Source organism: Siniperca chuatsi, linkage group LG21 (genome assembly GCF_020085105.1).
Source record: "Siniperca chuatsi isolate FFG_IHB_CAS linkage group LG21, ASM2008510v1, whole genome shotgun sequence".
NCBI classification, from domain to species: Eukaryota; Metazoa; Chordata; class Actinopteri; order Centrarchiformes; family Sinipercidae; genus Siniperca; species Siniperca chuatsi.
Genome location: NC_058062.1, coordinates 3854223 through 4084829, shown reverse-complemented (window position 1 = coordinate 4084829; position 230607 = coordinate 3854223). Strand labels below are relative to the sequence as shown.

At 38.9% G+C, this 230607-nt stretch overlaps 8 protein-coding genes and 1 long non-coding RNA gene across 19 annotated transcripts; 3 read left to right on the top strand and 6 right to left on the bottom strand.

Annotated features, from left to right (window-relative positions):
- The first annotated feature begins 23970 nt into the window (after nt 1–23970).
- On the top strand, nt 23971–33979 carry cyth4a (cytohesin 4a). Of its 2 annotated transcripts, XM_044181406.1 has the most exons (13): nt 23971–24094; nt 24762–24844; nt 25136–25200; nt 27073–27118; nt 28291–28409; nt 29431–29511; nt 29681–29793; nt 30147–30295; nt 31688–31799; nt 31926–32002; nt 32122–32193; nt 32425–32573; nt 33897–33979. In XM_044181406.1, the coding sequence occupies exons 1-13, from the start codon at nt 24055–24057 to the stop codon at nt 33973–33975; spliced, it is 1185 nt and encodes a 394-aa protein (XP_044037341.1). In that variant the 5' UTR covers nt 23971–24054; the 3' UTR covers nt 33976–33979. The 2 variants fall into 2 exon arrangements, with proteins under 2 accessions (XP_044037341.1, XP_044037342.1); XM_044181407.1 differs by lacking the exon at nt 32425–32573 and having other exon boundaries at nt 24027–24094.
- A 4599-nt stretch (nt 33980–38578) lies between these two features.
- fam83fa (family with sequence similarity 83 member Fa) lies at nt 38579–55253 on the bottom strand. The gene is made up of 5 exons (XM_044181403.1): nt 54631–55253; nt 46978–47145; nt 43851–43972; nt 40897–41693; nt 38579–39433 (listed from the first exon to the last, which is right to left on the bottom strand). The coding sequence occupies exons 1-5, from the start codon at nt 55102–55104 to the stop codon at nt 39384–39386; spliced, it is 1611 nt and encodes a 536-aa protein (XP_044037338.1). The 5' UTR covers nt 55105–55253; the 3' UTR covers nt 38579–39383.
- A 2461-nt stretch (nt 55254–57714) lies between these two features.
- Nucleotides 57715–74853, bottom strand: grap2a (GRB2 related adaptor protein 2a). Its single transcript, XM_044181927.1, has 8 exons — nt 74618–74853; nt 67567–67716; nt 67375–67466; nt 66677–66796; nt 64043–64232; nt 61209–61301; nt 59332–59448; nt 57715–58500 (listed from the first exon to the last, which is right to left on the bottom strand). Exons 2-8 carry the CDS (start codon nt 67642–67644, stop codon nt 58321–58323), a joined length of 870 nt encoding a protein of 289 aa, XP_044037862.1. The 5' UTR covers nt 67645–67716; nt 74618–74853; the 3' UTR covers nt 57715–58320.
- An 8763-nt stretch (nt 74854–83616) lies between these two features.
- Nucleotides 83617–118182, top strand: si:ch73-281f12.4 (Ras-associating and dilute domain-containing protein-like). Its single transcript, XM_044181719.1, has 16 exons — nt 83617–84258; nt 86045–86371; nt 87112–87347; nt 90059–90387; nt 95137–95832; nt 96014–96051; nt 97692–97861; nt 97968–98080; nt 101675–101894; nt 102795–102967; nt 106565–106709; nt 108762–108943; nt 109028–109394; nt 114100–114227; nt 115531–115670; nt 115768–118182. Exons 1-16 carry the CDS (start codon nt 84131–84133, stop codon nt 115868–115870), a joined length of 3495 nt encoding a protein of 1164 aa, XP_044037654.1. The 5' UTR covers nt 83617–84130; the 3' UTR covers nt 115871–118182.
- A 2000-nt stretch (nt 118183–120182) lies between these two features.
- On the bottom strand, nt 120183–132755 carry LOC122869098. 8 transcript variants are annotated; one of them, XM_044181722.1, is made up of 8 exons: nt 132536–132755; nt 128223–128351; nt 127165–127319; nt 126538–126549; nt 125805–125976; nt 123712–123832; nt 123535–123621; nt 120183–121318 (listed from the first exon to the last, which is right to left on the bottom strand). In XM_044181722.1, coding segments are annotated over exons 2-8 (900 nt in total). In that variant the 5' UTR covers nt 128224–128351; nt 132536–132755; the 3' UTR covers nt 120183–120966. The 8 variants fall into 8 exon arrangements, with proteins under 8 accessions (XP_044037657.1, XP_044037655.1, XP_044037659.1 ...); XM_044181720.1 differs by having other exon boundaries at nt 132547–132755; XM_044181724.1 differs by lacking the exon at nt 126538–126549 and having other exon boundaries at nt 132547–132753.
- A 12015-nt stretch (nt 132756–144770) lies between these two features.
- LOC122869206 lies at nt 144771–147926 on the bottom strand. Its single transcript, XR_006376265.1, has 2 exons — nt 145698–147926; nt 144771–145222 (listed from the first exon to the last, which is right to left on the bottom strand). It is a non-coding gene; the product is annotated as an uncharacterized LOC122869206 (long non-coding RNA).
- Nucleotides 147927–153042: 5116 nt separating this feature from the next.
- unm_sa1261 (un-named sa1261) lies at nt 153043–173300 on the top strand. 2 transcript variants are annotated; one of them, XM_044181953.1, is made up of 4 exons: nt 153045–153633; nt 164520–164736; nt 169914–170116; nt 171024–173300. In XM_044181953.1, exons 2-4 carry the CDS (start codon nt 164565–164567, stop codon nt 171846–171848), a joined length of 1200 nt encoding a protein of 399 aa, XP_044037888.1. In that variant the 5' UTR covers nt 153045–153633; nt 164520–164564; the 3' UTR covers nt 171849–173300. The 2 variants fall into 2 exon arrangements, with proteins under 2 accessions (XP_044037889.1, XP_044037888.1); XM_044181954.1 differs by lacking the exon at nt 164520–164736 and having other exon boundaries at nt 153043–153633.
- A 12895-nt stretch (nt 173301–186195) lies between these two features.
- On the bottom strand, nt 186196–195855 carry LOC122869162. The gene is made up of 6 exons (XM_044181869.1): nt 195363–195855; nt 192035–194067; nt 190816–190909; nt 190353–190402; nt 188958–189026; nt 186196–188108 (listed from the first exon to the last, which is right to left on the bottom strand). Exons 2-5 carry the CDS (start codon nt 194063–194065, stop codon nt 188985–188987), a joined length of 2217 nt encoding a protein of 738 aa, XP_044037804.1. The 5' UTR covers nt 194066–194067; nt 195363–195855; the 3' UTR covers nt 186196–188108; nt 188958–188984.
- A 1406-nt stretch (nt 195856–197261) lies between these two features.
- On the bottom strand, nt 197262–228136 carry LOC122869166 (myosin phosphatase Rho-interacting protein-like). 2 transcript variants are annotated; one of them, XM_044181875.1, is made up of 22 exons: nt 227836–228136; nt 224315–224392; nt 224132–224197; nt 223603–223754; nt 223414–223498; nt 221700–221874; nt 220024–220219; nt 217691–217805; nt 211398–211496; nt 209886–209942; nt 209710–209778; nt 209529–209618; nt 209333–209442; nt 207172–207682; nt 206379–206471; nt 203983–206232; nt 202283–202430; nt 202052–202160; nt 201683–201842; nt 200367–200468; nt 198137–198223; nt 197262–198047 (listed from the first exon to the last, which is right to left on the bottom strand). In XM_044181875.1, the coding sequence occupies exons 1-22, from the start codon at nt 228100–228102 to the stop codon at nt 197907–197909; spliced, it is 5160 nt and encodes a 1719-aa protein (XP_044037810.1). In that variant the 5' UTR covers nt 228103–228136; the 3' UTR covers nt 197262–197906. The 2 variants fall into 2 exon arrangements, with proteins under 2 accessions (XP_044037810.1, XP_044037811.1); XM_044181876.1 differs by having other exon boundaries at nt 224305–224392; nt 227836–227875.
- Between the last annotated feature and the right edge of the window lie 2471 nt (nt 228137–230607).

Genomic DNA, 230607 nt, shown 5'->3' with positions numbered 1-230607 from the left:
ACAGTGTGGAAATACAAGTAAAAGTCCCTGCATTTAATATCTTACTTAGTAATTATTATAGTATTATCAGCAAAATATACTTAAAGTATCAAAGTAAAAGTACTCATTCTGCAAAATGGTCCATTTCAGAAAAATATATATATTACTGGATTATAATTATTGATGCATTAATGTGAAAGCATCACTATTTTGCAGCTGATACACGTGGGGCAAATTTCAGTTTACTTTATATACTGCTGGGTACTAATTTATTAGTTGATTGTTTATATTTATTGTATTGATAATCAGACTCTGCAAAGTAACTAGTAACTAATGTTGTCAAATAAATGTAGTGGAGTAAAAAGTACAATATTTGCCTCCAAAATGTAGTGGAGTAGAAGTATATAGTGGCATAAAATGGAAATGCTCACGTAAAGTACAAGTACCTCAAAATTGTACCTAAGTACCGTACTTGAGTAAATGTACTTTTCACCACTGGTAGTTTGTGGTGCTGTTGGACTGCGTTACGTTACACAGAGAGGTGTTTCTGTTATTCATCCTACCCTCATTGATATAAATGGGGTGGACAAAATAATAGGAACACCTGTCAGTGTAACAATTAATCGGCACCACAAACTGCAGCCTCAAAAATGGTCCTGTAGTTGGAGGACTGTTGTATTAGACTACTGTTTTAGCAAAGTGTACCTAATAAACTGGCAACTGAGTGTATATTCTTTATTCTTTATTTGGATACACCATTGGCTTCCACAAAGTGGTCGCTAGTCTTCCTGGGGTCCACACAAAAACAATTACAATACAACAAGAAGTAACAAACAAGAAAAGGCTAGCCAAATATAAAGATCCGAAAACAAGTGGAAGGACTGCTATGTACAAAAGATAGACAATAGTAGTGAAAACAAAACAAATATCTAATTTATATCAACCTCACTGTTAACTTTCCTAACGCTGTATTAGAGCTGTAGTAAGTTACTTCTAATGCTAAACCAAACGTTTCCTACTGCTGCGGCTTCACATAAGTATTCAACTCGGTGGCTTTTATTGTGAAGCAGGAACGGGAATCGCAATGTATTTGTCACTGCAGTTAGCGCTAACCACGACCGTTCATCAGAATCAATTTCATGTCTGCTTTTGATTGAATTTATCATGGCAATATAAAGCCATCCATAGAGACCGAGGCTAGTTTTCCATAGAGACCTAAAGTGACCCAGTTTTCCGCCCCATTCTGGCCCATATGCAGCTGGATGAACATGTTTTCTACAACTGATGTTTCAGGCCGAAAAGGCAGATTTCTCAACTCAACTCTTTATTTCAGATCACACAAGAGAAAGGAAAATCTGTGGAGAGTCGACAAACGGAGCCATGGGAGTCACAATGGTGCCACATAGGAGTAAAGAGAGCACGCCACTTCCTCTTTTCATTTCAATCTCTGCAATATAATTTAGACAGCAGTTGCACCTAAAATGAAGCTAAAATGTCCTCAGAATGATAGAAAGATCAAAACCCTCCAAAATGAGAACACGTGTGGATGTTTCGAGGCGGCAGCTTAAAAACAGTGGTTGAAGAAGTATTCAGATCCTTTACTTCAGTAAAAGTACCAATGTAAAGATACTCCATTGCAATTAAAATTCCTGCAGTCAAAACCTTACTTAAGTAAAAGTACAGAAGTATTATCAGCTTTATGTAGTTAAAGTATCAGCAGTAAAAGTACTCGTTCTGCAGTAAAATGTGACTGATATATTATTATATGACATTATTAGATTATTAAGACTAAGTGTTGTGCGTGAACGCGCTCATGGTTTTGGTGAACGGTGAACTGAACGTATCCGTCGTTCACTCCCGCGAGAGTTAATGACGCTCACACACACTGTGTTTTACGGCACCCGGCATGCCGGTGTTCTGGGTCACAGAATCTGATGGGTCACAGATTTTTGAAACGACACATCGAGCTGAAGCATCCGACCAGTCTTGGGAAATATCTGCGAGTGAATGATGATCACAAGAAATCATTAACAAAGGGTAAGACGAGCCAACAGCCGCAAAGTTCCTCCACCGAAGTCAGACTCAGAGCATTTTGTAAAGGAAAAACAGCGGAAGAAATGAACATGAACTAGTTCATTTTAATCTGTGTGAACTGAACTTTGAGCTATCTCTACAGTTGGCTCGATGTGGAGCTAGTTTACTACCAGTTAACTACTTTATATACGGTTAGCTAGTTTAATCCAGTGGTTCCTAACCTAGGGGTCGGGCCCCTCCAAAATCTGAGGGATCGTGAGATGATTAATCAGGGAGGAAAGGAGGAAAAAGGAAAAAGACCCTTTGTTTTTTTGTGAAATATTGGATAATGTGTTTCAATGAGAGCAAACGTCTCTTTGGTGGAACTGCAAGCTCATGGACATCTGAAACAAGACAAGAGGCCCCAACTGGACACTGATTTTTTTAGTTGCAAATCATCTAATCTTTAACAATGTGTTGTATTTTTTAAGCTTATACATAAAAACATTTGGACTTTTACTTAAGAAAAATCTTGAATGTCGGACTTTTACTTAAGTAAAAGTTTTTAGTACTTATTCCATCACTTTTGGTTTCTTTTCATCATGATCATAATCTTTCCCGAACTACAACCTGCATTTTATATTTAAATTATTTTCACGTTATTTTTGATTATATTGATTGTGCATACTGTACATACTAATCTATATATAAATTTAATTTAATTTCTATGCGACTTTGATCGGGATTATCAGAAAACTGCACAGCTGATTTTGCACATACAACACATACATTAATGCACACAGGTCAGGGTAACATACTGTAATGCATATAGCTTTTTAACTTCGATTTTTTGTTATCAGTATATACTGTATATATATAAATATAAAGTATGTTCCTGTCTTGTGCTGCTGTGGTGCTAAATTTAGCTCCTGGGATCAATAAAGTTTGATGTTATAAAATAACGATTATAATACAATATAATAACGAAATAATAATAACTTATAAGTTTATTGTTTTTCAAAAGCAACTCACCAAGCGGTTTAAAACACAACATCAGAAAACCAATAATGCGAAATACAATATAAAATGAAAATCAAAGGAACACAGGGCAGAAATGCCAATGAACACAGAATGACAAAAAATCTTTAATCTCATAGAGGTGAGTCGGATGTGATTTGGATCCTGACATCCCTTATACGTACACATTTATCGTATTTTAGACCTTATGGCGTTAATAGCTAAAATGTAAAGTTGCTTGTTTTAGCTCCACCATCAACAGCCAGTGAAAGTAATTTACTGTAGCTGCAGCAAGCCTTAACTGAAAGATTTTTTATTTTGTTAAAATGTTTCAAACACTTTTTAAAGATAATTCTAACACACTTCTCTTCTCTTCAGATTCATATAGTATAAGTCAGTGTTTATGTCTTACTTAATGCTAATTTTGACTTAAAGAGGAACCAAATGCAAAAGTTTTCTTTGCAAGCTGCTATCAGACAAATTTCCGACTGCTGTTATAGCTAATGTCCTCATGCAATATTTTCTGTCTAGTCTGTCTGTTCTCTGTTCTGTCTGTTGTCATGGCTGATTTTTTTTAATAATATGGTTCTTGAAAAAGCAATAAAAAAAGTAATAAAGATTTCATGTGCACATCAAATGTTCATGAGCTTGCTGACAATCGGGTTAAAATTGTTTTTAGCGCTGCTGATAAATAAGAGAAGACATTTTTTACTATAGATTGTGTTTTTTCTACATCTCTATATATGAGAGCACTTTACAACCTGTCGACTGCTATTGCTCCTGCTTTGTTGCTACAGATCTGGCTGATTGGTGCCATGGGTCTCATAAAGCAGATGCGTCTTCAGCCTTTTGCATCAGATGTATGGATTGAGCAACAGTGCTGCAACAGATCAATAGATCGTTATGTGACGAAGTCGCCCTCACATCATACAGTATTATCACTTCTCCCATGCTTTTACAAACGGACCATTCTCTGCTACAAAGGGTTTCTCTTCCTTCGAGGCTACAAAGGAAGTCTTCGCTGTCGTTAAAATGGCCTTGACAACAGAATGATCAGCTCATCTGTTGCTGCAACTGTCTGTGTGTGTGTGTGTCTGTGTGTGTGTGTGTGTGTGTGTGGTCTGCCAGATGAAGATTCATTCCACATTTCACATAAAATCCACATTACGTAAGGGTGTCCTCCGTAGTGAACACAGACAGTTATAGAAAGTGTATGTACTGCATGGGAACGTGGGTGGACGTCTCTTAGTTTAGAAACGCCTTTGTGTGTTTCATCAGTTTGGTAATAATTTTTGAGGATATTCCATGTGTCAATGCTGAATTAGGAACGTCAGCAGGAAGTTGACTGGATGTAGGAGATAGGCCTCCTGATGTGGAGTTGCATTATTATTGAAGATCACATCTATGTAACTTGTGATCAGAATAGATTTAATGGTGGAAATACAATAACGGATAATGACTTTTCTTTATCTGGATTCACCCAAGTGTCTCCTATTTTGTACCCTTGTATGCACCTCAGAGATTAAATGAAGTGCAAGTCTCTCTTAGTTACAATCCTTTAGATTTCACTCCTGTTGTCACAGTTTGTCTCTCTGTCCCTCCTCTCCAGCCATATTCCCTATTCCCCAGGCCTCTTTATTGTCATTCTCCATCCATCCACTAGGTGCCCTCAGACTTTCCTCCTCCCCCCATCACCTGACTGCCCCACCCATCTACACACCTGTTCCCACTTCCCTCATCTGCTCTGCAGTCGCCTTCCCTGCCCACCTCCTCACCTGCATCTCATTCCCTCATCAGCCTCTCAGTTTATAAACTGGCCAAGTTCCGTTCATTCCCTGCCAGACGGTCAATGTTGCCATGTAGTGCATGCCTTTGCTATCAAGCCAAAACTGGAACCTGACTTTGTACCTGAACCCGAACCTAAACCTGAACCTGTTACTAACAATTAAAAGTACTATATGAAGAGGTGATTACAGAATGGAAATACATTAATTGGCTATTGCTGAAAAAATACTGACCATAAATAAAATTAAAAGCAGGCTTTGATTTCATAAAAATCTTAAGGATTATAACTTTAAACTCACCACATAAAGGACTATTTCACTGGTTTGCATACTTTAGCAAATTAGTCTAAACTTAAAACATCACCACACAACAATAATGTGACAAAAGTTAATGCTTGTTGATGTTCGTTGTGAAGGACTCAACAGTCTGCTGAATGATTTTCATTCTGAATGGAAATCAATGGCAGGACCAGGAGGAAAAATACACCCAGAAATCCAAATCGTCATAGCATGTATATGAACATAATCAACAAAAATGTAAACTGTATGTTAGTATGATGTTAGTAAATAAAAAGAGTAGATGTATTCTTAATAACAGAGTTGCATAACATTAACACTTGTTCACTGGTATGGCTGTTTAACCACAGGTCTGTTATCTGCATGTCTTTGCAAAGTCTATATCTGCATTATGTGGCTCCTTAAGGCTTTTAAATTTCATATTTTTCAAGGTGTAGTATTCCAGAAACTTACAGTGAAACAGACTCAGCTATCAACTGGCCCTGCCTGGTAAAATCAATGTTATCCATCTAATTATTCAGTCTGGAGACAGCAGAAGATATCACTACTACAGTATAGCTTTTGTATTACACTCTATCATATAATATACCGCCCATGTGGTGGGAGCTGTACAACACCTCAGGGAACGGACTCCTACAGCATTAGAAAGATCATGAACAGTGCCCACATCCTTCCTGCCTGCCTTCCTCGTTACAAATAATAATATCGCTGTAAATGGCAACCGGTTCCCTAAAGGGAAAAAAAATTATAGTCAATGAAACTGTCAAATTAAAACATCCTCTGAATTCCTTTTCAGCTTGCTAATGTGGATGTCACATTCTTTGTTTCCACCTTGGGCTCATCGCCAGATGTAATGTTTATATAATTAAATTGGCATCCTCAAAAAGAGAGAGAGAGAGATTGGCATGCCGAGTGTACGCGAGAGATTATTAAATTTAATGGCTTGAGGACTCATCCGATACCAGCGAGCATCCCCACAACATATAAAACATCATGTCTCAGAGTGGGAGAAGCTCTTTGACTTTTAGCTATTTAGCCATTTGTTATATTTCTGCATGAACTTTGATGAGTCAGATGTGAATGATGAGGTGTGGGCGAACGCTGAGCCAAAACAAAAAGAGGATCTTCTTAATGAGATCTCTGCTCTATCCCTGTTGGCTGTCTAATGGCTTTCAAGGCCTTGGCAATCCATCGGCTAGTTTTTAGTCTTTAGGTTTAACAGTTTACTGCTTCACATGGGTGCAAAGTAAGAAAGTGCATTTACTCAAGTTCTTTACTTAAGTATAATTTTAAGGTACTTTACTTTATACTTCTACTACATTTCATGTACTTTTTACTCCACTAAATTTATCTGACAGCTACAGTTACTAGTTACTTTTCAGAGCAAGATTTTACATAAAAATATAGACGATACGCTTATAAAATACATTGTTAAAGATTATACCAGTGTTTTCGGGTTTGTGACGCCTTACAAAAAAGCAGTGTCCAGTTGGGGCCTCTAGTCATCTGATGCATTTCGTATCAGGTGTCTATAGCCCATTTAGCCCAATACACCTTAGTCACTCTTATGCAAAAGTCCCGACCTAACATACATTTACATATCACTTTTAACACAGCACAAGTCTGAATTGAATGCCATCAGTTTAATGTAAAGGCTGCAGCAGCACACGAGGTAAAACATGAGAGAGAGCGAGATAAATGCACCACCTTCAAAGATCACTGTGATGAATGTATTATGTTATCTCTTTTGCAGTAGCCAGTTTAATAAACACAGTCAAAGAGCCCATTTTAGGTTGTTGAGGAGATTCTTCTCAGATCAGATCAGTCTATAAAAAAATGTATTGTGCCGCAGACTACCAAATTTTGATTTGTGTAGAGAAAGAGCTAATAAAATGTAAATGCTAAACTTTACATTTAATTATTTCGTATCTCTTTGAGTGTAACTTCACTATGTATGTATTAATGTAAACAGAATGATATGATAGCTAGGTTAGGTCTGTATTTAATTCTGTACTGTGCATAAATGTCTTGCTGCAGTCTGGGACTAATATTTATTAGAACAATGCCAATATTTACATCTAAAAAATACATCTTTCTATAGATATATATATTTTAATAATACAATACCAAATAGATATTTTTAATATGTTTAATATATTTAATGTAGACAGTGATCCATCTGTACACAAGATTTTTTTAGGCCTCATTGCTCATTCAGAAACACCAGCGCTAATAGCCACAGTCCAGCATAGAGCAGAGTAGGAGAGAAAACAGCTCTGCATGCGCCCAGAGGCACAAGAGACAGCGCACAGTTAAAGCACCACAAATAACAATCACTTCATACAGAGTGAGTCATAGAAAAATGAGAGACATCCCCCAGATAGAAATAAATGAAAGAGCAGGGGGAGTTATTTGATAATTAGAATAGTTCTAATTATAATTAGAATAAGTAATCTTTCAAATCAAACATCTCTTTCAACATGAGTGGAAAGTTTTGTTCTTGCAACTGCATTTATAAATTTTTTTGACTCAATCGTTGCTTAACCATGTCATGTGATATTTTACTTCAGTACACCTGAAGAACAAATATTACTGGGACCACTACAGAAAATTGCAGATGAACATTTAACAGATGCAAAACAAGGGCAAATTGCACTCAGCTGCAAAACTTTATGGGTGTGTTTGCACAGTAATATCATTAGCACAATATCTTTTGTGAATAGGACCTTGAGACGACACAGATAGCGACTGCAATTCATTCTTTATAAATTCGCCCACTTTTCCTTCTTTCCTCTCCCATTAATCATCTCACGACCCCCCAGATTTAGCTTGTGACCCTTTGGAGGGGTCAGATCCCTAGGTTGGGAACCACTAGACTAAACTAGCTAACAGTATATAAAGTAGTTAAAACTAACTAACAGTAAATAAAGTAGTTAAAACTAGCTAACTGTATGTAAAGCAGTTAAAACTAGCTCCACCTCGAGCAGCTACAATAGTAAAATGCTGCTCTAACATTGATGCATCAGTATTAACAATCTAATGATATAAAAATATATCAGTCACGGGGGAAATTTTACTGCAGAACGAGCACTTTTACTGCTGATACTTTAATTACATTTTGCTGATAATACTTCTGTACTTTTACTTAAGGAGTTTTAATGCAGGACTTTTACTTGTCATGGAGTATTTTTACATTATTGTATTGGTACTTTTACTTAAGGAAAGGATGTGAATACTTCTTCAACTATGCTGCTTCATTACAGAGCAGAAGGAGGCAGGGAAGTATGGTGGAGAGTTCTTCAGTTTAAAGGTCAACCTGAGATAAACCTGCTTCAACAAGACACTGAACCCCTGTGAGCTCCAGAACGGTGTACCCTGACCTCTTGACAGAGAAGAGGAGGCCTGATTTGACATCCAAACTAGCAGGTTGTCTACTCTCAGTGTGCTGCAATCGATGAGCCCTCCGGTGATGAAACGTCTGACATTCAATAAGCTAATTATTCTGGCTCTCTGGAAGGGAGGAAAGACAAAGGAACGGCTCGGGGCAAAACTGAAAAGCTCTTTTGTGAAAAGTCTTACATATACTCTCAGAAACCAAATTTAAAAAACATTCCTAATGATCTTAATGCTCGTGATGAGAAGATTGATACCACTCTTATGTCTGTCCGTTAAATATAAGGCTACATCCAGCAGCCGGTTAGCTTAGCACAAAAATTTGATTTTTGATTTGAAAACAGATTCTGTTAACCCTGTTTCCAGTCTTCTTTTAGTATTTAACAAACAGATATGAGAGTGGTATACATCTTGTCATCCTACTCTCCACCAGAAATAAGCATATTTCCCAAAATGTCCAACTATATTCCTTTACAACAAAAACATCTGTAGAACTGCTCTGTAGAGCAATATATCAAAACTGTAAGATGGAGAATTAGCTTGTATTTATAGGATATATATACACATTATACATTTACATTCAGCCCAGACTCAGTGAATCATGTAGATGAACACTTTAGGAGGAGGTTTGAATTTTCTACCCTTTGTGCAAGAGAAGAAAAACAGAAATAAAGGAAACAAAACATGGTCCTTTTTTAATAGACACTGGAATTGATGCCTATTTTGTTTGTCTACTATTTTCTATTTGGGCAGTTAATGGATTTCTCTCTCTATTCAAAGGATGACAATAACCAGAAAAGAGCATTTAATGTGGTGCCAAATGCAGCCCAGTTCTCCCTCAGGCATCATTGTATCGCAAAGATATTTTCATTTTGTCCAGTGCTACCTTTTCAGCCAGGACATATTTCCATCTACATGGGCTCCAACAGGAAGTAATAGTTTGGAAATCTGAATTTTAATTCCCAGAAATCATGTAATGATGTTTGTGATTGTTTACCAACCTGTTCTGTGATATATATATATATATATATATATATATATATATATATATATATATATATATATATATATATATGAATATATATGAATATACTACTTGAGACCACCACCTGAATATATCACACTAGTGAAAAAGGGGTAGAGGCAACATTTAACATTGACCTGAAATTTTAATTCTCCTCACTTTTTGTGAAGGAAATATAATCTATAATGATACAGCAGCTGTTGTGCATATTTTTTTGATAGGGGACAAAACTGTTTTTGGACATATTTATATAAACAGTGTCTAAGCTTAAAGGCTCTGGGGTGTGTTTCCCATGGCAACAGTTGACTGACAATTGAGGCCAGCATTGCTAGGAGATGCGCTGTCAATTTCCGTAGTAACTACTAACTGGAGCACGTATAACCATGTATAGTCTACAAACATTGATGCAAGACATTTCTTCCCCCTTTTTCAACAAGCCAACGTAGCTTAGCTTTTGCATCATTAGTGATTTAAAACGTAAACATTAAACATTTGGGAGGACCCATTATACTGTTACCGTCCAGAGTCACGGAGAAATATAAAGAGTAACATCTGGAGTCACGGAGTAACATACAATGGAAAGTCATTTGCACAAGTAACGTCTTAGAGATTTGTTGTTAAAATGTGTGTTACCATGTAGAGTTTTGTATTATTAACACAAATATTTCTACACATTAACACAAAAAAACTGACACCTTAGTGTGGCTTTTCTGCACAATGTAGGTCCCTGTAACATGTGCTTAGACGCCCACATCAGTAATTTATGCACAACGTGCTCCCTGGCGTTGTTGTTTGACATCATTGATGCTACCTTCTTCATATATATGTACAAGCGCCTTCATTCAGGGTCCCTCATTGGCCACAACAAGAAAAGACACTTTATGGTGTCAATTTTTGTTGTGTTAACATGTACAAATATTTCGTGTTAATACTACAAAACTCTACGTGTTAACACGCATTTTAATGTAGTCTAAACAACAAATCTCGTTACTTGCTCATGGCGTCCAGCGTCACGGAGTAACGTAGGGGGTAACTAACGTCCAGAGTCACGGAGTAACGTGGGGGGTAACTAACGTCCAGAGTCACGGAGTAACGTAGGGGGTAACTAACATCCCGAGTCACGGAGTAACGTGGGGGGTAACTAACGTCCAGAGTCAGGGAGTAACGTGGGGGTAACTAATGTCCAGAGTCAGGGAGTAACGTGGGGGTAACTAACGTCCAGAGTCACGGAGTAACGTGGGGGTAACTAACGTCCAGAGTCACGGAGTAGGCTAACTGTGCCTATGTTCTCTACCACGCTGTTCTCCTTCTGTGTTGTCGCGAAGTTTCAGAACGACAGAGACACAGAGTGTCCCTATAACCATAGTAACTCACTCTCACTCATGCCTGTGTGCGCTGAGCCCCTGACTGAGATTACTATGAGCAGCATGTAGGGAAATAAATTATAATATAGTAGATTTGTGTATATTTCTCACTTTACCCCAACGGTCTGAATAACTCACTAGATTTGTCGCTAGTCGCTAAGAGGGTCTGAAAAGTCACAGACACTGCAATGAAAACTGCGTGTGTGTGTGAGGGGGCTGGGATAGCTATGTTTGCCACAAAAGATTCAGTGGTTGTATGACCTCATAATTCATATTCATATTGAATATTTTGGCAATATTGTGGCTATAGGAAGGCAGCGTAATCTTTCAAAACTTATCTGTTAACTGTTTGTGTACCAAATACATTTACTAGACACTGACGGACAACAGTGGTTATATTTACATTTTTTTATCAAAATTATTGCTAGGGACAATTCAGTAGTTGTTTGATATTGGTAGGGACATGGACATCATTAATGTCGAGCAATACCGTAGAAAAATTAATCAAACTTTAAAAGCTTCTTTTCATTACTATTTCGACCAAATGAGTACACAAGCAAAAATACTTTTTAATTTAGTTTGACTTAAACAAAAGATCTAACTCTGAGTTCATCTCAGGATGGAGGTTTGCTTGCTGTTGTTCAGGAGACAGTTTCACAATTTTAAGTCATTTCTGTCTGTGGGTAAGAAACCGACCAGATCTCACACCAACATTTAATTTGGCCAAAATGCTCGATCTAAAGTGTCTCACTGGGAATTAGACACTCATCTTTCTTGCAGACAGACTTGGTGATTTGGATTGATTATATGATCATCTTGCTTAGTGCAGGGTTTTTTTAAAAAGTCATTATAAAAACAGATGGTTCCAACCTCAAGCTATAACTACAAAATCCACAGGGAAAACAATCAATCATACAATCTACCTCCATGATAAAACACTTTGATGTCCTCTGTAACGGATGCTGATCAACATCTGTATCATACAGTACATGCACTGAAGAGTTTATACACATCTGTATATCATGCACTGTAGACTGCCATTAAGTAGTATCCCTATGTATGTTGGTGGAGTACTTTTATATCTTTGGATTTTTTTTAGAGATGTCAAATGTTAGCATGCTAACACGCTAAACTATCATAGTGAACATGGTACATTATACCAGCTAACATCAGCATGTTAGCATGTTGACCTTAGCATTTAGCTCAAAGCAATGTTGTGGCTAAGTACAGCCTCACAGAGCCGCTAGCACGGCGGTAGACTCTTAAGCTGCCAGTATGCTTCATCAGAACTGCTTGTCGAATGGCTTCGGAAACCCTCTCCCCCCACGCCTTCTCGATGTCGGAGATTGGGGGGGGGCTCTGTAACTTTCTGAAACCGATAATTCAACAGTCACTCCCACTTCACATTCACACAGCGACTGGCTGGAGGTGGAGGTGAGAAAGGAGCCAGAGTTTGAATTTTGTTAGTAGTGTCCTATATGATCCACTCATACAGTCAAATTGGATGCAGTTATATATAACATCATACTTATTTTTAGTTACATGATTTGTTTCCACTAGTCTGTCAGTCATATCACAAGTCACAGCTCCTCCTACACTCCCACAAATGAAAATCCAATCAAATCTGCATCTTGTGTGTTTGTGTATTCAGGTGTTGCGGCAGCTTATGCTGAGTGCTTATCATTCGTTCCTCTAAATGAAAAAGTAAAGCAGTTTCCCATGCTCTTTTTATCTGCTTTGACGGGAACCAGCTGCTACTCTGATTAGATAAGTGCTCTCTTTTCAGGCTGTCACCTTTACATCGCCGCTTCTTAGTTTCAGTTCATTCCAGACAGACCCTTTTGCTCTTTTGGCAGCTGACACGGGTTCAAAATGTCAAAAACACAAATTGAGTTCAACAGAGAAAAGCAAGATCAAGTAGATAGCATTAATTCTATATCTGTTAATTGAATCTTGCCATGTATCTCCATATCTGTGTATGTGTCTTTTGTGTCTGTTGATTCAGAGCACGGAAGTGGATATGCATGCTCCATATCACGCTTCTCTACATTTTTTATATGTTTACAGTTTACAGTACTCAGTCCCTTGTGGTCATATCTTCATAGAATCCCATTAATCAATATTTCCATATGTGTAAAGACATTAAAAAATTATCACTGTTGGACTTCTTAAATAATTGAAGCCTCTTGCAACATGTTTTGAAGCAGCAATGTTTCTCCTTGCACAGTATAAACTGTTTGTGTAAATTTGCTTGTATATTGCTTTATAAAATTTCATTGCATGTTTATCTCAGATACGGCAGCACTTTCTCATTTGCTGCCAGCAGTGAAGCAATGAGAAACTCTCAGCAGGCCCCGACCTTTTTTGTTCAATCTTAAGAGTCTGTTTACAGCCAGGTCTGTGCATTAATTACGTCTAGTTGTGGGCAAGATGAACTCTTTCTATGATGCTGAGATGACTGCATCATCTTCTTCTTGACCTAAACTGCCAGTCTTATTGAAAAGTTTCAAGGGACACATTCTTCCTTTTATACTCCTGCTGTTGTGCTGCTGGTTGTCCTGACTCGATTAGCAATACAAAGGTAGAATATCTGGCTTTCTCTGACCTACAAGTAAACAGGTCAAGCCCTTTGCTTTGTATGTTATACCACTTGAAAAATGACATAAAGTGAAATGGTCGCGCTCAGATGAGTAACACGTTCTGGAGACGTTGCTGTTGAGGTTTTCAAATGTATTTTTTTGGTGCTTTGAGACCTCTCTGACATCTCATCTTTGACATCTCTACGGGCGATATCTCCGAAACTCAGCAACTCACACCAAAACAATCTAGATGCACTACAGGTAAGAGGAAAAACATGTATTTTTAATTTTGGGGTGAACTGTCCCTTTAAGGAAGAACAGGTAACAGAACAGGTGTAACAAAAACAATCTGGGCATATTTAAGTAGCCAATACAGGGGGGGCACAAAGTACAAATGAAATACAACATAAATACATAAATAGTGTAGCATATTTTCATAATACATATCGTAGGAAAATGAACTTCCTGTTATGTTTCTCTCTTCATATACATTTCAAAAATGAGGCCTAACTTCATAAAACGTCCCTTGATAGCAGAGAGGCTATTCTTTCCTTACACTTTACTGCTTTCAGACTGAGCTGCAGCACTTTGACAGTGAATCAACACACTTCCTTGTTTTTCTCTCCTATTACCTTCACATTTCAGTGGCGAACAGAAAACGAATACATTAATCTAATTATGTCTAACAGTGTTATGGCCTTTGATGTGTGTGTGTTTGTGTGTGTGTATGAGAGATGTAGTGAGATGAGACGGCTGTGTCATTAGGACTCACCGTTGTATTACTGAGACACCACAGATGAATTTAAACTCAGTCACTCCACACTCAAAAGTAACATACAGAGGTAAATGTCTCTCCCAGATGTGAATGCTGAAAATAAGACATTAAGACACGCAATTACTGCTTTTTCCTGTCAACAATTTGCAGAAAGGATATTGTGAGATCTGAGAAGGGAGGTTCAAACTGTTCCTCGGGAGAAGCTCATGATTTGGAGACATAATCCTCTTCAATTCATTCTGCATTGATGATAATTTAACTTAAAGCCATAACACGAGGCAACATTTTATATTTGGACAAATAATATTGCTGGATACAAATCCACAAGCCACTCCTGAAAATCAGGATATCGTATTTAATATCGGTTATAGACATATTACCATCCTCTAACACCACAGTGTTTTACTGTAGTAGCTGTAGGGATCAGTAATTGTGAATTCAAATTTATTTTATTTAACAAAACATTTATGTATTTTAAGTCCAATAGCGCCCCCAAATTGCAAACTAACAGCAAAAGTAAATTTTGAAAAGTGAGCAGGGGTAAGTTACGTGAATTTTGGACACTTTTGGACGCTAGTATCGCGTTGTTTGCAGTTTGGCAGCAAACAACAAAATAAGGCTTCAGGAGCTTTTGAAAATGTTCTAAGGTGCTACTTTATATGTATCTTGTAACTCATAAATCAAAAAGCAAATAGATTTTCTTTTATCATAATCAATCAGAAAAATGTCAGAAGAAATCAGTGTCATCAGTCTGAATCCAGGTTTCATTAGGAATGGCATCAAAGAAGTACTGAAAGAGATTTAGTATTAGACATTAAGTTGTGAAGTGAGAGGAGCTGCTGTGTTTTTCCTCATTCTGTGTTTGTCACAGAACTCAGTCTGTCTATCTGTCCCGTTTGCTCCCCTCCTGTGTGTGTGTGTGTGCGTGTGTGTGTGTGTGTGTGTGTGTGTGTGTGTGTGTGTGTGTGTGGTACAACGTCTCGTCCTCAGAGCCTGAGCTTAAGAGTGTTTTCTGACCTACCGACTAATTCTGTGATTTCCTGTGTTCAGGTTCACTGCTCAAGCTTCGCCTGTACTCTGATCCACTCACGGATCCCTGTCACGGATCCACTCCAGCCAGCTGTCCTCGCTCTGCCTGCTTGCGCTCCCGAACTGCTCATCCAGCTTCGGAACCATCCTCGCTTCTCGGAGCGTTACCCACGCTACCTTGTTTATATAAATAAACTTAAGTCTTGGGTCGTGCTTTTGGGTCCAGAATCTCTGCGTCACATAAGTGTTCCCATTTCAAGTTTCTTTAAACAATCTCCATGTTACTGAAGATAAAAACACAGGACTCTCTTGCATAATGTAACGATGTAAATGTAAATCAAGTTTTCAGACCACCAGCTTTGATTATTTCAAACTCGTTTCTGAGAACTCAGGTTTTGACTGTCATTTTGGTGCACAGCTCAAAATACTACAATACCCATGAACCTCGGCCGTTGTTGCTGTGGAGAAGAAGCCAGGAGATATCCTGACCTTTTAATTTCTAGTATGGGTCAGAAATACTGGATCCTACACTTCCCATAATGCAACTCGATAGTGTTTTACAGTCTTAAGTGTGTCGTCTCCAAGCCTAAACTGAGACAACAAATGACATCAGGGTTAGTTTCTCAAACTTTACAAGCTCCTCTAGAGCCTCAGAAGACTTTATACAACTGTTTTCACTGGCTGAGTACTACTGCCCAAGACTAATAAACTGAATTTAATGTGTAAAATCATTGGAGTACAATAGGTAAACTATCCTCCATGGATTTCTGGGTTGCTGTTTTTTTTAATTGTGCAAGGGGAAGGACATAGATCTTAAAATGCTGTCACTGTTAAAAGACCAAAAAAAGACATTTCTATTGTCATTTGTCAAGCGGTGATTCACACTTTAACTCCTCAGTGGGTTGAGAAAATTAAACTTGTATGAGTACATTTAAAAAATGAGGGAAAGATCAATCACATTTTACTCCCAACAGCATCAGCACGGGTACTCTGCCACCTACATTGAATACAAGCTCAAACGTGTCATCATTTGGTTTTAAAACATTCCTGATCTTGACATGTAGTTTTCTACTTCTGAAGCTACTGAAACGCTGCACAACTAACACTCAGGGATTCAGCAGTCAGAACTGACAAGCTGTTTTAGCGTATTCAACGCTCCCCTCTGGAAGTTAGTGTTTAATAGCCTCTAACAGAGTAGAAGCTGAATAGTGATTGTGATGAGTCCATGAAAACCAAGTTTATTTCTATCTAAGTGCTTTGAAACCTTCAGTCAATCAATCGCTGTCTGCTAAACAGCTTTCACTTCAGGGTTTAGAGCTCATCAATCTTTGAGGAGCTGGTGAATAAAAGGCAGGTCGTCACGTTGCTATTGGAGGTGGATGTGTTCGTCACTGTCATAAAAAGTGGATTAATTGTTTTGTTTGACACTTCATCAAACATCATCATCATCAAACCTTGAGCACCGAATGGCCGCTTTTATTACCTAAAAACATTTCTAAGAGGAGGAGGAACAGTTCTGCAGATAAGAAATAATCTCATTGGTTGAAATAAATATCAGTAGGCCGAGCCACAGAAAGTGATACTTTGTTGTTGTTGATGATGTTTTACATTTTGGTAACTGAAGATAGAAAGACAAAGAAGAAATTGTGGTTAAGATATAAAATAATGTATAAATGGAAATAACATTTTTTAGCCACGCTAGCAGTGTGGCTCTATGGACTGCAATGTCGGTCGCTCGATTGGTTCACCACTTTGGTCTAGACTGAAATATCCAAACATTATTCGATAAACTGCCATAAAATTTTGTACAGACATTCATGGTCCCCAGAGAATGGATCCTGATGAATTTGGTGATCCCCTCGCTTTTCCTCTCGCACCACCATGAGGTTGACATTTGCGGTTTTCAGTGAAATGTCTCAACAACTATTTGATGGATTACCATGAAATTTGGTACACACATTCATGTCCCCCTTCATCTAGCGCCATCATCAGGTCAAAAATGTTAATTTCCCAATATTTTGTTTTATAAACAAATACCTGCAGAAGTAATGACATTCCCATCAACCTCAGCTGTACTATGTGTTTAGTGTTAAAATGCAAAGTGCAAATGTTAGCATGCTAACATGCTAAACTGTCAATGGGCGAACATTAATTATACCTGCTATGCATGCTGATGTTAGCATTTAGCTCAATTCACTACTGTGTCTAAATACAGCCTCACAGAGCTGCTGGCATGGCTCTAGACTTATTTATATATTCATAAGAAAGGTAAAGACCCTTTTCATGGTAGACATTTTGACTTGTCATAGTTAGTTCCTTTAAGGGTCTCAGTGAGCTATTTCCTGAAACTGGCTCAACTAAATACAATCAGTGTGATTAATTACATCTGTGCTCTCTCTGCCATGACATGTCCATTTCCACTGTAAATGAGCTCAATTAAGTAAGCAAGCTTGCTAGTTACTAGATATATTACTATTACTCAGATAGCTTCAGCAGATTAGTTTAGTTTATTTAACAGGGGCCATGCACAACACAACCGCTGAGCCAGAGTTAGCTATATAGCTAATTTACACCTTTAGTACCTGGGCAGCGAGATATTAAAAAAACACTTCAGTGCAATACAGCAATTAAAAGCAGTACAATTAGCTAAATTTACAAACAGTACATCACATATAAAACAACTCCATGTTGGAAAACTGTTGGTTTCATACAAAGGTTTAGATCACTGATCACATGATTGGTTTGTCTTGAGTCATTATTTAAGTGTTGTTTTAAAAATACTGAACCTTGTGCATTCTCTGATATCGGTGGGAATTGAGTTCCATTTATCTGCTGCTGTGACTGAAAATGCTGATTGTTTTCCTGATGAGCAGATGTTGAAATGTTGCCATGTGTCATCTGCTTGCTTTGGTCAGTTCTGTTTCTCTTTGTGCACTGATTCCTTGGCCTAGTTTCTTGCTAAGTAACGAGTAACAGGGTTTTACATTTACAAACGATTTTCCATCTTAAGTTATACAGTTTTGGTTGTTTCACATTAGACATTTCTGTATTTTGCCTGTGCTTTGATCACTGGTTTAAAGTGCTAATTTGGTGAAAGGAGATAACACAATCGTCTTTGCTCCAATCAGAATTTAGCAACATTTGAACCAGAAACTGATGACAGTTAAAGGTTTTTTTTTTGTGTTGTCAGACCTCTGTCGATCAAATCTGATCAAACCACACCCGCACAGTCCTAATAAAAAAAATTAACTGAGTTTTTGAATGATAAACTCTTAATAATAATAACTTAAGGATGTTTTCTTCCAAACTTTAACTTTTAGTGTTGTTTATTTAGTCATGAATATTTAATATTAGAGAGAAATACTAAAATCAAGTTTTCAGGAGCTTTAAGCTAAACAGGAGTCTGTCTCCATCATAAATTCAACATGCTTAATCTGCTGAATGGTCACTGATAAGGGCCATCTAGTACCAACTACAGCTGATGGCTGGCCATAGAGACTCAATGATGGCCTGGCGGCGACCCGGTGGCGGCTCACGGTCGGCCTTTGTAATCAGCATTGGTGGCTGCAGCTTGCCATCTGACCTTAGCTACGACCAAGTTTCACTCCCTTTGTACAAATTTGTACTTGCTGCTCCCATTTGATAATCCAAAGTGTCCAAAATGTTTCTTTATTATGACATAATTATTATCCAATTATATTTATTTCTATTGAATATTTTCCAAAATATATCCAGTGTCAAAATTATGCAGCAAAATATGATCATTTTCTCAACATGGGGAACTTTTAAATTGCCTCCGTGAAAACAAATACACTGTAAATATCTTGTATGCGAGAAATCACAACACCCTAGGATCGAGCCAATGTTGTTACTGGTATTCTCACCAGCAGGTAACCAGGCATCACCTCAACCAATCAGCAGACTAACTCAAGTTATCAGCATCCCATTCACCTGTGTTTCACCTGTTATGACACTTTCTCTGCAAACTGCTTAGTTTTGAGAATCTCTGCTTAAGAGTAAACTGAGGAGAGAGCCTATATTTGAGTAAAGTGTATGAAGTTAGCTTAAAGTTCTTAGGTGTGTTAATTCCTGCTTGCCTGACTATTGATTTAGTGTCTGCACTTTTGTTCTTCTTCTCTTTGGTTACAAGTTACACTACAAGACTAAGAGTTCACAGCCATGTTAGCAGCTTTGTACACAGGGGTGCTTTAAGATTAACGCGAACGTCAGCATGCTAACTTGCTCACAATGACTATGCTAACATGCTGATGTTAAGCAGGTATAATGTTCACCATGTTCACCATCTTAGTTTAGGATGTTAGCATGCTAACATTTGCTAATTAACACACAAAGTACAGTTGAGTCTGATGGGAATGTCATTAGTTCTGCAGGTATTTGTTTATAAAACCAAATATTGGAAAATGAATGATGGGAATGTCCTTAGTTTTGCAGTCAGTATTGGTCATAAACCAAAGTATTGGACAAAATAACATTTTTACCTCATGGTGGTGCTAGATGAAAAGTCAGAGCATCTCCAAAGTTATTACAATTCGTCCTGAGGAGGACATGAATGTGTGTACAAAATTTCATGGCAAACCAATCAATAGTTGTTGAGATATTTCACTCTAAACCAAAAATGTTAACGTCATGGTTGCATGAGAGGTAAAGTCAGAGGAATGTCGTTAGCATTCATCTTCTGGGGACCATGAATGTCTGTAAAAGAAATCTAATGTAAAATATGTCTGGACCAAAGTGGTGAACCGACCAACATTAGCATCCCTAGAACCGTGCGGCTAGCATGTCTAAACATTACATATTGCTTTTTGTCTAATATTTAATCTTCAAAAAGAACAGTATGAAAACACAGTAGAGAGCTCTGCAGAGGCACCATAACAATATTGTGTATGATTGGAAGGCAAAGGTCTTTGGAGCCACTGATAAGATACTTTTGTGATATGTTTTGTGTGATTAGCTGTACTTCACAACACTGGAGAGTCAATTAGTGCAAATGTATGCATGACAATACATATCAAAACATGACTCCTGTCGCCTCTGCACTCTGCACTGCCTACATTCTCCTGCTGTAAATAGATTTGCATTTGTTACCTGAAGGTCTTCATTGACAAGGTAGCATTTGCATTACAGATAGCAGGTTACTATGGCAACTGAATAAAACACCAGGACCTTGAATGAGAGGCTAAAGAGGAGTGTTACAAACCAAAGTTTCACCTGGGAAAATGTGTCAGGAGTTGGCATGTGGGACCGAGAAAGGGGAAGGCGGGTTGCTATTGTTGGAGCCTAATGACAAATCAAAACACTTAGTACACTTGTTTGTGCAAGCGGAGAGATTCTAAATGCCACAAATTGGGATGGATGGCACCTCAATAACTACCAATATCAAGGACAATTTTCCCTCTCCTCCGTCTCACATTGTGCACCTGCGAGTTATACGGCGGGTCCAGAGTTAATGCTTATTCCTTGTGACTTGCTGCTGCTTGACAACACAACAGCTGCTGAAGCCCACTTTCGAAGCAATTACATTTGCTTTGACTGGTTTAAGGCTCATAGAGAGTAGAGCAGCATACTAAACAATTTAAGTGTCTTAAACGTCTCCTTCAAATGCTCCCAACACTTCCATCAGACGTAGAAAAGCTACATTTGCTTTATGTGGATGTCGATGTCATGGACAGATTATGAGACAACGGGCCCCTGTGCAAAGACATGTTAAAGGCCCCCCACCCCGCCTACATAGGAGCAAGACTGAAGAGACACAAAACATCTAAAAATGACGTGGCTACATCGTTTGTAGTTGTTTTGTGTCTCTTTGCAGTTTATTTGAGTCTGTTTGTAATTGTTTTGAATCTCTCTACGGTTGTTTTGGGTCTCTTAGTGGTCCGTTTTGTCTCTTTGCAGTCGATTTGTGTTTCTTTATGGTTGTTTTGTGTCGCTTTGTGGTCGCTTTTTGTCTCTTTACATTTATTTTGCATCTCTTTCCGGTTGTTTTGAGTCTCTTTGTGGTTGTTTGATTGGCTTTCCAACAAGAAATGTTAATTCAATCAGAGGCTTTGGTCGATGTTGTAGCAAGCCTGTCTTATCCTCCTAAATATGAAATCTTGGGAACAATGTATTCCTCATTATGGACAAAAGAATACAATGATAGACGCCATTACAGGAGGATCAAAGCAGCGCAGACAGAACAGGCTACAGCTGGTCGATTACCTTGTCTCATAACAAATGCTCCTCTTGATTGACAGAAGGAGAAATGGGCCTAATTTAACAAGGATCAACTCAGAAAAATCCAGCTGAAAACGCACTGTCAGGCTTATTTGTTCTGGTTGGCATATTCATGTCTGGCATTTCTTCACTGTGAAACAAGGACACACTATTCATACTTACAGTAAGTGTCCTTTGTTTCAACTGGAAAGTCAGTCTCAGCATGTTACAGTTGATCTGTCACAGCAAACTCACATCCTGCTTAAAATACACACTGATCTTGACTCATGAATTGTAAAATATCTGACTTATTGCACAGAACTAACCCCGCACACATGTTTGATGACTTGATAATTTTTTTTTTATGTATTTGTTCAACTTCTCTTTCCAAACTCCCTCAAAGTTGATGAAGTGCGGTAGATATGTATATTTTTCTCCTTTTTGATGATGATCTAGTTGCAATTTTTAACAGAACAACTAGATTCACAAAAGTATGGACTCACTGTTTATCCACTACTTTTAGCTATTTCACCATTTATTCATTACTTTAGGCTAACTATTTTAACTGTTTATCCATCACTTTAGCTATTTAACAATTTATATCATTACTTTTAACTATTTCACCTGTTAATCCACTACTTTTAAGTTAGCTATCTAAACATTTATCCTTACATTTATGCATTTTAACCATTATCCTTACTTTTAGCTAGCTGTTTCAACTTCTCTGCTTGCTTGCTTACTAGTCTTCACACACTCTCAACACATGGACATGTGTTTTTTTATTCAAATCATAATTTATATTTTTTCAAATAAGTTGAGCTACTCCACAATCTTTCCTTGTTACCCCCATGTAACTACAGAAGTATACGTTCTGGGGTAAGTACCCCTGGTTGAGAATCACTGATTTAGTATGATGGCTAGCTTGGTTAGCAGTAAACTGATGGCAAAAAAACTAAATTAACAAATCACACATCAGCAATCACAGAACAGCTGTAGTAAAAGAGTATCTATACAGGTAATGCTCCAATAAGGGAGTTTGGGTGTAGATAAAAGATGTATGTCAATATTTGCTTGGACATGGATCTGACAAAATGGCGGATGTAACAATGTCAGTTAAACTGTAACCGCTATGGGATTGTGGATTAGAAGCAAATGACACGTCTGGTGATATTCTATATTTTTCTTATTGTCAACAAATCCCATATAAGAGCAAAAACAACTAATGAATTGATCCTACTGACAAGTACAGGTATTGTGTGTCTGTGTATCTTAAGGCTAATATATCCTATTCCTCTGTGCCACAGAGCTCCATTGTTGTCCAAAATTAAAAACACATCAATGAGCCGCACTGTTGCACTGGGTGACATGTTCCTTCATCACCATGAACACACACACTGTAGTTTATTTTGACTCACATACACCGTCCTGCTGCTGGAAATACTCACTAGAGCACCAAATCTGCTGCTGAAAATAATCCCCAACAAATGTGCTACTTCCTCCTGATTACGTAACTTTTACTAAAAACCACAGTGTCAAGCTGTTTTAGGAAATAACTGAGCCTTTTTTTTTTAAACAAATTACCAGTTTGTAAAGCTATAGTTCCTATACCGTGCCAGTGGGCTTCAGGCTGTGAGCCACAGTCTATCTGGGAAGTCAGAAAGTACTGGAACAGACACATTTTTGGTTTTCTTCTTTAGGTCTTCTTCAGAAATATTAAATAACAAATCTTTTTCTTAGAGGGAACCATGCCACATGCTGAATGGCAGCTTAGAGAAAGAGCCTGGAGGCTTACAATGCTTGTTTTTCATTCAATTATGGTAAATATGATAAGTTAAATAGAATAATACATCATGATTTGCACCTTATACCAACGGTCCCTGAGATGTTAAGAAATATGACGCCCCACTAGGTGGGGCCTTACATTTAGAAATGAAAGAAGCCCCGTTCTGTTGAAGTTTTTTCCCTTCCTGCTGAAGAAGACATGTTTGACGACTGTTCTTAAAAAACAAATTACATGGTTATTTGGTCCCTACCATACAGTAAAAGAGACATTTTACCAGTCCAGTGGTGCCATCACTGTAGTAACCAAATTACCAGACCAATGTGGTAAAACAATATGTGATTGTAGCATATTGGGAAAATGGTAAATACCATTACATGTCCTGCTGCCTAATTTAATTTAATTTGGCTCCTATTGTGTGTCCACCATTTTTATGCATATTTTTTCCATTTATCCTTCTCTTTTGTAAGGCACATAATGATGTTTGTAGTAATACCAGTACAGTATTAGTCGTTGTAGTTGTTTTTGTTTTTGTAGAAGTAGTATTTCTAATAATAGTAGCAGTTTTGCGTAGCTGTAGGTTATGAATGACATTTCTGTTTCTTAAAGAAATGTCCACACACACATGAACAGACTGTATGTCAACATTTTGCCATGCACGTCATGAGAAATATTCTGAATTGAGTAAACTCAGAGTCTCTTCAGTGTCACAGGCTGTCAGAATGGCAGCGCCGACCCTTTTTTTCACTCAGTTGACACTCAGTTTGCTTCCTGTACAGCCGTCAAACGCTCTGCACCATCAACAACATGGCCTTATGCAGAAAAGACAGCTTCCTCTGGGGGAAAGGTATGCTTTTAGTATTCTTTTTAATCATTACTTTGTATTGTTATGGACAGCTGCTGCTAAAAAACTAAATACAGAGGTTGTTGTGAGATGATTTAGAGTATTACTAGTCAAATCATTTATGTGGTTTAGTCTATAGAACTCACTTAAAATGCTGCTAATTTAGATTTTGTGGGTTACAAACTTTTCATTGATGTTGACTAAAGTATCTTCCTGTATGTTTTGCTTTTATATGGAAACAACACATATTTGACAGTTCTGTTATTCAATTCAATTCAGTTCTTTTGTATCATTTGAGATCTGTGATACACGATAATTTGTTTACCCAACACTGGAACTTAACATGCTATTATTATGCTGCAAATCATCTTCCCGGACAAAGCCATCCACAAATTAAGATGAATTGTCCTTTAATGGCCATACTGCACTCAAAAAATCCACCATTAAAAAGAGGAAGGGAAGCTGCTGTTTGCAGCCCTTTTTTCTCTCATTCATTGACCACTTCTCTAACTGGTGAAGGATGAAGTTGTGCTGGTCTGTGAGAGCGAGCTTAGGTGTGAGGAAGGTTGTCATGACAGTCCATAGTGCTGCATGTCAGCTGACTGCTTCATCAAGTATATGCCACCATCCTGAACTGTACTTGTCTCAGAGGCTTGTTGTCGCCCCACAGCTCCACCGAAACTCCCCCCAGGAGAGAGGAGGCAGGGTGAAACCATCAAGATCCACAAGTTTGAGCTCCTGGATGACATTCAGGTACTGTGCTGAATAAATCCTTCCAAGGTCTGACATTAAGATAGCTCATTATTCTCTTCTGTGCACCCACTCCTCGCAGCCTCAGCAGAGCTTTGTCACAGCTCACAAAGGTATTTCGTTCACCAACTGCTTAATTGAGATATGAAGGATTTTAAAGTTATTTTATAACTGTTGGGGACAAAGTGGCCCTGAGTCACGTACCACTGAGTCTGCTGGTGTCTGTGATGTAACACAAAAACCTTGGACCCAACTGCTGACATCACATCTCTCTTTCTCAACTCCCTCTTTCAGAAGCTGAGATTGGAAATCAATCGCGTCATGCCAGAAATCCACAGCCCTGAACTGAAGGAGCAGAAGTGAGTATGCAAATTTAAAACTAGCTCCACCTCACATTTTTAGAGCAGTTCTCCTATGAGTCAGAACAGCCTCTTCTTCTTATTTAAGTGACACTTTGATGCAGTTCAGACTCCCACACCACACGCAACAGCCAGTTTGACAAAGTCATGCAAGCAGCTTTATTGTTTTTTATTTTTATTTGCTTGAGTCAGAAGTCAAAATAGTTTCCATTAGATGCTGCCTCTGCAGTTGAAAGTATCTTTGAACCTGCTACTCAAACCTTTCAACCTGATGTTTTTAAACCTTTTTTTTTCCCATGAAAATGCTTCTCATGCAATGGTTCCTGGCCTTTTTTGTGCCCCCACAGCCCAGTCAGATGAAATCAAGTATCGTAGAAAAGGTTTCAGTCGTAGTCACCTGGACACTGTTTTCAGAATCAAGACGTTTCGGCTCCCATCCGGAAGTCATTCTCAATTGTGAATGACAATTAAGGTGAATGACAAAAGTCATCTGGACACTGAAAACAGTGTCCAGATGACTACGACTGAAACCTTTTCTACGATAGAACACTCCTGGACGAATGAGGGACTACACCGTCTTATGAAATCAAGTACCCATCCATGCAGCCATTTATTTCAGCCATTTATCCATGACTATAAGCTAATCATTTCAACCTGATTTCAGCCATTCAGCCATTACTAGTTCTCACGCACTTTGAAAAATGGTGTTCAGGTGTTACAGCTGACTCAATATGTGGATATATTTGTTATTCAAATTGTCATTAATTTTTCTTCAGATTAGTTGAGCTATGCACAATCTTTCCACATACCCCCAAAGTAACACACTGTAGTCACTACAGTATGTCCGAATTTTGGAGGAGAAAGTGCGGCCATGCTGTCATGTACTGCAGCTCTGAGCGTAACAAAGCACAGTTACTGAGCACTGTGACAGAAATTGGAAAGAAAATGGTCTTGTGACATCTTGAGAATGTGTGCATGTGGCTGTCGAACTACGTATCTGGACTTCCTGTTGCTTTTGTCGCTGCTTTCAGGGGGTGATATGCAAGTGATATTTTGCTATAACTGTATTACTGGCATGATAAGTTGGTCAGTAAGGCTGACTGCACCCAAACCCCAACAACCACAACTTGATAAAACACACCCTCATGCATCATGGAGACAATGTTCCCAGAAGTTTATTTTAGTGACTGGCATACCAAATCATTTCTGGTTCAGATCTCTCAAGTGTGAGAAGTTGGTCTTTTTTATTTCATAGCATTGCCGATTGAATAATAAGGGTTTCAAACTCTCGGCCAGGTAAAATAGTTAGTCTGATGACGTCATTTTGAGCTTCAGTAACTTGTGAAGGTTTTGAGTTTGACGTTTCTTTATTATTGCATGTCATGCACATAAATATACCCAACCAGCAAGACTCAGCAAGTTAATGCTGTATAAACCAGATCAAGGTTCAAGGGCTGCACAATGAAATTAAAGTTGTAGCCCCCTTCACGCTACACACACAGAACACACATACAAATATCCAAAACCAAAAAATATCCACACATTTACAAATACATTATAAACAGTCCAAACATATATAAAGAATACTTTCACATAGGAAAAAGGAAAATACACAGTTTATTGTAAATGTAGTATACGCCATATAATTATAAATACAACATACAAGAAAAGATAAAGAGAAGATCTAGACCAAGTAAATAGTCCAACTTGCTGTAGTTTTTGATACAATAAACACGTTATCTAATTTTGAACACCTGTATTTGTCATTTAATTTGTCATTGAAAATATCATTAACTGAATATCTGAAAAAGTCTCTATATCAGTTTATAATGAAAATTGTTGTCTTGTCTTTTGTTGCACTAAAATGAACAGGAGATTCTTACGTGGGAAAAAGAAATTCAACATGGACCCCAAAAAGGTGAGTTTATACTGTATTTTTGTGTATATAAACAGGAAAAAGAGGATTACATGGTTATAGATCCAGTTGATTACTTCCTCTGAAGGTATTAGATGTTGGGAGTGTCTGGGCAGGGTCATTTAACCTGCTACATACAGTTTGTGCAGCCTCACCTGACCAACACACAACCCTTTAATTTGGTCACCTGTATACCTGAACACAGAGCACACAGTACTTTCGTAGAGATATCTCTAAGTGTGTAACATCACCTTTGGTTCTGACATACTACATATCATTTGACAACTTTGTTGACAATCAACAGTTTATGTGGAAACACACTGTTAATGTGAGTCACAGTAAAGTTACAGTAGGTGAAATTTTACTTTCATTCCCTTGCCAGATAACAGCGAAGAGCGATGTGTGTGTGATATGCAGTGCAAACTGTGCACAGACACAGACGATGACAGAATAGCGAGAAAAACCACATCCTGTTCCCTGAAGTGGGGCAGAAGCGCCACTTCACCGCAGCAACCTTCGTCTTTTCGTTCCTTCCTCTCTGCGTCCTCGGTTAAAAACTGAGTCCCTCGGCCTGTGACCGCTCTGCGCTCAGGCCTGAGGACATGCACGAGTGGGAGGATGAGAAGTTTTAAGACTTCTCGGGGTTAAGAGTGTGTTAAAGTGCAATTGATTTGAAGAACTACTCAGCAGGAGTACACGCTCAGAAGAAAGGGTCATATTTTGAAGATTTGGCTCTGAACACCCTTTGAGATTTACAGACAGCAGCATGCAATATTCATTAAACCTTCCTCATCTTCTGCTTTCGTGATTAATGACGACAGCAACTCAAAAGGAGAAGGCGATAACTTTCTTGATTATCAGCCCACAGAGTTAGCAGCGCTGATAAGAATTAAACCGAGCCGACATTTAACATGAAAGCTTTGCTGTGGTATTTATTTTGTCCTGCAAGTCGAAACACACATATAAAACCTTTGATTAAATGAGTGAACGTTTCAAATTTAAACACTCTTCTCTGTTTCAAACCAAATGTGCCGATTGCACCCTGAACAACCACTCTAAACAACAACCACATAAAACACAAGTTTCTGTGCGTAAACATGGACATTACTGATTTGCTCCTAATGCTCCTGGTTTCCAAATACTTTTCATATAAAGTATATGAACCCTTGCTTCAGGGTGTCCATTACCTGGTCGAAAATGACCTGCTGGAATGGCGAGCAGAGTCGGTGGCAGAGTTTCTTTACAAAGAGGAGGGACTGAACAAGACGGCCATCGGCAACTTCTTGGGAGAAAGGTACTGTATGCACACAAGTGATTTGGAAATTAACATGTGGATGTAACTTGGACACGATCAAACTCTCATACTCTCTCAGAACAACACTTCTGCCATGGTGAAAAGGCCAGCTACCCAGGGAGGTGGGGTGAGAAGCTGGTCATCACAGAGAGGCGGGAGAAAGCAGAAATATACACTGGTACAAAAGATCACTGAACAGACAACAGCAGTGGTGGAAGAAGTACTCAGATCCTTTACTTAAGTGAAAGTACCAATACAACAATGTAAAAATACTCCTTTACAAGTCCTGCATTTAAATCCTACTTAGTAATTATTATAGTATTATCAGCAAAATATTCTTAACGAATCAAAGTACTCGTTCTGCAGTAAAATGTCCCCTGTGACTGATGTATTATTCTATCTGACATTATTAGATTGTTAATACTCATGCATCAATGTTAGAGCAGCATTTTACTGTTGTAGCTGCTCGAGGTGGAGCTAGTTTTAACTACTTTATATACAGTTAGCTAGTTTAATCCAGTGGTTCCCAACCTAGGGGTCGGCCCCTCAAAGGGTCACCAGATAAATCTGAGGGGCCGTGAGATAAATAATGGAAGAGGAAAGAAGAAAAGTTCTGATACACAAATCTGTGCTCATTTTTTTATTTTTCTCTTTTTTGTGAAATATTAAATAATCTGAATAGCTGCTTATCCCAACAAACCAACTCCCAAAAATCCCAAAACGTTAGTGGATGGAAACGCACATTAATTCTCATTTTCTCTTGGGGATTATCTCAGAGAGAGAGAATTTAGTCAACCTGGAGGGGATCCTTATCTAAAAGCACAACAATTCCCATATGTGGGGGAATTTAATTTAATCAATCTTCAGTTTCTCCATTTCACTGTTTTCAAACTCTCTGAATGACACATCTGTTCTGAGAGAGTATACAATGGCCTTTAGTTTTATTATGTACCTCACATTTTCAATTAGGTGATTTTTATGATTATTTTCATCATCTTCAATTGTCTTGATTTTCCCACAGGGAGGAAATGCACCTGGAGACACTGAAAGCCTTTGTGGGCCTGCATGAATTCTCAGACCTGAATCTGGTGCAGGCGCTGAGGTTTGTTTTACAAAATAACTTCTGCACGCAAGCAAGTGTGAAAGTCAGCATGAAATGTTGCAGCAGAGGTTACCTTTAGTCTTGTTTTTCTGAAATCCTCCTCCTTCTTACCAGCATGTGCTTGACATTGTGTGTGGCGTTTTTTTTTAACACCTCTGCCGTCTTGCAGGCAGTTTCTGTGGAGCTTTCGCCTCCCGGGAGAAGCTCAGAAGATTGACAGGATGATGGAGGCATTTGCAACTCGCTACTGTGACTGTAACCCAGGCGTCTTCCAATCCACAGGTACGAACACAAAGAGACTTTGTCTCGCCTGATTCACTCTCAGGCAGTCCAATCAAAAAGGCATCACTGTTTCATTAATTTCATAGATTTACAAAAGAAACCTCTACATGACAAGTTATCTGCTGTTAAGAAGAATCAAACATGAGTGAAGCCACAATAACATCTTGTCTCTCCCTCACTGATTAGAGTAAACAGATTCTTCAATATAAGTGTTTTTGCTCAGGCAACACTTAGAAAAACCTATTATTTTTAATGGATGCAATTTATACAGCTGAAGCAGTGATAACAATGCACAGCTGTGGTTTTCTGCATTATGCATGTGTATATATGTTTGTGTGTGTTGTGTGTAACAGACACATGCTACATCCTGTCTTTTGCCATCATCATGCTCAACACGAGTCTCCACAACCCCAGCGTGAAAGACAAACCCAATCTGCAGCAATTTGTTTCCATGAACAGAGGAATCAACAATGGGGAGGACCTGCCCACCGAGCTGCTCACGGTCTGCTACTAACACCAGTTACTAATGTCCTATTCATAATGATAAACTCATGTTTGTCACTAAACTAAATACAATCGCTCAAGAACTGTACTTGTGACAATGCTAACATGCTGATGTTTAGCAGGTATAATGTTTACAATCGTAGAAAAGGTTTCAGTCGTAGTCATCTGGACACTGTTTTCAGAATCAAGACGTTTCGGCTCCCATCAGGAAGTCATTCTCAATTGTGAAAAAATGGGACGGGAACTAGAAATTTAAGTTACTCTGTGTTAAAATTTAAGCTACTCTGTGTAAAAATGGCTTCCTTGACACCCCGTTTAAACCAACAGCCTGGTTGGTTTGAACGGGGTGTCAAGGAAGCCATTTTTGTGAAAAAAGAAAACCCCTCTTTGAACAGAAATGGTGGTCTGAGATTCAATCTGCCCAAAGTCTATCACAGTGTATTAGCACCTTGGTCACGCCAATCATATGCTAATCAGGTACTTAACAGTGATGAGGGAGGTGCAGCCTGAAAACAATAGGCCTGATTACTGATTACTGGGCCATCATGGAAACAATTAGGTCAGTTTCAGGTGAAACTAGCTAATCAACAGATACTCAGGTAGATTCCTTCCTGAGGGCAGGGCTTATGTAACACAGAGTAGCTTACATTTCTAATTCAGTCTGGACCAAAGTGCTGGACCGAACGGCTGACATTGCCATCCATATTCAAAATATCAAAAAATCTGAAGAGAGAATTTTGTTAACCTGAAGAATCCTTCAACTATGTGACTCATGAAAATCCCCAAATTTGGGTTTTAATTTAATTTACCTCCAGTTAGGGGATTTTTATTCTTTCATTATCTCCAATCGTCTGGGTTTTCACTCTAAGAATGAATGTTCGTCTTTTATTTTTGAACTTTAACTACTATCTGGCAACTTTTAAAGTGACAGTTCACCCCAAAATCAAAAATACATATTTTTCCTCTTGGCTGTAGTGAGAACTATTTTCTTTCTAGCGATAGCTCCTACATGAAACTGCTCACAACAAAGTCTGTGGATTATCTTGATTAACCAGGTCATGATTTCTGGAAATGTTTTTTTTTTTTTGGCGCTTTGAGCACCACAAGCCGAGTTCCATATAGTCCCATTGTATTCAAAAAATGCAGACATATCTATGGCCGATATCTCCAAAACTCAGCACCTCACACCAAAACAATCTAGATGGATAAATAGTAAGTAAAATGTTTAATGCAGGGATTTCCCCTTGTGGTATTTTTGTTATTTCCGAATAAAATGACTTGAATCCTTCTTCCACGACTGTCTAAAAGAAAGGTTGAAAATCTAAAAAATAATATAGTCTACATTTGAAGTTGAAACTGACTGTCTCTCCTGTCTTGAAATGTCTTCCAGAAACTGTATGCGAGCATCCGCAGCGAGCCCTTCAAAATCCCAGAGGATGATGGGAACGACCTCACACTGACGTTTTTTAATCCAGACAGAGAAGGCTGGCTCCTTAAAATGGGTGAGGTGACGATTTTTGTACCACACAGAAAAATCTGAGTTGTGTACAGGCTTTCAGAGGACATTACAATGAAACAGAGTGTATCTCTGCCTCTTTTTCCCTAAATGTTTGTTTTCTTCGTTGAAGGTGGCCGAGTTAAAACCTGGAAGAGGAGGTGGTTTATTTTGACAGACAGCTGCCTGTACTACTTTGAATACACCACAGTAAGTATCTGTGTTTCTGCTGCTAAAAAGCCTTTACGTCAACAGAATATGGAAATGTCAAACATCCCTCTGGTAGTTGAAAGGTTAAATCTGTCTTTAATGTCCGTCTCCTCCTCCAGGATAAAGACCCAATCGGGATTATTCCTCTGGAGAACCTGTGTGTCAGGAAGCTACGAGACACAAGCAAAATGGTAGAGTATCTTTTACTTTTGGTATCACAGTGTTAAGGAGTGCTGAGCTTCCTCACACAAATTATCTGCTGCCACAGAACTTAAATGAATCACACAGCAGCTGCTGAATGAATTTCTAACAAGTGTTCAAAACATTGAGTCACGAGGCTATCAGAAGACCATTCAAATAAACAGTCAGCATATGTACACAGTAACGGTGCTACATGTGTGTCTATGTGTGTGTTTGAACAGTATTGTCTGGAGTTATATAACCCCAAAGGACAAAAGATCAAGGCCTGTAAGACGCAGAACAAGGGCAGAGTGGTGCAGGGTAAACATCAGTCCTATAAGCTCAGTGCAGCCAGTGCAGAAGAACGGGACACCTGGATAGATGCAATCAGGTGAGAGCTGTTGATGCTGTGGAGAACACGTGGGAGGCCAGGTGCCTTCAGTGAGTCATGTTTGTCAAGGCTGAGGCTGGAACACAGCAGCAAAGATGATCAGGATAAGATCATCTGACCTTCAGAACTACAGATTTTCTTACATTTAAAACAGCTTAATTTTATTTCTTGGCTGGCACCAGTACTTTACTGAAGTCTCAGCTGGTTGCCAGAGCCAAGAAATAGTACGATGCATAAACGGCATAATGACATATTTAACAAATGTGTTAATTGGTGAACTAGAGCCAGGCTAACCGTTTCCCCCTGTTCCCAGTCTTTGTGCTAAGCTAAGCTAACTGCCTGCTGGCTGTAGCCTCATATTAAACAAACAGATATGAGAGTGGTGTCAATCTTCACATCTAACTCTCCACCAGAAAGCAAATAAGTGTATTTCCCAAAATGTCAAACTATTGCTTTAATTAATGCACGTTTGGGTAGGTTTTCCATGGATCCATTTCTGAGACTCTACGTAGTCGATTAATCAAGAAATTAATCAACAACATTTTTGATAATCAATTATCTTAGTGATCTCAATGATCTTAGTGCGCATGCGCCAACGTGCATGCTGCATGTTGCCGTAGCCAAAGAGTTTCCCCTCGAGGATCAATATAAGTATATAAGTATTTCTGATTTCTGATTTCTGATTCTGATTAATCTGAGTCTACAGCCATGCTAACAGCTCTTCAAGGCTGTACAAAGGCACAGGGGTACTTTAAGCTAAATGCTAACGTCAGCATGCTAACATGCTCACATTGGCAATGCTAACGTGCTGATGCTAAGCAGATATAATGTTTACTATGTTCACCATCTTAGTTTAGCATGTTAGCATGATAACATTTGCTAATTAGCACTAAACACAAAGAACAGCTGAGGCTGATGGGAATGTCAGTTTTGCAGGTGTTTGGTCATAAACCAAAGTATTGAACAAATTTAAATTTTGACCTGATGATGGCGCTAGAGGAAAATTCAGAGGATCATCAAAGTTATTACAATTCATCCTGAGGGGGACATGACTGTCTGAATTAAGTCTTATGGCAATCCTTTCAATAGTTGTTGGGATGGAGCTAAAAATACCAACCATTTGCAGGTTCCAGTTGAAATCAAGTAATTTGAAGACGTCCCCTTGGGTTCTGGGAAATTTGTAACATATTTTCACAGTATTTTATTGAGTCAACAAGGGAATTAATCAATGGAGTGACAGACAGGCAAAAATGAAAAAACTACTGCTGTGCTATTACTCTTGATGATCTCAGCTTCAAACTGAATCTTAATCTTCTCTTTCAGAGCGAGTATCACCAAGGACCCTTTTTATGACCTGGTGACTCTACGAAAGAGGAAGGTCATTAGCAACACTTCCTCATAGCACCGAAACACAAGATATCAGTAGAAACAACTGAGTTTGGATCCTGGACGGGTTTTTTTTTTTTTTTTGGATGAATAATCCTGTGATTTTATGACAGAGACTGTTCAGGAAAAACAAAAACAAAACTTATTCGCACAGCATTTCACAGAAATTGGGAACTAACGCTTGTGAAAAAGTGCAAAATGAAAAGTGAACTATTTGTGGCTTGCAGTGTAAAGTCGTCACGTTACTTCTGCAAACTGCATGCACTACTGCTCTGACTTCAGGGGCTGACCATCCTACTGACAAACATCTGCTGCCGGGGCGGGGCCAGAGGGATGCCTGGTGCCCCCCTTACCAGAGTCAGAAGATGATAGGTGGTTGGCTTGTTAGTATCATGGATGGATTACTGAACAGGCCTACTGGGTGCAGGTCCAGGGCCCCTTCAACTGAACCGCTAACATGTCTTGCTGGAAAGTCAATCAACCACAAAACGAAACAAAATGACTAGCGACGCGAAATGAAACAAAATGACTAGCGACGCAAAATGACTACAAATACGCAAAACGACTAAATAGACATAAAACAACCACAAAACGACATAAAACGACCACAAAGACACGCAAAAACGACCACAAAGACACGCAAAAACGACCACAAAGACACAAAATTACTAAGTAGAAATGCAAAACAACCGCAAAGAGATGCAAAACCCCAAAGAGACACAAAACAACCACAAAGAGACGCAAAAATGTCCACAAAGATGCAAAATGACCCAATAGAGACGTAAAACGACCACAAAGAGACTCAAAACGACCATAAAGACGCAAAACGACTAAGAAGATACACAAAATGACTACAAAGACAAAGTGGCTGCATTGTTTGCAGTCGTTTTGTGTCTCTTTCAGTCTGTCTTCCTATGTAGGAGGGCTGGGGGCCTTTTACATGTCTGTGTCCAGGGGCCAGTTGTGTTATAATTATAATAAATAATGGCTGTAGTACTATTTGTAAAAGCTGTAAATAGCAGATATTAATTTATATTATTTCATATTAGAATATAGTTGTTTATTTGACATTCATTTATTACATTGAATAACCAATGTCGCCATTAATAATGTACAGTTTATAACTGCCAAGAATCGGGACCTGCAGAGTTCAAGTGTAAAGGTTCAAATTAAAGTCTTGCTGATTGGATCAGTAGGAGAAGAGCATGTAGCACTTTGTTAACCCTGTTCTGGGTGTTTTCACTGGAGATTGTTTAGAGAAAATATAATAATAATAATAATAATAATAATAATAATAATAATATAATATCTTAAAAAAGCAGTTCCACACTTTTTTAACTTCACTTACAGAGATCATGTAAATTCAGTCCCTTTCCTCTTTATAACTGTCAGCTTTTACATTACAGGGCGTTATTATTGATGAACTGCTGTAAATAAAGTAAAAAAGCAGGGGGGGAGCTAAAATATAAGTTTTAAAATTAACTTATGAATACATTAAAATTGTATATTTTATTGAGCGTGAACATATTTTTAATTCATATTCTTTTTAATTGCTGTATGTGTAATTTAATGATTTTATATGATGGGAAGAATAAAACTTCTTGTACAATAAACATGTTTATTCTGAATCTGTTTGTGTGGCTGTTTCTCCAGCAGATGGTGCTACATTATCACTCCATGTTGCTACTTCTTCCATCAGGAAGCTCATGTTTATTGTGACACACTGAATATCTTTATCACATTATTACTGTAATGATGATGTCAAGTAAGAAGTTGAACTACTGAGAAATCAGGTGTTATTTTCAGTATATATATATATATATGTGTGTACATATATATATATGTGTGTACATATATATAATCATATTAAGAGGATATCTGATGCATTTCCTGTGCAGTTCCTGTCGTGAGTGTGCAGTGCTGTTATAGAGAATTGTGGTTTCCTGGGAGCAGATACGCACCAGAAAAATAAAAATAAAATAAACATCTTGGTTTTTTTGTGAAATACATTTTCTCACATGGTATTCTTCAGATGTGGCAGGATGTGATATTGAATCACCTGTGAAAAATAAACTTCAGGCTTCTTTTTGCAGGATTTTCTGATTCTGATTCTGATTAGAGGACAGACCACTTCTGTTTTGTTGACATTGGCTTTACTCCCTTTTTGTTTGGTGTCCCATAGACCTCACTGCTGTACGTGTAAATATAAAACAGTTGCGAAACATATTTCTTTCCTTTTTAAATATGTATCTTTCTTTTCTTCAGACCTTATTAAAACCCAATATGTAGAAAAGAATAAAAGTGGTAACTTCCTGCCATAATTTGGACTACAAATTATTGTTATTACACCAAATAAGGACATATTTTGTGTTTTATATGTTATATAGCCTGTGCATAAGCAAATATTTATTCATTATGTTTATCTAAATGTCATTCACAGAAAAATAAACGTAAGTATGTTATCCTACTTACTTATGTTTGGGGTGGATTAGACCTCTGAGAGGCTGAACTCCCTGTTGGAGCTCTTTTGAACAAACTTATAAAACTCCAATAACAGAAATCCAAATCTTATTTGGGATTTGGGAGGGTAGTGCCTCATAAAACGTCCTGTCAACACCAATCACAGATATAGAGCAGAAGAAAATCCATTGTATTTTTTACCATTTTACAGACCCCAAAAAGACATAATGCATCATTTTCTTTAACAGATTTCAGTTCAAAATCATGTTTTTGAGCAACTCTCATACATTTGATAAAGTATCAGGCTGATAAAACAATGTTAAATGTGTATTTTACACTCTTGAGGAGGACTCGGACTTCTCCAGGACCCCAAACAGAAGATTAGGGTTAAATACTTGTTTTAAAAACCCTTAAAGAAATGTAAACTAAACTCTTGAATCATTTAGTTAGATGAGAAGATTTTTACCACTCTCCTGTCTCATTAAGTTTAAGGCTACAGCTAGCAGACAGTTAGCTTAGCACAAAGACTGGAAACAGGGGGAAACTATGGTTGTCCTGAGAGCTTAAGAAAACACATGCAAATAGACAAAACATCAAGTCATGTGCAGCATTTAGAAAACTGCAAAAACAGGAAACACAACCAAATACCAATTCAAATAATCTGACTAAATAAAACTGTGAAACAGGCCATGTTAGCTGGCTATAACTTTAATAGTTAACCTACTTTCAGAACCAATAGGGGACAAGCAAATTAAACTACTGGTATGTTTTGCTGACATGACTAATAAAATTAAACCTTTGCTTAATTTGTCTACCAGTTAACAATTAAATAACCATAGCTGGTGATCCTTTTAAAGTAGCTATAAAGGCAGAATTTGAGGTTTAATCTAGGCATACAATTACTGGGCTTGAGAGAAAATTGATCTCTGTCCTTGTGATCTTTTCTTTTGTGAGTGTTGGACTAGATTTCCATTGCAATGAGAATAAAAGTGTGTAACTTTTGTGTGGTGAAGATGTTTTCTTAATTTGCATGTGTAAAACAAATAAGAGACTTAATTAGTGAGCTTCAGAGGTGCTAATAGGTGGTTTTTGTTACCGTCGGACAGAGCCAGGCTAGCTGTTTCCTCCTGTTTGCAGACCTTGTGCTAAGCTAAGCTAACAAAGTTTTTAACTTGGCAATCAAACATGGGTGTTATCTTCTCATGAGTAACATTTACATCTTGACTTTTGGTCTATAAAGAATCAAGGATCAGGGTTTTTTTCTTACACAACTCTGTTTTAAATCAGGACGGTTTAAAAGAAGTGAATTCCCTGAGGCTATTCGACTCGATTATATACCTTATAAACCTTTGTAATTATTTACATTTTCATGTAATGTTTTTTTAAATATATTTAGGTTATTTGACTTCTAAATTGTAAACCTCTCACACTTTAAGTTATATTGTTTTTTGCTTGTCTTTATGGTATTTATGTTCATATGTATATGAGTGTAAAAAAGAGCCATAGCGACCTAACGTTAGCTAAACTGTGAAAATCAGGCTAACGTTGGTGCTGCACGATGGTTTTATTATTAGCATGTTGTTAAGTTAACTCAACTTTATACCCTTAAAATGTCTTCTATTGTACACATTCTTTCATCTTAATCCCAATATAAACATTTCTGGGAGTTTTAAGGTATAATTAGTTAGTTAGTGTATCATACACCTGCAACTGCCCAGCCCACATGGACTTTTAAGACAAAAAATACCGTTGCAATGCAAACAAAGAACTTTGTCTCCTGTCCCAAATAAAATCAGCTACACAAAAGGTTCCCTTTGCTAAAACACAGCTAAAGTTTCTTATAATCATTCATCCAGAAGAACTCGTCAGAAATTAGACATTTTACAAAAACGAACAGGGACTTTGTCTTCAGTCTGACATAAATCACATAAAGTCTTCTTCTCCAGTAAACCTGCCTGTTTCTATAGCTGATAGTAATGTACCTGAACGCAATTGCGCATGCACATACTTTTGACTTTTGAAGTTCTGCTTCACAGGATCTGCACTGAACCTTTTGATAAGATATTTGGCTTGCTGGAAAAGGTGTTTGTGCACAATGACACATATTTCTTTGCACTCAGTTTTACTTACATTTAATCAGACAAACCAGTTTTTTTATCTACTGTTTTCATGTCTTTTATTCCATTTCTGCTACAAAACTGTGATTATTTGCATCTCAAGTGGTTCTCAAGGATTCACATTTTAATCTCTGCCAGTTTCACCTGAATAAAAACAAAATCCCAAAGTGCAAACATACAAGTCCTCATACAGCGTACAGGACTGTGTCAACACTGCACCACTCAGCACAGCGTACATTATTCACAGCCTGTACTACACACTCTTACGCACACTTATTCTGTTACCAAGAGTCCTCTGTAAGGCAACACTCAGGGACAACAGCACAACTGATCACTTTTCCTGTCTCCATAGCGACCAGGTTAACTCACAGGCGTGATGTAATCCACCCACGCTACCTGGGTAACAGCCTGGGCTAATTTGTGGTGTTCAGGTTCAAGCACACAAATGTAAAATATAAAAACAACACTTAACCGTAGAATAACTTAATACAAAAAAAAAAAACACACAGAAAAACAAAATAATGGCAATGAAACCTCCATCAGCACTTTGGCTACAATGTGGAGATTTTCTGCAGGACTTTTTCCTCACATGATTAGTTAAACTACAACATCTCATCAGCGGCTGCCCCCGTAAGGCCCCTGTTACACTGCTTCATTTTGGGGTGAAAGTCCTTTCACCCCAAAATGAAGCAGTGTAACAGGCCAGAAACACTGACTGCACTCATTTCTTGTAAAATAATGTCATCTGGTTACAGTAATGTGATACTGTGACTCAGCGGCATGTTTAACCACAAGATCCTCCAGTGCTCTTTGTAACTCTAACGACAGACTGTCCGCTTGTTTTTTCTCATGACTGGATGCAGTTCTTCTTTTGATGCCGCCGCCGGCTTTTGGATCCTGTTGGAGAAAAAAAAAAAAAAGGACAAATTAATAAAAAAAAATAAAAACCCTAATTAGTAAAGTGAAGAAATTAATATCACAATTAGGACCAGTAGAGCATCTCAATACTTCTTAAACCTGCAATAATTGATTTTTTCTTTGAGGCAGCGCAAACAAACTGTGAGCACAACACTGACACATCAGCACCTTTGAAGTTGATCTGTTGAACTTGTTAGCAAACAGCTGCTAATTTACACATCCAGCAGTTACAGAGCGACATGATCCTTCATTTGGAGTCGTGTTTGTGTCACCTGATGAATGTCAGTCCAATATTCTCTCTCTGTTAGCTCTGTTTTTGGTCTCCACCAACTCCTGAGGGAAACATCTGGCTCTTTAGCTGCTAAATGCTCCACTGTGTTCACCAGCTATTCGCTAGCTGTGTCTGTCTGCTGTCTGCTGCTGAGCAGGTAGTGTTCAGTGGGTTTTTACAGCTTTTTCACTGAAAACAGCTGCCTGCTGTGGCTGAAAACGACGCCATGAGAGCGGCGAGAGTAAACCAAAACAGTAAAGTTGCAGCCGGACAGATAAACAATGAGCTGAAAGTCTACGAAGCTCCGTAAAGCCGAGGGGAGCTGCAGATTCAGCTGATAATTTTCAGTAGGTTTATCACTACGAGCGATACCTTTGTCATTGTCATTTCATACTTTGTTATTATAAAGATATCGATTATAACCGCTTATCAAAAACCTTCATGTACTGACGGTTGGTTACAGTGATGTAGGAGACATCAAATTATTATTGTCTCATTAACTAACAGTTTTTAATGGAATGTAGTTTTATAAATGGTTTTATTCTATTTATATTTAATTTTTTTCCTCTATGTTTTGGTCAGTGTCTGTTGATTAGGATGGGAGCACTGTAATGTCAATATTTCTGTGGATGAATAAATTTAACCTTGGACGCTGATATTAAAATAACAAATCTTAGAGGATCCTTGGCAGAATTATTCAATCTCGGAGTGCTTTCTATTTTTACACTGTATTTCATTTAGACATTAAGTTCACATTGACTTTATATTAAACACACGCATTTTGAGGAGTTTCTCTTGTTTATCATTATCTAATTTTTGTAGAAAAAATGTTCTTCTAAAGGTCCCAAAGAGGAACTGAGACTCAGATATTGTATATGGACTAAACCTGAAATGACACTGGCAGAAAATTAATTGACAAATATTTTCTTAATGGAAGAATTATTTTAGTAATTTTGTCATTTTTTGGTCGGGCAAAACAAGGCATTGGAAGACGTCACTTTTGGCTTTAGAAAATCGTAATACGCATTTTTCACTGTTTTCTGACATTGTATAGACCAGTTACTTTTTAATTAACCAATTAATTAATTAATTAATTAACTAATAATAATCTGCAGATTAATCACTAATAAAGTAAACAAACAATGAAATAACAGACGATGTGGGCACGTACCGTCTTCGTCGCCTGTGTTGATGGTCTGCAGAGACATACTTCTCTGAAGGAGCTTTGAGGGCTTCTTGGTTTTGGATTTCAGTGGACCGGGTTTCTCAATGATCTCAAACGAGTCCTCCAGCTCATTTCCTGCGATGCCATTGGCCTCTGGCACTTTACAGGTGGGGGCGGAGCTCTGAGGAGTGACAATGCCTTCCTCTATAGTCTCTGTGCTGTGATTGCCTCTGCCTTTCAAGAAGTGCCTGAAGGAGCTGCGTTGTTTCTTCGCTCCGGCGGCCTGGTTCTTCTTCAAGTCTCCCTTTCCATCCTCATCCTCCTCCTCTGCAGGTGAACCAGGACTCTGTGGGGAGTCTTGGTCCACCTTTTCCCTGCTGTTCCTGTTAGCATGAAGGATGCTGTTCTGCAGACCGTTCCTCCGGTTCAGCCCACCGACCAGCGAGTCGCTCGGGGTCGACAGGTCTTGTAGGGAACCTGTTAGGCCCCTACTGTTCCCAAAAACTAAAGAGTACTTAGGATTGTGGTATTTATGTGCAGGTACCTTTAGGTCAATCTGTCTGGACTCCCCGACAGATACTTGAAAGCGAGACATGGAGACGGGCAGAGGCCGGATTTGCTCCACCTTTGGCTTGGTGATGGGCACAGGAATAGGCGGCTTGGTGATGTTGAACTCCCTGTAGAGGTCCACCTGCTCAGACACGGCGTACAGCTCCCTGAAGTCATTGTCGAAGGAGTCCACGGTTTGTCCCGTCATCACGGTGATCATGTTCCTGTCCATCCGAGAGGAACTCCAGGTGAAGCTGGAGGAGAAAAGAGGGATTTAAACAAAAACTGTGGTTCAACATTTTGGGAAATACGCTCATTCACTTTCTTGCCGAGAGTTGGATGAGAAGTAAACATTAAGCTACCGCCAGCCAGTTAGCTTAGTATAAAGACAGGAAATGGGCAAACAGCTAGCCTGTCCAAAGGTTACAAAATCCACCTACCAGCACCTCTAAAGCTCACTAATTAACATGTTATATCTCATTAGTTTCATGGATGATCATTTACTACTTAAGTGTTGTTATGGCAACCATAAGAAGCAGTAGATTGTTCCTGTTATTTAAAAGCTTTGAAAACTTGACCTAAAACTCACACAGACCCAAATTTCTTTACGTAGACTTATTCATAATGAGGTATCACACATGAGTCAAAACATGACTAAGCTCATTTCATTAGCACAGAGTTTTGACTTTAATGCATCACTAATGTGTTCATAAAGTGCACTGAAAACTGCTTCACTGATGTGGTCGCTAACGTGGTTTACCTGTGAACTCAGTGCTGGCTGATATAAGTCCCTTGCAGGTAAGAAACAAGAAACGTGTTACAAGATGTGTCATCTGTATTCAGACACAGGTCACTGTTTACAGGAGCCTAACTCTTTATTTTGTATGTTGTATCCAAAACATTTAAATCAGCTTAATTTTGCAAGGCGTCTGGGTCAGCTATTTGTAAGTCTCAAAAACATTTCAGTATGATTCAGATTACAGTGGATTTAGGATTTTCTTTATTGATTATCAGTTTAGCAACAAGATTCCTTACATTTGTGTAATGACCATCGTGTAATGGTCTACAGTCTGTTATATTTTATACAAATAAACTAATATATAATCTGTCATTACTTCTTTTTGAAATATCTTTCACTCACTGTATTTAAAATATTACGTATATAAATAATATATACTTTTAGTACATTTCCTGATTATACGTACATACTTTTACTTAAGTAACATTTTCAATGCAGAACTTACTTGTAACAAACTCCACCACTGCCTGTATCACAGCTCAGTATCACAGATACTCGATTACATGTTCAAACCAGAATCAGCAGAGAAAGTAAATGAACGGAGAGCCATTATGTGCCAAATCATATCTTCCTGTATTCCACACTTTTAAACATGTTTTTACTGTAATATGTCCTGTAATATCTCTCCATACATTCTATGGGAGTGTAAGGGCTAACGCATGTAGGTGGTGTAATTCTTTCACTGAGCCTGGTTAATCATTTTAAATAAGCACTCAGGTGATGCACAGAAAGCTTTTTGCCTCCTCATAATAATCTCACGCAGGTTTTACACGTCTGCTTCAATCAGTAGTCATAATGAACACGCTGATCTACGTCAGTAAAGGTGCTACTGATAACACTGATAACATCCAGCCACTAGATGACGCACTCCCCCCTCCAAACAAATCTCATAGCGGATTATAAAAAACAGCTGAGCGCCACACAGCAACAATGGCAACAGGGAGAAAGGACGACGTGATCATGTCAGTATTTTCAGATATTTATATAAACGTGAGTACCGTAGCTGCTGAGCTCAACGCAGCGGGCTACTTGGCTAGCTAGTCACAAGTACCCTCAGCGAAGTGTCTCATAACAGGGCTAACGTTAGACTGCTATTTGAGATGACACCCTCACTAACAGTCACGTTTTGGTATGCCATCTTATTGGTTTTGTAAAAGCTCTTTGTACCATTTTTTTTAAAGCTTTTAAAATATATATTTTTTCTCCTTTATTAGATAGAAACATGTGTTTCTCTTCACTAGACTGACTTTAACACGTTATGTTTGTATAAGTGTAAAATTGATAAAAACAACAATTTGCCAGTTATGTGCTGAACTATTTCTTGACCGGGCAACTAGCAGAAACTTAAGAAAGAAAGTTACTGGTCTTAGCAAAGAAAAAGTCAGGTAAATAACTTCCCCTAAAACGGCGAATGGTCATTTTTATACAGATTTAACAAACAAGATAAAACGGGTTTTTCATCTTTTTCAGCCTCATCACAAAAGAGTTTCCAGAAAGAAATAAAAATAAAAACCTCAAGCATAAGATCTGGATATGTGTTCAGTTTTGGTGTTGAATCCACAGTCCCGTGACAGCTGTGAATGGCTGAATGTTTAAGGCATTGCATGCTCACCTGTAGGACCCAAACATGACTTTCTCTCCATCCACCAGCATGTATTTGGAGCACAGGGAGCCGGGCAGCTTTCCAAACGACAGGGCCAGCCCTGCGCCTTTCACCATCCGCACACGGAGATTCTGTAAAGAAACACCCGCTTAATTACACATTTCAACTGGCTTAGCATCACACGGCCTGAGTAAACTCACTCAGCCACAGCTATCAAACGTCCTGCTACATCATGCATGACTGATTTAAGTAGATGCCAAGTTAAACTGTGCTGTCACACCTTGCAACATAAAGTCAACTCTCTCAAGACATAAAGGGTAAAACCCAAACCCTTTAGTCACATATGTTTACTTAAAGGGAAGAGAAAGGAAACAGGAAGAAAGAAAAGGAGACGTAAATGCAGAGTACACATTGGGAGGAGGCTTTCCTCTGTTGTCAACCCCGGTGTGGGATCAAGTTACAGTCTTTGGATCTGTTCTCAGGATCTGTGAATGTAAGAGTAACAGAACCCAGTGCTCTGAAAGGCCTTTCACAGCCTTATTAACTGACACCACAATGGGCAGGTTTTCCCGTGCTCCAGTTAAACGAGAATGGAGCTACAAGACTATGCGTACAGCAGATAAGGCGGTGGAGATAGGATGACAGTCTGGCTCAGTGAACTGCTGATCGCTTAATCTAGATCAGCACTTACTGTCATTTCCCAGGTTCTGCAACAAATTGAACAGTATTAAATGTTAATTCATAAAAGTACAATGATTATATTTAACCCTTAGACACATAGGTGGGTCAAAATAAAAAGAAACATTTGCTATATATTTTAACACTGAAAATATTTATTCACCTCTTTTGATTTTTAAGAAAATTAGGTTTTGTATTATTACCCCAATTTTCCAAAAGTGGGTCAAACATGTATTTATCTCCTATGGAAATCTACAGGGATCTTTCCTCCTTATCAGTTACAGTATTTAGTGTAGACCAGAGGTTCCCATTCTTGTCAGCAGTACCCCCACAGCCCTGTCGTTATTCACGCTACCATTTATTTCAACCATTTATCCATTACCAATGTCAGCCATTGACCCATAACTTTTAGCTAACTATTTCAACCATTACCTATTACTTCTAGCTAGCTATTTCAGCGGGAGCAGTCTATGTTCCCAGGCCTCTATGCTCCCAGGGTCCTACGTTCCCCAGCTCAATATCTGGGGTGCAACCTTTCAAAGGGTTTTATGTTCTCAGCAATGTATTTTTCCACTAGGTCAAATGTTCAGTGTATGTTTCCCTGGGTCAATATGTTGAAATCACCCACCTGCAGCTTACTGATGTTATACTTCTCGAAACCTACGCCGTCAAATTTGCAGGCAAGACAGTTTTCTTGACTTTAGACATTGATATCTCCACAGCGGCTGAACGGAATTTTACCTTTCAAACTTTGATCCCATTTCAACTGTTTACCCATTACTTTTAGCTAACTGTTCCAAAACCAGCTTTCTGTTTTAACCATTTATCCATTACTTTTAGCCATCTGTATCCATTACTACCTAACTGTTTCAACTTCTGTGCTCGCTCGCTAACTATTTTTCTCGGCCTGTGGAGCTCAGCTGTAGCAGCTGACTCAATATGTGGATTTTCTTTTTTTGTCAAATCATAATTCCCTGGTTGGGATTCACTGCTGTACACCACATCTCAACTGTCATTCACATCATTGACCCTCTCACTTACATTATTTTACTAGTGCACTATTACTTATTACTTATAATATAACATTGTATTATACCGTACTATACTTATCAACCTATGAATCCACTTTTGTACTTTACACTTATTTTAGCTTTTATACTTTATATCCACTTTTGTACTTAATTTATCTTAGCAGTATTATAGTGTATTATATTTTGTATTATTTCTTACTAGAAATAATTGTCTCGTTGCGGATTTCTTTTATTATTATTTCTATTTCTATTCTATTAGTACTTCTATTCCTGTGTGCATTGACGTGATAGTGAGCAGCTGTAACGGAAGAATTTCCCCTCGGGGATCAATAAAGTATTTCTGATTAAACATCAAGACAATTTTACATTTGATGTGTTACCTATATTTTTACCTCAGAAAAATAGATATCACTAAATGGGTAGCTGTTTTACATGACATTCACACTTTGATTATAATTATGTGAAAGCGTATCTGCTATTATAATCAAATAACCCTACTTTACAGCTAAGTAGCTAAGTAGAATAACTTGGAGAGATATATTTTACTATTTGCAAGTTTGATCATTTGAAAATGCAAATCAACCTTACAATCTTTAAATAATGCCGGTGTGGAATTCAAATGATTATTTTGAGAAAATGTATTAAGACAGAATGTAGATATTATTAACAAATTCAATGTATTCTAAGCAGCACTGGGCATTGCAAAAAAGAGGATTTGGGATCAAAATACTGAAAAATGGTATCTGAAAAACTCAGTAACACCCTCTCTCTTTGTAACACCAGTGTCCACGTTGCTCATACTTACTAATACACAGTCCTTTTTTTTTTTGGTAGAAAATAAAATAAAAAAGAATTAAAACTGTGTGCAGTTAGATGTCAGAATTATTCTGATTATCCTGGACACCTTTCCTGGAAAGAAAGGATGGTGTTGAGTTTTTCAAATGTTGTATTTCAATGCTTTGAGCACAGCAAATTAAATTCCTTTCACCTCCATTGTGTTGCGGTGAAGGCAGAGATATCAGCAGCAGAGAGCTGAAAACCTTGGCAAAGAAACCTGAAACGATCTGCATGATACCACGAGGGGTAAAACGTCATGTGATTCTTTTAGAGTTTTGTGGTTTGAATGCACCGGCCCTTTAAAAGACGTGAATACTATACATTCGAGGAATAAATCTATTTGATTAGGCAATTAATTATCATGTTTTAACATACCAGAGGTTTTATAACACCACCAAACCAAACACCTCTCAGGTATTATTATTGCAGTCACCGCCACTGTCTACTAAAGGAGTTGAAGCAGTGACCCACTGAGGTGCTTTCATTCAAACTTTCCATGTTCTTTTGCTCTTTGTGTGTGTTATTAGCGAGCCTCCTCCCTCTGTAGCACTCTGTCAGGCTCTCCAGTGTTTGCTGAGCTCACTCCTCACCCGCAGATGCACTGCATTAATCTGCAGCCGAGCGCACATATCCAGGAAGTGGGGCACTCCCCTGGCCTCCAGCACAGCGTAGACAGCCACCCCGCGCCGTGACGAGGCATCCAGCAGGTCCTGGAGGATCTGCAGGTCTGTCAGGAGGTCCATGACTATGGCCACCACCTGGGGAACACAGGGGGGGGGGATCAGTGGTTGAATGTACATTTACTGAAGTTCAAATCTGAGATATTTGACCTTTAAAGTATTTCCATTTCACATGTACTCACTACAATTTAGAAGGGAATACAGGACTAGAACAGCTGTACTTTACAGATGAAGATTTTACATCCTAAATTTATGATTCATTGTTATTAAACCAGTGGTTCCCAACCTTTTTTTGTCAGACATTCCCACCAGATGAATTTAAGTACCCCTTTTAGCTAAACCTTTGTTCTAACTCCAGCTCTATCCATTAGCTATATATTTTAACCATTTAACCATCCATTAGTTTTATCTATTATCTATTATATTAGGAATCAGTTTCTACTTCAACTGTTTGTCCAATGCTTTTAGCTAACTATATCAACTGTTTATCCATCAATTAGCTAACTATTTCTACAGTTTTTATCCATTACTTTTAGCTATTTTACCACCCACTACTTTAGCTGTTGTAACTGTTTATCATTGCTTTTATCCATCCATTTTAATCATGTATCCATTACTTTTAGATAACTATTTCAACTGTGTTCAATGCTTTTAGCTGACTTTTTCAACGTCTCTGCTCGCTTGCTAACTAGTTTCTACATGCTCTCAACATGTGGTGGTCAGGTGCTACAGCTGACTTTATATGTGGATATACTTTTTAAAAAATTAAAATCAAAACATGACATAATAGTGTAACACTCACATTTATCTGTCTTGTCATACTTTTAGTTGAGTTTAATTCTGGTGTTTGGTGTGTTCACACATTGTCTACTCAGCAGCAGCGAGTGTTAACAAAAGCTGGATTCAGATTATTTTTCCTCTTATCCATTTGGTTTCCCTGTAAAACATCCTCGACCAGACAGGTTGGTAAAGATTTGTGAGCTGTGTGCACGCTACTGATGTCACATCTGGTCATTTCTGGGTGTTTGAGTTCAAATTTACCTCTCGCTGCCTTTTAGAGCAGCCATTATGTAAATCCGCTTGTTGCAACATTAAGACTCATAAAGGTTTTTCACCTCCCCCACTGTCACAATAAGCACAATGGCACTGAGACAGTAACTTATTATTGGTGTTATGATACAAAACTTAAGGACATTATTTACCGAGGAAGTAACAGTTGATACTTCAGTGGAACCTGTTTTTCCAGGTGATTAAAAGGTTACTCAAGACAGTTTGGACACAGTCCAGCAATGGCTACGATTAACATGCACTGCTAATTATTGTGTGTGTCTGCATTCAAAACCATTACATAACAATTGAGGATTTTCCATTTTGGCATACTCAGTGCATCTTTACTACTGTATATTTCAGTAAACAAACATGATGACTATTTGCAGTGGAGCATTTTCCAGCCACACTGTGTTTTTATATCCTTGAGTGCAATTTAGATTGATCATGTCTGGCTCTTTCCACTTCCTTATTGCGGCTCTTGTGCACATGTTTGGGCCGGATCCAACAGCCTCCAAAGAAGTCTTCCTCAAACAATAAAAGTAAACCGCTTGTGAGTCTAAATTAAGTTTATGTCAACAAATACTCATCTTAACTGGTTATTAGATTGTGTATTGAGAAAAACATTTGTCCAGGGTAGGAGACAGTTACAGTTACAGTTAAACCTACTGACTTTGGGAATCACCTGACGTTTCCTCTAGTGCCACCTGAGGTTCAAATGTATGGTTTTGAGTGAAATGTCCGGATAACTATTGCCATGAACTTTGGTACACACATTCGTGTTCCCATCAGGATTAATTGTAATTACTTTGGGGATAAGGAATAGTTTGACATTTTGGGAAAAATGCTCATTCACTTTCTTTCCAAGACTTAAGGGGCCAGTATACTCCATCAGAACTGCTTGTCGGATGGTCGAACAGCTTCGGAAACCCCCTGCCCCCCACATCCTTCCCACGTCGAAATTGGGGGGGGGGCTGCGTCCAATAATTTCTGTAACTTTCCGAAAACGACAATCTGACATTCACGCCCACTTCACACAGCAACTGGGAGGTGAGAAAGTAAGTAGGGTTCGAACTTTCTCAAGTTCTCTTTTTTTTTTCCCCTAATTGCTACACAGCTATTTCTGTCACATGTGAACAACTGAGTGCAACACTTTGAATGCCTTCCATGAGAAACTGCCGTTATCCCCATATTTAAACAATTATCACATCCCCCCTCTCTATGATGGCATGGTTTTCACCCCACCTTGCAGTGTGGCAGTTTGGAACAAATAAAAACACTTTCACTTTCTGGCGTGGTCGAATAACACCTCGTACGAACTAGTTCTTTTCTAGCATATCTCAGCTCTTGGTCTTGTTAGGATACTGCTGCAGTGTACTGCCTTATTCTTCATGGTTTAACAGAGATAAAGACTGCATTAAAAACAAGATTATCTCACCTGACTAGCAAAACTTTTCAAGTACAAGACTCTGAGACCGCATGTGGATTTAAACGAGCTGTTCATCAAGACATTTACTGCAAGGCTGCTCTTACTGTTGTAGTTCAACTAGAAACATCATAATACTCCACGTGTCACGTAGAGATCCACCTGGCACGAAAACCATTTCAGCTCGTAATCCACAGCTGGGCTTCGTCTCTTGATTTGAGATAAGTGTGTGCTTTCTAAGTATAAGAGTGACAATTTGAACTTCAGGGTACTGAAATGCAGAAGTACTCTCTCATGTATTTGGCAGGCTTTCAGGAGTAGATGATTTACTTCACCTTAAGCGGAGCAATCTCAGCATGTGATCAGTTAATTAAGCTGTCAGGGCCTTGAGCAGGCTACTATAAACTTTTAATAAGAGGATTAACTTATGTGTCAAAATATGTTCACCTACAAGAGCTCTGCAGCGTGGCTGCTTTCAAAAAGCTCAGACTAACAGGTCCCTCAGTCAGTCGCACTGTCTGTTCCGGATAAGTTTACTACCCTCCACACCTCAAAAAGAGAAACAGCCGGCTTTGTGCCAGTTAGAACAAACCCTATCTCCTTACCCTGCAACTATAGCCTCTGGTGCAACACGTCAGACCAATCGCAGGTGAACATTCCCCATTTTAGCTTAAGTTTGCATACCTCAGAGGTCAACCAATCAGAGGGAGCCGTGGGAATCTCTGAGTGGGTGAGGGAAAAATAAAGAAGAGGCTCATTAAGTACCAACCCTAACCTGGGTAGCAGGATCATGGGGGAGGCTGAACAAGTCTTTATCTTTTTGCTGCAAGTCCTGATGTGAAGCTGACATTTAGAGCTGCTCGGCCTTCTCCGTCTGCACCACTCAGCTTGTCAAAACTTGCATTGATGTCGATTTTATCATTGATGCCATGAGCTGGGTTAACCCTTCCCTGTTCCCTGACTTACTGGAAAATTCTGCATGCGCAAAATATAATTCTGTATACACATATTAGGTTTTATAGGTATTCTGTATATATTTCTGTTAAATAAAAAGTAGGTTATGCAATTACTGCAACTTAAATTAGTCGTAAATTAGTCTGTATCTGATTATACTGCATTCTATTGTACAACACATAATAAGCAACACTTCAAAAGACATCACCATTTGGTTAGTACCTTTCTTCTTATATTAACCCTCGAGAAGATACACTAACTTCATGTGAGCAAAGACACATTTTGAGTTAAAGATGAGTACATTTTCAAGATTTATCTGTAGTGAATGTAACTTGTGAAAAACTAACTAAAATGGGAAAGCAAATATCGTTCCAGTCAATTTACAATATTCAAATGCATTCAAATGCAATGAAAATAATTTCATTGGAGTTTGGTGTCTTTTTTAATCACCTTAACAAAAGCAAAAATACAAGACCAAAAGTGTGAGGAATAGATTAAACAGTGCGTTTGTCTGCTTTAACATCAGCTGCACACATTAGCATGTCCGGTTAGCTAGGTAAAACTTGAGTAACCTAGCGTTATTTCATGTCCAGCTAACTAAATTATTATGTGGTTACAGATTACATTAGAAAAGCCTGTGTGGGAGATGCTAGCATATCAGAGTCCTGAGTTACGTTAGCAGCTTGGTCCTGCTCTTTAAAAGAGTTTCCCCTCGGGGATCAATAAAGTATTTCTGATTCTGATAGGCCTCGATCGTGTCAAGCCTCACACTGACACTAACTGCAAGAGCACATAAATGGCAGGCCACTCCTACAAGCTGAAACAAAAGGTAGCTCTGCAGTGCAGTAGACCATGATAATTGAAATTTTGGGTAACAACTCTTAACCGTCACTTTTATTTTCCCGTCCTTGTAAAATAGAGATACGTGGGTTTAGCTGAATTTGTTGAAACTTGTCTGGAGCTTGTACTCTGTGGCCTGAGGCTCGACAGTAGCACCGTAAAGCTGACTAGTAGAGTCACTGCAGTTATCTGGGTTTAACGCAATATTACAATATATACAAAGAATATCTGTCCTATATCGATCCATATCACGATCTGGCAAATGTGCGCAGAACTGTGTTCAACTGTTTTGCATTTCAGCAATCAAAACTCGTCACAGATATTAAAGGAATAGTTTTGGGAATCACATTTCATTCGCTTTCTGGCGGAGACTTAGATAAGACAGCACTCTCATGTCTGTCCATTAATTACAGCCAGCAGCTGGTTAGCTTAGCTTAGCATAAAGACTGGAAACAGGGGGAAACAGCTAACCTGGCTCTGTCCATAGTAACAAAATGTCACAAATTAACACGTTATATCGCGTTTCTTTAACCAGTACAAAAACTGAAGTGTAAAAATGACAATTTGCCATTTTATAAGGGGTTTTGTGTTGGCTCTGACCATCTGCTAGATCTTGATATACTCCAGCTTTTCTTTTAAATAAAACTCCAATAGTTTTTATTCACAATACAAGCTTGGAATCATTAACTTGATCACAAGATAAGATCATACTAACACACTATACTTTAAAACAAGTCTGTAAATCACTTGTCCTGTGTTGTCTTTTGGGGAAAAATCAAAACCAAAAAGGGAGAAATTTATATTTTTTGTTTTTATGATGGCGCCCCCTAGTTTTGCATTAATTTGACGGAATACTGCTCCAGTATCTGTCAATCAATGGTCACACTGAGGTCCACGCGTACAGGTATTTTTGAAAATGAATATTTTCCTCTATGTTTTGGCCTCTTGTCCACACGCAAACAGCAGTTTAAGGTCACGAAAACAGAGATTTTTGAAAATGCAGGTTTTGAAAGGTGCAGATTTTCTGGTTTCTGTGTACCCATGTGGACATGTACAACAGAGCGTTTGGGAAACGATGACGTCAACAACAACAACAATAGCGGACTACCGGTTTGTTTATGTTTGGTTAGTACTGCTAGGTCTAATTATAAGTTTACAACTTAACTTAGCATTGCTGCACCACTTCACCAGTGTGCAGAGGCATCTGCTGCGGTTTAAAGTCCGCCAGAATCGTCGGTTTGGGATCAGGCCCGGTCGAACCAGCAGATGCTGGGACAGTTTCAGGAGTGGGATTGTTGTGTATGAGGAGTGGAAGTCCAGAGCATCACTCGTATCTTTGAGTGAGCTCCTTCGCCCTTAAATCGAAGGGGAATCAACAGTGATGAGATCTCCGGCAGGTGTTTTGAAAAAGGTAGCCTGTACACTTTACTACCTAAGTGACTAAGCCAGAGCCAGACTGCAGCCTGCTACACAACACGAGAACCACAGCCTCTCAACAACAACCCACATTAGCTTTCCTGCTAAAGTCTCCTTCTTATCTAACTTACAAACATGAACACACCTCTTGTGCTGCACCTTAGCTTGTTGAACGAGCGACCAACATCCACCGGGTAACAGTGCACTGCTAACGTCAGTTTGCAGACTAGATAGCTAATTAGCTTAGCTTAGCTGCAGCACATTAAACAGCATGTTAACGTACCTGCAAATGTCCCTTGTGTCTGGTTAGATGCAGGTGTTGTCTTTATTCTTCAATACCACTAACAACACGCTGTCTGCCCATGAGATGTAGGCAGGGAAAGTTTGTTTACTTTCTCGTTGCCTACGGTGTAACACCGGCACTCCAGCCAGCTGAGACGAAAAGGAGCATTTCTGATATTTCCCCAAAGACCTTTTTTTTTATCCTTTTAATTATAAAAAAACTATTAACAATACATTTAAAAAAACACGTTGACATTATTTTTGACTACAAAAAGGGATGACTAAAAAAAAAAACCCTGAATTGTCCTTTAAATGATCTATATTTTTACTGATGTCTACACCAACATTATGACTTCTACTCAGTTAAAACTGTCAACAACTTAAGGTCTTTGTTTCCGACTTGGTTATGATGAAATAAATCTAACCCGTCACACGCATCTTTAGGCTACCTTTGACAGATTAGACGCTTTAAGCCTCAGAGCGTTGACTTAAACTGTCATTTATTACCGGCTGTCTCATGTATTCACAAAGACAGGACACATGTGGAGTGACATTAATTGCGCTCAGCCTGCAGGTCTTTGTCACATGATCACCTGTACCAATCAATATTTCAGAAGTTTTATTCTGCTGTGGGCCAAGAGGGTCAGGGACTTTCTACATGAAGTACAAGAAGCCACTGATAAGTTTTATTGTACGGTCTGTTATTTTCATGTCATGTCACTTCCTTTTTTCTTTTTTAGGGCAACCTGTAGACGTTCAGCACTGTGGGCCTTGTAGAAGAGTTTACATATAAACTAGGACTTTGGAATTTAGTAGATCCAACTTGCTTTTCAAACTTAATCTGAAAATCTATGTAGTCTGCCTGCCTTATTCTTAACCTTTCTGGCTGAATTTCACTGCATGCATTGTAGAAAGTCTTGACGTAAATTATGCTGCAAGTGGATAAAGCAGAATTGATTGTTTTTAGACTTTAATCTGCAACTATTTTGATAACTGATTTGTTGCATAAGTAATTTTTCATGGCAAAAATGCCAAAAAGTCCTAAATTAGCCTCTTAAATGTGAAAATGTGCTGCTTTAATCTGTGTTATAAATCGAATATCTTTGGGTTTGGGACTGTTGGTCAGACAAAACAAGATATTTGAAGACATCACCTTTGGACATTTTTCACTATTGACTAAATGGTTAATCAAGACAATAATAGATCAATCAATAATGAAAATAATTGTTAGCTGCAGCCTTAATTGTTATTATGAAGGTTTGACTGAGTTTTGCTCCTGATTCTCACATAAATAAAAGTATTAAGTACAATTTCTTGCAAGTCATTGTGTTTACTATTTAGCCATTTATTTATTAGAGAATTATTTTTTTAAATAAATAAGTTTTATGGAAATGGCAAATTAGGCAAACTAATGTTCAATAACGATGTTGTTTAATTTATCAAATGACACTATTACTGATAAACGTTTCTTAGTATTGGATGCAGGTTGAAAAATGTAGACTGATTTAAGAAATTTAAACTTTTTGGACTTTTTGTTTGCAGTGTATATATAGTACATCACTTTCTTCTTCACATTATAATACAGGTGTAAAGGTTACCTTGTGTGCTTCCTGTATGAGTCTCCTCACCACCTCCTTGATGTGCGGGCCGGGCTCTTTGGGTGGATGGGTGTACACGGACACCCGGGTCACCCCCTTGTAGAAGCTGCTGCTGCCCGGCCAGCCGATGTCCAGAGACGGGACCTCGGTGTCGGACATCTGGGGCCAATAGGTGGAGTGGACCCCGGAGTCCGCGCTGGAGGACGCCTTGGACTTCTCATGCTCTCCGGACTCAGAGTCACTGTCCGTGTCGTATTCGTGAAACGTTTTCCGGATGAATTTCACCTCCCTGGCGGAGAGGAAGTCCTTGATGTTGTCCTCTTTGAGGCGCATCTTGAAGGCACCGTCCCCGTTCCTCAGGAGCTGCTCCAGGGCCGCCCGCTGCTCCTCGCTGTAGTAAAACTCCGGTCTGGACTCCGGGACCTTCTCGTTGACGTGCTCATCGTCCATGCACACCAGCTGAGACTCCGCCATAGCAGATAAAAGTTCCCCCCGCAGTCGCTCCTGATCGGCTGCTCTTCAACGCAGCGATGACTGTGCGCACAGGTACGCCAGGTGCTCAGGTGAGTCTCTCAGGTAGAAGCAGGAGGCGGGGCCTACTGCTGCTTGGAAGTCAACATGGCAGCATGAAGCCAACCACGTTATTAGAGAACTTCCTGTTATAAAACTTTCATAATAAAAAACATTTGCTGTTGTTTTGGCAGCTGTTGAACTCACTAACATTAGACATGTCTTTATGTTGGTGAGATAACATTCTTATCCTGAGCTAAACAATCATAACAAATGGAAACTATTTAAAATACACAATTTGACACTTAATGTATATTAATGACCAAAGTAGCCAATTACATTTACTCGCATACAGTACTTAAGTACAGTTTTGAGTTTGACTTTACTTGATAATTTAGATTTTATGCTACTCTACAATATTTCCCTCTGAAATGTAGTGGTTTTTACTCCACTACATTTATCTGAAACATGCACTTACTAGTTACTTTTCAGATCAAGATTTTACGTTAAAAACATATGATAAATGTACAAAATCCTTACAAAAAAAATCAGTGTCTAGTTTGGGCCCCTGGTCATGTTTCAGATGTCTATGAGTTGTTTGCAGTTACACCAAAGAGACGTTTCCCCGTAAAACTCTCACCCCTCACATGGTTTCATTTAAATAAATGTTCAAGGCCCAAAGAGTTAAAAAAAATCTGATGTTTCACAAAAAACTGTTGTTTTTCCTTCTTTCCTCTCCCATTAATCTTCTCACGGCCCCTCAGATTTATCTTGTGACCCTTTGAAGGGGTCCGACCCCTAGGTTGGGAACCACTGGACTAAACTAGCTGTAACTCTAACTAACTGTATACAAAGTAGTTCAAACTAGCTCCACCTCGAGCAGCTACAACAGTAAAATGCTGCTCTAACATTGATGCATCAGTATTAACAATCTAATAATGTCAGATAATAATAATATGTCAGTCACAGGAGACATTTTACTGCTGATACTTGAAGTACACATTGCTGATAATACTTTTAGGTAGGAGTGTGAATGCAGGGCTTTTACTTGTAATGTAGTATTTTGTTGTACTGGTACTTTTACTCTAGTAAAGGTTCACCTTTAAATTAAAATTTGATGCAAAGGTCTTCATTTGGGAGATAGCAAACTTCAGTGTGCACCTCTACTTTACCTTTGTGTGCTGTTTTTTCTCTGCCACCTGTATGTGCACACTCTGCCCCTCCTTTCAAAATAATCAGAATAAAAAGCTTGCATGTAAACTGTGTTGAGAGGATGTCATGTAAACCAGGTCATGAATGTCTGTTGCAGGTCACTGAAGACGGTGTGTGGTCAGCTGCAGATGGAAATAGAAAATGGACTAAATAGAGGGTAAAGAGTTTAAGAATCAGCCTGCTTGATGAAAGTTTAATAGGTCTTATTGCATGACTCCTCATTAACACCAAAAAATGCAGCTGAGGCAGCAAAAATAAAGCAATATAATCATAAATCTGCCAGCATTTGCTCTCTTTTAAATTTAACTCACGCAGAAATGCTCCCCTTAAACATATTATTTTCATGAATAATGTGAATTTTAGCTGAGGGCCAGTTTGATGGTGCGTTCAGGGGCTTCTCCTCAACACATTATATGTACAAGGTGGCTGTGGCTCAGGTGGTAGTAATTGTTGGTGTTTTGATCCCCGGCTCATCCTGTCCACATGTTGACGTGTCCTTGAGCGACACACTGAACCCGCTGCCATCGATGTGTGTGCGTGGGTAAATGAAAGGCACTTTGTGAAGCACTGCAGTCAATTTCACATAAATCACTTGTAAATATATCAGCCTGGGTATGTTGTTAATGTTTTACAGATAAACAGAAGTTATGTGGATACATTTATCATTAACCGGTTATTTGTCTGTTGTCCAACATGTGATTAAGTGAAACACAGCAACTCGTACTATAAATGTAAACTTTGAAGCAATGAAATGTCATTTAAAAAACTAATAAAAAAAAAAATCTATTGTGAAATACAGTAATCCTTTCCCAGTGCAGGTGTCAGAGTAAGATGGTTTCCTACCTTCATCTTATGTTCAGGATATAATGAAGACCTTAAATTCATTATAAACACTTTTCTACTGATTTGCTCTAACAACTAAACATGTACATCTACAGATGTACGTGTTTAGTTGTTGATAAAGTTATTTGTACAGATGATAGATGGATTAAAAGGGGAAGGGGTTACCCCACTGCCTATGAGGGGCACCTTCTGGGTAATAAACTTGAACATTTTGGACTTCATGAGTTAATGAGGAATGCACTTTTTTGGTGGTGGTATTTTGGCAGGCTCTAGCTGCCATCATGAAGCTGGACAAGACTTAGAAAATAACTACAGAAATCCCGTAATAAATCACTTTCAGGGTTCTATAGAAATATCACAATAAAATAATCTGCTGTTGTTTATAGGAAACAAAAATGCCATAAAGGAGGAAAAACCTTCACAGTAAGTTCTTGTTAAAAACACTTTAGTGGCTTTTCTTTCTATGAATTTCCCCAGAAAGCCATCATCATTCAGAGTTAGATGTAAACATCAACGCGGTGAAAAGAAAAAAGATTTATTTCCAAGTAGATGAGCTGCAAGGAAGTTACACGTCTATATTAAGCATTCAGACTTCTTGAGAAATCTGCTGAATTTTTCATACAAAACCTTTTGTGGTATAAAATATGACTACACTTGCAACATGAGCAGAAACAGTTGGATTACAGTCAATTGATCAGCAGACCGGCCAACGAGCATTTTGCAAATAAATACCTGCTGTCAGCATGTCATAATACAAATGATAAAACATTCCTCGGTGCCATCTGCAGCAGTTCCTGTGTGCCAGTTAAACATGTGCCAGGTTTTATGAAGTTCTTGTCAGTGTGTCCTTTGTAAATGTAAGTGGAACAAAAAAAGTTCAATAACACCTGCACAAGCACCGTGCAGAGTGGTAGTATACATATGAATATTATCTGAAAACACTAACTGACTCAGTCCTTTGGGCACCGGTGTCCTGATGAAGTGCCGACATGCGGTGCAGCAATTAGATGAATCACTGACTGCTCAGTGTTTATGTTCAAAATCACAAACTCAGGGTTGGTGCACCTGCAGAGCGAGTCTGTGAAGGTGTGCAGGCATAGTAAGTGCATCGCCTGGGGTGTTTTCTCACAGCTGTATTGTGTAGTTGGCAGGAAACAGCCCACTTTTCCCCCTCAGCCTCCCTTTCCACCACGACGCGTCAGAGCGATCCAACACGTCGATGATGTCACCGGCGCAGAAACCGAGTTCGTCGTCTTCCTCTGCGGTGAAGTCGTACAGCGCCTTCACCTGCACCGAGGATGCCCTCTGTGGGACAGCAGAAGGAAACCAAGCCATGATCAATACAGCTCAATAAATACAACTGCACGGTGAAATCTGCAGTGTTAAAGATAAGTTCAATGTTTTTGTTAAAGTGTTCACCATAATTTATGATGGTAAAAACATTTCAGTAAATAGAAATGTTTGTCCTCAAATTAAAAATAACTCAAATTTATTTAATTTGTTCCCTCTAATTCATAACTTTAATGCACATTAAATACTAAAACATGATTTAAAATGTGCCCCCTTACTTTCACTCTTTGTCCTCTGTATTGTATCTTTTCTTATTATGTTGTTGTGTTATTGTGTACACTTCAGCACTGAAGGAACATCATTTCAGAGTATTGTGTATGGAGAGAATGGCCTTGGCAGCAACATGCTTTTATCAAGGGATGTCAAAAGTTGAAGGAATGAGGACAAATGGAAAGACCGTGATAATGCTGTTATTTGTTAATAGTACTGTAAATACACAAATAACAGAATTTAGGGAACAAAATTAGTATTTTGAGTGCATAAACTCTGGAATACATTAGAATTTGAGGCCTTGAATTACTAATTGGAGGATTTACAAAAATTTGAACTACTGCAGAAATGATGAAACGAGTCAACTGACAGAAAATGAATCAGTTGTCGAGGTTTAGTCAGTCGTCAAGAAAAAAATCCAAGTCTAGTTTCAAAGAAGAGGATTTGTTGTTTGTCATTTTTTTCAAAATGTTTTGACTTTTTACAGATGAATTGATTATTGATGAAAATAATGTCGCAGCACATGCGTGAGGCATGTTTTTTTCCTCGGCAGAGGGGAAAGGACAGCAGGCTGACCTGAGGGAGAGGCATGGTTTCAGATGTGCGACGGGGAGGATAAGCAGTGCTGACGGGGCTGCTTCTTCCTGTGTGACCGATGGTGTGAGCTCGCTCCTCCAGACCCGATCTCTTAGCCTGGAAAAGAAGGAAAAACACCACCCTTAGCCAAATATTATATGAGTCATAATGACAGAGAGCTGTGATTCCCAACCAGGGCCACTTGTACCCCAGGGGTTACTTGCGGGCACGAGGAAAGATTGCGGAGTATTTAAACTTATTTGAAAAAGTAGAAATTATAATTTAGAAAAATATGCATCCACATATTGAGTCAGTTGTAACACCTGAACACTATGTGTTGCGATTGAGAGTGAAAACTAGTTAGCAAGCGAGCAGAGCAGTCTTACCAGTTAGCTAAAAGCGACGGATCAATGGTTGAAACAGAAAATCATGAACAAGCTGTTCAAACAGCTCTTTAAAAGTAACGGATAAATAATGTTGTGAATGCAAACTTGACCAAACTGACCTAAACACTGACAGCTCAATTGTGTAAAACTATTGTGGCAATATCTGCTTTTATATAATTGAGAGTGTTAAAAATTTGACGGTGGTGTCAGTGAGGGGGCACATCAGACCGGACCGGCATCGAGAGGACAGAATCGCGCTTTCACACAACGAGAGAAACAGGAAAATGCTGACACGCTGTTGTGTAGCAGGTTGTAAAACAAACAAACATACAAATCCAGATCTCTCTCAGAACAGTAAGTCGTTTTTGGCAGCATTGTAAATTCCTTTTTGAGGACAATAAACATGAATTAGCTTTTTTCATTTATATTACGCCGAATAAGAAACAAAAAACAACCGTATTAATAACCACTGAGATTTGAGGCATATAAGATACATGAATATTCACTGTCAGTGTGGTAAATAGCTAAATGATGCAGGTGACAGTTATTACTGATGATAGCTAGCTTGAGTGGGAGGTTTCCAGGAGTACAGTCATACAGTATAGCAGCATCAGACTGTCTGAATCTCAGCCTAGCCTAGCTCAAACAGTGGGCTGTTAACAGGTTGGTCATTTACAAACAACCCTTAGCCTAACGATACCTGGTGATTCAATCAAATATGTATAAATGTCCGGATAAGCAGTGTCTGGCCTCTGTGCTGGGTCACTGATCCACTTGGACGGGGGAAGACTGAAGAGGCATGACGTGGGATTCGTTGGGTCTCTGTAAATAATATTTTAAAGAGTACGGTCTAGACCTGCTCTACAGGAAAAGGGCAATGAGATAACTTCTGTTATGAATTGGCACTATATAATACTGCTGTGCAATATAGTCTTTTCAGTTTAAAATTCCCTATTTATTGATATTTATTCATACTTTTATTACTGCTGTGCAATATCCTCCGTCTCATTATAATCTTAATAAGCTTAACTTGACAGTTCATGCACTATTACTTTATACCGTATTATTATCATCAACCGGTAAACCCACTTTGTACTTCACACTTATTTTATACTTATAATCACTTGGTACTTAATTTATTTTCTGACCTGTATTATAGTGTATTATATTTTTTGCTTAGTACTTCTATTCTTCTATTCCTGTGTGCACTGAGGTAAAGGTGAGCTGCTGTAACAAAAGAGTTTCCCCTCAAGGATCAATAAAGTATTTCTGATTCTGATAAATAAAATTTTATTGAATTGAATTGAATGCAACCTTAATTTATTAACGTATTGCGAACGCTCAGGTTCAGGCAAGGCAGCAAAACAACTATTAGACATGTCCATAAAACAAAGGTTTGCCTAGCACGAAATGTCCATGAAGTTTTACGAAGTAGCCGTATGTGCCGGTCTGGTCTATAAAGGTTGGGAAGCAGAAGTAGAAAGTGTGTACCAGCTGGCTGGGAGGCTGGTCTGAAGCTCTGCGCGGTGAGGCAACGATGGCTGCAGCAGCATTACGTTGTTCAGGCAAACTTCCCCTCTTAACCTGAAGGAAGGAAACACACAGGAAGTACACTGTGCACGCACTGTGACATCAAAATAGGTATATCAGGAACTACAGTAGAGTAGCAAAAAAAAACATGACAGTTGTCATTTCTATTTACATGTTCATAAATCAAATGATTCTCATCTGATGTGTACAAAGATGTGTACCCCCTTGTGAACCACAGCAGGTTTTTACAGGGAAGCATGTAAAATAACACAACCACAATAATTTCACCTTCAGGGAATACTCAGCATTTGGAAAAATAGACTTTTCTTTTCTTTTATGTTTTTACAGAAACAAGACAAGTTATAGCTGTAATTTCTCATCATCAGTGTTCATTTAACTTCCCAAAAATATACTGAGACTGAGAAAACTAGTGTACAAATCTGACGGGGATACAAATGAACATTGCAATAATGAATATTTATAGCTGAAGTGAGAAGCTGATTTAATTAATTAATAGACAAACAATGAATCAATGTTAATTCTGATGAATCATTTAGGTTATTCATAAAGAAACATTCCCTGGCTGCAGCTTCTCAAATTGCTTGATTTTCTCTAGTTTACATTTGTGAAATGAATAACTTTGTCATTGGTTGTCATTACAGTATTTTTAACATTTTAGAGAACAACTAATTATTTATTAGTAAAGAACATGAATGAACGAATCAAACCAAGCTACAGTATATTGATTACACACAGTCCTGATGATTATATAAAACTTGTGACTGCTGAAATATAATAACAGTCTTCAGATGCAAAACAATTTAAACAGAGTAAAAGCTGTAAATATGAAATATTAATTTTGATCACTATGGTTCTTAAAGCTGCTCAGGGATTTTACAGTTTCACAGCTTGAACAGACGTGGATCAAGCTGTTGGTTGGTTGTTGAGTTTTTAACTGGACTTACGACTATTTCTGATGCTCGTTTTCTCACAGAACCATGTCTCCTCTCCCTCGTCTTTCTCTCTCTCTCACTAAGACTTCTGTCTCTCTCCTTCTATCGTCTTTGGTTTCATTTCCTTTTCTTGAGCGTCTCCTTTCCATGATCATTTAAAGGCATGTCGTCGGTGACTCTGCCTCTGAGTTTTGTACTTCTAATAAATGTAAAATAGAATGATTTGCTCAGATTTAGCAGGCACGGCTTCAAAATGTTTCAGTATTTAAGAAATCTGCATTCAGAGACAATAATCGAACTACACACTATACCTCCAAGAGCCAGTATGAGCCAAGAAGTTTCTCTCATTTCAATAAAAAATACTTCCAGATCTTCACCAGCTCAGAGTGCCATTCTACAGCAGGGCATGTTTTAGGACCTTTAGATTAAACACTTGATGTGGTTGGTTTGATATGTGACACTACCCTATCTATCTGACTGCTTTCAGCTAGATTCAATTTGATTCGATTTTGTTCTGTTATAAAACAAACACAGATCAAGCCGGCACATGGGCGAAAAATAAATTAAATAAAGTTAAAACTATAAATAGCACACAAAACAAACAAGATGTTTTGCATACAACTGAAGCATGATAAAACACTATCCTGCCTCGAATCATGACAACAACAGCCTGCTGCTCCTCTGCTATATAACAGACTCAACTCTATTGGTTATTTAGGCATTTAGACACATGCCCTGCTGCTAAATACTCAACATGTATAGCAATATTTAACCATTTTCATTATTTAAATAGTTCTATACTTGTTTTTATTGTACTAAAAAATGCAACACATCCAAGTCTATTAATTGATTAATCGATCCCCAGAAAATAATCTGCAACAATTTTGATTATGCACAAACGTCAATAAACTCACTGGTTCCAGCTTCTTAATTGTGAATATTTTCTGGTTTTCTTTGTCTTCTATGATAAGAGACTGAATAGCTTTGGGTTTTGGACTGTTGGTTGGACACAACAAGATATTTGTAGATGTCATCTTGGATGCTGGGTAATTGTAAATGGTGTTTTTTTTCTTCTATTTTTTATGACACTTTATAGACCAAACAATTGATCGATGACTTGAGAGAATACCTGGTAGATTAGTTAATTGCAGCCTTGAATGTATCATCTTACTTTATACTATCTGTAGGCAGGCTTGTCGATGCTTGCAAAGACTGTGGTAGCGGAAATTAGTCAGTTTCTCAACCACAAAATAACCAGATGAGTTTTGAGCAAATAACCTAAGTAGGTTACTGTGGCGTGGCATTTGGTGACATTAGGAAGTCTAGTTTGGGAAAGTTAATGGTTCCGCATACAAGATTTTGAACATTAATATAGCAGCAAACAACTATTTGCTGTGTAAAGATATAGTGGAGTAATGGCGTCCTGAGCAGAGAATGACGTCACACGCCCTCTGTGTGTGTCGTCCTCCGAGCTTCTCGTGTTCATTTATCCCCAAAGGTTTACGTTGCAGCCATTGCTGCCTGTTTCTCGGCTGCCTTTTCGCATCTAACCCGGTGAATTAACTGTTTATTTTGTGATTGTTGGAACAGTGGAAAGACTAACAAAGACGGTTTTGGTGGTGTTTTAGTTTTTTTCTGTCCAGTTTGAATGAAGTGTGTTTTACGATAATCTGCAGGGTAAAATTACTGTTTTTCTCAATGGAGTCTGGCTGGCTATAGTGCCATTTGTTTTGGTCTTAGATGCTGGTGCTCTAGTGCGACGTTTAGTGGCAGTGAGTGTCGCAAACAGCTCCTTTAACCGTAAATAAAACAGCAAATAGCTAATCAAAGCTAAGCACTTACTGACTGGGCCATGGAGTGGCTCTTACTGTCCAAGCTGCCATCGTTGAGGTAGATCTCCCTGGTTTTAGAGATGGAGGTGTTCTTGTAGAACTCAACCAGCTTGTTTAGGGAGGTGAACTTCTCAGACCACAGGAAGTACTGGCCTTTGTTGTCTTTCATCACTTTAAAGTGCTGAACGTCACTCTCATGTCTGAGGGAAGATAAAGCATGTGTTATTAAAGTGTTACATTAGCTGGACCTGAACAAATGATGACTCCCTGAGCTCCCTCAGTCCAGAGGGTCAGCTGTTTCCTGGGCTGGATTGTCCTCTGCTGGTCAGTGTACAAAACTACAACAACAACATTTACCAGAACGGAATGAGTCCCATCCTGGTGGCCAGGATGGAGGTCATCATTCAGCAACAACAATTAAGAGCAGAGAATAGAGTTGAAGAAAGCTTGGCCCAGAGTACAGTGTGCACACTGAGGTAAACTAACTGAACCTCATGTTGAAGGGCTGCTACACTCTGCCTCTGTCGTGTTTACTCTAGCACTGCTTCTGCAGCTGCCTCCTGGTTGTAAATATGTGAGGTCCTGCAGAGTTTGCAGCACATTAGAGAAGCTAGGAAGGCGAGACGATGAGTCAGAGTTTACTTCTTTTATATATATTGATGGGCGTAGAGGGGAAATATTGGTTTACTGACAGTTAAATCAGGCTACTAAATGTAAGTGACCGTTAAACAGTTTTCAATCGCACTTTTATAGTTTAAAAACCACCAAATCAACAGCTAGATTAGTAATAATACTCTTAATTAGATATCATTTGAATATGTGTGTATGTTGCTTAAATTGTAATGGAAACTGCCAGGAGCTTATGGTGTCAGTGACAAAAAAATTCCTGAAACAACCTTCAATCTCTCTAAAATCAGTTCTGTCAACCTGAGATCGTTTCTGACTGTGAGCTGATCTTTTTATCACTAATAAATCTGATTGATTTTCTGTTTAGACGTCAGCTTTTTTTATATCCGCTCTTAGAGTATCTGATCAGACACTGTCTTGCTGTAAACACCAACAGCTGATTAGCACAATGCTAACCGGTAGCATACCGGCTAGCTACAGATTAAAATGAACTAATTCATCTTTCTGGCTGGTAAATTAGCGAAAGACAAGGAAGCTTGGTTTGTCACAGAAACCTACATTTGGAGACGAAGCTAACGTATCAAACAAATCCACTTTTATGTGGAACTGAACTGATCACCCTAACAACCTTTATGAGACAGCGAATAGATAGATATATGTGCTTTTCACCATTCATCCAGCGTACCTGCATGCTGGAGACAAAACCGCACAATGAGTCTGCAATATTCTCACTACAACATCAATCTAAAACATACACACGCATTAGGACGTCAGTTTAAAGGATTTTTGACTGACTTTTAAGATGAGTTTTAACAATTGGCCTGTTTTAGATTGAGACATGAAACCGTGCCCTCCTTTATTTCTGTTGTTACGCCTGTCAAGCTTTCTGCTCTCACATGGCACATACATACAGTTTCAAATGATAACGGTGGCAGATTTACCATCGAAACTTACATCGAAAGTTTTTGAAACAATGGGTCTTTGATTTCAGAAAGAGGTAGACAAAAGAAGGCTTCTAATTTTGCCATCTGAAACTGTTGCTGGTAGATTTTATCGACTGTAGCTAGCTAGATAATTAAGCTAACGTTAGCTCCATGAGTTGGTTGGGGGGGGGGGGGGAGGCTACAAACATGATGCTAACAGACTGAAGCTAAAGCTGCATGTCTCAGGCAAAAAGTCGTCATCCTCACCAGTTGATGATCCATGAGGAAAACATGCACATAAAGAAACAGTATGATAAGGAAAAATGTAAGATGTATGTTTAAATTACTTTTAACATTACAAGAGAATTAAATTACTTTTAACATTACAAGAGAAAAGGCTTTGAGGATGAAAACTAACTGATGTGTTTGGCTAACATACTGATATCTCAGGTAACGTTTGCCTGGGTTTGCGCAAGTGCAAACATCACAAAAATCTGCTAACGTTGCTCTGATAGCGTAGCATCCAGCTCAAACACAGTGGGAAAATATTACACAATGGATATATGCTATAATGAGCCGTGCTTTATTAACGTAACCCCACAAAGTAATGAGGCATGAAAAGTCCCTGGCCTTATAGAGGTAATGCTGGGTTACTACTGTAGGTAGTAAGCTAGTTAGCCGGACATGCTAATGTTTGCAGCTTATGTTAGAGCAGACAAACACACTGTTTCCAATCCATTCAGAATGAAAAAAAAGGGGGACGGGTTTAGCGGTCAATTAGCCATTTTTAGAGTGACTCATAATTTTACCAGTGATCTTGTTAGTTTAAGAAATCCTGAAATTCATTTTGAAACTGCTTCTACACTGATAAAAATCTCCACACTCCACAGGCTTTTCTTCAGGATATAATGTGTTGATTTTCAAGACAGAGCAAGAACTAGAGACCATTAAGGTGCAATTAATTTGCAGTAAAAACAAATACTTCCACGTTTTTCTTCAAGTTTATGAAAATTAGCAGAAATGACCATGAAAGTATTTTTTTTTTTAATTTTGCTTTCTGCCTCAATCAGACGCTTTCTGAGTCCCTGACTCACTTGACAGAGATGGAGAAGTCTCCAGGGGAGCTCTGGCAGCCTCGGATCACAAAGTCTCCCACATCTTTGTACCTCAGGAGTTCCTCCGCAGCGCTGCGACTGGCGTTTTCCTGAAACCATCTGGACACACACACAGACGATATAATGCTGCCGTTCATCTCATGTAAACAACACACACACACACACACACACACCTACAGCTAGTGTCACATAATGTAACCTAATGTAATTTCTGCTTAACAAGTACAACTTTTTTGTCCACAAGCCCAAAAATGACAAAGCTAGAATGAAATCTTCCTGTTCTTGACCCCTTTTTATTACAGTCCTGTTCCTGGTCTCTTCTGAAAGGGAGGTTTTTGGAGTTTATTATCAAAAAGTCAGAATTAGGCTGAACCAAGTGATACTGAACCAAATTTACAGAGGCAAAATCATGGTAAAAATATAAAAATAATAATATGGTAATATAAGTTTTTTCTTCTTTTCTTATTGTATTTTATCTGCAGTCCTGTTGCAAAATTAGCAACTGTTGTCGTTGTGATTGTGGGACTTTATAATGGTTTGCACTTGTAGAATCAGGAGGATTTGTGCTTTCAAACAATGTATACTTTGTAAAGGCTGAATGAGGATTAAACTGGACGCCATCCTAAATAAAGTCACAAACTCCCTTCCAGGCCCACTGCTTGTTTAATGTCTCTCACCTCGGATGCTGCATATCAATGTAGTTTTGTGGTACGAATCCTTCCTGTCCGTTCATCTCTGCTTTATACCACTCATCCTGTGGGCTTAAAATCTGATCAGAAAAAGTAAAGACACGAGATGTCATACAAAGGTAATAAAACATTTTCAAGCCACGTTGAGAAAAAATCATCATCCAATCAACATGCACTGACCTTAAGTATATCGCCCTTTCTGAAGCTGAGCTCGTCGGCTGCTGTTGCAGAAAAATCATACTTTCCTCTGGCTTCCATCGGGACCGGCTGAAGTGTCAGAAAGGTTTAGCAAACGAAGAAAAGGGACGATCGGAGAGTCCACGAGTGTTTCTATCCAGAGAGAATGAAAAATGCAGGAATTTTAAAATGACAATGCTCAGCTCCTCAGCATAAAGTCACAAGGTTAAAATCTGTTATGATTTCCATTCTAAACACGGTGCTTCAAAGTGCATGTAACGACAGAATCTAAACTCTGCAGAGACACGTCTCTCTCCGAGGTGTCAACATGCTGATGAGATAGCACTGTTTTTAGAGTACACTTATTCGCTTTCTTGATGAGAGTTAGATAGATGCACCTCTCGTGTCTGTACAGTAAATATGAAGCTACAGCCAGCAGCTGGCAAACTTAGCTTAGCACAAAGACTGTAAACGGGAGGGAACAGCTAGCCTGGCTTTGACCAAAATCCACCTACCAGCACCTCTAAAACTCACTATTTAACTTTTTTATCTAATTGGTTTAAACAATAAACAAGTGTAAAAATTACACGTTGCGGTTTCATGGGGGGTTATGTGACGGACTTTTTCAGCACATAACATATCTATCTCTGCAAGAAAGCGAATGTGTATTTCCCAAATGTTATTCTACCCAATTAGGAAACATTTGATGTTTTATATGTGTGACAAATATATATTCTTTTTGTTTACCAAAAGTAATTCACAGGCAAAGAAATGAACAGGAAGTTATCCTACATCGTGACGTTACTAATGGGTAACATTAGGGTTAATAAAAATGGTAAACGTTAAATGCATATAAATCATAAAATAGATATAAAGGAGGTAACTGAATCATTTAAATCTTCAGGACTCAATGTATAGGCGGGAAAGGCACTTTTCATGATATTGAGTTGATTTTAAACATTTCTTACACAATAGTCTTAATTTATCAGTTTCTGTTTGGTTTTTAGTGGATATGACGGAAGGAAACAAGATGCTGACTGCATTTAAACATTAAAAACTCCAGCACTGTTTAACAGTTTAATACTTTTACAGTTCCTGGTAATTACACCATATGTGATCATGTGTGACGCAGCTATCGGGTTGCAAGCTCCTGACATAAAGTAAAGAAACTGAAAAATGTATTTGTAATCTATTTTTAAATTAGGACGATTCACAAAAGCCACTTCCTCATTTGCTACTGTTTACCTACAGATACGCAAACAGGACAGGAATGCGGAGGTCAGCACATCATTAGTGAAAATGTAATTATCCAATTAAAAGAGTTAAACTTCTGAAACCTTGGATCAAATGTCAAATTAAAGCTGCAGTCAGGATTTGAATCCTTTGACAGTGGTTATTGTATTTTTGGTGTTACATTTGATTATTTTCCCATAGATGTGAATAAAACCTTCCCTCTCTCTGCGGTTGCAAAGTGAAGGATGTGGTGAGTTATTGTGAAAAAAAATGACTATATTCACTCACGCAGCTGTAGAGCGCTTTGCAAGCTTACAACTTTCATCTTTGAACTCAAGTACCTTAGGAGTAGATATAGTGCTGTAAAATACCCACTATACTCCCTTTGCCCATGGGGCAAACAAACATCCTTTAATTAAGAAAAAGATTCATCATCTTTTAATCTTCGCCCACAGCTCTTAATATGAACTTCAATTCCTCAATGTTAGGCCTCACTTTTATCTTTATGAGGGTAGAAGAACTCTTAAACATACCTCAAATTCACTGAGGGGGTACAACATTTTGCAGTTGCCAGGGGGGGGGTACGTGAAATTAGCTCAGCTAAATTACTATTAAAAGAAGAAGAAGTCTAGCTAGCTATGATAAATAAACAGTTCAAACTGATATTTTAAAGTAATGGATAAACGGTTGGATAGTTTGCTAAAAGAAATTAATAAATTAAATTGTTTGCTAAAAGTAATGGATGAATGGTTGAAATAGTTATCTTAAAGCTAGGGTAGGTTATGTATTTCAGAAGAATTTTTGTTATATTTGTTGAAATTCTCTTTACATCCCGACAGCAATCAATAAATCAAATGCTCTGAAAAACAAATCTGGTATACGTGGCTGTCGCAGACCTGAATAAAGCCATCCAATCGCCTACCTGCCCGTCTGCCAGTCTGCCCGTCTGCCTGTCTGCCCGTTTGCCTGTCTGCCTGTCTACCCGTCTGCCCGTCTGCCCGTCTGCCCGTCTACCCGTCTACCCGTCTGCCTGTCTGCCCGTCTGCCCGTCTGCCTGTCTGCCTGTCTACCCGTCTGCCCGTCTGCCCGTCTACCTGTCTACCCGTCTGCCTGTCTACCCGTCTGCCCGTCTGCCCGTCTACCTGTCTACCCGTCTGCCTGTCTGCCCGTCTGCCTGTCTACCCGTCTGCCCGTCTGCCGGTCTGCCGGTCTGCCCGTCTGCCTGTCTGCCCGTCTGCCTGTCTGCCCGTCTGCCGGTCTGCCCGTCTGCCCGTCTACCCGTCTGCCTGTCTGCCCGTCTGCCTGTCTGCCCGTCTGCCGGTCTGCCCGTCTGCCCGTCTACCCGTCTGCCCGTATGCCCGTCTGCCTGTCTGCCTTTGTTCTCTGCTCCTGCACTCATTGCGCATGAAAATGTGTTTTGGTGGAGCGCCTTTGTAGGGAGGCCTGGGAGGGAGGGTGTGGGATTTTTTTCAGTTGAATACTTTCGAAATCTAGCTGTCTCTTGCTAGTTTCTCCAACGTTACGTACCTTAGCTTTAAAGTCATGGATAAAACAGAAATAATTAGCTTAAAGTGAAAAAGCTAAAAGTAATCAACATCCATCTTCTGCCACTCCAAGTGGTAGCAGCTTCTACAAAGACAACCTTGACCAAACCGACCTAAACACTGACAGTTCAGTTTAATAAAAAATAACTGATCATGTTAAATATCGTGCAGTTTAATCAATTAATAACTTCAAATGAACACATTTGGGTTCTTCATTTTTCTGACAGGGCTGAGGGGCTACATCAGACCAATAAAGGTTGGGAAGCAGTGAATAAAGACGTTTATAGCAACATTTCTGGATCGCTTTTGGTCTATTAAGCAAGTAACAATTTCTAGAACGTTCTTGCACTCCAGAAAGTCTTACAGACAGGTGTGTTTGATCATAAACTCTGACTCTGACATAAACCAAAATTCAACTTTGTACCTGATGGTGTTAGGACCAAAACATCATAATTAAAGTCAGTACAAGTAATTTCCCCCTTATTGCCACTTATTCAACACACATTTCACCTTAATCTTGATATGAAAGGAGGGTTTTGAGGTTTTGAAATTAATGTACTTTGTTCCTCGAAAACTTTAATAACTAGGAAACAGCTTTGTTCCATTTCTCATTCCAGTCTGCCGACTATGTGTTCGAAATAAATAAAGGGGAAATGAAGTACGTTTTTAGTACGTCAAGCTGCTCCTGCATGACTTTGGGGCTTTTTATCTTATCTCATCTCTAATATCTGACTCACGCCTCTGCTGCTTAAGTCAACATTTAATGATTAGTGTTACAAGCTCTCACATCAGCTTCCACATGGTAACAGCAACAAGAGGACTCTTTGATAAGTTGTTCTACCATGAGTCCACCACATTAGTACTTCTTCAAAGGTTCGTATTGGTTACGTGCTGGAAGTGCAAAATGGAAGTGGGAGCCTTCCTACATTGTATATGGGACTGTACATTACTGAATCCATTCTGGGTCAAAGTAATGGAAGTCCAGGATGGTTTGGTTGGTTCAACAATCCCTTTGACTCCTTCGCTTTATGTTTGTTAGGAGACAAATACCAAATATACAGTATCAAAATGTGCAGTTATTATGGTGGGTATGATTACAGCCTCCAGAATTATTCTGAGGCATTGATAATAGCTAAAGCTCCAGGTTTGAAAGTCTGGGTAAATACAACGGTACAGACTGGATCTTATGAGTCTATGCTCAGTAGATTCAAACGCAGTCAGACGAGCTTTTGAGACCTTTTTTGGACTCGATGGAGTGCCTGTTTAGTTTCCTAGCAAAACCTCCTGTGAATGTTTTCTTTTCATTTTACTGTGGACTGGATCTCTCACTTCTCTGTGTACTATTTATTTTTTATCTATTTAACTTATTATTTATCCCACAACATGCCTTGTAATAGTGTCTACTCCTGTAACCATGAACTGATATGAAGGTTTTCTTGCTGCCATGTCAAAACGAAAATTCTGAATTTGGCTTCGTTAAAGTTGGCACTTCCTGTAGCACTTAATGGTCAGTGTTGGGTTTAACCACAAAAGTGCTGACAGCGAGCTGGTCAGGATTTCAGCAGCCTTTCCTTATTATGCTCGATTTATAGTTGAAATGTTATTTATTTACTTTACTAGTCAAGTAAACTTAGACATTTAGACAAATAGGACATGCTACATAGGCTACTGACAATACACTGTAGACAAGGGCTGCAACTAACTATTTTTAACTAACTATTTTCTCTATTTGTTCATTTTTTGGTCTAAAACAATTCTGAAAATAGTCTTCAAATGTCTTGTTTTGACTGACTAACAGTCCAAAACCCAGAGATCTTCCATTTACTATCATAGACGACAAAGAAAAGCAGCAAATATTCACATTTGAGAAGCTGGAACCAATGCATTTTTGGCATTTTTGCTTAAAAATAACAATTTAAACAATCAGTTGATTGTGGAAATTGTTGGTGATTAATGTGTTCTGTAGAGTTGTTCAGTGTATTTAATAGATTTTGAAGATATGTTTTGTTGACACAATCTGTAATCTATAGAGCAAGTTCATATCAGCATGCAGCATTTTTTTTCAAAGGTGTTAACAACCAACTGCAATTAATAGTTTCAGTTTTGTTCACTTGCAGTGTTGCATTAAGTTTCACTGTCCTAACTTCTGGGGGGTTTCTTTCTCATTTTGCACCTGCATCGTAAACTGTCTGTGTGGAGACTTCCATGCAGATGCAAACGTTTTGGGGTTTTTTTATCAGAGAAGTGAAGCAGCTAAAACTGTTTATTTGATTCCTTTTTCTGGAATAATTATATAATTTTATAAGATGATCATATGTTTGTAATGTAAGATCAAATCTGTAAAGTAACTAGTTACTAAAGCTGTCAAATAAATGTAGTGGAGTAGAAGCATAAAATGTACCAGTACTTGAGTAAATATACAACTACTACAGGTAGTTACAACAGGAACAGTAGACAGACGGTTAGGTGTAATTAGGCAAAGAATATCAGTAAACATGCAAAAACAACACGATCACCACTGCAGAACCGGCAAACCTCTTTTCAAAACATTTGCATTTAATGGATCACACTGACTCAGTTCTCCAGAACAAACAGCTGGAGGTCAGAGAGATAAATCTGAGGGGTCGTGAGATCATTAATGGGAGAGGGAATAAGAAAAAACAAAGTTCAGTTTTTGGATATTTTTCTTATCTTTGCTTTTTTAGTGAAATATTGGATCATTTGAACAGTTATTTAAATGAAACCATGTCAGACGTTTAGCTGGGAAACATCTAACAACTCATAGACATCTGAAAAATTGTGACAAGGAGCCTCAAGCAGACACTGCTTTTTTACAGGGCTTCAACTAACTTATTATTTTCATTATCAATGAATTTATTTTTCCATTATTCAATTGATCACACACCATAGCACCCCCTCAACCCATTCTTCACACTGCTTCCATCTGGTCGCAGGTACAGATCCCTGGCCTGGGGCAGGAGTTTTGTCCCCTCAGCCATAGCATCACTCCACAAAACACATCGGTAACTGTCATGTAAATGTGGATGTATCTGATGTCTTTCATGTAGTTATGTTATGGTGTTGTACCTATGTATTTATGAGAGGCTCTGTACAGACTCTGACAACACATTTCCTTGGAAAAGGACTATAAATTAACTATCTAATCGTTTATGAAATGTCAGAAAATTGTGAAAAAATGCTCATCACAATTTCTTAGAGCCCAAGGTGACGTCTTCAAATTGCTTGTTTCGTCTGACCAAAAGTCCAAAAACCTAAAATATATTCAACTGACAACGATATATGGCAAAGAAAAGCAATAAATGTGCACGTCTGAGAAGCTGGAAGTAGAGAATGTTTGTAATCGACTAATCGTTTCAGCTCTAGTTCTCTGTAAGTTTGAAACACATAACTTTGGGCTGTGGGAAACTGTAACAGGCACTTTTAACTATTTTCTGACATGTCGGTTAACTGAGAAAATACTTGGCAGATTAATCACTAATGAAAATGATCATCAGTAGCAGCCCTAAGTGTGACTTTGTCTACCCTCAATGCTCCTGTTAACCAGCTGATACGCTGTTTTCTTCTGCCACAGGGTGCAGAAGGGTGTGTACCATGTTTGCAGCTCTGGCATCAGAGATACAACAGGGCACTGACCTCTAACGCTGATGTCTGACCTCTCTGGTGACAGGCATGCAGGGATCCCAACAGATTTACACAAAAATTTAACTTATTTTTCTGAACTTATGCTGTTGTGAATGATATTTTATCAGTTATGACCTCTGTTAACCCTCTCTCTCACACTAACAATAGCTTTTAAAACCACTTCCCCAAAGTGAGGGGAGCAAAAACACGCAACTGGGGAACAAACAAGCCGAATCAAACAGTAGGATCCAGTAAAAGACAAATAAATAACAGAGAAATGAGATCAGAAATTAAGATCTAACATGTGTTTACCTGTATACAAGTATAACTGGGTGATTGCAGTGCAGCCCGTTGTAGGTGTCCATATAATAGGTTATAATTAGTTTAAGTATTATGTTTAATGTGGTGGTGGCTGTTATAAATGCAGCAGAGATTTCCATAAGGGCTTCATTTAATTAAAAAAAATTACAGTAAAGATTTGGTTTTATGAAACGTTAATGAACGATAGAGAAGTGAGAAACAGAGAGAAGGAAAAGAGGAAGAGAATTGAGCTGTTACTAAAATTAATACATTTTACAAGGAAGTATGGTTTTTGATCAAGTTTTTTGATATTTAATCAACATTATTTATCTTACCTTTCCTCCTCTCTGGAGCGGTCTTCAACTTGTGGGGAGTTTATTCTAAGGCTGGCCTCTTCTCCTTCTGAAGCGTGGACACGGCAGCATATTTAAAGGTCCAAAAATGTTTGCATAAACAAATAAGAGTCTTTTTTTTTTTTTTTGGTTCTGGGTGAGGTCCTGGTTTGCTGCTGTGTTGATGGGTGAACTCGAGCAAAGACGGAAGATATGTGAGCTGCAGTCGTCGCTCCGCTGCTCTGAAGCTGCAGAGTCCCGCCTCTCTTCGAAGTACCAGCCGCAGGGAGTCACTTCCGTCCTCATTTTCAAAATAAAACTCCACTTGTTGCAGCGTTTTGTGCAGTTTTCCAATATGAATATGGGAAATATGCTTATTCGCTTTCTTGCAGAGAGTTAGATAAGATGGATACGACGCTCATGTCCCACTATTTAAATATGACGCTACAGCGGGCAGGTGGTTAGCTTAGCTTAGCATAATGACAGGAAACAGGTGGAATAGCTAGCCTGGTTCTGTCCATCTTAATAAAATCTGCCTACCAGAACTATATCTTGTTCGTTAAATCTATACAAGAAACAACAGTTTGCTGTTTTACCGGTTAGTGTTAGTGTGTCTCTGTCTATTTCTATTTAGACTATTTCTTGGCTTGACCAGTAACTTACTGGTGTCTCCACTGGTTGCCAGGCAACTGCTTCCAGCCAGAAACTAGTCCATCACAAAATGGCAAATTGTTGGTTTTAGACTTCAGATTTGGTTTAAACAAACCAGATATAAAGTGTTAATTAGTGAGCTTTAGCTTTAGATTCACTTTTTCAGTGAATTAGGAGAAGTTTTGTGTCCAACAGTTGAACATATGAAATAATTTTATATTTGGTTTTATGAAACGTTTATGAACGATAGAGAAGTGAGAAACAGAGAGAAGGAAAAGACGAAGAATCTATGGATATTTACATATTCATAGATTCTGGATTCAGTGAGGGCGGAATAGATGTAGTCCAACTTAAAAATGTTTTAGCTAGGCAATCAAACTTTTTGGTGGAACAACTGAATCAGACACAAATTATTATTACAAGCAGAGTATTTTTATATGTCTTAAACATTTCTGGAGGGAATCTTTAAGAATGAAAACATGTTTTCATTTCAACTTTTGATAGTAGACTCTCTGTGTGTAGACCTAAACCTATAAATTATAATATAGTTCTGTGTCCTTTTTCATTTCTAGACATTTTATTAAAATAATTGTCTCCTTTTCAAACAGTAAATTACTAAGCAAAGGATTAGTTCACCCAAATCCCCCAAAACACATTTTCTCACTTAGTCCTACCTCTAATGCTATCCAGCCAGATAGTTCTGAGATCTGTGGTGCTCAAAGCATTTCATTTATCAATACGCATGGTTAAATGTGCCAAAATTTGGGTGAACATTGCTATAGAAGCCAAATAATGTAAAATTCAGTATTCATCTATCATTTTAAAAAATCAATAGGATTGCCTTGCTCAGTACTTTGTAAATAGTTTGCATCTTATCTGTTTATCAACATTTCCTTTTATTTGGCAGAAACCCCAGACCGTATCATTGTATCGCTCTCTGGTTAATTTGACGCAGCTTCCCCTTCAATTATCCTGCACAAGGTTTGAATAATAACTTTTAATAATACCCCCAACAAAATAAAATTACCTTTTTTGCACATAAAGGCAGTTAATCTTATAAATGTCAAATGTTCAAAGTTATGAGTTTTAGCAAGTATTGGCCTTGACAGTCTTCTGTGCCAGTACTGATATGTAAAAAACTAAAACCACAGTCAAACTAATGAATAAGGTACATTTAACAAGCTTATTGTAGTTCCCAGCTGGATTGATACAAATAAAGCTACTGTGACTGAACTCAGCTTTACACTGTGACCTTGTTATGTCTTTTTTAAATAGTTATGCTAAACTTACCGAAACACAGTTAACATGCCTTTTGATTTGCAAGTTAGACTTACTCACCTATTTATTTCGGTATTAGTCTTTAAAGGCTTCAATACACCTTGAAAATAATATTGCAGAGATTTGAAACTTGCTTGAGATTTGTAATCTATCGAAGAAATAATAAACCCATTTAATGCAGAGAAGAAAAAATGTAAGTCTGGTCTGTTTATTCATCAGGGAAGGAGGTTTATAAAGCTTGTGGAGTGAGAACGTGAATGTCTGTATCTCGGCCATCTTTGCAGAACAAAGAGGATGTTGTTGCATCATTCAGTAAAGATAACAGCAAGGTCAGGGAAGTAGCTGTATGTAGAAAAAACACATTGAAATCCATGTGCGCTATATTTTTGTGAAAGTTACATTATTGTTTTATGGTGATCAAGTACACATTCTATTGAAAAGTCTGTTTTATCATCAATCAATTTCAAATGGACGGAAACCACTGGCTGCCTGGATAATTGGAAAAACAATTCCACAACAGCATCCTTTCCAAAATAATTAGCAGTTGTGTAAAGTTTATATGATCTCGGTTAACACATGCAAAACACAGGTACCTGTGAGACCTAACGTACTGTACATAAATAACAATAAAGGGATGCATGGCTGATTTAGCAGCTGAGTAAAGTGGGCAACTGGCACCAGGTTCACTTTTTGATTTTCTGTAGTAATTTGATTAATTGCAAATGTATTCATTTGTGGTAATATGCACCACCCAAGTAAGATATAAACTGAAATGACAAAGGCCTTATGTATGTATGTATGTATGTATGTATGTATGTATGTATGTATGTATATACTGTATATTTATCTGTATTACAAGCCCAACCACCTGCGACATACTGAGTCAGTGAAGTTCAATTTGAGGAATCCCATTTGTAGAGAAGCTTTTCATCATGCTGCAAAGAAAAATAACAGTTTAATGTTGTGCATTTATTGCATGTGTAAACAAAATGGCTGCTTTGTGCTTACATATTCATTTCTTGCAGATATAATATGATTTATATCGTTATATATCTTTCACACAGTTAAATTGCAGCATTGTTATCATAATACATGGCAGCGTTGACATTTTGGCACCCATCTATGAACCTTATCTTGATGGAGTGTTATTGTACAGAAAAACTCATTACTTTGAGTGCTTGGTTGCTTCATGGAAATGCTGTGTAGAGTCAATGAGTATTGCTTCACTCTGCTATAATCAAACTGTCTACAAGTCAACGTAACATGTGAATCAGTAAGAAAAAAAACCTTTGATAACAAAATGTCTTTTGTTAAAACTGTCACAGTTCAGCATCCTGGGGAAACAAGCACATTTGTTCAGTTTAGTTATGTTCAGTTATCAAGCTCCTCTCCTGTGGAATCAGGTCCCGGTTTGGGTTCAGGAGGCAGACACCATCTCCACATTTAAGAGTAGGCTTAAGACTTTCCTCTTTGATAAAGCTTATAGTTAGGACTGGCTCAGGTGAGTCCTGAACCATCCCTTAGTTATGCTGCTATAGGCTTAGACTGCCGGGAGACTTCCCATGATGCACCTCTTTCCTCTCTCCTCCTCTCCCTCTCCATCTGTATGCATTTTTATCCCATTACTGCATGTTACTAACTCGACATCTTCTCTCTCCTGTAGTTCTGTGCTTTCTCGTTTCTCTCCTCTCTCCTCCTGTCGCTTTCAGCAGGTATTTCTGCCTCCGGAGCTGCAGAGTCTGGATCTGTGGTTGTGGGCCACCTGCTGCCCCCGTGTTCCTGTTCGACAACTGCTACTACAGTTGTTGTCATTGGCTCTGTTACTAATACTGTCATTATTATTCCTATGACTGTCATTCCTATTATTATTATTATTTTATTAATATTAATGTTACCACTACCATTACATTATTACTATTTTTAAAATCCTAGGTTGTATTTGCATTGTGCTTTCCTCTCCCCTCTCTCTCTCTCTCTCTCTCTCTCTCTCTCTCTCTCTCAAAACTTAACATGGCAGCTGCTGATGGCCGCCCACCATTGAGTCTGGTTCTGCTCGAGGTTTCTGCCTCTTAAAGGAAGTTTTTTCTTGCCACTGTTGCCAAATGCTTGCTCATGGTGGGATTTGTTGGGTCTCTGTAAATATTATAAAGAGTACGGTCTAGACCTGCTCTATAGGAAAAGTGCAATGAGATAACTTCTGTTGTGAATTGGCGCTATATAAATAAAATAAAATTGAATTGAATTTGGGTTATAAGTGAGCAGGATCAAATTACTTAATTGCATGTAGAAATTAAGTTTTTCTCTAGATGAATTTCAGAAATGTATCAAACAAATTTGAGGAATACGGTGTAACCATCGCCAATAATAGATTTTAAACAGTATTTAACTATGTCCCATATGTCTGGCCTAATGTCATTTTCATCCCATAAAACACCAAAGTACCTTTATATCCTGATGTAAAAAATATGGTGGATTTTTGTGCTGTTGTTAAATTTGATAATACAATGATAATAATGACATTAAATTCATCAAAATGACAACATGCAGTGTCCTCATTTACATTTCTATCTATTTTTCTTCAGTAAGCAAGATCCATTCATTCCTAAAAAGTCTGTAGCATGTAATGTAACATGTCTGATAGGTGTTCAGTACAGGTAAATAACCAGACTGAATGGATACTGAAGTGCAGTCAGCATGGTGTCAGTGCAGTCACGGAGCAGGAACAGGCCGTTTGCAGAAAAGTGTAAAGATGTATGTCTGACCTGAATCTTCATCGTCTTCAAAGCGCTTTCTGTGCACAGCAGCTGCAGGTGGAGTTCACTCACATCCGCCTCTCACCCTGTTACTCAATACCACAGAAAAACTACACAGGCGGAGTATGTGTGTTTGTATGTGTGTGTGTGTGTGTGAGAGAGAGAGAGAGATTAGATTTGTAAAGAAGTACTGCAGGTGTTAGTTGTGGTCAACAGTTAATGCATAAACATATCATAATTAGATTAGATTCAACTTTATTGCCATTGCACAAGTACAAGTACTGAGACAACAACTTGCAGTTTAGCATCTAACCACAAGTGCAAAAAGCAGTAAAGTGCAGAGTAATCTGCATATGTATAAAGGTATATATAAATAACAGTGAGGGGTAGATATGGATATGCTAAGCATGTGCAGCAGTTACAGTAGGCAGTGCAGGTATAAGTATAAAGTAATGCTAATAGCGGACATTATGCAGAGGATAGACTGCTGGAGGTATGATATGAATACAGTGTATACACTGTAGGTCAGATATATTCAGTAGGGTGATAATGGTATGGTGATAATGTACAGTACACATGGGTATAATGATATGTATGTGAAAGTGGTATAAAAAATACTCAAAACTCAAAAACTGTTGATACCAACACGGCATTACAAGTTAGATTAAAAACAAATATCAAATGTTAAATTATTGACGTGTTGGCATGTGATTTCAGTCTGCAGTGGTGGAATGTAACTAAGTAAGTTTACTCAAGTACTGTACTTTTTTGAGGTACTTGTACTTTACTTCAGTATTTCCATTTTGCTACTTTATACTTATATCCTACATTTTGGAAGCCATTATTGTACTTTGTTGACAACATTAGTTACTAATTACTTTGCGGATTCAGATTAGTAATACAAAATATAAATCAATTAATAAATAATGATGTATTATTATAGATTAAGATACCCAGCAGTGCATAAAGTAGCTGAAATTAGCTCCACCTTTACCAGCAGTACCATTAATGATGCTTACACATTAATGTATCACTAATTATAATCCAGTAATGTATATTATTCTGAAATGGGCCATTCTGCATAATGAGTACTTTTACTTTTGGTACTTTGATGCTAATACTTCTGTACTTTTACTTAAGGAAGGACTTACTTGTAACAGAGTATATTTATATTGTGGTATTGCTACTTTTACTTCAGTAAAAGATCTGAGTACTTCGTCCACCACTGTGAGTATGAACATGGTCCAGATGCTGCCTTCACTTACTGCTGGGTAGCTTAAACATATAATTCTTTAGAGAGAAAATCTGTGAAATGAAGTGTGCTGTCTTTGTGAGCACTTTGTTATTTTCCGCCCCGACAGATGATGGCGCAATAAATCTTTTACACATTTACACATTAATGTAATACACATTTTCCTGTTATTATTAACATCAGTGCAGTGTTATATTTTAGAATATTATTAAAAAGAGAGCTGTGAAAATGTCAGCAATTCACATCTGCTGCTGCACAGATGTTAGTGTGCATCATACATTACAGTGTAACAATGTTCCTGTTGATGTAATGAGATGCTGTGTTGCAGCTGTGTGACAGTTCAACTTTTACACCACTAGATGGAGCTCTTGATGCACACATGCACAGATTAGCCTTAGCTGAAGGATTGGAGCTTCAGGGTTTATTGTCTATTACAGGGTTGTACACAGCGTTATGGGGCTGTTTTATGTATGAACAATGTAATATATTAAACAGTACTTACAATATCATTTTGTCACATTTTATTTCCTTTATCTTCTTCACTTTATGTGAAATTTGCATCTTGTGATCCACTCTGCAACTCTTTCTGTAGAGTTAACCTATTTTATTTTTGGCAAAAGGCAAATACAACATTAACACTACTAAAGAAAAAAATACAAACAAATAAATAAAAGTAAAAATCATTCATGCCACATATTCCCATACTTCTGCCAGGGTTTCAGTTAGTAGATTATTGTTTTATAGTAATAATAGAAAATATTAAGAAATGTTTAATGTGCACATTGATAAAAAACCCAAAGTGATGGAAAATCACAATTTCTTTTTTCTTCCAAATGCATGCCACAATAAGAAATATTTTCTAAAAATCCTAAAAATTAAACATTTGTCGCTTGACACATGACCTAACTTTCCACTACATTTCAGTAAAATCTGTAAAAAAGTTTTTGAGACAACCTGCTAACTAACAACCAGGACTGAAAACATGACCTCCTTGGCGGAGTTAATAAAGCAGCGGTAGACCAAAAACTTTTCCAATTTGATGCAGAATTTTCAGTCTTCAAAAGTTGTGTAAAAGTACAATGAAAATGAACACAAAGCACCATCCCCTTTGTTATATTTCTAATACAGGTGAAGCAGCCAGTTAGAGTTGTTTAAGAGACAGTTTCAATGTAAAAACTTTAATATTGTGCAACAACAGAAATTATATTTTGTTTCTTTTCGGTATAGAAATAACATTGTAGCTTCATGTTTCTGCTGCATATGAACACACAATTACTAATACTATTTCTCCTTCTGCTAATACTACTTCTACCCAACTACTACTACTACTAGCTCTGCTGTTGCTTGACTACTTTTTGTTCTCTTACTACTATCTTACCAATAATGATTGCTTAATCAGTAATGAAGAACAAGGATACAACCACAAATAACTGAGCGGTGAAAAGATCCTCACTGACGTCTGTTTTTATCCATCACCATTTCCCCTTTCCATTTTTTCCCTGTTTTCTTTTTCTGTTTTGTTTCGGGCTGTGTCCATCCAGTAATCACCAGGATTTATTATATGAATTTTTGTTAACACACAAGAGCTGAACTAATCCTCACCTAAGCCTTCTCACTCATCCTCCAGTAAAGGCCAAGATGACAGTAGGTGACATTGTGATATGCAGCCTCAGGTGTTAACCCTGCATGGTATTACTAAACAAAAAAATGTGTGAAATTTAAAGCAACATTGTTTTGTATTACCACTAAATTGTATCTCTACGTGTAATGTGAAAGGGTTAGTGACAAAGTGAAGAGAATTATCACCAATTCTGGAGCTCTTCAGCCTCTTTTAAATCCCAGTTTTGGTATCACTGCACACTGTATGGTTGAGTCTCACCATCCTCTCAGCAAAAAAAAGTCCACTGTAGGTATATGACCTTTTCAGGACTAAATAGTAGTAGGGGTGTGTTTGACCATTTCTGTAACTTTCTGTAAAGCAACGATCCAACATTCACACAGTGATTTGGACAGTCTGCAATGTCTGAACTTCTCTCTCAAGCTCTCTTTTCTTTCTTCTTTCTTCGTCATTTCTCACGTGAACAAACGTGTCCAAAGCATGTCCTCCAGGAGAGACTGACTGAACATGTGCATTGTTATCCCCATATTTAAACGATATTGCATCTCCCCCCTCTCTATGACGGCTGGCTTTTCACTCCGCCTTACAGTGTGGACCATAGACTGTATATAAAGATAGACGCCACGTCTCCACTTCCTCCCGCTGTACAAAAATTAAGCCCAGATACGGGGGCTGCCATCTTGCGCTGGTGACGTCATTTGTAGCCAGAGTCCGCGCAGTAGTGATCGGGGTTGTTAGCCACTGTATCGAGGTCCCGCCCACACACCCAACCGACTCAATCACGAGACGTCCTCAGCTGTTAATCATGAAGTGAATCCCCCTTTTTATAGCATCAAATAACTAACACTTGAACATACATCAGCGTTATCAGAACTACCTAAAATGACAGAAATCATCTTTGGAAAAAAATTTATTTGACGTGTACTTTGATTTTTTAGTTTGGCTCACGTCCCATCCACTAACATGGAGGGGGCGGGGTTTAAGGCCCTATACTGCAGCCAGCCACCAGGGGGCGATCGAGATGTTTTGGCTTCCCGTTTGGGGAGCTGTCATGTCGTCCATCTTTATATAGGCATTATATAGTCTATGGTGTGGACTTACAACTATGAACACTTTTGCCTTCCGAAGTGGTCAAAAAACAAGTTGTGCAAGGCAGTTATTTTAGAGCATAACCCAGCTTTAAAACTTTTGGCCTGCAGTATTAAAAAAAAAAGATGAATACAGCTTTCCACTCCTGGACATATTTACATACACGTTCACATTTCATATATGTTCATATTTCACTTAATTAAACATTTAAAGGAGTAGGACTCCACAAAGGCTTGGGTCCCCCCGTGTGTGCTCGTGTGTGTATGTGTGTGTGAGATTTGTCCCGCCTCCTCGCGGACCATGCGCGTGACGCTGCAGTGACGTCACGTGCAGCTCGTGTCTCCAGCAGCGGCAGGTTCTCTCCTCAGTCGCTCCGCTCCCACACTCCCAGACGGAGTTAACGGATCCTACGGTTGTTATTATGGACCGGGCTGTCCTCTAGACTCGTTTTTTCCCCAACTGTTTCCACTCAGAAATGGACAAACGATGTGTGAAAATGTCTCCGCTTCTTTTTCTTCTGCTCAACATTCACGTCAGTTTGGATTTTGTCTTCAAGAAAACTGATTTTTTTGAAGTTTGAAGCTACCGGCGCTCTCTTCTAAAGTGTGTGGGAATGTAACGTTAGTTCATCTCATTATCAAGCTAACATTTTAAATAACTTCCACAACTTTTGTCTAATGGATACATATACACAGCTGGAGTATTTACACACCTTTTTGTGATTTTTGATTTTTTTTTGGGGGGAGTTGGAAGTGGACTATTCTCATCCTGACAAGTTTTCATCACCTAAGCTAGCTAGCGGCGGATAATGCTATATTCAGATAATCTAAACTGTAATAGTAGTTTTGTTTCGTTTACGTGAATTGGAAACAATAATGATTTCGGAGGAGAGAAGCAGCCACGTAAATAAACAAGCCCTAAACTTCCCTGTGGGTTTACTGATCCGCTCTCCAAAGAAGCGCCTGGCCAAACTGGGGAGGAAACCCAGCAATGGATCTGTCCAGTAAGTCTTTCTGTAACTTAGTGCAGAGGTGGCAGAAGTGCTCATATCTTTTACTTAAGTAAAAGTAGCCCTTCTGTAAAAATACATCTTACATTCAAGATTTCATTCAAGTAAAAGTACAAAAGTAATAACAGCAAAATGTACTTAAAGTATTCAAGTACTTGTTGGCCAGAATGGTCCATTTCATTATATATATCATATTATTATATATATATTATTATATATATCATATTATTGGAATATTATTACTGATGCTTTAACACGTAAGCAGCATTTTAATGTTACAGCTGGAGCACATTTTAACTCCTTTATATACTGTTGGATAGTTTAATCTATAGCTCAGTATCATATTTTATAAATTGATCATGTGTTTTGTTTGTAAACATGTAATCTGCAAAGTAACTAGTAACTGCAGCTGCCAGGTAAATGTAGTGGAGTGAAAAGTACAATATTTCCCTCTGAAATGTACTGAAGTAGAAGTATAAAGTGGCATAAAACTGAAACACTGTAGTAAAGTAAAAGTGCCTGAACGTTGTACTTAAGTACAATACTTGAGTAAATGTACTTAGTTACTTTCCACCACTGCCATAGTGGTAACACTTTACTTTAACCCTCCTATTTAGCATTTCTAAGCACTATATAAACATTAACAAATGGTTTAAAGCGCACTGTAATGTTATTGTACTCAAATATTGGGACATTTGTAAGTGTTTATTAAAGTGCAGTATTTGTCAGTAAGTATAACCTCTCCCATGAAGACATAATTGAAATTATTACAACTGTGTTCCTCCTCCTGTAAGTCACCCATAAGTGGATGCTAGTGTATAAACTGTGTTTTGCTATATTGTCATTCATCTGTTTATACACCAGCATTACAGGAGGAGATACAGTTGATACAGTTGTTAATAAATACATTAATAAACACTTATATCCCTGATAACTACATTATAATGTGTACAAAAAAAAAACATTTATTAAATGCTTAGAAATGCTAAATGGGGGAAAGTCTCCTTTATATAAATAACATTATCTGTGTGTTATCACAAGCTCCAAAAGCAAAACACCACATTTGCAAAATTAATAATTTTTTTGACCACCTTTAATGTAACTTGGTAACTTAAGATTGAAAGTAGCTGTCATGATATGCACCATACATGCATGTAATACAAAAGTTATAAAAGAAACTAAATATCTGGAGAAAAATACATTATTGATGTCATTCTTATTTTATTTCAGGAGTATTTTGTGTTTTGTTTTTCATTATTGGATTTATGTCACTAATTATTTCATTACACTACAGCTTATATAGAGTTCATTAACCACTTCGTCTTTGCCTTATTGGCATAAGTAGAGATAAACCCACCCACTTAAACCCAGTTTACCCACCAAAGAAATAATTTTCCACCTTTGACATATATATTTAGTACCTAAATTAATATTTTAAGTAGTAGAAAACCCATGCGAGATATATTACAATGTTAAACGGAAAGATTATTATATATAAATTAAATAGTACTAGAAAAAGTTACCGATATCTGTGTCTGTAGGTGTTTGTGATCCTTGTGATGATCAGATTGGAGGTCATAGTTTAGCTCACCTTTTTATTTACCCATAAATCACTGTGTAGAGTCAGACACTGTGCTTGACTATTTCAGAAAGAGTTTGACCTGTCTGGATATAAAAAAGCCGCTTATTGGTACATATGCAGAATGACTGGTTATATATTGAAGGCCTGGCACTTCACATGGTACGTTATCTCACTGTCTTCTCCTCTGTTCCCTCTCAGGTCCAACAACTCGGACAGCACCGTCCGCTCCACAGAGAGCGTGGGTGTCCGGCAGCCAGCCAAGAGCAAAATCCGCCGCCACAATAACAGGCTTTCAACTGTTTTCAGCCACAGCCCCAACCTGCGGGACGGTGGACGCCGCGGCCAGGCGCTGGGCAGCGGTGACCTCCAGGCTGCAGACGACCCGGCAGAGCTGTCCAGTCAAATGTCTGTCCCCGGCATCCTGAAGATCTTCGGCAGCGACATCTGTCAGGGGACCAACTATAAGAGCGTGCTGGCCACCACACAGTCCAGTGCAAAGGAACTGGTGAAGGAGGCCTTGGAGAGGTGAGGGGTTCCCTTAAACTGGTGTGTGTGTGTCATGTTTTAGATCTGAGATAAAACATGTTAGCCAGACTCCATCTTACGGCCTCAGTTTTAGCTTGCTTAGCATGCTTCTGCAACGGCCTATTTCATACCTCAAATGTATTCAGAACCAGATTTTTGAGGTGATTTGACTTTTTTGTGATGCTCCTTATTAGATATTTACAGTACCAGCGGTGTAGCGTTTAAACAAATGGTGGTGTAGTGTTAATAGGGGAATCATTAAAGACATTTATCAATGACAACATGCTAACATGCTAATGTTATGCTTACCGTATTTACCATCTTAGTTTAGCATGTTTGCATGCTAATATTTGATAATTAGCAATTAACACAAACTGATGCTGATGGGAATGTCATTAGTTTTGCAGGTTTTAAGTCATAAACCAAAGTATTGGACAAATTAAAACTTTGACCTGATGATGGTGCTAGTATGAAAAGTTAAAGTGATTACAATTCATCCTGAGGAGAACATGAAGGTCTGAACCAAATTTGATTCCCATCAATTTTATAGTTAGATATTTCAGTCTGGACCAAAGTGGCTGACAGACTGACACTGCCATCCCTAGAAAAGTACGGCCTCCAGATTGTTGTATCAATAGTTATGCTGACCTAAAAACAGTGGGTTAACTCATTTCCTGAGGGTTTAACATCCACTACCCCCCTGTGGTCCTCTTGTCTAAATTTCTACCTTTGTTATTCAGGTACTGCCTAGAAAAAGAAGACGCCAACGACTACGTGCTCTGTGATGTGATTGGCAAGACAGGCGCAGATAACCAGTGGAAGAGGGAGTGTTTCCGGGTGGTGGGAGACAACGAGAAGCCCCTCATGCTGCAGTCACTTTGGAAACCCAAGGAAGGCTTCTCCAGGCGTTTTGAAATTCAGCTGAGAGCGAGCGTTGAAGAGCAGAGTTTAAAAGACAGAGACACAGTCACAGCAGGTATACATGTCAACACCTTCATATGTTTAGATTTTGTCCCTTGTCTTCTTCAGAGACCAAAGATTGTGCCTACTGTCTTTAAAAGGCACACATCTAACCATTTTTAGTGACGTTTTTAGTGACGTAGATACAACTCAGTGACACTAACATCCTTACGCCTGGCTAATCAGTCACTCAGTCTCTGTTGCGGTGGCATGGGGAGCCTTTATCCTTGTCTCTTATTGCAGGCTAACAGTCTACATTGTCCAGCTTATCACCAGCTAGAACAGGGGAGATGGTAGGCATGTGAGAGAGGTCAGGAGGAAACAAAAGCTGCAGTGAGGGTTAGAGGAGGTCAGTGTGGCCCCACTCTTATCTTTGTTTTATTGCAAGGGCCCATTAGGCCCCTGTGAAACATCAAGGCACTGCGCAGCTCTTTCCACTGGGCCTGTAGCTGCCACTCACTCACTGCTGTGTTATTCTTTCTATCGGAGCGCACTTCCTGCACAGTGGGGACTGTGCAGGACTGTTGACTTTGGTACGAGTTTGTTGTGGTTCTCCCTGCGTTAGACCAATATGCTGCTTCGCCGATACTGGTTTTTTAATTAGTATTATTCTTGGTACTACTGATGTGTTGGAGATTCCTCCGGATCGCAGCTTTGGATAAACAGGATAAAACCTTAAAATTAGATTTCTGTTGCATATTCTGCAAGTTTTTGAGAGTTAATTCTGCATTTACACTAGGAGTGGAGGGATTGTTGGGTCTCTGTGATTAATATTATAAAAAGTACAGTCTAGACCTGCTTTATATGAAAAGTGCAATGAGATACTTCTGTTATGAGTTGGCGCTATATAAATAGTCTGGCACATGTATCTCCCCCGAATTGTTTTTACACTTCGGATTTTGTGCAGATTAAACAAACGAGATATAACATGTTAATTAGTGAGCTTTTTATATGCTGGTAGGTTGTTACCTTTGGACAGAGCCAGGCTAGCTGTTTCCCCCTGTTTCCAGTCTTTATGCTAAGCTAAGCTAACTGGCTGCTGGCTACATATTTACTGTACAGATATGTGAGTGCCATCTTTGCTTTAAATGAATTCCATATATTGTCTCAATGCTGTTTCAGAGGGTTTCCCACCATCAGAAGAATACAATTATTGAGCAAACATTGTAAACTTAAATTTTATGTCATAAAAATGTTCAAATTGGAAGTAAATCAGCATCTAGTGACTGCAGCCTGAAATATCAATATTGGTCAATATCAGTCAAACCCTAGTTCTCATGGTCCTCTCATGTGTGATCCACCCTCCTCTCCCCTCACTGGCCGGGGCAAGCTGCCCTTTACCGCTACAGTATGAGCTTTTTGGGCACTGAGCCCAGTCTGTCACCACAATGTGGAAAACACCCATTTCCACAGCTGATAAGAGCGGCGGAGCTGCGGGTGTGAAGCCGGGACTCTGTGGACATTCCACGGTGCTTAATGGCTCCAAATGAGCTGAATAGTGTTTGTGTTACGTCAGGCCGACAGAGCGGCTGTTGGTATCAGATAGAGGTGGTCACATCTCACTTTCCCCCGCACATTTCCTCTCTTTCCTCTGGTTGTTTCATTTGAATTGGTGCCAATGCAGTGAACCGTTCTCTTGGAGTCTGTTTGATTGACCAGAGTGATTTCGAGGGGGGATTTCAGTCATTGTTAATTCTTTGTTTATGCTAAATAGGTTTCACTTTAAAACATCATTTTGTCCAATTGTTGTGCTTCTTCTGTTTACCTCCTTGTTAAAAAATCTGGGGAAATGACCTACCTGTACTGTAGGCATGGCTATGATAACGATACATAGCCCTCTAATTGCAACAGAATAATTTTTTTATTTACGAGCAGCAAAACCAAAGAGGCAAATGTTAAATGTATTTTTACATTTGATCTTACTCCAGTAAGGATTCATAAGATCTCGAAAGATAATTCTCCAAACTGTCCAAGATGCAAAAGCAAAGAAAGAATATTTCTGCATCTTTTGTGGCGATGTAAAAATTAAGTAGTTTTTGAAAAGCTATTCATGCTTTCACTGAATCAATGTTAAATATTGAGGTTAATATTAATCCTTGTCTGTATCTTCCAAATGCTCTTTCTCTTTCTAGATAATAGAAAATACAAGGTACTAATTATAATGAATTACTTTGCAAATAAATGTGTTGTGTTATCTTGGATCCTCCGACATTTAAGTTATTCCTCGATCGATTATCACAATTTTTACCATTAGAGAAATTCGCTCTAGAGGCAAAACTGTGGGTTAATTTTTTTAAAGGCTTTTAGGCTCCTTTTATTTCATATTTGGAAAATTTTAAGTTGTGAGGAGTTGTATTTTTATCTAAATGTGGAGGGTGATGCTGAATTGTTAGCTTCTGTTCAAGGGTACATTGGTTTATGTTTTTTCTTTGATTTTGTGTCTCTTGACATGTGAAGGATGAGGTGTGACTTATTGACAGTAAAGTCAAAATTAAGTAATTAAAGTGTGAATCCACAGAAATGTTTTTTATCGTATATTTTGTCTACATCTTTGACTATAAGTGGTCTTTCCTGTGTGTTTTTGACATCCAGACATCAGTTGTTTACTTTATTATCATGAACATGCAACAGTTAGTTTTTCATATTGTAAATAGTAACATGTTTATTAGGTTTGTTACGACACTACTCAGTTCATTTCCTTACCACGCTGTCTTCTTGTCAATCCAGGCATCAATGCTCAGGCTCGTAAGCTGCAGAAGAGCCGCTCCAGAGTGACCTCGCTGTTTGTGGACGGCAGCGGGGAGGACGTGGACGGACTCGGGATCTGGAGAAGTTTGAGTGAGATGGATCTGTCTGCGATGGGGAAGGAGGCCAGCCGGGTCCGGCAGAGCGCGCTCAGAGAGGATCCAGAGGCCGAGGCTGACAAGGAGGTCCTGCGGCTCGGCATGGAGAAGGAGGAGACAGAGAGCAGCGACGACAACACCACCCAGTACTCCATTCACCCGCCCTTTGAGTTCCCGTACTTCCTCCTGCTGCAGGGCTACAGCCACAGACAGGTGAGAGGGAGACGAAGGGAAGCGCTGCCTGATTATTAGTTAGCTTATGTGATAATGGGCTTAAAGTGGATAATGCAACATTTTAAACACTGATGTATAATTGTCAAATTAATTGGTAAACTGGTGTAATTAGTAAGTAAAGCTGCAACTAATGATTACATTCATTATCATTTCTTTTGATTATTATTTTCTTGATTAATTGATTAATCATTTGGTCAATAAAAATGTCAGAAAATAGTGAAAAATGTATGTCACAATTTTACCAAGGGACGTCTTCAGATGTCGTGTTTTGTCTGACCAACAGTCCAAAACTCCAAAATATTCAATTAACTATAATAGAAGATCAAGAACACCAACAAATATTCACATTTGAGAAGCTGGAACCATTAAGTTTTTGGCACATTTGCCAAAAAAATGACTTAAATGATTAATCAATGATCAGAATAGTTTCAGATTCGTATTCTGTCGATCGAGTTAATCGTTTCAGCTCCACAGATAAGACTTTGGTCATCATGACCAGCTGCATGTTTTTATACCAGCAATATTTCTCAGAATCAAGACTTATTTATCCCATAAACCCTGTTGCTTGCTAGCTAAAGATTCGTTGCTTCTTGTTTGTTTTCTCTTTTGCGTTTTACTAAATGTATCTTTGTTTTTTTTTCCTTTTCTTTTCAACGTAACAGCAGAAAACAGGAGCTGGATCGCTCTCTTTGTACTGTGAAGAAATGCAAAATTCAACCAGGTGGCACATATTGTCAAATGCAGTGTTTGGACCACGGGATGCTGCCCTTTTTTGCAAAACGGTCTCAGAGTGTGCAAAAAGCTGGTTTAGTCTCGTCAGAGGAAAACTGAGCTATTGGTGGGCTGTGTGGCAGTAATGTTAAGAAAGTAGCTTCTGTCGCTAACCTCTAATCTTTTCTGTGATCTCTCGTTTTAATAGTCAATATGGCCGATCACACAGCTGTTGTCATCCTGTAGTAATGCTGATTTGGTCAGATGACGTCCTGACCATAAAATAATGATTTTATCAGCACCGCAGCTTGAGAATGACTGCTGGTTGATGTGTAGTGTTTATGAGCCGAGATTAAATCACTGTTTCACACTCGTTGTCTAACAACAGAAGCAGAAAAATGTGTAAATGAGAACAACTAAAGACGGCTCAGTGTAGTTGTAGTCTTATTTCTTGAGTTGCGTAAGCGGATGTTTGAGTTTTGTTTGACTAAGACATTTTTAGTCAAATAGTCTTTTTTAGTCTAATGGAAAATAAGGTATGAGTAAATAGTTGTTACTGGAAAAGGATTGAGATATCACTTTCATTGCAATAATATTTACAAATATCCACCGGTCTCTAAACGGCACTAGATACAAGTATTTAATATATCCTTCTGCATTAATCTATTAGCAGAAGAGCAATTATACTGGAGAAATGTATTCACAGATTTTACAAGTAAGTCAACTAATGAATGAGTGACGATTAATAAGAAGACTGTCACGGTCTACTAAGAATTTCTTTAACAAAGGACAGTCCTGATGATTAATGTAATAATACATTTTGGTTGCATGATACACACAGCAGTTTAAATGAATAGTTTTTCTGATCTATCTATAGATTCAATTGTTGTCGTGTCGTGGAAAGTTTGTTCTTGAAGAAGGAAGGACTCCATTGTATATAATAGGCTCAGTGAAGACCTCACGAGGTCCTTGAAAGTGTGTTGGCAGTGTGAAGGCAGGCGGAGGCAAACACAAGCTAAACAAGTACATGAGAGTGTTGGATTGAACATCTTACGTTAAGAATAAAATCCCAGAGTCAGAGAGTAGGGCTTTGGTAACACAGGTGGTTATAACAGGCCAGAGAGGAAGGACACACTCAGAGCTTCACTGTGGATTTCTCAGAATGGACTACAGTGGTGCGAAGTGACTCTTCGCTTGAAGCTGACGTCCACGCAGGACGAGTCGTCTTTCATCATGTCTCAATGAAAGGACAAGGAACAGAGAGTGTTCACCACACAGTCAGAAGGAAACCTGCTCCCGTTTAAAACAAGAAGATAGCCCTGATTAAAGACACACTGTAGAGGAGGATAAACTACAGAGAAGCTATTCTTACAGTATATAAACAAACTCAGTGGGAGGCGGGCACTTCAACTGGTGTGCTGTAATCTACATACCAGTATACTTGATCAGGGTTTTAAACTGTGCCTCATTTGAAAACTGTTTCAAATATATCACCTCCAACACACATCTCAGTTTGAATTAGTTATTTACGCAGCTAATTTTTCACAGCAAACCAGAGTCAGGCTGTGGCTTTAGCGCGGCCCATTCCCAGAAACAGGAAGCTCTTTCTCGCAGTGTTGTTTAACCCCCAGCTGGTGGGGATTGCTGACTGTGCAGGATGCTGGTAGCACCACAGCAGGCTAAGAGCTGCAGCAGGCCTAATCTTACTCTGCAACAATAGGTCAACCCAAAGCCAAAGCAAAGGAACGAGGCATATCAGTGGTCATATAACAGGAACTGAAAGCCTTTATGTAAGACCATTAAAGTTTGTTATTGAAACTGTGTCTTCCCAGTTTGACTGGTGGAACGAAACTAATTAGGGCTGTAGCCGACGATTAATTTCATTATTTTCTTGATGAAAGAAAAGCACCAAATCCTCATATTTGAGAAGCTGGAACCAGGTCTGGCATTTTAGCTTAAAAAATTACAAAAAGAATCAATCGCTAGCAGCATGGCTCTAGAGATGGCAATGTCATGTCGTTCGGTCAGTCCACCACTTTGGTCCAGACTGAAATATCTCCAGTTATTGGATGGGTTGAGGACTTTGGTTGTCCTCTGACTTTTCATCTAGCGCCATCATCAGGTCAAAATCTGAATTTCTCCAATACTTTGGTTTATGAGCAAATACCTGCCTTTTAATAGTCTTAATAGTCATTTAAATAACTACTAGATAAAATATGATAAATGTCTTGGAGTGTAACAGTAATAGCAGTAACGAGCATTAGACACACTGACAGAATGGTCACTCAGTGTCCACTTTATCAGGTACACCTGTACAATCTATTACAATTCAATACAACAGCTCAGCCATAAATTATACCTTTACAAAGTTTATGTGTTCAGTTTTTTGGTGACATTGTTGGAAATGTGTAAATTATATGTTTTTTTACTGAGGTCGTAGTTAAAGGTGGTGTTGTACTGGACTACATTATACTGAGAGGTGTTTGTAATTTTTTGTCCTCCCCTATCTACATACATGAGAGGGGCAGACTATTAGAAACACCTCTGAATATAATGCGGTCCAGTACAACAAAACCACTAACTGGGACCTCAGTTCTAAAACACATGATTTAATTAACACCTCTGTGACAGTGTCAACAAAAACTGAACATTATAGGCATCAAGTAGTAGACTTTATGGCAGAACAGTTGTATGTTGTATAAGTAGCAATTAATATCTGTTTGGAAAGTATGAAACTTCTCTAACCCCCTTTTGTATGTAGGAGATAACTACTACTATGTAGTAGCACTACGTACACATTAAGGCTCCCAGCTCTTACCAGCACAGATGATGCTGTATCATCGCCTGACTTATGGTCTTAACGTGGTGACCCTGAGGTCACGGACATCACCGACGTCTCGCTCATAAGCCCTTCCTTTCCTGTCTCGCCTCACGCTGCCAGTGCAGGTTGTTCGTACACCAGCTGACCCTGCTGCTGTTCACACGCACACTGCTGGTTCGTTTCCAAAATGTTACACAAGAAAATCAATCCCATCCTACACGTTGACTCTCAATTGGAAACAGGGTTTGCATCAAGAATATGTGTTTAAACTTGCGCTGAAGCGATTAGTCGATCGACAGAAAATGTATCCGCAACTGTTTTGATCGATTAATTGTTTAAAGGTTCTGTATATGAGATTCTTAATGTTAATATAGCAGCAAACAACTATGTGCTATGTAAAGATATAGTGGAGTAATGGCGTCCTGAATGACATCACAACTCCTCTGCCTGTGTTGTCATCGCAGCCTCTCATGCGTGTGCATGTTAGTGCCTGTGAGTCTCTCCGTGTGAAACTGAGGATTGAGGAGAGCGCTATATATCTGTAACTCGGTGAATTAAGGATTTATTTCGACCAAACCAGAGTTGGTGATTGTTGGAACAGTGGAAAGACTAACAAAGATGGCTATGATGAGTTTTATTTTGTTTCTGTAGAGTTTGAATAAAGTGTGTATACCGATGATAATAACGATGATCAGCGAGTGGCAGTGAGTGTCGCATACAGCTCCTGTAAGTCATTTTTCAAGCAGCTCCAGTGTGAGAATTGGTTGCTATTTGGTTGCTTATAGTAAAATAAATATCTCTGATTTTTGGACCGTTGGGTTGATAAAACAAGACATTTGAAGACGTCCCTTGGGTACTTTTTAGTATTTTATAACAATTTATAGACCAAATGATTAATTCTTTAAGTCATTTTTCAAGCACAAGTGCCAAAAATGACCTAGAGTAGCTTCTCAGTTGTGTGTTTCTTCCTATTATGTGATAGTAAACTGAATATCTGGGTTTTGGACTAGTTGATCAGACAAAACAAGACATTTAAAGTCGGAAAATAGGAAATTGTGACTTCTTTTACCAATTTCTGACATTTTAGAGACCAGTAGGTTAATGGATTAATGGAGAAAATAACTGGCAGATTAACGGATACCAAAAATCATTGTTATCTGCAGCCCTAAATTAAACAAAACACTTTTTTATTGCAGGATTTTGTCATCTACCTGATGAGTGGGACCACCACCATCTTTGGCCGTTGCAGGGAGCACTGCAACGGAGAAGATGAGGAGAGATTAAAGATCGACATCCTTCTCTTTGCACCTGACGTGTTGCCCCAACACTGCTGTGTCAGACGCCTGGACTCTAACATCCCAACATCCACAGGGGAGCACAAAAAGTCATTGACACTGCTGAAGCCCCTCCACGGTGCTCCTGTGACCAGAAATGGTTTCCTCCTTAAAGAGGAGGTGGAACTGAACCCAGGGGATTTGGTGGGCTTGGGCAAACACTACCTGTTCTTGTTTAAGGATCCTACCAGCACATCAGGATCCCTCCAGACTCCTCCTTGGATGACCAGACTCTGCCCGAACTCTGACACAAAGACGTCATCCTCTTGTTTATCATGTGGCTCCTCTATCGCCATCAAAAGGTTTCAGAGGAAGCCTTTACCGCCTCGTTGGAGGGACCTGGAAGGCACAGAGGCCTTGGTAAAGTATGAGCTGGAGCAGGAGGACAGGGTCCTGCAGGAGATTTTGGATATGTTGGACCCCAGTGGAAATGAACCAAAGCTGACGCCTGCTTTCCTGCTGAGCCTGTGCATCCAGCACTCAGCCTCCACGTTCCAGCTGACACACTTCAGACAACTGCTGCTCCGGATAGCCAGCCAGATCCAGCTCATTATGTGGGTAAGGTAAACTCTGCTTTGTTTAATAAGTGTGTATTCAGCACTATATTCCCGAGTGTGACGAAGAATGTAAAGTAATCAAATGTGGCATCAGGGTTGTGTGTAATGTACATAAGATGGTTGTTGTTTGCTGGTAACGCGTGCGTGAACTGGATATTTTCTTTATGTGTTCTCCCTCTTAGGAGAAGACAAAGGAACTTGCAGCAATCCAGCCAGAAACGTGAGTAGACAAACCACCAGAAGTGCCCCAGAAATACATGACAATGACCTGCCACAGAGAGAAGAGCAGCAGCTGCTGCCTGCGATGATATATGACACCTGACACCTCGTGTTTTACTGTCTGAAGAAAAGAGGAGTTAAAGTCAGATTTTACAACTATGTGCTCGTACAAGGTTGTGCAAAGAGAGAATTTCCCACAGTCGCTTCTCTACAAAAGTAGAAGCAGAAGTAGAAGAGAGTTTTCTCATGAGCACAGTGTCGACTTGCTTTATCATCAAGTGTCTGACTCAGGAGTTGCGCAAAGTTATCGAAGTTTAATAAACTCTGAATCAAAGTTCGTTGTGCGGGTGTCAATGGAAGTGAATGGGAGACCTTTAGAAGGATACAAGTGTAAGATGTCTAACAGTTGCAACTGTTGAAATGATCATTACGATTATGCAAAATGATTATTTTAACTATCAAATAACCTATCAATTATTATTTGATTAATTATTTTGTCATGAAATGTAAAACAAATATTGAAAAAATGCACATCAAAACTTAGTTTAGTCCAAGAAACAGTACACACACTAAAGGTATTAAGTTTATAATCATGTAGAACAGAGAAAAGCAGCAAATCCTCACATTTAGATGCTGGAAACAGAGAATGGTTGACATTTTTGCTTGATGCTTAAACAATTAATCGTTCAATCAAAATTGTTGATTAACTTTCATTCGATTAACTAATGGATTCATCAACTAATCATTTCAGCACTTGTTGCAAACAAGCTAAGAGGAAAGTCGTCCTTTTTCACAGCAGACATTTTGGCTGTTATAGTAGGAAAAGCCATAACATTGACAATTGCTTCATAAGGAGGAGTGGAAAGTTGCTGTAACTCTATTTAAATGCACATAAAATGTTGCTGATTTGCAGAAATATTAGAGGAATCAAAATAGGTCCACTTTTGTGAGTGTTCATCTTACTGTCTTACTGTCTTACTCATAAAACCGCAGGTTTATGTCACTTATAACAACAAATTGCACAAATATTACCGACTAATTCTGAAGTCAGATTTGCTGAATTCTGTTGTCACAACAAACAACATGTTGGAAGTGAAACGTAGGGATGGTTATACTGTGTTTAAACAGTATGCACAAAAGCTATTTTCATTTTTTTTTTTTTTGATGTGTTGACACCTAAGCAACTAACTGTGATGCCAGGACATTTCATTAATGAATATTATCGTAGAAAAGGTTTCAGTCGTAGTCACCTGGACACTGTTTTCAGAATCAAGACGTTTCGGCTCCCATCCGGAAGTCATTCTCAATTATGAAAAAATGGACCGGGAACTCAGAAATTTAAGCTACTCTGTGTTACATAAGCCCTGCCATCAGGAAGGAGTCTACCTGAGTATCTGTTGATTACTCTAGCTAGTTTCACCTGAAACTGACCTAATTGTTTCCTGCGTTTTCAACCAAACAAAGGCCTCTTGAAAAGTCCATTCCAGTAGTTGATTCTGGATGCTATAAAAGCCTGTACAAGGATTTCAGCCTCTGAGTTGCATAAAATGGTCATGTCTTTGAAGAGTATCAAGAAGATTTTTCTGTATAAAGCCAAACTGAGAGCTGGTTCAGCACTAATCTCTGTGTTTTTTACATCAGGAGCTCCGGTGACGGGCATCCCGAGCATCTTCAGCTGCTCAGCATGGAGGAGCTGATCCCAGGTCTGCAGCCTCTGGTGCTGTGGATGGCCAACTCCATCGAACTGCTGCACTTCATCCAGCATGAAGTCCCTCAGCTGCTGCCCTGGAGGCAGGACCAGGAGGACGAAGGTGGACAAAAACACACCTTTAACTTTATTACATCTGTCGTGCTCACAGCTGTTACAGCTGCAGTGTGTTGTATGTGTTTTTAAAATTAGTTTGCATGTGTCGTCAGGTCTGTTGGACTCTGAGATGTCCTCCACTCGAACAGCCTGTGAGGAAGCCATGACAGTCCTGGAGGAAGTCATCATGTTCACCTTCCAGCAGTCTGTCTACTATCTAACAAAGGTTGGCTGCCACACATGAATATACTATGTTCTTTAACACACAGCATAAAGTACAGCATACACACACACACTCATAAAGTGACATCAACATGTTTCACATCCTTTTGACCTGTAAAATCTGAGTGTCGGTCACATGTGAAGCAGGAAATTGGACTGTGTAAACACTGTTTTCATTGAGCATATTCCAGAGCAAAAACACAATAACAGAATGAAAACACCAACTTCGTCTGGCACTCTCAGTCAGGAAAGGCCTGTGAGATAGTGAGCAGGGTGTCTTTTCCACTGTCTCAAATATAAACAAAAAGACAATCTTGTCTCCCAAGGTTTCACCGGTTTGTTGAATAACAAAACCAGAATGCCTGATTTGGTGAGAACCACTTTATGAAGGCCTTTTTTAGCCTTGCAGTTGCATTAATGAATTGTTTAATGTTAAGTCAAGTTAAATTTATTCATAGAGCACATTTAAAAACAACAGGCGATGACCAAAGTGCTTTACAGAGAAATGTAAAGTACAATTAAATGATTAAAGCAAAAATAAAATGGTAAATAATTGTAACAGATAAAATTAAAACTTTTTTATTGTTATATTAATACTTAACGGGACTCAAACACAGTTGTATAAAGGTGGGTCTTTAAAGGTAGCGATAGATGGGGACGATCTGACAGTGAAGATAAACTGTTCCACTATCGTGGAATAGTGAGGAGTAACTGATCAGAGGATCTGGTCTGGATGTAGAATATGGGCCGAAGAGATCAGAGATGTAGGCTGGTGCAAAACCATCCAGTTCAGTATTTCACTGGTAACCAGTGAAGGGAGGCCTGTACAGGGGAGATGCGGGGTCTCTTCTTAGGACCAGTGAGGAGACTCACTGCTGGAAAGGTTTTATTTTCACTATTGACCTAATGTGGAAAAAGCTACTGCTAAAGACAGAAATTATTTTTGGGGCCGAGAATAAGGACCTCTGTCTTACTCTCATATAGCTGGAGAAAACTGTTGGCCATCCAGCGTTTGACATCTTAAGACTACTAAAAGAGACTGAAGGTGAATTTTCTAAAAAACCCCAGTCGACATTAAAATAAGGCCTAAGATGGAGCCTTGGAGTACACCACAGGAGACAGAAGCAGAAGAGGAATAAAAGAAATATTATCAATTGTAAGTGAGACTGATCTATGTTGCAGAAACAGTTTTTACCACTTCATGGCCTTAAAAACTCTGACCACTCTGGACACAAAATGCATCTGGATTTGTTTTGTGAACAACAGTCAACCCTCCGGTTTTACAGCCCGACAGGACACTCCCAGGCTAGATTTATATGACTTTCCCATGTTAAAGTTGCTTATTAAAGGCCGTCTGGTTTATGCAGAATCCAGTCGACATCACAGCACAGACACTTCACAGCAGCGGCTGTAGAAACACCACCACCCTGCACAGTGTTTGAGGAAGGGAGGGAAGGAAGCAGGAGCAGAATGTGCTGTTGTTTTGAATACTCAGACATATTTCTATTGCTTGTGCTGCACAACAACCTATACTGAAAAAAAGAGACCTTTTACTGTACAGTATATGCTCTTCAGTCTAAAAAAACACGTACCCAAGTTTATTTATGTGATTTTGTCAGACGCTGTTTTTCAGTTTGCCATCACGTTTATTTGTCACCTTTGAGGCTTGTTAATTGTGCAGTTCCAGCTCTGTTTACAGCAGTAACATGCATTGCAGTATCTCTCATAATTAGACATGTATTATGTACATGTATTATTTATGTATGTGTTTGCTGGTAGCTGTGTTTCTGGTGCAGAGAAAGGGAGGATTAGCTATGAGCTATAGTCTGTTTCCTGCAGAGGCCCACAGACTGTCATCAGAGAAACACCCAAGAGGGGAAAGGAAGCGAGGAGGGGGAAAAGGTTTTCCTGTTAATTTCCTGTGAACTATGACTGAATGTTCATAACATACAGACGTCATTATTTCACTTCTTCTTTTTCTTCTGGCTAAAAAAAAAAAACAAGAGTATGAATAAAACTGCAAAATGTCATTAATGCCGCTGTTAATTACCACACAAGAGTGCTGAGTAGAGCAAAAAGAAGGGAAAAATGTGGTAAAAATCTGTATTTATGTGCTATGTTTTCACAAAATGCTACACAGATGTCCAGAAAATGTGTAAGCATGCAGATGTGTTTTTAAAAACTATTTACAGTCTTTCTGTCTGTAAAAATCCTCAACTGTCTCCTTGGGTTCTGTCTCCATGATAACTGATCACCACCTGCAGATTTGCTGAGCCTGTCGTTTTTTGTCGCCTTTATGGCCTCTTTCAGTTTGTCTGAGGTCATTATCTTAGTTAAGGTGTGTGAGTGAGAGTGTGTTTGTGCACTTATCAGGTGATGTCATGAGAAACAATGGCAGAACTGTGTCAGAAGAAGGAGTAGTGATAAGAGCCGGATCTGTGTGATGACTGACAATGAGGTGGTGGTTCAATAAAACAGCTTGCAAGGTGATTCTGCAGCATTTGCAGAACTCTCTTGTTCCTCTTTTATTTATATATATGTTTGAGTTAACTTTGAGTCAACTTCTTATGTTCTCTAAATTATTGCCTATACATTAAGCAGAAACAGAGCAACACAGGAAACGTCTTTGTAGCATCCTGGCAAATGTAATGCTGCATTCATGTCATATAGAATAGATGGCTTCGAAAGCTTCGCATGCTTACAGCCTGTGAGCATTCACATCACTGGTCAACACAAGATGGACGTATGATTGCAGAGTTGGCCATTTGAGAGTTAACAAGACTTAAGAAGCTACAGCCATGCTAGCAGCTCTGTGAGGCTGTACGTAGCAGTAGTGCTTTGAGCTAAATGCTAACGTCGGCTGCTGATGTAAAGCAGATATAATGCTTACCATGTTCATCATCTTAGTTTGGCGTGTTAGCATGCTAACACATCCTAATTAGCACTAAACCCAAAGTACAGCTGAGGCTGATGGGAATGTCATTAGTTTTGCAGGTAAACTAAGAGGCCAAACTTCTTTAATTTTATTTGTTTGTTCTTAAATATACATATGTCTTAAAATTGACATGGTAATGATTTATTAATGTTAAAGAATACATTTTAAATTAGTTTGAATCGCTGTTTTAATCCTTGTTTTGATATTTCTAAGCAGAGTACAATGACTCAAATTCCAGTGTAACTGAAGGATAGTGTTTTTCGTTTCCCTACAGCTGCCCTTTGTGTTGCGAAACACAAGCTTTCCTGCAAAGTTTCCTGTACGCTCTGTGAATGCCTTCCTTTCTTTGAGTCATTCTGTCATTATATTCTGTACACAGCAGCACTAAACAAGAGACAAGACAAGAAAAGTACGTTATTTTCCTACAAACTTCATCACGTGTGTCTACGTATAACATGTAGTTTATGTGCTTCTGCGAGCAATGATACTCAGTATCAGCCTTATCACTGCTTTATTCCCATGGTGCATTAGCAGTGGTAATGGTGGAAGAGCGTATCTTCCTGTCCAGATGTTGATATTATCCAGTACTTTGTACAGCATGCAGTCCAACATCCAGTTGGTCTTTACAGCTGAGATGTAAAATGTCAGCACTTCTCTCCACAGAGTATGTATTCAGCCTTGCCCGGTCTGCTGGATGGGAACCCGTTCTCAGAGAACGGTCAGCTGCGAGTGCCTGACGGGCTCAGCGGCATCCTGGAGGTGCTGAAGGAGGCACTGAAGCTTCTCACAGCCTTCCAGGTCCATCCAGACATCTCATTACAACTCTGTGCCTACCTGTTCTTCTTCATCAACGCATCGCTGTTCAACACCCTCATGGAGAGAGGTAAGACTTCAGCCCACTTATTAAGGAACCTGTTTTAGCTTGCTATAGGGATGGCGACGTCAGTCGGTCCGCCACTTGGAAATATCTCAACAACACGACATTCATGGTCCCAAGAGGATGAATCCAAATAACTTTGGTGATCCCCTGACTTTTCCTGTAGCACCACCATGTGGTTAACATTTGTGGTTTTAAGTGAATTGTTTTGACAAATATTGGATGGATTGCCATGAAATTTGGTACACACATTTTGTTCCCCTCAGGATGAATTCTAATAACTTTGGTCGTCTTTTAACTTTTCATCTAGCGCCACCATCAGATCGAAATTTTAATTTGTCCAAACTTTGGTTTATGACCAAATACCTGCAAAACTAATGACATTCCCATCAGCCTCAGCTGTGCTTTCTGCTTAGTGCTAATTAGCAAATGTTAGCATGCTAACACGCTAAACTAAAATAGCGAACATGGTTTAGCATTGTCATTGTGAGCATGTTAGCATGCTGATGTTAGCATTTAGCTCAAAGCACTGCTACGTACAACCTCTCACAGCTGCTAGCATGTCTGCTAGCAGCTCTTAGTCTTGCTAGCATCATATCTCTAAATTGGTTTCGTGAGAACTTTATGTTGCACTATATTAATAATTAACATGTAGTATATTATTTTCAAACTGGTATTTGCTAATATACTTTATTTTTTGCCTATATTCTTAAACATTTTCATTAGATAACATTTTCATTACATTTTCAACTCCCTCTGAGGATTTCAATGTAACCAGGCTAGTAGCATTAATGCTACTACTATGACTGCTACTATAACTTCTTTTATTAAATGAGCATTAAGTACAGTAGGTTGCACATCAATATGTAATACAATTCTCTAATTTAAGACTTATTTGTTTTTCAGGATCTGTAGCTGGGTTCTACCAGTGGTCCCGAGGTGTTCAGATCCGGGCCAACTTGGACCTGCTGATGGACTGGATCCAGAGCATCGGCCTGGGGGATCTGGCCACAGAGTTCTTCCAGAAGCTTTCTGCTGCTGTGAATCTGCTGGCCACACCCAAAGAAACCCTCCTGCAGGTCAGAGGACATCCGCTTCTCCTTTCCTGTTTGTCTGTCCGTGGGCGAGTGTAGCCTCGAGAGTCGAGCCGTGTCTGCGTCAGCCTGAATGTTTTCATTGTCTTAAAGGTGTCAGTACAACATCAGTTATGTATGTTTATGTATTAGGTGCAAAACTTTCCATCTTTGGGATATCTGAACCTCACTTAACCCTTCCCACTGCAACACTGTAACTCCCACTCTTTTCTACAGTTTGTTATTGTTAAACATTGTGATAACCATGACTAATAATGCCATAAAAGCTTACAAGTCTGTGGAAGCATGTTACTGGTTTGTGGTTATAGTAGCTTTGAGAACAGATGTACTTAAACTCCCATGGTGCCACTCTCATTGATTATATATGAGGAAATGGCCTGCAGGAACAGAGTAAGTGTAAATACACTAAAATGATCAACTCATGACTTCATGGTGCCAATGAGGGTTTGGCCATCACTTATCTAACTTAAAATCACACTCGTATATCCTGTTAGCCAGAGTATGTGTTAAGCCAAGTGGAAACATGTGGCTAAGAGCTTCAAAATGCATTTTAATGTTCAAAGACACAGAAATACATAGAGGACAGTCATTTTAAAGCCTTTTAAACCCTCCGTGTCAGTGTATGCTCAGGAATAACACGCTGTATCACTTAAAAAAATACTGTACATCACTACAACAACAACTTTATATTTGCTTTTACCTGTGTTTAGTCTTTGCTGCGCAGTGGTGGCTTGCCAACTTAACATTTAATCCCTCCTTAAGCACACCGCTCTCTCAGTTACCCATTCAAATCTTGTTTACACTTCGTACCACTGAAGGAAGCTGAGCTCTCACTTGGCTGGTTATTAAACACTGAGGTAATTCAGAGTCATTAAGAGAAACCAACATTACCCAGGTGTGACACATGAGGAACAAAGCTTATACAAAAGGTCAAACCTACAAACCTTTTCCTGATTCACGCGTTTATTGCACTTGGAAAGATGATGGATCTGCTTAATGTTTTGTGACGAAATGTGCTACTGTTGCTTTAAATAGAAAGGCTATAAATAGAAATGGTCGCCTGTAATTCTTTGTCCACTTTACGAGACAAATGCTTTACTTCTTGGGTTTCACTAATGTGGGACATAACTTGTGAGTGAGTGATCATCGTAAACTGTAAACCAAGGGGACATTAGTTAAGGACAGAAAGACAGTTTAATGTGATATGGATGGAGGGGTGGGTTGGTTAGGAGTTTATATTTATGCCTTGTTGTGCAGTTGGAGGTCACAACATCTTTAAACATCTTCATATTGAACGTAAGTTCCCAACCTTTTCTGTCTGATGGTCCTTCACAGCCCTGTCACATCAGGTACCCCTTTATCTGCGCTACTCAAAGGTTATGTCCTTATGAATGGATTATAAACCGGATGTTATTCACACACTATGTTTCATATAACCAACATGTAACCATTTATCCATGACTTTTAACTATTTAAACTGTTTATCCATTACTGTTAACAAGTCAACTGTTTAATGTTATTCATTACTTTTAGCTAACAATTTAAACTCTTTAAATCCATTAGTTTTAGCTAACAGTTTAAGATGTTTATCATTTGCTTTAAGCTAACTATTTCAACTATGTACCTATTACTTTAAGCTAACAATTTAAACTTTTTATTCATAACTGTTAGCTAACTATTGTACGTCAAAACTGTTATCCATTAGTTTTAGATAACTATTTCAACTATTTATCTATTACTTTACCATTTCAACCATCTATTCTTTACTTTTATCAGTTTCCAACCATCTGTCCTATACTTTTAGTTAACTATTTAAACTACTCTGTTTTCACACATTGTCAATTGTGATTGTTAATGTGTAACAACAGACTCAGATTGATGGGCAGCTTACTTTTTATTGTAAATTTACTTAAGATTACTCTGATTTGTAATCCCATTTGGCTGTTTATTTTCCTCCTTAACACAAATATGAGGATGTATTTTTTTTTTTTTTATCAAACACACTTTCTATTTTTTTGTTGCGTTCGGTTGAGTTAATTGGTTGAGCTTTCCACGTACCCTCTGACAGCTGCTGGGTACACCCTGAGGTACAAATACCCCTGATTGGTAATCAGTGATATAGAAGAAAGCTAGAGTTTCTGTTATTTATAATATAATCTAATTTAAGATATTTGAGCTGACCACAGAACTAATTTAAAGTTGATCGTGCTCCGTGACAGCGGGAGTTTCCTACTGTATTTGGAGGAACTAGGTTAAGTATGAGGTATTTTTACACTCTGAGGTTGACACCTGTTTTCACTGTATGACTCGCAGTCGTGGTACCAGCCTGAAACATCTCCAGGGCACGAGACAGCACCAGCCCACCCGCGACCCAGCTGTCGAAGGCTGTGTCTTGTCTGTTCGTGGGACTGGATGGTTGCTAGGAAGCTGGTGGTTTTATGTATCCCTGCCCTTGCATGAGGTCACGCTGTGGTTGCCGCAACAGAGCACACACCCTCGACAGATTTCTAGTTTTCCAGCTCGAGTTCTGCGCTTTTAAGAACTGAAGTGGCTCGCTGGCGCAGTTGTAAATAACACTGGAGGGATGTGGCGTTGTTTGTTATGCCAGCAGTCATGGAGAACACACAACATCTGAGGAGTTATTTTAGGAGAATATGTCTGCCAAACATTAAATCTCAGACATAACAAACAGAGACGTTTTAAAATTTCTGCTGTTTATAAGCAGCATTTAAACTTCACCTTTGGTTGAGCTCAGTGTGGCGTCTGTGTTATAAGAGAAGGGCAGGGACACAACAACATTTAACTTATGGTTTCTATTGTGGCCCCGGCATGTCTCGGCAAAGTCTTACTTCCGCCAATTCAACTGCAAACAGAGAGAATGAACTATGTCATGTTTCTAATGTTTGTCTTGTAATAATCACATGAATGTCGCTGGCAAATGACTCACCTGCTTCCTAATCCTTGAGCTACTTGCTGCAGTCATCAAAATATCAAATATCATATTGAAAGAGTTTCCCCCCGATCAATAAAGTATTTCTGATATTTCATGATAAGAACTTTCACAGCAACCTGAGAGGCGAAGCAGCGATAATGAAAAGTTTACACTTCTCTCGCTGCACAGAACAAGAGTGACGCGTTAATTATAATACACTCACCTTTTATTGCAGTGCAGAATAAACACAGGAATGGTGCTTTGAAGAAAAGCTGCATTGACTTAAGACAACTTGAAGTGCTATTGTGTTACATTTAGACTGAGAAATATTTTCCCAAGAGGACTTGTTACCGCAACAAAAACTATTTACTAGATCATATAATTGGTTTAAAATACTCTGCATGCAAATGAGAGAGTAGCAATGGCTTTTTTTCCTTATATGGAAACAAGCGTGATGGGAAAATACTTGTTTCTCCCACTCTGTCATTCTCACGACGACTACAAAGAGCCTTTGTGGCTCGTTCTTAAGTTTAAACCGTCAATGGATCGCTTTTACAATCCTGCATTTTAAGTTATTGAAGGGTTTTAGAATAAGTTCCTTCATGTCTCTAAATGTTCTGTGTTTTCTTTGTTGTTTTATGTCCGTCCAGGCGTCCTGGGCTTCTCTCAGGACTGAGTTTGCGGCCCTGAACCCAGCTCAGCTTCACCACATGCTGAGGGAGTACAGCTCTGGTAAAGCCTGTCCCACCGGATGGACCCCATCAGCAGATGATGCAGAGGACACTGTCAGGACGGGTGAGTGACATTAGACATTAGACCATCCTAGAGATGAAAAGTTGAATCGATTAGTTTGTCGACAGAAACGTAATAAACACAAAATAGACAGTTAAATGTATTAGTCATTTTTCAGCCAAAGATTTGTTTCTCAAAGGATTTGCAACTTTTCTTTGTCATGCATCGTTTTATATTTAATATCTTTAGGTTTTGGACTTTTGGTTGAACAAAACAAGCAATTTAAAGATGTCACTTTGGGCTCTGGTAAATTGGGATTGTGATTTCTTCCCCTTTTTTTTTTTTTTTTTTTTTTACATTTCATAGAGTAAACGATTAATTAATTAATTGAAAATGTAATCAGCAGATGAATCAGTAATGAAAATAATTGTTAGTTGGAGCTCGAGATAAGCTTCTGTGTCTGTTTCTGGATATAATCTGGACAGCATCTGCACTGATTTGAAAAATATAGAAAATAAATGATTAGTCATCATCAGTTCAGTTTGTATAACTCGTAGTGCATGTGCAGGGCTTTTTATTTTTATTTTTCATAAAGAAATTTGTGGATTTATTAGTATTTATTTTGAATATTAAAAAGAGATGAAAATCAGATTTAAATTGCATTATGAAACTACCTTCTACACAGTTTTCTGTTTTCTGTTAGCAAAAGCATTTTCTGAGCTGTCCTTTCTGCAAGACAACCCTGTTTACTGTAAACAGCAGTAACCGGACTCCTCTTTCTGCACGAATCAGAACAATCTATTGTGTAGCTTGCATGTTCAAACTTGACAGTAGACATGCTTGACTGCACAAGACGTCATGATAAATAACAGAGTACTTAACAAGTTTAACAACCTGATACAGAAGGAGAGCTGAACTCTGCTCAGACGCTCTGAAGAAAGCACACTGTTGTTGAAACATCCGCCCATGATGCATAATCGCATGTGCTCCTACTTTCTATCGACTTATTATACTTCGTGTCTTTACGTCTTGTGCAGTTGAATGAACATGCCTTCTTTTACGTTTGTTACATTCTCTGTTAGAAATTATTACAACTTTATGATGACTGGGATCATAAGAAGTATGGAGCCCCAAAGAGTTTAAAAAACAAAAAGATTATAAAATAAATACTCACATGAATAAATTGTTTCAAATATATAAATGAACCAGTAAATAGTGAAATAAATGAGGAAATTATTAAAACTCAACTCATTATTATCGAATGTTGCTTTCATATAGTTTGTTTGTTTTGACATCTTTCCCAATGGACGCTTTTATTTCACGTCACTTTTCCCAATGTCACTTTTTATTTCATGACACGACATTGTGAAATAAAACGTGACGTAAAATAAAAGTATCATTGGGAAAAATTACATGAAATAAAAGCAGACTTTTGAAAAGGGGCGTTTTTAAATAAAGATTTCTATAATGAAATAAAAAGAACAATGTAAAACGCTTGTTATTGGAAGAATTACAATGATGGAATAGCATTTTAATAATTTCTTAAATTATTTCACAATTTATTGGTTCATTTTTATATTTAAGACATTTCATAATGTCTCATTAATTTATCTAATATTGACCATTTTGGGACTCCAAAGAGATGAGGATGAAAATCACTTTTTACTTTACTTCACAATTTAGTCCTTTTAACCTCGTGTTGTAATTATAATTGGAAGCACACCGTCACACTAACATTCACATGCATTTAGAAGTGGAAGCCTTCGTCTCAGTCTGTGTTTTCCTCCAGAGTAATCCAGCCCTGTCAGTCTGTCTCCACCAATCAGCTTCAGTCCACAGTTACCTCTCAAATCCACCTCTCCCAGCGGGACAGCCGCCACCTCGCTCTCACCTATCTTCACCTGTCACATTGAATGCACCCTGCTGCGTAAAACACCATCGACTGATCCAGCAACAGTTGCATCAGTCCTGTTCTTTATTAACGGCTTTTAATTGGGTTTTAACCCAAATACAGCAGCTTTACTTAAAGTTACAGGATTGAATTTCACTAGAAAGCTGTAATGACGATCGGGTCATTTGTGATGGATGATGGCGGGCCTTTCTGTCTTCCTGCAGCCAACATCCTGGAGAGCTTTGACAACCACCCGCCGCTCATCCTGCCCAGCAGCACGTTTCACCTGGAGCTGGGTAAACCCATCGTGGAGCCTGCTCTGTTTGAACAGCTCAGTCATCTGCAGGAGTTCATACGCCGGTGCCCCCGCAGTGAAACCCAAGCCGAACCCGATGTGGAGGAACAGGTAACAAGCTCTCTGACCCCAGAGCAGGAAACGAGACTCCTTGATGTTTCTACATCTGTTATTGATTGACTTTATATTCCTCAGACGACCACAGACATCCGGTCTACAACCTCACCCTCCGTCAGAGTCTTCCAGGATCCTGTCCATCAGGTGGTCTCCGACCCGGTGACCTGCACCTCCCCTGAGGCAGACCTGGACTGTACCTCCCCTGCGGAGCCGGCTCATGCCCGAGAATCTCATGGTGACCTGAGCGGCTGTGAGGCGGTTCTGACCCAGAAGCTTAAGAGCCTGGAGCTGCAGAACACCCTCCCAGGACAGGCCGACCTGGGCTACCACAAAAGCCTGGCACTGGACCCGTCCTGCCTGCTGACGCCACCCAACACCCCGCAGGGTATGGAGCTGGCTGAGCTGGAGGCAGATCTGCAGGAGGGCGCCCGCCAACAAAAGAAAGGTAACCGAACAGGCAGAAGACAAAAGGTCTGCACACTTTACTGAAAGCGCCCAGTAAATTTGATTTACCAAGCAATGATCTTCTGTCACTGTCACGTAAACACCACAGAACAGAATATATATATATATGTATATATATATGGATGCAAACACATTCATCACTAAGGTGGTTGTGATCTGCATGATTAAGACTGGACCAATCAGAGCAGAGCTGGATAACAATGCTCCCATGTAGGGGACAAAACATGCCTCTATGGAAAGGGCCAAAATAAAAACGGTGAATATATATATATATATATATATATTATACAAGAACGTATTAAATCTAATATATCACAAAGATTCAGTAAAAAAAGCAAACTAGCAATGGGCCAACATTTGTGTTAATACCTACAACAGTGAAACAAACAAAAGAAAGAGGAAAAAAAGGGATCTATCAACATATATTAACTCCTGGGAGAGACGATCAAAATATATTCATATTAAAATCTGTAAAAGTAAAATGTTCAAAAATCATGCTCATCATACAAAATAGTTTGTTCCAACTATAAACAATCCAAACTGAATCCCTTGGGTGTTCAGGGTAAAGTGGAAAAATGTCTCTTTCCTCAGAAGGATGTTGTTGATGTCTTCTCCTGAACAGGCAGCAACATGCTGCTCACAGACGGCTCTCAGGTGAGACAACACTCCCTCGGGCAGCCATAGTGGAAGTCTAAGGGACGGATCACATCCTCTTTGTAGTGAATATGAGCTGTTGACGTCAGGCCAAAGGCATTACACTGTATTTCTGTGGTGTGAAAGGGGCATGAATGAAATAGAATGGTGAATCGTTCAAGACCAACTCATTTGAGAAATGTGTTGATCACAGCTTCTCAAATGTGGGGATTTGCTGCTTTTCTCTGTTTTATACCGCGGCCCACTTAAGAAAACACATGCAAATGAAGACAACATCTTCACCCATTCTACAACTCATGTGCAGCTTCTTGAAAAGAAATGCTAGAAAGAACTAAACACAAAATACAACTGAGGCTGATGGGAATGTTGTTAGTTTTGCAGGTGTTTGGTCGTAAAGTATTGGACAAATAAACATTTTGACCTGACGATGAAAAGTCAAGGCATCACCAAAATGAATCGAATTTATCCTCAAGCGACCACGAATATCTGTAGCAAATTTAATGTCAATCCATCCAATAGAGACATTTCACTTAAAACCACAAATGTGAACTTGCTGGTGGCGCAACAGGAAAAGTCAGGGGATCACCAGAGTAGGAGATTCATCATCTGGGGACCATGAATGTCTCATGGCAATCCATCCAATAGTTGTTGAGATATTTCAGTCTGGATTAAAGTGGTGGACCGACAGAGAGACAAACATTGCCATGCATAGAGCCGTACAGCTAGCATGGCTAACAATCATCAGATATATCAATAATTTAAATAGTTGCAGGTCTATACATACTTTTGAAAACATTTTAAATAAAATACTATTAAATAAACATGGCGTCACAGATCCTCTAAAGCGGTCTGTTAAAGCCACAAACAGTTCTGAGACATTAACTGAAACCTGACAGCAGGAGATGATAATTGAGAGTTAAGCGTGCGCGTACAAAGAAAACTTGAAACAAAGCGTAAACCACACTGCCAACACACATGATGACAAACCGACAGCATCTCAAAAGGCCCATTTATGGCTTCTCTTACACACAGCAGGTTTTGATTCGAATGACACACAGCTATGTCACTGAGACCACTTCGCTGTTACCAACGTCTGGAATGAGGTCACCTCTTAAAACTTCATTCGCCTCCTCTGACTGACGAAATCTACTAAGGAAAGTGTTTAGTGACTCGACTTCGTGGACCCGCTGCTCGGCAGTTCCAGGTCCACATGAAGGTGCCCCCGACATAAAAGAGGTGGAGCGCCTTCACAGTTCTCCCTTCGTCTTTTTACTGATTCTGGAGGTCAGGAATTTCAAGTGGATGGCTGTGCAGGGTGGGTTCGCCGTGCAAAGGAAATAGTGTTTCCTCTCCCACCCCTATTGTTTTTGAACGTCTCCGTCATGAGGTCATCTGTGGGAGCGAGAGGGAGTCAGCGTGAGAGTCGACTACTTTAGCTTTAAAGGGATAGTTTGGGTTTTGGGGCTGTATGAGGTACTTATCCATAGTCAGTGCAGTAGATGGCGGTCGGCACACCCCCAGTTTGGAGAAGCAGAGAGTTACGCTATTAAGTTTGTATTTCACTCCGAAAGTGGGAGCTAGCTAGCCTAGCTTGCTAATGTTAGCAGTGATCCCCACTATATGTTTTCCCTCAACTGTATTTAGAGAAACAAGTCATTAACACTAACGTAAACCAGGAGGATGTCTTGATATGTGACATAAAACCGTCAAAAGGAGAACACATATCAATCGTTTTATCGTTTGAAGAGGAAATTGTGTCAATTTACGGTTTCATTTCACAAGAATAAGTGTAACAGAGTAAATTACAGTACTGGCATCGTCAGTCTGATCCGAAAATCCACGCCCCTAGAGAACACAAATGACTTCAATCACTGCAGAAAAATAAGTAAAACTTAAATTTCTTCATGACAATTTTGACCAAATAAGTACACAAGCCAAAACAAACATTAAGGATATATGTGCAGATTTCTTTATCAGTTGTGTGGTGGATTCAGGAGAAAGGAGGCTGGTTGGTCTCTGCCTGCCCTCAGATCTGAACCAGACCTTCAGAAACGCTTTTCGTCACATGTGATTGTGTTTGAGTGCAAGAGGTTCATCCTGTGTTAATACGCTCCCTGACAGACCCCCCACTGTGGCTGTAGGCTGTTACAGAAAGGGTTTAAGCTGAAGGATTTTGTTGCTCTTAATCAGATGTCTTTACTCTCATTGGTTACTCGTTGTACTATGTTTTCTCTGTTAATGCCTTTAATAAAAGTAATTTGCTTAAAGAGTTTGAGGATTACACTGGAACATGTGGCACCATCTCTGTATGTATATCCGTCCTAACTGGCAGCATATTCAATAGTTTAATACTTTCTCAATCTGCATAGTTTATACTATTATTATAGAGGTGCAAGGATTAGTCGATTCATTGATTAGTTGATCGACAGAAAACTAATCTGCAACTATTTTGATAATCTACTAATGATTGTCATTTTTCAATTCTTTTCCTTGTCTACATCATAGTATATTGAATATTATTAAAGACTAAACTATTACTTATTATTAATTAACTGATTGATTGATTAATCAGGAAAATAATCAGCACATTAATCGATAATGAAAATAATTAGTAGTTACTAGTTAGTTGCAGCCCTGGCAAGATGAGAAACATTGTAATAAAGGAAATTAAACCACTATAAAAAATAAAATAATAAAATAAAATAAATTTTTCCAACCCTTGGTTCATATCCGAGATTCCCCACTAGTCATTGATTTTCTGGAATAAAAGGAGATTTTATACTCAATATTTGATAAATTCATTAAATGCATTAAATTGTCATGTTTAAGATAGTATTTATCAGTTTTCACAAGTTTTCCGCTATCGTGGAAACCAAATGAATCAGAAATTTACATTTTTTTCTGACGTAAATGAATCTGTAATGAAGATCATGTAAATATAATTAGTTAAGAAAATGTCCTGTTCTTTTCCACCCTGATGGGAACTCTGTATACATGCAGAGCCATACCTTGGCCTCCAGTATATCTACCTCTGTGGTTTTGGCTAACGGCTAATGTTATTTTGAAAGTTTGGTAATCCTTTAATCTGGCCCCAAGAATTACAGAGAGGTGGTGATGTCAGGAGAGAAAAGAGCAGTGGCCGATCCGTCATGGGAATTTACAGTTGGGTTGGTGCGTGGAATCTTAATCGGGAGCAGCATTGTTCGGGGCAGGTCCTGCGTGGGGGGCAGACAGGATGCATGTTGGGAAAAGGCGGAGGGGGGGAAGCAGGAGCTGCTGGGGTGGGAACAGTTTTTTTGGGAATGCTACCGTTGCTGCTGTGACAGGACGACCCACATGAGGAAGACAGGAAGTCCCTGTCCACATTCAGTCCCACTGCTCAGGCTAACAGCTCTGATTTCAGGCAGCTCATAATTTAATTTAAGGGTTTAAACACTTCATCTAATGCGCATCAAAGCTGTGCTCACTGTTTGTCAAAGAAGAAGAAAAGTGGTTAAATCAGGTCAATAAGGTGGATGTGTATAATTGGAAGTAGGGCTGTCACGATATCAGATTTTCACTACACGATTAAAGTGAGAATGGAAACAAAAGGAAATGATTTAAGAGGCGCTGGATTATTTATACAATGTTATCATATGTGTATTATTAACATGATGATATCAATATTTCATTTTCAAATATCACGATTATTGTAATATAATAATAAAATAATTGTAAAATCATTACCGGTATATCGCGACACTCCTAATTGGAAGTGTATAAAAATAGTTATGGAGGTTAGCGAAGGAGATTAGACCCCTTTCCTTAGAAGATAGGACATGGATCTCCTGGAGGTGGCGGAGTAAACCTGCAGAAGATCTGAGAAGATTCGAGCAGGAAGAAATTCACCAAAGCTTCATTTACAGAACTCTTAATTTTAGATCTGTAACATGTAGTTTTAATAGTTGCTGACAAGATTTGGGAAACCTGTCGGGGTACATGAGTGAGTACAAGCACTTCGTTTTGATGTGTTTCTCTGTTTGTTTGTTTAGCTAGTGGATATGCTGAGTGGAAGACAGAGAATATGGAAGAAGAAGAAGAAGAAGACAAAGAGGAAGTGTTCACGGTGGAGCTTCACAGAGGACCTCATGGTCTCGGACTGGCGCTCGTAGACGGAACGGTATGACGACCTCTTCTTCCTTCCTCATCCAGCATACACCCTCTTCTTCTCCTCTCCTTCATAACATTGATGTGATAACAAGTATTTACAGTTACCGTTGTGTAAAATGGATTTCAAAGGCTGACTCTTATCTGGATTGTTTCAAATCAGCTTTTCACACAATTAAGTCTGGAAACAGAAAAACCTGCTCAGATCTGATGAAGAAGACTAATCAGATCAGACTGTAACCTGCAGGGATTTCAACTCAACAGGCTGAAACTACACATCTAATCACACTAAATGTTCTTACTGCCAGACGGGGAGCTCTGCAGTCCAGTCGCACGGACAGGAGCTCTTTAGTTATCATTAACAACAGCTTATTGATGGTACCACAACTAGTACAACTTTTATACACCGTCTGAGCACAGACATTTTTTTAAATAAATATTAGAGCAGAAATTATTTGTTGATTGACAGAAAATTAACTGGCAACTGCTGAAACAGCTGAAATCAACAAACAGCATCCTGATGTAGGTGGTGTTGTTCTCATGGTGTGTGAAGACGGAGTGGAGGGCAGTGGAGATGGCACAGATGTGGATCTGCTGGTTCTGAAAGCAAACTTGTGAGGGTCCAGGCTGGCTGGGATGTTGTTCTTTAAGTGCTGGAGATGGGTGCAGACTTTTTAGGTACAGGTACATGGTGGCAGTCTTGAAGCAGGTGGGAACAATCTCCTGTGACAGTGATATGTTAAAAATGTCAGTTTTAACATCAACTAGCTGATTGGCACATGATCGTAGTACACGACCAGGGATGTTACCAGGCCCAGCAGCTTCACTCATATTAACTCTCAGCAGGGTTCTTCTCATAACCGCTGTGGATACTGACAGTGGCCGGTCTTGCGGAGGCGGAGTAGACTGTACAGCTGACTCTCTGTTGGGGAGATCAAAAGGAGCATAAAATGTGTTTATCTCATCTGGTAACGTGGCCTCACATGATGGGGGCGCTCCTGCTTTTGTAGCCTGGGATGTTTTTGATCGCCTGCCACATGTCTTTGGTGTTGTTGGTGTTGAGGTCTCTCTCCAGTCTCTCCCGGTGTCTCAGCTTCGGCGGTGTTGTAAGCTTCCTTGTCTCCTGAACATGAGCCAGTCTGTGCGCTCAAAACAGTCCTGTAGAGCTGCTGTAGCATCCAATAGTTATATTTCAGCGTAGACCAAAGTGGCGGACTGACAGACAGTCACTCTGGCAGCACTGGCTGCTGTACGTCACTCTAAAGCGCCCATCGCCGTCAATAATCTTTTACTTTTCCTGTTTTTTCTTCGTATAGAAAACACAGCTGAGAATGAGCGGCATTTACGTGAAGTCAGTGGTTCCCGACTCTCCTGCCGCTCAGTGTCAGAAACTGAGAACGGGCGACCGCGTCCTGGCCGTTAACGGCATCAGCCTGGTTGGTATGGAATACAACATGTAAGTATTAAAGTACACACAGTACACACAGTCTGATCTCCTCTTCCTGTTGCTGTGTGTTGACAGCTTCTTGCGTCTCTTTGTGTTTTCATTTCAGTGGTAGAGAACTGATTCGATCATCAGGAGACTCTCTCAGACTGCTGGTGGCCAAGATCGACTCAAAGACGAGAAACAAGGGCTCGGCTACGACTAAATGCTGAAGGACGAGCTGTGGTGGACGATCAAGTGCAATTGGGAATACTGGAGGACGTTTGGTTCATCCTTCCTGCGGCATCCAAAGTCAGTATTTCTCACCGGACGGATTCCCCCCAACCAAAGGAAAACACTCTTCCTGCTTCTCATTTCAGACTTATTCCGAAATAGATCTGTTTTCTGTGCAAAAAGCATCGAGACAATCAACCCAAGCAGCAGGACTGACTCATTGTGCTCACCAGCGCAGACTGTGGGCATTTGCTGGGTTAGTTTTTAAAAGCTCATTTTGCTGTCCCAGCTTCTTCCTGGCCTATAAACAACCTGCTCATATACTCATAAACCATGAGGGTTTGGCAGTCAAGGAAAATAGCTGAAACATCTATTTGAATGTCTGAGTACGCAGTATTCTCTCTGAAGAACACCACCGAGCTGCTCCAGGACCGAGGCCTGATTCATGTCTGGCATTAACTGGAATTATTTTTAAATTCATTTTTAAATTATGGTTTTTATGGCTATTTTAAAAACTGTGAAACCGCAAATTTTACACTGCGACAAAACCTCCATCTTACCCATTCATTTGTTAGGGAGTCATAAAACCATATTTCTTTGCACAAGTAAAATCTGTCATTGGGAATCAATATTTGTTAATATTCTGTCTTTTTAAACACATTTCTAGAAACTTCCCAAAACAAGGAAAACCATACTGGGATCAAGCAGAATTATATAAACTTACTGGGAGATTTTGTTCTTGATTCTGGATGTAAGACAAGATGATTTTCTTTGCATTTTAGCAGTTGGTCATTTTCATTGTGGCCTTTAGCGCATCGCACAGATCGTAACATTTCCACTTTTATATCGCATGAAAGACGATCGGTCTGTTACAACAGCGGGTCAAGTGACGGGTGACAATAAATGTTCAGGTTAAACAACAGGAATGTTTGAACAGTTGGGTGAAAATCTTTAAGCTTTAACAAACTGAAGGGTTACATGCTCCTCTTTTAAGCAGCTATAGTCGATATTTTTATCATAACAATGGATCGAATGACTCGAAGTGATGAACCTACAGAGAATTATCAGCTGAATCTGCAGCTCCCGTCGGCTTTAAAGGAGCTTTATAGTGACTTTCAGCTCATTGTTTATCTGTCCGGCTGCAACTTTACTGTTTTGGTTCACTCTCGCCGCTCTCATAGCGTCGTTTTGGGCAAAAAAACTCCACAGTACACTACCTGCTCAGCAGCAAACAGACACACTTAGTGAACATAGTGGAGCATTTAGCAGCTAAAGAGCCAGATGTTTCCCTCAGGAGTTGCTGGAGACCAAAAACAGAGCTAACAGAGAGAGAGTATTAGACTTACATTCATCAGGTGACACAAACACGACTCCTAATGAATGAATATGTTGCTCTGTAACTGCTGGAAGTGTAAATAAGCAGCTGTTTGCTAACAAGTTCAACAGATCAACTTAGAAGGTGATGATGTGTCAGTGTTGTGCTCACACGCTTGTTTCTGCTGGCCAAAAAAATCGGTTCAAACTCCTCAACTTCAAAAACCCTCATAAAATAATAAAGCCAAAGATATGCTGTCATACAGCTAAAAGAACTCTGTTGTTAATTGGAAAATGAGATGGTGTCATAATGTTCAACTTCCTCTGCTTCAGTTTATCAGCTGTACATAATGCATTCACATCTGCACACACACACACACGTACGAGTTATATTGAATTAAAGGAATAGTTTGATATTTTGGGAAATAATGAGAGAGTTAGATAAGAAGATTGATATCACTCTCATGTCTAGTAAGAATAAGGCTGTAGCCGGTTAGCTTAGCTTAGCATAAAGAATGGAAACAGCTAGCCTGGCTCTGTCAAAAAGTAATAAAATCCACCTATCAACACCTCTAAAGCTCATTATTAACACGTTATATCTCGTCTGTTTCCAGCCTTTGTGCTAAGCTAACCGGCTACTGGTTGTAGTTTCATATTCAACAGACAGACATGAGCGTGATATCAATCCTCTCATCTAACTGTTGGCAAGAAAGCGAATAAGCGTTTTTCCTAAAATGTCCAACTTCTGCTTTAAAGCCTTACTGTCAGTGGTTTGGGCCCAAACCATGAAACATCTTAGAGTTACTGATCTGAGAGCAGATATGTTTTGATATGTTTAACACTGTAGAACGACACACTGCTGCAGCCCCCGTCTTAAGTCTGTCCCTAATGTAAACAGTGTTCAAGTATATTGACACACAAAGTATTCAGTTTTGTAATATTTATATTGCGCAGTATTTTTGAAACTATGGAATAAATATTATTTTGACTTTGAAAATGTTGCACTTTTGCTAATGTTACTTTCTGATTATTGTGTCTTCTTGCCTAAATCTTCTCCTGTAAAGTGTGTGTGTGTGTGTGTGTGAGTGTTGGTGGGTGAACAAATGAAGCAGCAGCAGGTTTTTGGAGTGAACTACATTTGCAGCTGGAATGTAAAAGTCTGGCAGGGTGGAGCAGCAGGGACGCTGCTGGGTGTGTCGGCTGCATGGCACGCTTTAGTGGCCGCCACCAGCAGCTGTTTATAGCTGCTCTGTGGTTTCCACTAGCCAAGCACTTTCCACTGACTCCAACACAGCACAGTTCAGCCTCTGTGCCCCCCTGAGGACACGATTAAAAACACTGTTTTATATTGGTATACAAATTTTACCATGTTGCACACTGTTACTTAAATGTTAACACACATCTGAGAGTGTAATTAAAGTGTAAACAGGCCTGAAGGTGCTGAGTGTGAAGCTCCCCTGCAGCTCTCTGACATAAATCCTCGTTTCAGACCAAACTTTCCTGATTGTTCAACTTTCTGTTTGCACTGCAGGCTTTTAATTCTCAGCTTTGATTTTAAAACTTTTACTACTTTTACTTTACTGCTACTTTCTACTTCTACTCCACTGCATCTCACAGCAGGGAAATATTGTACTTTTTACTCCACTACATCCATCACAATCAAAACATATCATTAAGCTATAAATAAAAGATGATATTGTGCTGTAAATTAAACTATCCAACAGTACATAAAGTAGTTAAAATTTGTGCCACCTCCACAAGCTGTAACATTAAAATCATTCTGCCCAACAAGTACTTTTACTTAAGGTTTTGAATGCCAGACTTTTAAATGTGGAGGAGTATTTTCACAATGTGATATTAGTGCTTTTACTTAAGTAAAGGATCTGAATACTTCTTCCACTCCTGTCCAAAATATCTCCTGCCATCGTCAACCTGAGCAGAGGTGCGATTAGTCAAGTTAACTGAAATCACCTGCGTTGGTGAGCAGAGCCTTTAAGTTTTATTCCAGATCGTGACGTTTTTCAAAGACGCAAAATATTTCATGTTGAATTACAGGGAAACTTTGTTTGAAATGATGCACTAAACATCCAGAATTATCTACTTAATGTAATAGTGCAGCTATAAAAAATATATATTTATCTTTTTGGGGGTTTGAATATTTAACTCAGTATTAAATTATATTAAATCAGCTGTTTAACTTCTTTTCTGTTGATGTGTAAAAAAAAGTTAGATTAAAAATTGGAAATTCAAATGCAAAATTGATGAATGTCACCAAACTCAGGACACAGCTTTGTGTCATACATTTATGTTTTCATACATGTTAGACACGTCAAAGTTTAACCCTGTCTCCTAGAAACTGGGCCTATTATTTATATAGTACTAATCTGCAACAGCAAGTATGTTTTGGAGGACACATGATGCCGCACAGATTGTTTTTAATCAACATAATGAGGAAATGTTAATCACAAGATGCACTGAATGTACCGCAGCATTATTACATTATTTTATGGTTATGTTAAGGCGCTCACTGCACTTGGTTGAGGGAAAGAGCCGGGTCTTGGTTTAACACAGAAAAGGTCCACAGTGAACACCATAAACCTTCACTAACCAAAGTCCTCCTGCTGCCTGAACCAAATTAGTAATATATTCACCGTTCTGATCTTAGGATAGTGTGAGTTGCGCTGGTGACAGCTGCACAAAAGCTAATTTTAAACCTAAATAGTAGCCATGGTTTGACCTAAATAGCCTCCCACACTTTCCCAGAACTAAGAGCCATGAAAACAATCAATCACACCTGCTGACAATCAACCAGAACCATGAAAACATGGCTTGTAATTTGTGAAGACGGAGGCCGCAGTCACCCCTTCAAAAGATATACATATGTTTGTATGTACGTATAATTGCTCTGCTGTTAATTCACCCATCAATTAATCTTCCCAGTGAGATAATATTGTATTTTTTAAGTTCTTTAAAGTTTCCTGTTGGAATAAACAGAGCTCACTCAGCAGCTTTATTTATTAATTTATCCAGCGTACACAGTGGATTTAGTCCTGCTTAAGTCAACATCAAGACATCTTATAGTATAATTCATAAAGTTGTTGTACAAAATAACTTTATTAAATAAGAAAATTTGAATAAGAAAATTAACAAAAATATGACACTGCACTGTGACAATAGAAACAATTGACAATAGAAAGTATTATATTGTGTTAGCATGCTAACATTTGCTAAGTATCCAATGGAAATGAGCTAGTAGCTAAATCTGGTACAATACGTCTGCTCTGTTTGTATGAGTTTAATGTTCTTTGTGGTCCTTTCTGTGGGCTCTGTGAGACTGTACTTTGAGCTAAATGCTAACATCAGCTTGATAGCATGCTCACATTGACAATGCTAACCACAGACTGTATAATGATGCTAACATGCGGATGATTAGCAGGTTTATTGTTTACCATGTTCACCATCTTAGGTAAGCGTGTTAGCATGCTAATGTAACAGCTGGTACAGCTGAGGCTGATGGGAATGGCACTAGTTTTGCAGGAGTTTGGTCATAAACCAAAGCAGTGGACGAATTAAAAGTTTAACCAGATGACGGCGCTAGATGAAAAGTTGAAGTAAAACCAAAGTAATTACAATTTATCCGGATGAGGACGTGAATTTCATAGCAATCCGTCCAATAGTTGTTGAGAGATTTAAGTCTGGACCAAAGTGCTGGACGACCAACATCTCTATAGCCGCACTGCTAGCATGCAGGGCTAAAGACACAGTTGGACAGTTATGTGATTTATGGACTCTGGCTGCTGCTCTTTGACCCGAAGTAGTGGTCACAGTTGAGGATGGGACAGTCTGTAAACAGCAGTCTGTAGTCGTAGTACACAGTGTCCTCTGGAGGAGTTTCCTCTGGCCCCCCTTTGAAGCCACACTCCTCCAGAGAGCTCTCTGGGGGCAGGCGGGCCTCCTGCGTGGGCTCTCTGCTCTGGAAAACCTCCAGCCTGGAGGTCTGGATCCCGACCCGGTCCTGGATCATCCTGATCAGACTGAAAACTCTGCTGCTGCTCGACAAAACCAGCTCAAAGTTCCCTGGATGGGCTGCAGCGGCGTCGAAGGGGATCAGTCGGACACTCAGGCGGATGAACCTGTTTGTGAACGTAATTGGCTGTAATTATGGGTTATACAGATCAACTTGACCTGACATGTTTTATAAAACCTGACATACGTTTCCTGTCTGTGTTGCAATTCACTGTCAAAAAAACTGTCAAGAAGTAAATAATTCATTTTGCATTTCAAAAACAGCTGACCGTTCGCAATCTTTGTATTTCTTTCTTTGGATGCGGTGTACATGGGGCTGTAATGAGAGCGACACTCAGTACATAAAGAGTTTGGAGCGTTGTGTGTTTTTATCACCTTTCCAAAACCAAAAACACAAGAGCGAAAGTGTGAAATAATTAATTAAACAGTGTGTTTATCTGCTCTAATAAGCTGCAAACATTTCATGTCCAGCTAACTAGCTGTGTAAAAGTAGCAATACCACAGTGTAGGAAAGTCCTGCATTCAGAATTTTACTTAAGTAAAAGTACAAAAGTACAGCATCAAAATATACAGTACAAAAGTAAAATCATATAATTATTGACGCATTAATGTGTTCATCACTTTAATGTTGCAGCTGGTAAAGGTGGAGCTATATATATATATATATATATATATATATATATATATATATATATATATGTGTGTGTGTGTGTGTATATATATATACTGCCGAGTAGCTTGTGAATTTCACCAAGGGATCAATAAAGTCTCATTTTTATCCAAAATAATCAATGGTGGAAGAAGTATTCAGACACTTAAGTAAAAGTACGAATACCACACTGTGAAAATACTCAAGTCCTGCATTCAAAACCTTACTTAAGGAAAAGTGTCTAAGTATTATCAGCAAAATGTACTTCAAGCACCAAAGTACAAGTACTCACTGTGCAGTAAAATGTTCCCTGTCAGTGTTTTCCTGTTATATCTGATGTTTCGTTAAAAATTGTACTTAAGTACTCAAAATTGTACTTAAGTACAGTACTTGAGTAACTTTACAAGAGTTAGTTACTTTACACCACTCACACACACACACACACAAAACAATTATGGCATCCAGGTCAAAAAAGGCACCAACACTTGTCTAAAGGTCGAAGTGAGGACTCCTTTGTTTACGTAGCTGTTGAGTCTTCAGGTGTCCTGAAGTTACAGGATCTCAGTGTGATTTACTTCTACGCTCAGAAATAACTCTGACTGGTTAACCGCACACATGGAGGTTCGGTCTGAAGGTCAACTCAGCCCGAAGCTGCTCAGAAGAGAGACTGTTGAACATGTTCGGGGACATGTTTGATGGCTTTATTATAATTTAAATAAAGTTCAAACAAGCTGCTGATCCTTTTCTTTACTCTAAATACAAGTGAGGGATTTTATGACGTTGTTTTATCTGTGTTTACAAGTGGTGGAAGAAGTATTCAGTATTCATCCTTTACCAATACAACAAGGGGCCTCAACTGGACTGATTTATTTATTACGGGTCAAAAGGATTTAAGCTTCAACAATTCGTTGTATTTTATAAACTCATATGTTTTTAATGTAAAATCTTAATCTGAAAAATAACTAATAACTATAGCTGTGAGATAAATGCAGTGGTGGAATGTAACTACATTTACTCAAGTACTGTACTTAAGTACAATTTTGAGGTACTTGAGTTTTTCCATTTTATGCTACTATATACTTGTTACTCCACTACATTTACTTGCTAACTTTAGTTGCTAGTTACTTTACAGATATAGATACAAAATATAAATCAACTAATAAATTATGATGTATTATTATAGGTGAAGCTACCCAGCAGAATATAAAGTAATTAAACCTTTACCAGCTGCAACATTAAAATGATGAACACATCAATGTATTATAATGTAATTATAATCCAGTGATATAATATACATTAATGGGCCATTCTGCATAATGAGTACTTTTACTTTTGGTACTTTAAGTATATTTTGATGCTAATACTTTAGTACTTTTACTTAAGTAAAAGAGTTTGAATGCAGGACTTTCACTTGTAACAGAGTATTTTTACACTATAGTATTGCAACTTTTACTTAATTAAGTAAAAGATCTGAGTACTTTTTCCACCACTCAATAAATGTAGTCAAAATGTATTTAAACAGTACAATATTTCGCTCTGAAATGTAGTGAAGTAGAAGTATAAAGTAGCATAAAATGGAAATACTCAAGTACCTCAACATTGTACTTAAGTCCAGTACTTGAGTAGATGTACAGTTTTACAAACTGATCTCTGTCTTCACGCGCGTTAACCTACATGGGGTACTTGTCCTTGTCAGGGTTTAACAGCTGACGGTGAGGACTTCTTTCCAAACCGGAGTCGATCTCTGCGCCGTCACTCAGCCTGTGATGACAGAAAGACAGAAGAACAGCCGCAGTTAATAAAAACAAAAACTAAACAGACACTCAAACAAAGGGAAACAGTTTATTTTACCTTCGTCTCTGCACTTGGCTGCTCAAGTCTCGATAACTGATCGTGTTGTTGTTGGTCTTCAGCAGCTGACTCAGCATGTGGAGCTGAAACTGCTGACAAGGGACGGCCAAGTTCATCAGACCTGCAGCCAGGGACGCATGGATCAATGCTAATGGAGTTTTTCTCAGTATCAATAACGTTTAGTCTGCTCTACCTCTTTTTTGATTTTTTTAAAATTTGATGATTCACTCCTGAGAGGGACGCCTTTGAAACAACATTCAGACCATAATGGGACAAAACCCTCCTCCGAAACCCACATTAACAATTTCTTTGAGTTGGATTTCTTAACATTTTCTTTTCTGTGAAGGCTCCAAAAACCTCTTAAATCGTGCAGGCTTAAAAATACAACAGACAACAAAAAACAATACAACAAAAAAAGAAACATTTTGGAAAGTTGCTCATGCGTTCACAAATTCAGTGATCGACACTGAGGTTAATTTTAGTCAGTGCCTCATTTTCTTGATAACAGAAAATGTAGAAAACTAATTATGATTTCTTATTTTAAACGTTCCTCCAACATTAAGTTATTTCTCGTAGACTTTGACTCTGCAGCCACGCCAGCAGCTCTGTGAGGCTGTACTTAGGCACAGCGGTGCTTTGAGCTAAATGCTAATGTTAACATGCTGATGTTTAGCAGGTATAATGTTTAGCATGTTCAACATCTTAGTTTAGCATGTTAGCATGCTAACATTAGCTATTTATCCAGTGACTGCAGAGAATTAGTTAGTAGATAAATGTGGTACAATAAAAATCTCTTTGTATATGTTTTTTGTACATGGTACCTGACAAATAAATGCAACAAATTAAACTAAATTAGCAGTAAACACAAAGTACAGCTGAGGCTGATGGGAATGTCATTAGTTTTGCAAGTATTTGGTCATAAACCAAAGTACTGGACAAATTTTTATTTTGACCTGATGATGGCGCTAGAGGAAAAGTTGATTTTACAATTTATGGATGGGACGTGAATGTGTGAAAACACAAATGTCAACTACTCGAAAAAGTTTGAAAAAGTCAAGTCAAGATCATTTTCACAAATTTGCCTGAAGGGGCTTTACAGTCCGTACGACACCCTCCATCTTTAGCCCCCCGACTCTCTCAAAGGGCAGATGACCTGGGATACATTAGCTAAAATACATAACAATGAATTTCCCTTCCCTTTGCGTCTATGGTCAAGGATGAACCTTCATTACACCAGAAACAGAGGACACTGTTTGGTTAATACAAGATATTTAAAAATCTGTAATCAATGTAATGTAATCTGTAATCTGTCATCAGTTAACTATTCCTACAGCTGCATGCAGTCAGTGGTTCGACATCTGCTTCATCTGTCTAATTCTATTGTTTATAATGTGGTTTTCATCCCCATGGCATTGGTTTGACCTACTGCCATTGCTATGATGCTTTGTCTTGAATATTTATGTGTGAGGATTCCTGTGTAGTTTGGTAAACCTGGTCAAACGGTAAATTAGGAATTTACCAAATGCTGTCGGTTTTCTTGCTTACTGAAAAGCAGCGATTCCCAGTGAATCACGGTCTGCACCTCAAAGTTATTGTCCTGCAGGTCTTGGAGCTCCTTAAACACCCTTCAGTACAAAAGTCTAGTTTACTCAGAGTGCCTGAAGTTTGACAGACAAAAGGAACATTGTCCTGGTTTTGTTTCCCAGAGCCAGCTGCTCTTATCTGCGAGAGGGGATAAGAGGAAATGAGCCACTGCTTGCATTATCAAAAGTCTGACTCACAGTACCCTCCATAAATACTTCAGTACAACCACACTGTGGCATTTGGTTAATACTGACCCATATCTCTTTCTAATCTCTTTTTCCTTCAAGATTATCTTTATCTGACATTCACAGGAGCTGGAACAGACACTGAAGGCTGCTGTGAAAAAGAGTTGGGAGAGTTTTCAGCCCCCGCAGATCTTAGTGTATAAAAACCAGAATCACAGAAAATACTATAATTGTTTCCTAAAGAGGAAGGGAAGGGCAGGGGGACACATTCCCCACAGCTTGTTCAGACTTTGGGGATGACGGTGCAGAGAGAAGATGGATTACCCAGCTCGAAATCCTTCAGGTTGACTGATCCACTTCTGTCTGTGTCACTGTGGCTGAACAGCTCGTCCACCTGCTGCTGACGGTCCGAAAACCACCGAATCATGTCAGCCAGGAAGCTCTGAAACTCCAGACTGTTGGAGCTGAAGGCCCTGGAGGTTTTGTCCATGAAAACCTTAAACAATGTTTCAGACAAATCACATGTGATAATGGCACTTACTTGTATCATCACAGGTGTACTTATGTAAAGATACGTTTTATAGAGTTAACACTATGAATGGATGGATTTACGTCTAGTAAATTTCCCATAAAGCCTTCAACATCTGATTATGTCAAGTAGCTTGTTAGTAATGTAACAAGATTTAGAGTCTACAGCCATGCTAGCGATTTTGTGAGGTGCGGTGCTTTGAGCTACATGCTAACATGCACATACATATACAAAAAAATTTAATAAACTAATAAACTAAACTAGCACTAAAGACAAAGTACAGCTAATGCTAACGTCATCATGCTAACATGCTCACAATGACAATGCTAACATGTGATTAGTTTTGCAGGTATTTAGTCACAAACCAAAGTATTGGACAAATCAAAATTTTGACCTGAAGATGGCGCTAGATGGAAAGTTAAGAGATGACCAAATGATTACAATTTATCCTGAGGGGAACATGAATGTTTGTACCAAATTTCATGACAGTCCATTTAATACATTTCACTAAAAGCCAAAAGTACCAACCTGCTGGTGGCGCTAGAGGAAAGTCAGAGGATCACCAAAATCAGTAGGATTCAGCCTCTGGGGACCATGAATGACTGTACAAAATCTGATAGCAAACCATGCAAAGTTGCTGATATTTCAGTCTGGACCAAAGTGGTTCAGAGAAGGTTTTTAGCCTGCTAGCATGATACCACTCTTTCATCCTTCTGTACTGTAAATATGAAGCTACACCCAGCAAACAATTAGCTTAGCTTAGCTAAGCACAACGCCTGAAAACAGAGAACAACTAGTCTTGCTCTGTCCAAAAATACCCACCACCTCTAAAGCTCATTAATAAACATAATTAGTTTAATCTGTACAAAAAACAGAGTGTAAAAATGACAAGTTGGGGTTTTAGGGGGGTTATGTGCTGGACTATTTCTTGGCAGGTCACAGCAACTTCCTGCCAGGCTAGCTGTTTTGCCCTGTTTCCAGCATTTGTGCTAAGCTAAGCTAACCTGTTGCTAGTGGTAGCTTTATATTTACCGTACAGACAAGAGAACTACTCTTTGAACACACTACTTCCTGGAAGATGATTTTTTTTTTTCGCGCCCATAAAAACCAGTATGTTTCTCTGTTTCTTTGACTGTTGCTTCATATTTTACACACATTTTCATGCTCTTCTTTGGTGAGTTTTAGGGGCTGCTGCTTTTTCTTCTTCATGTTGGCCTGCATGTGAAATGTCTCATCCAGGACAAGGAAGGCAGCAGCACTCAGGTCTGTGTTTACAGTAGATATGAGGCTGGTGTCAGTCACTGTCATCACTGTGGAAGAGCAGATGAAATGCTGGTGTTCATACTGGAGGTAGAATCGCTGGAAGTTATATTTTTCCCATTCCTTTAGCTAACTAACTATTTCAACTGTTTCTCCATTATTTTAGCTAACTATTTCAACTGTTTATTCATCACTTTTAGCTAACTATTTCAACTGTTTTTCCATTACTTTTAGCTATTTTTAGCTGTTTTCCCATTATTCTTAGCTAACTATTTCAACTGTTGTCCAATTTAGCTAACTATTTCAGCTGTTTTTCCATTATTCTTAACTAACGATTTCAACTGTTGTCCAATTTAGCTAACTATTTTATCTGTTTTTCCATTATTCTTAGCTAACGATTTCAACTGTTGTCCAATTTAGCTAACTATTTCAGCTGTTTTTCCATTATTCTTAGCTAACTATTTCAGCTGTTGTCCAATTTAGCTAACTATTTCAGCTGTTTTTCCATTATTCTTAGCTAACTATTTCAGCTGTTGTCCATTACTTTTAGATAACTATTTCAACTGTTTATCTGTTTATAAATTAGTTTAGCTACTCCACAATCTCTGTACCCCCAAGCAGCTGCAGAAGTACCCCTGGGGTACAAGTGCCCCTGGGTGGGAATCACTAAGTAAGATATGAAAGGTCTGTTTATTAGCAGACTGGGTGTGTATTCTGTTACTAAACCTGTCCTAACCTATGACTGGACCACTTTAATATCTGCAGGCACCCTGTTTTACAGTGCAGTTAAGTGATTAATCCTGCTCAACCCCAGCAGATACCACAGCAACAGAATGACAAAATAAGGGAAGAATAGCCATGATGGTTTTGCGATGGCTCATCCTTCCTGGTCATCTTAAACAATGAAGACAGGAAACAAAGAAATGGTGACCAGTTAAACATGATGAGCTCACTGCTGTCCCTGGCTTCCTCAGTCCCATTCCCAGTTCATGCCCCTGCACATATCCCAGTGCCAGTGCTGGGAGCTGGGGGGGGGTTCCTGAGATCCGGCCCCTCCCTCAGACACAGACAGGAAATCCTGTCTGGAGACGAAGGTGTACGGGGAAAGACTTTATTGGAGGAGTTCGAGTCTGAGACAGTTTGATTTACTAGCAACGGTGAAAGATGTACTCACATCCTTCAGTGAAAGTGATACTACAATGGAAAAATACATAAGTAATTCTCTCTAACTCTTACACTTCAATGGTTAGTTCAGTGTTTACATAAAAACTGACAATTCATTTGACTGCAGGGGTTAAACTTACACTTCAGAAAAGAGTTAAAACACTTTAAGTGCTTCAAATGACACTTCAACTGCTTTAGGTGCATCAATTTAAACTGCAACTCCCATACAACATCTCACTTGGAAACCTTTTTAAGACATTTGAACTCTTTTACTGTGTTTGCGTCTGCACTTTTCCACAGTGAGCACAGGTTTCTAGTTTTAATGACTTTGTACCTTGATGCGTGGATTGACCTATAACAAAACATACCAATATATAATATTAGAATATTTTTATGTACAACCTTCATCTGCAAAGTAACTATTAACTGTAGCTGTTGAATTAATGTAATGGGGTAAAAAGTTAAATATTTGCCACTGAAATGCAGCGGAGTAAAAGTATAAAGTCATAGGAAATGGAAATACTCCAGTAAGGTACAAGTACCTCAGAATTTTACTTAAGTACAATACTTATTTAAATGTTTGACCTGACAAGACATATGAGTTTATGAGTTAATCTACAATATCTACATAATTAGTGAATGAATAAAATGTTTAAAAAATTTCAAATATTTCCCTCAGAAATGTGGTGAAGAAAAAGTATAAAGTAACAGAAAAATGGAAATACTCCAGTAAGGCACAAGTACCTCTGGATTGTACAATACTTTTGTAAATGCAATTGCACCACTGGAAGTTTTTAACTGACAAGACTTATACTTTATGAGTTTATCTACAATATCTACATAGTTAATGAGTAAAATGTACAATATTTCCCCCAACAATGTGGTGGAGAAAAAGTAGTAGTAGCCTTCCAAAATGAACATTTCCAAATAAAGTACCTATTTTACTTAGCTACTTCTGAAGAATGGAAGTATTAGTTATAGCAATAATAATGAGGCAGTGGTACAGTTTGTGCTACTATGCTGAAATCCATCTGAAGATCAAACTGAAACTTCTCAAACAGCTGACTGAACTCAGTCAACCGTGAATAAAAAGAACTTTTTTGTTTCTGGCAGAAAACACGACATGCTTCCTTTGAGAAAAAAATGTGACATGTCTTTCATCTTTGCTGTTATAAAATTCCTTTCATGCATATTTATGCCTCTACAACAGGCGGATCACTTCAAAGTGGATTTCAGGTTTTCCCAACCACAGGTGTGCTGCTGGTATGTGGGGAGCAGAGTGGGGGGGTTTGGGGAGAGGGCTGACACTTTTTTACTCTGAGAGCCAAAGTGTGCACTCATGCAACATGAACTTTCCGAAGAACAGTTTCCGACAGACAGACTTAAAGCTCCAGTGAACAGCAATACGACACTGTAAATATACTCCATTACAAGTATAAGTCATGCAATTGAAAATGTTACTCCAGTAAAAGTTTGTAAGTATTTTTAGCAAAATGTACTTAAAGTATACGTAAAAGTATTCAATGCAGAAAATTGGCCTCTGTGGGTGTTTTGAAGGTAGAGCTAAGTTTAAGCATTGATTCACTGGCTAATTATTTAGTCTATAAAATGACAAAAAAAAGCAAAAAATGTCCATCACAGAATGGCACAAATGCCTTGTTTTGTTCGACCAACAGTCCAAAAAACATCATATAAAACTGAGAAAAGCAGTAAAATCTCACATAGCTGAAGCTGGAACCAGATAATGGTTATCATTTGTCTTCATAAATGTCATAAATGTTAATTTTCTGTTAACCGACTAATTCATTAATTGTTTTAGCGCTAGTTTAATTTTTAACAATGCATCTTATTTAATAACCTGATCATATGTATTGTATGTAAAAAATATTTATGTAAATAAATGCATAATAAATAAGTACTGTACTTAAGTACAAATTTGAGGTACTTGTACTTTACTTGAGAATGTTATGCTATAAACTTCTACTTCACTACATCTCAGAGGAAAATATTGTACTCTTTACTGCTCTACGTTTATCTGACAGCTGTAGTTAAAAGTTACTTTTCAGATTAAGATTTTACATAAAAAAAACATATAATGCTCTTATAAAATAGTCCAGTTGAGGCCTCTTGTCCAAGTTTCAGATGTCTGTGATGTCCTCTAAACGTCTCACATGGTTTCATATAAATTATTGTTCAATGCCCAAAGAGGGAACATTATTAAATATATTAAATAAATAAAAAATAGAAAAGATTATAGAAAAGTCCAAACAATGAATATAGATTTGTGTATCAGAACTTAGTTTTTCCTTCTTTCCTGTCCCATTAATCATCTCACGACCCCTCAGATTTATCTTGTGACCCTTTGGAGGGGCCCAAACCCCTAGGTTGGGAACCACTGGACAAAACTAACTCACTGTATGTAAAGTAGTTAAAACTAACTAACAGTATGTAATGTAGTTAAAACTAGCTCCACCTTGAGCAGCTACAACAGTAACATGCTGCTCTAACATTGATGCATCAGTATTAACAATCTAATAATGTCAGATAATAATTTTACTGCACGACTACTTTTACTTTTGATACTTTAAATAATTTTGCTGATAATACTTCAGTACTTTTACTTAAATAGGATTTTAAATGCAGGACTTTTAACAGAGTATTTTTACATTGTTGCATTGGTACTTTTACTTAAGTAAAGGATCTGAGTACTTCTTCCACCACTGTACAATGGGGATTGGAATGGAAATACTCAAGTACCTCAAAGTTGTGTTTAAGTACAGTACTTGAGTAAATGTAATTGGTTACTTTCCACCACTGCCAGTAAAACATTAAAATAAGGCAGCAGATGTGGAAGTTAAGACAGCAGATAACCGTGTTTCCTGCACAGTGAACCTATAAGTGCTGTATGACATGAGGTGTAATCCCTGCTTATGTTGCCAGCGGCTCTAACAGAAAGGTCATATCTGCAGCATGTAGAGCTCCTCTGAGTGTTTACAATCCCTTAACAGAGTCAGAATAATGAATGAGCTGGTTTGCCTCATCAGTATCTGTATAAATATATATATATTTCACAATCTGCATGATTCACAGTAAGTATATGACACTTTTTATTACAGTGGTGGAATGCAACTAAGCACATTTCCCCAAGTACTGTACTTAAGTACAAATTTGAGGTATTTGTACTTGAGTCTTTTCTTTTCATGCCACTTTATACTTTATACTACTCCACTACATTTCAGAGGGAAATATTTAACTTTTTACTTCACTACATTTACATGACAGCTGTAGTTACTAGTTACTTTGCAGATTTACATGCATACAAAACATATGAAGAACTAATAAAATATGATGTTTTGTTATTAATTAAACAACCCAACAGTTGTTTTTACAAACAAAACAAACAATCGAAATTAGTCAGCAGATTAATCCATAATGAAAATAATCATTAGTTGCAGTCCGATACAAACTAGTTCAAAATGAGCTCCACCTCAACCAGCTACAGCAGCAACATCCTGCTTTTACATTAATGCATGAGGAATAATAATCTGATGATATAATATATAATAGTATAACAGTCACAGGGCACATTTTACTGCTTTGAGTATTTTTAATACTTTATGTACATTTTCTTGATTACACTTACATACTTTTACTTAAGTAACATTTTCAATGCAGGACTTTTACTTATTATTTTCACAGTGTGGTATTAGTACTTTTACTTTAGTAAAGTATCTGAATACTGCATAAGTACAGCTTTCAGTCATCTTGAAACGTCAGTATCTTCCTCTCAGATCAGTGCTGCAGTTGAGCACATAATGTTTGGTTACATCGCCCTCTGATGGGTGAAAATAAGAACTAAAGAGGAGCACGACTCAGTTCCTCTGTAAATAAAGTACTGGGTAAGAAAACAGCTGGCTGTAATTTACAATTGCTGCAGATGTATTCAGTAGAGAACAGAATCACTTAATTTTAATCCTAAACAAATCAGCCTCTACTGATCTAAATCAATTCTAATAATCACCATCACATCATGTTTGATATTTGATTTAAAGTCCAGTATCAGTGAGTAGATACCATAGACTGTATAAAAGAAGATACATACATAGGACTCACATTTAATCTGTATTATTCAGTCAGGCTTGAACTCCTCTTCCTCTTTTTAAGTTAAATCTCTGAGAAGTTTCTGTTTCCTCGCTGTTGCATCACTGTGTTGACCGGTTGCCATGGTAACGGGACCTTCACACATGCAACGGTGGTTTTGTACGAAGGCCGACCGAATAAAAGGAAAAGTTTGTGTTTCGAGGAGATTCAATGCAGATGCTCTCTTGGTTTTAGCTCATCAGCAACAAAACAAAACCAAGTTGTCACAGTTCAGCAGTGAAAATACAGGACGTGTTGTTAACGCTTCTGTCCACTAGGTGGCAGTAATCACAGGCTGATTTGGGATCAGTTACTGAAGCCATATTATCCGTTAAGGTCAGTGGTGGAGGAAGTATTCAGATCCTTTGCTTAAAATAAAAAAGACAAACTTGTTTAAAATGATCTAATGATAGTTGCCATTAGTTGCCAATTCTGTCAAGTGGTCAAGCTGTAACTGTTGGGTAGTGTAATTTAGACACAAAACATCATATTTTATAACCTCTTCGTATGTTTTGTTTGTAACTAATGCTGTGAGATAAATGTAGTGAAGTAAAAAGTACAATATTTCCCTCTCAGATGTAGTAGAGTAGAAGTAGAAAGTAGCATAAAAAGAAAAGACTCAGGTAAAGTACAAGTTCCTCAAATTAGTACTTAAGTGCAGTACTTTGAGTAAATGTACTTAGTTACAGTCCACCACTGGATTCAAATCTTCAAAGCTAAAATTAACAAGATGATTAATATTCAAATTGTTTTGTTTTAAGACAATGTCATAGACAAAGCAAACCTTTTAACTTTTTGTTATTAGTTTATGGTTATTCACAGTGGTAGTATTATTAGCATTCAGATTGTTTACTTACGTAAAAGCAACAATACAACAAAGGACGATGGAAAAAACAAGTCCTTCATTCAAAACTCAAAGGAGTTGCGTAATTGTTGTATAAGAAGTTTCTTCATAAATATTCAAAACCAACATTGATAACCCGACACAGAGAAGCAGGTATATAAATCACAAGCATCATTAAAAATGCAACAAAAAATAAATAAAATCTGCATGCAGTTATTCATGATTTCGCAGCTTTTTATTTTCCGAACACAGTGTGTGTTGGTAACATTCCCGAGGTTTGGGTTCCGGTTTCTTCTAGAAATAGTCTCCATCTGTGATCTGTGATCTGATCTGTAGCAGGACGAGACACGAGACGAGGTGACAGACTCGTCGCTGATGCCACGACATATGAAAACCAGTGTTACATCTGAGATTTCTAGTTAGCTATGGAAGTTAATTACCGCCAAGAAAATAGATGCAAAGACATGGAAAAAAACCTAAATGATAAAATACCAAACTTATACTAAGAATAATAAGATAATAAAACCTAATGAAATTATGAAAAATTATAAGATAGTAAGTAAAAATTAAGTGATACACACACGCAAAAATCAGAATTACTTTTTTATTTTATGAATGTGATTTTTTTGTCATATCTGAATGCTAAAATAACTTAATTAAGAAATACTAAATCATAACAAGTAAAATGGATGTACTCAAGTAAAGCACCCCAGAACTGTACTTGAGTAAATTTACTTAGTTGCTTTCCACCACTGGACAGCACGCCCTTATAAATGAAAACACAGGTGTGCTGATGACCATTTTGCATCACCTACAGTAGTGAGTACTAGCTGGTCAGCAGCATGAGCATTCAGGATATCTCCATAATCCAGTATGGTGGATTATATGTTTTTTTTCTGTTTTATAAGAAGAAACTACCTTTGTTTTGGTACAAGAATCTAATTAAATAAGCCCGCGATTTACAGTGTAATTTGGTTGTATGAATCAGGCTCCAATAAAATACTTACCGGTTCCTGCTGGTATTTAAATGTAGGTACAGTGTAAAAAAAAAAAGACTATGGGGAACAAGAGAGTAGTAACAATTAGGCATTTTAGGGGAAAGGATAAGTAATTAATATATATAGTATTTTTAGGGGGGAAAATTAAGCATAAAAAGAGTCTTGTTTTCTTCCACTGTACCTACAGTACCAGTAGAAACCAAGTATTTTATTGGTATCAATCTGTTATCTAACAAAATCCTTTAAAAAAAAGTACTTAAAATGCTGAACAGTATCTATTACATTTCCAGAGCAGGAACATCACAAGTCTGTGCTTTTTAAAATGTATATATTTTGTCTTTTTGTAGTTTAGAACAAGCTTTAAATTAAATGTGTAATATTTACGTGATTGTACATACTAGGTTGTATTGCACAACACATGTCTACATGGCTGATACTGTCTAATCATATGTATGTTCTTCTGCTGACTGTTAATATTATATTTACACATCAGTCTGTTGTGTGAGATATGAAATCACGTCTCTGCATCCATCAGATTCCCATGTCTCCCTCACTCTACATACAACATACATGTACAATATGCACTGTATATTATTGTATTTCTAGGTCATGTTACGGTCATGTTTTTGCATATTCTTGTATAATTGCAGATCATAATATTATACAAGAGTTTCTTCTTTGCTTGCTCTTGTTCTACACAGCCTAATGATGCTGTAATCCATTAGCCTACTTTTCCTTTACATAACTCCCATGAATACATAAAATTTAATATATGCTGAAATTGTTTACTACTTTCCTGCTTACGCTATTTTCCCTGGTATTAATTATTATAATATCATTCTGCAATGACACAATTTCCTCTTCTCTTTGATGGATTACTTAAATATGCACGCTGTCTGCATGTTAATGAAATGAAATGAAAACCAGTAGCGTCCAACAAAAGTGGTAAAACACACATCAAAAATCTAAAATGAATGAATTGCAGTACATGATTTGTGGACCAAAACATGCTAAGACACTGAAATGGCTTTTTAAGATATGACATAAGATATCTAATTCTTGAAACCGTCCCTTCACTTCCTGTTGTGTGGCTCGTTCGTATTCCCCTCGTGTTCAGTTTGTCACCCCCAGTTTTCTGCTGCAGCTTCAGTGAAGGGTTGTTGTCCGGTCTGGCCTCGGTCGGTGTTCTTGTCCCTGCGTGGCTGGACTGGTGAGCAGGCCGGTCAGGGCCTTTGTCATTCCCCGGCCTCCCAGTGCCAGCTAGAGCCAGACTCATTATCACCAGTCACACTCCCTCACCTCTCTGAGCTCCACACAGCGGTGATTTGAGCTAAATGCTAACATGCTCACAATGACAATGTTAAAGCTGAACTTTAACTTTAATTTACCTTCGACATGACACATTGGTAATGTTAATATATTGGGATCCCACGTCCACTTTATTCTTAAAGAAGAGCGACCGTCTTTTCATAAGAGGACCAGTCCGCCACTGGCCCGGACAGACCAGTGACTGGTCAAAGAACTTGCCCTGCATAAACTTGTACTGGCCCCGGGCCATCGGTTATGTCAGACCCTGGCCCACTTCTAAATCCCCTCTCATATGCATCTTCGTTATAACATTACATTGTTTGCGGGAGCTAATATGTGCTAACGTCAGTGTCCGTTTTTTTTTTCTACACTAACTGGCAACTATACCATGTGATACCAACGTCGTTATAATATTGGCTCACAAGCCTTGTTAGAAGCAGGAACCAAACGTCAGACATCTCACACAGAGAAACAAAACATTAATTTTGGACCCGTCACAATTTTTAAATTGATTAATTGACAATCATAATAAGTGATACTTTTAATCCGCACCTTTCTGAAAGCTCTGTGGATGTTTTTTAATATTCATCTACGTAAAAATGTTATCAAAATAACCTATAACTTCCTCAAGTTCAGCAGGTTTACTGGTTACCATGTTCATCTTAGTTTAGCTAACATTTGTTTATTAGCACCAAACACAAAGTATTTGCTCATAAACCAAATTACTGGACAATCCAACCAAATTTCATGGCAATCCATCTAACATTTGTTGAGACATTTTACTCCAAACCACAAATGTTAACCTCATAGTGGTGCTAGAGGTAAAATCAGGGGATGATCAAAGCAATTAGGATTCATCTACTGGGCTACATGAATGGCGGTACCAAATGTATTGGTAATCCATCTAATAGCTGTTGTGATAATTCTGTTGGGACCAAAGTAGTGGATGTGCTGCCAGCATGGCTAAAAACCAAGCCGACAGCTTTTCAAACTCTCAAAACTGTAATAAAAGTCATATATTTTTCAAATGAATATTCAGTAACGAAGTAACAAAAGCTACATCTTTTGGTTAACACACTAATACAATGTTAATAGTAAGAAAGAGGGACATACAGTATTTATCACATTTTAGTTTTTTACATTATCAGTTGCAGAAAGATGTAACTGGCCGAAGATATTTCCATTTATCTATTCATTTTTGGGGATTTTTTCTTACATATGATGCATGCTGCATCAATCAGTTCTTCGGCTGCTATCCAGAATAATCTACGATAAAAGAATAAAAAATAAAACGGCCTGTCAGAATATCTTTGGTCCTTTTTGACGGTGATGTAAATTGATGCAAATTTGTTCCCTGTGTTGTTTAGGTACTCAGAGAGCATCCAGTGTATTTCATGAGGCTATTATGTTTCTGCATAAATTACTGCCTGCAGCTGTAGAGCAGCAGGACCGAGACAAAAGGCTGAATTATTCCTGACAGTGAGACTAATGACAGTATTTTTCTTGCCTTATAAATCCAATATAACTAAATTCACTTACAAAGATGGATTAGCTGTTGGTTGTTTACTGAGGCTTGAACTGCAGCTCCTGCAGAGTGGTGATCAAGTAGATAAATAAATAGACTCCTAAAAAATTTCTGTTCCTTCTGAACTTCACTGGAGGAAAATGTCAGAGCTGGCTTTGGCAACTGTCCACAGTCCCAGCATCAAATGGCAGGGAGAGGTCGCTGTGTGGAAAGTTTCAAGTTCAATAACCAGAAATCCTCTAGTTTGGTGCCAGAAAACTGCCTTGGCACGCTTGTTTAACCAAACGGACAAGCAAGGACAGATTATATATCAGTGGGTGCTGCTTTCTCTGAACAGAGTGCTCACCTGCTGTTGTTTAGGACACCAGTTTGTTGCATCCATCAGCGTCCATGGCCAACACCAAAATTTAATTTGTGCTAATTGGGAGAATGTGAAGGTGATGATTGGATTTTACTTTTTTGTTGCAACCCAAAAGATTAAAAAAGAAATTATAAAATGTTATAGGTGAAACATATTGTTTCAGTAAAGCATAATTTAGTGAATTCCATGCACAGTTTCGAGACAGTAGCAGCACTAACGTTAGCTGTTGTAAAACATGTTGCGAGTGTGATGACCACTAAAGTGTTATCACATTTGTGGTAGTTTCTGTAATGTTATAATGAATGTTTTTGAATATTTGTTCAGGGGTAATTAACCTGGTTCCACCATCCATGCACTAAAATATGTTAAATAGAGGTCAGGAGTAAGTGTGGAGTTCGCCAGCAGGGGGTAGTGTGGCGCTTATTGTGCTACACGGGGCTTTACGTCAGTTTCTCTTTCTGCTGAGCGAGATGAAAAACGGACGCAGAGTTTGCCCTGTCTCATTTATTTCTCCTGTTTCCAGGTTGGTGGAATAGTAAATTAAGCTGAGTACCTGAAGTGTAATATGTTGACATTTCGCTGAATGTTTTAATGTCTGCTAATAAGGCTGTGTTATGAATATGTGGACATATATGTACATATAGCAGTACCCGCATTTTCGCGCCTGCTAACGTCACCTGTTGCTACCAAAGTCACGTCGGACAGAGTTTTATTTTTAGCTCCTTGAACATTTTTGTAAAGTCTTAATACTTTTGAAATGTATGTGTAAGATGTTAAAAGCAAATGTTATAAACTGAGTTTATGTAATGGTTAAAAGCTAATGTTAAAAACATGTGAGAACGGAAAGCTAACAGTCGCATGAAACTCTGCATGTTTTAGAAATAAAATCTCAGCAACTCATATTTAACGTTTGCACAATAACTGAAAATGTCACTTAGCCTATTGTAATTTCATCTCATTAATCATACGGTTGTTTTCTTTTACTTCCAATTTCTTTTCGTTCTTCCATCTGGATAATGAAGCTGCTCTTTCAGCACTGACAGGTTAACTGAAAATTATTAATAATAACTAATAATAATAACTAATAATTATCTCCCATCATGCGACAGGGGTCTGAAAAAGGTGACTGTGAAATCATCCCTCAGAAGTTAGTTCAAAGTGAAATTTCTTCTGCTGCCTTCTTCTCTGTGGATATAAATAAATAAATTTGAAGAAAGGGTTGAAGGCAGCTTTTAATCCTTTGGCTTTGATTCTGCTGTTGAAGATGGAGGAGATATCCAGCATCTGACTGTGGGCTGTGAAGCTACTCATGTAATGGTAATCATCAGCGTCCTGACCTCAGCTGGCTGCCTCCAGGGTTAGAGGGAGGTTTTGAAAGAATGACCTGTTGTTTATGGAAGATTATTAGTGACAAAACTGTTGAGAAAACGGAACAAATTCGAGCCATAATGAACTTGCAAGTCAAGATTCAAAAGTGCATCTGGCAGTTTCATATACCCAAAAAAATTACTTAATGTAAGCTAACTAAGTTTGAAATCTGCTATATTTTATCTGCTGTACCTGTTTAGGCAAATTCAGTTATGTATAAAGATAAATACTGAGCCTAAGTTTTGTTCATTAGTATTTTAATAGTGCAAACTACTAATTTGAGCACCCAAATTTGTTCCCTGAAAGTAATGATTCTTACCTTCAAATTACAGAATTTAGGTATTCAAATTAAATTAATATTGTAAAGTTTTTGCATTTATTCAATTTGCCCTTGTCCCATTCACACTACTTTCTCGTACAGTTTTGATACTACAATGGCAACCCTGTAACCCTGAAATTACATTTATGTACATTTTGGAGGAAATATAATGCTGACCAGCATGGCTCTGACTGAAATATCTCAACAACTATTTGATGGATTGCCATGAAATATTGTACCGACATTCATGGTCCCCAGAGGATGAATCTTAAGGACTCTGGTGATTTCTTCACTTTAATTATGTCCAATACTTTGCTTTATGACCAAATACCTGCAAAACTAATGACATTCCCGTCAGCCTTAGCTGTACTTTGTGTTTAGTGCTAATAAGCAAATGTTAGCGTGCAACTAAGCTGGTAAAAATTAAACCTGGTAAACACTATACATGGTGAACATTTGCATGTTAGCATTGTCATTGTGAGCATGTTAGCATGCTGACGTTAGCATTTAGCTCAGCTTCACAGAGCTGCTAGCATGGCTGTAGACTTGACTTAGTCTTGTTAAGGAATTACTTGTGAATTTCCAGTAAAAACCCAGCAGCTACTTGATAGTTTTTTAGGATGATGCTTTACTTTACTTGGTGAGGCACCAAAATAGTAACTAATGAGTTAGTAATTAATGGTTTTGTGTAACTTAGCTGATTCAGAGTCAATGCGGAACAACTTATGATGTTGATTCACATATCTATGAACTAATCATTACATAATGATTCATTAATATAGTATCTCCAAATCTGTTCTCCAGTAACTCATCATTACTATATAGTCCTTGATTCAGAGTTCAGGAACTACTTATTAGTAATTCGTCAATTATCTGGTTGTTCCTGATTTGTTCCTCGCTCGTTCTTTACTTACTACTAAAGGTTTTGTGTACTTTATTGTAAAATGGTTCAGAGGAATGAAAAATTTTAGTGTTTTACTGTAAATGGCCTGTAATAAATTAAAATATGTGTCAGTAACTCAGTGACTCTAACATAGCCATGCTTGTTTTTGGAGTTTTTAAGGAGAACAATCATGTTTTCATCCACTATACAGTAAGTTTTATCAGAACACAGATTATTTCAATTTCCATGTTAGTTGTATTTATCTGTATTGACATTTCAAAAAATCTGACTCATGTCTCCGTTACACCACCACACTAGACCACTGATTAGTTGTAGAGCTGCTGTAGTTCCTTATTTTTAAAATATAGCGAGCGGCCTTTCACGTGTGATTAAAAACTGCATTCTGACTCACCGGCTGCAGCACAGAGAAGCTCCTCTTGATGAATCACATTGTGTTTGAATAAAACCTGTGACCATCGGTTGTAGCTGAACTCAAGTTTGCGTTTGTTTGTGGCATCATCTTTTGTCGGCTACCTGAAAGTCTGAAGCCGTCCTTGCGGATCACAGCTGAGTCTGGTATTCATGATGAGCATGTTCCTCCTAGCTCTTCTATCAATAAGTGGTAATACAGTAATCATCTTCAGTACGTTTAATAAAAAAAAATGTTTAACCTAAGGAGGAATGTGAAAATTGTATCTATTTGGAAGGTCATAACTGAGGGAGAGGAGCAGAGCTTCATTTATTTTACTTTATTTAGGGCTGGAAAAGGATTATTAACTTTCCTCATAACTGAGAAACAAATGTAATGAAATAGTGACTGGTTAGAGTTGTTGCACTCTTGACAGCCTGACTTACATACCAGGCAGCGCACAGTAATTAAGTAAACTCCAAAGAAACATAAAACACCACAGAAATACCAAAATATTAATATTTGCTTAAATACAGAGCTTCCTGTCAAGTTTGCGAGCAGGATTGTTGGTTTACCCACGTCCTACGCTTCCAAAGAGAGGCAAAGTCCTTCCCTTTCCGGTGGACCACCATGGGACCGTATTTCGGAAAAAATATGTACGGTAGTCAGTGGCGAGAAACACTTTTTTTTTTATCCCGTTTGAATTGTGCCATGAATTACACATATGATGTTTGTCAAGATAATTTTGCATGGAAGAAAGTCAACACATTGATTTATGGTAATCTTGACAAAACTACAGTGTGTGACTTCTTAATTTTCATATTTTGATACGTTTCTTACATGTTGTGATTAAAGTTGTAAATAGAACATTATCTGTTGATAGCGCCATTAATAATGTGCCATAGATCTACCTGTCCTGTTCTTCAAAGTAGAGCTTAAACGAGTGATGTTCAGTAAGGTTCTGGGTTAAACATGCAGAGAGTGGGGCGGCTTTTTCTGATGTATATTTACCACTTTTCTGGCAGAAAGATTAAACTAAGCATGACAGCCTTCTTAAACATAATGTGTTGCTTTTAAGTAGCTGAGAATATGATGAAAGCATGTAGAAATGCAGAAATGTATTCATATCCTTTTTTCCCCTGCTTTATTGTGTCGCCCCCACTTTTCAAACCAACGTTACATCCTTGAGGTGAGTACTACAAATTTGAAAATCAAATCACCAAAATTTAACAATATATGTGAAAAAACAATTCAGTCATATCCGCTCATACATTTAACCCTCCAGATTCACCTGAGAGTCCCATTTTTCACCGCCCCCCCGTCCTCCCGACTCCACATTGCGGCAACAAAATTACTCCATAAATTCACTAGAATGCAGGAAAACAGTCTCTGAAATTTACAATTTAACATGTTTGTAAAACCGTGAATTTGGCTGCAGAAGTTTTTAAACAAAATTCCTGAGGGTTGGGTAGTGATGACCCCGACGCCTGTGGCGGGTAGTGTCACAGAAGGCCAACTCATAAAATGCCGGCTTGACCGACACCGAATCTCACTCCAAACTAAATTGAAAAGTTGGCAGCCCTGTGAAATGTTTTATACATTTAATTCCTAGGTGATGTTTGTGGGTTTATGGTTGTGAAATATGTATTTCTTTTGTTTTATTTTGTGTTTTTGTCAACAGCTAAAGCCCACTGCCGTACTTGTTTTCAGTGTTTTTCTTTTAAAAGATTTTCCGTTAAAAACAACATCAAACTGTGAAAGCAGATACGCTGCTTTTAAAAAGGGTTCAATACTCTACGCCCTCTGTTACAAAAACAACTGATGCAATTTTGTCAAAGACAACACTAAAGCTACAAAAACCCAATAAGTAATTGTGTCCTGTATGACATATAATTCTACAGACTATAAATATAAAGATACTGGTGTTAGCTAGCAAGAAAGCAAATTAGCGTATATCCCAGAATGTCAAACTATTCCTTTAAAGCGAGAGAATATTTTTTTGCTGAACAGCAGCCACAAGTTACAGTGATGGGATAATGCTTTGTATTTAGCTTAAATGCTACGCTAATGTTACAGTAGAAGAGTCATAAAGTAAATGAATGACTCAGTAATGTGTGTTACATAAATATTTACCGGCTAACATTAGCCACCACAAGCTACTGGTCAAGTGAGGCTGTAGCAACAAAAAGTGTATTGAATTGAGAATCAAGGGTGTGTTTCATTGCTTATGAATTCACATTTTCATTTGTAAAAAGAAGAGAGTGAAAAAGTAATGCACTTTGACGATGATATAGTCTCGCTTTAAGTTATGATCGTTGAATCCAGTCTGAGAAGAATCAAACCACAAATCTTTTGAGCGTTCGACTTTCAGAAACTGAGCTTCATGACAGCTGAAGTTGAATGAGGAAACGTTCATTACAGTGTGGTGATCGTAGGTTTTTCTCTGTGTGTGTCTTTCTATCTCAGTGTTGAGTGCATCTGTAGTCTGCTGATAATCAGACTGTTAATATTCTGAGCAGTGAGCTGTCGGGTCAGGAGGATCTGACATCTCAGCTGTGAACATCTTGAGTATCCAAACCTCTGAGATTCTGTGTGTTTAAGAGGAAGATTACATGAGCGCGTTCATGCACACGCATTCATTAATTACACACTCTGCAACACAAAGACGGCATATTGGACACGGTGAATTATACTCATCTGTGACATGAGGAACACAGTAGCTATCAGCCATCACAGTCCCAAACAGTCTGCTGCTGTTAGACGGATTAATGTGAGATTTTTTGAGTTAATGTGAGGTTTAGAACTTTTTAAATATTGTTTCATCTCATAACAAAACAAAATGATGTTTTAAATTAACTACATATTCACATTACGTTCTCAAATGTATCAAAACAGAAAAATAATCATCTAAATCACTGTATTAAAAACCCTATTAAATGTGCAGTAATGCCGCAGCTAAGACTGGTGACGACAGCTCATGGGTGCCGGTTGTCATAGTAACGCAAACACGCTTTCCTGCACAGGAGCTTTCCAGCGGTCTGAAATAATGACTGTCTGAGCAGTGAGCAGTGATGTATCTCAGCCCTCAGCAGTCTGAGACGACCAAAAGCAGTAAAATCAAGACTGTACGGCGTGAAACGACTTGGCTTTATACAGCTTTTCATGGAGAGGGGAAGCTGGCTGACCACACTTGCAGGAAACCGTCAAATGTGGCAATGATCCCAGATACGTTCACGAGACATTTTGAGACAAAACTCCCTGCTTAGCCAGTAAAGATATTGAATACTTCAAGCTACTAAGAGAGTAAATTCATTTTACTTTTGAACAGAGCAAAAAAAAAAATGCATTTAAACAACTAGCATATTTAAATTTTATCAATTTATCTGAACAGAACGCAAACTTTTTGGAGTAAAGAATAAGCCTCTATTATTTGAGTGACTTGCTAAAACCTCTGGGGCTGAAAAATGAAGCCAAAAACTGCAGTTCATCAAATGGCCACTTGAGGCTTAAAACAAAACTAAGAGTCTACAGCCTATAGCAGCTAGCAGCTCCATGAGGCTGAACTTCGGCACAGTGGTGCGTTGAGCTAAATGCTAACATCAGCATGTTAACAGTGCTCATAATGACAATTATGAGACATGCTGATGTTTAGCAGGTATAGTGTTTACCATGTTTACCATCTTAGTTTATATTGTAAGCATGCTAAATATGCTAATTAGCACTAAACAGAAAGTACAGCTGAGGCTGATGGGAATGTTTTGCAGGTATTTGATCATAAACCAAAGTATTGGACACAATAAAAGTTAAGGAATCACCAAAGTTAGTTCACTTCATCCTTAGGGGAACATGAATGTCTGTATTCAATTTCATGGAAATCCATCCAATAATTGTTGAGACACTTCAGTGTGGACCAAAGTGGTAGACTGACTGACTCAAGAGCTCATCATTTCTTGGATACAAATCATTTGATTCAGATTTACTTCAATCGATCGATCACTTCCCTCTACAGCTACAAGCTCAACGTGTGATACTGCTCTAATTCACTGTTTATAGCCAGAGGATGCTGGGTAATCTGCCGTCTGTTGTCCTTGTGATTTAGACTGCAGCCAAGAGACGACTTTAATCATTTTAATTGTTCCCATCTTGAAAATGTAACACAAGAACAAGATAGAATATTTATGCTATTGTACTTTGAGAATTTAATGATGACTGTAAACCATTCGCTCCAATTACTGAGATGGTTTTGGTCAAAGACGAACAGAGGAGGCCTTGGTGGACAGGGCTGGTGATGAAAATAAATATTCTCTCTGTAGTGCCGTTGTCAAGGAAGTGCTCGGAGAAAAAAAAAAAACTGAGCCAAGCAGGCGAGAGCAATGTCAGGCTGCAATTTATTTTCCTTCTGTGCACGTGTCCACGCAGCGTTGTGTCCACACGTGGAGCTCTCATTTGTCGGATTGCTGTGGCCTCTGTGGGGGGAGGGCTGCTTTCTCTGCTGTCAAAAAACACACATGGCAGATGTTCACTGTGGCAGATCCAAACAACCTTCACCTGTTTTTGTTTCTGTCCTCTGTACATGTGCAACAGCAGCAGGAGGGGGGGGGGGATTTGCAGAGTGGATGGTTTGACCCAGGAGGCTGAGAGACAGAGGAAAGACCAGTTTGGGGAGTTCTCATCAGCTTTGCTGCATAATCCCTCTGAATTTACTGACATTACTAACAGGAGACTAACAGGAGAGAAGATGGTTGTTTTAGAGCCTACAGTAACTAATTGTTTCACAGAAATGAGACAGTGTTGGGGAATTCACTCCCCTAAAATTGTAATTAAATACCATTCATTGGTATCTTTTTTATCAACAGGAGAAATTCCCTCCATTTCTGAAGTTACAGCGAAACAAAGATTTGACCTTAAAGCAATAGTTTGACATTGTGGGAAATACACTTATTTGCTTTCTTGCTGAGAATTAGATAAGAAGATTGATACCACTCTCATGTCTGTATGATAAATATGAAGCTACAGCCAGCAGCTGGTTAGCTTAGCTCAGCACAAAGACTGGAAACAGGGGGAAACAACTAGCCTGGTTCAGGTTTAAATGTGACAAAATCCACCTACCTGCAGCTGCTGCCAAGCAACCAGCGTAGACTCCAGGAGGCGAGTGCACCAGCTGGGCTGGGTCTTAGCTACGTCCGACTTTGTGGTTTGAATTCACACCGAGGGCACCAAGCACTGTAGCTGCGCTCGGTCTTATGATTTATGTCCATGTGAATACACGCGATGATTGTTGCCAAAGCGTGCACAAGGTATGGATAACACAAACCAAAAGAAAAGGAACATTATTTTTACCGATAGAGAAATAAGAAAACTTATAGAGTTGTATGCAGGGCATAGAAAGGTTCTCACAGTGAAATGAAACAACACAAACAAACAAAAATTATCAGCATGGAAATCGATCACCAGTGCAATCAATAACGAATGTGATGGCGGACAGTTGAAGAGGTCAGGAAGAAATGGAAAGATCTCTTATGAAAAGCCAAAAAGGATTCATCGGCTCTTAAAAACCTGCCAACAGGGTCCTTCACCAAAAACATCTGCATACAGCCGAATATTAACTGATATTTATGGAGAAGATTCCCCCACTTTGTCAGGATTGAACGGCATTGATAGTTCAGAGCTGTCAGCCCCAACATGACGAGTGGATGACTCGGACCGGTGCAGCGCAAATCATGATGTGACAGCTGTCAGTATGAGTGGTAGGTCTTTAATAGAGTAACGTTACCCTAAGTGACATGAAGGCCAAAACTTACTAGACCATTATTTACTAGTTTGTTGCTATTTCACTTGACTTCCTGTCCTCACCGCTCCCTAATGGCTCTTCATTTAGCACTGGTCACTGCCTAAGTTACTTTATTATTTGTTGCAAGAGATAAATCGATTCAAGATTCTTTATCTGCAGTACGTTGAACTATTCTGTCATATTGATGGTTAAAAAGTGGGATGTGTCAAGAATAACTATCCTAGTTGTATAACAAAAATAACACCCTACTAATGAAATAGTATGGTTAATAAATAAATACACAACTCTATGCAGGCACATACAGAAGCCATATATTTCAGTTTAATACCAGGTAGTCTTGATTGTAAATAGAAGTCCTGCTTGGTCTTTGCTGCCTCTTCATGGGTGGGTTTAAATGCACAATGGCTAGCTGTGGTACTGTGTTATTTAGCTAAGTTATGCTAGCTTTCTGTGTGTTGCGGTGCACACGGGGATGCCATGAGGCGGAGAAATGTGATGTTAAAATGGGGCTCAGACATTGAATGTCTGCACAAAGTTTAATGGCAATCCTTCCAATATTTGTTGAGATATTTTAGTCTGGACCAAACAATAAGCCAACATTGCCATCTATAGAGCCAAGCTGCTAACTAAAAATGTCCGCGATAGATACTGACAGTTTGTGTGCTACAAGGAAAAATAATGTGACCCCAAGACTTAAAGGAGGCTGGTAGTACCTGTGGTTAGTGATTAAACCCCAAGCTGGTCCCTGCATCAGTGTGTCTGCACAATGGTGAATGTGAAGCATTGTGCTCTTCCCAGCTCGTGGGATCAATATATCACTTTATATGAAAGCAAGACCGATTACCAGGACAAAATCAGACGTTTTAATTAGTCATGAACGATGTTGGCAGATATTTGTTTATTTTTAGTTAACCTCCTAACATGACAGCAGGATGAATCACTGCTGCAGCGCGAGACCGCCGTGTTCTTTCTCTTGCTGTGCAAACGCAACGTTTAACATACTTACATAACACCAGCAATCTTTCACCCGATCTTTCCCTTCGCTCTGGCCTGCCGGCGCTCACTGAGATTTTCATCAGGCTGGGAAATTGATTCTGGTTATCTGAAGAGAAGCTGAAAAGAGACAGTAACTGGCTCCCCTGCATCTGACTCCTGGCGAGATTAAAAACACTGGATGTCACCCCAGGGGGGATTCATGGCGCTGCGTGGCATTCTGGGAGATTGCTGCCATAACCTTGATTGAAGGAGTCCCAGCTGTTGGTCTGGTGGTAAACAAAGTGGGTGCAAGTGAGGACAAATGTGAGGCTCTTTGTGGCACAAATCCCTCTCTATTGCTGCACTTCTACATGAAAAACATAATCCAGTGCTCTCCGGTTTGTTTCACCTGCTGACAAATAATGTGTGTGTTCTCTAAGAGATGCATGTGATGTAGAGCAGCAGACACAGTAACGTCCTCCCAGTGTTTTCTCTCAGCCCTGGGATCTCATTACTCTTGCCCGAGGAGAATTGATCAAACAATGCAATCAAACACGGCGCCATGATAATGAGCCAACGGCCAACTAATTATCTGCTCTTAGACCTCCTATAGGAAAACTATCTTCTCTGGCCCTGCACGTGTCCTCCAGCACAGACTGTGTTTCGCTGTCAGCCATCCACTTGCTTTATTGTCCAAAAGAGGAGGACAAAGTGTTTATGTGACCAGTAGATATGAGACAGACCAGTATGGAACATGATACCAAAAATAAAATCACTTTTTCTTTTGCTAAAACAAGTTGTTTCTTGCTGAATCAACGAGGCCCGGGACCCCCACTGACTGACACTGACTCTTATCCCCACCCTTGGACACATCAACGTTTTAAGTCTCCATATCTGACAATGCGTTACATTACATCACATTTTTTGGCTTATTATCTCTGCACATTGTACTGAATATAAAGTATATTCTTTATACTATGAACATTTCATCCTCTCTGTTTAAAACGCTGCACAACTCTTTTCATTTAAAAAACACATTTTACATGATTGTAGTTACGATTCTTGACTTGTTTTTTCTTTTCTCTTACTATGTTTATTGTTATGCACCAAAATACCAAAGCAAATTCCTTGTATGTGAAAACCTACTTGGCAATAAACCTGATTCTGATTTAAAAACTCTTATCAATCGTGTACTGTTGAGTCGGTTAATAGCAGAGTATGTAGAGCGACTCTAAAGAAGTAAATGTGGTGTTTTTAGCGTTTCACAACACAGCATCAACAAATTCTTAGATATATTTATCGGCACTGAAAACAAGTGAAAAAAATGATAATTTGAAGACCCAAAAGAGTAAAATAAATACTTTAACATTTAGGGAAAATCCATAAACCTGCAATAACAGATTTGGCCACTTGTGGGCAGCGGAAACAAGTTGGGAACGCAACACTGACACATCATCACCTTTTAAATTGATGTGGTGAACTTGTTAGCAAACAGCTGGTTATTTACACATCCAGCAGTTACAGAGCGACATTATCATTAATATTGAGTCGTGTTTGTGTCACCTGATGAATGTAAGTTTAATACTCTCTCTCTTTTAGCTCTGTTTTTGGTCTCCACCACCTCCTGAGGGAAACATCTGGCTCTTTAGCTGCTAAATTGTCACGGCTCCGGCCATGACTCCGGGTTTTCCTTGTGTTCTCCTGTGTTTTTCTGGTCTCCTCCTCCCCTGTTTGTATGTGTGCTGTGGGTGCCGCTACCTCTCCTGGCACCTGGTTCGGCTCCACACCTGGCTTCAATCAACTCATCAACTCTCAGCTCAAATACCTCAGCTCTGCAGCCACTTATCATCAGATTGTGCCGTCCTTCTGTGACTCTCGGCCTTATCGCTCTTGTGACGAGTTTCTTGTGTGCCTTTTGTGGTTATACTTATTCTTGTGGATAATTTGATTTTTTTTTTTTTTCCTGTGCCAGTGTCTCCGCCTTGCCATCATCCCCTTTCATCAGCCTGCCTGCCTCCGTCAATCCAGCTATTCCCTGCTCCCAACCGTCAACTGTTCCTTAAACCTTTTACTAACTGCACCCATTGTCTCTGTGCTTCTGGGTCTGCCAAAAAACCTAAACGTAAGATAGATAAACAATGAGCTGAAAGTCACTATAAAGCTTCTTTAAAGCCGACGGGAGCTGCAGATTCAGATGCTAACTCTCTGTAGGTCCATCACTACGAGTAAACCCTTCCAAATACTTGTATTCATATGATGCCTTGTTAATATAAAAGTATTGATTATAGCTGCCTTAATAAACCCAGAGGCAGACTGTTGATGTCAATTTTTAATCCAGCAAAAGTGACAAAATACAACTTCCAACAACTCAAAGCCTGTGCAAACTTGGCATCTCCTCCATGGGGACAGGACCAGTGGAGACTCCAGGAAGTTACTGGTCCCAGTCAAGACATAAATGTTGCACACCTCCATGAAACAGGGAATTCTGGTGGGTTTTTTGTACAGATTAAACAAACAAGATATAACATGTTAGTGAGCTTTAGAGGTGCTGGTATCGTTACCTTTGGACTGAGCCAGGCTAGCTGTTTCCCTCTGTTTCCAGTCTTTATGCTAAGCTAGGCTAACTGGGCGTTAAGTCCAGCACATATTTATAAGAGTGGTATCAATCTGTTATCAGCTGTTCCTTTACTGTTTAGGTGCACTTTGTATGACCACGTCCTCTCTTTGTCTCTCTTTCTGTCCTCACACAGAAACTCTCCCATATAATTTCTAACCTTGAGGACACACCTGTCCCTGCAGAAATACACAAATGCCAGAGTCACCTCTCCCCCTATTCTGGGATTTTCCTCCCAGTCTGATTTAAAGTGTTGTCAGTTAGTCAGTTTTTAAAGGAGCAGCGAGTGGACTCCACTGCAAAACTGATGAGGGAACTACTTTGTCTGCTTCAAATCCGAACATTTATTGTGTATTTCAAGATGTGGGTTGTTAGGAGAAGATACAGAGATGTTCAAGGTGAAATCAGAATAATCAACTCTGGGTTAATACAGCAGTGATTGGAGAGTAAAAAACAAAAATCAATGTAGCTTCCCTCCTCACTGCTGCCTGTTTTCCTTCGTCCTGCCTCTCAAGTTGCCTCTCCTGAGATGAATTCCTCCACCTGCAGAATAATAATCTGCTCTGGTGACGCAACCGAAGACTCTGGACGCAATGAATTGAAATGATCTGACATCATGTTTCTGCCATCGCAGGTCTCTGAGCTTTGATGTCCACATGGAGAGGTCTGCGTCTGCTGACGATCACATTTCAGTCTTTGTTCATGCACTTTATTATGGGGGGCTGTATGAATTGGTTTTTGCCCCACTTTCATTCTCAATAATTGTTTATAACTTTAAAAGGAAAATTCATCTTTTCAACTTGCTTTTACTCAGAAACTTAACCATATTTTACCGGTGTTTATATTTTCTGATGTGTTGCTGGAAGAATCAACATTTTTGTTGCACAAAAATTATAATTATAATATTATAAAAGTGTCAATCAATCTGTATATGGCATTTTAAAATATGAGTTACTTTATTCACAAAACACGGCTAAAATTAGTACAGCTGGAATACTTCGTAGTGTCAAAATAATGTCATTTTTCTGTAGTTAAGTTCCTTTAAATCAGTGTTTCCAACCTTTTTGGCACGTCTCGACATAAAATTAAGCAGTTATCTACTTGTGTCCTGAATCTTCCTCCGCAGACTGTTTGATCTGAACGATTTTTACAGGCATCCAAATCCCAAATCATGCAAAAGTCAGAAAAAATAAGCATAATTTGTTTGAACAGATTATTATTATTTTTTTTAAATCTTTTTTGGTATTACAACAAAGTCATAATTTACCCTCCTTATCATTACACAGCCCACACACTGCTAACTAACATCATAGCCTGAGGCCTTCCACCAGATAAACTACAACCCAATCCCCTCGATCATTAGGTTTGCCATCACAGAGATAAATCAATACAGCAAACCGCAGCGTCATGGAGTCATTACTCTTTAAAAAGCAGACTTGGGTCTCTTTGAATTGCTCGAACCAGGCAGCTTTCACCACTTTTTATTCACCACAGGAGATAATAAAAATCACAGGGCGACTTCAGCTTTGAGTGAGCGATTCGTCCGATGTCACTCATACTTTTTCATTCACTCCGGCTGCTGCAGCTGCAAACAAACATTCATTGTAAACTACTGATTTAAATGTGCAACTAAGTCACTCACAGCTACACGTTTCACCCAGGACATGTTGTGCTTTGCTTTCTGCGTTTTCCTCATGCTGCATTCATGGGTGTCGGAATCATGGGGAAAAAAACTACTTTACTGTTTGAAATTAGGCTACAAGGCAAATATTTATATTAAATAAGTTATATTTATTTAAATACTTGTCTGGAAAGTTGGGGATTAACATGATTTTTAAGATAATATCAGCAGTCAGCCGTTGGGTCATGCAAACTACTATATTTTGCAAGATTTTTCTAAACACCATGGTGTGGCAAAATCCCTGCATCTAATATTTAATTTGACATAAAACCAAACCTCTAAATATGGATCTGTCTGGGGATAAGTAAAGGCACAGTCTGGTAACGTTTTTAAACCTTTTATTCTGTTGATGGGTAGACTTTATCTTTGAACGAAATTACTTACAAGGCATCTGTCACAGGACTAGCCTCTCTCACTGAAGACGCAACTCACGTGCTACAGAGATGCTACAGGGATTGAATCTGGGAAACGTAGTCCAATAGCAAGGAAAATGTATCAGGAAGTAAGCAGTTAACTTAATTTTCCAAATTCCCACTTAGTTTAGTATGTGCTACTGTTCAGACCACTGAGCAGGATACATGGCGGTGTTGTGTTTGTGTGTGAAGTATGTCAAAAGTGGAGTCGGCTTCTATAAAATATGTATTTTCAATTACATAATTTATTTAGAAATCAGTTATTGGTGGGACAACTTCATCCAGAGGATGAATCCTCTGGGGACCCTGAATGTTTGTACAACATTTCATGGCGATCCATCCAATAGGTGCTGAGATATTTCAGTCTGGACCAACGTGGTGGACTGGCTGACCGCCGTGAGCCATGACATTAGCATGGCTAAAAATTTCAATATGGCGTCGTTTATTTTGCAGCTTTAAAAGAGGGATGTGTTCTCATGGATCCAACTGCAAAGTTACTTATCTTCCTTTGATTTAAATCACTTCTCAAAACGTATGTCTTAAATGTCTTATTTGTTTTATTATTATTATTGTTTTTATTATATTAACCCACATCATGCCTTTAATTAACCCTGATTATATCTAATCTAAACCTGTAGCACTACACATAACCATTTCAATATCATGCCTAAAACCAACCTACCAGTCTGCAGTGGTGGAAAATAACTAAGTACATTTACTCAAGTACTGTCCTTAAGTACAATCTTGGGGTACTTTACTTGAGTATTTCCATTTTATGCTACTTTATACTTCTACTCCACTACAGTTCAGAGGGAAATATTGTACATTTTACTCCACTACATTTACTTTATAGCTTTAGTTACTTTGCAGATTCAGAGAATTAATACAAAATATAATAAACAAGTAAAGTATGATGTATTAGTATGGATAAAGATAAGACTTTATTGATCTTTTGGTGAAATTCACAAGCTACCCGGCAGTATATACAGTCAAAAAATAAGCAACACCTTTACCAGCTGCAACATGCAACAGTGATCTACATATTGATGCATCAATGATTGTAATTCAATAATTGACATTATTCTGAAATGGCCCATTCTACATAATGAGTATATAAGTATATTTTGTTATTTTACAGTTTTTTAATGCAGGACTTGTAAAAGAGTATTTCCACACTGCTGCATTGCTACTTTTACTTAAGTAAAAGATCTGAGTACTTCTCCCACTACTGCCAGTCTGATAGTGGAGCTTGTAAATTCCTACATCTCCTGAAGGCAGCATCGTCGCAGAGGAGCGCAACGCCGCTCTGCGCTCTGATTGGACGTTAGCGGCGGTGGGCGGGTCCGCCTGCGGAGTGCGGAGACAATAGACAGCGGCTCCAGGGATGATCAGTAGCCGGGAGAGAGTGACGGACAGCGGCGGCGCAGACGGCCGAGGATTCAGCTTCACTTCGGAACCGTGAAGAAGAAAAAGAAACAACTCAAGGATCTGCGACATTTCCTCTCTTAGCTAAACAGTCAAGTGTTGTCTGGATGGATTGACAGATATTGCATGCTGCACATTTTGAAAAGGTAAGATCAGATCTGATGTCTTATCATTTCCCATCCGGCACAAGCCAATTAACTGCTAATTAATCGCTAGTTTGTGTTTTTAAATGTTGTTTTTTATTCATATTGTGCTTTGCATGAAGTGGTGTCTCGTTGCATGCCCTGTGTGTCTTTGTGCTGCTCTGTTGCAAAGCACAACACTGGATCACTGTTGTGTTTACAATGTTAATTATCCTCATTTAAACTGGTGTTTTTTGTTAACTATAGCTGTAAATCACATTTTACATTCTTACACAAAAGTTACACCTGCACCATGTGACAAAACACTGACTGAGCAGAACAATGGAGCTGCTGTCAGGCTTTTGTGTCCCAGCTCCACATCTGTACACACCAGTGGCTGTATTTGTTATTAGCTTTTGTACATTTATTGATCACACATTCTCCATTTCAGATCATGATTTCCTCCCATGCTCACGTGCACGCACTCCCAGCACTATACCTGACTTCACGTGCGCTGATGGATATAATGCTTTGTGTCTGCAGAGCTGATTCACACTTCATGTCTTTGTGCTGCAGGTTTATATGACTCCCAGACTGTAAACAATGTTACTGACACTGACATCAGCTCTCCATGAGTCCTGTGGAGGATGATGCACTGTGGATGCTTAAAGCCTTTATTAATATTATTATTATTTATTGGTTTTAATGGGAACTCTTTTCATCTTGGGGGGGAAAACTGCACCAAAAAGCATTTGGGCTCTCAGACTGGGCTGCAGAGATTATTCCTTCAGGGCTCTCGTAGCTGAAATGATTAGTTGATTAATCGATATGTTGATTGACAGAAAAATATAAATTATTTTGGTGATTAGTCGTTTCAGGTATTTTCAAGCAAAAGTAGTAAAAGAAAAATGTGACAAATTCTTTGGTTTCAATGTGCAGATTTTTCATCGTCATAATTAACTGAAAACTGAATATCTTCAGGTTTTAGAACGTTTGAAGATGTCACTTTGGAAAGTTGTGATTTATTGTGTATTTTCACTATTTTTTTGACTATACGATTGATTTGGAAAAATAATAAACAGATTAATCGATAATGAAAATAATCGTTTGTCGCAGGTTTGGCAGTCTTTTGGCTTGATATCGTGTATGTCACCACGAGTCCGCTGGAGGCCGCGTTTTCAAACAGCTAATGAAGCTAATGTTAGCTCCATTAGCTAATAAACATCGACACGCAAAATTGACGGTCGCAGACTAGAAATGAGAAGCTGCTTTTGTCTACTTCGGTCTGAAAAAGTATTTCGAGAAGCAAATTTACCAGCATCATCTCCAGGTTTTGTACTTTTGTTTAAATAAAACAATACATTTGAAGGCGTCACCTCTGGCTCTCTGAAGTAGTGTTTTTTTTCTCCACTATTTTTATTTACTAGGAAAAATAAAATTAATCGATAATTAATTATTAATAATCGACAGTTGCAGCCCTACAGCTGTTTGCTGTGAGACACTAAGACTTAGATTTTAGATTCAACTTTATTGTACTGTAAGTACAAGGCAACGAAATGCAGTTTAGGTCTAACCAGAAGTGCAATAAGCAAGTGCAGGATATAAAGTACGTGCATAAAGTGGTACTATGGACATCATATACAGATGGCATTACTATAAACAGAAGTATACTCATGGATATGTACCATAATGAATTGGACTGGGCAGAACAGCAGTGCAATAAATATAAAGTAGTGCAATTTATGGACAGCAATAGTTAACAGTGCAGAAGAAGAGTTATTGCAGTATTCAGTACATAGTACTGGAGTACAAATGATGCAGTATATGTATAAATAAATAGTCTGGTAGTGCAAATTAATGTGGTACATGTAGCAAAAACAATAGAGCAGCAACAAAAACAATATAGCAGCAACAAAAACAATATAGCAGCACTAAGACATCGGTCTGTTTTCTTTCTTCATGTGTGTACACACAGCCACCCAGCAGACAGGGGATCACACATTAACAGAGCAGAAAGTTAGAGAAGAAGAAGAAAGAGACAGAGATTAAAGCAGACAAAGGGGGTAATGTTACCTTTTGTAGCGTGGGGTTCACAGCAGCAGAAATGGGTTGGCATTAAAGGAGAGCGCCCAGTGATGTGCCGCCGAGCGTCCAGGCACAAAGCCCCAGTGTTCGCAGATGTTGGAGGCAGAGCCAGTTAAAGCTGCTTTGATGTGCTCCATGAGCGCGGTGGGAGCCGACCGCCAAGCCCCACCGGAGGGCCGAGCCGCAGGCCGCCACGCACACACACACACAGTGGCAGCGTGAAGGCCAACGCTGTGGCTGTGACACTCGGCAGGATGGAGTTTTAGTTCTACAAACATTTGTGTAGGAAAGAGCTGCTCATGGGGCAGAAATAATCTCCCTGGTTTTGTTATCTTAGCAGGCATATTCAGAGAATAACATTTTACACACGTTGGTTCACTGGCACCGACTTGAATATGTGAGAATGACAAAGGATGTGACTGGTACAGGAGTGGAAGCCTGTTCACCTTTTTGTCAGCAAAATAAATAAAAAAATCCACATTTTTCTATTGTTGCGTTGCACAAAATGTTCCATGTCAGGAGCCGAGGTCCCTCCCCACTTCGCCTTCTTTTGAAAAGCTGAAAGACGACAGTTTCTGTTCGCCGTCTTTATGCACATTCAAAACTATTTAATCTTTGAGTATAAAAAACTCTTAGTAGAAACGGTGGGGTGGAAAAAAGGATCAAATAATAGCCAAACATGGCTGAAGTGGAAAAGTTGGTGTATCAATGAAAAAAAAGTGCAGCGGAAACAGACTTAGTGAATAAATGATGACGTACATGAAGCATGTGACTTAAACGTCCACTAAAGAGACGATGAGGAGACTGTAACCGTCCTCACATTAATACATGAAACAAACAGAAATGTCTTTCCGCATCGTTTTCCATCATTATGTCTGTGACATTAAACAGCATTTTGTTTTTGCTGATTAAAAATGCACAGTAAATAGATGTGAAGCCAAGGGGCGGCAACTAATTATTTTCATTGTCGAATTCATCATTAATGTATAAAATGTCAGAGCGAGGGGTGACATCTTAAAATGTCTTGTTTTGTTCGACCAACAATCCAAAACCCAAAGATATTCAGTTTCCAATGAAATGTAACAAAGAAAAGCAGCAAATGTGGGGATTTGAGAGGCTAAAACTAGAGAATGTTTAGCATTTTTTCACAATTCTTGCTTGAGAATGGATTAATCGATCATCAAAATATTTCATATTATTCTGTTGATCGACTAACTCACTCCAGTGAAGTCTTCACAAGGCTGTTTCTTTCTATTTACGCACAATACAGAATCCAGCAGGTAATTAAACAACCTGCCAACTTAAATTCAAATTGTGTTGTATCAGTGACCCTTACTTGCCTTTAATATTATACTTATTAACTAACAATGCATTTTCAATTTATTTTGAAAGGAAAGACCACAGTTATGCTTTCCTGTTGCTAAACCTGCAGGACAGCGTCAGGATTTCCCTGTAGATCAGCTAAGACACTGAAAGTGTGAGCAGCAGAGATGACACTGTCTTCATTTAATACTGAGCAGTCTATCCTCCACTTTATACCCGAGTGAGATGTGCACAGTCAGAGTTCATAAATCAAACAGCACTGATTTAATTTCCTCCGTCCTGTCGTTATGTTTTGGACTCACTGAAACCGACGCAGTCCATCCTCCTTTAGTGCTTTCAGACAGAGAGGATGCAGAAGTTACAGCTGAGCCAGAGCTGCATTCACACTTCACGATGCATCAACAGTTTCACAGGCAAACAAATGAGTCCATTCTACCAAAGTAGGAAATTTGGGTTTTTAGCTTTGGACATTTTATGTTTCTATTAACACAGAAAGATTGTGGATCACATTTGTGAAGTCAAGCTCATAAAATAGTTCAAGCAGATGAACTATGATGATTGTGGGACTATTACTTCCACTAACAAGGTTATGTTCAGTCCTGTTTGTGTGTTAGCAGGATACCTCAAAAACAGAGTTAAAGATGGGTGATCCAGGTGTGGATCAAGGAGTTCTCAATCTTGCAAGAAATTGTTGCTGTTTCTCATGAATTACTACACTTACTTGAACATAAAAACAGAGTCTACTGCCATGCTAGTGGCTCTGTGAGGCTATACTTAGAAACAGTGATGCTTTGAGCTAAATGCTAATGTCAACATGCTGATAATGACAATGCTAACATGCTGATGCTAAGCAGGCATAATGTTTAATTCGCACCAAACACAAAGTACAGCTGAGGCGGATGGGAATGCCATTAGTTTTTGCAGATATATTAATCATAAACCAAAGTATTGAACAAAGTGAGATTTTGACCTGATGGTGGCACTAAAGTTGAAAGGATCACCAAAGTTATTAGAATTTATTCTGAGGGGAACGTGAACGCTTGTGCCAAATTTCATGGCAATCCATTCATTAGTTGTCAAGCTATTTCACTCAAAACCATCATAGTTGCTGATATTTCAGTCTGGACCAAAGTGGTGGACTAACATTTCCGTCCATAGAGCCGTGCCGCTAGAATGGCTAAAAATCAAAGAAGTCCTACATTGTATATATTGCAGCAAGTACACACAAATTGCAACTAGTTAAAAAATCTAGTAGACAAAAGCTCTTCCCTGTTCTAATGTACAAACTACTCCTAAAATACAGAAATATTTACCAGAATAAAAGTTTACCAAGTGTTGTTTTCTCCTCTTTCTAAAGTCTAAAAGACTTTTGTAGGGAGCCAAATGTGGCTTAAGATGGTAACATTTGTTCATTAAGTATTTTTTAGTTGGATGACATATTGATTTAGCATCACTAATGATTAATTAGGTGTCGATGTTTTACAAGTCGATGCTGGCCTGAACACAAATGAGGTGGCAGAGGCAGTTTTTCTGCAGTGCTCAATGTCTGTGCAAACAACAGAGAGACCATTACTCTGCACTTTTGTCGGGTTTGTCACGTTTTCATACAGTTACATGTAGTAATGATACATAGCAGTAAATTATCAGGGCTCCAAAAGGCAGTTTCTCTGTTGAGCTTTGGCTGAGTTTTTGGTCCAGTGAGCAGCAGAGTCTGTGGATCTGAGGGACCAGGAACATATCAGCGACAGTCCTGGGCCATGAATAGATTTATAAACTGAAAAAGTACTGTGATCTTAAAATCTATCCTGAAACTAACGGGAAGTCAGTGCAGGGACTTTAGAACAGGAGCAATGCGATCTCCATTCTTTGTTCCAGTTAAAACTCTGGCAGTCTCGTTCTGTACAAGCTGTAATTGATTTACTGACTTTTTGGTGAGACCTGGGAGCATTGCATTGCAGTAGTTGAAGTCTGCTTGAAATAAAAGCTTGCACAAGCTTCTCTGTGTCGAGGGGAGAAAGAAACGTACTGACCTTTAGTTATGTTCATTTTCTGTGACTACAAAATTAGACCTGAGTCAGTCACACATACATTTCTTGCCTGTGGTTTAATGTCTAGGCTTCTTTTTGCTCGTTTCTCTCTTTATTTACAGGCTGAGTGAAATACTGCATGTATTATATGTCCTCCCCCAAGAAAAATTTGAAGAGCCCTGATCCAACAGTAAGGGCTGGTGAGATGCATCAGGTGTGTTCAAAACATAATGAGTATGTTACTAACTACTGTTGTTGTGTAACTGATTTGTTTTCCACTGCTCGGGGCCAATAAAACTGATGACGCAGTGCATACGGTGATAACACTCGCATGTTATGGATTCACAGTATATAGAACTCGGTGTGATGAACATCGTTTCATCAGTGCTTATCATTGTGCATTAGTGAACAACCAGTTCCGACCCAGCATTCACGGTGTGATTTATTTTTTTTAAAAGAAGGTTTCTGACGCAAACAATGTCACTTTGTATCAAAGGGTTGTTAGTTATGAACAGTTTCTGTCTTTGCTCATTTGGACCAATAACTAGAACCTCTGCTTTATCCTGATGCATTTGGAGGAAGGAGCTGCTGCTGTTTTATTAGGGCCATAAAGGAGCTCAGATATTCAGGATCTACATCCATATAGAGTTGTGAGTCGTCAGCATAGTGGTGAAAATCAATACTGTGCTTGCAGAAGATAAAATATAGAGACTGAAAAGTAGTGGACCTAGAATTGAGTCTTGTGGCACTCCATACAGGAAGTTTTTTTATTTTTTATTGAGACAACATGCTGTGATCTAAGAACCGCTCTACCCGAGAGACTTACAAATTCTTGCCCACCAATTTTTCCAATCCATATGAGTGTATGCTTATGCTCAGGAGGTTGTATGGTTAAAAGAAAGAAATTGAGTGTGAAATTGTACATATACTGCATCCATAATTGTCAAGGTTATAAGCTAACATACAGTATACTGATAGTTCAATCAGGAGAGACAAGTTAATAAAGTAAATATATAATTTATATAAACAGATGGTGTGAGATGTTAATCTTATAAGTCTTTGGCGCTTAGACTCCACGGGGAGGGCGTCTGCCCTGAGCAGCGGCAGAAAAGGACACCCAATGGGACACTGGTGGCGGTGGCTGATGGCTGAAGATGTTGATGGAATGATGAGCTGATGGATCTGCAAAGAGTGGGCGGAGATGGGGAGGTGGAGGGGCGCACAACAGTTGTATGAACGTGCTGAAGGCAGAGAGAAAATCATATTTAAGCAGACGGCATGTTCGTGCAAGTAGATGAATAAAAGGTCATGAACAGTGCTGCACCAACTGCACCATTCACCTCCCCTCCTGTTTGGTGCAATAGGAAAGAAGGTACAGACGGAGAGAAAAGCAGCAATGACACAAGGCAAATTGGCTTGCGTTCCAGCTGTGCTTTGATTACAGACGAGCATTTCACGGAAAAGAAAGACAGCAAGGCAGTCTCATTCCTCTCGACAGGGAGGCAAATGGGGCTTGGCGCTCCTTGAGGCCCTCTGGGGATCAGCCTTGGCACCGGTACCCTGAGAAGGAGCGCTGGGGCTGCAGCTAATTAATGCTGGTTGTGACTTCTTTCATCTCCAGGCTTTTTGATATGGCAGCAGCGCGAGAGTACATATGAGCGTATGCTTATGCTCAGGTTATATGGTTGAGAGAAAGGAATTGAATTGAATTCCGTGAATCTGTACATACTGCATGCATACATGTCAAGGTTATTATGGTTAAGTGAATATAAGTATATAAAACAAGGCAGCAGTGAACACGTTGTCCCCCTCAGATGATGCAGCACTCTTCAAAATTAGAATTCATCTGTGTTGATCATTAAAAAAGAGTTAAAAAATTGGATACAAATATATTTTTTTCACCATTATTTGAGTTTCCATCCAAATGTAGCAGAAATGGCTGCTGAATTTTCAGAAAATCTGTAAATGAAAATGCGAACGAATGCGTGTTTCCATCCACTACTGTGAATATTACGAGTTGGTTTGTCGAGATGAACAGTTGGTGGCATTAAACCATTGCAGAAGGAAGAGGACACAACGAGATGACATCATTAAAAGAGCGCCAGTCAAACCTCAAACGATGAAAAACCAAACGTGATGGTTAGTTTTCTCATTGCTGCACACAGATCTGATGTTTTCGTCTCTTCAGTGGACGTTTAAGTCACATGCTTCATGTATGCCATGATTTATTCACTAAGTCTGTTTCCATTGCACTTTAGTTTTTTTTCTACCTCATCAAAGTGTAGACACAGTTTTGTGATATTTCGACTATTTTTCATCTAGCTCTTCCACTCAGGTTTGTTGATGCTCAAATTGAAAATGCGCATAAAAACAGGTGAATGGAAACCCACTTATTGTCTATTATCAGAAGACTTTCAAAGATGTACTAGTAGCTCAAGTGTTTACAGTTTGTACTGCTTGTACAACTTGAATGCGTGAGGACATAAAATCAGTTTAAACCAATCTGCTCCTGGGTACTTTTTGTGAATATTGGTAAACAATGAGCCTTATGCACAAGCTTTAATAAGCTTTAAAGTGCCCCCTTTTGGACCTGTCGGTGTTATTTGAAAATGCTGACTGCAGGGGTGAGATGCATCACTCTCCCAGGCTTTTGTCAGATCCAATCAGAGGTGTCTGTGAAGAAACTCTTTATTCACGTGGACACAAAACCCATTTTCATTTACTTAGTTGATGATGTGGCCACTTTGACACTGTAACTGAGGCTGTGCAGATAAACTGCTCATTATTTAGAAAAGAGCTTGAAATTTTAATTAAAATCGAGTCACAGAAGCAGAATCTAAAATGTTCATCTGTGAGCAGATACTTTTTCTGTGTGTTTGCAGCAACACACTCTGGCTATCTCCTCCAGTGTGTTTGTTTTATTGACCTTGTCAGAGGGATGCTGAGTAGACCGGTGATAGACAGCCAGTTGGCTCCTTTGGGTTCGGCTGACGCCTCATTTTTATCTGCTTGTCGTAGTTTTATGCTCAGCACATACTGTTTGTGTCCAAAGCCATTTTCAACCACTACTGTCACTGCAGGATGATCCAATTTTCTTCTATCACGTTAAGCTTTTATAAATGTTTGGTTTTTCTGTATTTTCAGTATGTTCAATATACCTGATGAAGGGAAAAGCAATGTGTGGATATTAAAGTTGTAATCAGTCCTGGTTAATTTGGTGACACCTGTGGGCAATGGTGGAAAGTAACTAAGTACATTTACTCAAGTACTGTACTTAAGTACTATTTTTAGGTACTTGTGCTACTTTATACTTCACTACATCTCAGAGAGAAATATTGTACTTTTCACGTTTATTTAATAGCTATATTTATAAAATTAAGATTTTACAAACAAAACATGATCAGTTTTTAAAATATTAAATATATGAAGTAGTTAAAATGGAGTTCCACCTTGACCAACGACAACATTAAAGTACTGCTTACATACATCGATTATCATGATCCAATAATATAATAGTATAACACTGACTGTAGCTACTCTGTATTATGAGTACTTTTACTTGTGATACTTTAAGTAAATGATTTGAATACTTCTTCCACCACTGCCCGTGGTTACTGTAGTGCAAGTGCGGTTTATTTACTACAGCAAAAACTTACTGAGCAGCTGCTTTGTCAGAAATACAACAGAGGAACAACTGGTGTATCTGTTTACATTGTTTAAATAAGAAGTCAGTAACAATTGGCTTTTTTTCCATCATGCCATGAGCATCTGATATCATGCTGCACATCCACGAAACAGGACTGTGTAAACACCGGTGCAACAATGGAAATAAGTCCAGGACTTCTATCCCTGATGATAAAGTCTGATATGTTGTATTTTATATTACAAATATATTGAAATGTTGTCTATAAACCAAAAACTAAACAGCAGATCGCAGTAAAGTTTGTTACTTAGCTGCTTCTTCTTGTTGCTTTACTCCCTTGCAAAAATTACAAATGATCCACTGTCAAAAATGACAGTTGTTTTGTTTTGTAGATGCATTTTCGATGAACAATTGCAGATACAACAAACTGCAGTACAGAAATAGAAAACTAGGTTTGGTAATTTAGAAACTCACCATTTTTTACATTTTTATTTAATATACACACAAACAAATCTAAGGGATCAAGATTGTTGGTTTGTAAATGCTATGTTTATGTTTAAAAGAAAAAAGAAATATATATTACTATATATTGTCGTCTGATTTTTAAAACTCCCAAATATCTGGATCAGCATCCAGTATTAAATAGTATCAAAAATTAGGTCAGATTTCATTATAACTTCAGTGAATAACACAAAAGTGACAGTTTACCGCCACTGCAGTTCTTTCTAGTGGAACATACTGTATATTTTTGTTTGGTTTTATTGTTTTCACACGCTGTACTTGAGTTTTGTGTACACATTTCCCCGTCGTGCACACTCACACTGTAGACCGGAGCTGTCTCCAAGGCAGGCACAGATGGACTTGATGCACAGGATGTGGATAGCATCCTGTCTCTTTCAACACTTTCTCATCCCTGTTAATGAGAGATGGTACAATTCTGCTGCGCCATCAGGGCGGCGAAGTCTCTCCAGTCTTTGGGAGATCTTGGCCGCTGTGGGTGATGAGCGATGGAGGATACAGCAGATGAGTGTTGCTTGGCTTCTTTTGGTAGCAGAAGGAGGAAGGTGAGACAGGTTTTCTGAGGATGGAAACCAGCAGGCGTGACAGAAACACATCAGATCAGAATTAGACATTCATTAATGCAAGAGGATCATTTATCAGCTGCAGAGGATCAGCTCCACAAATAGCAATACTGTTCTCTCAGATCCAATTTGACTTTAATTTATTTTTTAATTTATTCGTTTAATTAATCGTCTTTACCTGCTTCATCCTTGCCAGAGCTCATTGTATGCCAGCATGCATTGCTTGAAAGGCAAGGAAACACTCTGGACGGTTATATCACTGACTTACCCACATTCACACATACTGTGAGGGCAGTTTCATTTGACTTGCATGTATTTGGGCGAGGAGAACATGCAGACATCACACAGAAAGAGTCCAGGTTGTTGCTGTGAAGCGAAAGTGCTAACTGAGCCGATCACGTTAGAATAACGACTATTTACAGCCAGGAATTCACTTCATGTTGCAGCATGTTCCACACCTTGTCTTTTTGTTCAGTCTCTGGTGGTGTCTCTCTTTTGTAATGGAGCCCTGTGATCTTCAAAACATTTCTTCTCATGAACACAAAGTGACAACACGATTCAAAGGTTGCATAACAGTTCGTTTGGCCTGGACACAAAGCCTTTTTGTGATAACAGTTCATATACATGTATGTGGATACAATACAGTAGGTGTGCTCCGTTTACAGTGGGGGTCATGTGGGAATGGAGGCATGGGTGGATACTGGTTACATAGTGAACCTTGCTTTCCTTCCTGCTCCTCCTGTTCCACAGGAACATCCACCTCCAGACCAGCCCTCGGCCCGTCCCTCCACAACAATGAACTCCTCGCCCCATGGCTCCCGCGCCTCTATCGACATCCTGGAGGAACTCCAGCTGATTGCTGCACAGAACCTGGAAAAACTGGACATCAACAAATACTATGAAGTTGTCTGTGAACTGGGAAAGGGTACCTATGGGAAAGTGGACCTGGTCATCCACAAAATCAGAGGTAACTACTGTGTTTTAGCTGATACTAATTGCAAATGTTAGAGGTTTCCCACATTCGTAAGTATTTTGAAGCTAGGCAAGGTCCGTCACGCGTTGGACTTCTCCACATGTTGAAGTGCTGTACATGGGGTTGTATAGTAAAGCAATACTTGCCCTTTAAAGAGCAATTTAACGCCCCAAAACACAACTGAACACAATCATGGAACAATACTGTTACTTCATTTTCATCTTTTCTACGTGGATCATCAACTCTCTACTTGCACAATGTAGTGCGATGTATATACCTTTTATGAACTGCACATCTGTTTACTTCCTGTCAACTCTACAGTAACGCTTCGCCTCCAACCTTAGTGATCACCTTACGGTGGTTTTCATCCTTAAGTCAGTTATTTCATTTTTCACTGTTAGCTTTGTACATGTTGTCAGTAGTATTTACCATTTGGTTTTGTATATAGTGTTTTTGATAATTTTGATAATCACCTCAGTGTCTTAACTGTTAGCAACGTTAGTTAGTCACTCAGTGTAGCACCAACGTTAGCCTGATTTTCATAGCTTAGCTAACGTTAGGTCGCTATGGCTCTTTTTCCACACTCAGTGCTTGAAAGTCACTGAGTTACACTGTTAAAGCGGGCAGCTTTCACCAGCAATCAGGCTAACATTGGTGCTACACTGAGTGACTAGCTAACGTTGCTATAGACACTGAGGTGATCATCAAAATTATCAAAAACACTATACAAAAACAAACTGTAAGTAAGCTAACTGTGAAAAGTGAACAATAACATTACTATTGAGTTGACAGGAAATGGACAGACATGCAGTTCATAAAACGGATATATGTCACACTACATTGTGCAAGTAGAGAACTGTTGAGGATTAGCCACAGTCTGTTAGCATGATATCATGTATGTAGCCATGACTCAGCCAGAGACGTTAGCTTAATTAGCTAGCTAGCTAGCTACAGCTAATACAGTAAATGTGCCAACGAAATTTCAGCCATCACTTAACCTGGCAAAATTTACAATCGCAGACTAGAAATGAGAAGCTACTTTTGTCTGAAATCATTGTTTCAAAAATTAAAAGGATTTTGAGTGGCAAATTTGTCACCCGAACCTTGATGGGGCTTAGCAAACGGTCAGTTAGATGTGAAATGTCAGGAAACGACATAGTTCATGTTCACCAACCTGCCTGGTGTTTGATGCTTTATTATTCCAAAAGGCACTTAAGGTAAAAGGAAACCAAACATTGATGAGTCCATCTTTCTTTGGACGGAGCAGGAGACAGTTTGTATTTCAAGTTTCAATTCATCACCTCTTGTGGGAGGAGAAGATTCCCAAACTCGACTCCAGAAATGTATTTGGCCAGAGGGAGCAAATCTACAGGGCTGCAGTTGGAGGAAATATGCTGTTGCTCTTCTGTGGCTCTACTGTGTGATTCAGAGTGATAAGACAGGGTCATTTTACATAACAATAGTGCAGAGTGCAGCTTTAAGATGCTTCACTTTGGTATAACAGCAGCGGCATACACAGAGAATCAAAAATTATTCTGTTTCACTTTGCTCAAACACACACCGGTAACGCACTCTTATTCGTCTCTGAAGTGTTTACTTTTGAATGTAGGCCACCTTTTTGCAGTAATTTAGCACAAATCTGGATCCAGACTGCCTAAATTCACTACTTAACTATTAGAAAATCTGTTCAACCTTTTCCTATTAAAAGCCCAAATGTTGACCATCTGCTCTCCTTCTTAGTAGTCTTTTATGGAGCACAGAGCTGCAGCTACACTGCCCGTTTAGAGCAGCTGCAGTCTGTCACTGAGATGAATTCTGACCTTTTTCCTGCCTCTAAAGTGCGCAGTTGAAAGATGTATGAAAAACCACGTGCACCTGTGGTTTCAATATCTGTTACTTTATCACCGACATGTTCTCAGAACCATCAGAGAACCAGTGGAGCTTTAATCGACTGCCCTCCGGTGTCTGATGTTGCTCAGTGTAAATGTCATGTTAACTATGGAAATAAATGGGCTGAAGGTGAAGTCATTTCTGACCTTTGGAATCATAATTGAGTGCAAATGCATTTTAGCGAAGAAGGGAACTCAAAAGTACTGTAACTGTTACGAAATAGGCATGAATGGATTACCGCACAGTTAGAAGTAGTTATGTCCTGATGGTGTTTTTTTTTTGTGTGTGTTCCTGATCAGAGTTTTTTAATGTTGAGTATCTGCCAACCAAATCCAATATTTGATTTTGTAGATATTTTCCTTCACATTTCAGCAGGCTGAGGCTGCAGGAGGTTATGTTACGGTGCCGTATGTTTGTCTGTCTGTCAGCAGGATTACAGAAAAACCACTGGCCCGATTTTCATAAACTTGGTGGAAGGGTGTAGCATGGGCCAAGGAAGAACCCATTAAATTTCGGAGCGGATCTGAATCACGGGGTGGATACACGAATTTTTCGAACTTTCGATAACATTGCGATAGGTCAATTGTAACACCATTGTGTCTATGGCAAAATGTTGTGATTGCAGATTTGCATATCATAGAGGACTGGACTCGGAGTGCCCTTCAAGTTATCAGTGTTACTGTATTATTGTATCACTGCATTACTCTGAATCTACAGAAACTATGAATTATTAAAAATGAAAAAATACCATATACCTTTTTATTATTATTATTTTTTTTACCCTTTATGAGCTTAATGCTGTCTGACGTCCCTGCGAGACTTTCATCTAAAAGCCGAATTTCACTCAATAATGGATTCAAATTGTAATAATATAAACTGAACAAACCTCTATTGATCATAGTAAAAAAAAAAAAAACAATCTTCCCCATTTCCGTGGATTTTCATTATTGATTCATCTACAGATAATGTTTCCGATTAAACGTAGTCTATGAAATGTCAAAAAAAAAAGTGAAAAAAGTCACAACTTCTCAGACTCCAGGATAACGTCTTCAAATGTCTTCTTTTGTTAAAAAGAAAGTCCAAAACCTGAAGATAAGATAAGAGAGATAAGAGAATGTTGACGATTAATCATTTCAGCTCTACATAGGAGCGAGACCCCCAGTCTGTCGTGGCCGAGTCATTTGTAGTTGTTATGCGTCTCTTTGTAGTCGTTTTGTGTCTCTTTCAGTGACATTTTGCAGGTGAAGCAGAAATCTCAGGTGCTGCAGTCAGTTTGAAAATTGCAGCTGAACTTCAGTATTCAGTTACTGTACTTAAGTACAAATTTGAGGTAAAGTCTTTTCTTTTCGTGCCAAAACACAAGAGCTTATAAAATACGATGCTTTGTTATAGATTAAGACTACTACTGATAATTGTCATTTTTCATGCAAAAATTAAACATTTTATGGTTCCAGCTTCTCAAATGTGAGGATTTGCTGCTTTTCCTTTTAATTATTTTAAATAATTGAGTTGACACTTTTATTTAAGTAACATTTTCAATGCAGATGCAGGTTTTATTTCCTTTAAAGCAGAGCTGTTTTTAAATAGCTTTACTAATGTGACTGTATTTTAATGAAACGTCATTTCACGCCATTTAGTCTCTACTGACTTACATTGTGCAGAGATGACGTGTCATTTTATGCGCAAATGTCATAGAGGAAAAAAATGTCAGGTGACCTAGTATAAAGTGCGACATAGTCAGCATAGGGAGGAGGTCAGTGTGGATGGATAGGTCAAACAAACACAGGACTTTCACCCAGGGGACCGCTGTTCGTGTCTCATGTGAAACCAAAGGTCAGCGTTGACTAACGTACGTAACGTATTTAACGTACGTAACCCAACTGGTTTTATTACACCGATCCAAGTGGAGCTTAACTTAAAATATGTGAACAGTTTTCACAGGTTGCTGTCCAGCAGTTAAACGTTTTTTAAATAACAAATATTTCCCAGTGGTGTTAGTTGAATAAAAGTAGCAATACTACAGTGTGAAAATACTCTGTTACAAGTAAAATCCCTGCATTCAAACTCTTACTTAAGTAAAAGTACAGCATCAAAATATTCTTAAAGTACCAAAAGTAAAAGTACTCATTATGCATAACAGCCCATTTCAGAATCATATGTTATATTACTGGATTATAATTATTGATGCATTAATGTGTTCATCTCTTTAATGTAGCAGTTGGTACAGTAAATTACTTTATATACTGCTGGGTAGCTTAACCTATATAATAATATATCATAATTTGTCAGTAGATTTTTATTTTGTATTAATCTAAATCTGCAAAGTAACTAGTAAATTAAGCTTTTAAATAAATGTAGTGGAGTAGAAGTATAAAGTATGCTATTTTATGCTATAAAGTAGCATAAAATTGAAATACTTAAGTAAAGTAAAAGTACCTCAAAATTGTACTTGTACTTATTTTCCACTGATTATAATCTCCCAAAACATTATGGGAACTGTAGCAAAACCTATGTATATACTGTATATAATATTATTTATTTATTTATTTTTTGAACGTCCGGTCAACATTAGGGACCTAGAGACCTTCATCTTGACCTTTCCTAAAGTGGCTGCACGCTGTAAAATGCACAAAGCACTTTGCAGAGCTGATCCAGTGCTATTGGAGATGTGTCCCCTCTCATCTTCGCTGACACACTGACTGTTGGTGCAGGGAGAGGCAGACGGGGCAGCTCTCCAGGTTATTGTCTGGGGTATTTCAGATTAGCCCTGGTAATTTCTCTCCCCTCGCTGCTCCTCTTGTTGCAGTAAGTAGCTGCCTCTGAACCATGTCCTCACAAATTGCCTTCCTGTGTTCCCTCCAGACGGCTAAATGTGTTTTTTTACGACTGAATGATTTAATACAGGCTGAATGACACTCTTTTCCTCGTCTTTCGGCTTTCTAATCTTATTTCCAGCTCTCTATGAGGACGTGTTTGCAGCTGTAAACATCACTTTACAGCAAAATCACTCCGTGGGAACATAACTAGTCCGGCAGAGGATTTGAAATACTTGCAGTATAAATCTCCTAGGAAAAAAAAGCAGGATTTAATTCTGTGACTTAGAAGAGAATTTTAATTATTCATCAAATTTTGAAATGATTTTAATTAAGTTTCATATACGCAATTAGGCGTCTGTGAAATAAATCCCCAAACACTTTAATATGGTGGGAAAAGAACAAGAAAGGAGGAATGAGATTGGAGTTATGTAACCATTTCCTCTGTCCTCCTTTTTTTTTTTTCAGGCACAAAAATGGCCCTGAAGTTTCTGAGGAAGAAGACCACCAAGCTGAAGAGCTTCCTGAGAGAGTACAGCATCTCCCTCTACCTGTCGCCCTGCCCGTTCATCATCAACATGTATGGCATCGCCTTCGAAACAGACGAGTACTACATCTTTGCTCAGGAGTACGCTCTGGCAGGAGACCTGTTTGACATCATCCCACCACAGGTGAGATACAGATATATACACACACACACACAAATAAGATACTTTTTAGAGTTACATTATCCATATTTTCCACGAGTTCATTGTAACATAATCCAAATAATTATCTCTTAATCCCCCCAAATATTGGAAACTATTTTTAGAGCGTTATTTCCACACAAGCTACAGATGCATACATGCTATGTCCCTGTGCATTACAAGTTGGCTGTCCAGTGCTGTGTTATTTTGCGCATGACATTTAGTTGTCAGCTCTGTGGAGAGTCGTCTCTTGTTGTGCCAAAACATAAAAATCCACTGGACTTTTATTGTGAGGAGTTATCAAAATAAAAGCCCAGAGAAGTCTCACCTGGGCTCTTTGACCCGATCAGGTGTTTTTGGGATGAGAAAGCCTGAATTCAGTTAATTTGAGTAAAATCTGTCAACTTTGCTGTTGGTTGCAGACACAAAGTTGTCACATTGACAGTGTTGATTGAGGGGTCGGTCACAGTGTAGAGCCCAAAATGGAGGAAGCTATAATAGTAACTAATGCCTTTTCACGCAATACTTGTTCAAAATAAAAACTGCAGTACCAAAGCACTGTTGTGTGGTTTGCTACATGTGTGATAGTTGACACTATTACATGCTCTTTAATGTGATTTGTTGTTATTTGGCAGGTAGTTTAGTTTACTACTCTAACAATTTAGCTAATGTTGCTAGCCAGATTCAGGTACTATAATTGTAATGACATTCAAAGAAATTTCCCTCTGCCACCTCCTAATGTGATCAGGACTTAAAGACGCCCTGTAGAGTTTTCTTGTAAACAAACAAAGGTAGTTTACGTACGTGTTTCTCACCAAAGCTCATTGTGTGTATCTTTGAGGTCTAACAAAGGTGTGATGTACGTGACCTCATTGTTCCTCTCTCCGTTCAGGTGGGACTCCCTGAAACTTTGGCCAAGCGCTGTGTCCACCAGGTGGCCATCGCCCTGGACTACCTGCACTGCAAAAAGCTGGTCCACAGAGACATCAAACCCGAGAACATCCTTATTTTTGACAAAGAGTGCCGGAAGGTCAAGCTGTCAGACTTCGGCATGACGCGGCGCGCCGGCTCTCCAGTGAAGCGCGTGAGCGGCACGATCCCGTACACGGCGCCCGAGCTATGCGACACCTCGCGGCACGAGGGCTTCTGCGTGGACTACAGCACGGACGTGTGGGCATTCGGCGTCCTGCTCTTCTGCATGCTGACTGGAAACTTCCCCTGGGAGAAGGCCATGCCTAACGACACCTTCTACGAGGAGTTTGTCCGCTGGCAGCGCCGCCGGACGGGCACAGTGCCATCACAGTGGCGCCGCTTCACTAATGAAGCTCTACGAATGTTTCGTAGGCTCCTCTCCATCGAGCAGGATCGGCGCTGCTCCGTCAAAGAAGTCTTCAGCTATTTCAACCAGTGCTGGATGTTGGACACGGAGAACGGGAACAGCAGCAGCAGCAGCAGCGGGGGCTTAGCGAGCAGCGCTCCTCCTCTGGACATCAGCTCGTCCTCGTCTGAAGAGGACGTATTAGTGGACAGACTGAAGCAGCAGAGCCTGTCGCCTGCTTGTGTTGTGGCGAAGGGGAGCATCATGATGGACACCCACTACTCCTCCATGTCCACGAACAGCTCGCCGTCCTCCACCGGCAGCTACGAGCGGGTCAACAGAGAAAACAACGAAAGAGGACGCGTCCTAGTGGCCACGCCCATCGAGATCTGTGTGTAGAGGCAGCTAACGTTGCGTTACCGACTGCCTGCCCGCACATGTGAGGCTGGTGTGAGCTGAAGAGGAAGATTTCTCCGAGTATGAGGAAGAGGAGGAAAGAGTGGCGACTGGTGTTGGAAACTATCTCTGTGGATTTACTCATTTCTCATGAAGACGAACTCTGAGGAAATGAGCAGTGAGACAATCACAAGCCGTAGCCTCCTCTGTGTGGTTTATACTTCAGTTACTGAAATAGTACATGAACTCACTGGACAACCTGTACAGAAAAAAAAGCTGAAGCGGAAATAAAAAACAAACAAAAACATTCATAATCCACAAGCAATATGTTCAAATGTTTGGAATAATCCAGTCACTGCAAAAATAATCTGTGAGGAAAAAGATGTGATTGGCTTTCAGTAAGATGATTTGTGACTGATGGTACTATTGTGTGTTTATTGTAGTGTGCCATATTCATGTAGAAATGTAGAAATGTTTTCCAGTGAAGTGTTGGGTTTTTTTTTGTTTGTTTGTTTTTTTTTGGTATATTTTATTTTTTAAATTTTGAGTTAAATTATTTATATATGTCAGATGCATATATTTATTTGTTTTATCAAGTGGCACCTGAGATCTGAAGCCTGTTTTTTTAATTTTGTCTCTGAGAAATAAAAATTTAATAGAAATTAGAATTACTGTAGAAGCAGGGGATTTTGGCTTTCATAGACCTACACTTTTCTTTAAATATTCGTCATCATATTGTCGTGATCTGCTATAAAAGTAGATGTACCTAGACTGTTTTTCTCACCCAAAATGTCCTTTCATGTTTGCCTGTGATGCCTAAACCCACTTGTACAGTAGCAATCAATAATATGAGCGGCTGAAAACGCACCTCATGGTCAGCACAAAGTGTTAATTGGGGTTATTACTCTTCTAGGCAGTCCTCCCATTAAACTGCAGTAAACTGGGACGATAACTGAATTTCCTTTTAAGGTACAAATGTATCACGTATAATAACAATAAATAGGAGAAAATCATACAAAAGTATCATGAATAATTCTCATTTTTCTACTTGCATGGTTAATAAAGAAAATGGAAATTGTACCTTTCATTGAGTTAACATAATTATCTAACAAGTGATATATTTGGACTTTTTCTTCTGAAAAATAGGCAAGATCCAGGAAATACCCTTAACATTAAATATGCTGACTGAATTGTCTTGAAGAATAAAATTCAGTATTTGTGGATACCACCTACCCGCTTAACTTTTTATTCCAGTTTTTTGATGTATAATTCATTAGAAATTTAAACCCTGAAAATGTGAGACTGGATGGACGAATGTAGAAAACACAAAAAAGTATTTTTTGAGGATTAAAATGTTTCAGAAATCGCTCTCTCTTTTCTGTTTTTCAGAAGTATTGCATGAAGTGATATTACTGTGGTGAACATTTGTTGAAATAAACACCCCGAGAATTAAAAGTGGCCCCTGTTCTTTTTTTAATTAAAGGAATAGTTTAACATTTTGGGAAATATGCTTGTTCTAAAGGTGTGTTCAGACTAAAGCGAAGCGAATTTTCGCCTTGCGTTACTCACTCAAATACGGCTGCTGGAGTGTTTTTTTGAGTATTTAATAATAATAATAATATTCGCCTTAACAGCCAGTGGGAGTACTGGGGAAGGCAGCTAACGCTAATGCTAACTTGGTTTGTAGTAAAGTACAACTGATAGCTGGTATTAAGTAACAGATGCATATTTTCAAAACTTAGCATGTAGTCCTATGGCTTTGCTCACTTTTCTCCAAGCCCTCTCCTTTTTTGTTCTGTCTCTGTACAGTAAAGACGTTGAATCGTTGAGCTCCAGCTGACCACAGATGGTGACGTCAGTGATAGGCTTTCGCAACACAGCATCGTGCAAATTTTTCGCTCAAGTTGAAACATTTTCAACTTGCACAAACACGTATTCACATCGCCTGGCGCCAATTCACTTTTGCATTTGCTTTGCATGAGAGGGGAGAGGCTAGGAGTCAGCAGCAAGGTTCAACGTTTATGCGTTGCAGTATTATAACAGTATTAGAATATGTTAAAATATATGAACAAGAGGAATAAAAACACTTCGGAAAAAGAATCCTGACACCTCAATCAGAATAAACAGGCCCAAACTGACTGCAGAGGGGTAGTTTAAACCTTTTCATAAACCGATCAAAAAAAAAATTGTACCATGTAAACCTTTTAACCTGATTACTTTCTGGCTGCATTCTTTCTGTGCTTGCCCTCACTCCATCTTGACGTAAATGCGCGGGGACATACGTTCTTTCGCTTCCAAGCTGAACTCGACCTCTGCTGTTTTTGATACAAGCTCTTAGAACTGAACATTATTGGACGCCTAGACGGTAGAAAAATAAGAAATAAAGACCTATTCAAACAAGTCCACGAACAAATGAACGAAGCCGGGATAGACCGACACTTTGAACAAATGCAAAGAGATATTGCAGAATGTGTTGGTGCTGAAAGGTAGCCGTTAAGGAACACGAATGCATGATATATTCGTTGTTTTTGCGCATGTCACACAGCTGTTCTTATTAAATGTGTCGGCGCATGTAAACACCAGACCGTATCAGATCACGTCCCACGTAAACATTTGACCTAAAATCTTCAATCTGAATGAAAAAAAGTGTTCATGTAACCGCAGCTAATGTATAGAAAAGAGTGTAACTGTAAAAACGGTCAAAGTGTTAAAGTTTTTGATGTTTTGATGCGGTCTGACAGATTATTTTTACACTCATAAGAAAGTTCGAAATTTCGGTGCAAACTGTGTTAGTCAGAATGCCAGAAGGGGTTTAAATTCAAAGGTTGAAACTGAGTGAGGTAGCAGGAAAATTTCCAATTTCCAGAAACTTATGGAGGTCACAGATCCCTCCACCGTCACGTAGTGGTCACGCGCTGGCTCCTGAACCTGTCTTTCAACCACTTCAAATAAAATAATCACGCTAGTGCCATCTGAAATAGCTGAAATAGTGTTTGTGTGGATGTCAATGGGCCTGACCCCTCCCTCCTCAAAGTCCCACTGTTTCCTTCCTATCGTCTCCTTCAAAGCAATGACCTCGATGGTCATTGCTGGGAGACGAGTGTATGGTTGTTGTTGTTCCAAATGTTTTCAAAACTGCCGTTCTGAAAATACAGACACAAAAGATAGTCATTTTTACAGACACTTAAGAAGCAACATAGATAGACAGATAGATTGTTTATCCCCGGGGGGATATTCATTCCAGGGAGGGGAAAGAAGGAGGACGTCTGCTATTAGGACATTTTTTTCAACAAAAGACGGAAGAGTAAATCATGTCTACATGTGTGTTAACTCAGGGATAACATTAAATGAGAAAAGTTGATTACAGGAGAATAAATATATTTATTTTATATAATTATTATATTTTGAATTATCAACTGGCACCTGAATTTTGCGTTTACATAAATTAAGACATTTCCACCACAAATTGGTGCATAAAAATACACCAGAATGCAGGAAATTTGGGGGAAGACCCAGTTCCCCGTGTAATATCCCCCCCAATGTTGAAACGAAACCTACGCCCTTGGGAAGTGGCTAGCTCTGGCTCTGTCCAAATGTAACAAAGAACACCTACTAGCACCTCTGAAGCTCACCGATTCACATGTTAAATCTTTTTTGTTCATTCTGAACAAAAACTCAAGTGTAAAAACAATAAGTTGGTATTCTATGAGGGTTATTTGCTGGACTATTTCTTAGCTAGTAAATTCACAGAGTCTATGAAACTGCATATTTTTACACCAGTTTTACAGATTAGAAAAAGGTGATAAAACATGTTAATTACTGAGCTTGGTAGAAGCTGGTAGGTGGATTTTGTCCCCTCTGGACAGAGCCAAGCTAGCGGTTTCCAGTCCTCCTGTTAAGCTAACGTTAAAGCCAAACGGCTGCTAGCTGTAGCTTCATATTTAGTCGAAATGTCAATCCGGGCATATTTTAATGGATCTGTATCGGCTAGTCTGTGATTCTGAAAAATAATTTGGGTGCACCGAGATTCTGAGTTCAGAAATGCATGGATTCGCTAAGCTACAATGCTAATAATCATTAGCAAAGATCAGTGTAGAAAGCATTCAGGTAGCAGCTTCTCATTTTCTCACTTTCACCACTTAAAATAACAAACATCGCCGCCGCCGGCAGGTCATATCAGCTGCCACTAATTAATGTTAATTCCACGAGTAACTTTAAGAAAATTTTACTAGTCTGTTGCCGAATTACTGTGCTCTCTGAGTATTACAGTGATACGTCTTCACTCAGCTGATCTTTCATTCACTACATGTTAGCATTACAGTTTGTGTTGTGGTACTAGTGGCGGCTAGAAATTTTTACTCTCTCTCTCAGTTCACAAAAAATTAAATAAGGAAATCAGGAATGGAGCTGGACTTTGAGGTTTGAAGCAGCTGCGAGGTGGAAAGAGTCGATTCCAAAGTCTCATTTTATTTGATCAAACTGCAGATTTAAAGCCAAGAGATCAACTGTTTTCAAGATGTGCATTCCTGCTTCAGCCTTTTCATCCAAAACACAGTGAAAACAGACTAAAAACTAGATCATTTTGTGCAGTAGATCAAGCTTAACTGTATGTCGGTCACATAATTATGCCCCAATAAACTCACAATGCCCCACGAAGCTGTAAAACCACTGAGGCATGTTTCTCGGCCGTAATGAGCAGCGTCTGCCTCCAAAACCTCGCTGGAAGCTGAATTACATAACACTCCCACCCAGGTAGGACTGAATCTGATTTAATGTTACAGTTAAAAATACAGATGGGTGACAAATTAAAGGAAAAACCAACTTGAAGTGTCTTAGTATAGAGTCAGGTCACAGCTTCAGTGCTCCTTGCCAAGTCTGGCGAACTCTGTTGGAGGGATGGACACCGCCTCCTTCATTTAATCAGGTCATCTCATTGAGATTAGGGCTGCAGCTAACGATTATTCCATCGATTAATCGAGTAATCGGATAAGAAATACTTTTGCTTTATTAAAGAGCAATAGTAAATATGAAAAAGAGAAAATAAGACAGGTCTCTTAGAATGAACAACTAATTGTTTTTTTATTTTTATTGCTTAAGTTGCATACAGTAATATTATCTGTCAAAATTAAACCCATTTAGTGCATTTAAGTGCCATATTACATTCTGGGTTTTAAAGAAAACATGTTCTGAAATGCAAAAACAAACAGCTTTTCCTTTAAAAAAGGTATATATACTAAACTTTTAGAACTACGAGTTTCAACATAACTACAGCTCAGGCATGAAGTAAGCCTTTGCTGTCTTCTTCGTGGCATCTGTAGGAGGCAGAAACGAGTGGACAGGAACTGTGACTATCATAGTAATAAATAACATGAATGAAGCTCAGGCTTTCACAAACTGACTGCAGCATTTTATTTTCTAGTATTTTCTTGAACAAAACCTAGCTAACTTAGGGACATCATAACTAGCCATCATATTGATTTACGTTGTTAGCTAGCCATTACATCAGAATCAGAAATACTTTATTGATCCCCGAGGGGAAACTCTTTGTTACAGCTGCTCACTATGACGTCACACAGGAGAAGAAGTACTAATAAAATAGAAATAGACATAATAAATAAGTCTGAAAACAAATCGAAATATGATACACCTAATAAAAATAAGTACAAGTGGGTATGAAGTATAAAGCTAAGTAAGTGTACAGTATAATGTAATAATATAAGTAATAGTAGTGCGATCATGTGTACTGTCAAGTTGAGTGCTAACGATATAGCCATTATTAACGTAGCCTACTTTCTTTATTAGCCTTCATGTAGCTTGTGTTGGGTCGCTCTGTGGACTGGATGCAGAGACTGTAACGTTATGCTTTCTGCTGAGATGCTGAAGCAGAGACGTGGTGCTGTTGTGGTCGGCTAGTTCAGTTTTACAACAGACACACTGTGCAGAGTTTACGTGGACACTTTCTGTCGCTTTCTCTGGCCTGTCTCTTCTCAGCTCGCTATTTTCTCTCTACCTCCTCTTTGCGTCGATGGTTATAATAGTTTCAGCCCTATTCAAGATCTCTTTTGCAAGAGTACAGCAGATAGAAAGAAAAACAAACATTGACAGACATAACAAAAAGACATATAGCATCAGAGACATCACTAAATAGATTTAAGAGGAAGGCTTATATTATATAATTTGGTCTTATGGAGATGGTGGTGGAGAGTGTTGTCTTACACGTTGGTCCAAAATCTTCCATAGGTGTGAAACCCGGTGACTGTAAAGGCCGGAGCATTTTATTTTGGGCCTGACCGAACCATTCAGCGAGCCCCGGTGCACGGACGAATCTGCATTCGATGTGTTTCTCCACTCTTTCTTATGCGGCAGAGCAAAACATCCGAACTGACTGCAGACGTGCACAGCACACAGCATTTTACAGACTGATAAGAAAGAGACGGGTGAAATTTGTATTTCCAACTTCAGTCCAACAAAACAAACTCAGTCTGCCCAGACATAAAGGAAGCGAAGGAGTAAAAACAGCCGAGTGCAGCTGAGCTGGAGAGCAAATCATCAAGCAACGCTGCATGTTCAGCATAGCAATCACAGCTGAGCTGCACTCACTGATCTCAGTGTTTCTCCCACCACCATGTTTACATATTCACCACCAGCAAGGAGGCAGAGAGGGGAGAGTTTGGTGTTAAGGTGTGTAAGCACGTTAGTAAATATATAAAAGACGGATGGGGTGAGGTCACTCAGGTTACCTCTGTTTTCTTTTTACTTTAACAGCTCAAAAAAAAAAATAAAAAAAAATATATATATATAAAAAAAAAACTTTGTCCTTCACCCCCCGCGGGTGGTCTCATCCTTCGAGCTCGGGTCCTCTACCAGAGGCCTGGGAGCTTGAGGGTTCTGCGCAGTATTTTTGCTGTTCCCAGTACTGCGCTCTTCTGGACCGAGATGTCTGGTGTTCTTCCAGGGATCTGCTGTAGCCACTCCTCCAGTTTGGGGGTCACTGCCCCTATATATATATATATATATATATATATATATATATATATATATATATTTTACTTACCATAGTTTTTACTTTGATACGTCACAACTTTTCCTAATTTTCTGAGAATTGCTTATAAACAAGATTTTGAACTGATGACCTGATGCAACATCGCCACCGCAAAAGGTGCGTTTCTCTTGCACCCCTCCAGAAGGACTCCAACCAGTGTTGCTAACTTGCCGACTTTGTCACGAGATTTAGCGACTTCTAAAACTAGCGACAAATTTAGCCACTTATTCGGCTCTTCTGCCAACAGTGTCTCTCGTCCTCTCCTCAATGTGCGGCAGCTTCACTCTTTCATCTCTGGATCAGGACGGTATAGCTTGTTAATATGTAAATAGTTCGTTTGTGTGTCTCTCTCACTCTTTCTCTCTGGATTAAGATGTTACTACAGGTTGTAAATATTTAAGTAGTTCGTTTGATCATCATCTCTCTCCTCCCTCTCTTTGTAGATTTGGTCAATTATTTATTTTGTTACTTTAAAAAAAAACAACAACCTTCAAATACACAATGTCCCTGTAGTGAGTTTGTGATTATTTGGCCAAATGTATTTATCTACGTCTTAAATTAAGGTGATCTCTCTCACTGCACTAAGTCGTATGCAAATGAATGCGTGGTGACGCCATCAACATGCAAATGAGCATATGATGTCATCTGGCGACTTTTGGAGTTAATGCTAGCTACTTTCACTGGGAAACACTTGGCAACACTGATTACAACACCCAACACTGGGCTCCGCACCTTCCTGTCCAATGACAAAGATGGTCTCTGTCGTGGCCGTTCGACTGCTTTCGTCATCGCTCGGTGACAAAACAGTTAACGAGGGCAATGATTTTTCACGCATGTGCATTATGTCCCATTTTTATATATGTGTCATTTTTACAGTATTACTGTAAAACACCAGCTTAATTCAAATAATCAAAACAAATTAAGACCATCAGCTGTTAAATAGTTTCCCTGAGCCAGCTACTTCTAAGACTAAGCCCTACCATGTTGTTATCATGGCAGGCTGCGAAGCAGCATTTAAACCTCCATGTTGGATAATAAAATCTACAGAAAATATAATACAACCATTAACTGATTAAATAAAATATTTTAAAAAATTTAAATGATTAATAAAATGTGTGTTTCTTTGCCCACAAGGGTTAAAAGGATGAGGGCCCAAAAGTAAACGCAGGAACACAGTAAATAAAAAAATATAGAATATTATATTTTTTTCTTTTATTTATTGATTTCTTTATATATTAATTTCTGTATGTCATCTATCCATCCATCCATCCCGTGTTACATTTGGGTCTGATAAAGATCTAACATAGGCTGTGTGTGTGTGTGTGTGTGTGTGTGTGTGTGTCGAGGTCAGATAATCATCAAGCACAATGTCAGTCTTATAACTCTAATTTAAGAATAAGTTCATAAACATGTTTATTGTCCAAACTGGGAGTGTGGGAGGAAACCGGAGCACCCGGAGCAAACCCACGGCGACACAGGGCAGAAACTCCACACAGCAACAAGAGTCGGGGCCAGTGTGATCCTGTCCTTGAGTCCATGGGGCCACGGTGTTAACCACTGAGCGGCCCTATAGTCTTCTGACAGCGGGCATTGCTGCAAACCTCCTCCACCTGCAGCTGCTGGTGTGCTGCTTTATGGGATGAGGGCAATTAAAAGGAAGGTGGCCAGTATACCTGCGGCAAAAGCCACGACCTGGAGCGCATCCTTCCAGAAACCGCGGGAGCCAGCTTTCTCTGTGAGCCGAGCAGATAAGTCTTTGATGTGAGCCTGCAAAGACTGGACGATGGCTGCGTCCACAACAGGATCCTGTAATAATATTACAGACTCCAGCAGGCGCCTCCCGTAGAGCTTCTTCTGCAAGTCTTTCACCACAGCCTTGCAGACGCTCTTGGTGCTCTTCACGTCCGGGCAGAAGCCTTCAGTGATAGCGAGTCTCTCCATCGTCTGGTTTCCCAGGTGTCTGATGTGGGTGACCCACTCCTCCTGGCTGCAGTTCTGGAGAGCGTGACACTTGGTCAGCACTCTCGCCGTCAGCAGGGTTACAAACAACCGGAGCTGGTTCTCACTTTCTGCCTCGGTTGTAGACTCACAGCCAGAGGCAGAAGGATCGGCAGACTCCGTAGATGTTTGAGGTTGGTCCATGGTGACCTCAGAGCTGTTTTCCTTCTCTAGGATTGTCTCTGGTGTATCTTCTTCAGATGCGGCACTTGTTTGTGGTTCTTCCATTTTATACAAGATTCGTACTAGTCTTCAGTAGTTTCTGGAGTGAGATCTGATCCTGAATGTGGGGAAACTATGTGCTGCTGATGAGTCATAGACTAAGAACCCCAATGTGATGTCACCAGCAGCAGAGCTAGACTCTCAGCCCAGAGGGGGCGGAGCTGGTCTCTCTACCCAGAGGGGGCGGAGCTAGACTCTCAGCCCAGAGGAGGCGGAGCTAGACTCTCAGCCCAGAGGGGGCGGAGCTAGACTCAGCACAGAGGGGGCGGGGCTAGTCTCTCAGCCCAGAGGGGGCGGAGCGTTCTCGAGCACAATGCGAGTTCCACCTACAATTTTAAAATAGTAATAATGTAATGGTAGTATTAATATTAATAAAGTAATAATAATAGGCATGATAGTGATAGGATCAGGAATAATAATGATAATTATAGTAATAAGACTAATAATAACAACTGTCGAGCAGGAACACGGGCCGCAGGTGGCCCACAATCACAGATTACATGCATCGATTTCCAAATGGTTCAGCACCTCCGCCGACAGACAGCGACAGGCTTAGACAGCCAGGTGCACCGTCTCAGTACCATGTCTTTCTCACTTTAACATAAACATAACATAAAATAGACATGGCGGTCTGCACATAGACTGTATAAAACATCACTACAAGGCCTATTCAAATATAAAATAGATCTACAACACCACAGGCAGTGACACACACAGGTGCAGAGATGCAGTAAACATGGAGTTAATCAATAGATTCATCTAACATTCTGATTGATTTCTTCATAACCAAATATTAAAGTTAATAAAGACTAATTATGGATGTTTCACTCACCAACCGTTGTCCCTGCTCAGTCTGCCGTAGGCCTCGTTTCGTGTAGGCTAACGTTGGCTGAAATGGCTGAATAGTTCTTCAACGTGACACACGTTTACTCAAACAGGCTCCAGAGACGAATAGGTGTATTTAGAAGATTTATTACATTCACAGGAAGAGCAACTTGCTCTCTTCCTGTTTTCAACGTATTGCGTAACAACAAGCAATGTCCCAACCACGACTGAGTAGCCCTACGCGACATGTTTCCGCAAACAAGACCCAAAAGACGAACCAGGTATGTTTTTTTGACATTGTGATTGTGACAGACTAAAGAAAGAGGCATTCACGAGGGCAGCTACGTATTCTCCTGCTATTTTCAACAGCTGTAGTAACTACGACAACCTCAGACGCATTTGGCTGAAAGTCGCCAGTTAAACTGAAACACCGGTAAGTGACTTCCTGTGTTACAAGAGAAACGATCCGTGTTGCCACATTCCCCTCATAGTTTTGTCCCGGTGACAAGGTGCATCTCCCGAATAAAGTTTGAGGGTTTTTTTTCTGCCTGCGACTACCCGACTAATGAAAGCATGGTCGACTAAGACTCTTCTCATCTATCACTATTAGGGGGCAGCCCTAATTTAAAAGCAAATGAGTTAATTTTGCAGTTATTATTTGTGTTTTTTGCACATACAGCAGTGGGGTCTGTGGTCATAAGACGACATAGATACATGTTCAGGTGTGAGAATTATTTTTGGGGATTTTTAGAGGTCACAGAGCTGAAAAGGGCAACATGTGGGTTTGGGTGAAGCGCAGGTGAGGAAAAAGGGCTCATTTGTAAGAGCTCTGCTGGCAGCTGCAGCCCCTCCAGGGAAATGTCAAAAAGTTACCCAGCGGGGAAGACAAAGCGCAGAAGAAGTCAAAACACAAAGGCAAAAATAGTAGGTTAAAATCTACATTAAACCAGCCGTGGAAAGGGATTTTACAATACTGATTCCACCAAAATGTGAAGTCTTTCCAAGCATACCACATAAAATCAAAAAGAATTTTGTTTGACAACACCAAAATTAATTTTAGTTAGTTGCAAATGTTCATTTTTAAAGTTAATTTGTCCTGTTTCTGAGCTCCTGTTGGCTTTAGCTGGACCTTTTCTAAGTGTGGAAGCAAAGAAAGGCCATTACAATTTTAATTCAATAAGCAACTGAATCCTAATCGTGAAATTTAACCACTACTGTATGCTTCATGTTGAAATACAAACACCACAGAATTAACAGCATTGGAATATTTTACTTTGAAAACCATCTGTCTGAATTTATGTGGTTCGAAAGTTCAAAAAGGCCATTTCAGAAACTTGATTTTGAATTTGTTTAGGGTTCACAAATTCAGACAGAAAATTCAAGTGTGCAATATTCAGAAAAGTATATTCAGGTTGCTCAAATTAAAATTTTGATCCAAATATTCAGGTCATAAAATCATATTGCTCAAATTGGAGGGGTGAAATTCAACACACCGAATTTAAAGACGAAAACTTTAACATCCGAGGTACCAAGAATAATCAATCTAGCCTGAATGGAACCGATCAGACATCTGTCCTATCAGGTTATCTTCTGTCAGATTAGCGACTTGGAAACACTGAATTTTATTGGAATTTGTGATTCTGAAAAAAGAAAAAAGGTTTTTTAAATTTCAAAGAGGGGAATTCAAACCATATAAATTCATGAGATGGTTTTCAAAATAAAATATTTCAATGCTAGGTGGTGTTCAAAATATAAAAAAATATAAATGCCACAATTAAAAGAACATAATTCAAATTATTACGTCCTTTCTTTGCTTCTATACATAAGTAGCTGATTGAAGAATGTAAAGATGGAGAAGCACAAACAAACATGCTCTCTTAGGCATCAGCACATAAAGTTAATTCAGGAGACACTGGGCCAGACAAGAGTGTGTTTGGATGTTAAAACATCAGTAACTCACATGACATTGAGTCTAACAGGGGGGCAAACTGACGTTAAGACGCGTCATACTGCTGACACAACATGAGGCCCTAAATGATGATGATCTGTGTGAGCTTACGAACATGATACTGCATGTTCTGCTGACGTTTTTTCATATTACGCAACAAAACACGGCTCAGAGTGGAAAACTGCAAGTTATTTGCATGTTTGACAGTCAGTTTCAGCATTTTATTTTTTTTGTGCTGAACCTCCTGCTACAGCAGCAGAGCTGTGCTGCAGAGATAGTGAGGAGGATTGTGATCGGAAAAGAGCCTGTCGGTCCTAAAAGCAGAGATAAGCCTGCAGCCCGAGCGAGGAGGGATGGTGAAAGTAAAGAGACAGACGTGGAGAACTGAACATGAGAACGATAAGAAAAATGGTGAAGAGGAGGAGAACAATAAAAAGGGCAAGAAAGAAGGGCAATAAAAGAGAAGGAGTAAAAACAATGAGAGAGAGAAGGTTTCATTTGCAGCTGCAGGCGTAAACACTGTAACGACGTGACGTTATAGATGCTGTGAAGCACAACATTAAAAAGATGCTGTCTGCTATGGTAACAGTTTCCGTCTCTGGCTGCCAGGCTATTTCAGCAGGTGAGAGTCTATTCTGAGTTCAACAAGGTGAGGCGAGAAACACCTTCCGCGCCGCCGCAGGTCAACATGTCAGCCTGATGATGATGTGACGGAGAAGAGCTGTAAAATGTTTCCAGAGTTAGATTCTCTATCGGTATGACGTACGTGTTGGAACGAGGACTATTTCCATCAAACTGGGGTTGTGACTCAAAAAGCAGAGCTCAGTGAGAAAGTCTGCGTTGACTGAAATTACTCAGATATAAACTGTTCTGCATTAGTAACGCAGCCGCAGCAGCAGCACACTGCCCACATGTTCAGCTGCTTGGCTCAGGGGTGCAAACCCGTCGGTGAAAATCACCGTTTTTAATCCAAAATAGGTCATTTGTGTGATTCGTGTAGATCCAGTGAGTTTTTGAAATGGGGGGGGGGGGGTCTGCGAGGACAGAGTCACGGGGAATGAAATGAGATCCATGCCTTCTGAGTTGTTAAAAAAAAAAGCAGAGAACTGCCCGCATGCCTTAAAAATCTCTTACAGTAGAGTTATGATAACCTTAATTGGCTTATATGACGATATGTCAAGTTTGGGACTGTTAATCAGCCTGATACGGTTGAGTTGTTTGGATTTAGCGAACACTAGCCATCACAATTTGGATGTAACGTTAGGTAATTTCCCATGATGCACCTCTCTGCATGCATGTTACTAACTCGACATCTTCTCTCTCCTGTCGCTTTCAGCAGGTATTTCTGCCTCCGGAGCTGCAGAGTCTGGATCTGTGGTTGCAGGACACCTTCTGTTCCTGCTCGACAACCGCTATTATTTTCATTATTATTCCTATTCTAATAAAACGCATTTTATAACAGAAGTTTGGGGATTTTTGGATTATATATATATATATATATATATATATATGTTATTAGATATTATACCATACTCATACTTTATCATATTTTATATTATATGCCATATTGCTGTATGTATGTGTACTGCTTGCCTTGTAATTTTGAGTTTACCTTTCTCTATTTATCTGTACATGTGCTGCTACAACACCTGAATTTCCCCTCTGGGGATCAATAATTGCACATGTATGTAGTCCATCATAAATCTTTAATTATTCACATCAAGTATTTTTTCATTTTCAAATAGCCCTGGTTAGCCTGAAAAGTAAAATGGGCAATACATCCATATTTGAAGCTAATATGAGACATTGAGAGGCAGATACATGCAAGCAAAATAAAAATTCTGACTGAAACATAAAAAACACTGAGATTTCACAACATATCGGTGTTTTCTAACGTATGACCTTGTGTTCACAAGCCTGTTCCTTTAAAACCGAAAACAAACCTTCTGTATCAGTCAGAACTGCATCGTAAAACCATGAAATGACAAGAAAAAATACATAAATTGTGCACTTTCCTTGAGAAAAGTAATTCTGCTTGTTTCAAGATGACACTAAAATAAGTTAAACTGCTCTGGAAACAAGAATTGTTATCACATAAACCCCTTCAGATATATGGTGACTTGCCAAAAACCCAGACACACTTCGTTCTGCAGAAAGAACATTTTGTTTCTGTGTAGGAGCAGTAACAATCGTGGATCCCAATTTCTGCACAAACAACATTTATAAGGCTTTTAGAGAGCTTTGAAAAACAAACACTGAGAAATGTTCACTGCAAAAGTCAAATCAATTTGTCCATTTCAAGAGAAAGACAAGGGTTCAGTTTATTGACTTTTATTAAATAACATGAATTATCTTTTTATTCCTCAAATAAAAAAAAGTGCAGGCCTGAAACCAAACTCTGGCAATTTACTTAAAACCCTGTTTTATAAACAATGAATGCTTTAACTGCCTGTTTGTCACGACTCATGTGAACTGAAAAACGAGCTCATACAAAGATGGATACTTAAAGCTGCACTAGGCGACTTCAGCTCTACATGGCAACTAGAGGTAACTGAAATACATTAAAAGGGTCAATTCACCCAAATCACAAAAACATATTTTTCAACTCACTCCAGTGGTACTTTCTCAAGTTATGCACTTATTTAAAAAAAAGAGATGCTCCTTATAACTGCAGAACTTGCCTGAGAATCATCACGTTTTTAAGTTTTCTTCAGTATCTTAGTAATCCAGTGATAATTGTCTGTACATCCATGGGTACATTAAAAACAGGAACTGCTAATTGCTAATTCGGCATACTTGTTGTGCTAATTTGCCTAAAATTTAAACAAATATGGGCTAAGAAAAAAGGGGTGCAAGTTGTAGCCCAGAGCTAACGGAGTGAATCCATGGCAACATTATACTTCCTGTTTACATCCCCCAAAGCCCCAAAATTATGGGAACTGTAGTTCCAACGTGCCAAAAGTGACAAATTCAGATAGTTTGTTTAGTCTGACCGACAGTCTTCAACCCCCAAATATTCAATTTACAATGCTACAATACAGAGAACAGCAGCAAATCCTCACATTTAAGAAACTGGAATTAGTATTTGTGTTTGGCATTTTTGTTCTAGAAAAAAAAAAAATTACTCAAACAATCAATCATTAAAATCATCACTGAAATAGTTGTCGATTAACTTTCTGTCAACTAATTGTTTCAGCTCTAATAACCTCATTAATCTCAATTAGACCACTTGTGTTAAGTGATTATTTTTTGTGATTTCATTGAACTGACCCTTTAAAACTTTACATTTTCTAAAATCCTGTTAACGTGAGAGAAGAATTTACCAGGTCGGCCACCAAACACCGAACGCTGATGTTTGCATCTTTTTCTGGACTGAACTCTCGCTGCTGTTTATGAGATGTTTTGTTCTGTTTGTCAATCTTAAGTTTCCACATCCTGTGAGCAGAGAAGCGTCCAAACCTGACACCAGAATTTACTTGAATATGGCGAATGTACAGTTTGTGGTCTCAGGTTCGAGGGGATGGGATGTTCTCTGTTGCAGCCCTACTTTGTGATGTTTTTATACATATAAATCTTGCTTAGTGCAGCTTTATATTAAATTTAAATAATTTTAGTAAAAAGGGAAGAACAAAGTCTACAAATAGACATAAATAACAACTGACAGAATAAAAATTATACTATAAAGTGCATTGTAGCAAACATCAACTGTGCATGCAACTTGAAAATAAATTATGTTGGTTATGTGATGACTGAAGCACTAACAGTAATAGAAGAGTAGTACAAAACCTGTAGAAAGAAAAGAAGTGTTCTTATATAAAGATATCATATTCTATACAACAATCAATAAAGCTCATTTAAACTCTAATATAACTATTCAAATAATTAACTGTATTTGTGACGTGACTAGTCCAAGTGTGGGTCTTCGAGAAGAAGAATAAATAGCCATACACACTTCCATGCACACACACACACACACACACACACACACACACATACATACATACATACATACATACACACCCCATAAAAATTGAACAAAACAAAGACACATCTTATAAAAATCCTTAAGTGGCCCCTGGTTGATCTGTCTGACGATGACGAGTGAAATCTCACCAGAAGATTTGCCTTCTGCTCGAGCGAACACACGCTCGCATTAATTAGCGTTATAAAACTGCAGAGGTGAAATCAGGCAGATCACGTCGCACCCTGAGGAGATCTGTGGATCATTCTGGAAGAAAATGACATTAAAGATGAAGAAATGTATTTCTGGACGTAAACTTATTCTGTTCTTATGCATTTATACGTTTTCTAATTACGAGTAGAACTCATTTTTTATTGTCGATTAATCTGCAGATTATTTTCTCGATCAGTCGTTCATTTGGTCTATATATAAAATGTCAGGATAAAAAGTGAAAAATGCGCATTACAATATCCAAGAGCAGCGATTCCCAACCTTTGTTGTCAGAAGTACCCCCACCATGAATTCAAGTACCCCTTAATGGACGCTCTATTTATTTCAACTGTTTATCCATTTCTTTAAGCTAACTATTAACTGTTTATCCATTTCTTTAAGCTAACTATTTCAACTGTTTATTCATTATGTTTAGCTAACTATTTCAACTGTTTATCCATTGTTTAGCTAACTATTAACTGTTTATCCATTGTTTAGCTAACTATTAACTGTTTATCCATTTCTTTAAGTTAACTATTTTAACCATTAATCTATCACTTTTAGCTAACTGTTTCTACTTCTCTGCTCGCTTGCTAACTTTTCACGCACTCTCAACACGTAGTGTTCAGGTGTTACAGCTGACTCAATATGTGGATATATTTTTTTTATTCAAATCTTAATTTCTATTTTTTAGGTTAGTTGAGCTGCTCTACAATCTTTCCAGATACCCCAAACAACTGCAGAAGTACCACCTGGGATACAAGTACCCTGGTTGGGAATCACTCTAGAGTACAAGGTGACATCTTCAAATGTCTTGTTTTTGCCGGTTTCTCCCCATCGTTTAATCGACCGATTGTTGCAGCTCCACAAACAAACTACTACACACGTTTAAATGATAAATATTACCTCCAGTGCCCCCAGATGTCTTTCGCGTCATCTCTTGTGTTGTCTGGTTACACTTGTGAACTGTTTGTTCTGTTGGATACAAACACACATCAGCTGGAAATAAATAAATGAACTCACCAAAAATTTTCCACAGCAGGACATGTTGTGATGATTATCAGATAACACGGCAAAAAGTACATCTGGTTCATTATCAAACAAAACTGACCTTGTGGACTGTGGGTACAGCTTACAGTACAGTGTGTACTGTATAAAGTATAATTCTGCTGCATATTACTCAGGACAATACAGTACGCACAGGATACCAGGTAAGGCTTTCAAATACAGACAACACTGAAAGTACACAATGTGGTCAGAAGTATGTGGACACTGGAACAGCCTACATTCTTCTGGTTTCAGGCTTTCCACCAGATGTTTGAACCTGGCTGCAGAGATCTGCTCCCATTCAGCCACAACAGCATTAGTGAGGTCCAACACTGATAGCACAGTATTGTGTAAACTATCATCGTGTGCTCTGCTGCCCGACAGAAGCAGTGAAGTTGAGACAAAAAGGTTTAAAATTTTCAGGGCGGCTGGCAAACTAGGTAACAGATTAAATTGTAATGCCCTCATTTTATGTCTTTTTAGGCTGATTATTATAATAACTGCTATAAATAACTAATATAGAACCCACATAATACATAAAAAATGTAAATACTGCACCCTGCCTTGAGATAATGCGACGGCAAAACAGTTTCTCCAAACAAATGTGTTCCTCCAGCTTATCTATTTTAACTAGTTTGTTTATGAAAATACACTTTATTTTGTTTATTTACAGTCCAAAGCTTATGGGAATTAACTGTATCTCTGTTTTGCTAGGTGTTTGTCTACTATTAATATTTATATTGAAATCAACATAAGAAATTAATTTACGATTTCAGACATTTAAATATGTGATTTAAATGTTGCTTAACTACACCATAAATGCCACTAGAGTCTAAAGCAGATTATAGTTTGTGGCATAATTATTTTGTATAAAACAGACGTCAAGACGTCAACCAAGAACCCAATTTTGACCAAATATGCAGTTATTTTACCTTTGTAGGACAGGAAAAACAGCCTCAATGGACCATGGACCATGTCCACATACTTTTGGCCATATAGGACGCTTTCTCATTTGACACTTGTTCTGTACTAAAACCACTTTTATCATATATATATATAATTTTTTACTTTAATGAATTTAAATGTGCTGCTGCTCCTCACACTTCATATTTTCTATGTCTATGGTGTACCTTTCACACACACTACTACATTTCATATACCACAGTTAGTATGCAGGATGAAGTATTTGGAGACTAAGGCTACGCTAGTGACCCCCAGAGGCCAAGCAGCTCCTCACACTTCATTTCTGTTTACCTTGTGCTCTGGACATCTGATTGAGAAGTTGTCTTCGGTTAAGACACAGCCTGAAAAAAAAAAAAAAACACAGACGCATAAAATAAGACTTTTTAAGACTCATTTCAGGCTGAGTGAGAACGACAGCCTTCGTTTTAAGACGCAGCCTGAAAACACACACACACACAAACAAAATATCCCTAAAAAAACTCGTCACTTCAGGCTGAGCGAGAACGACAGCCTTCCCACACAAAATAAGAAAAGCACAAGTGACTCAAGCTCTCACCCCTGACAGATCCGTCACTTTAAACATCATCTTCACAGCCAGAGTTAACACAGGCAGGCACAGATATTAGGTAACAGCAGATAAACACAAAAACCACAAGATAAGAATAACTTTAACTAAGTCCACTGGATAATAACAGTTTCTAATGTTTCCCTTTATAGCGGATATACTTTTCTGACACACATCTCATACTGTTACCTGACTGAACGGCACATCTGTAGTGATAATTTCTGGGACAGCCCTTCTGGAAACATCCCATTATTGCACCTGTTTGTTGGCACGTTGAACATATCTGAAACGAGAAGCACAGAGTGAGAAAAACAGCAAACATGGCGTCTATTCTTCATGATCTTTTCACTATATGTGATGCAGAATCACGTAAAATATAACTGATATTCACTCAAATTGTGTTTCACTGTAATACATTACATCAGACAAAACTCTTTGCATACGTAACACAAGAACTCAAGTCTATTTTAGTACATTACTCACATGCTCATATGTACAGTGAAATAGTTATTGGTCGCTAAAAACATTCCTCCTGTCCATAGTGGCTGATGCAATTCCAATACAAGTGATCAGGGACACGTTTTAGTCCGCGTTTTGTGTAAAAATGCATCGAAACTTCAGCTGAAAGGAATAAAAAGGCTTCAGCAGTTAGTCAAATCGTGACTCTTTCAAAGTCTTTTTTTTTTTTTTGTGAAATTCCCTCTTTGAGCTTCCACAAATAATGTTTCCTTGCTGGGCTGAAGTGCGAGGAATGTAACACAAAGCGGGAAATTCAAGCTAAAAAAAACTCTTAAGACTCAGATCGATTAATCGATTAGTTGTTTGCCAGAAAACGTGCTGCTTTTCTTTGTCATATATCGTTGTAAACTGAATATATTTGTGGTTTTGGACTTTTGGTCTGACAAAACACGATTTTCTCACAAATCTTTGACATTTCAGAGCCGATTAATCGAATAAATAATCAGCAGGTTAATCCATAATGAAAATAATCACTAGCTGCAGCCCATAATACACTTAATTTGACTATTTCAGACTGCTGATGCCTCATATTACCTTACAAGGACTGTGGATTTTGTCCCCCATCACCTACATTGGAAGAGATCTTTTAATGGCCAGTTTAGACAGGAGGAATACTTACAGCGAACATGACTCTTATTAATATCACAATATTAAGATAGAGTATTTCTTTATATTGATATATAACTCTACAAAATATTAAAATTGATGTTTGCTGGTACACATCAGACAAAACTCTTTGCACTCTTAAAACATGAACTTAAATATCAAATTTTCTGCTCAAAATGATTATTTTGGCAGAATTCTGTTAAATGATCATTCACACAGTAATGCTCCAGTTGATCGCTCAGTCCAAATGTTGTTTAAAAAGACCTTGTTCCGAGTCACTCACTGTTTCTTGTGCGAGCCGGGCCGCCTCCTCCAACCCGTACAGCTTCCCTCTGACCAGGAAGACGCCGGCGGACCAGATACCGCAGTCCTCGTGGATCCAGCACTCGTCCAGATGAAGAGGCACCTTTGGGAGAGAGTGGTTGTCGCTCTCGAGCAAACTTTTGACAGCAGAGCAGTCGTAACCAACACAACCATCATCCGAGGAATTTACTGAATGTCTTTTGACGCGTCCGCGTAAATGTTCTTCCTCTTTCTGCTCAGTCCTGCAGTTCTGCTGCTGCTGGTTCTGGTTCTGGCAGTCCACAGACGGGCTGGCAGGATAGTACGGGCCGTGAAGGTCCCCGAGGCCCATGGCGTTGGCCGTCTGACCGCACAGGCAGCACAGCAGCGTGGCCTGACACTTGCTCTCCGAGCTGAACCGACCCAGCTGGAAACAGGACGTGTGAGGAACAAACCCCGACAGAGACCTGGTGGCCGTCTGCTGCTGTCCCCTGCTGCTCCTCACTGTCGCTTCCTCCTCCTGATAGTTGACAACGGTGCACGTCCTCTTCTCCATGTGAACAAAGGGGCAAAAGCTGCCCGATTTCTTGTCCTTTTTTTCCTCTTTTATTTTTGCATATTTAAGCTTGATTTCTGGCTCTCTGGGAGGAAACTGAGCAGAAGGTCTGGTCTGCGTTCGCCTTTTTTTCTTCCGTCTCGCGACAGTTTTTCTGTTTGCCGACTTGTTCTTTTCATGCTGCTCTGGTGGGATTCTGCTGTTTTGTTTCTGTTCAGTGCTTCTTAACTTTTTAGTTTTATGAACGGCGAGGGGCTTCTTTCGTTTATGATTGATGCTTTTCGTGTGTGACGCTTTGCGGTGAGGCTGCTGCTCGTGCGACTCTCTCTGCGGCGACTTCCTGTCTGCCTGAATGTCCACACCAGACTCCTCTGAGTTACTGCTCACTCTTTGCGACACATTTGGCTGCGAGACCGACTCGTCGGCATCTGAGCTGAACAGCCTCCCCGCGTACTCCATCATGTCATCAGAATCACAACTTTCGTTATATATACCCACCGCATCGTTTTTGGCTTGTCTCCTCAAACTGTGCCGAGACACACTGCAGGTAAATTGAGGCATTTCAGAGACAGATTTCCTGATTCTGGTACTACGTCGTACTTTTCTTGGTGGAGCTTTTTCCTCCTCACTCTGAGGAGGAGTTTCTCTCACCAGACTCTTCTTACAGGGAACACTTTTCTTACAGGGAAATGTTTTGCTTTTCTTCTTTTCATTCGTGACTGAAACTTCGATAACGTCGCTGTCTTCGCTTGAAATATCTACCAGAGATTCAACGGGGTTGCCGTAAACAGCACTTAGGTCTGACAGGAGGACTACGGGCCGGGTATGATGTACAGGAATGTCCACGGAGCTGTCTGAGGAGTCTTCTGAGTACGAGCTGTCAGGGCTGGGTGAGCTCAGAGGCTGAGGTAGGTGATAGCAACCTCTCCCTTCATCCAGTGAGGACACAGCTGGGGACAGGGGCTCCACAATGTGCCTCACACCGTCTTGGATGAAAGGACTGCATAAGAGTGGCTCCTTAGCCGAGGAGACGAGGAAAATAACATCAGAGCCGCTGTCGCTCTCCTCTCCGCCGCTGCTTTCAGGAACTGGACCGCCGGTTTGGTCGGGCCCGCCGTAGAAACCTGGATGCCACAGGTTGCCGTGAGCTCTGTCGCGGTACAGATCCAGCCCCGGAGCTAGTGTCGAATTCATGTAGTTGCTTAAAGACTGCGGGCCCTGCTCCATGTCTCTGCAGTGGACAGGTGCACCCGGCTCAGGATGCAGCTGTGTGGACAGAGAGTTGTAGGAGGACGAGGCTCTGGATCTGTACGAAGAGCTGATCTCTGTGCTGCAGCTCGGTGGGCGTCTGTGGTACCACTCGGGCTTCTTTGCCAGGTCCATGGCTTCAGAGTGGCTGCGGGTCAGGGGGTTGACTGAGTAGCCCTTCGACAGGTCCATAGCCATGAGAGATGGATCCTGAGAGGACACTTCCATCACTGCAAAAACACATACTAACATGATTGAGAAGTATAATTTCATGCCTGTTTCTTACGAGTCCTTCAAAAGGAATTAAAGAGGAACCGATTGTACACATCAAAGCCTGTTTTCAGGGGAGTACTACTGCATACATAACATATATATATATATATATATATATATATATATATATAATCTGCAGATTAGTTTTCCGATTAATCATATAGTCTATGAATTGTCAAAAATTTTGAAAAAATACCCGTCAAAACTTCCCAGAGCCCAAAGTGACGTCTTCAAACGTCTTGTTTCATTTTTTTTTTAAAAGTCCAAAACCTGAAGATATTCAGTTCACGGTGAATTACGACAAAGAAAAGCAGCAAATTCTGTCATTTGGGAAGCTGAAACCAGAGAATGTTTGGCAATTTTTCCCAATTTTTGCTTGAAAAATGACTAAAACGACTAACAGATTATCAAAATAGTTGCTGGTTATTTTTCTGTCGATCGATTAATCGATTGATCGTTTCAGCTCCACATATGAGCAAGACTCCCAGATTGAAAGAGAAGCAGCCATGTTGTTTGTAGTCGTTTTGCATCTCTGTAGGTGACATTTTGCAGAACCAGAACTCTCAGGTGCTCGAAGAACCACCTGACAGAGCTGAAACGATTACTCACTTATTGATCGACAGGAAAATAATTGGCAACTGTTTTGATAATCAGTTAGTGTTTCAATACATTTTTTAAGCAAAAATTTTCTTTTTTTTTAACAAAACAAGACATTTGAAGATGTCACCTTGGTCTCTGGGAAGTTGTGCTTTGTATTTTTTGACATTTAATAGACTGTAATTGATTAATCTGAAAAATAATTGGCAGATTGATCGATAATGAAAACAATTGTTCGATAAAGCCCTTCCACCTGAACTTCAGTTTTTACAGCACACTATACAAACCAATTAAAAATAGCCCTGAGATGCAGGGCCCTATTTTGTTTAATTTCCTTACTAATTTTAGTGTATTTTAATTTAATGTTACAGTAATCTCAGTATGCTGTGCAGCTGTAACATGAAGGAAACAAAAATAAATATTGGATTGGATTTGGTTGGCAGATACTAAATATTAATATTATTTATATATTATTATTAATATTTTGTTATATAACTGAGCTTTCTAATAAGACATGTTAACAGGTAGGCCCGTTCAGTAATCCATCCATCAGTAATGTAAAAGGTACCTGCCTGTAAATAATGATGTACTGTAGCTCTAACTTACAACAAGTGTTAAATATGTCTTTTAAAGTAAGAACTGCAGGTGACCTTACCCCTGAGGTGGCAGTAGTTTGGATGGACGACCCCGGTCCCCACAGTGCGGGCTTTCAGGTTGACACTTTCCCGCAAACAAGTCGGGTAGCTGGGTTAGCTAACACACCTCTCCAGGCCCATCATCAGGACTGGATGTAAACAACAGCAGCGACAGCCCGAGTTCATGCTAGCTAGCTAGCTGGGTAGCTAACGTTAGCACGCTAAGATATTTCCAAACGTTGACGACACTCGACGCGATAACGACTGATCAACATTTTTGCTAAAGCTTTGTTAGCTGGGAATTACAACCCCGTCGCTACCGTTGGCATTTTAAAGTTGTCATCATGGACACATTCTTCCTTCAGCGTCAAGTCACACTGAAACAAACATGGTGACACCGGAAGAGAACGACCTGCCTTTCAAAGTAAAAGCTTCAACGGGCGTACGAGAGTTTCGAAGCTAAAACTAATTTCCAAATTCTAGTTCAAGAAGAGACAGCTCGACTGGTTATGTTTTAGTTACTCCATGTAAAAATACTCCATTACACGTAAAAGTCCTGCATTTAAAATCCCTTTTAAACCTACACAAGTATTATCAGAAAAAAGTATGAAAGTAAAAGTACTTGTTCTGCAGTAAAATGTCTCATGTGACTCATTTTTATTATGACATTATTATATTGTTAATACTGATGCATCAATGTTACAATGAGCAGCATGTTACTGTTGTAGCTGCTGGAGGTGGAGCTAGTTTCATCTGCTTTACATACAGTTAGGTAGTTTAGTCCAGTGGTTCCCAACCTAGGGGTCGGGCCCCTCCAAAGGGTCACAAGATAAATCTGAGGGGCCGTGAGAAGATTAATGGGAGAGGAAAGAATAAAAGTTCTGATTCACAAACCTGTTCTCACTTTTTGGACTTTTCTCTAATATTTGATTTTTTGTGAAATACTGGATCATTTGAACATTTATTTAAATGAACCCAGTTGAGAAGTTTAGATGGGAAATGTCTCTTTGGTGGAACTGCAAACAACTCAGACATCTGAAACGTGACAAGGAAACACAACTTATTTATAGAAGAGCACACAAGTCAAAACGTTTGGAAACCACTGGTTGAATATTCTAAAATGTCTTGTCTTGACCTGAAAAGTAACTAGTAACAGTTATCACATAAAGAGGAATAAAAAGTACAGTATTTCCCTCTGAAATGATAATATTCAATACATTAAATCTGTACTGAAGTACAGTACTTGAGTAAATGCACTTGGTCACTTTCCAGCACTGGCTGCTGTTTTTGCAAAGCAAAATAATTGCTGTGCTGCTAATGTGTGATTCAAAAGGTAACATTTTAGCTATCTAACATTGTATATCAACGCTGACTATCAAACTAGTCACACAGCTGTGCTAATCGGTGGTATTTTAATCAATGAAAACTCTACACTGTACATTATAATTCTGTTTTTTATCTACCTCGTGGTGCTAATGTCACCTATAAATTAATGTCAACTTCAGACACAATACAACTTCTTACACGTGTTTGTATTTATTGCTTATTTAGCTCTTATTGTCTATATTATCTATTTTATTTAATTCAGTGTTTTCACTACATTCTGTTTGTCACAAGTTGGAGCCTGAAGCCTAAAAATCTCACTGTGTCAATGCTCAATGCTGCTACACTGCACTGCAACAGGGCTTTTATTTTGAAATATTCACTCGGAACTGACTTTTATTTTTCAGGATAACTTGACGGTCTTCTTCCTCCGAGGTGTGAATATTTTTCACTGCATCTTCACAACCTGATTGTATTAGCTGTGACTTTTTCATCTTTCATGTACAAACTGCGACTGAATTTTCAAAAAAAATCAAATGAGCTCCCAAATTTCAACCTGGCAACCCCAAGGAGACAACTCAGAACAACAGAGATAGTTCAGGTTTAATCTGCCAATTTGATTTAATTAAAAAAAAAAAACACCCACATTTATATTAATAATACTGCAGTGTACAAATATAAATTATAGATTGTGTATGACAGAGTAATTTGCCAGTTAAGTTACCGCTGGAAAACAACTTTAATTTAAAATATTTAATTGATAAATAAAAATACTTGACCAGTTTTAACGACAAATACAGCACAGGAGAGGATGAAAACATGCGTCAGATTATAACAAAATGGCTGTACAGATATGCATAACACAAAAAGTAACCACCATGTTTTTTTTTACGATAATATTTGGTAAATACAAATATTAAAAATAAGACACTTGAGCTTTCACAGGACCATTGCAGGAGAAATCAATGCAAATCACAAACTCAGCGTCACAATGGGTTAATAATTAGTCCAGACAGACATAATACACAAAAGATAATATAAACATCTTTATTTTCTTTGAAAACTGGGAAAAACAAAAAGCAGTGTGAAGTGCGGTTGTGGATAAGAGTTTGTGGATTTATTAAATAAGACATAAGAGGCGACGGAAGGAAATTATTTTTTGTTTTAAATATATTTCTTGTGGGTAAAATTAAAACGAGATGCTACAGGGAAAACAAATGTAATGTTTAAAAAGTGATAATTCACAGTGAAGTCTGGTCCAGAGCGCAGTGAGCCAGCCTCAGGTTTTCTCTCAGTTCGTCCACCTCTCTCTCTGCTTTGGCCCTCACGATGCTCAGCTCGGTGTACACGTCCTTGTACTTCTTCGTGGCGTTCCTCTTGTCCTGTAACGTAGACGCGGAGATCAGTTTGGTTCATTCACTTCAGACCGTTCACAGTTATTATTTCCAGCTGCTGTTTGTGTGACTCTCACCTTTTGTGCTGACTGCAGTTCGTCCTTCAGAGACGTGATCTCCTGCTTCAGACACTGCACCTCAGACTCCTTCACTCGCAGGGTAATCTGAAATAAAAACTTCAAATAATCAGCTTCACGTCGAATCAAACAACTTCTTCACACTGAAATGACACGTGAGCATTTTGAGAGGGTAGACAGTGCTCAGTACTTGTGTCCTGGGTGACATCAAGTAGTTTAAACAACAGACACACTTAAAATAAAATGATTAGATTCACTGTATTCAGTTTGTATTGCAGACGTCATTGTAATTACTGACAACAAACACAAGAGGGAGCCAAACACTGGTTCAGTAATGATGGAAGCTGGAGAAATCAAACTTTATGTTGTGTCTTTTCACAAAATTATTACATTTCTCTTTTGTTCCATATTGTTGCAATTTAATATCTTTAAATGCTTTTTCATTTTAAATGTATAAAAATTAAAAATGTTCATTTATTTGTTTTAGAAAATTCTTCATTTCAGCAATTATCTGTGGTGTGAGAAGTATTCAGATCTTTTGCTTAAGTACAAGTAGCAACGGCACACTGTAAAAAGACTGTCACAAGTTAAAGTCCTGCATTTAAAATGTTACTTAAAGCTGCAATAACTGATTTTTTTGGCCACTTGTGGGCAGCAGAAACTAGTTGTGAACACAACACTGACATATTATCACCTTAATATGTTGAACTTGTTAGCAATCAGTTGCTAATTTACACATCCAGCAATTACAGAGCAACATGAGCCTTCATTAGGAGTCGTGTTTGTGTCACCTGATGAATGTAAGTCTAATACTCTCTCTCTTTTAGCTCTGTTTTTGGTCTCCACCAGCTCCTGAGGGAAACATCTGGATCTTTAGCTGCTAAATGCTCCACTATGTTCACCAGCTAGTCTCCAACTGTGTCTGTCTGTTGTTTGCTGCTGGGCACGTCGTGTTCAGTGGGTTTATTGGAGCTAAAACCTAAAACAACGCCATGAGAGCGGTGAGACTGAACCAAAACAGTAAAGTTGCAGCCGGACAGATAAACAATGAGCTGAAACTCACTTTAAAGCTTCTTTAAAGCTGACGGGCGCTGCAGATTCAGATGCTAACTCTCTGTAGGTCCATCACTACGAGTAAACCCTTCCAAATACTTGTATTCATATGATGCCTTGTTAATATAAAAGTATTGATTATAGCTGCCTTAATAAACCCAGAGGCAGACTGTTGATGTCAATTTTTAATCCAGCAAAAGTGACAAAATACAACTTCCAACAATTCAAAGCCTGTGCAAACTTGGCATCTCCTCCATGGGGACAGGACCAGTGGAGACTCCAGGAAGTTACTGGTCCCAGTCAAGACATAACTGTTGCACACCTCCATGAAACAGGGAAATCTGGTGGGTTTTTATACCGATTAAATAAACAAGACATAACGTGTTAGTTAGTGAGCTTTAGAGGTGCTGGTATCGTTACCTTTGGACTGAGCCAGGCTAGCTGTTTCCCTCTGTTTCCAGTCTTTATGCTAAGCTAGGCTAACTGGGCGTTAAGTCCAGCACATATTTTTAAGAGTGGTATCAATCTGTTATCAGCTGTTCCTTTACTGTTTAGGTGCACTTTGTATGACAACGTCCTCTCTTTGTCTCTCTTTCTGTCCTCACACAGAAACTCTCCCATATAATTTCTAACCTTGAGGACACACCTGTCCCTGCAGAAATACACAAATGCCAGAGTCGACTTTCCCTCTCACTACAAGCTACTCTTTAACAGTCTTCACATTGTCATTTCATACATTATTATAAAAATATTACTTGTAAAAGCACTAAATGAAGAAAATGGCCCCTGTGACTGATATATTAATATATATATATATGAAATTATTATATTATTATTGCTAAACCATCAATGTGTAAGCAGCTCGAAGTGGAGCTAGTTTTACTGCTTTAAATCAAGTTTAGTAGTTTAATTTACAAAACTGCATCATATTTTATAAGATGATCATATGTTTTGGGTGTAAAATCTTAATTTGTAAAGTAACTAAAGCTGTGAAATAAATGCAGAGGAGTAAAACGTACAATATTTCTGCTTTCCTTTTGCATAAAACATCAAAGACTCAGGTTGGAAAACGTGTCTGTCTTTCATATTCAGCATTTTCAAACAGTTCCCTCTCATTTCCATTTTAGCTGATACCTTTCTGTCCCTCCACACAGGAGTGAATGAAGAGGACACTCACCTCCATTTCGTACACATCCATTCCCTGACTGAGCGGCAGGGCGTCCTGCTTCGCCAGAGAACACAGTCTGGTGATCTCTGCTGCGAGGTGACCGCTCAACTCCTGGACGAGTCAAACACAATACAACAATGAGGCTTCTTACTTAAAGACACCGTGTATTTGTCTTATCTTACCAACCTCATTGCATAAATAATAATGAAAGCAAACAGCTCTCAATAACACTGAATTATTTATGGTTGCATTTAACAGCAACTTTAAAAATGAACCTGGATTGTGTGAAAATCGAAGCCCTCTATTAACAGTATATGATACATTTTAAACTGTGAGGTGACGAGGTGTGAAGCAAAGACACTATAAGGTGAAAGGCACAGGTGCCTGCATGGTGATTTAAAAACAACAGGAAGTTAATTATTGGAGTTTGACCGCTGGTTTGGCAGCAGTGGCTGTGACACACAGCTCATGGAGGATATAAAGGTACTTTAAAACACTTAGTGTAAAAAAATATGTGTGCTTCTTCTCGGAGTGAAATCTGAACACAGACATAATATATATATTTTTAGATTCAGTGTGACTTACACTTTCCAAGATATCATTACATCTGATGTCCACAAATAAATGTCCATAAATTTGCTTGGAAATCAAAGGAAAAAAGACTCCCCTTGTAACTGCAGAACTTGCCTGAGAATCATCACGTTTTTAAGTTTTCTTCAGTATCAAGGAGCTGCTAATAGCTAATTTGGCAGGTTTTTAATGGTGCTAATCTGCCAAAATCTAAACAAACACAGGCAAAAAAAAAAAAAAAAAAAAAAAAAAAACAGGGATCAAGTTTCAGCCCACAGCTAACTCATTGACTCCATGGCAACATTATAGCTACTTTCTGTTTCAATTTCTAAGGGTAGAATCAAAAAAGACTTTTACCGGAGAGCCTTTCCTGATTTTACTTGAGTTTTAATTTTCTTTAAACTGTATTTAGAAATTCTTGTTTTTTTTTATCTGTTTTCTTTTAAAACCAGATGGTTTTATGACTTGTGTGTGAGGTCTTTATTTGCTGTCTTTGTGAAGCACTTTGTAACGTGGATTTTGAAAATTGCTCTATAAATTAATACGATTATTATTATTATACTATAAAAAGTTGTAGAAAGCACCAGAGAGAAAACGGATAATTAATGGGCTGAAAACAACACAAAGAATACACACATTTCCACCAGGATTGTCTAATTTTTCTACAAACAAAAACCTTCAAAATAATTTGAAAGAAACTGTAATAATATAAAAATTAAAAGGATATATTAAAGAGTGTGTATCAGAGCTCTCACCTGGTTTCTGGTCCTCAGGTCTTGGTTTTCCAGCTGGCACTGACACAAGGCCTTCCTCTCGGCATCCACAGCCTGGACAAGATGTCCGTTCTCCAGACACTTCAGAGAGAACTGCTCGGACAAAACCTGGAGCTCCTGCTGGTATGAGGCCAGCTCCTCGCTTCGCAAACACACACACACAGATATTCAACACAGACTTTTCATAAGAACGCGTTGGCCAAAACTACTTGTGACCAGCAAAAACAAAACAATACGTGCAATAGATCATTTTTCCTGCAAACGGTAGCTCAGTCATCAGTTACAAGCTACACAACAAGATGCCTTGATATAAAGTTTGTTTGGAAAAGGGGAAATCCACACAAGACGTACCTGTATATGTCCTCCAGGTGTTTGCTTCCTGTGCTGTTCTCTGACTGACACCTCTTCTGCACCTCCCTCTCCAGCTCCAGCCGGTGAGCGTTCTTGATGGCTTCGATTGCTGAGAAGAAGACGAATAAGGCGGTACAAGATTTCATGAGATTGATTGAGGATTATATAGTGAAAATCAGAAGCAGATAAGAAAATATGTTGCGGACAGGAGTGATGAGAGTCTCTCCTCACCGGTTGCAGTAGCAGCGCTCTCCTCCTCCAGCAGCCTGTCTCTCTCCACCAGGAGGCGCTCCACTTCCTGTTGGTGTCGACGCTGCAGCTCCTCCACGACCTTCAGATGAGACTCCTCCATGGAGGCAAAGCCGCGCTCACATGTGGCCTGGAGGAACAACAGACGTTAACTTTCAGCTTCTCGGTCACCTCATTTAAGAGCTATTTGGTGAAAATCACTAGTCAAGAAAATTAAAGTAAAAACCGTGTGTTACCCAGAATTTGACCGGTTTCTATAACTTTTCTCTGTAGTATGAAAATGAATTCACTGACACGTGAACAATGTCTGCATTTATTTCTTTATGTTTTTGTCACGTTGTCATTGTGTGGTAACGCTGTTGTAAGTACAGACTGATTTGAGAAGTCATTGTTTTACCATTTAACAATACAGCACTGTGATGTTGACGAAAATAAATGCAGGCATGATGGAGTTTCTATTCTAGGCAAGGTTCAAGTCTCTAGAAGCTGATTTTCACACCTTATGGAAGTGAATGAAAACTAATGGCTGCCTAGAAGGAAGGATGTCGATCTAAAAACTGTGGTATTCTTTCTAGTCGACAGTGACAGTGAAATAATTCTCGCTGAAGAAATTAATATTGGTTAAAAGAGCAATGCAGCGATTTATCATTGCACTTGCAGCAGCCAACAAGCAGGATGAAATCATCCTTTTTTAATCACACAACACTATGTCAGGGTTCACACAGTGGAACAAAACCTCCATAATTTTCCCTTTTTACATTTTACTTAATGATATGCAGTATTTTTCTCAAGTTTAGGAAACCAGCTTAAAGTTAAAGGAAGCAGCTCAAGCAGTGTTTCTATATAATAAGATAAAATACTAGATGAAAGTGGCTTGAAGTGGTTTAATATTCAAATTTGTTGTGGTAACATTGATAGAATCATTTTGTTTAGGCTACACTCACACACAAACACACAGAAAAGACCAACTACACTGACAAAATCAAGAGCAAAAATCAACTATAAAGAACTGGACTGAAGAAGAGATGACGTAACGTGGAAACACGTGACTCAGTGTAAATCTAACCTAAACATGACTTCAACTTTTTTGATATTTAGGTTTTTTCTGTAATGCTGAACTCATTTGAAGAAACTGCTTGAGATAAAGGAAGGAAAGGAAACCTGAGGTTAATAAAAAAAAAACTAAATCGATGCAGCAGAACCAGAGATATGGTCCTCATTATGCCACACATTCTTTTCTGTGTTAAAACCTGACGCTTACATTACCCACAATGCAACTTGACCGCGGACGAGTTGGAGATTCAGGTGTGTTATGCTAGTAGCGGCTAATGTAGCCTAGAGCCTCTAGCCTGCAGCAGAGGTGAGCAGCTACAGAGGTCTGGTGAGCTCACTTCATTTTAACTCCACACCAACAGATTTGTTTTCATTTTCAAACTTGTTGTCTTCAGCCCCGACCGCCGCTGACTCAAGTGACATCACTTCAAGCAATTTATCAGACTGGAGACACATAAGGCTTTATACAACTTTTTTCACTCCCCAACACCTGTAAACACACTTTGATGTGCAGAATCGGTGGATCGGTTCCCACTGACTTTTGTCTGGCAGGAAGACGTCAAATTTACAGACAAAATTTGCTTCAATCTTAACACACTGGCCATGGAAACCACGCCGGCACTACCTACCTTCAGCTTTTCCATCTCCTTCTCATGTTGCGTCTGAACAGAACGCATTTTCCCATCTGACTCTTCTTTCATCTCCTCCGCCATGACAGACAGCAGCTCCTCCAGCTCCTTCACTCTTCTTCTCAGCTCTAAAACCTGCTCCGTCTCCAAGCTCGGATCTGTTTCCTTGTGGGCTGCATCCGTTTTCTCCTGGATTCCCAACTGACCTTCAACACATGAAAGTGGGATTTCCATGCAGTCGAGCTCAAGGGACTCAACCGTCTCGTCTTCTGGTGCTTCAGGTGTCTGTTGTCCATTTTCTTCCCCAGTTCCATCTGCTAACTCTGACTCAACATCTGTGTGCTGTGGGTAAATCTCTTCGCCCAGTGACGACGACTGTTGTTCTTCCAGGTTTGACAGTCTTTCTCTTAGCTCCCTGTTTTCTTCCATCAAGTCGACACAGTTACTGCAGATGAGAGAAGAAGTGAGCAGTTTCTGTTTGGTTTCTTCAAGTTCCCTCTCATATTTTGACTGAAGCCGGCTTAAACGACAGCAGTATAACGCTTCAGTTGCTGCAGAGTGGATGAAACCAGACACGGGATGCTCCGAAAAGTTAAAGTCGGAGAGTCTGTCAGCCATCAGCTGGAGTTTGTCATGTGCAGAGGTGCCAACAGAGGAGGCGAGGTGGTTTAGGAAAGAGATTTTCATCCGTGTGACGACTCTGAAATGTTCCATCTCACACAGCTGGTTATTAAACTCAAATATCCTGCTTTCATCTACCTTTTTGGTTTCTGTTGCTGTCTCACTTGCAATGTTCCAAATAATATCCATATCTTTCAAACCTTCCCTCCCTTCATGTGTGCATGGATCTGCCTCAGAAAGTAGACTATGCCCTAAAAGCAGCATTTGTTTCTCCACTATCATACGTTCTGTCACCTCACTAACAAGCACACAAGCAGGTTTCTCCTCATTGAACTGGGAGCGATTCAGTTTGTCGAGCAGCAAACTCCAAAACTCTTCCTCCCACTTCAGCTGACTCACCACTGTAGGCTTATTCTCTTCTCTTCTCAAACCAACATCTAACTTGTCAATCACCTCCAGTAACTTCCCCAAAGTGTTCAACCTCATGATCATCCCCTCTATCACTTGCTTGATCCTTTCTTCACCAGAAACACATCTGTTGCTTTCTCCACCGTTCAACCTCTCCTTCTCCAACTCTTGATTCAGCCTCCTGATGTCCGCCTCCGCCTCTGCCGCCATTTGACGGTAAAGTTTCTCAGCTTCCTTCAGCTGTGTGTTCTGCATCTGGAGCTCCCCGCAGGTCAGCTCTGATTGGTCGAGCTGCCGCTCCAGCTCCGTCAGCTTGGCCTCGGTAGCCTCCAAACACAGAAGCAGGTATCCCTCCGCTTTCTCAGCACTCTCGCTTTTCTCCTGTCCTGTTTCTTCTGTTTCTGTCGGGACGTTCAGCTGCAGCAGCGCCTCTGCCTCCCTCAGATTCTCCTCCAGGGAGGTGATCAAGGTCTGGGCCTCCAGGAGCTGCTGGTTTCTCAAGCTCAGTTCCCCCTCCAGATCTTCTACCCTTGTTTGTCCCAGCTGTTCCACCTCAGGGAGGTGATGGGGTTCAGTGTACCTGCTGCTGAGCTCTGCTTTCAGTCTCTCTATCTCGCGGTCTGCCTCTGTCAGTTGGTTTAGCATCTCCTGGTTGCGCTGGTTGAGAGCCTCGTTCTGGCTGGTGAGCAGCTCCACTTCTTGGGAAAGCCTCCTCACCATTGCCTGGTCCGGAGGTATATGGTGCTCTACATAGCCGTTCAGCGAGTTGTCATCTCTCTCTGCAGGCTTCTCCAGAATTAATGAACTATATTCGCTGTTATTTAATTGTGTTTCTGAGCCGGGAACCTGCTGATTCTGGTGGTTGGTTGTTGCAACGTCCAGATGTAGTTCTATAGTTTCTCCATCACTCTGAGAAGACACGTCTTGGCTGTCTGATTCAGGGGATAATAAAGGTGTGGCTACCGTCTCAGGAAGCAAATCTCCCACTTCTTGGAAATTGCCCTCTGTATCATGCAGCAAGATGCTGGGTGTCTGAGGTGATAATGAAGGTGGTTCAAGGCTGAGCTGCTCCTGCATGCCCTGTCTGATAATGTTCTGCTGTTGTAAGAGCTCTCTAGTTTCTTTGTATGTGTCTTTCAGGGTCTGTGTGTGGTTGTTTAATGGCTTTTCATTTGTGTTCGATGGGCAAAAATCTGCTTCAGAACTTGGTGGAGGGTCCAGCTTTAGGAAAGACAACAGAGAAAGGGGGATTAGCTACCGTATGTTATCACAGAAACTGAATCCAAATTGATCACAGTATGATTGTTACATAAAAAGATATGAAAAACTGACTAAAGCAAGTAGCTGAGGACCAAAATGTGGCAGACCTGCTGCTGATAATATCCTGCTGTACTCAGCTGAGCCTCCAGCTCCAGTCTGCGACGCTCCGACTCTGCCAGCTGGGCCTTCAGATCCTCCACCTTCAAAACACAACCACTTAATATATGAAAGCCTTTCACATCCCAAATCTGTAGCTACAATAATGATTCTGATAAAGGGCTTTAAAAAAAAGGACATCAAGTCCTGAATAATCATGCTCCTCTGTCCAATTAGTCAACATGATCATCAAGAAAATATATATAGTTATAGTATATATAAAAAATATATAGTTTTGGCAACAAAGTAGTTCAATTCATCTCTTTTTGAGGGAAATATCTGGCTCTTTAGATAACTTTCTTCAGCAGCTCGTTGCTAACTTTCTCTGTCTGCTGTTTGGTGCTGAGCAGGGAGCGTTCAATAGTTACGTCAGAGGTTTATTGGCTGAAAACAGGATTAATAAGATTGGTGACAGTGAATGTAGCGTAAAACCAAAACAATAAGCTAAAAGAGGCTAAAAAGCTCAGTAGAGACAAACACAAATGTGAACCTCATGGTGGCGCTATAGTAGAAGTCATTGGGATTCATCCTCTGGGGACTATGAATGTGTATACAAAATTTTGTGCCAAATCATCAAGTAAATATTGAGATAGTTCACTGGAAAAATAAAACTTTTGACCTGCTGGTGGCGCTAGATGATAAGTCAGGAGACGACCAAAGTCAGTAGGATTCATCCTAAAAAAATGAACTAAAATCTATTCATTTAAATTAAGTTTACATATATGAGCTGAACCCAGGACTCACCCCCTTCCTGTAGCTGTCCAGCAGCTTCTCAGAGTCTTTGGCTTCAGTAAACAGTGGGACAGTCGTCTCCGGTCTGAAAACAGTCTTCTCCACCTGCTTCCAGCACTCTTCGATCTCTTCCTCCACTTTTTGCTGTGACTTTGGACTCAGTGCTCTGACACCATCTGCTGTTTTATCTCCTATCACCTCCCAACCCAGAGAGAGGCCCAGCACGCTCTCATACCTCCGCCTCCTCTCCTCCCGCCTCTTGCTCCTCTCCAGGTCACCCAAGTCCAGTGAGCACAGAATTTTAGTCCTCTGAGGATTCGCATCCAGAGTCGGCTTGTTCTGAGGCCTGAACTCTGCCCAGTCGAAGGTTTTGTAGTGTCCTTCCCGCCGTCTCTCCATCACACTCTTGTGTTTGGGGTGAGGGTCTCTCTCTGTACAGAGTCCAGCGGTGGGAGAGTCCTGAGTCACATCTGGTTTGGGGAGGGCTTCAGGTGGGCTGCAGGGACCGTGGTGGACAGGTAAACTGTACACAACATGTAGGTATGTTTAGATGGAGGAGAGGAAGTAGAGTAGGGAACAATTAGTCGATTATTTGTTGATTAGTCAATTGACAGAAAAGTAATGGTCAACCATTTTGACAACCAATTAATTGTTTACATCATTATTTTAACTACTTTAATTCATTTTATTAAACATTCACTGTTACTTGTTTTCAAAATGTGAGGATTTTCTGCCTTTCTCTGTTTTGTATCACAGTATATTAAACATCTTTGGGTTTCGGACTGTTGGTCAGACAAAACATGTAATTTAAAGATGTCAGCTCTGGGAGATTGTGATGGCCATTTTATACTATACTTTCCAATCATAAAACTAATTGACAGATTAATCGATAATTAAAATAACTGTTGGTTGCTGCCCTAATGTAGCGACATCATGTTTCTAAATCCTAAGGCAAAGCCCATGGATCGAAGACAATCTGCCAAAACTTCAAATCTGAGTTACATCAACTAATTTTCTGGGTACAAGTACAGCAAAAGTATATTTATCTATCATTATTTTGACAATGTGATAAATAATTAGGCAGTAGATCATGAAACTATAGCGTACTGTGTTGGAAAGTGCATTTACTCAAGTACTGTACTTAGGTATAATTTTGAGGTACTTGTACTCCACTCGAGTATATCCATTTTCTGCTCCTATATACTTCTTCTCCACTACATTTCAGGAAAATGCTATAATATCATATATTATAGTCCACTACATTTATTTGACAGCTGTAGTTAAGTGTTACTTTTCAGATTTTCACATTTTTACATAAAAGTCATATAATAAGCTTATAAAATAAAATGTATTGTTGAAGATTAAACCAGTGGTTCCCAAGCATTTCGTCTCGTGACCTCATATAGAAAAACAGTGTAGTTGGAGCCTCTTGTCACGTTTAAGATGTCTGAGTTGTTAGCAGTTCCACCAAAGAGAGAAACTAAAATTATTCAATATTTCACAAAAAGCTAATATTAGAGAAAAGTCTTTTGGTGAATTATATATCATCTCACGACCCTTGAGATTTATCTGGTGACCCTATGTAGGGGCTGGACCCGTAGGTTGGGAACCACTGGACTAAACTAGCAAACTGTATATAAAGTAGTTAAAACTAGCTCCACCTCGAGCAGCTAGAACAGTAAAATGCTGCTCTAACATTGATGCATCAGTATTAACAATCTAATAATGTCTGCTGTAATAATTTATCACAGGGGACATTGTACTTTCATTTTTGATACTTCTGAATGTAAGACTTTTACTTGTAATAAAGTATTTTTACATTGTTGTATTGGATCTTTTACTCATATGTATAGGATCTGAGTACTTTTTCCACCACTGTTACATACAGGAAGTATTTGTCCCGAACATTTTCCTGATTGGCTTCATAACGCGCAGATTTCTTGGATTTTTTTTATTCTGTCCTCTTTTTTTACATTAAAAAACAAGATTAAATGTAGGTTCACTTAAAGCACTTTGTACTTTGTTTTGATAAGTGCTCTATAAATAAAGTTTTATTATTTATATTTATTATTATAAACTTATATCTACCACTGGACACTGATTTTAAATTATCACCCACATAATAACTGGTTTAAGACAACCATCCCACAGGAGTATTTGAATTTTACTTTACCTGGCTACATCAGGGGCGTTAGCTGGACGTACGTTTTTCATCAGAGCCTGGATCCAGTTCTTGCGTATCCCTGAAGTCATGGCCGACAATGTGTAGACACCCTTTGGGGTCTGTGGCATAAAAACATTTAACTTAACTTCTTGTTAATGCAGAAGAAACAGTTTTTGCCCGTTTAGTGTAGGAAGAGTTGTCTTACATGGATCTGAAAGCCGTAGTTCCTCTGCACCTGGTACTCAGACACATTATTACACTTTGTTAGGTCGATTTCTCCTTTAAGATCTGAAGCCTGAGGGGAGACAGCAAACGACATTTGAACGTCTTAAAGAAAACACTTCTTATTTGTATTCAATATAAAAAAAAAACTAATATTAAACTACCTCCTCAGCTATTGAGTCCTTGTAGTACCTCAGACTGTCAGTCGACAGCACAAACCAATATTTCTTCCACTAGATGGAAGCAGAAGACAAATTAGACTTCTAAGTTCATGATTTAAATGATAGAAATCATTTAAATCAAAAACATAACTTCAGTTTAGGACTTTAAAATGGTTTACCTGCTCATTTTCATCCAGTTTGACCATCCAGCCTTTTTTGAAGTTTAATAAATCTGGCTGTAAAGAAGACACAATGTAAACTTTTTGCCATTAACAATGATAATAATAATAGTAATCAGACTTGTGTGTAAATCGATCATTAATAATAGTAAATCATTGGAAGGGTTGTGTTGATTCGTGTGACTTTGTATTTAAGTGGCTCCTCTGGCTTAATGAAACTGAACTGTGTTTAGAGTAATAAATGTGTTTTAATGACTTTAATGACTTTCAAGCTTTATTATTGTTGTTTTTTGTTATGTTTGTAATGAATGATGTATATATTGTGCATCTAATTGTATTAACATTTTTGCAAGCAGTGGAGAAAAGTAATAAAGTACATTTACTCAAGTTATTTACTTATGTTCAATTCTATGGTACTTACACTTGTTTGAGTATTTGTATTCTATGCTACTTTCTACTTCTACTGCACCACATCTCAGAGGGAAATATTGTACTTTTTACTTCACTACATTTATCTGACAGCTTTAGTTACTAGTTACTTTACAAATTAAACGTTTTACACACAAAACACATGAAGAGTTTATAAAATATGGTTTGTTATAAATTAAACTACTCAACAGTAAATACAAGTGCAGCTGAAACGATTAGTCGATTAATCAATTAGTCGATTGACAGAAAATTTATTGGCAACTATTTTGATGATTGTTTAAGTAATTTTTCATGTAAAAACATTTCATGGTTCCAGCTTCTTAAATGTGAAGATTTGCCGCTTTTCCTTTTAACGATTTTAATGTTTTGGTAATAATGTTGAGGTTTGGACTGTCGGTTGGACACAACAACATCGTGAAGGCGTCGCTTTGGGATCTGGGTCATTGTGACGCCATTTCTCACTATTTGTATCTGAATTTTTACTAACAAATCAATCGATTAATGGAGAACATAATCGTCAGATTAATCCATAATGAAAAGAATCATTAGTTGCAGTCCGATACAAACTAGTTCAAAATGAGCTCCACCTCAACCAGCTACAGCAGCAACATCCTGCTTTTACATTAATGCATGAGGAATAATAATCTGATGATATAATATATAATAGTGTAACAGTCACAGGGGACATTTTCCTGCTTTGAGTAGTTTTACTTTAAGTACATTTTCCTGATTATACTTACATACTTTTACTTCAGTAACATTTTCAATGCAGGACTTTTACTTGTAACAGAGTATTTTCACAGTGTGGTATTGGTACCTTTACTGAAGTAAAGGATCTGAATACTTCCTCCACCAATGGTACGGACACAGTAAGGCGCTGTGTGGCCTCTAGGGGTCGCAATTGGAGCTGCCATGTTTTTTATCTACACTGTAGTTCAAAGCGTTACCTCTCACTGCCATTTAAAGCAGAAGTGTATGATGTCGCATGGTGCAGCTTTCATTTACAGACACAAATAATTAGTATTTTGTTTTTTATTTGTTCATGACTAACTAGTAAAAACCTAAATCTGCTTGGTGACTCACCGTCATGACGTTGTCTGACGTCCTGCGGTCCAGAGACCTGGCTCTTCTCTGAGGCCGGGGTGCGGTCAGCTGGGCTATGTCTCCACATGACTGGAGCTTCTGTGAAAAATTAAATGACACTGAAATTATAACAACTCCTTTCATCACTTGCGTTTTTTTTTTTTATCAGAAGGAAGCTTTCGCTGATGTGAAAACGTGATGTGTTTTCTCAATCAGGACGGTGGCAGTTTGTGTGTGCAGCCTGAATTTCATCAACCAGAGTAACTGATAGTCTGGATCCTTGGCAGAGATGTCAGCTGTAAGGATTAGGCCTGCTGTAGAGCACCGCGGGGAGCCCAACAGGCTTTTCTACACTGCCTGTTAAACTCTTACTCACATCACCACTGAACTGCACATGGATGACTGCATTTGGCCGTGGAATGCATGAAAAGGTTTTAGACGCTACATAATCCCTGATACTCTGTGGCTTTTTGTCTTACATTTCAAAATGATGCTACAAGTCCAAAAAAGCGAAGAGTGAGATTCCTGCATGCTTCTTCTGATCAGGTTTCATGCGGGCCAATAGAGCTGCTTCCACAGCACGTATCAGAGTCTGGATTACACAGCATTTAATGAAATAAGGGTACGTTTTTTTGTTTACTTGAGCCTCTGCTATTCAAAAGATCCATTCTTCCTTCTTATATAACCACTTTAACAGGAAAAAAATACCACTTTAATCGTTACAGAACATTCTTTGTGTTTTTCTTTTCTGACATTTACATTGAAAACGATCCAAGGACACATGGAGGAACGCAGCGCTCTGGCTGCGGTGTGAACTGGTCTTTTTTTCTTCCCAAACAATCGCTGACCGCTGCAGACAGAGCCTGTCCTCTGTTTTGTGAAGAAGCCTCCCAAAGCTATGGGGCTGTCTTGGGAATCTCAGCTCTGAGGCCTGAATGAACTCCAGACGGGCTCTTTTGACCTTCTCCTGGCTACCAAAACAAACGCACCCAAAGACATAAATCATCACGTGGGGGAAAATGTGCTGCTGGTGTATTTAAGAGGCAAATCCTCTGGAATGAGCCTGTCTGTTTAATCAAAGATTAACAGCTGCCACAGTGGTGACCATCTGTGTTGCACTGTCCAAATTATTGCACTGTGATCATACTTTTACAGTTGTTTTCTACATCAGCTTTGGCCACTGAGGGGTGTTTCAGCGTTGTCTCGAATCTAACAAACCAAACTGTTTGATAACTCAGAGGCTGATGTGAGCAGACCTGAAACATCGAGCACTGATCACATCAATTCACAGTGAAGAAAACACATGGGACAACCTGATGTTCGCGCGGCCTCCGAGCAGCAGATATTAAACAAATAATACGGAGAATAAAATATTAAAGCAAAAACGAACAAAACCACAAAGAGAACTTTTGGCATCATGGTTCAGGTCAGCGGTGAGCTCTAACTCTCTAGAGATGAAGTCAGTCCTGACTTCAGTTCATCTTTGGGTTACCTATCGTTGGTGAACTATCACAAAGCTGAGGGGCGTCTTACCAGTTAAACCAGGCTTCTTTAAGTAAGTCAGGCTTATTTTCAGGAAATTGTGTTTCATAAAGGAGGTTTAAATAAGTCTGACTTAATTTAATGTAGGTCAGGTTAGTTTTCAGGCTTAGATTCACCTCAGAATCAACCAGTGTTACATTCAATCTGACAGACTGAAACACAGTGTTTTCTCTCCAAAGGTTCCTCTTTACGTACATATAAAATCTACGTCGCATGTTGACATGAGCCGCACTTACAATCTGAGGTATCATATCCTTTTCATTCTGAAACATCTGCACAGAAACAACATACAGTACTGTATGTGTATTTAAAATAAAGCTCATAAACAACCCGTGGCTGCAGCCTCACTGTAAGAAACATTTTCACCATTTGTTCTCTCTTTGATCGTCACTAAAGAAAATTAAAGAACCATACACACAGAAATCGACTTATTAAAAATGCAGAAAGTGGCAGAGAGACAACCTGAAGGTGTTTACACGGTATTTTCACCAGCTATGTCACTTGTACAAACCAGGTAACACAATCCAACTGATAGAGAGCAAACTATTTTATGACAGGGGTCCTATTTGATACGTCAAAGTTGTTAACAGTATGTTGCATCTTATACTTCTACATCTTTAATTTTCAGCACTAATTATATGAAGAAAGAAGGGGATTTGAGTCCACAATGTCATGATTACAAGCAGAGCAGCAACAAACTGAGCTAACAGAGGAGCACAGCTGTGAGTTCATCTCTACTTCTGACAGTCTGAGCTCACTGCTGACCCACAAAGTGCTGCCAAAAGTTCTCTTTTGCTTTGTTTATGGCAGTGATTTTGTTTTGTTTTTTGCTCGTATGTTTAAAATGTGCTGCGTTGTGGCCGGTAACATGTCCGTTTCATTCACTGTGAATTGATGTGATCGGTGCTTGAAGTTTCAGATCTGTGTTTCAAAGTCATGAAATAAAGCTCTGACTTGGCTTTATGAAACTGGTTAATCCTGGTTCAGTTTGTTAGCTTTTCTGAGCCACCAATATGAAGCACCCCTCTGCTCTGGAGCCCAGCATAAAGTGAGCCAGCTTCTTGACACCGCAAAACCTGAGGTAAGCCCAAATTTAGCTGATTAATCAACTCATCGTGCTTCCTGATACAGAATTGACTGAAAATAAGCCTGACTTTCTGGAGCAACTGGTAATCTTGCTTTATGTAACACCCCTGTGGACTGTTTATGCTTCATGTTTTGTTTTATTGATACTGTCACTCACAGACAGACACTTGTTAAGGTCTACTCACCTCCTTAATCACTAGAGTCTAGCCCAACAACACACAGTGACTATCATTCACAAACAGATGTGCACTTGGAAAGGAGCTGCAAATGGAGGCACCACTTTCTGAGCCTCCCCAGAGTTTATCAAGTTCAGCAAATTGTGAGTTTTGAGATTTTCATCCTTGGGAGTTACCGACATTACGCTTTTTAGTTCTGAGAAATCCCTGGAAAAAATCTGTGAGAGGAATGTCTTCTCCCAGATTACGACACACAACAGGAGGCGGCGTGAATGCCTTCAGGGCATCAAAACAAGTTCTGTTCACAAACAAAATGCAGCTCTGAATGAATCACTGCCTTCCTCCCACCTGCTGATACATGCACCCGCTCACACACATGCTGGAAGAAACACATGCCTTGACACGGCAGGATTGGCTCCTCCACGTGCTTCATACCAAACTCTCATCACCTCCTTCTCAGCTCTCCACATGGACTGAATGTGGACTTGAATGAATCAGGATCCGTCTCGTGTTTACACACATTGGTTGACTGACGCAAACAGTCTCAGTGTGAAATTGAAGAGATTTACTTCGTGCAGTCGTCCACGCTGTTTGATCAGGTCAGAGCTCCTCTCTGCGCAACACCTGGTTGTGTGAGTCACGTTCAAACCAGTCCGGCCCACAGCCCAGCCCAGTACAGGCTGAATACAGCTGAATACAGTGACTGGTCTTAATCATGACGAACCCACGTTGAGATTAATCAGCATTACCTATTTATGGTTATTACCATCATATGGTAGCAAACGACCGCAGTCAGGAAATGTGTTTTTAATTGTTTTATGTTCATATTAAAGGCCCTGAAAACCTATTTTCTTATTCATGTTCCTACTATATGCTATGGTGTCCTACGTGTACACACTATTTACTACCAAAGTTACAACAACAATAGTCATTTCACAAGGGATATCTGTGGTTTTGTGTTAGTTTAAAGTCTGTTTAAAATAAGCGGGGTTCTTTTCAAATAAGGTGACGTCAGGTATTTCCACACAACAACAGGATGTCAGGTACCCTTTCATCTCAGGCGAGAGATCAGCTTAGAAGATGAAGGATTGAAGCTGCTTGTAGCTGATATTAAACATCTTTAATTCTGAGCATTTATATCTGAGCAAATTCTTGACCTTGGAGAATCACATTTTGTGGTCTATGTGAGGAACTCAATCCACAGAGGAAGGCCACAAGATATGGTAGAAAAGCTCTAGAAACAACGAGTAAGTTGGACCTTGTGAAGATAATTTTCTTGTCAAGCTAAAAATGAAAAAATTATTTAGAGTTTTCCCCAGAATGATACTCTCCTCCACATGGAAAAGCCTCGGAAAGAGCATTTAAATCATGGTACCTGAACACCTTTTCATAAAACACAAGATAAAAATGAAGCTAATACATATTCACACACCTTTGGTGCAATATGGGAGTTTCAGACACAAATCAATTAAAGAGAAGGACTTCCCCTTGACAGCCACTGTAATATAAATCAGTTCCATAATAAATAATGTGTGTAAACTGAGTTATATTGCTTACTGTATATCAGAAATGGATTAAACTGACTTACTAATACCTGATTTTCAATAATAGATCATTATTGGCCCAATACATAATTAAAAGGAATAGTTTGACATTTTGGGAAATACACTTATTCGCTTTCTTGCAGAGAATTAGATGAGAAGATTGAGACCACCATGTCTTCCTGGAGTCTTCCCTGGTTGCCTGGTAACCTCTCGGTGACAACAGGAAGTTACTGCACCTAGCAAAGAAATTGTCCGACACATAACTGCCCCGTAAAACCACTATGTGCCAGTTTTTACACTTTTGTTTTTGTACGGATTAAACAAACTAAACATATTAATTAGTGAACTTTAGAGGTGCTGGAAGGTGGATTTTATTACCTTTGGACAGAGCCAGACTAGCTGTTTCTCAATGTTTCCAGCTGTGTTAAGCTAAGCTAACCGGCTGCTGGCTGCAGCTTCATATTTACTGCACAAACATGGGAGTGATATCAATCTTCTCATCTAACTCTAAGCAAGAAAGCAAATAAGCGTCTTTCCCAAAATGCTGAACTGTTCCTTTAACAAATGTACTGGATGAACTGTCTAAAGAGGTGACATTATGAAACATGCAGAAACTTGCAGAAATTATACAACGTGTTGCTTTGGTGATTTTAAAGTATTACTGTATGTTGTTAAACAAAACACGCCTCATGGATGACTAACTTTGAAGGTATTCTGGGCAAGTCCAACTGGGAGGAGACCCCGTGACGACCAAGAACGTGTTACATATTGTCCCTGTCCATTGAAAACCATGTCCAATTTTGGTGATTTTAATTTTTTTTAGATAAACAAAAGGAGCAGAAGGAGTTCTTTTATGCATTGAGAAAATTCTCATACTCTAATCACATAGATTCTTGTTGGCTGATGATGTTGAAACAGGTAATTTTCCCAACAAAACAGCTTTTTCCCGCAGAAAAATTAGCTTGTACAGTATGTGTCTGCTTGGATTTGAAAGTTTGGTTCGGTTCAGCTGAATTCTCTGGCCCCTGCCTAACTGTGACGATATAGGCAAGACTCCGACGTCTATTTCGTATGTTGCTCCAAATATAAATAATGGCACACTGGCTCACTGTAGCCCCAGTTTGTGCATCTCACACAGAGCTGCTGGTAGCATTAGCATTAGCAAGCCTGATAAGCGCTGCTAAGATTTATTCCTCGACAGTGGCAGTAAACACAACCCACGATAACTGTGCTATATTCAGAGCTTAATAAGATATTTAGGGTTGACGAACAGTAACGTTAACTGCAATAAACAGCAGGGCTATGGCTATGTAGTGACACTCCCCAACAGACACACACACTCATACACTCTAGCAGTAGAGATGCTAGCCCAGATACAACACTGACTACTGTGGGCGCACGCGGTATTACAACTTCTGTGCTCATCACGTGACGCACACTGACCCAAAAAGCCTTCTTCCACATATGCAATCATTGAAAAAGAAGCTGCTGTAATACAGTGAATACATTTGTTTGAGCGTCACATACCTGAAGAAATGATTGTTTATGTATGTATTTTGGTTTATGCGTTCTATAAGCAACTTTCATAGGAATGAATAGGGCGCCATCTTTGAATGAGGTAGTTCTCCTTAATACATCCATGCGCTGAACAATGGTCCGTGTCCCCTGACCCCTGAATATGCTAGCAGGGAGGGATCTATCAGAATTTGAGGGTGTAGTTACCATTTAAGCTAAATACACCATTTAAAATCCTACTGGATTGTATGAAAAATATATATGAAGAAGACAGTGCCGATATCCTACGTGGCCTGGGAATGCCTCCAGGAAGAACTGGGGGACTCGCAGTGACTTGAACCCAGATACAGTGAGTGTGAGTTAATGGTTGGCTAGTTCGTCCAGTGTCGGAGGTATACTGTAGCATAAAATGTGTACTTGGTGTGGTTACCTCTCGCTTGTTGGTGCGAGCCTCCCTCCTGCCCTTCCTGGAAACAGCTGTCCCCCCTTCCTGCTCTTTATCGGTGGCCTCCAATCTCAGCAGCCTCTCTGTTCGGCTGCCATGGCTGGAAAACATGAACAACTAATTAGTGAAAAACTTCACCTGTATGTGTGTGTGGCTTCCCTGACCCCACTAACACACTGGTGGGTCCTGACATAATTTCCTCCAGCATAACACTCAGGATGACAGCTTGAAAATAGACTCCAAACAGCACCTGTGCAGCAGAAAAGAGCCCAGAGGACACTCAGTGCAGCCCAGACCTTTCTCTGAGTGTCACCACTGCTATCGTTGCTGTTGAGAGACTAAATAAGAGCTGACATCCTTCCCACTGCTGTCAGAGGTGTTTAGTGTAGAAGCAGAGCAGGAATTACACAGGCCGAATACCCCAAAGTAACCTGATATAATGTGTACACAACTGTCAGATGATGAAAAGCAATGCTGCCAGTTAAAAGTTGGGTTTTGGATAAATCAATATCTGTTTGTGTGATGTGTGCTGATAGGAAGTCGATGCCAAGGATGACAGAAACACATTGCGTTTACATTATTCTACTTTAGTGGGTTGTGTAAACATGTTGATTTGTCTGTCGGTTTTTGAGTTTTGAGTTTAGTTGAGTTTGTTTTGATTGCAGTATTTTGTTGTGTTCAACAAACAATTTAATTCAACAACCATTAACAAATGGGAGCAACTATAAACTGCGTCTGAATCTAGTGCTGATATCAATTTGGGCATTGGTAACTTGTGATTGGTATTTGTCATTATTTTTGACATTTTATAGAGTAAATGATTGATCATTTAATTAAAGGAATAATCAGTAGATTAACTGACAGTGAAAACAATAGTCTACAGCCATGCTAGTAGCTCTGTGTGGCTGTATTTAGGCACAGTAGTGTTCTGAGCTAAATGCTAACGTCAGTATGCTAACATGGTAACATTTAGCAGGTGTAATGTTCACCATCTTAGTTTAGCGTGTTAGCATGCTAACATTTGCTAATTAGCAGTAAACACATACTACAGCTGAGGCTGATGTGAATGTCACTAGTTTTGCCGGTATTTAGTTGTAAACCAAAGTACTTGAGCCCTGCCATCAGGAAGGAGTCTACCTGAGTATCTGTTACTGGGCCATCATGGAAACAATTAGGTCAGTTTCAGGTGAAATTAGCTATTAACAGATACTCAGGAAGACTCCTTCCTGATGGCAGGGCTTTATTATGTAACACAGAGTAGCTTAAATTTCTGAGTTCCTGGTCCATCTCTTCACAATTGAGAATGACTTCCGGATGGGAGCCGAAACGTCTTGATTCTGAAAACAGTGTCCAGGTGACTATGACTGAAACCTTTTCTACGATTCATTCAAAGCTATTCATTATATAGTGGCTTTGTTAGCTTGCTAGCTTGCGAGGTTTAGTTCACCTTGTTCTCGCTAGCAAAGTTGTAAATAGAGACATTAATGTAGCAATATTATCAAATAATGATGGGAGTTTTTAGTTTTCTTTATCATAATGACAGCATGATATAAACTTTAAAACCCTATTTTCAAAATATTTAACACAGTCTGTAAAAACATGAAACGTCACACGTTGATCTCTGTCCTGGCAATGCCAACAGTTACTGTTTCTAAGTTGCTTTGTAACTTTCAGTACATTATAGAGTTGATGTCTTAGTGCCCGTTCTGCCTCTGGTGAGTGCAGACAGACTTGTGCCCTGAAACTGTGCTTCAAGCTGAAGTCTACTTCCTCTGACAGGCGGGAAGACAGTCAGCATTAAGGTCCTGAGAAACAATGCCGCAGATCTCTAATTACACCAGCGTTTTGGAATTTCTGGCCTTATTTGGGGGGCATAAGTATTTTGTGTTTTTATTGCCCAAAAAGGCAATGAGTGAAGAAATGAGATGTACTCTCCTCATGTGACTGGTTTACATGCTGCTGGGGCACAAGCTGGGAGGGTTTCTTTAAGCTAAATTTAAAAATGCGGCAGTCAGATCTCTAATGGAGGGTTAGAGCGTGAGCCTTTGATCTGGTGTTTAGCAGTGTGTGATGGCTGTTCGGCTTTATACTGGGGGGAAGCAGAGAGGCATTGGATGTCCTTTGTGCTAATTGCTTGCACATTTACCCCTTTTCCTCTGCCAAGGCACTTTAAATGGCTGTTACTCACAGAATACATGCAAACATACATAAGAAAATAAAGAGATTGCTGCCAAACACAACGTATAGAAGAGTTACTTACACACGTTACTATCAAAATTGGCTGGAAATTGCTAATCTTCCCCCAATTCATTTCTAACCTTCTGTCCTGGCTCTGGTTCTTGTTGTTTGCTGATGTTTGGATGTTGTTTGACTCAGCCAGCTGGTTGTTACCGCCAGGGTCTGCGTTTCCATTGGCCACCAAGTCCAAGGACCCAACTGGGCTGACGAAACTGCCAGCGCCATCCAAAGTCAGAGAGTCCCTGGAGACCGGGCACAGGTAGGTATGTGTGTTGCCTGGATATAGAAAGCAACACAAAAGGGTTTCAGACTGTTAGATATACTGAGGGCAGGAACACAGTTTGGTGTAACTGTGCAGTCGTGTCTGAAGTAGCTGTTTTTTGAAGGCATTTGAGATCCAATGTCTCTTTACCACATAATAATAGCTGGATGAAATCATTCTTCTTTAATCACACAACACTGTCAGGGTTCACACTGCGGCCAGTGGCACAAAACCTCCATAGTTTTCCCTGTTAATATTTTGCTTAATGATATACAGTACTTTTCTCAAGTTTAGAAAGTTTTGAAGTGGGTTAATATTCAGATTTTCTAAAGGTAACATTGATCTTGAACTGCAAACCATTTTCTGTTTCATATGAAAATGAAATCATTTTGTTTAGGAAGAAGTACAATGACAAAAAACATGAATAAAAATCAACAAAAAAGATGGTTGAACTGGACTGAAGAAGAGGAGATGACTTAACGTTATAAATATAGGAAAGCTGCTAAATGCTCCACTATGTTCACTAGCTAGTTGTTAACTTTGTCTGTCTGCGGTTTGGTGCTGAGCAGGTAGTGTACTGTGGGTTTTTAGAGCTTTTTCGCTGAAAACAGCTGTCTGCTGTAGACGAGGTTGTTGTTGAACATTACAGTTAATTTGCCTTAAAACCAAAACAATGAGCTCACCTTTTCATGAGTTTCCATATATGAATCACAGTGGCTCCATGACCTAAAGATTTGACTATATGCGTCAGTTAATGTTGTCTGTCTAAAAAAACATCAATGATGTCTGATATAAAATACATGTACCATTACCGCTTTCTCAGATATTGACTGACTTCCTCAGAGAACTGATCAATATTACCTGTGCCTGTCTGGAAAACACCTCAATGAATTCAATGATGGTCCAGGAATTCAAAAAAGAGCGAACCCTGACAGAGCATCATTCATTGGCTCTCAGACGGTCCCTTGTGTATAACCTCCATCGCTCTAATGAAGGAGCCTATAGTCAGCAGGAGTTAGTCCAGGACTTTATTACAGGACCTTTCCAGACCCTGCAATAAGTCTGACGCCAGATGGGTGCTGCTGTCCACTTTGTCACAGCACAAAGTCCCAGTAAGGAGGAATACCTGTCCTGTGCTAATCACCAAGCCTATTAGGACTTGTTTAAGAGGTCTTTTATGGATCATGTTTGGCTTTTATGATGTCTGAAGGTTCGAGACACGGGTTTTCCTGCACATCTCACAGTGTGTTTCTGCCGGTCAGTCTGTGTTTATGTAACTCTGCTTCCAGCTGAAATTCCTCCAGCTCCGTTCCCATGATTGCAAATCAGTACTCGGTCAACATGCCTGGTTAAACAAAATGGCTTAAATGAAATGTATAAATAAAAAGCTGTAAGCGTGTGAACATCTGCAGGACGTTAGGACAGTGAGAGAGGACAGGAAGTGGCTGACAGACATGAAAGCCTGGGTATGTGTGTGTTTTGCTTCTGCTGCACCTGCAGGGGTCTGCTCGGGGCCCGGGGGATCTGCGTCTGTGACAGTCCACATGGGGGTTACACCCGGTCCCCTGCCCTGCTGGTCTTCCTGCCACCGACCGCAGCCGGACTCTGCAGCGTTCTCCGAGGACGGAAAACTTGGATCAGTTGCAGCCATCTTTGCTGGACTGGGTTCCTAATGTTTTGTTAGAAAAACAAAAAGATAATTCATTTTTATTTATTTATTTTTACTTTAACCCCCCATTTAGTATTTATAAGCAGTATATAAACATTTAATAAATAGTTTATAACACACTGTAATGTAGTTGTAAGCAGATGTAAGTGTTTATTAGTGTATTCATCAACAACTACAATATAACTCCTCCTGTGAAGCATCGATAACTGGATGCTGGTGTATAAACAGATGATAAATGATACAAATATGTCTTCATAGGAGAAGTTCTAATTGTTGAAAATACTGTACATTAATTAACACTTTAAAACGTCCTCATATCTGATTACTACATTATAATGTGTAATAAACATTTTATTATATGTGTATACACTTCTTAGAGACGATAAATAATGATAACATGCTACCAAGTAGGGCTGCAACTAATGATTATTTTTATCCCAATTTCCCAGATCAGTTTTGTTTTATTCGACCAACAGTCCAAAACCAAAAGCTATTCTATTTAGAGCGGAAATGAGCTGAAAATGGTCAATTAATCGATTAGTCGATCAACAGAAAAATTATCGGCAACTATTTTGATAATTGATTTTTCATTTAAGTCACTTTTCAAGCAAAAATGCCAAAAATTCCTTTGTTCCAGCTTCTCAATTGTGAGGATCTGCTGCTTTACATTTAAGGTTTGGGATTGTTGATTGGGGAAAACAAGCAATTTGATGACATCACCTCGGGCTTTAGGAAATTATTTTCCCACTATTAATCGATTAAGGAAATAATCTGCAGATTGATCAATAGTGAAAATAATCGCTGCCCTAATTAAATTTACAATGAAATAAAAAAAAGAAAAGCATAAAATCCACACATTTAAATTAAACATTAATCCCTAATGTTTCTGCTTGATAACTAACCTAAACGATTAAAAAACTGTTGCTGATTAATTTTCTATCCATTGACTAATCGATTAATGGATTGATTATTTCAGCACAATTGCCAAGTGTTTTTTACAGCCTTAGAAAGAGTCGGGCTAAATTGTTTGTCCCTGAGGGTAAAAAAAGGCCACGAGGTCACCTTGGAAATATAAATGATTTGATTTAATGGCAATCTGCCGAACAGATTATGAGATGTTTTGTTTGCAGTTTTTGAAAGCCTGTGTTTTTATGTTTAGTGCTAATTAGCAAATGTTTGCATGCTAACACGCTAAACTAAGAGGGTGAACATGGGAAACATTATACCTGCTAAACATCAGCATGTTAGCACTAACACTGTGAGCATGTTAGCATGCTGACGTTAGCATTTAGCTCCACAGTCTTGTTTGTGTATTAGTGGACATTTTGGTCTTATACTGATCCAAGATGGAAGGTCAGGGGGTCGCCAAAAACACCAGGATTCATCCTCTGAGGACCATGAATATCTACAATGAATTTCATGGCAATCAGACCTGTAGTTGAGTAATCTTGCACTGGATCAAAGTGTTCCAGCATCGTTCAGCTCGCAGGAAAAACACAATGTGTGCTTAAATGTGTCCTGAAGCATTTGATTTGCTACCTGGGTAGCAACAGGCTCCACTTTGCGTTTTTTCTTTTGATTCTGCTTGTTTGTCCGTAGATAGAGCGCAAGCTGTTCACCCCACCTGGTATACAAACATAGAAACAAGAGACAAAACATTAGTTCGGTGGGATACAGGAAACACTATTACTTGCTGCTCCTGTAATTTTTCTACAGTTTTATACTGACCCATTAATGATCTCTTTATTGTCACCACGAATGAATATTTCCAGCTCCGGCGTGACGATGCAGAGTGCATTTCTCTGGCCTGTCCTGGGCTCTGCATCAGTGATGTCTGTGCACAGATTCATGTTCACTGTCCCCTGTGGCAAAGTGCTCGGCTGGAGGAGAATCAGAGCATCCAAATTATTCTGGTTTACTGATATTGTGTTGCTAGGACTGATCACCAGAACGCAGACAAATGACAGTTAAACAGAAAGTAGTTTGTGGTGTTGAGTGTGGAATGAAAGAGATGAGGAAATGAGATTTGAGTTGATCACAGAGAGAGGGGGATGTGTGCATTAGAGGACAGGCTAAGCCCAAATCATCTCCTGTGGTTCTGCACACGACATCTGGCCTAAAGATGCATGCTTGATCCCAACATACTGTAAATGCAGCTGCATATACGGAACAGGATTTACTGTACACTGCTACCTTATGTATATTTGTTGAAATTCAATATTTGTGTTATAGTTTCACTATCTGAGCAGTTTCTTACCAGTTCATCCAGGGCAAAGCTCAGGCTGCCGTGTTCATACAGGATAAAGAAGCGCCGCTGCCATTTCTGACATTGAGACACAACGAACAAAATCACTACAGCGGCATTTTTTTGTGGGGAAAAAGTCACAATAAAGAACTGGAAAATGTGTGTGTATTTCAGCTCAGTTTCACCATGTCCTACCCTTGACCTCTGCATCGGGTTGTTAAAATCTGTCCCCTCAGGAGCCAAACACAGCCAGCCTCCGTAGATGGGTTTTGCCTGTAATTAATGGGGGAAAGTGGAAACTGAATAGTTAGCATTCAGCATCTGAGGTGATGAACCACAGGCTGTAATCACCTAACTAATGTAATGAAACAATTAGTCAATCAAATCGGCAACTGTTTATATAATCAATTAATTCTTTAAGTCATTTCTTCTAGCTAAAATGTCAAACGTTCCCTCCTTCCTGCTTCTCAAATGTGAGGATCGGATGCTTTTCTTCGTCTTATGCGATAGTGAATTAAATATCTTTGGGTTTTCCCACCTTGTGGACGGACAAAACAAGTAGAGCTAGACTGATAAAACGCCCCGGCAGATACATCTGCCGAAATTAAATAATAGCAGTACACCAGTACATGTCGCCCGGGAAGTAACAAGAAACTTAAGTACAGAAATGCCAAACTAGGTTTGAGGTCATTTAGAAACAGCGCCACCTTTACAGAGTTCATTTTTCAAGAAAATCTAAGGGATCCATATCAAGATTGCTGGTTCTGTTATGTATTTGTTAAAAAAAAGATTATTTTCTAATTTATGTGACTGCACATGAAAGCACCATTGTGGCAAACCTTTCAATCAATCCACACTTTGAACTCCAGACCCCTAACGCTGACAAGAAAACACAGAAAATACAAAACATTTCTTTTCAGTTGGGGGCAAATCTCTTTTGGGTGGATCATCAAAAATATATGCTGTATACGATTAAAATGAGGTATCTTCTTGATCAGCTATCTGGGTTCAGATTAGCTGCAACTAATGATTATTTTCATTATCGATTAATTTACTGATTATGTTTGTTTGGTCTATTAAATGGTGACGTCTTCAAATCGCTTGTTTTGTCCGACCAAGAGTCCAAAACCCAAAGATATAAATTCTACTGTTACATAAGATAAAGAAAGCAGCAAATTCTCACATTTAAGACGCTGGAAGAAGAGAAGGTGTTGGCATTATTGTTTGAAAAACGATTAATTTCCTTGCGATTGATGAATCAACTTATTGTTTCAGCTCTACACGAAATCTTTATCTCTGTCTATTTGCACTGATTTATTTATCTATTTATTTTTTTGTGTATATGGCTGAAAGTTGGGTTGAGCAAAGAAAATAAATGTGGCTTTGTGCTCCCTGGTGTCCCCAAATGGACCAAGATGTTTTGACACTGAAGAAAAAGAGGGGGGAGATTCTCTTTGTATCACTCAAGAAAACTAGGGGAGTTGAGAAAATGCTCTTCTATCGAAGTAATATGCACACAGTATGTAGTTTTACATGTTAAACTACATACAAAAGAGCACATTTGACTGTGTTTGCAGGTTGAGCAACAGCGCTGAAATTACAGGGTGCAGTGAAACCAGGCAGAGGGACAGGGAGTAATAACATATTTTAACAATGTGAGGCATGTAGGAAGCCGTCATGATCGTCTCCTTACATCACCTCCACATGACAGACCTGCAAGAACAATGTTTTCAGAGGCAGTGAACCAGCGCTGCTGTGCAAGTGCATAGAAATAAATGAATGACTATTCTGCTGAAATGTTTAGATGGTTACCAGTAAGTGGATTAAGAGATAATTTGGATAATTATTTGTCAAATATCCAGTAAAACTTAAACATTTTCTGATTCTACCGTCTGAAATACTTATTTTTTTGCTGATTTTGTCTGTTATATCATATCATATATCATATACATGATATATCATATCAGGTGTCAAATTCAGTGGACAATATAAGCAATTTATCACTTAGGGCTGTGGGGGATTGTGAAGGGTATTTTTATTTTTGACATGATCACTCATGCAAATACATATATTTAACTGATTAATTGGTAATGGGAAAGTGATTAATCCACATGCTTCTCTTGCAAGTTAAAATCAGACAATAGTACGCTGCTGGGTGTGGTGGAAATTAAAAAACTACATTCACACAAGTAATGTACTTAAGCAAAAGTTTGAGGGACTTGTACTTAACTTGAGTATTTCCATTGTATGCTACTTTACTCTACATTTCAGAGGTGAAATACTTTTACTCCACTACATTTACAAGACAGCTATAGTTGCTTTGCAGAGTATGATTAGCTTAAAATACAAAGCAATGATTTAAATTTAACTACCAAACTGTATATAAAGACCTGCATGTAATATATAATAATATAATTACTGACGGGCCATTTGTCTGCAGAACAATTACTTACTTTGATACTTTAAATGCATTTTGCTGTTAAACCTGCAATACCTGATGTTTTTGGCCACTTGGGGGCAGCGGAAAGAAGTTAAGGGACTGTATGAAAATTACTAGGTTGAAGGTTGGGGTGGGGTGGGGTGGGGGTGTTTGAATCTGATATTTCAGTTTTTAAAATTGCAAGACCCTCCCCAGCATTATCAATATTTTATTTGGACCCTACCCTTGACTGAGAAAAAAAAAAACCTCACCCTAATATCTCAAAATATAGCAGTGGGTTGGAACAACTCTTCCCACCAATAATAACCGAAAAAGGGAAAGCGAAAATAATTTAAAACCTTTATATATTTATGAAATAATAATTTTCACAATAGCCATCAATTAGAAAAGGAGATACCAATTTCTAACTTTATGGCAAACTTAACAAAAGGCTGAACTTGAATAACACATTTAACTTTATTTTACCTTTTTGCTATGATGCAGAATAAAGTGAAGGGGGAAACGTTTTTTGGTAGAGACAATATTTAGTTTAATTTTTTGTGCCAGTTTACACATGGCAAAGCGTTCTGTTATGACACACTACAACCACCATTTTCCACTATTTGATTCTTTTTTTTTAAAAACTATTAAAATATAAATTTAGGGTTTTGAAAAATGAAAATACTCTACTCTTCCGAAAAAGTCTGACAACCCTCCCCTCAGCAAAAATAAATAATAATAATAATAAACTTTATTTATAGAGCACATAAAATACCAATCAATGATAAAATTAATAAAAACCAATAAAATAAACAGCTCAGGTAAGATCAGGTTATGCTTTCCGATAAAAATGCGTTTCGAGAAGAGACTTAAAAAAAATACATAAATACACAACTGCCTTTCTTGCTAATAATTTGTGTACAGTCCCTAACTTTGTCCCTAAATTGTTGATTTTCACACAGCAACGATTAATGGATTAGCTAAACAGATCGAAGTGATCATATAGTAGCAGATAACTAAAATTAAACTGTTTTAACATTTCACATTTGTGTGTTTTCGGACTTAAATAAATAAATAATTTAACGTTAATTGAAGAAAACTAGCCAACAGTCAGTCAGTTTAGGATGCTAATAAATGGATATAACTACGTCGAATATGAGTTACAATAAGGTGTTTTCTGGATGTAAAAAAAATATGGTGTCATAACTTACTTTTTAAAGATTTTAGGGTAAAAATATAAACTCTTTAAAATGTATTAACCAACTGTCATATTAACGGAAGTGTAGTTTAACGTTACCTGCTCCATGTCATGGTCGGTCAACGGATGCAGCTCGCGGGACTTGAAGCAGTTTTGGCATTTACTTTTATTAAAAATGTTGGCTTGAAATTTGTTACACGGACTCGTCGCCTTTTCGCCGGACATGTTTGAGTCAGCGTAGCTCTCCTCCGCGGGTGAATAGTCCAAACACAGACCGCTCTCCTCCTGCGGTACTCGGCATTGAATGAAGCGGTTAATCCCGAACCAACATCTGTCAAACGCAGATCTGTTACCCGCTGTCGTCATGGAGGTGTCATCTGACGCCGTATCACCATACAACATCCGGTCACAACCTACAAAATAAAACCATCAACTATTTGTTTTTGTTTGTGTTTTCTTCAAAAAATAAACATGTATAAAGATATACAGCAAGAAACCAACAATGTGACTTGTGTATATAGACACCGGAGTGGGGGCAATGGGATAAAAGAAAATAAGATAAAAGGACAGAAATAAGTACAGATAAATGAAAGATAAGTAAAAATAAATAAAGTATATAAAATAATAATAGAAATAAAAATAGAAACTATACACGAGCAATTAAACTCAAAATTACAAGGCAAGCAGTACAGTACCCGTGAACAGTGTTGTACTTAAACTAATATTGCTGTATTGTCCCAAGTGAAGTGATATACTGGTGTGATTAGTAGCCGCAAAGTCAGCAAAGTATAGCATATGTAAGAGTAATATGATACCATCCACTGTAACAGCATACACCAGAATAATATATAATATGATTATACCTGTTTGTCTATATTAAATAACAATAAACATTCAAAATGCTTGCGCATGGTGGGATTTGTTGGGTCTCTGTAATTAATATTATAAAGAGTACGGTCTTGACCTGCTCTATAGGAAAAGCGCAATGAGATAACTTCTGTTATGAATTGGCACTATATAATACTGCTGTGCAATATACATAATATATATATAATATATAAATAAAATTTAATTGAATTGAATTGAGAAGAGACAGCCCACCACCACGTAGGCTACAGTATGCATGTATGACTATTAATAACTATATCAATACGTCTAAAGAACAATAATGAGAATGACAATGAATATCTATATTGTTGTAGTCTCACACTGTAACCACTAAAGGACAATATTTGTTCATTGATGTCTGATTATAGCAGTTTGGGTCAATATTGTCTCAAGTGAAGTGACATAGTGGTGATTAGCAGCCGCAAAGTCAGCAAAGTATAATATATGTAAGAGTAATATGATACCATCTACTATAACAGCATACACCAGAATAAAACATATGATTAAATAATAATACTTAGTGTTTGTCTGTATAGTAACAAATATGATGTAGTACATAGTGTAATAAAACAGTATAACATATTAACATAATATTGTATCAGTAATATAGTGCAGAAGAATATAGTATGGGACATAAAATATAAGGTGAAAAGTAGTAATTTAGTATAACATAATATAAGGTATAGTACAGCAGTAAATAAAATAATAATAAAAAATAAAAAAGGTTGTAAAGCTAACAGGTGTTGCAGGTTTTAACAGAATCCAAACAATAAATTTTCCCCATTAACAGTTTTTCCAGTTAGCTACCGTGTGCTGCATGATGTTTATGGTTTTAGGTTTTTTAAAAATTAATTAGGCTAATTGTTTCCATTTCAGTACAAAACCGTGCAATAACAAACAATAATAGTAGAAATCTACCAGGGGTTAAAGGGTAAATAGCAAAAAAATAATTTTTTCTTCTTTCTTCTTCCATAAAAGAATAAAACAAAAAGAGGTTCAGCAGCAGCAAGACACTTGTTATACATATATATATATATATATATATATATATATATATATATATATATATATATATATATATATATATGCCAACCAGTGACTAGATCTAGGCTAAGGAGCTGGTTGTAGATCTACAAAGAGCCAAGGCACCAGTGACCCCGGTTTCCATCCAGGGGGTCAGTGTGGACATTGTAGAGGACTACAAGCACCTGGGAGTACACTTAGACAATAAACTGGACTGGGCTAAGAACACTCAGGCTGTTTACAGGAAGGGCCAGAGCCGCTTCTATTTTCTGAGGAGGCTGAGGTCCTTCAACATCTGCCGGACAATGCTGAAGATGTTTTATGAGTCTGTGGTGGCCGGTGCTATCCTGTATGCTGTTGCATGCTGGGGCAGCAGGCTAAAGGTAGCAGACGCCAACAGACTCAACAAACTGATCCGTAAGGCCGGTGGCATTGTGGGGGTGGAGCTGGACTCTCTGTCGGTGGTGTCAGAGAGGAGGATGCTGGCCAAACTACACGCCATCTTGGACAGTGTCTCCCACCCGCTCCATGACGTGCTGGTCAAGCAAAGGAGCACCTTCAGCGGAAGACTCATCCTCCCACAATGCACCACAGAGCGCCAAAGGATGTCATTCCTGCCTGTGGCCATCAGACTCTTTAACTCCTCCCTCTAAGAGTCAGTCTGTATGACCCTAAGTCATTAAACTGGACATTGGATCATTACATCTCTGCAATACTTGAAATAATTGTAAATATTCTCTGTTTAATACTCCTGTGCAATATACTCTGTTTTCAGTTTAAAATTCCCTATTTATTCATATTTATTCATACTTCTATTACTGCTGTGCAATATCCACCGTCTCATAATCATCTCAATAAGCTACTCTTAACGTCAGTACTCATTATTGCACTATTACTTATTACTTATATTATTACATTGTATTATACCGTACATACTTATCAACCTCTAAATCCACTTTG

Coding starts and splice junctions, on each gene's coding strand:
- cyth4a (XM_044181406.1), top strand. CDS start 24,055: ATGGCCTTATGCAGAAAAGACAGCTTCCTCTGGGGGAAAG. Junction 28,410..29,430: donor GGCAACTTCTTGGGAGAAAG/GTACTGTATGCA, acceptor ATTTTCCCACAG/GGAGGAAATGCACCTGGAGA. Junction 29,794..30,146: donor AGGCGTCTTCCAATCCACAG/GTACGAACACAA, acceptor TGTGTGTAACAG/ACACATGCTACATCCTGTCT.
- fam83fa (XM_044181403.1), bottom strand. CDS start 55,104: ATGGCGGAGTCTCAGCTGGTGTGCATGGACGATGAGCACGTCAACGAG. Junction 47,146..54,630: donor TCATACAGGAAGCACACAAG/GTAACCTTTACA, acceptor TGTGTTCCCCAG/GTGGTGGCCATAGTCATGGA. Junction 39,434..40,896: donor CAACACAGGCGACGAAGACG/GTACGTGCCCAC, acceptor TTTCTCCAACAG/GATCCAAAAGCCGGCGGCGG.
- grap2a (XM_044181927.1), bottom strand. CDS start 67,644: ATGGAAGCCAGAGGAAAGTATGATTTTTCTGCAACAGCAGCCGACGAG. Junction 67,467..67,566: donor GAAAGGGCGATATACTTAAG/GTCAGTGCATGT, acceptor TTTTCTGATCAG/ATTTTAAGCCCACAGGATGA. Junction 66,797..67,374: donor ATTGATATGCAGCATCCGAG/GTGAGAGACATT, acceptor GTGTGTGTCCAG/ATGGTTTCAGGAAAACGCCA.
- si:ch73-281f12.4 (XM_044181719.1), top strand. CDS start 84,131: ATGATTTCGGAGGAGAGAAGCAGCCACGTAAATAAACAAGCCCTAAAC. Junction 84,259..86,044: donor CCCAGCAATGGATCTGTCCA/GTAAGTCTTTCT, acceptor GTTCCCTCTCAG/GTCCAACAACTCGGACAGCA. Junction 86,372..87,111: donor GTGAAGGAGGCCTTGGAGAG/GTGAGGGGTTCC, acceptor TTTGTTATTCAG/GTACTGCCTAGAAAAAGAAG.
- LOC122869098 (XM_044181722.1), bottom strand. Junction 123,833..125,804: donor CCTGAAGGATTTCGAGCTGG/GTAATCCATCTT, acceptor CCCTGGCTGCAG/GTCTGATGAACTTGGCCGTC. Junction 121,319..123,534: donor GACAAGGACAAGTACCCCAT/GTAGGTTAACGC, acceptor GTTCACAAACAG/GTTCATCCGCCTGAGTGTCC.
- unm_sa1261 (XM_044181953.1), top strand. CDS start 164,565: ATGAACTCCTCGCCCCATGGCTCCCGCGCCTCTATCGACATCCTGGAG. Junction 164,737..169,913: donor GGTCATCCACAAAATCAGAG/GTAACTACTGTG, acceptor TTTTTTTTTCAG/GCACAAAAATGGCCCTGAAG. Junction 170,117..171,023: donor TTGACATCATCCCACCACAG/GTGAGATACAGA, acceptor CTCTCCGTTCAG/GTGGGACTCCCTGAAACTTT.
- LOC122869162 (XM_044181869.1), bottom strand. CDS start 194,065: ATGGAAGTGTCCTCTCAGGATCCATCTCTCATGGCTATGGACCTGTCG. Junction 190,910..192,034: donor CCCGGCTCGCACAAGAAACA/GTGAGTGACTCG, acceptor TTCTCGTTTCAG/ATATGTTCAACGTGCCAACA. Junction 190,403..190,815: donor CAGATGTGCCGTTCAGTCAG/GTAACAGTATGA, acceptor TTTTTTTTTCAG/GCTGTGTCTTAACCGAAGAC.
- LOC122869166 (XM_044181875.1), bottom strand. CDS start 228,102: ATGACGACAGCGGGTAACAGATCTGCGTTTGACAGATGTTGGTTCGGG. Junction 217,806..220,023: donor AACCAGAGCCAGGACAGAAG/GTTAGAAATGAA, acceptor CATGTTTTCCAG/CCATGGCAGCCGAACAGAGA. Junction 207,683..209,332: donor AACGCCCCTGATGTAGCCAG/GTAAAGTAAAAT, acceptor TGTTGTGTACAG/TTTACCTGTCCACCACGGTC.